General features: G+C 35.6%; 1 protein-coding gene across 5 annotated transcripts; it reads right to left on the bottom strand.

Annotated features, from left to right (window-relative positions):
- Nucleotides 1–38,529: 38,529 nt before the first annotated feature.
- On the bottom strand, nucleotides 38,530–253,127 carry CSRNP3 (cysteine and serine rich nuclear protein 3). Of its 5 annotated transcripts, none has more exons than XM_079134434.1 (8): nucleotides 227,740–227,783; nucleotides 222,308–222,466; nucleotides 208,762–208,932; nucleotides 188,496–188,584; nucleotides 119,303–119,473; nucleotides 63,124–63,383; nucleotides 49,754–50,050; nucleotides 38,530–47,518 (listed from the first exon to the last, which is right to left on the bottom strand). In XM_079134434.1, exons 4-8 carry the CDS (start codon nucleotides 188,506–188,508, stop codon nucleotides 46,472–46,474), a joined length of 1,788 nt encoding a protein of 595 aa, XP_078990560.1. In that variant the 5' UTR covers nucleotides 188,509–188,584; nucleotides 208,762–208,932; nucleotides 222,308–222,466; nucleotides 227,740–227,783; the 3' UTR covers nucleotides 38,530–46,471. The 5 variants fall into 5 exon arrangements, with proteins under 5 accessions (XP_078990560.1, XP_078990558.1, XP_078990559.1 ...); XM_079134432.1 differs by lacking the exon at nucleotides 222,308–222,466 and adding an exon at nucleotides 211,022–211,136 and having other exon boundaries at nucleotides 227,740–227,781; XM_079134433.1 differs by lacking the exons at nucleotides 222,308–222,466; nucleotides 227,740–227,783 and adding an exon at nucleotides 252,697–253,127.
- Between the last annotated feature and the right edge of the window lie 281 nt (nucleotides 253,128–253,408).

Raw genomic sequence — 253,408 nt, 5'->3', positions numbered from 1 at the left:
CGAGTTAACTTTTTAAATTAAAAATGTGCATCATTCGTCTCCTTTTGTAACCTTCCAATGGCTCCAATCATTGCTAAAAATAAAATTCACACTCCTGACTACAGCCTCCACAGCTGCGTGACCCCATCAGCCTGCGGCATGTCCTTCCCCCACTTCCTCTAGGGCCACTTTTCCTCCGGTTCATTGTGCTCCAGCCTCAGCAGTTGCCTTCTGTATTCGTCTCATGTCAACTTTGTTCTTGCTTCAGAATCTGTACTTTCTTTGTCTGGATCCTCCTTGTAACAATATGTTTTACACCTTTCAATTCTCATCTCAAATAGTGTTCTCAGAAAAGAACTTTCCTTTATAAAGTAACCAAATCATCATGTTTATTTCCTTTATGACATTTGCCATCACCTGAAATTATTGTCTTATGTAATGTGTGAACTTGTCTTTTGTCCCCACTGAAAGGTCATGTTCATGAAGACAAGATAAGAAACAATGACATCCACACCACATTACCATTTAGGTAGATTCAGTGTGTCTTTTACACAAACCAATTTTTTTAAAGATGCTAATATTACGCACAGAATGGGTGCCCGTGTGGAGGGGTGATGAGCATTGGATTGAAGAATGAAGAGGTAAAATGGGGGGGGAAAAAAAAAAAAAAAGAGAGAGAGAGAGAGAGAACAACAACAACAGATTTTGCTTGGACTGATGAACAACTTTTAAAAAATCTTGTTAGGAAAAATTATTTGAGTGGTTGTATTATTTCTTCAAAAGTTATGGAGTACATAGATTTATTTATGAAATCCAATAGGATAAGAATAATGGAACAAAAGAATACTAGTTCATAAAACACATATTAAATCTATGGAATTCATTACCTGAAGTGTTCATATAGGTAGAAATGTTGAATAACTCTAAAGTAGACTCAGAAAAACTGATGGTTGAGAAATTCACAGTGAATAAGGAAAGGTAGGATGCTTAGCATGTCTCCAAGCTTTTTAGAGTAACGTAGCAGATAACAGCATCTCCCAAGACGTTTCCTTAAATACTACATCTAGTCACAGGCAGCACGTTCCTTTGAAGGTTATTTATGAGATTATTTATTTCTATGTAATGATATGCTCTAGAATCTCAGCCATCCATTGTGTAAATTATTAGAGAAGTCTAACTTTTTTCCAGTGGGTCTTTTGAAAATTTTTCCTCTTTAAAACATAGCATTAATTGTACAAACATTTTTCTTTGAAAGTATGAATGGAATTCAGGGTGTTGAAAAGGTTAGTTTTAACAATTTTTTTTTTTTTTTTTTTTTCTTTTTAGAAGAAACCAAATAACTTCGACTTACTTGTAAAATCTTTGTTAACTAGGAGGGGCATTATTTCTGCTATTCTGTATTAAAGTACATTTGTTATTTTATTTTTCCACCACAGTATTTATTGCCAGCAGTAGAAATTAACTCTGGATGATTTAAGTAGAAAAGGAGTCTGTTGAAAGGTTATTGAGTCCTTCACAGAATAATTTGGAACACCATAGAAACGGCTAAAAAGAATCGGGCAGGCAGGATTAAGCAAGTGCACAGCTTTGAAGCTAAAGTTATGCTTCAGACTTGACTGTTGAGGCTGTTGTTTCTGCTGCCTTCAAACAGCACATGAGTGGTTGACCCTGCTCTCCCCTGGCATGGGCATTACCCATTGCTGACATTGGCTACTGGGTGAACACCCCTCATCTGACATAACTAACTGTGACAGGATTCTCGAAGGTACTGCTAGTGTTGCTGCCAGAAAGAGTTCATTGTCTGCTTCTTTTCTCACTAGCTTATAAGTCCGTATTCAATCTGGATGCATTTTGACTGAGCCTTATCATGTGCCCTGCCCTCAAGGCAATAGAGCCTATGGAAGCAATACATGGCTTTGAAGTTCCTGCAGTTGAAGGTGGAAATTGCACAGTCTATGAAGTTTTGGGGAAAGGAGTTCAGATGCCTAACAGCTAAAATGACAAATGACTTTAGTAAAAATCTGGGTTCGTAAATTACAATGTGATCTGTATTCTTTCCTATATTTTCCTTTAACCATAAAAGCAAACATCTTCAAATGAATATGATAGGTAAAAAATCCTATTAATTTAAGCAGTCATTATGGGCACATTCTTTATGCCCCCCCCCCCTTTTTTCATCTCTCAAGCAGGTCAAAGATTTTTTAAATTTTTGTATTCTGTGGATTTAGACAGTTTATTGGTCCCTTTACTGATGCTGAAAAAAAAATGCCAAAGACTGGGAAAGAAAAGAGGTTCATTCAGTTTAATATTTTGGCAGCTCAAAGTCTAAGATCAGGTGGCTCTTATCTGTTCAGCCTCTGGAAATGTTTTTCCATTGTTGGGTCACAACGTGGCAAAAAAGTGGGAAAGGAAATGGCTAGGTGCAAAAGAGATCATGTAAAACAGGAAACTTGAGTGGGATTCAGGGGCCAGGCTGGCTCTTTAGAAACAACTCACTCACTTGAGAACTAATTCCATTAGACCAGCATTAGTTAGGATGGTGCCCCCAGTACCTAACCACCAACCACTAGGTCTCACCTATTAAAGGTCCCACTACCTCTTAAAACTGCCACAGTGAGCACTAGTCATTGGACACATAAATCTTTGGAGAGAAAAAGACATCTAAACCTTAGCAGATAGTATATTCTTAGTTTGTTTCTTCCCAGAAGACATTATTTTTTAAAAATTTTTTTAATTAAAATATTTTTTATTTTTACAGACACATTTTGATTTATTGTACACAAATGGGGTACAACTTTTCATTTCTATGGTTGTACACAATGTAATTCACACCATTCATGGAATCATATATATATATATATATATATATAGGGTAATACTGCCTATTATTTTGTTTTTTAAAATTCATTTTTATTAATATAGACTTGATGTATAGTAAACAGTACAGATCATAAGGGTTCAGTTTTGTGAGTTTTGACCTGTAGATATCCTTTTATCTGCTACTCAAATATAAATAGACTTACTGGTGTCTCCCTCCACTTAAATTTTCAACCCAGGAAGCAACCACTTTATGATTTCTGTCAGCATACCTTGGTGTTTGTTATTTTTCTGTTTCATATAAATAAAATCATATACATTTTGTACTTTTTGGTTTCTGTTTTGGTTATTATAATGTTTTACAGATAAATCTCTGAGGTTTTTTTTTTCTATATGTAGACTTTTTTTTTAATTGCTGAATAATATTACATGCACCATTGCTCCAAAATATCACAGTTTGCTTATCTATTATTCCACGATAAATATTTGACTTGTTTCAGATTTTTGGCTGTGTAGAATGTGGGTGCCATGAACATTCAAGTACAAATATTTTAGTGAACATATGCTTTCATGTTTTTTTAAATAGACATTTATGAATGACTTCATTGACTCCATGTATGTTTAATTTTAAAAGATACTGCCATATTTAACATAATATTTTAATGGTATTTTGTGGTTTTTAAAATTTTACTTATCTGGTAATGATTTTTGAGCACATTTTCATGTCCAGATTGCAGCTGTATTATTTTTATAAAATATTTAAATATTTTATGTATGTTTAATGGGTAGATTTCTTTATTATTGATTGGAAGATGTTTATATATTCTAAAGGTAAGTCCTTTGTTAGACATATGTATTATCTGAAGCTCAACAGTTTATTTTTTAATAACGTCTTTGAATATGCACAAGTTCTTATTATTGATGAAGTATAACCTATCGAATTTTCTTTTATGTTTGGTGCTTTATATGTGCCAAGAAATATTTGTCTACCTCAGCATGTGAAGATGTTTTTCTGTGTTGCTTCTAGATGCTTCATTGTTCTAGCTTCTGTTTGGGGGTAATAATCTGCCTTGAAATAATTTCTGTATATGGAATGATGTGGAACATTGAGATCTATTTATTTAATTTCCATAAAGATAGCTCCTCATTCCAACACTATTTTGGAACTTTCATTTCCCAAGCAATTGCATTGGTACCTTCATTAAAAGTCAATGGAATCTCTGTCTGTGGGTCCACTTCCGAACTCTTGCAGATCTGGCCCTACCCAGCATTACAGTCTTGATTGCTAGACTTTCATAGGAAAACTCCTGGTCCATAAAAATGCCTGTTTTTCCACCTACTGAGATATTCAACATCTTTCAACCATGTTTTATAGTTTACAGAGTAAATATTTTGCACTTCTTTTGTTAAATTTATTTCTAAGTTTTTTGTAGTATGAATGAAATTAAGTTCCATTTTTGGTTTGTTCATTGCAAATGTAGAGAAATAAATTTGACTTTATATGTTGATCTTCTGGAGCAATAAACTTGATTTTACATGTTGGTCTTCTATTCTTTAGTCTTTTGAACCTGTTTTATAATGAATTCCTTAGAAATTTCTACATATAAGAAGACCATGTTGTAAAAAATAGTTTTGCTTTTTTCTTGTAATCTGGAAAACTTTTATATCTTTTCTTTTGTAGTTTCCATGGCTAGAACCTCAACTGCAATATCCTTTTCATATTTTGATTGTTGCTTCATCTTCCTTTATTTTCTGTAAGACAATGTGTAGTATGAACACTATTTCTTCCTTAAAGGATAGGATTTATCAGTGAAGCAATCTAGGCCTGTGATTTTTTTTTATGGGAAGGTTAGTTTAGGACTCTTTATCCTACTTTTTCTTGCATCAATTTTGGCAAATTATATTTTTCAAGGTATTTGTTTTATTAAAATATGAATTTATCAGTATAAATTTGTTGGGATTATTAGTGGTGTTTCTCTTTTATGTCTGATAGGGATAAGTGTGTGTTTTTAAAGTTTTCTTTAATTTGATCAGTGGTGTTACATGTCTAGCAATTTTATTATCTTTTTCAAAGAATTATTTTTCCCTTTTAGATTTTTTGTCTGTTTTTTGCCTTATATATTCTTGCTCTTGTTTACAATTTTTTTTCTCCTTCATAATTTTGGCATTAATTACTCTCCCCTCCCTGTTTTGTAAGGTGGAAGTTTGCATAATTGATCTTAAATTCTTTCTGTTGTTCAAAACTATAAATTACCATGAAATACTTGAACCATGTCCCACAAATTATGATATGTTTTCATTTATTCAAATTATTATTCCCATTTTTCCTTTAATGATCCATGAGTTCTTTAAAAGTGTCTATCTTAATTTCCAAAGATTTTGGGATATTCTAAATATCTTTTTTTCTTATTAGATTCTACTTTAATTCTGTTATGGTTAGGTACTCTATTCTACATGGTTTCAACCCTAAAAAAATTGCTGAAACATTTATTTCATGGTCTAGCACATGATCAGTCTTGGTCAATGATCCATGTAGAGTCAATGCAGAGTTATATAATATTGGTGAGGTCAAGATGGTTAATATTGTACTAAGGACTGCAAATTCTTCTCTTTCTATCCCTGTCCTTTCCTCCTATGTCGGTGTCTTCTGGAAGAAAGCAAGACTCCAATTTAAGAGAAAGAATAGGTGTTCTCTGCCATATTAAAAGGCACAAGTGAAAACTTTGACATTTTTGTGGTGTTCACTGAGAGGCTTCCCTATTACTTTTTTTTTTTTTTTTTTAATCACATCAATTTTAAAGTGCTGTGACACTAAGATCGTTAAGTACTTGCAGATGCTAAGTATGAGATTTTTTTTTACCTTATTTTCTTACACTTTTAAAAATAACAGATTTTTAATTGAATACATTTTAATCTACTTCCATTAAAGATACTTAATTTTTAGACTACTTAAGAAATAACTTGTTCTGATGACTTTTTTTTTTTTTCTTATGTGCTTCTGTACTTAAACTGCTTTTGACTAAAAGCTTGTTGACTTGAGTATACTGTTTATCTACTATAAGACTACAGTGTCTTTCTACTCTGGTCAAGTAATGTTCAAAAAATATAAAGATTTTCCTATCTTGCCTCTAAATTATATTTCCAGGCATTTCTTTTCCTTACTATCTTCTTCTAGCTACACAAATCTAATGTACTCACTTCATTTTTCTCTGATAATTGTATTCACTTTTTTCTTTGTATCAGAGATTAAACTCAGGGGTGCTTAACTACTAAGTCACATCCCTAGCCCTTTTTCATATTTTTTTTTATTTAGAGAGAGAATCTTGTTGAGTTGTTTAGGGGGCCTTGATAAATTGCTGAGGCTGGCTTTGAACTCGAGATCCTCCTGCCTCAGCCTCCAGAGCCGCTGGGATTACAGGCATGCACCACTGTGCCTGACCTATTCACTTTTATACTACCATATTTTCACTCTTGTTTCTTCATTATCTCCCTTAAAGTTTCAAATCCATTAGTTTTCTAGAACCATTTAAATTATCTCCCACATGAAACTACTTTCCCTCCACATTGTTTACATTTTTAATTAGTCTGTAAAATAACAAAAGTAGCTATAATGTATTTTAAATTCTTGGTTCCCAAAACCTAGCATTCAAGGATTACCACCTCTAATGGTCTTTGAATAAATATTTGTTGCATAAAATGTGTATGTGAACACACAATTCATTATTCTTTTCCTGAATCATTTTGAGATCAAGTTGAAGACATAATGTCCCATGATTTTCAAATAGTCCATAATTTATTTCACACAAAGGCAACTTTCCAAATAATAAACATAATAACCATGTAAAATCAGAATCTCAAAATTGATACAACACTAACATCCAGTCCACTCCAAACACCTCATGAAAACATACCTGTCAAAATAATGTCCCCCTTTCATCTTTATCAGCCACCCAATCCAGGATCTGTGCCACATTTGGTTGTCATGTTTGTTTAGTCTCTTTCAGTCTGGAACATTTATTTGGCTTATGTTTCCCTGACATTCTTGGACTTCATGGCTTTAAAGGAATGTCAATCAACATGGAGCCATCTGACTTTTCCTCATGTCTAGACTCAGGCAATATATACTTATCAGAGAACAAAAATGATATTATACTGAGAATATTAAAAAAAAAAAAAAGCAGTACTTCAGTGTTAATTCATCCAACCACTGGAGATATTAACTTCAATAATCTGCTCAAGTTGGTGCCTGCCAGATTCCTGCACAATAAGGTCACCATTTCTGCGAGGTGAAAGTATTTTCTGGGGAGATAGTCCAATACTATGTAATTTTATAGTTCTTCATCAAAACTCCAACTAACAGCTTTATCATCCACTGATAACTCCTATCTAATTCAGCACTCACTCTGTCATGTATTATCCTAAATGACATTAATTTGTTGGCATTATACTGCAAGGAAAAACTTATTCATTCATTCATTCATTCATTCACTATGGCGTCATGAATTCCTACTTTATTCAATAGGTCATAAGCTGGTTACTATTATTACTTATTCTGATACTCTGATTGCCACATATTTGGTCAAAAGCTAACTCCTGTGGATTTTTTTTCCACATCCTCATCATTCTTCAGGTAGCTCCATACTTTCTTTTTTGTTTTTTTTTTTATTGTAAACAAATGGGATACATGTTGTTTCTCTATTTGTACATGGAGTAAAGGATTACCATTTGTGTAATCATAAATTTACATAAGGTAATGTTTGATTCATTCTGTTATTTTTTCCCTTCCCCCCACCCCTCCCACCCCTCTTTTCCCTCTATACTGTCCTTCCTTCATCCATTCTTGCCCCCTTCCCACCCTCCATATGTGTCATCATCTGCTTATCAGTGAGATCATTTGCCTTTTGGATTATTGAGATTGGCTTATCTCACTTAGCATGATATTCTCCGATTTCATCCATTTGCCTGCAAATGCCATAATTTTATTATTCTTTATAGCTGAGTAATATTCCATTGCATATATATATATATACACCACAGTTTCTTTATCCATTCATCAACTGAAGGACATCTAGGTTGGTTCCACAATCTGTGAATCTGTGAATTGTGAATTGAGCAGTTATGAACATTGATGTGGCTGCATCTCTGTAGTATGCTGATTTTAAGTCCTTTGGGTATAGGTGTGGGATAGCTGGGTCAAATGGTGGTTCCATTCCAAGCTTTCTGAAGAATCTCCATACTGCTTTCCAGAGTGGCTGCACTAATTTGCAACCCCACCAGCAATATATGAGTGTACTTTTTTCCCCACATCCTCGCCAACAACTGTTGTTGCTTGTGTTCTTGATAATCGCCATTCTAATTGGGGTGAGATGGAATCTTAGGGTAGTTGTGATTTGCATTTCTCTTATTACTAGAGATGTTGAACATTTTTTCATATATCTGTTGACTGCTTATACATCTTCTTCTGTGAAGTGTCTGTTCATTTCCTTAGCCCATTTGTTGATTGGATTATTTGTATTCTTGGTGTAGAGTTTTTTGAGTTCTTTATATATTCTGGAAATTAGAAATTAGAATACTCTATGTATGAGTGGCAAAGATTTTCTCCCACTCTTTAGGCTCTCTCTTTACATTGCTGATAGTTTCCTTTGCTGAGAGAAAGCTTTTTAGTTTGAATCTATCCCAGTTGTTGATTCTTGCTTTTATTTCTTGTGCTATGGGAGTCCTGTTAAGGAAGTCTGATCCTAAGCCAACATGTTGAAGATTTGAACCTACTTAGCTCCATACTTTCTACCTCATTTTGTACTTTCCCTGACCAAGCCTTGGAATCATCCAGTTCTCCAAGGAACTTGGTTCTTTTTAGCAGAGGCATTTAGAAATCAAGGTCAGGGTGCTCATTGTGCTCATTACTACTCTGGTAAAATTACCTCTAGATCCTCTGGGCAGACAGAGCTAAGTTTGTATATCAATTTCATACACATGTGTGTATACATGTATTGTTCAATGATGAGCATATCTCTATTTTTGTCAGTACCTCTCTGATTTCTCTCTCAATTGAATCGTTGTTCTCATTTACTTCTAAGAATTTTATTTTATCTCCACCCTGATGTCTTCTGTTATCCATGCATAATGCAATAGCATATTATTTAGTCTCCAGGTATTGGAGTAGTTTCTGTTTTTTATTTTATCACTGATTTCTAATTTCCATTATGATCTGATAGAATACAAGGTAGTATTTCTAATTTTTTTGTACTTAATAAGGGTTACTTTGTGGTATAACATATGGTCTATTTTAGAGAAGGATCTATGTAGTTCTGAGAAGAAAGTGTATTTGCTTTTTGATGGATGGAATTTTCTATATATGTCTGTTAAGTCTAAGTTATTGATTGTGTTATTAAGTTCTATGGTTTCTTTATTCAGTTTTTGTTTGGAAGATCTATCCAGTGGTGAGAGCAGTGTGTTTAAGTCAACCTGTATTGTTGCATTGTGGTCTATTATTTTGTTCCTGGAATTTAGAAGGATTTGTTTGATGTACATGGATGCGCCATTGTTTGGGGCATAAATATTTATGATCATTATGTTTGCTGACTTATGGTTCCCATAAGCAGTATGAAATGTCTCTTTCTCCCTTCTGAGTAACTTTGACTTGAAGTCCACTTTATCTGATATGAAGATGGAAACCCCTGCTTTTTTCCTGAGTTCATGTGCGTGGTATGTTTTTTCCCATTCTTTCACCTTTAGTCTATGGGTGTCTTTTTCTATGAGATGAGTCTCTTGAAGGCAGCATATTGTTAAGTCTTTCTTTTTAATCAAATCTGCCAGTCTATGTCTTTTGATTAATGAGTTTAGGCCACTAACATTCAGGGTTATTATTGAGATATTATTTGTATTCCTGGTCATTTTGGCTTATTTTCGGTTTTTAACTTGACCTGGTTTCTCCTTGATTGTTTTTTCCTTTAGTGTAGTTCCTTCTTTTGCTGAATTACATTGTTGTTTTTCATTTCCTCCTCATGGAATATTTTGCTGAGAATGCTCTGTAGTGCAAGCTAAAGTTGCAAATTCTTTTACCTTTTGTTTATCATGGAAGGCTTTAATTTCATTTTCAAATCTGAAGCTTAATTTAGTTTAACATAGTATTCTTGGTTCACATTCATTTTCTTGAAGAGCTTGGTATATATTATTCCAGGACCTCCTAGCTTTGAGGGTCTGGGTTAAGAAATCAATTGAGATTCAAATTGGTTTTCCCTTACATGTAATCTGATATTTTTGTCTCACAGCCTTCAAAATTCTATCCTTATTCTGTATGTTAGACATTTTCATTATAATGTGCCTTTCTGTGGGTCTATTGTAGTTTTGTACATTTGGGGTCCTGTAACCCTCTTGTATTTGATTTTGTAGATTTGGGGGATTTTCTGATATCATTTCATTGAAAAGATTGTGCATTCCTTTGGTTTGTATCTCCACGCCTTCATCTATCCTGATAAATCTTAAATTTGGTTTTTCATGTTACCCCATAATTCTTAGAAGTTCCTTTTGTGGTTTCTTAACATTTCTCTCCATGGTCAACTCTATTTTCAAGATTATATATTTTGACTTCATTGTCTGAACTTCTGTCTTCCAATTGACCTAGTCTGTTGGTGATGCTTTCTATTGACTTTTTAATTTGGTTTATTGTTTTCTTCATTTCAAGGATTTTGTTTGGCTTTATTTTCAGAATCTCTCTCTCTTTATTGAAACCAATCTTTTGCTTCCTGCATTTGCTCTTTTAACTATTTATTGGAGTGATCATTGCCTGCATTTGCTCTCTTATCTCATCCTTTGCTTCACAGATCATTTTAAGTACATTCTGAGCTCCTTTTTCTGACATTTCTTCTACTATGCTGTCATTGGATTCTATTAATATAATATCTTGGTTTCTTTGGGACACTTTCTTCCCCTGTTTTTTTGTGTTGTTTGTGTATCTTCCCCTCTAGCAATGTGGATATAAGTTATTGCAGTTTCTCCGCTAGGCTTCTAGTGACCCTGCAGTTTCCAATACCACACCTTTAAGGGAAAGATCAATATAAGCAGCACCCAATACAAACAATATTCAACCATAAATTAAATAGGCCCTATGAAGATGTTAACTATATTGTTGTAATAAACAATGAATGAATTCTATTATTATCTACCTTTTAACTAATGGGTTTGCAATGAGGTCTACACTTTCTAAAGGTAGACAAAGAGAATGGGGACAGATGTAGGATGTAACTGTTAATAGGATAAGAAGAGAGTAGATAGAGGTACTAGATCATAGGAAGAGTGCAAGTGAAATCAAAAGAAGTTGGTTGTTAGCATGAGAAAAGAGAGAAGACTCCTCTGAGGAAATGGGAAAACAAATGGAAAGTAGATAAAAAATATATATATATTAAAAAGTAAGAAAAAAATTGAAAGGAAAAAAATCTATGATGTAACAGACATATACTATTCAGTCCTTCTAGTCTTCAGTAGCATGATGCATGAGAGGTACCTGACAATGAGCTTCCAGTGTCCAGCATGCATCGCAGGATGGGAGTTGCCCCACCTAAAGATGGTGGCTTCTGCATCGGGAACATTCCAAGATGACTGCACCGGCTTTGCAGCCGGTTGGTTGATGGGGAGTTGCAAGGGCACAGGCACCAAGTCCCCATGGAGAGGTTATGGGCTGGGGTCCTGAAGTGGCCCAGGTGCAATGGTTCTCTCTCACTTGTAATCGAATACCTTAGCCTTCTCCATTTCCATTTATCAATCCCTTTTCTGACAGTGAGAAGCCTTTCAGTCATTATCTTCAGTTTAGTTACTCATTTGCTGATCTTTCTGAGTGCAACCGATCTTCTGATTGTGCCATCAGCCTCTTTGGCCCCTGAGTCTAGCTTCTTCTCTTTTGCTCTTAGCCATGATGCTTTCTCATTCTTTTGACCTCAGCCCCAACCCTTCTCCAACAGAAAGAAGAAAAGAAGGAAGAAGAAAGAAGAACCAATGTTCTATATTTTTTTAAAGGAATACTTCCTAAAACACATAGTTAAAACAAGACTAAATCAATTGCAGTTTTATTCTCATTTTTTTTCTGCTTCATTGTAGTTTGAGAATAGAAGACATATAACAAGTGCATTTTAAAGGCACTAATCAAAAGGACATTATCATAGATTTGTAAAGACTAAAAATTTTGTAAAAAAAAAATTTGAAACATTTATATTGGTGTTCTACTGTTGTTTTAACAAACTACCATACAGTTGGTGACTTAAAACAACATAAATTTATTGTCTTACATTTCTGGAGATCAGAAGTCTGAATTGTGTCTCATTGAGCAACAACCAAGGTATTGGCAGAATTGTGTTCTTTCTTAAATTTCTGAAGGAGAATTTCTTTTCTTACCCTTTCCAGTGTGCCTCATTTTGTGGCTCCATTCCTGGATCTTCAAAGCCAATGATGTAGCAGAATCAGAATCTCTCTGATTCTATTCCTTCCTTCACCTCTCTCCCACTTCTAAGAACCTGTGGTTACATTCCATCCATCATATAATCTACAATAATTTTCCAATTTTAAGGCTTGTTGCTTAGCCACCTTGGTTACATCTGCAACCTGAATTCCCTTTTGTCATGAAATGAAATGGGTTCAGAGATTTTCTGGACTGTAAGATGCAGACATTTTGGAGAGGCTACCATCCTATCTAGTATAATATAAGACAGACAAAAATTTGACACCTTTAATTATATGAATGACTCTTGAACATCAATACTGCTAATAACACCCTAACAGAAAGACAAGCAAACAATATTCACAAATAATGAAAGATAAAGTAGATAATGACTAAAAAAGTTTATGATTATGATTAAGTGCTGTAATGATTAAATAAAAATTAAGCACAAAAATACAAATGAGAGAACAGACAAGTTTTCACTAATCAAATTGGAATTTTTGTTTGTTTGTTTTTTGGGTTTTTTGGTTTTCCCTTCTCTTAGTTATGCTCAGTGTTGATGAGGACTGGGAGAAAAGGACATTCATGTGCTACTGGTAGAAACAGATATTGACATTACATTTCTAGATTGCTGTTTTACAAGATATGCTAATGACCTTTAAATTGCATAAAACATTTGGCTCACAATTCTATTTCTAGATATTTATTCTAAGGTTTTAAAAAAAAGGGTATTATAACATTTTAAAGTATATTCATGATGGTTTTGTTTAGGAAAGATTAGAAAATTTACATATCTATTTCAATGGTATCACTGTAATATACTTGATATGTTATAAAATAATATTCATATGAAAAATTTTCACATTTAATACATAATACATATATATGGTAAAAATAATGAGAAATATTTATATCTTAGAAATCATAGCTAGTCCCTTAACAAATCTGATCCTTTCCCATAAAAAAAAAAAATCCACTTTTCTAAATTTTGTGTTTATTTTCTTTTGTTTCACATTACAATTTCACTATAATACATGTACATTTATGTGCTGATGTGAAACATTATGGTTTTGGAAGTGTATTTATTAAAATGAGAATACATCCAGGATACACTGTATGAAAAAAATAATTGGTTAAAAAGAAGCATAGGGCCAGCTGTGGTGGTTCACATCTGTCATTCCAGCAACTCTGGAGGCTAAGGAAGAAGGTTCACAAATTACAGGCTGACCTATGAAACTTAGTGAGACCCTGTCTCAAAATAGAAAATAAAAGAATGGGAAATGTAGCTCAGTGGTAGAGCATTTTCGAGTACAATCCCCAGTACAAACCAGCCTAAGGTTAGAGGGTATAACTCAGAGGTGGAGTGTATGCTTTCTGTGCACAAGGCCCTGGCTTCAATCCCTGGCACCAAAAACAAAAACAAAACCCCAGCATATTCAAGATGGTTCCATCTTTAAAAATATATCTGGGATAAAGAATACACAATAGTATAACATGGTTAATTCTGGATAATGTGGTAATATATAATATTTTAACATCTTCTTTTTAGTAACTTTTATTTCATAGCTTAATTTCAAACCACAAAGCTATTTATTTAGAAGAAAGCTATAGTTAGAACAGGTTAATTGAAATGTGGTAGCTTTTCCTGTTCATACTTAGTTCTCCTGCTGTTCAGTTCCTAATTATAAAAGCAAAAACAATTACTAGCTGTGTTATAAAAGGTAGAAGGACATGATTAAATCATATTTTAATTCTTTTAGTACAGCATACATGTGTTTGTTTTTAGGAGGAAATTAAAGTGGAAAATGTTATTTTTGTATTACATTTATTTCATGTGCATCAGGGTGAAAAGGTCTCCCAACCTGCACAAGCTGCACAGTAACACAAATGTTTCAAAGTGTGGTGTTTCTGAAGCTCAGAGGAGGCAAGGAAACTCAAAGAATCACTCTGACAGAAAAGAGATGCAAATTTTTAAATTTCTAATAAATTGAGAGTAGCAAGAACACATATTCTACTTTCTGACTTTTAAGTTTTGTATTTCATGTTAACACAGTTATGAATTAAACAAATAGTAGATGACTTATAAAAATGAATTAGATATAGCCCATTCCCTTAAGACACAACACCCAACTTAGTGAGGAACAGGGACAGCTGACAAGAAAACTATGGTGGGTTTAGAGCTGTGGTAGAGGTTACCCCAGAGTGCAAAGGGTGGTGAAAGGATGACTCACCATGGCATTGCGTATGTGGGTGTCGGGGAAGTTTACTGGAATGAGACACCTTGGGCGCTATTTTGAAAGCCAGGTTAGAGACAGCCTGGGTGACTGCCCTTCAGCTTCCCATCAGTTTTAAGTATCTTATTCTTTGGATGGCGATAGAAGGGATGATATTCTACCTACTCTTTGTTTTTTGTTTTTTGTTTTTGTTGTTGTTGTTGTTTGGAAAATAAAAACAGTAATTTTACAACACATTTAATGGCATCAGTAGTAACAAAATTTCCCTATTTTGGTTACATGTTCTTTAGACAAGTCTGCAACTTAGCATTGATTATTTGCAAGTTATTACACAGCTGCACTCCTGAGAGCAGGAAGTAGGCCATGGTGGACTCAGAACCAGAGGAGACAGAATTGCCTCCCTCTTGATCCTTGGCAGGCAGACCTCCAGCTCCAGGCTCACACTCCACAGACCTGCTCAGTGCCCTAACTCTGGGAGTTTCACCTTCCTAGCTTTTTCCCTCCCTATTCATGGCTTTTGTAAACTCCCAGGGACACAAAGCCATTAAGATGAAACACCTCTGCCAGCTCATTTTCTTCTCGAATTTGTCCTCTCTCAGTAGAAAAATTGACCTTTCTCTTATTCTACTAGGCTTGTGATTATTCCATGTTTTAAAAAATGAACCTATTTTCAGTAGTAAATCATGGGTAGAAAAATTTTAAATTGCAAAAGTCAAGGTTAACACAAAAGTAGGGGTGATGTTTAGCTCAGAATGTGGAAGACAGGGATGTGATTGGGAGAGGACACACAAGGACCATTTATGGTACTTTCTCTTTCTTAAAATGGGTACACAGGTGTGTGTGTGTTTATTCTTCAAAGTGAAGATGCATTTTATATAATGTCCTACATACATGAAGCATTTCATAGTTAAAAGAAATATGGTTAGGAGATGAAGTCAGGAAGTGCATCAAATGCAGGAGGAACAAGTTTCATCTGGACAACTGAGGCCAGACTTAGGTGACCAAAAAAGAGGAAAAGTGGGAGCAGAGGGTAGATACACCAAAAGGATGGCTTGCTTTGGCTTACCATTCTTTTATTCTCACCTTCTCTAAATTAATCATCTTGTTTCTAATCTGTTTAAGCATTATTGATAAATATTTGTTGATTTTTGCAAGAGGCTTAGCTAAGTAACATGCTTTGTGAACTAGATTTGGAACTTGCAATAACTTAGAAGGGCTACCGGATGTTAACGCTAACAGCTAAAGCAAGAAGCATCGAACAAATGTAGCATAAAAGGATGTGCATTGTGCTCTAACCAGAGAGCAAGTGCATTTAATGGAGTGATAAGGGAACCATGGGAATTGTGTGTTTATATCAAGTAGAGTGCAAAGGGAGTTGCCACTCTTTCAGTGAGGGTAGGCCTTGCCGAGGACAGGACTGCTGGAGCCATTTGATAGAAGTAGGAGAGTTTGAACTGGTGGGAAGAAAATGTTTCAGGCTTTGAATTATTTGTGGTCATGTTGCTATTTTGACTATTATGGTGCAGGAGCTGCCTGCATGGTGATCTCCCCAGGCCTGCAATGGATTGTCTAAGAATGCACCACTGTGGCTTTCACCTCCTCTCTGGCAGTCCTTTCTCCAAACCACAAAACCCAAATGAATGTGTTTTTGTTCTAAATGGGCATGGCCTTAAATATGAAGCCAAAAATTTTGGTTTGAGAAGAGTCAACATTTCAATGGCATTTATATTTTCTGGTTTTTGTTCTTTAATTGAAGAGATGATTAACTTCTTCCATCTGTGCTGTGCTTCAGTCCATAGTTAACATGAAAGTAGGCATCATGGTGCTCACCATTTATTGACTGTTCTTGTGTTCTTGCTGCTTTTTTAAAAAAATGTTTCTCCAATAGTGAAAATGTGTCTGCCCTTTGGCATTCGAATTTATTTTCTGTTGGGAAAAGGAAAAAAATTACCAACGACTTTATGAGTCAATGTTCAGTATAGGTGATTCCAGCATCCTTTCCCCCGGCTGTTTTCTGTACCACCCCTTTCCCCTGCCCCTCTCTCTCCTTCTCTCTTTTTCAGTACTGGGTATTTGAATCCAGGACATGGAACATGCTAGGTAAGCACACTATTGGACCTAAATCCCCAACCCCTGACACCTCCTTTTAATGCTCTTGTTCATTTTCTTTGTCCTTCTTCCCCCATGTCCAATGTCCTTTTCTTCTTTAGCAAAGGTTCTACATTTTGAAGGACTCTGATTCAAATTCCTCCAATTGACCTAGCAACCACTCCCCCTGCTATTTTTCGGGAAAATTTTGCTTGCACTGTATTGAAGACGAAGTTCATAATTATAAAGGGGGAATTTTCTGGCCCAAGAAAAGAGTTAATTTATTACTCTTAAATAAATAAATAAAATTTATTTATTACTAATAAACATTTTAGTTAATTATGCTACGGGTGAGATGGAATTATATTTTCTCTATGTAGAAAATGATGTCATCTGAAGAGAGCATTTGACTAAAGTGCAGGAAAAATATTATAGAGGCTTGGGAGTTAATTAACAAGACTAGTATGCTTTTATTGATTTTTGTGATGTGATTTTTTAGTTTTTTCAAAATTTATAGGTTAAATTTAAATTCTTATTATAAATACATATATTTACATTATAGTTAGTTTTGTGTTCATGATTTTATGTTGATTTTCTTACTGAGAAATCCTGCAAATCACATAGGTTTCAGCATCCATAGCACTTGGACCTGCCTCTTTTGTCGTCCCAAAAAATGCAAAATTGTAAATGTGAAAGATGAGTGATAAATGCAGGAATATTTTTTGCATGAAGAATAGGAAAATGAAGTGTAGCCTCTGCTGTTTATGTTGTTTCTGGTTCTATTTTTTAACCCATGTTTTTATATTTTCTGATATTGTGTGGAACATTTTCCCAAATAGTCTGGTTCATCTTGCACTTATTCCTTTCAGAACATCAGCCACCCTCTTAATTCAGAGCTGTGCTTTTTGATGAACTGGAAACCTGCCCAGTGGGCATTGCCCTTGTGTGCCCATTTGATATAGTGCTTCCATGAACTGATGTTTTATAAATATTTAATAGGTGTGTTCAGCTGAATTAGGTCAGCAGCTAAGGTGGGAGGGGAACTGTACTTTTTTCATACTAGAGCAGCTTTGAATATTGAAAAGCATTAGAAAGCAAAGGATGTGGCTGGGTGGACAATAGTTCCTGTCTCCTTTTTTTTGGTAGGAGAGTCCAGAAGCTGCTCCAAGTTTCTGAGGACATGTTGCAGCCAATGGCCACTTGAATCTAGTGTTGATCTGAAAGCCCCCGTAAAGATGTGATGAGCCTCTATCCTCCATATTTCAGAGAATTTGGAGACTCTCCTGGTTGGCAGAGTGGATTCCAATCATTGTGAAACATTGTAGGATTTAATGATGAGAAGGTATCAGTTTTGCTACCTGTGTTCTAATTATTTGGGGAAAAATATTTGAGAGATAAGCAAGCATGATAAAATTTAATATTTGAGGGATCTGGGTGAAGGATATATGGAAGTTTTCTGCAAAATACTTAATCAGTTAGGACTATTATAACAAACCACAGACTTGGGGGGGCTTTAAAATAACAGAAATTTATTTCTCAAGCTTTGGAGGCTGGAATTTTGAGATTTGGGTGCCAGCATAGTTAGGTTGTATTAGGGGCCAGCTATGGGTTGCAGAATTGTATCTTCTCACCATATACTCACAGGGTGTAAAAGGTGAAGAGAGTTCTCTGGGGTCCCTGTTGTGAGGGTATTAATCCCATTTCACCAGGGCTCTGCCCTCATGACTCTTTCACCTCTGAAAAATCCTACCGCCAACCAATATAGCCAATACAATGATGCCTACTTAAGAGATCTGGGACTGTATGTGAATAAAAGGAATTCAAATCTTTCAGTCTTGATAGAAAATTTCACATTCCAAACAACCACAGATACTATGAGTCATAGTATTTCTCAAGTGTGTGTGTGTATGTTTTTTACGTGGAATAAAGTTAGAGACCCTGGCATTCCTGCTTATAGTCTCTTTCTTTCTTTTCTTTTCTTTTTTTGAAGTACTGGGGATTGAACCCAGGGTTGCTTTGTCACTGAGTTATAGCCCCAGTCCTTTTTACTTCTATTTTTGAGACAGGGTCTTACTACATTGCCCAGGCTGGACTTGAACTTGTTGTCCTCCTCCCTCAGTTTCCCAAATCTCTGGGATTAAGGACATGTGCCACCATGCCCAGTATATTATATTCTTCTTCATTTTTTAACATTTTCTAACGTCCCCTGAATTATATCCTTCTATTATCTATCTATCCATCATCTATCTACCTATTTGTCTAATCCTGGGTGACAGACTCTATGAAAGGTAGGTTTTGTTTAAATGGTAAAAGATTATGAATGAGGTCAAGGCTTTCCTGCCCAACTTGGCTGAGGTTTCCTCAGCACTGAAGGAATAAGCACTCCCGTGGAATAGTGTTTTGGTTGAAGTGAGGCTGGCGACTGCTACAGTTGTGAGGACTCTACAGGGCAGAGGAGAAAGACACAGAAAAGACAATGAAAGATGCAGATATGTTTTCCCTATGGTAGGACCTGCATTCAGAAAATTCAGCGTGCCTTTGTTTCTTATTTTCTCATCTCTTAGAGCCTTCTTCCTTCCTTTTACTTATGACCTATTTCCATAAACTAAGATAGGTTTATTTGACAATTCTTCCATTGTTTTTCTTTCCAAATAGATATGTGTTGTAAAAATCAGAAATGATATTATTGATTTTAACATAAAACACAAAAACAGAAACAATAAGATAAAATAAAGAAGTCTGATATTGGAGGACCTGTCAATCCCTCTAGAATGTTCTTATTGGGGTCGCAGATCTTCTTTTGACCCATCCCACTTCCTGAGGAAAGTGCAGATTGAACCTCAGCCTCAGTCTATGCTAGGTTTGCATTTGTCATGCAATGGTAACAGACAGTGTCTTGGCTTCATGGAATTTACCTTCTCAAAGGGAAGAGTAATCAACAGACAAAGGAGAAACATCCGATAATGAGTTTTATGACAATATGAAACAACGTAGAGGGGTAAGGAAATAGAAAGTATGTGGGTGCCATGAATTAAAGCAAGGACTCTCAAGATTTGAGTGGAAGGAGCAGCCAGAGGACCATACCCCAAAACTTTTTCAGAACTAATAAATTGGTCTCTCTACCCATTTTCTGTTGAAATCTTAAGTTTGACTGCAGAGAAGGAGGGAATGCAATAGTGGGACTGATGACCTTGAATGATCTATGAAAAAGGAACAAGAAACTGGTTACTGCCTTACAGTTTGCACTAATATCTGGACTCTTACTTTAAAATGCTGTTCTCTCAAACTTTTACTTTGCTTTGCTTATGACAGTTCTCATTTTAGGATTTGGTTGTATTTTTCAGTTATTGTGTGTCAATATTTTGTAACTTGAACATATTTATGCATTGGAAATAATGCTTTAAAGTTTATAGCTCATGTGCATTAAAATGTAACTTAATAGGGAAGCTCAAAAATAAGGTCTATTTTTATCCATAAATGCTAAAATCAGTTTTAAAAGTACTATTTCTCTGGACCTGTTTTCGCACAACTGAAATTCCTGCTCCTAGGAAGGCTGGGGCAGGAGGAACATAAATTCAAGGCCACCTGGGCAATTTAATGAGACCCTTCTCAAAACAGAATAGAAGGGTTAGGGGGTGTAACTTAGTGGTAGAGTACTTGTCTAGCATGCAAGAGGCTCTATACTGCCAAAACAACAACAAAAATGCTGTGCTGTCTTCAATAATCATTTTTAAAACTTGATTAAAAAATTAGATAGACATTTCTACAAAATGGGTTACAAATGACCAATAATACACAAGAAGGCATTCAACAGAGTTATCCATTAGGGAAATGCAAATGGAAACTATAATGAGATATCACTTTATACCCATCTGGATGGTTATAATAAAAACATGAAAATAACAAGTGTTGACAAGAATGTGGAGAAATTGTAATCCTTACACATTGCTTGTGGGAATATAAAATGGTGTGATCACCCAAAACAGTAGAAAGCAGTTGGACAGTCATCTTAAAACATTAGGTTATCATATGACTCCACAATTCTACTCCTACGTACATACCAAGTAGAATTGATAATGTTTTTATATGCACACAACAGAAACTGTTGCACAAATGTTCATAGCACCACTATTGATAATAACTAAAAAGTGGAAACAACGTAAACACCCATCAACTTATGAATGGATTAAAAATAATATAGTATATTCATACAATGAAATATCATTCAGGCATAGAGAGAAATGAGACCGGTGCATGCTACAGCATAGATGAACTTTGAAAATAATGTGCTAAATAAAAGAAGCCAACCACAGAAAAACCACCTGTTAGATGATTTAATTTAGAGACAATATCCAAATTAGGCAAATTTATAGAGCGAGAAAGTGGATGAATAACTACCAGTAGCTTAGGGGAAGAGAGAATGTGGAGAGTCTACTAATAGTGAATGACTTTCTTATTAGAGTAATGAAAGTATTTGGAAGTAGATAATAGTGATGCTTGTGCAACCCTGTGGCTATAGTAAAAACTACTGAATAATAAATTGCAAAAATGATTAATTTGGGGGGATGTGAGCTATATGTCAATAGAGAAATATGCTTAAAAAGGTCATGTACTGCACTGAGGTACAAATGCTATCATTATAAATGAAGTAACAAAAAAACGTTAACTGTTGAACAAGGAAGATGTCTCTGCTACAATTTGGATGTTGAAAGTCTATCAAAGGTCCATGTGTTAAGGTGTGTTCCCCAAGAAGGAATTATTGATTGATGATGGAGCCTTTAGGAGGTGGGATCTCATAGGGGGTGCTTGGTTCATTGGAGGTATGCCTTGATCAACGGCGGGATCAGGTCTCTTCCTGTTGCTTTGCTCTTTCTTTCTGGCCATGAGGTGAGCAATTTGCCCTGCTGTACACTCCTGATATAATGTGCTACCTTGCAGAGGCCCAAAGCATGGGGCCACTCAATCATGAACTGGAACTTCCAAAACTGTGAGCCCAAATACATCTTTTACTTTGTAAGTTAATTGCCTCAAATGTTTCATTTTAACAACAGAATGCTGACTACTATACTATCTACACTAATAAAGCAAGTAAATAAATTTCATTTGGTATTTATTTTAAAAACATGATTGAAATGAGTGAAAATCCACTGACTTAGATCAAGGGCTTTAGTCATCCATCCCTATTACATTAGGGAGAATCAGAAAACCATGGAACTGATAATCACACCAAGGACTGAATAGACTGGGGATTCTTCGTCATGATCTTCGGAGGTCAGCTGCACTGACACCACAGGAGTTCCAATGTCAGTGCTCTCATGCTGGGGAGCTGAGCAAGAGTAGAACTTGGTCTTCAATGAAACTTAGCAAAGAGTGTAGGTACTTAGGGAAGAGTATATGTACAAAGGTAGTGAAACAGAAATTGGAGGGGCTTATGCAAGAGGAAAATGTGTCTATTATTTGACCATTCCATGGGTTAAGGACATTGAAATAATACAATAATATGGAAGAGGTTGGACTAGGTAGGAGGAAAAGAATTTGAATGCCATTAAGCCCCTGAATGGAGCAACCTTGGCGCTCTGTGTAATGATTCGGATTGAGTTCAGTTTCTTCAGCAAGCGTTCCATATGGGGCAATGCTCTGTTTTACAGATTTCTCTATTCATTTCCTATCACTGCTATAACAAATTAACACCAACTCAGTGACTTAAAGCCACAGATGTATTATTTTGCAGTTTGAGGGGTCAGAAGTCTAGAGTGAGACATGTGGTAGAGCAGCATTCCCTCTGAGGGCTTTAGGAGATAGTCTGAGGACCTTGTTTCTTGCTTTTTCTGGTTTCCGGAAGGCATCTGCATTCCTTGATTCAGGACTTTCCAACATGCATCTCGCACACCTCTACTTCCATCATCATATCTCTTTTTCTGATACTGACTTTTTGTCTTCCTCTTGCGAGGATCCTTATCAGTGGGCCTACCTGGATGGCCAGGACAAATTCCCCTCTCAAGGACCTTCACTTAATCACATTAGTCAAGTCCCTTTTGTTGTTTAAGATAGTATATTCACAGATTCTCTGAATTGTGATGTTGATATCCTTGCTGGATCATATTCAGCTACCTCTATAAGAGATTTACTGGAGTCTTTAAAGGATAGATTTTGAATGGGTCACATTCTAAACTTCCAGGAGTGGAGTTCAAGAATACGCACTGTCTCTCTTTCTCTTTGGCTGAACTTGGAGCCCAGGGGAACTTTACCACTGAATTATAGCCCCAGTTTCTTTCTTTTTCTTTTTCTTTCTTTTTTTTTTTTTTGTTTTTTTTTTTTTTTTTTTTAAGAAACTAACTTTATTGTGTTTTCTAGTTAATGGAAAACAAAGTACAGGTGCCAGTGATGCAAAACACAGATTTTATAAACTTATTCTAATTAAACTCAAGACAGAAATCATTATAGGTATCAAAAATCTCATATAACATTCATGAACAAAGATGGCTGAGCGATTGAGAAAATTGGTCCCTAAACCTCTCAGTACTCTAGACGGAGGACCAAACTTGTCCAAGGCTGCTGGTTCAGGCCTAGTAGGCCACAGTCAATTAAGTTCAAGGCAACTGTATTCTCTATCCCACCCACCTGCAGCCTTTCTAAAGGGCTCCAGTCCATAGTTGAGCACAGGCCAAAGGTCCTCTAGGAAAAGCAGATTACAGAAACAGCCACACATTTCCTGATTTTCTTTGAGTCAAAAATTTCCATTTCTCCCCTTCAGAATCCAAATTGACTGGAGAATGTCCTCACCTCTCCTTGGTGTTCTGCAGACACATGGTTTTTTAATTCTTTGGAAACAGAGCACCTTCCCAGCTTCAGAACTCCTCCTGGAGTTCCTAAATTCTTATTGTGGCCACATCACAGTCCAGCTTCTCACTATGCCTCATCCTGCTTCCTCTGCAGGTATGGATCCCAAGGGCATGGCCCAATACACTTCCTGCAGCTGTTAGAATCTGTTTCCTGGGGAACCTGACAGTTCTGGAGGTCGGAAGTCCAATATGGGTCTCAGTGGGTTAGTAGAGCTGTGTTACTTCTGAAGGCTCTGGGGCAGCACCCGTTTCCTTGCCTGGTCAAGCTCAAGAGGCTGCCATGTTTCTTAGCTCATTCCAGCCAGCAATCTCACCATTCTGACCCTTGTTTTCGTCTTTTTTTTTTTTAAGTTTGAGACAGAGTCTCACTAAATTGTGCAGGCTGGCCTTGACCTTGTGATACTCCTGCCTCAGCCTCCTGAGTCCCTGGGATTATAGGCATGCACCACAAAGCCCAGCATAAATACTTAATTTAAACAAGTTTGACCAAGTTTGAGAGGCATTGCTATAAATAACACTTCATGTGACTATAGATTTTTGAGGAGGATCCATTTAAGGGTGAAATTAATAAAATGGTGTTTTAAGGTAAGCACTGACATCTTTAATAGCAGATAAGAGTTAAGTTGTGTTGAGGCGACTGAGTTTTTGGTCTGCAGTTCTTTTTTAATAAAAGAATTTGTATAGAATTTGTATCGCAATAAAAAAAAAAAACTTTGAGAGTTAGTTCGGTGTCAGAGTGTGGGCAAACTTGCTCTTCTAGTCTATGAATCACCAGTTATTCAACTCCCTTTCTCCTGAGGGGAATTCCTGTGTCATAAAATCTACTTTCTTATGGTTCTGTCTGTCTATAGGGGAACTTTTTGAACCCTGTTGCAACCAGAACATGGACACCCTCTGCTGCAGCACCCATGCTCATGGAAAGGAATTCAGAGCACGGCTGCAAAGTTCCTCCCTCTCCCATCAGACTATTTTTTTTTTAATTATTTTCTTTCTAGTTTTTCTTGTGGCAGGGGTTTTTGAGCCCTGAATGTGTAGTCAGTCTTTAGGGGGTGTCTTGTTTATATGGGATAGCTTCCTCACCTAAATTTGCAATTTTCCCCAGCATGAATCCACAATATAAAATAGATCAACCTAGAGCAAGGGGCTTTTTCTTGGAGGCAAGTTCCTGAAGTTCTAGCAGGTGGCTGGACAGAGGCAGGTTTCTGCAGCTTCCGTTAGACCGGTTATTCTGGGTATAACCTGAGCACTGCAATCACTTGAAGGACTTATGAACAGATTGTCTGTTGACCCTATTCCTATAGATTGTTACTTAATTCACTTGAAAAGGTCCCGGGCATTAGTATTTTAAAAGATCTCTTCAAATGCTTATAATGCAAGGCTAGGGTTGAAAGCCATGGAACTAGGGCATCTTAGATGGGTCCAGGTTTGGAAGTGTCAATAGTTAACAGTTTTTATCATATTTTTTTAAAAGAGCACAGTTAAGAATTACTTATTTCATTGTATGATAAATTTATCTATATGTATAAATGCATGGCATTCACTTTAGTGTTGATTAAGAGCTGGAGGGGATGTTAGCAATATTTGAATGGGCTTTGGTAGGAAAAACTTGGGCCTGAGAGACAGACTTGAATGAACTTTATTTTTCCCAATTATTAATTGAAAAATCTTGCCCACTTAACTCTCTTGAACTTCAGCTCCCCCACCTGTAAAATATGCATAAAATTCTCTATTTTATAGATTTGGTGGAAAGCAAAAATGAAACTTATAGAGAGGCACATAATAAATATTATCTTGTTTCTTTTATGGAAGAAGAATATTAGGCAAAATAAACAGAACACAGAAAAAAAAACCTTATCCTGTTGAGTGTCCTCCTAAGTAATACAGTTTGGTAAGCATAAAATCTGGGACTAGAACTGATGACATCTAGTTAAGATTTAGTTCTTTTGCAGGACATAATAATGGAGCTAATGCATTATTTAGAAATAGCAACATCCTTCCCCTTTAAGGCAGGCTTGTAGGGAATTATTGCTTAGAACTACCCAGATCATCATGCCTCTTTTTCCTCCTCTTTAGCTGCATAATTAAATTTACAAGAGCCAGTTAGTGCAGACCAAGGCACACCTTATGCAGCAATAATAATAATGTGCTTCCGAGCAGATAATAAACATGCTACTTCCAATAACGAGATGCTACTAAGTATGTTTCCTCCCTGGCCAGCTGTAGCTGGCACCATTCCCTTGGTCTGATATAATTTTAAAACTACACTATTTGATAACAGTAGTGCTAGCCACATGTAGCTACTTATAGGTAGAATAAACTAGAATCACATCACTTTAAAAGCATTACTGGGTTTCGCTATATACATGTTAAGTTATGAGTAGCCCATGTCTTCTGTATTGAGTAGCATAGATAAGAAACATTTATTTCCATCATTACAGAAAGTTCCTTTGGGCAGTGCTGTGCTAGAGGACTTATTTTTTGAATTTCCATTATATCTGAATTTATGAATTTAGGCGGCTTTATTAATAGCTCTTAATTGTATATCCATAAAATTGGGGAAAGATGGGGTGTGACATGAAAATAAACTGAGAGGAATAAAACAGGAGAAAATAGAAAATAGATTTGTTCTGTCTGAACTGACATCTGGCAGTTGACAGTTCAAGCAAGAATAAATTGTCCCTTAGGTTAGTAAGCAGAAACACCCTGGCTAAAGTGTTCATTCTTCTTATTTCTGAAAGGCTGTGGATGGCATAGTGTCTAATACAAAGCCCTGGCAGCCAGTGATCCTACTGGGCTCCCAGTAGGTTCCTGCTGGCAGCTGTCACCATGACAACACTGGAGATGAGGCCAGAGCCCTGAAAGCAGCTGCCATTGCCCCACGCCTCACATCCATCCTGAGTAGCCCTAACAGTCCAATCAATCAATCAATGTGAAATCCCCTGAGAGCTCAATTTAAGTACAATTTATTTCAGTCAAAAGTAAGACTCGGAAAAAAGTTCAGACGTTAAACCTAGCCAGCATATAAATTGTTAGTCTTCTTTCTCTCGAATAAAAATGTCCAAATAAAAATTTCACTGTATGCTGTCACTGTATTTGATTCTTAGCTAATAAGCACATTCTTTTTCCCTGAATTGGAATAAAGTTCCTCATTCAGTGGTAATGTGGGAATTATTGGTGCTGTTCACTGATGTTTTTGTTCTCCTTCCAAGCACATAGTGGGACAGCATTACCCACCCCCTTTCTCTTCTATGAAAGTTTAAAGCATATTTGTAGGAAATCATCTGAAACAGTGGGTAAAATCCAGGTCTGTTTCTGTCCACGTGACCTGTTTTGGTCCATGCAATGTGAGTGGATGCGATGTGCATTATTTCCAGTTTGAAACCTTTCAGTAGCAGCACATGAGCGTCCCTTCCCTGCTCCCTGTGTCTTAGGTGGCGGATCCTCCATCAGTCTCAGCACCTGAGTGAGAATGACTTGGAGAACACTTCCAATTTAACATGGACCTGGAATGAGATTATTTTAAGCCACAGAGATTTCAGGGATGCTCATTTCTGTAGTTTAATTTAGAATCTCCTAATACAGTGCATACATGAAAATAAAAAGAAGAAATGAAAACAATGAACTATTTCAATGTAAATTGTTCATTTTGAGAGCGCCTGTTTAGTGCAGAACCAACTTAAATAAAAAATTACTTTAATGGTGTGACTTTTTTCCATGCCAATATTATTTGTCTTGCAAACACAATTTATTAATTTTGGTTTATATTAACATAAAACTTTATTCTGGTACCAGCAACTCATTTGGTTTCCGTAGACTTCTTGATGATAAACTGCACATGAAAAGATTTGATAATGCTTGTATAAAGATATTTTTTAAATTTTAAGGAAAATATTCCATTCCTTATATTTAAATAAAAGCTAACATACTCAGTTTGTAGGAAAATGTGTGATATATATTAGTATGTTATTTGGCATTTTAAAGGTTACTTTGGGTAAAAACTTGGAATAAATTTAGAAGATAAATACTTGATTTTTACTCTTCTAGTTACAATGGTTTACCTTTACTAGTTCATCTAATTTTCAACGTAACTGATTCTGAATAATTTGTGAATGTTACAAAATGTAATATACTTTTGAAGTATTAATATTTACCACAATTAAAGCAGTATTCAAAAGAGAAAAAATTCTGGGGTGCTTTAAACAATGATAATATCCTCATTATGAGCAGATAGTTGCCTTAAAAGAAATTCTACAGATATAGCAAGAGTGATGTGTGAATCTCATTCACCATCTCAAAGAGTTTTTGAAATTTTATGTGATATGAAATTTTTAAATATTAAAAACCTTAAAGCAATCTTGTCATTTTATAATCACAAAACCAAATATAGAACTCTTTAAATATGTACTTACATATACAAGTCAAAGAATAGTGTCTGTGAATTATATAAATGCCATTGACATTTCTCTTCTTTTCCCTTCATACTCAGAGAAAAAAAATCTATTTTAGTAATAGGTATTTTAAAGAATGCAGGAAACAGAAACCTAGACTGCCTCAGTGATCACTCCTCTGCAGTGTCTAAGTAGGATGTTCTGCCGATTGGCCAGTAAGGGGAGCTATCACAAAATAATTACAGCCACATTTACATGACAGCCTTTCCTCAGAAACTTAAAAAGTTTGTGCGGGTTTTCTAAGGTACATTCTGTTTTTCAGTGATTTTCTAGACCATCACTGACCACACTTTGTCTACACACACCCTGGCTCTCATAGCAGGCCACCAGCTAGCAAAAGAAGCTGTGCTGTTTTTTTAGATTCCTTCTTTCCCTGTGTCCCATGCTGTTAGAAAAAGCTTCGATTACATAGGATGCAGGCCAAGGGCTCTGTTCTGAGCCCTGCTGGTGCTTTAATTGTCTGCTCCTACTCAGCTCTCTTTATTAACTCCTCTCACCCCTCCAGTAATAAATGTAAATTACATGTTTCTTTCAAGTCCACCTACCCACTTCTTTCAGGGAAAGCCATTTGTTCCCATGCACCTGGAGCTAATGCTCACTTCTTGCGTCTCCTTCACTGAACCAACCTCCTGCCCTGCTGCCTCCTCTGGCTCCCCTAGATGCCATTTTGCCTCTTCTGCAGGCTTAGATGACATGTTTTAGAACGGGCCTAAAATAAAAGAATTCGAGCATTGTGTTTTCCAGAGATGGTATTTCTCTTTGTTGTTTCAGATACCTTAATAGATAAGGGCAAGCATTTGAGTGTGGCTCTCAGCCAAGCATAGTTGTTTCAAGAAAAGTCAATAATGCATATTACAAACATGTTTTGGTGACCAAATGTAGTCTCCCAGCTATAGGTCTCCCCTAGAAAAGTGAGGCAATTATCTCAATCAGTCAAGTGAAAAGGTCCATTTATGCTTCAATTCTCTGGCTAATTCAGGCAAAAGTAAAATTTTCATCTGAATGATCAGAGTAATTGGCTTGCTGCTTTGCTTTACCAGAGAGAACTTGACAAAGAAACAGAGGTTGTTCCATACTGACAGGACGGTGGTAATCATGAGGAACGTGTGCAAAGAAAATGTCTATGAGGAAGCACATTAGTGGAGGCTTTAAGAAATTTCTTCCTTTTTCTCCTTTATTTTTTTCTTTTTTTCACTGTGGTGTTAGAAATCGAACTCAGACCTTGCACGTGCCAAACAAGCACTCTAGGCACTGAGCAATATTCCCTACTTTTGTTGAGAAATTTCAACAATAGATAGCTCCTAATCATAGATGATTAGTGGGATTTAGAACACAGTCTTTCTTTCCTTCCCTTCCCCACAATACCAATCCTCCTCCCGGCAAGAGTACCACTAGATCAAATGAAAAAATCAATCAATCATATCTGATTTCTTCCTCCCTCCTTTCTTCCTGGTCAGCATTTCACTTATCTTTTGAATATTTTGACCCCTTCATATTCTCAGTCGTTTGATATTTCCTGAGGGTCTTCCATGTACAGGTATAATGCCAGGAACTGCAGCAGTGATAATGCAGACAGACATGATTCCATTGATCATGGTACTTGTAATTGATTTCTCTGCTTCTTGTCATGCACCTGTCCTCTGTTGCATTCTCTGCTTTGGTGCCGACATAGCTGTTATGGTTTGGATGTGAGGTGTCCCCCCAGAGCTCACGTGTGAGACAATGCAAGGAGTTTCAGAGGAGAAATGATTGAGTTGTGAGAACCTTAACCCAATCAGTGAATTAGTCTCCTGATAGGGACTAACTGAGTGGTAACTGAAGTGGTAAGAGTGTGGCTGGAGGAGGTGGGAATTGGGATTGTGGCTTTGGGACATATATTTTTAACTGGCAAGTCGAGATTCTCTCTCTCTCTCTCTCTCTCTGCTTATTGGTCATGATGTGAGCTGCTTCCCTCTGCCACTCTCTTCTGAAATGATGCCCTGCCTCACCTTGAACCCTGAGGAATGGAGCCTGCTGTCTTTGGATTGAGACCTCTGAAACTGTGAGCCCCTAAATAAATTTTTTCTCCCCTAAAATTGTTCTGGTCAGGTCCTTTAGTCACAGCAGATCAATAGTTGACTAAACCAATAGCACTTTAAAGGCCAAGCCTTTTGTCACATGGCTGTGGCAAAGTCCTAAGTATGGCTTGATGGTATGGTATGGACTTTGTATTCATTCTTCCTTCTTGCCCCTGTCTTTTGGTCTTATATTTAGTCAACTGGAAATTTCCACAATTGCCTGTGATAGCTGCTTTTATCAAAACTGCCTCCTTAACACTTCCTCTAACTTACACTTGCATTGCCTTTTTATTTGGTTTTAGTTATTAAAATTGTTATCCTAGTATTATGGCAACTTCTGTCTTCCCAGACTTTCATTTCTTGATCCCACAGGGAATAACTTTGAACCCCTTTAAATATCTAATTATTCAATATATACCTCAGTTCTTTTAATTAATCTTTTGTTGTGGTTTGTAGTCCCTTTACTAGTCTAACCACACACACTTTGAGCATTATTGTACTTTGGATCTAGAATGTTTCAGAAAGGTTCATGTGTTAAAGACTTGGTCCCTGATACAGCAATGTTCAGAGATGGGGCTTTTGGGAAGTGACTAGATCATGGATTAGTCCATTGATGAGTTCATAGCTGATTGAGTCTACTAGAGACAGGGTCCACTGTGGGTGTGCCTTGAAGGGTCCCTGGCCTCTTCCTCTCTAGCACTCACTCTCTCTCCCTTGCCATGAGGGCAGCAGCTCTGTTTCCTCATGCCCTCTGTTCCACAATGCTGTGCTTTACCACAGGAATATAGTCACAGATCTGGCCAACCATGGACTGAACTCTGTAAATATAAGTTGAAATAAATCTTTCCATCAGTAAGTTGTTTTTCTCAGGTATTTTGTCACAATGACGGAACAACTAACACAAACACATTCCAATAAACTCTTACTGTTACAGTAACAGTTAAACATGGTCACAAAATGGTAAATAGCATTTCTCTTAAACTACATTGATCAGAATTGAACTGGGTGTTCCATGTGGGATCTGAGAAGCATGAAAGACAAACCTTCAACTGATAAATGTAGCTGTTCATTTTTAAACCCAAGTTCAAGACTTTTCACTTTTCTCTTAACTCTTAGTGGATTCTTCTGAACTAAAAGAAAAAAAAAAATCACATCTCTATTAACTTTATTTAACTTCCACATCTGACTTTGATGAACAAGGAGATGCAACACCTAGATTCCTCTCAGGACTGACTTGTTATCTTTCTTTCAAGAATGGTTGTAGCTGAAGAGAGATGTCTAGCTCAAAAACACAACTTTCCTTGGATGCCCATATCCAACTACTGCTCTTGGTGGGCTATAAGGACCTCACAGTTATGGCTCTTTGGGGAGAATTACAGTGGATCATATAGCTTTAAAGCTCCCTGAGGGTTGGACTGAGGCTCTGGTAGACCTGTATCATAGTCAATTTATCTCTCTGTGCAATATTTTCTTCCTTCATGCTTCTACAGCTATTGAAACCTAATAAATATCCTGCAAGTCAAACTCCTTTCAGAGTCTCTACAAAATTGAATCTCGTTTTGATACTAGGAATGGTCAAAATGGATGGATAGATTTTCAAAGCTATATCACTTACTACTTGTCAAGTAAAATGAACCCCATTACTGATATGAAGCCCTGACAGTCCAATGGGGGCAAAAAGAACCTAATGCCATAGAGGATCGGTGGTGGCACTTAACTGTTAAAAGCCAAGTGGATCCAATTATCATAGTGAGAAGTGGAGTCAGAATGACAGCCAACAGGTCCTGACCCCCAGAGGGTTTTTAACCTGGTTCTCCTAGGGGTAAAATATATGGGCAGACAGGATACTTCTCAGTTTGTGCCAACACAAAATATTAGGATAAATAACCAGGAGTCTGAAGGTCACTCCAAAGAGATGTCATAAACTCTGGCCCACTTTGCAGAAATGAGTTAGTTTTCAGACCCAGGAACTATTGACTAAAAGAGAGGCCATCTCCCTAGGAGGAAGTATCACCTATATCATGCAAGTATACATATACGTTCTTTCTAAAAGAGATCTACAACCATTTGCTTGGATGACTCCGCATAAGGGAAAGGGGAACACTCAAAAACTTAAAGGACTGTTTGACGCAGCGTCAGAGTTAACATTGATTTCTGGACAACAGAAGACTTGTCATCTCCACCCCACCACCACATTAACATAGGGGAATATGAACCAGATAATAAATAGAGTCTTGGTAAAGATCTGGTTTACAGAAAGGCCACTGGGTTTTTGGACCTACACAGTGATCATTTCCCCTGACTCCAAGGACATACTTTAGGTTGGCATTTTGTTGCACATTCAGTCTTGTCATTGGAACATTTTTTTTGTTGTTGTTGTTAAATCAGAGATTGAACCCAGGAGCGCTTAACCACTGAGCCACATCCCAACCCTTTTTATTTTTTATCCTAAGACAGGGTCTAGCTAAGTTGCTTAGGTCTTGCTAAGTTTCTAAGGCTGACTTTGAATTTGCAATTCTCCTGCCTCAGCCTCCTGAGCTGCTGGGGTTACAGCCATGCACTACCATGCCCAGTATACTGGAACTTTTGCTTATGGGACAAAGATTTTAATAGTGAGGAAGATCAGGTGGAAGACTCTGAAACTGTTTCTGGCCACCAATCAAGAACAGAAATTTTTAAAAAATGAGTTTGTATCCCAGGGGGATAGTGAAAAATAATAGTACCCTTAAGGATCTAAAAGATGTAGAGATGCTGACTCCTATGATACCTCCATTTAAGTCAACTTGGTGCAGTGACTTGCCCTTGTACCACATAGATTATCACAAATTCAATCAAGTGGTAGCCTTAATTGCTGTTGCTGTTCCAGATACAGCATCTTTACCAGAGCAGGTTAGCCACCTCAGGTATTTGGATAAGGACAAGGGTCAGGTAAATGTGTTGCTTTTTATTCCAATTAGAAAAAGAGGATCAGAAATTGTACACGTGTGAATGTACAACATATATTTACTTTGTACTCCGTCATAATACAGTACAAAGAGATCTAAACTCTGGGTATTCCACATAATTCCATTCTTTTCTGATATCAATCTAAAAAAGTTAGATGAGAAATAAGTTGCCAGTATACTAAGGGCCTTGGTAGGACATATGCACCATGGAGGACAACAGATATACTTTTGAAAATGCAGTCTGCCACTCCAGTATAATTTTTAGAAATCCTGTGATATGGAGAGTTCGAGAATTTCTTCACAATGAAATTCCAACCATACACTGGAATCACAATACCTGGTAATTCTCTTTAGACTGTGGATGCTGCAAGTTCCAAATGCAGGAACACTGCTCTGACCCATGTATCAGGCAGTGTGGAAGGTTGCCAGTTTTAGTGGAACATACAGCAGAAAAGGTCTGCATTGATCGTACCTGTTGCAGTGCACCAAGCCCTGATGTGTAGGCCACGTAACCCAGCAGAAACTATAATGTTAGCGTTGGGAACACATTTCGAGCGGAAGTTGTTGTGTCGGTGGGAGAATCACAACACAGGCCTGGTATGGAGTCATTGCCATTTGTATGTTTTTTGAAAAACAATTCCTGCCATATTACTGAGACCTCATAGAAACTAAGTGTCTGATTATAAGATATCATGTGACCATGCCTCTGGAACTATCATGAGCTGAGTTCTAACAAAACCAGGAATTCAAAGGAAAAGGCAGAACTACATGCAATCCACTAAAAGATAGATTCTAGAAGCAGAAAACTGGAATCAAGCATGAATAGGACTGTAAGGCACAAGGAAGTTATATAAGTAGGTGGCCCTATCTTCTATGTCATTCACTATTATTTTGCCAGTACCTCTCAGGATCCTTAGTGACCAATTAATGGAGAAGGAGGAAAAGTTGAATATGGTTTATAGATGAGCTTAGTTTAATAATTGGATGCAATGCAAGTAAAAAATGGAAGGCAGCTACACTGCTGCCTTATTCAGTAGTAACTCTGGAAGACAGTGGCTAGGGAAAACCCTTAAAATAGACAGAGCTTTGGCGGACACCTGCTTACTCTCATATGTGGAAGGAGAGTGGTTCTTTTAGAATAAACTGTATGTACTCATGAGCAGAGGTGAATGACACTGCTAACTAGTCAGGGACCTGAATGGAGAGAGATTAGATGATTGGTGAGAAGGAATTCTGTGTACTGGCTTGTGGACAGACTGTGGGAGTAGGTACAAAGAGTAAAGTTCTTTGTATCATACTTCAGTACCATGGAAGATGCATGACTGTATGGACCTGCATCATCCAATAGAGCACTCACTAGCCACATGTGGCAACTCCAAGTTGAAATGTGTTGCAGGGCTGGGGTTGTGGTTCCGTGGTAGTGTGCTCACCCAGCACACGTGAGGACCTGGGTTCGATCCTCAGCACCACATAAAAATAAAATAAAGGTATTGTGTCCACCTACAACTAAAAAATATATTTTAAAAAAAGAGAAATGTGTTGCAACTATAAATGTAGACTGGATTTCAAAGATTTTGTAGGACCAAATATATAAAATATTACTAATAATTTTATATTAATTACAAATTCAATATGTAATTACATTAGTTTAAATAAGACTATTATATATTTAAATATACAAATGTTTATATATTTATTAATTTCATTTTACTTTTTCAATGTAATGAGAAAATTTGAAATTTCATATTCAACTCACAGTTGTGGCTCACATTATATTCATTTTGAATACTACTGATATAGACAGAATAATTTGTTCAGTGGGCAGCAGACAGCGTCAATCATTGGTTACCCCAGTGCTGCAAGGACAGGACATGGATTGGGTGGTGTTGGCAAACATGAGATTCTGTTTTGGCCTGAGGATGAACTACCTCTTAAAGCTCCCACTGTTGCCAAATGTACAGACTTTGAGCCACAGAGACTGATGCTGAGCTGTTAATATGGTGCTATTCTTCTAGAGTCTAACCAGATGCTTAGCTGATGGATTACATTGGACTTCTCTTTCAAAAACACCAGAGAGTTTTTATATTTGTTTTTGGTTTCAAATAATAATGCCATATATTCCGAATATGCATTTATCTTTCCTGCCTGCAGGACCTCAACTGACAACTATATTGAATGACTTACTGTGTACCTGATATACCATATAGGTTCCCATGTGAACTATTTGGGGTAAAGGAAGTGATATTCTGCATGAGGTGGGTAACATTCTCCAGGGTGCAGAATTTGCAGTGGATCAAGAACCTTTGTATAGTAATACAATCAGCTCTCTATATTTGCACATTTTGCATTACAGCCAACTGTGGATCAAAAACATTTGGAAAATTTGTATCTGTGCTGAATATAGATAGATTTTTTTCTTTCTTTATTTCCTAAGCAATACAGTATACCAACTCCTTATATAACATTTACATGGTAGTAGGTATCATAAGGCATCTAAAGATGATTTAGAGCATATGGGAGTAAGTGCACGGTTATATGCAAAAGCTACTCTTTTATACAACCACACATTTTGTATCTGCAGAGATCCTGGAAATGATTTCCCACAGATACTAAAATGACTGAACTAACTGTATGTTCCTAGTGTGAATGACACATGGGTCCTGGAACAATGGAGTAGAAGCAGGAGTGGTTCCTTTAACGTGACTCACTGGGGAAAATGTGTTTCTCATCACACAACTCTGCAGGGTAAAAAGTCCTCAGTCCCAAAGCAAACACATTTTAATCATGGTACCAAAGAGTCCCATAGAATTTCAGTTACAGCTGCTGCCTAGGTATTTTAAGTAAGGCAGAGAGTCACCATTTTGGCAGAGGTACTTGACTCTGATCATCAGAAAGAGATGGGTCTGCTGTTATATCATGGAAGTAGAAAGGAATATTCACGTACTCTGATATGTCTGGATTGTTCCACCTAAGCCATTAAGACCAGCAGAAGGGGTTGCTGAGACTGAGAATGTAGAATTAATAGTGAAAGAGGGAGATGACCAGCATCAATTGTGGTTCTAGGAATAGCTGGAGTGACAGGGATTGTCGTTTATTCTAACCCTGCTCTTCTGTGTTATCCCCAAGATGAGAGGCCTGCCAGAATCCTGATCTGATATGGGTATCTGAGGGGTGGGTGTGAAAAACAGAGTTGTTCCTGATTCAAAGATTCCCCTTCAAGGAAGGACTTGTCCCACTTTTGAAAGTGCTGTCCACAAACATCCTCCAGCTTTCTGCTCATGCTTTTCTTCCGCGAGTGCCAATTCATCCAAGAGCACTCCCTTTCTGAGCTGCACTGCATCCAATGGCTGACTGAGGTAGACTGACTGAGCCCATCATGGAGAACTCGAAGGAGCCCTTTTGCTAAGTAGTTGGATTAGAGTATACTATATACAAGAGAGTGGATTTGTTTTTATAAATATATCCTGGGAGATTTCATTTACATAGAGAGTTCCCCTTTGGCCCTCATGTTTATTTACACTTCATTACTTGATGAATGGGTTGAAAAGCTGAGAAAGAAAAGTGTTGTAAGCATCTCCATTTAGGGATCCATCATAGTAAAGTTAACACATCTTTGAAATGATAATGTAATGAGCCATTTCACAGAAACTGGCTTCACAGGCAACTTTCAAGAATGTTATCTGTTACATAGAGGAAAGGAGATATTCTTGTTTGCACTGTGGCAGAGGACATAGGGGATTGCAGCTCAAGACATAAGAACCAAGGTTACACAAAATGCAACAAAAAATGCTACAGTAGATACAACTTAGAAACCGGTTTTACTCTGCTGCAAACAAATGGACAAGATATTGTACAATATATAATAAAAAGTACAGCATAATACAAGTGCCACTAATAGAAGAAACTTATGGATAAGACTTAAAAATGCTTATTTGTAATATATATATATATATACACTGCAATAAAAAGCCACAATAAATACACGAATTTCCATGTCATTCATAATAAATACTGAAAATATAAATACAGAAGACTACAGCTAATATGAATAAATTATTACAACATAAGGTCCAAGATAAGTTTTGTTGAACATTATGGTAGCTTATTTTATATACCCTTTGGCATCTTTGATGTTATAACTTATACACAAGAGAAATCAATCTAGAAACTGCAACATACAATAGGACATCTTAGTGTAAAATGACTGTATATATGGATTGTAGTCGGATTCTCTTCCCTTTCAACCTTTATAAGTCACTAGATGGAACACAGTAGTAATTAAATACCTACTGAAGTGCTGTGGATGTTAAGTAAACGTAATAACAAAAAGTCAATGGAAAGATAAAACTACTTATAACATCAAAATATACTGTATAGCTCAGTGGCTTTTCTGAATTTTTAAAGTTACATCATTTTTTTTCCAGCATCAAACAAATAAAAATAACATTAAGAAAACAAATACTCTCAAAAAGATTTCCCTTGTGTAAGAACCATTTCTAAGATCTGAATGGTTCAAAATAGACAAAGAAAAACACCCAAATCCTTTGGATCGTGTGATTTACCAATACATTCAGCTCACTAGATTTCAGCAGAATTTGCAAAGGTACCAAATTTCTATGGCTGCTGGGAAGTGGAGACACAGTTGAAGTCTAAGAGTATGATCAAGACACTGCAAAAGGTGACATTTATCTATGAAACCAATTATATATATACGTTTTAATGGGGAAATGTATACTTGATCAAAGTCAAATGACCTTTCTTATCAAATTGATATACCCTGTGACATTGAGGGAAATACATTGAAATAACAAAGTGCCATTTTCTGCATTAACAGGCATTAACCAGTACATATGTATTAATAGTTCTATCTTAAGAGGCTATTACACCAGAAATGCAATAAACTAAAAAGAAAGCAGATCAACTTTACTAAGACACAATAAAGGCTGAGGTTCTTAGGAACAGTTGTAATCTACAGGTTTAAATTTTTTTTTTTTTTTTTTTTTTTTACTATTTCTGTACTGTAAATGTCTAGCATTTATTATACATCAAACACTTTTGAAACATGTTTCACAAACTACGCCTCAGACTTATTTCCATAGAATTGCCTAGAGTCAATTAAAATATGGGCCAAATTTTATTCACCATTCTTTACATGAGCATTCTACAGAATTAAAAAAAGGATAAATCCCCATAATGTTTTTTGTGGGGAGCAACCACACTGATGTGGCTGTCATTTCCCAAGAGCATCCGAGCTGGAGGAGATAAGCAGCTGTACCTAGGTTGAAAAAAATCTCATGGAGAAAGAAAATATTGATTTCAGGGGTGCTCCTCATCTTCTGGTTAGTTCTGCCTCTGAGTTGGAGTCAACTCTGAGCCAACAGAAAAAATTCTGAAAGCTGAAAGGAGTGCTTGGGTCAAGTGATGTAATCAGAAAGAAAAAAAAAGAAAATCATCATTCCCTAGGACTCCTCCCTTTGTTTTCAGACCTTGTCAAGATGACAAATTTTTAAATCATTTTCCTGATCCCTGAGAAAGCAAGCAGTCATTGTTTAAATAACACAAGTACAAAGGCTGGGATCAAATGGTGGCTGAGTAATTCTCTGGAGTCATTTTATTCCAGATTAGATTCTTCACAGCTAGTCACATCTTCTCCAGGAGGAGTGGAAAAACTTTAGATTCTTATTTGTCATTTTAGGTTAGAGAAAGATTAATGAGAAGGTACTTATTTAGAAGCAAGAACATAGAAAGGCTTACTTTTTTTTTTTGTAATTATAACTTCTCACAATGTTGAACATTTTTAAAGTCGAGTCACTTGATTTTGGTTCTGTTTGTCACTGGGGATCTGAATAATCACCTTTCTTAACATTTCTTCTAGATATATCAGCAATTTTAACAAATACAAACAAAAATAAATAAAAACTGGCTGTATTTGTCAAATGCAGGTCATATATACTCATATATTGCTGAGTATTGTCTTAGTACCTACATCTTTCTTCAGAGATCTGATTTCTTAAATTTATGGAATTATCATATGTAATACTCATCAAATGTAGGGGTAAACCCAACTTCCTTTGAATCTCTTGCTACAATAGCCCAAATTACCACAACTGTTGCCAGGTGCCTAGCCCACAAAGATGAGCCAAGATATTTTTTTATTGTGAGAAAACCTAAAAGAGCTGGATTGTGTTGCTAAGGAAACCACCTTCCCCAGAGATGTTAAGAATAGATGGGTATCTATCCTGTTGGGCATGCCTAAGTGACAGTCCTCCCTGCGGGTAGATGGATGAGCCATATGACCTCTGGAGATCTCTTCTAGTCTCAGGATGATAAAATCTGAATAAAGAAGAATCTCAAACTTTTCATTATTCACACACAGTTAGCCATTGTGAGTATCTTTAAAAAGATTAAACTATTCTGAGACAACCATTTGGCATGAACAGTGCCTAATAAATTATATTTCAGACAGTAACCTTTGGCAATGGATCCTGTTTGATTGTGATACAAACAAAATGACATTCCCAATTGTTCAATTTAAAAATCCTTCAAGTTTAGATATCTTTTAGGCACCATTAAACCACTCAAGGTTAAACAGGTTATTAAAAGAATAAAAACAGGCAATCGTTTGTTTCTAGGCTTAGATATTTAGGTTTTTCCTCTTCAGGAGAATTCAGATTTGGATTTTATCCCTTCCTTTTCTTCCATATTGAAACAAACTTGCAAAATGTATATAGGTCTTTGAATTTCTTTTAAAGACTGGCGGTTTTCTTAAGGCCAAGGGGAAAGCTTAATATGAAAATGGAAGAGCAAAACAAAATTGGATAAAATGTGGTACAAAGCTAGAATTTTCAAACTGTCTTTTTATGTTTCTCCTATATAGAGACAACAACAAAACTATATTAGAAGGATATGGCCATTCTTACTCAGTGTGGCAGTAGGAGGTGATACAGATCTCTGCCCATAGAAGTTCCCGTATAATTTTTAAAGAAACCGTTTCAAGTCAGTTTCTTCCAAATACTCATTAATAAGTACGTGTTTAAGATAATTCCAAGTCAGGTAAAACCACTGAATAAAAAATCATCAGAGAAAGAAATATTTAAGTGTGAAACTATTCCAAAATTACGACTAAAGTCATTCAATCAAGTCACATAAATTAGCTTAGATAAAAGCAAGGCTAATTTTTACTGTAAATTTGCCTCCTCCTAAATCTAATTAATATACATTATCTTAAATATTTTTAAATGACCTCACACATGGCACTAGAATGAGAATTACAGAGTGGACTTTACAATCCTCATGCTACTGAGTAATGCAGGGAAGAATTACATCACTAGCATGTTGAATACAAATGCTACCTAAAATAAATTGTCAGATTCCTTTGAAATTTTAGTCCTGCCAGAAACTTATGTGATCAATAAAATGACATAGTAAAGTTGACTTTTCTTGAACTATAAGCAAGCATAAAGGATCAAATAAAAAGCAATTGTCCTGTGTAATGATACATTTATCACAAGGGAAAGTCATTACGAATGTGACTTAAATCTTTGAAATTGTTTCATTTCCTATGGATGTAACAAGTATCTGAATTTCTAAAATTCCAGGCTGTATGTTAATAAGATATTCTAAAATCTATATACAAAAAGATGAACTGAAAATACACCCCGATTTAGGCTTTGAATCTGGTTACATATACTCTCCTGATTCCCATCATTCTGATTCACCACTCTCAGAACATGAAACCCAGGGAATCCCAGTCAGTATGTAGACAGACAAGCCCCAGGACTGATCAATAGCTACAACCTGGGTAATACCACACTTTTGGTTTGAATTTTCCATAAGAATAAAGATAAGAAAACAACTGCATTGTCGAGGAAGTGGGTCTCATGGTCTAGCTTGAAAAACCACAAGAGAAGTCAAAGTAAAGTTTAAAAATGACTGTTCTAAAAAGTGATATTGAATTTATACCTTTTGCAAGTAAAATATCAAAGAGCTCCTTTATTTCCAGATGTCCATAGTTTGGGCAATAATGCAAGTCATTTGTCAGTCTTTTTAATATAAAATGTTTCAATTTCTTTAAAAGTGGTTTCTTTAGAATGCTGTAGGTCTGTTTTTATTATCTAAAGCATCAGATGAAATGAATATGGTATTATATAATCAATGTGGATGTTGATCAGCAGATATGAGGACCAACTGGACTGGGAGAATCGCCATGTCATTACGTATCTTCTAGAATTCAGGTCACCTGATGCTTGTGAGCTTTCTGGTGTTATGAGACCTAGCCTGACACTGTTGAAACCTTTTTAGAGTTTCTAAGAGATATCAGTACATATTAAACTTAGACTCCATCCTCATCCCCTTCTTGAGACTTTTGTAACTCTAGTGAGTTTTCAAATCACTGATATTCAATGAAGTCAATTACATTCTTTAACACCACAGAAAACATCTGTGAGTTATTCCATACTGCAAAGCTGTAACTTTTTGGCTTAAGTTTCTAAGTTACTCCAGCACAAGTGATCAGATCTCAGAAAAAGAAGGCAATCAGAAATTGCAAATATGTATTAGAAATGATCAAATATGTATTAAGAGTGATCAAGGCTAAAATCTTTGGGCGTCAGTTGTGGTAAAGATACCACAATAACTCCAATTTCAAATCACAGTGAAGTCTTGACTTTGAAAGCATAAAGGTACTTCATTTAGGCTTGGTATTTTATCCAGTGACAATGACTAAACTGTCTTTGAGAATAAGAAGTATATGACATTTTAAAGTTATACTGTGAAGTTATATTTGAGGGAAAAAAAGGGATTCATAACTCCTTTTAAAAAACATACTTTCCTGTTGTACTTCTGAGGATGTCAGTTTTCCACCTACTAATTTGGGGTTTGTAACTCCAAGCTAAATATGAGGGGTATTTTATGACTTTGTTTTTTCTGCCTGCTTCAAGGCAATACCTCTGAAATTTGGAACAGGAAGCCTATTTTGATAGCCTATTTATAAAAAAGTTACAGTGACTGTACTTCACACAGTTTCAAAAAAATTTCCTGACAGGTATGCTGGATTATGCAGGAAACTTGTGTGGTAGGGGTTTACAGGTATAAATTTAGTATCACTTACATAGTCTACATAGAAGAAGTAATTTGCTGAAAATCTCTTTCTGGGATTTCAGTTCTAGTGAAGTCCACATATATTTCACCAATTATAGACAGGGGAAAGGGAAGAAGGAAGATCTAGTGTGTTCCATTAATTTAAGAAAAAAAAAGTATTCTTTTAGTTGTAGTTTGCATATAATTGGACATGAATTGATGTCAGTTTTTCTAATATCATGTTATAAAACCATATTAAAAGAATTTGAATATGCTTAATTATATAATTTCACCCTTCATCACCCTTAGAACTTGTGGCTATCCCAAGTATTTTTACTAACCAGGACTGTTGCTCTAACATAGCAGGTGTTGAATAAAGGTTTGTTGGAAAAAAAAGGGAATATTTAATAATTTTTTTTTTTTCTTTTTGGTACCAGGGATTGAACTCAGGGGCACTTGACCACTGAGCCACATCCCCAGCTCTATTTTTGTGTGTGTGTGTTTTACTTAGGGACAGGGTCTTACTGAGTTGCTTAGTGCCTCACTTTTGCTGAGTCTGGCTTTGAACTCGAAATCTTCCTGCCTCAGCCACCTGAGCCACTGGGATTACAGGCATGTGCCATCACACCTGGCTTAATAAACTCTGAATATCAAGACAAAAGGGTTATAAACTTGTTGAAAATATATTACAAATTCCAAAAAACAATTTATAGGAAATAAATCATGATATATTTTTCTGCTTTATGAAAACCAGATTTTGCCTAGAAGTCATCTGCTATAGTGTAAAATTTCAAAGGACATAAAAACAATCTCTTTGCTTCTTGATTAATTTGTGACCAGTGTTTATACAACTCTCAGTTTTGGGGGTGGACACCTGGAGTATGGGTGTTACTGTGCCATATATGTATCACTTGAAGAAATAGTAATTTCCCATTTTATATGTGGCTGGAACAATTAGAAAAATATATAACTGCATCACAAAGAAAAGAGAGACTTTCAACAAGTAACTATATTATTCAATCAGCAAAAGACATGTGACAAATGGGTTTTACTTATTTCTTAATGATTAGTGATTAAGAGATGAGAAAAACTTAAGTAAAATTTTCTTTGACTTCCTTCTCCAAAAGGAAATCAAGCATGACAAAGGAAATGCAAGCTACTCCAACCACTTGACTTGCAAATCAGTTTGACCTGGATTATAACTGGGAATTAAGCCCCATTTGAGGGTAGAAGGCTGGAGCTAAAACAACAGGGCAGGAAGCTTTGCAATTGAAAGTGAATGAGTAAGGGCTGTGTGTCAAAAAGACTCTCATTTGGTTAGGTATACTATGGGGTCATACAACAGCTGCAGGTCAGGTTATTGTGTGATGGTACAAGGACCTTAAGTATCCCAACTGGCTGCATCTAACTTGATCCCCCCTTCTAAAAGTTTAGAATAACCATAGCACTTTCCTGGTATGTGGGCACTTTTTATTGAATAGAATGACTATTACTCGGGAAAAATTTTCAGATGGAACACTGTGCTCCCTTTCTTTGAAGGGAAGTAACAATAAAATGATTCCATCATTAGTAGTATTTGCAACTTTGACCTAATATTTTCAAACAATAGTTTTAAAATTATTATTTCAAGATCATAAAACCTTATCAGATTTTAGGGTTGGAAAACTGAGTACTCATTACTGGCCCTTGCTTAAAGTCTGTCATTCTCTAGTGTGTGGTAAGCTTGTGTTTGGTGGGTGGGTGTGAGTGTGTGACTTAGGTATAATATATGGGAGTTATTATTATTTTTTAAATATGTAACCTGTGTACATATTACACAGGTTTATGTGTGGAACATATTTAGGGGTTGCTTAAGTACATGGAAATTCAAAACAGAAATTGTCATGATTGGAGGGCTAAGTCTTGGTAGGGCAGTTACTTTGTACACCAATTGGACAGACAGAAGAAAAAAGCTGTTTCTTGCAGGCATCATTTGGGAACAAAGCTACAAAACAGAGACCCAGCCAAACATAAAAAGGTAACTCTTTGCTGGGCTTAATGGCACATACCTATAATCCCAGTGACTAGGGAGGTTGAGTCAGGAATATACGCAGTTCAAGGCCAGCATCAGCAACTTAGTGAGTCCCTCAGAAATTTGCGAGACCCTTTCTCAAACTAAAAAAAAAAAATTAAAAGGGCTGGGGATATAGCTCAGGTTTCAATCCCTAGTACTAAGCAAAACCCCAAAAACCCAAAAACCTTCTTGTGAAAATGAAACTGAACTGAAGGTAAAGTATCTATTCAGAAATAGGACTATTATCCTACCCTTCAACTCTGCCCCAGTCAGAGCTGGTTTTTCCTCACTCTGCCATATTCTAGTGCTTAAAGAATAACCTCAGAGTCCTTCACATGTAGACACTTCTAGAGCTTGTAACTGTCCCGTAAACATGGAACACAAAATTCGTTCATGTGTTTGTATGAAGAAACAATAGCCTCTTGTCATTTTCTCTTTGGGCCTGTGCTCTTTAGATTGTATCAATAGGGGGAAAAGAAAGTGAAGATCAAGCAATAAAAAACTATAACCTTGCAGATAACTCAGGATATAATACCAAGATTTGAGCACCCCCATCCCATCTGATTAGCCCTGGTTAATCATTCAAAAGGAATCTCCCTGTCCTCATTACTGCTAACTACGCCAGGACAAACCCAAAGCTCCTTAATGATAATGGTTGTAAATGGCCCAGTGGTGGGGTAGGGAAGGGTCAGGAACCAACTGCACTGTGGAAGAGCTGCCAAGTAAACATGTTTTCCCCACATCAAGTTCTCACAGAAAATTTTCCATTTGGAGGACTTTCTCTAAATCAAGCATTTTTTTAAGTTCAATTAAATAATATTTTAAGAAATGGAGTTCTACAATATATTTATATCCATAGTTCTAAATACTAAAGTCTAAAAGACATAAAAATAAGTAGTGATGCAGTCACTGGATAACAAGGCATGTCCATATTTCAAATAGTCATAAATCATGTGAAATGATATAACAATAGAAGGTCAAAAATATGAAAGAGGTTTAGCATAATCATATTGCATGGGGGGGGGGAGAAAAAAAAGCAGAACACGCTATTTAGTTACCTAAATTGATTTACAGGAAAAGGGTTTCCTAGAAGTCCTCCGATGAACCAAGTGCAGATAATCTGTAGGTGGGGAGTGCATGTCTTATTTCTATCTATTCCCTTGAATAAGAGAATATGAGGTAATCAAAGAGTAGGCAATGCATTCTGGACTGTTCTGCTAAGTGTCCCAGGCAAGTCAAATCAAAATGCTTCAGAAAAGTAAGGCCTAGTTGAGTATTTGGGTAGAGGCCCCCCTTCGATCAGCTAGTCGCTAAGTGGAAGTCCCATTGTACACTTATTCTGTAGAGATGGATGGATCACACTGAAGAAAAGGCTGGTAGCTGAGGCTGTCTCTTCCACCTTTCCTCAGCCTCCACTGCATTTACCAAGTTAGGTCCTCAGAGTGGTGAAGGAAAATAAGTCATTTTCCTTCATAAGTATCATTGGATGATTCCTCTACATTAACTTTATGAACCTTTGAATACTTACAGAACTTTGTTTTATTTTTAATTAATTTTTTTTTCGTTTCAAAGAGTTCTCAGTCCCCACCCCACACGAGGGACCGTGAAGGGGCACTAAAGTGCATTTTGATGTAGGGGATGGTGGAGTTTAAAGGTGCTGTCCAAGCTAAGAAACAAGATGATGCTGTTTAGAAAAGAAAGGCAATTCCTTCTACCTCCGTCTTGGGAGTCAGCTGAGGGAGGGTAGTGAACTGGACCCTCACCAGAGGATTGTCCTAACTTTGAACTTTAAACTGTGTAAGGACCTGCACATATAGACTCATTTATTTGTCCAAAATAGCAAAAATAGGCCTATTTCACCCTTAAGAAAGTATCTGCAAATCTGATGAGTCAGGATCATAAAAACGTGAGTGGATTCCAGATGCAATCCACGTGGGCATGCTCTGTGGTGCTAGCTATGCATCTTCAGCTTGAATGAACATGCTGCTGTTCCTTTTCATCAAAACATGACTTCTGAACTACCATAAATAAAATACACAGGAAACAAATCTTTTTCTTACAATAATTACTTTTAACATTAAAAAGTCACCATCATCTTCAGATATATCGAAAATTAGGACTCTAAATCTTATTATTTTCCAGTCTTAGTTAACAATCTTGCACAGGCCCGATAATCCAAAACTTGGAGCTCTGTTCTGCACAGCTTGGCAGGTTTCACACAGTTTGACAGGTAGGCAACTGTGAGATATGCATTTTTAAAATTTAGCATTTTCTATCAAAACAGTCTGAAATCTTTTAAAATCCCCATAGTGACTGTATTTGTGCAATGCCACAGTCGTGTAGCTAGAAAGGAGAAAACAAAATACAGTCTGGAAGATTAATCACAGTCCAAGTTTTCTTGGTCTTCAGTTTAAACAAGGATGAGCCCAGGAAATCCAATTAAATACAGTTCCTTAAATAGGAGAAGAGTTGGTCCTGGAATAGAATAATTTAAGCTCTACTAAACAGGGACAGTCTCAACCACGGGAGATTTGATACACTCTTCGTGCAATCTGCTCTTTTCTGCAAGGCTCAAAGAATTTTCAGCAGGATGCTCTGAAAGGTGACTGTCACCATTCAATGTGGGGACAAACCCTTCCTGGGAAGGGCCTTTCAAGTATGAGTGAAATTCCACTTGAGGATGATTGGACCTGTGTTCGGGATATAAGCTATTGCAGGGCACCCCGCTATCATTTTCGGAAGAGGAGCAGCAAACGATTACAGAGGGGTTGGCAGCTGGGTAGTGGGAGGCACCATAGGCCTCTTCCGCTTGTCGGGCATAGTCAACAAATTGCTCTGGGGTCATGGTGTAAGGCACCAGCGAAAGGGTACCGTTTTTGACAGTATCTCGTTCCGAATAGTTCTCAGAGATCTGGCTAGCAGTTCCTGGAATGTGGCTATCTATTTGGTAATACAGAGTTGAAGAGTTGGCATAAAAAGAAGCATTTTTGGCGTGGCTTTCGTGAACAGCAGTGCCATCGGAATAACAAAGGACTGAAGGAAGAGGGACAACTTCAGCGTGAGTGCCCAGACCTTCCACGAAGCTGTCTCCTTTATCATCATCGTCGTCGTCCTCCTCCTCCTCCTCTTCCTCCTCCTCCTCATCTGACTCGCTTGGTGCCAGGCTTTGTGTGCTGGAATCGGTGACCCCACTGCAAAAGCTGCTCCCATCCTCCTCCTCTTCATCCTCCTCCGCTTGGCAATCTAATTCCTCCGCAGACTGCAGGTGCAGCACCGCAGCCTGGGGTTCAGTTTCAATCTCAAAATTTTCTGCGATAGAATATTCTACAGAGTGAGCCACAGGGCCCATGGAACTACTGTGAGCACTTATCTCACCGTGGCAGCCGTTCAGAGTGGGGATTTGCTGTTCTCGGTTTTTCTCGAGTTCAAGTTTCATTATTGTGTGCAAAAAGTGAGTCCGGACACGGATAGGATTAAATTCAATTCTACCTGCTGTGTTACTACAACCTTCTTTAGTGCAGCCACACGGGAAAGACATACGATCCACCTTGGAAGGAAGAACACAGATTAGCACCATGGAACTATTACAAGCCAAATAAAAATTTAGTTCCTTCCAGGAACCCCTTTGAATTAAGTAATCCACTTAATTCCACTATGCCAGAGCAAATAATAATAAAACTGCAAATAGAAATGAAAAGGGGAAATGAAGGCTTAAATCATAAAAGTTAAGTAGTTTTTAAACCTATATTCAAGATAAAAGTAGACTTTGGGTATATGTGGGCATTTTTATTTCACTGACCCTATCACCTCCAGTGCCTCTCTTTTTCCTACTTTTCTTTTCTCTTTATGCCTTTAATTTTGCTTTCATTTTTTCAATACTTCTAACCTTCCTATAATCTCCCTTTTCTTCTGCTGGATTCCAGGTCTCCCGTCCAATTTTAAACACACAAACTTACAGTACTTCTTCCTACCTGACATTTTTAATCTAACCTACACAATGTTCCTCATCCTACCTATACTCTTTTCCCTTTGCTTATTGTGAAATGAACTTCTCTCCCAAAGATGTCCAGATTGACACCACTCAGTATCATCCAGGGTTATAATTCACTCTTGATAGTTCAACTTGGCCCACAGGTGAATGTGCCTGTACTGCAGAGTTGCAATGGGTATGTACACACACTGGCAAACTTGCTTAGGTATGGTCTCCCCCTTTCCTTCTCACTATACTAGATGACAAGCTTCTTAAGGGAAGGGGATGTACATCACATCAGTATCTTAGAACTACTTGAGTGATAGGCTCTAAGGAAAGAGCGAGTGCATTTACCAAGGATTTTGGACTGACCTCTTCACCCACGAGGTCAAGTGGAATTCTGGGAAACCCATAGGTACACCTAAGATACTTACCAACCATCTTATATTCTACAACTCTACCTGTATGCAGACCAAAGTACAGACAAGAGAAAGTTTGCCCTGCTTCCCCCCTTATCCAAATACAGGAATATCCTGTGCTACAGAGGAGATTGTCAGCTCAGTGCAGTTATCTTGTTCCCACTAAAAAGTAGTAGCAAATGTCAGAGGCAGAATCTGTAGCCATTTTCTTATGAACCTCTTTTTTCTGTGAATTCATCTTAAGCAATATTCAGCTAAGGGGAACTGTTCTCTTTCACTTTCAGAAATGACTCTATTGTAAAAACGGTTTCTGCATAAAATAATGCACCTAATTAATTGCAGAGCATCAATGATGTTAGAGATGGATGGGGACCAGGGAATCATTTAGTTCAGGAGTTGATAAAACTTTTCTCCTCTTTTAATTAGTTTTAACCTTTAAGTTTTTAAAAGTGTAGTCAACTAGGTGAGAATGGTAGGGGGTGTTTTTCAACACTTCTATAAACTCAAATTTTAGGCTTTTCTTGGGAGTAAAACAGGATTTTCACTGTGTTTAAAAGGATATTCCCAAGTTGCCAAAAAAAAAAAAATTCTCTTTCCAGGTTTCCCCTCTGTATTCTTCTAGCCAATTTTGCAGCATAAGGACACTGGACACGTTTTTGTTTTGTTTTGTTTTCTTTTTTAACTAAAGAAATCCTAGCAACTCAGAGTATCTGCAATAATTCCCCGCTCCCTAAAAGGGCAAGATTGTAAATATTTTAGCCTTCTTGTCCATATGGTCTCTGTGCTACTACTTAGCTCTGCTGCAGAAGCATGAAATTAGTCACAGATAATAGGTAAATAAACAAAATGGCAGTGTGCCAATAAAACTTTGTTTACAAAACATGTGGTTAGTTGGATTTGGTCTGGAAGTAGATAAGTTGGCCAACCTGACCTAGTCCAGCCCATTCATTTTAAAGATGAAGAAACAGCACACAAAGTTCACTTGCTTGGACAATTTCATATAATTGGCAAATAGCAAAGACAGGAGTGCAATTTAGGTTTTTAGATTTCAGTCTAGTAATGCTTGTGCTAGTCCATACCACCTATAATCTATCATCACTTCACACCCCAGGCATTGATCAGAAAATACAAACTCTAATGTCAATAATTTCCAGAATAAGCTGTTGTAACCAATGAATCCAAGCTGCCCTTTGGGTTGTCTTTCATATTGTATTTCACATATATAAGCACTTTATGAACATCCTTGAATTCATATTTCTCACTCCCTGAATTACACATATTGCCTTTCTACAAGTTTTCCTCTCCACATGGGAAACGCTATTTGTTACACTACTTCTTTATGGGGTGGTGTATCATGCTTTGTCTTTGGATGCCCCGACATCCACACCCTTACCTGACACTTAATGCCTGCCAGGCTGCAGGTACATGTTTCTGGATCACAGAACACTCTGCAGTCACAGCCGCAGTCCTCCCGTGACAGGCGGATGGCTCGCAGCTCATGCTTTTCTTCCACATCAATCTTCTTCACCCCAGAGGCTCGCAGCAGGGCTCTTCGTTTTTTCGTTGGCAGGGGTTGTAGAAAGAAGTACTCGTCTACTTCTGTGTTGTCCAAATCAATATCATCATCGGAAATGTCATCCACTGTAAGAGTGCTAGCTTCCTCAGATTCTACCGTGCCATTCTTAGTCATCTAGAAACACAAGGAAGTACATAAAGAGACAGAGCTCAAGAGGGTCCAAAGTCCCCACCTCAGCACTTGGTGAGAACCAGCTGATATATATCATCATGCCCCTGTAACCATATTGTGTGTGTGAGTTCCATCATTTACTTTTATTTTTCTCCTTAGGAGAAGTCACAACAAGGAAAACCAAGGCATGGAAACTATGGGCTTTTAAAAATGTACTGGTCACAAAAGATGGATAATTGGAACTCTCAATCTCCTACAGTCAGTAGCTACTGTTAGAGCTTGAGCCAGAATGTTGTGAAAAAGACCAAAGGTTCCAGATGCTGTCCTTAGACTCAGTTCAAAATGGGTAGCTCTGATGTCAGAATAAGCATGTCCTGGTTCAGAGATGACAGCATCTTAGTGGAAGCCATCACCAACTAAGTCAGCAAACATCTTGTCCTTGAGATAATCACTCTGACTTTTGGACTTCAGCAAAACCATGCATGCAGGAAACAAAGTTGTGCTGTGTTATGCTATTGGGATTATAAACATGATTATCCTAGAGAACATTCCAAGGATGAAGACTTGATATGAAGTAATCACTCAGGTCAGTGTGCTCTTAGAGGACAGTGCTCATGAGCTGACCACTGAAACGAAAAACCAGGCCCCCAAAGGAGTTCAAGTGAACCTTTGCCCAAAGCCATACCTTCTGCATAATAGCTCATGTGGACAGCCACGCCTCGAATACCTAGGAGTTTTCTACTGCTATTTATATTTCTTTTCTAAATTAATCTCATCCATCAGTAAGTCCTAAATCAGTATTTCATTTCTGACTATTATACCACCACATATTGTTTCCTTCATAAAAAATATTTAGAAAGGAAAGTTTACTCTGAATATCAACACAATATTTACTCTTAGGAAGAGAAAAAAATGCAGAAAATCCGTAAGAGATAAAGCATGGAAGAACTAAATGGAGAAGCTATTTGGGTTCTTTAATTTTTAAGAATTTATTACTTTCTAAATTTCATTCATTATAACTATTACCATACTTAGTAATCTTAACAGTTCATTCATTAATAGTTAAAATACACTAGTGCCATTAGACACCATTCTCTCATCCTCATAGGAAAATGTCCAATAATATTTAATACTGTAAAAAACCCTCAAGATGGAGAACTGTGAATGTATTAAAGAACAAATAGAATATTTTTGAACTTTGCTGTCTGGTAGAGAAATTTTCACCAAGGAATCACCACAGTATCAAGTGCATATTCAAATACATTACTAAGAGTCCCTGAGATGTATTTTCAAAAACTACTGAATTATATTTCAGAGCTTAAATCTATAATCTTACAAAGGTGGACATTCCCCTTTACTGGGCTATGTTTCTTGATATGATCCTCAGTTCCTTTCTTCCCTTGGCAATTTCTTTGTATACATGTGTATTGGTTAAACTGTGACATTCATTATGAGGATGTTACTTGGATTGGTGGTGGTTATCACTTTTGTTAATTCTTACTAACAAGTTGCACATTTCTATGTGTAAGATCCGATTTTCTAAGAAATCCAAGTGTATAATTGCCTCACATGCTCAATCTTCTGTGACAGGCAAAGCTGCATGAACAAGTAGAGAGTGTTCCCTTTCCCATCTTGTCACTTTGTGGCAATAGATTTATTTTAATTAATTCTTGGCTTGCTTATGTGAACCTCAGCAAGCTTCTGAGTCCATGGCACATGTAGACACTCAGCACTTGGCTAGTATGACTCATTTTAATACTTCCTCCCCACTTCATCTCCATGTTCTATAATATTTAGGCTTCCTGGTATAATTGGTAATATTATAACACCAGTGAGACCTCCAACTTATATCAATGGGTTTAGATGTACAAAATAATAATGGTTGTTATCAGACAACACATAAAATCTAAAAATCAAGAAAAAGTAAGATTTTAGTGAATATGTAAAAGCACAAAAAATTTTAAGGCAACAAACAACCAATTGGCGTCTAAGAACTAAGAAACAAACATGTATCTTAAATAGACTACATATATAGTTTACTCCAAATATAACTGTCTTTAGAAATAAAATCTGCATCTCTCATTTACACATTCTAGAATTATAATTATTCACTTATTGTAATTTCATTTTAAAATACAGATTCAAGTAAGAATCTAAAAGTCCTTCACATATAGCTACAAACTGTTTTTCCTCTTGTTCAATAACCTATAGGGGCTTAAATCTAGAGTTTTAGAATCGCACATTGGTGTTGAAGTGCTCTGGCAAGGTTTTCTGCTCACCTCTTCAGCATCATTTCTTATGAAGACTGGGAATATTCTACTTCAGTCTGGTCAATTGGCTTATCTTCCTCTTGTTATGGTTCCTGGTTGGTGTTGCCTTTGAGACTTTCTCTACTATGACCTTGCATAGACAGATTGTGCCCACGGGTTTCTTTAAAACCCAGGCCCAAACTATTGAGTTTAAATGCTCTTTAATATTGGAGTACTAAAATGTTATTTCCAAATGTATCTTCCCATATGGGAGCAATAGGAGAAAAAGTCAAAGAGCTCCCTATTCTCGTCTACCAATTCACACCTGTTATGCTCTCAAGATCTGGTGTAAAGGAATTCAGGGAGTCTTCCAGGATTGACTCAACTATTCATGCCAGCTTCTTTACTCCATGTCCATCTCCATGCATAAGAACATTCATGTTGAACAACATTTGTTCTCTCTTGGCATGAATGCTACCTTTAAATGTATTTTTCCAATCTCAAAATAGAATAATTAAAATTTCAGATTTTAGTTCATCAAAAGCAGCCTCCTTATTTTATGCATCAATGAAGCTCAGAGTCATTTTGCTCTCTTCAGGATGTACTTATAGAACATAATTCCCTGTATCCTATTTCAATATGCTTCTCCCTACATCTCATAAATTATAAGTTTCTTATGGTACCTAACACAATGCTGGGAGTCTAACATTGAACCAAACACAATGTGTCTAAAAAGCTATTTCATCTATAAAATAACATACCCTGTAACCTGTACTTTCAAATGCATGCCCATTTTTGAGGTAGAAATCTTCAATCTAGGACTTGGACCATTTCTCACTTTGTGTTCTTTCTCCAAAAATAATGTTCAAAGAAAATGAGTAAAAACTGTGGTTTAGGGGCACTATCAAATAATCCTGGCCTTTAAATCTGCTTTTGTTTCTGCATGTATATGCATATGAAAGAAAGAGAAATTGGAGGTAGAGGTGAAAGAGGTGACAGAAACAGGTATGAGACATAAAAATATTAATAACAGTTTTGACTGTGTGCCAGAAACTATTCTAAATACTTTACATGATTAGCTCATTTAGCAACACAAAAATCTCATGTGATATATACTATCATTATATCCATTTAACTGATGAGGAAACAGGCACAGGAACGCTAAATAACATGCCCAACATCACAAGTAGAGAGAGTATACGTTAAGTCATGATCTAAGACATTTGACTTTAGAGCTTGCACTCCTAACACTATCATATGTATATGTATACATATATAATTATATATTCTCTTTTACATAATTAATATTTATTGAATAGCTGAATAGCCTTTAATGATTATTTTGTATCAGTCACTAGGTATGTGGTATATATGACAGAGATCTTAATTTTAATGGACTAGAATAATGAGTCAAGGAATCTGGAAATCTTAAACCAGTTCATAAGGATTTCCTAGCTTAGGGAGAACACAGCATTTGAGAGTATGTATGATGGGCACCTACAGATAGGGCTGGCAGTGGAGTGAAAAGGGAAAACTTCCATAGGAAGCTTAAATCTGAAGGTGGACTGGCAGTTAGATGAACAGCAGAGAGAGATGGTATCACTCCCTGAGCAACAAGGAGGCCTGCTGTGCAGCGGAACATGATGCATTTATTGACCTACAAAGCATACAGATGATTAGGCTTGGGTGGAATCACTCTCTTTCTTGGTCCATAAAGAAAGAACTAGAAAGAAAGAGTAGCTCCTGTTCATCTGTCTTTAGCCACTGAAAGGTGATAAGTAATAACTTGACTCATGATTTGATCTAACGATCTTTATCTTATATTTTTCCTATATATGTTTACCTGTATTGCACAGTGAGGATCTTAAGGTCTGTGTGTGTGTGTGTGTGTGTGTGTGTGTGTGTGTGTGTTGCCTTGATCCAAAGATAACATTGAACATGAGACCTGGTTCTTGGGCTACTGGGTAAATTGCCTAGACTCCCTCCACATATTAAAGTACTATAACTTGCTTTAGACAGATATAATTCAAACATCTTACTTTTGCAAAATTATACCCACTGATAAGCATGAGAAAGCAATTTTTGAAACCCAAAAGAGTACACAGTACACAGTTTTTCACAGGCATACACACCCGAGGAATAGGATTTATTATTGTAAGATTCAGTGGAATGACTCCAAGACTATCATTAAGTGCTCCCAAATAACCAATTCAATGCAAAATGATTACTGAGAGGGTAACAATACTGAAAATGTAGAATGGCTAAAATGCTAAAAAAAGAAACAAAACAAAACATGAAAATAGATCCAATTCATCTCAGCAGTGAAGTTGTATATTTAGTAGGAAAATCTCCTGCTTCTTAAAAAATTATGAGCACATGTAAAAATGAGAGTGGAAATAAGAGTGTGCAAAATGAATTCAGTTCTACAAACACTGATTACTGCCTATTGTAACAAAGGTGATGCTGTTGAAGAAGACCTGAGCCACCACATGTTGAATATCAAGTGCTGAGCTTCATACTTTGTATAAATTATCTCACCTAATTTGTACAACAATCTTATGAAGTAAGTATATTTTTGTAGTTGGGAAAATGGAAGAAAGTGGAGCATGGGGAAGGTAATTTAAAAAATTCATTTTGGGGTAAAAAAGTCTTAAGGGTTACAGTAGAAAATTTGGATGGAAGTAAAATAGCATTAGGTTCCAGCCACATTCCCAAAGCTTATCTCAGTACACGGGGTAGGAGATAAAGAGTAGTGCACGTTTCCTTAGAATTAGCTCAGTCAGAAATAAAACGTATGATTCAGTCACACAGAACAAGAGCTCAAAAGAGGGGAAAACAGAGCGAGCTGAAGAAATGGCACCTCATCAGTCAACATTTGCTTTGGGTACCTATCTTTTGAACATGTGGACGTGGTTTTTCTAATTGAGATGGTGGCAGGAGAAGCTGATCAAAGCTGATTGAAATAATATGCTATTCTTTTCATTTTCTCACCCAATTCATTAATTTTGAATTGCATTTAACTGGTATTAGCTCATTCCTTAACTTTGCTATAATACATGAGTCAATTTCATGTATAATTCCCCTATCATCCTATGAACATATTGAGAACAGAGATGGTCTGTCTTGCTCACTAATGTATCTCTGGTACATTGATAATTGTCAGTCTCATAGTAATTGGTTAACAAATATTTTGGAATGAATGAATTTTCTTAATCATTACACTGTACTGCCAGGTTCTATACTAGGTACCAAGGTTTATAAAAGCATGACAGTTCTACCATCTAAGGAACTTCCAGTCTGCTTGGGAGATCATTTAACAGATACGACCTAGTGTAGCAAGTGCATCAAAATATATGTACAGGTTATAGAAGTAGCAAGGAGGAAGAGAGAATTAGATTAAAAAACAAAAAAAAACAACAAAAAAAGAAGACTATGTGCAAAGACACAAAGCAGAATTATTTACTTTGTATTCTGATTCCATAGTCTCTTTCAAGGAAGAAAACATTCAAGCCAGAAATGAAGACGAGACATGTCAGGAAGGATTTAAAGCAAAAATCAGGTGGAGAGACAATGAAAGCACACTCAGCTGTTTTATGTAAGAATCCCCAGTCCCAGACAATTTATGCTTTAGAACAATGGAGAAGCTTGAAGTTATGATTGCTCAGCCTAACATCTGTGAAGACTCATGGGGAAAGGAATTAAATGATGATCAAAATGGCAATGAATTGTTTTTTTTAAAAAAAGCTAATTCTGGATAACAATATTCTAGAAAGAATTATTTAAACAGATGGTTTCAGTACATGGAATAGAGGAAAGCAGTGAATACGAAACTATTGTCTGGGTTCACTGCAGAGAAAATATCCATTTTGAAAATGAACTTCATGCAGAACTTCAACATATAAAAGATAAAAGTAGGAATGAGGTGCACAGAGTCCTGGGCCTGCTGACCTGTTCCCTGATTTCAGACCTCAAGGATCACAGTTGGAAAATCAGAGCTTTGGTACTGAAAATTTCTTATTCTTATCTCTGAGACAAAAATCTAGTCCTGAGAATTTCTCACTTCTGAGTTCTGACAAAATTTCGTTTGCTCTTCTCATTGAAAGACGAATTAAACTGATTAATAAGAGTATGGTTGGATGTATGAAGTTTTGGTTAGTTCAACAGTGAAAATACCTCTGAGTGACGCTCCTCCTGTTTTACACCACCATTGAGGTCAGGAATAAGGGATGTGGCAGCTTTACATCCTATCAGTACCAGTGGCCCATCCTGGCAGAGATTCTCAGTAGAGGTCATAGTGGGTTGATGTAGGAAAACTTCTTTTCCTCTTGAGGATCACTACTCTGACAGTATATCCCAAACTTGACCCTGTCTTATGAAATACAGTTTTAAATCTATAACCTGGATGAGGACCTAAAAGGCAAGCTTACCCCACATGCAGATGACAGTATCATGTTCATTAAAGTTAAATTTTAAAAAACCTATTTATTGCTGTCTATTCTCCAGTACTAAGGAGGGTTCTAGACCTGGAGGTTTTATGAGATTTCAATTACATCATAATGCAAACTTGGTTTAAGCTTGTTTATTCATTGTTTTTGTTTGTTTGCTTGTTTTTTTTTTTTTTTTTTTTTTTTTTGTTTGGCTTTTTTGCTTACTACCAGCTTAATATAAACAAACAAATTCATCAAGCTACCAAAAACTACTGTAACCTTAGTTATATCCATGGAAAGAGCATCTACAACTTGGAATGATGTAACACATTCCTGTGTTCTGGATAGATCCCATCCAGAGTACCAGATCAAGTATCTTATTTTGAGGTAGACATTAATAAATACCACTGTATGCAGAGGAGGAAAACCAGAGCAACAAAGAAACTGAAAATCATGCCCTAAAGGATAAATGGAAAGAATGAGGGATGCTTTATTCTACAGAAGAGAAACACACAAATCCCATAAACTATCTTCAAATATTTGCATGTCTATCAACACCATATTCAAATCCTTGGAATTTGGAATATAAAGAATTATTCCATGTATCTCGAGAGTAGAACTGGAGTCAAAAGATGTGCTAAGATAGCAGTAGGTTGCTCAATGTAAGGGAGAGTTTTCTAATGAATAAAGGCATGACTGAAATGTGCTACTTCAAAAGAGCAGTGTACTCTTGGTCACCCAAGATGTACAATTACCTGCTGGAGAGGACAGGATACATATTTAATAAAAGGAATTCTTGGTTGTGTTGTATTAGCTGGACAAATGACCCACTCTCTAAGGTCTCTAGCAATCTAAGGAAAACATTCACAGTACTTTGATATTCAGTCAAATCTTAAACAGTCTAATTTCCTACTTCATTAACTGTTAATTGTAGGTGGCAAATTTGAACAATTTAATTATGCCTTTGAAAAACCAGGAATATTTTGCTTGTTTAGTTAGGTTTTATTTATTCAACAACCTGAGGTGGGCACAGTGGCATGCCTCTGTAGTTCCGGTTACTTGGGAGGCTGAGGAAGTAAAATCACTAGAACCCTAGGCAACAAAGAAAGATCCCAATTTCAAATTAACAAAACAAAACAAATTAATTCCAACAACCCAAAGTCATCAGGACTCCTTGAAATACATATTACTGCAAAAATCACCAGAAAGGATAATATTAACATATAAGACACATGGCTAAAAAATATTGATAAGCTATAAATTCATTTATCCTTCCTTTTGGTTTAGACCAACACTTTCTCTTTTGGTGGTGGATAATAAATCAGGAGGAACCCAGTAGCATGCTGCTAAATATTTAACAATCTATACTTCTAAAAATATTATAATTTGTTGTGTTTGCCAAGTTTCATGGTTTACATACTGCCTTCATAGCCAATTTCAAACTTCTGTTGGGAAGAGAAGTATATAATCCACAATGATAAGCAACTTCAGCAAGCTGGCTCCAACACACCACTGGATGTCCCTACATTTAAACCAGGAGAATCAATGCAATTGAGTTTCCTGAACTAAAAAAAAAAAAAAAAAAAAAATCAATGTTTCTTATATAGGAAGAATGCAAAGATTTGATTACATAAGTCTAATTGTATCTTTCCAAATAAAATACCAGTGATGTGCTGAAAAACATATTCTTAAATGTATTCCATATGTACCAGGCTGAATTCCACCCAACTAGTCCCCATCACTTTGGTTAGGTATATTTTTTCTGTACTTTTCAGAATAGGTTGTATGTATGGTAGTGCAAGTATTTGACACAGCAAAGATTTCCACTTGGTGTTGAAGCAGGCCTCTACTTAGGGATTCATTCTGGAAGCTTTGACAACAAGTATGCTCTGAAGTAATTGCTATAGAGTCTAACAGAGAAGTTCTGTAAGGATAAATGGAGTTCAAAAATACCCTGACCCCAGACAAAGATATATCTAGTAAAGAATTACAGAATAGTTTCTTAAAGCACACATCCCAAAGTGTTGAAATTATGGGTTTGAGATGTCATTCAATCATCTTTCACATGTCCCTATTCCCTTTCATCTCTCAGCACATTTAAGATCTTTACCTGGAGATCTAATGACAAGGCTTTTGAAGAGATACAAGGGGGAGGGCTGGAGGTGGAGTAGAAAATTAAAATATTGCATGAGTTAAGTTGCTTAATGAATAAAACAGTAATAAATCTCAGATATGGGGTTAAAGACTTACATAGGGATGTTTTAAGAGTTTAGTCTTAAAAGAATGAGTTAAAAATCTGAACTTATTCATTTATTTTTTAGTTAGGAAAGGGGAGACAGCAACCATGCATTATTCAAGGACTATATGACTGAGAAATTGAAAAAAGAGCACAACTCTGGGAAGCTATTGGATTTGGTAACAGGAATAGGGATAGATCCTTAATCTCAGAAAGCAAAGTAGAACAACCTGGGTTGCAAAATCATTGAGAAATAGAGGGAAGTCAAAGCTGTGGAACCTAAATTAAATTTCCTAAAATAAGGTAGTAGAATCCAGTAAGATAGAACCCAGAGGCAATGCGAATGCCAAGCCTCCTACTTACAAATGGCTGCCTAATGCATTTTACAGATACATGAGAAATGGAAGTAAAAACTAATTTAATTGTTCAACAATGTGGTGCCGATGATGAAATCTAAGCACTTAATTTGGAAAAGAGTATAGTATTAAGATGACTGCATTGATTATTGTGAAGTGTATGACATGTGTGAATGGGCTTGACAGAGAAAGAAAATTGTGCTCTGTAATTTAGAAATCCACAGCTAGTTATTTCTTCTAGGAACATGCATTTTATTCATTCAGTTTTTTTTTTTTCTCACTAGTTGTTTATAGACAATGTTTAAAACATCAACACCACCAACAAAAAAAGACACACTTAAGTCCCCTGAATAGAATTGGATTTGTTCTACAAAAATAATTGTATATATGATTTATATACATGTATATATGATTAGGTATATATATATATATATACCTAATTTAGATGACTTACTAAATAAGAAGCAATTTTACAATCAAAATCTAAATTTCTATTCTTATTTTGTTTCCAAAATATTTATTATGAGGAAAGTCTACAAGTGTGTATGTATATTTTTCCTTTTAGTCATTTTTCTCTATTAAAGCATCACTGGGAGAAGAAACACTGAATAAATAATTCCCCAATTGGAACTCAGTAAAGATGTCCTGGAAAAACAGGAAGAAACAGTGAAAGGGAAATCTTCTTTATTTTTTAAGATGGTTGGTTCTTAAATAAGTGGCAGGGAAGCTACCCAGTTCCAATCCATTGAGTGTCCCTTGGCATTTTGCCTGGGCTCTCTCATGAGGAATTGGTAATGTTTGACTTGTCAGATGCTACCTCCCCTCTGCCCTTACTCAACAGATAGTAACTCCCAGAGGATCATCTCAGGAAAAATCCAAGGGGGAAAAGTTTGGCTCCAACAATTCCTGAGTTCCACTTTGGATCCCTCTTCTGTACCAGTGATCCTCTGCCTAACTCAAAATAATGGAATCAATGTAGACACATTTGTTGTCTTACTTATCCCAGAGGAATATATGCTTCAAAACAAATGTCATTTTAGGTAATGAAATTTTAAATATCAGAGTGAAATTTTTAGATTCCTAATGTTTTACATAACTAATTTTAGATTTTGTACAATTAGATCTCAGACAAGTACAGTCAATAATGTTTTTTAATCATAAAAGTTAATATGCTAGAGGAATTTCAATTAAAATATACAAGTTTTTCTCCATTAATTCATCCCAGATTTTTGAGACAACTGGTCCACATTGCTGTGATATTTTAACTTCATGTACCATGTGTTTCTGAATATTTCAAATGCATTGAGGCTAAGCTCAGATCACTTCAGAATCCCGTTATCCTTTAGCTTGGGATTCATTTGGAAGTAGCAATGAAAACCAAATGTGTTTTGTTTACATCTTTGCCAAAAAGGAAAACTGCATGTTTCCCCTTATTAATAACAAACTGACATATGACATCCACTCAGATGGCTGCCTCCAACTTCCGACACTAAGCACTATTTTAAAAATAAATCAATAATACGATGTTCTTTGTTGTTTCTTCTTTTCTTCTTTAGCTTTTTATTTTTTTAAAGGCATGGAAGTATCTGTATACAAATATATCAGAGATGTACCAGACATATCACTGCCTGATATGGAGGAAGGATGCTGTAGGTTGTGGCTTCCCCTCATGTCCATCACATGCACTAAGCATCTGAAAAGTTCATCACAGTCAATCTTCTGGTTCTCATATAAAATTACAGTCTCCCAGATGTTAAAAACCATTGTATACACTATCAAACCCCAGAGGAGGATGACCCCCACCCCATAGGTACACAGATTTTTTTTTCCCCAATACCTATAGGGGATAATCAATTAATTTAAGAATAGGAAGCAACAAGATAATACAATCCGTTTTCTGAGTGAGCCCATTACTTAATATCTTTGTTTTTCTCTTTTTCCTCAGTTGTAAACATGTTCTGATAATTTACCTATCCCACTGGGTTTCTGTGAGGGTCAAATTAAACAATATTTATACGATGCTGGCAAATAAAAATCATTAATGATTATCTACCATTATTATTTTTCTACGAAAATTTGAATTTGAAGAATGACTTCAGTCTTTGCAGAGGAGGTTTGCAGTGGGTTACAAAGGTAGAGAATGGATTTCAGAAACAAATTTGTAACTGTTACTAAATTAAGGTACATTAAAAGCTATCATAAATCACAAAATAATGGTGTATTGCTATTAGAAAAACTGAAGGGACGTTCATTGAAATACTGGCAAAGGAAATATGAGACATGCTCTGGGCTAGGTTATGCCAGGTTTGATTTAATTGATTGCTTTGCCATACAGTTGGGAACAAGGCACATACATGACTTGCAAAATGTATAAAAAATAAGGTGTTTCAAAACATACCACATCTCTGCCGATTGATTTCACATAGAGATTAAAGTAACAGGTGGCTTATAGTACTTCAGGCATTTACTGAATACCCTTTTTTTTTTAAGTCCTTGGATTACCTAAAAATATTTCACTTTGTCACTAGATAGTGATGCCAGAATATTCCTACATATTGATAGGGTGATGGATCCATACAAACATAAAGGTCTCTGCGTTGACAGAAGACATTTTCTGAATTTCTGTACTTCTCTCCACTTAATCTCTAAAGTGACGCAAGGACAGGAATCTCTACCTAGGTGCCTTCCCAACACCTCTTGAAAACTCAAAAGCCTCGCAAAATCAGTATGTCCAAGAGAGATCTCATTATCCAAACCCACCCCCCCGGAATCTGTGCATCTTCCTGTGTCGCTTGTCATTTCCTATCCTAGCAAACAATACAATTACTTACACCCATTCCATTTTGCAAGCCAGAAACGTAATTGTCATTCCTGATTATCCCTCCCTCTTCCTTCCAAATTCAACCCATCATTAAGCACCATTGATTTTACTTCCTAGTTTTCTCCTTTATCCCTTTTTCTTCCTCTCCCCTGCTTCAGTCTAACCTAACCCGTCATCACCTATCTCCTAGACTTTGAGTTTTCTCCTAACTGCCTAGGTCCCCTCCTCCCCCAACATGGCCTTTCCTGCCCCAAACTAGTCTTACACAATACGAGAACTGGATCACATTATTTTAGCACTCCAACCTTGATCTTAAAACCATTGACTTTTGATTTTCCTTAAGATGATGAGGGAAAAAATGCCTTACTATGTTTTACAAAACCCAATCCACCTCTGTCATGCTACTTTACTATTCTTGCCTTGGCTCCGGTCATATAAACCTCTGTGTGCTCACTGTTCCCTCCTAGTACAAGGCATCTCTGGCTTTTCCTGAAGCCTGGCATTCCTGCCAATTCTCCGTTTATTTACCTCTTCAGATTTTCATTTCACTTCCTCAAGGAAGCATTTCTTGACCTATTGGACCACATGAATTTCCTGTTATACACTTTCATAGTGCTTTACAACTTTCCTTTATAGCACTGAATGGAAAAAAAAAAGTGATTTCATTTGACAACTTGATTAATATTTTCCTTTCCTATTGGTCTGTAAGTTCTTGCAGAGGAAACTACATTTAATTTTGGTTACCCACTAGCCCCCTGGCACAAGTTGTGTGATCTAGCAATGTTCAATAGTAAATATTTGTGAAGTAAATGAATCAATGATATCAAGTAAGTCTCCCATGAAAGACTATACTGTTTTGCTTTAAAAAAAATATGGCTCAGCAGGCAGTCTGTCATGTAAAATGCAGTTCCATCTATGACTATGGAAAAAGGTTTGCTCAAATTGCTATTGTGGAGTTTTGCAAAAAAGTGAGTTTATGACTCTTACCTTTAGTTTTAAGGAGTTCAGCTTCTCCTCCCTGAGGTGCTCCCTCAGCATCTCCCGATGCAGCCTCTCCTGCTCCCTGGCAAACTCGCCAAGGGTGTACTGGCGCACGCTGTTGTGGCGGCTGGACATCCCCAGGGTGCTGCCCCCTTGGCTGGGCACACTTGTGAAGCCTTGCCTCCGGGTGAAGTAGTACACGGTGACACAACTAAAATGCACATTCTTGGTTCTCAGCCGCTTCTCCCTTTTGAGAATGGAGGAAGCTGGAATTGAAAGAAAAAATCCGGTCAACACCAATGGTAACAGTTCTTGGCTGAGGTGAAGAAAATGCCCCTTGGTCTTGAGTCTATTTATGCTCAACACTTTGGGGCCTTTGCAGACTCTAAAAAAAAATTTTCCTTTCATATGCTTTTTTGATCTATGGCAGAGTAGACTTTTAAGTGTTTCTATAAAGGTAGTCCAAACAAACTTTCAGAAATGTTGCCTACATATTTGTGAATTAGTGGCAGAACTTAATTTCTCATTTCCCCTAATTCCTTGCATTTTGGTTTTATTATTTTTACACAAATTGTATTGTATTATAATCAGAAAAGACAAAATACAAACCTTCATACCTTCAATCTTGTTTCTAGAAAAAGATGTTTGATATTAAAAAAATTTGACTGTTTACCAAAATACAGTTACATGAGAGGAATAAATTCTAATATTCTCCGGCATAATAGGGTGTTTATTGTTGCCAACAATTTATTATATATTTTCTGCAGAACTAGCAGAGATGAGTTGGAAGTTTCCCAAGACAAAGAAACAATAAATACTTAAGGAGATGGAAATGCCAATTACCATAATCAGAAAATCATACATTGTGTACATGTATTGAAATGTCACGCTGCATCCCATAAGTATGTACAATTAATGTGTATATAAAGATATATTTTTGCAATATTTAAAAAAAAGAAAGTTCTAAAAATCAATAAAAATTCACAATGACTCACTGGCACTACTCAGATATATTAACAACCTAAACTAACAAAAACAAAATAACACCCCTTTAAACAGCATTATAGACAGTGGGATTTTAATCCAAGTACTGAAAATTGCAAATGCCATAAGTATTTCAGAACTTTTTCTTTTTTTATCATTTATTTTTTTATTTGAAAAAAATTTTTAGTTGCTAATGGACCTTTATTTTATTTATTTATATGTGGTATTGAGAATTGAATCCAGTGCCTCACAAATACTAGGCAAGTGCTCTACCACTGAACCACAACCACAGCGCTTAATTATTTTTTAAATAACAAAAATTAATTATATTTATCATGTGCAACAATTGTGTTTTGATACATGTGCACATTGTAGAATTGCTAAATCAAGCTAATTAACATATCAATTAACTTCCATACTTTTTTGTGGTGAGGATCAAAACCTTTATTATTAGTTACAAGGATAGCAAAAATACACAGAATACGCAGAGCATCAAGGAGAGTCGAGGTACACAGTACAGTTGAGAAAGAGAGTCGTATTATCAACATGACCTTTGGAGCTGGAAGACATGGTAGACATCAATGGGCCTACTACTCCTTTTATTTTATAGTGAAGTAACCCAGGCTAGGGGCTTTGAGTGACTTCTATTTATCATTAGTTACAGAATTAAACATAAACTCCAAAATTCCAAACCTGAAAGATATTCCTACTGGAAAAGGAAAGGCACACTAAAGGAGAAAGAAATAGAATCACGCTATCACGGGCTGATTCTCCCTCCCCACCCCCAGATATATCCAAGTCCTAAGCCCCAGTACCTCAGGATGTAATCTCTTTAGGAAATAGGGCCTTTACAGGTGAAACTAAATTAAAATGGGTTCATTAGTGTGAACACTCATCCAATATGACTGTTGACCTGATAAAAAGATAAATTTGGACACAGACATGGAGAGAGGGAAGATGATAGGAAGAGACAGAGAGAGAAAGCCATGAGGAGAGGGACGTAGAGATTGGGATTATGCCGCCAAAAGCCAAGGTGTATCTGTGGCTACCAGAAGCTGGAATATGAAAGGGAAAGTCATTCCCTCAGAGGGAGCATGATCCTGCCAACATGTTCATTTTGGTTTTCCAGCATCTAGAATTGTGAGAAAAGAGATTTCTCTTGTTTTAAGCCACTCAGTTGGTGGTTCTGTTTTAATGGCATTCTCAGGAAACTAATGCACATGCTCAAGCAGAAAAAAAGAAAGAAGCAAGGAACTGAGAAGCAATTTCTGGATGCCAGAGTAATTAATACATTAACATTTATGGAGTACTTCTTATGGGTTTTACCATGCAAAGAATTTATATGAATTGTTTCATTCTATCCTTACGACTACTTGAGTTGATATTTTTTGTGGCTGCATTTTTAGGAAATTAAGTCACTAAAGGTTGAATAACATGTCCAAGGTCATTTAGTGACAAAACTGGGATTCACTAGCCCAGTAGTGCACATGTCACAGGCACCATGTCACTGTAATTTGAAGCCACCCTAATGTTGATTAGTAGATGGAGACCTGGTTGCATACCCCTTCTGGTAGATGCCAACTGCTGCTGATTTCAAAGATGACCTTGATTTGGAGAGTGTGTAAGCAGTGAAATAAAAGTCACTACAGTATTGCTTTGGATTTACCTAAGAATATTCTTTCAAGGGGCTACAATTTCCTTTGTCTCATTTTCCAACCATAAAATCAAGGCAAATATAGAGAGGCTGCTAGGATTAACTTCATTTTGTGGATTTGTTTCTTCAATAAATATAAATTGAGCATCTACCATGTGTAATGCCCTTTCTAGATGGTTGGAATACATCAGTGAAAAATCAGGCAGGAATGCTTTCCTGCCTATAGCTCCCAATCCATTAATGAGAAACTCCAACAGAATGAAGAGACTCAGCAGATTAGAGTAGGAGAATTATGACATTAGGATAAAAATTCAGTTCTCTCAACTTTCCCTCTTTCCTACTGTTTGACTTCCCCAGAAGAGATTGATAGAAAACAAATCTTTTCAAATATGGACATAATTTATCCATTCATTTGTGTATATTTTCATTAAAAAATACACTCCTGGCAGCAGAGACAATTTTTGAATTTGATTTACAAGCTCTGATCTGCTTCATAACTGTATGTTTAAGTAATCTTGAAACAGAGAAGAATTTGTCAAAATGCAAAAAGATCACTATAGGAAGCAAAATTCAACAATCTGTCCAGTAATCTGCCACCAGATCTGACAACCTCATCTGTCACCACTATACAAGGAAGAGGCTAGGAATAACCTCTGGTGCTTAGATGATAACCTTCCATCTTTGTTGTTCTTGATATCATAAAAAGGATGCCCTTAAGACATTATCTTTCAAAGCATAAATTTACAGACAAAGGAACAGGTTTTAATGCACTCACTTAAGACAATTATTATAAACACCTCTGATAATGTTATTACTTATTGTTTAGACCATTAGTGGCACTGCAGACAAATTTATTTTTAAGTAATTTAGTAAGATCTATATGTATACTTTTATATTGTAAGAATTTTTCATCCTTTTGGATAAATCTCTGTAACCCATCCCAAAATGTCAAATGACCCTTTCACTAAAAGCCAGACTGCAGAGGTGATTCTCTGAGGCTTTGAGGATGACAGTAGTGGCAGAAAGCAGGAGCCCTTTAGCTGTGTCCTTGGCAGGGCTTACATTATGGAAGCATGCAGGAATAGGGCTTCCTCCTATCTGCTAAGATTTAGCATTCAAACATGCTCTTCTGTGCTTGTTTTAACATTTGCATATTATAAATAGCACTGCAAAAACAATGATCCCAAAGACTATGCAATATATTCAAAGGAGAGGCTTTCAAATACTGTAAAATCAGCTTAACTGAGGGTATTTAAAGTGTGGCTTTCTTGAACTTAGAAGCTACCCACAACTCTCTTCTGATGATTGAATCAGAGCACTGGAATGGGCCATTCTGAACTATCTCCTGCCTCCAGGCTCCACTTTGACTAACATCACAAAATGAAGTCATAAAAAAAAAGAATCTGTGTTCTTCAAGCCTAGAAAAACAGACTGAGTTCATTCAGCACATGTGCCTTAGGGAATCTGAAATCGCCCTGATAAAATACCTACCTAGTAATTTGTGCCCTCTGCAGAATGACTGAACTCTAATTTGTGTATCTACAAAGTTCAGTGTTAGCTTTACTACTGTGAGGTCAAGAGCAAGAAAAAAGGAGAGGAGAATATGGCTTTCATTACCGCTTTGAAAAATAATTAGTATTTCATATTCCATACCAATTTTTAAGTGCCTTTCAACTCCTTTTCTTTCAGTGGAACCACAGAAGCAAAAACATTTAGGTGTAAGAAAGCGTACTATCTATACTGCTTGAACACAGTTCTTGGGAACAACCACATGGTCAGCACATCCGGTCATATTGATGTTACTATAAAATGATCACCTATCAGAGAGGTAATATTGGTCTTTGCAAATTAAAGGAATAGATGGCACAGAGTCATTCCTATTAGCTATCTGCAGAAGCTATTTATCCTAATAAATACTTAAAATGAATAGATACGGGATTTGGAAAATGGACTAATTCACAGTGCCAGGGTAAGAATGTAGGAAAATAAGGTAAAATAATCTGTACTATAAATTATATAAGGAAAAAATTCATGAACAGAGATAAATCTGCAAACCAAAAAATAAAAATTGGACAATATTTCTAGTACCACCCAGTAAAGTGAGCACTCTGATGAGACACATGTTCTGCATATTTCGATCCCATACAGAAGATGAGTACACCAAGGTGTCAAAGTTGAATCATACTAGATTCTAAGAAACTACAACCAACTTCATTCCATTTTCACATTCATAAACCACTTGGTCATGGTTGGAAGACATCTTTGATTCTACAAAATTCTCTGACTGATTTGTCAATTCTGTTTCTTATTGAAAATGATCAAAATTTCTTTCTGATTTATACCTCAGCCATTTTTGAGCATCATTAGTGTGTGTGAGTCCACTGAGCTTGGTGATCTCTGCATGCAACAATCACATACCTGGGTCTGTAAAACCGAAGACCAGATTCTCTACCACTAATTCCACCATACAGCAGCCACTCTGGAGCAAGTGTTTGAGCAGCAAGCTGAGCACCCTCTTTAGAAACACCTGCTCCTGTTAGTGTCAACAATTATCAGCATAGTCCTGCTGGAAAGGAAGAAATTAATAGGACAAAGTTGTGTGTTTTGGTTCTGAATTTTGCACATGGAGGTGGGAGAAGCTCATGGTCCAGTTTCATGTCAAACAAGCAAAGAATAGTGGAAAATTTTGGTTCTACTATTTGGGTCAAAATCGATTAAAAAAAAAAAAAAAACACATTTGTCTCCTATGCCTTAAGCTCAAAAGGAAAAAGCCAGATGATTTGTTAAGTATATGGATGGAGTTTATTTTTCAATTTGGAGAGAATTTAGTATAAGCATAGTGATATTATTGAAATAAACTTGTTTTCTTGGTAAATCCTGGTTGACAAATATTTGTGTTTTTAAATCATGCAGACCAAATTAATCACATGCTGAAGGTGGGCATGCTGTTTCTTGCTTAACGAAGAACAAATTCAGACTGAATCAATTTTCAAGTCAGGAAGCTTAGCTTACAAACAGAAAATACAGATTCACCAGAAACCATTTTATATAGAAATTAGCAAATTAGATATTAAATAAATTTTCAATGCTCGATGTTAAGATGAATTTATAAATGTCTTCGGCAAATTTCCTATGATGTTATTTTCTTATCTTCTCCAACTGGACATCATCACATGGTTGGCCCCTCTTGATCAGGGTGTCACCTGCATGGTGTCACCTGCATGGTGCCACATGGTCTTAACCACAAGTAGGGAGTGAAACTGTGTCTAGCAAACAAGAAACACGGGAGTGATTGCTTTGAAAGTGAAATCTAGTTAGGTATCAAAAGCACTCTTTCCTTGTTCTAATTGTCCTCCTTTATTCCAATGAGTCACATTTCAAAGCTTCCCTAATATATTTGCCCCAGTCATCTCTTTAAAGTTATTTTTGCTCAAGAAAAGTATTCAGGGCAGTACATCATTTAAGTGAAAGAAGCTTCAAAACACAGATACTAAAGGAACTGTCATGAGGCATGCGCGAATGAAAGGCAAAGCAAAAACAGACTAATTGAGAATGTTTCTTTCCAACCGTGAATAAAATACAAATTATCTTACGTGTGTCTGTCAGTTTTCCATTGCTGTGATAAATACCTAAGAAAAACAACTTAAGGAAGGAATGGTTTATTTTAGCTCACAGTTCAAGGGCATTAGCTTATGCTGGGTCTGAGGGGAGGCGAAGCATCATGGCAAAGGAAAGCTGCTCATCTTATGGCAGCTCTGAAGCAGGAAGAGGGGAAGGGGCCAGGGGCAAGATATTGACCCTAAGGGCACACCCCCACAAGGACCCATCCCTTCCAACTAAGTTCCAATTCCTGCAATTTCCACCACCTCCCAATAGCCTATTGGGACATGAATTCTGCAATGGATTAATATTGATGAGCTTAGCGATCCAATTACTTCCCCACCTTTGGGGACTAAGCCTTTTAATATGTGAACTTTTGGGAGACACTTCATAAAGAAACCATAATAGTATGTAATGCAAATTAATCTATTACCTATGGCCAAGTCAATGTTATTTTATACTCAGTACAAAACACAGAATCAAACAAGAGAGACCTTCACAAATACCAGGCATCACACAGGCAAGTGTTCATTACCTACTCAATGTTTTGGAATTGAAGAGCTTCATCTTTTCAGAAAGATCATCAGACCTGAGACAGGGGCAGTAAGAGAGCTTCATGATCAACAAAATGGATGGTGAATTGGGGTCTTTTAAAAAAGAGTATTGCCCTTATTACTGTGAAAGTGGCATTTGAAAATAAAAATCAAGAAAAAGCAGCTCACACTTTTGCAATGCTCATAATTTTAAGTCCATGTCCATTTCTTACTGACATATTTGGTCTTTTATGTTCTGAATGTATCTCACAATGCTTTTAATAGTATAGTGACTCTCTCCCCTCACTTCTAAATTCCATTCTTCCTCATCTCAAACCAATCTACCAACCTAGGAAGTAGGAAATCAGCATGTAGACTAGACAAAATAAAATATGATAAACACACATAAGAAACAGTTGTTATTCTGATTTCAATCCTAATGAAGAATGAGGTTTAAAATTCATAGATAGGATGAGGTAGTTTAACCACTTAAAAATGTTTTTTTCCAATTCTAATATTAAGTTGAAAATATTCACCATAGATTACCCTTGAGACCAATAATGTCTTTTTGTGCATTGCAGCTTCTAAGTGGAGTAATTAAGATGAGACCCTTTTGCTTAAATCACTACTAAACAAAAATAAAATAAAACTCTCATATAATACTATGTGAAAGAATAGGTATTGTACCAAGATTTGTACAAATACTGCATATGCATGTAAACAACAACAAAATAGCAAGTTCAGAAATAATATAAGATGACCCTTGAGGCTGAATGACTAAGGCTTTGTTTTGGATCATGAACATGCATGTCACGTTGTCATCTATTCAGTCTGCCGGCTATATCCACGTGAGCCAGCAAGAGATTCACATGGAAGGAACCAGCTCTCTTCTGTCTCTCCTGACAGGCACAGACCAGGCTGTTCAGTGTTCTGTGAGCTGAATTTGCCTTTATAGGGGTAGTCCAATCACCTAATTGGTATTCTCATCTTGGAAAAATATAAGGTTTGCTGCTGAAAATTCTGATGCAGATTCTGAAAGCTAAATATAAAAATTAAATTGAAACTTGGATCTTTCAGCCTTCATGCCACAAATAATTAAAGTGATTAACTCACAAGGTGATCACTTTTCAGAACTAGCTATTTTTCATCCACACATTTCTATTTATTAAAGATGCCACCTCCTTTCTCCTAATCCTTATGAGTAATCTTAACAAAAGATAGGGAGGTATTTCATAATCATGCTTGTTAGGACAAGAACAATAAATATTATACTTTAAAGTTGTAAATGTGAAATGTGAAATGAAGAGGGCAGAGATTTTTTTTTAAAAAGGAAATTGCATTGTACTTTATATACAATTGACCTGACACTAACCCTCTCCCTTACATAGAACTGACATCATCCTGAAAATGTGATGTGACTGCAGAGAGATCTGACATTAAAATGCCATTAATATTGGGGAAAGTGAATTGTAAAACTAGAACAAGTTTAGATTAACCAATAGATTAAAATTGTACCACTACCTGACTGATTCACTGATTTTCATTCTCATTTAGATATATGACTTTTGCATGAATTCATCCATCATATTTATAGTCCTTGGCACCGTTTGTCCTTATATGAACCATCACTTAAATAATGTTTATACATCAAAATACTCAAAATAGGTGAAGCACAGTGTAATATTAAAGTGTTTTGCTAAATCTGTGTACAGCATTCTGCTCGGCAATGCCAAAAACAGATCAGAAGTTGGGAACTTTTTTTTCTCCTGCTCCAAATAGTCAGCAAGCCACCTGACAAAATTACTATTGAGAACTGTTTCACATGATTTTGGTCAATGTTACCACCTCTTTTCTCTCTTCACACTATATTTCTTTAGACAACATTAAAACTTCCTGAGTAATCTTTGAGATTTCCCAGAGCTATGTTAACATTTACATGTAGAACACATATCATTGAGATATTTGTTTTCTCATTTTTAAAGGTACTTCTTTACTGTATTACTGATAAATAATAGAGAAAATATTTTTTTCTCTCCTGATATCTGGAAAATAATATCAAATAATATAATCAATGAAATCTAAATTCTAATATTTGCCATTATATACATTACATTAAATTCTAATACAAGCCATTCTACACATTACATTAAAAAGAACCTGCATTTCTCAGTTTTCTCCATTAATAGTTTTAGAATTATATTTATCTACCTCAAAGGAATACTAAAAGAAATGATTACCTTTGTAAAAAACCTTATGAATTACAGATGGAAAGCATTACATATGCAGAGTATTATCTTGGTGATGCTGTTAAACCAAATAAAAAGTATGTTCCTTTATTATCAGCAAGAAAATAAGTACCACCTACTTCCCAGCTTTGTTCTGTAATCTCTCACATGAACAATTAAACACTAAAACTTCATGCTCAAGAAACAAATTTCACTGCCACTAAAGTAACAGTTATTCCAAAATATATAAACCTACAGTCTACTTTTATTAAAATCCCAAAAAGGAAAGTATCTTAAGACCAGGTCATTTCTTTGTGGAAAAAAAAAAAAAAAAAGGTAGTCGTTACTACACATAAATAACCGCAGTTCTGGCTGCGGTCCAGGGTGTAAGCACTTTCCTCTGCTGTCTCAGCAATTCTCCCGATGTCAAAGACACGTTAAAATAAATGGGAACCATATGGCTCCTCAGCAGAATACCCGCGCTCTTACAACCAAGAGGGCAATGCAATTCATTACCACCACTGGAGAAATATTTTGGGGACATGGAATATCTCAGTGTAAAATAAAGCCACATGAGGCATTCTCACACAATGACAGGAGACATTTGCTATTCTTCAGCTCTCCTAACCTGCTTTGCTGCTTTTTACATTTTCTCAATACCACCCTGAGCCTCTCTTGTTAGAGGGATTAAACAGCATTTTCCACCTGCTCAAAGACTTCCCAAACAGTATTTCATCTGGTTCAACAATATAGTCCTGTCAAGCCTAATATATCATAATAATCTAGGTCAGACCATAGCTTAAAAACAGCAAAACAAAACAAAACAAAATGATCCTCAACTGCAACAAAAATCTTTTAAGATTCCTTGGAAGTTATTCTGGAGAGCAAGACTGGATCAAAGACCATAGACTTGAATTTTGAATTTTGGCAGGGAGGATAAAATCTGGAAGAATGATTTAAAAAAAAAAATCATTAAGCTTAAAAAAGGCTTTGCTATATTTATCCCAGATAAAAATCTAAATGATTAAAAAAAAAAGAAGAAGAAGAAAGAAATTAATCAATGCTAATTTACTGGCTCCATATGTCAGATATTCTAAATTTAAAAGCTAGATCTAAAGCTGCAAAGTTAAAGTGGAGTTTGAAAAGGCATCTGGTAGGACAGCTGGGGTTATTGGGGGTACTTTTTGTTTCCTGGCTGTCAATGAGTGATTTGGAAGAGTTGCAAACATCAAAAACAAAGGAAGTTGGGTGAGATGGTGCACAGCCTATAATCCCAGCTCCTCAGAAGGCTGAGGCAGGAGAACTGCAGTTCAATCCCAGCCTGGGCAACTGAGTGAGACCTATTCTCAACATAAAAAATATAAAGGGCTAGGCATGCAGGTCAGTGGGAGAATGCCCTGGGTTCGTTCTTCAGTACTGGGAAAAAGAAAAAGAAAAAAGAAAACTTTCTACAGATTTTTCTATAACATGTCATATTTTTTGAGCATATGCTTCCAGTTTTCATAATCCCCTTAGTACCTGTTATGGTCTGAATGACTGTGTCCTTCTAAAAGTCATTTGTAGAAATCCTGCCTCTAGGATGATGGTATTAGCTGGTGGGACTTTGGAAGGAGGTTAGCTTATTCAGGTGTTACCCTCATAAGTGGAATTAAGGCCCTTATGAATAAGACCCCAGAGAGACCCTTACCTCTCCCACAGGAGAGGATACAGCAAGAAGGGGCTGTGTATGAGGGAGGGGCCTTGCTAGACAGTGAATTTGCAGATACCTTGATCATAGAATTCACAGCTTCCAGAACTGTGAGAAAAACAAATTCTATTGTGTATTAACTACCTAGTTTATGGTATTTTGTTATAGCAATACAAATGAACTAAGCCTGTGTCCTACACTTCAAAATGATGTATAAAGGAACTGCTTGCACACAATATCTGGCATAGAATTATTACTCAGTAGCTACTAGAAAAATGAAATTGAGCCTCAACCAAATGTCACCTCCAGGAAGCCTTCCAAGAATCCCTGGGATGAGAAAGGTGTTCTTTCCACAGATTTCTAAAGACTCCCTGTCTTGGTAATGATAATAAAACCACTCCTTAGCGGGGACTTTGGAAAGAAAGACTGTGTCTCAGTAGAACCTTCAGAGTACAACACACTGCTGGGCACTGGGAGGTACTTGGTAAACACTGGTTTAAGTAAACTAAATAAATGAACAACTGAACAATGTGCTAAATAAGCAAACAATTAAATCTCCTGAACATCCTTTCCTTAATTTTAGATAAGATATTATCCAACAGTTGCCCCTGGAATCCTCCTGGGCAACATGTCTTTCTTCCTCATTAATTTTTAGTTCACCTATTTTCCTGGGGAACTTTTCAAAGAAAAAAAAAAAAGTGTATTGAAGAGAGAGAGGACACATTGCCCTCATAGCTGGAGGACACACATAACTTTTGCATTAGAAACCATTTGAAATATACTATATTTTACATATCAGAAGATCTAACATAACAAAACCACCCTTGCACCATAATAAACCTCTAAACAATTCATTAATAATGAGCTTGTAAACGCATCTCTAAAAAGCAAGTAGCTGGTAGGGAGAGGAGTTACCTGAATATTATGAAATGATTTTGAAAGAGAAATCCTGCTGATAATGCATCACTAATTGGTATTGACCTCCAGCAAAAACATGACTGAGGTTCCTGCCTTTAGTGGTCCATTAGTGATGGATATACAAAATGATTTTGCCTCTCAGTATTGAAATTGTCATCTGTGCCTTAGAGCAGTGACTGTCATATAAAAAAAATCATATTGCCTATGATTTATTAATTCTCTATGGAATTTTTAAAAACCTGGTCATGTTCGAAGAGATTTTTTTTCTTGTTTTACTGGTAGAGGTGATAAGATGTAAGTATAAGGCCTAATAGATGAGATCCTGAACAAGGGACAGAAATAGGCAAGGAGAATTTCAAATTTTGAAAACATGATAAAACTGAAACAAAATAGTCAGGAATATACATTAAATAAGGGGAGGAATTTTATTGCCTGGGCCTCATTTTACCATAAAACTAAGAAGTTATCCTGTTAATATTTCATGGATGGTGACAAAAGACACGAGATTCCTGGGTCAAAAACAAAGTACTTATTACTCAGCCTAGCAAACTGCATGAGCATCCTGATTCTGTTGGTACTTCTTGTCCCCCAAATTCTACAGGGGCTAGAGGGGTGGTGTATAAGAGGCCAAATAGCTGTTACAACACGGTAGGAACTTCATAATCTATTGGTTAGAGCAAGCAGTAAGCATGCCTGTTCTTTGTCTCAAATGGAGACATTACCTCATCCCATAATGCTGCTTACTATAAACATATCACTGAGAAATGGCCCAAGTAAAGAGAAGTCAGGGCAGGGCATTCTTGGTATCCTCAGAAAGACGTGCAGAAGTGCAACAAACCTGTGGAGGAGGGTGTTCCAAAGGGATCTTTTATTTACCTTATTCACACAGAGGGCCCAAGCACCCAGAATAGCATCTGGCATACAGTAGATATTTGATACAGATTTGTTGAATAATGAGCCACGTTTATAGGTTAAAATTCTGTAATGTACTTCACATTGCATCATTTTTGCAACTTAATTAGTAAAGAACCCTCTATAATACCCATAGAGGGGCTGGGGTTGTGGCTCAGTGGTAGAGTGCTTGCCTAGAATGTGTGAGGCACTGGGTTTGATTCTCAGCACCACATATAAATGAATGAATAAAAAAATAAAGGTCTATCAACATCCAAAAAAAAAAAAGTCAAAAAAAAAAACAAAAAAACAAAAAACACCCATAGAAAGAGAGAACCACTCTCTGTAATCCTCTCTCTTTTTTATTCCTGTGAGTAACTCCAACAATGTTTCTGGGAGATTCTAGAAGATAGAATTCAGCACACTGCAAATTTAAAGAATAAGGCTCTTTAATGTGTTATTAATGTCATAAAGAATATGCATAATCATTTTTAGATCTCCTAGAAAACTAAGAAGGAATAGAACACTCCCTGAAGTATATTTTTCTTTCTAAGTCAAATTAATAATATTTGTTGGAATTTCCAAAGATAGTATCTCTTTTAAACATATATGACTCCAATATAAATTTTGGCTGCAATTTTTATTAGTGCCACATTTATTCTTATTAAACACTGTAATTCTTGCAAAACGATAATGTCAAAAGCACATACTCATTCACCATGTAATAGGTGAAAACAATATTCAAAACACCAAAGGAAATAATCTTCTCCTGCAGAGAATCTACAAACTAAAGAATTCCTAAAGAATGCTTAATGAAGTGTTTTTAAGCTTGTGAAGAATAGTATCTTTCCTCTAGGTCTCCTTATATCTCACAGATATTTCCCTTTGTGAGCGTCTTGCCAAAGGAGAGAATCAATACAAAGATCTTTGGAATGATTTTGGCAGTTCTATAAGTGGTATTTAACTACAGCTCTTCTATCACATCTATGAGGTATATGTATATAATTCCACCCCATCCCCTCAGGTACTATGGGATGCATAGGAACAGGCCCAAAGAATCTATGCTTCTCTTAAGACATTTAAACTATTTGTTACAAGAAATATGTTTTTTTCCCCCCCAAAGTCAAGAGTAACCTCAGGCTTGGACTATATAAAAGAGAAGGGAAGTTATTGAATAAAGAATTTCTTTTCCTTCTACCTTGTAGGAGCTTACGTTCTTTGGAAGAGAAGAGAAAAACTGAGCAGAATAATGATTACTGCATTCAACCTTTTCTATCTTTAAAGAGCATCACTTTTCAACAGTTTTCATGTTTCCTTTTTATCATCTGGTGCAAACTAAAATTCTAAACTTTGGTTTTCAATATTCTCTATTAGCCAATTCCTCTGTCCTCCCTCTCATGTACACAATCTTCAATGTCTTTGAATTCAATTTTGAAGTGATTTACACAGGCAGTATTTTCATGTCTGACCCTTGCCAGAGAACAATTCACTCACCAAAAGGTCTCTTAGACTTCAGAGTAAAGAAAAGGAAAAAAAATAAGAAGTGGAATTAATTTAAGGCAGACCTTGCCAAGGTCCCCAGATGCCTGGCCTTTGATTAAGGATTCAGTAGGGATAGCACAGGATACTTTATAAGAGTATGTGAATAATCTTGGGAGTGTTAAGGGACTGTATTACTGTTCCCTGATGGTAAAGAATTTAATTATGTTCTTTTAAAAGAAGTTACCCTTCTCTTTAGGAAGTCATTGGATTTAAGAAAGGATGGAGGAGGTGACTCATAGCTTTGAGTAAAGAACTCTTCTGGGAGGGGAGACCTGAATGTGGATAATTCAGGAGCTCCCCAGGGTACCTCAGGGGTACCTGGGAAAGGTAAACCAGAACTTGGTGAATTGTGGTTGTGTTCTGGTTTAAATTTGCATGTAGTTTACTATTTTGGAAATACATCTTCATTATTTATATACCCAATAAGGATATGGGTATGCTTGCTCAAAAATTTTAAAGATAGAGGTGTGGAACCACAAGTTTGGAACTTACTTGTATGTAAGAGGTGGAACTGGATTCAAAGACATACTTGGACAATCTTAAAGTGTTGGTTGCTTCTATTAGTGATGTTTCCATTTGTATGCTTGTCATGTGCCTCAGCTTTCTGGGTATTAATTCATTGAATCCTCAGCAACATGATCATGGTTTAAAGAGGTAGAACTATACCGATTTTATAAATAAGACTAAGCAGAGAGGTAAAGTCATTTGCCAAAACTACAGCGCTGGTAGCCGAACAGCCTAATTTACATGCAGAGTGACAGTTCATAGCTTAAGTGGTTAATCTCCACACTGTATGGCCTCCCTGTCTTAGTTTTGGAATAGTCTAATACTCTACTTCTTGTATCCCACAAACACCTGCTCCCAGCACCCAGACATACTCTAGAATTAGACAATGGTAATCTAATTGCATTATTAAGAAATCAGAGCTAGTTGCTTAAGTCTTAGAAACAGCTAGAAGCAGCACAAATGGTAAGTCACTGGAAGCTTCTGCTGCTTTACCGACTACAAGTGGCCTGGAGCTATAAATCAAAATGGCACAGGCTTTGGAGTCAGACATGCCAACAGCCTCCTTGACACCCTGGTTCAGCTACTTTACCGCTGTTCAGCCACTTTACCCCTGGTTCCTTATGTAGAATCTCCCAGGACTTTTGTGAAGAAGTAATGATTATGAACAAGAACTCTGGAGCCAAGGGACTTAATTCAAATCCTAAGTCTGTCTTTTATTTGTTGTGTGACCTTCGACAAATTACTTAATATCTCAATGCCTCAGTTGTCCCAGGTCCAAAACAATTTTTATAATGCTTATCATATAAATGCTGTTATGAAGATAAATAATATTTGCAAAGTAATGAACCATCTTTGGCACATTATAAGTGCTATATGTGTTGCTTGTTACATAAAAATGAAGAAATCAACAAATCATTCCTGTAATTCGAATTCACATAAATCATTTACACAAAGCATTAGAATTCCTAACATGGAACAATCAATATGTGTTAATTACTTATTGGTAATGACTAGTTTCATCTGGGAATGGTTTTACAATTAAAAAGTCTTATTCTGTATTGTAAATGTGTTTTATTTTGGAGTTAAATAGATATCTTTTTGTTATCAGGTTTGCTTTCGGTGCATGGGCATTAAGTAAATTATATACTTATCTGACAGACACAGGGGATACATTCCAACACACCCAGAAGATGCCTGAAAGCTGCATTTATAGATAGTACAGAACCTTGTGTATTTTGTTTTTTCTGATATACCCTGTAGCAGTGTTGCCACATAGAACAAAAATTATTAGTTTTTGCATTTTTTTTTCTTTTTTTTCCATATTGCCTCCTTTGTGTTACTACTCTTGTGCTTTGGGGCCATTTTTAATTAAATAAGGTTTACTTGAAGACAAGCACTGAGGCACATGACAGGTGATCTGATAACCTAGACAGTTGGCTACTAAGTGACTAATGGGCTGATAGTGTATACAGCATGGATACACTGGACAAGTGATGATTAATGTCTCAGGCAGGACAGAGAAGGATAATGCAAGATTTTATCATACAACTCAAAATGATGTGCAATTTAAAACTGATGAATAGTTTATTTCTGGAGTTTTAAATATTTTTGAAACTTGGTTGACCTCAAGTAACTGAAAGGGCAGCAAGTGAAACCATAGATAAGAAGGGACTACTATAATTGACATATGATCAGGGGTTATGCTAAGTCTTAAGGTTATAACTACAAATAAGAGACAAAATATACCTGAAATAGATACTTAGTCAAAGAAGGGTGCTTCAATCTTGATATTGTGAAGAAGAAATGGAGGCCAAAGTAGTTCTCTTCCAAAGTCACAAATCTGGTAAGTGAGACTCAAGTTCAGCTTTGCTTGACTTCATAGCAACATTCTTTCTTTCCATTTCCCTGTCTGCTCTTTTGCCTCAGGTGCCAAAGTAATAGCTTCATCATTTTCATTTTTGCCCTTTTCTTGCCATGGGATATGGCAACTCCTGCCCATAATTTAAAATTTATATGAGATAAAGGACACTTTTCTTTTGATTTGTTCCATTTAAAATGAATAGATTTATACTAATTAATTTATTCATTTCTCTCTTTTTTGTGGTATTGGGCTTGCAATTCTCCTGCCTCACCCTTCAGAGTAGCTGGGATTACAGGGGTAAATTACTGTGAGGCCAAACATTTCTTTACTTACCCTATCTGTCATCATTCAAATTGTGGCCAAATCACTAAGTTATGAAGGTAGAGTCAATCCTTATTCTTCAGAGACTCTGATGTATCATAACCGCAAATGAATACTCATTGACAGATATCACAGAATGAAAACAAATTTGTCTATTTGCATGTTCACTGTGACTTTATAGAATATTACCACAATGAATAAAGAAAATTGACAGTATTTTTCTCTGTTCATGGAATGTTTTCCTAACAATAGATTGATTAAAAAAATTTCATGAATAGAAATATGACATCAAAATGGTACCCAAATGTTTAAGATACGTAAAGAAGCATTCAATCTTTCAAGTAATAAAAGAAATGAAAATCAAGATAATAATGAAATATAATTTTCTCCTGTTCTCATTAACAAATAATACAAAATTATAATTTTCTTCAGTTGTGACAAAAGTAAAGAGATGGGTCTTTTCTATACTACTGATTGACACAGTGATAAAATTCCAAAAGGAATTTCTCAATGTATACCAAAAACCTTAGAAAATCTTCATCTTTGTTGAACAAATAATTCTAAATCTAGGAATCAATATTAAGGATATAATTAGAAATTTTTAAAATGTATTTGTGTCCAAATATGTTCATCATTAATATATATAATAAAGACAAACTGAAGTCATCTAAATGCTTATTACGGAAATAATTGAGTAAAATGGCTCTCTCACTATAAATGTATGTTTATATTTTTGTAGCCAATAACACGAATAAGAATTTACAGATGCCTTAACAAAATTAGAAAATGCCTGGTAGAGTGTTCAGTGAAAACAAAGGGCATGTGAGAAAAAAAGTGTTTAATGATATATAGCAATCGCATCCTAATTCTGGAACAACACCCTGCAATGCTAGTATTGCTTATCTTGGGGTAATAAAACTATAGTTTTAAAACAATCAATTTTTTTTATACTGAATTGATCTTTCTAACTCTTAATATCACGAAAGACAGATTCATAAAGATTATAAGTTTCCTATTTTCTACTTTAAGACACGACTATATTGTTTTCTGAATTTAATAATAAAATTGTTTAATGCACTCATGAAATGGCATTACTACAAATGAGTCATCTTATACCCTAGCACTTATGGCCATATGTTTTACATTTTCAAACTTCCATTAAGCATAAGCACTAGCACTTATTCATAGAAATCCATAACGTATGTTCAAGAACAGAAACCACTCAATAATAGGCATGAATGTGTCATTCTCTTCCTGTCCCAATCATGAGCAGCTGTAAGTACTAATCCCACCAAATTTGGAGCCAATGAGAATAGCCTGGAAAATATTAATAGCTCCAACTCCAACAGCAATGCCAGGTATATATGATAATGTGTTTCTCCATTTCGGGGCCATGCTTACAACTGCTGGGTATCAGTGTTTCCATCCAGTCTCTATATAGTCACCCAGATAGTTCAATGCCTTGTTTTTGATTCTGGGTTCTCTTTATTTCCTTTTCAGAACCAAAGATTTTGTAACGAGAACACTGACATTTTTCAGCTCTTTCCTCCATTCAGACTTAGGTTTGTTCCTTTAATTCCAGTCTATTTTATGAGTTCCTACTGTAGCCATGTCGCATTAACCTAGAATCACAGCACTGTGACTTGCCTATTGCCCGGATTCAGCAATACTTCTGCCTTACTTCTTGCTATCACATCAGACATTTAGCTTAAATAAAGAAAATAAAGTCCAAACCAAACAAACAAGACCTTCTTTAGAACAGAACCAAATATGCCATGATATTTGTCATACTATGAAAAGGCCTGCTTGGTTTTCTTCTTTATACTCAGCCCCATTGCTCAGTGACTGCCTTCAGCCCCAAGCCATCGATCACATATCTATGCACTTTGCTCCAGCATTGATAAAAATCAAAAGAACTTTTAGCTAAGGAGCAAATGAATGCTTATTATTCTTATTGCTTAAAAAAGAGCAAAAGTTTCTCCAGGTGGTGTGTGAAGGACAAAGGAATGAAACATTTTGCAGTCACTGGGTTGGGACCGGCAGCTGAGGGGGCCAAACCTGAGTTTGGCCAAAAATACAGGCCCAATAAACACATACTGCATGACATAAAGGGTATTTAAGTAACCAGGAGCAAATCAAATGTGGAGAGAGGTTTACACAAGGGACAACTGGTTGTGGAAACTCACCTGGCTCTATCTTTCCTTCTCTAGTCTGACTGCTTGCAGGACCCGCTGCAAGAGAAGCATCTGGTTGGGAACTCAGAAGGGCAGGGGTGGGAGAAATTGGAAACTGAAAATGAGATGTCCAAAAGTAATAAAGGGGACTAAGAATTGGGTCCCCCACCACACGAGTGGAACCCACGGGAGATCCCCTGGGGTACCGTCTTCCAAAGTGGACCAGTAAGCAGTGGGTGCTGGTGGTGCACTGATTTAAAATCTCCAGACCAACTGGCATTCATTGAAGAGCCTGGAGCCCACCTAAGCCTAAATCCTGTCTCCAGGAATTCCAACAGAGTTACCTCTCCCACTCCAGCAATCCAGAGGGTGGAACATCATGCTCCAGACAACCTCACCTACAACTACTGAGAAGAGAGACTAAGAATCTTTTGAACTCCAATGGAAAGAATTCTTTAACTTTTCATCAAGATCATTTTTTAAAATTCTTTTTCTCTGTTTAATTGTGACCTTAATGGTACACAGACATTGGGATATATTCATATATTTTTCTCAATTCTAGCATTTTCAAAACCAGCTATTTTTCATGGACTAGATTCTCACAAACTAGGATGTTTGATTAGTATATTTTAATTTTGTTTTGTATTATTTTATTTTTAATTTTACTATATATATATATATATATATATTCTTCTACCTGTTTCCCTTGATTCTCTTTTCTTCTGCTTACAATCTCTATTGTTCTACTTCACTCTTCCTTTAATTTTTTACTATTTCTTCTCTCCTCCTCCTTCATAATCATCATCATCCTATAACATTTCTCTCCCTGTCCACCATTTGAAATTGTAAACCCTTTTGCAAACTTGCTGTTTTTATTGTAGGGATAACTGATCGTATCATTTCTATTTGTTGTGATAATTAACATTGTAGACATCATAGTAGGCACTATTTGGTTTAATTTGGTATATTGTTTGCATTGGTTCTTATTATTATTTGTCTCTCCCTAAACAGTGAGGTACTGGAAGCCTTCAGGGACACTGTAAGTCCACAGGGTAGAAACTCTACTGCCTCAGGTCCATACTGATAGATGGGTAGACACACAAACAACATGAAAAAGCAAGGGAACAAACTGCCCCAAGCAAACCAAGATATTCCAATAACAGAATCCATGGGTACCACAGTGGAAGAAAGGTCAGAGAAGGAGTTTAGAATGTGCATGTTAAACTGACCTGCAAAGTAAGGGATGGTTTAAGAAATGAAATCAGTCAAAAAATACAGGAAGTGAAAGATCACTTCAATAAAGAGGCAGAGATTCTGCAGAAAAAAAGCAACAACAACAAAAAAATAAAATAAAACAAGCAGAAATCCTCAAAATGAAAGAAACAATAAGTCAGATTAAAAAATCAATAGAAAGCATCACCAACAGACTAGACCACTTGGAAGATAGAACCTCAGGCAATGAAGACAAAATATATGATCTTGAAAATAGAGTTGACCATGGAGAGAAATGTTAAGAAACCATGAACAGAACTTCTAAGAACTATGGGATAGCATGAAAAGACCAAATTTAAGATTTATCAGGATAGATGAAGGCGTGGAGATACAAACCAAAGGAATGCACAACCTGTTTAATGAAATAATATCAGAAAACTTCCCAAACCTAAAGAATGAAATGGAAAATCAAATACGAGAGGGTTACAGGACCCCATATGTACAAAATTACAACAGACCTACAAAAAGGCACAATATAATGAAAATGCCTAACATACAAATTAAGGATAGAATTTTGAAGGCTGTGAGAGAAAAATATCAGATTACAGATAAGAAGAAACCAATCTGGATCTCAACAGATTTCTTAACCCAGACCCTCAAAGCTAGGAGGTCCTGGAATAATATATACCAAGCTCTTCAAGAAAACGAATGCCAACCAAGAATACTATATCCAGCTGAATTAAGTTTCAGATTTGAAAATGATATTAAAGCCTTCCATGATAAATAAAAGGTAAAAGAATTTGAAACTAGAAAGTCTCCACTACAGAGCATTCTCAACAAAATATTCCATGAAGATAAAATGGAAAAAAAAAAGTGAAAACCAGCAAAGGGAGAAAACATACCACTCACATGGATCATGTAAACAAGCAGGTGGTTCTATCCTCATATATCAGATAAAGTGGATTTCAAGCAAAAGTTAATCAGAATGGACAAAGAAGGTCATCTCATACTGCTTAAGGGAATTATATATCAACAAGACATAAAAATCATAAATATTTATGCCCCAAACAATGGAGCATCTACATACATCAAACAAATCTTTCTCAATTTCAAGAATCAAACAGACCACAACACAAAATACTGGGTAACTTCAACATGCCTCTGTTACCATTGAATAGATCCTCCAAACAAAAACTAAATAAAAAAGCTATAGAAGTTAAAAATACAATTGATGATTTAGACTTAACAGGCATATATAGAGTATTTCATCCATTGATGACTGAATATACTTACTTTCTTCTCAGTAGCACATGGATCCTTCTCTATTATATACCATGTTTTGTGAGCTATCACATATGTTGGCATACAATTGTAATATTACCTTAATGTATTTTTAGCATCTGTAGGGTTATTTTGATAGCTCCCTTTCCATTGATATTAATTTTTGCCTCCTTGCTTTTTTCTTGATTAGATTTTTATCAAATTTTAGCTGTACTATTTCTTCTCTATTTCATAAACTTCTGTTCCTACTTTTATTTCTTTCTTTTTACATAATTTAAAAATAATGATTGTTATTCTAGCTTATTTCTTTTACAAGTACTTTAAGTTATGAAGTTCATCTAAGTACTGTTTCATCCCAGAGATCCTGGTATTTTAAGCTTTTATTATTACTTAGTTCAAAGTATTTTTCATTTACATTTCTTGTGCTTTCTTCCTTGACCTCTGAGATATTTACAAGTGTGCCATTTAATTTTGAAATAGTTGACATGTGGGGGTGGTTCTATATATCCTAAGGTGATTGATTTCTAATGTGATAAATTATGCAGGAAACACAGTCTGCATGATTTCAATTAAAAAAAAAAGTAATGGAAATGCTTTTTATATTGGTTGTATTGACTACATACATGCCAAAATTGATCAAATTGCATACTTCAAATATGTGCATTTTATTGTACTTCAATTTTATCTCAGTAAAGTTATGGAAAAAAAGAGCAAAAGTGTAGCAGCATGAACATGATGAAAGTTTGGAATGGGTAAAAAAAACTATTAAATTTTACTAGAATTAAGTTGTTAGAATTGAAATACACATGTGACTTACATGTACACATACCATGTATGCTTGCTTTTGCCGTTATACATCTACCTATAATAAGTGTATGAGGTTTATTTGTTAATTTGGTTTTAGTGAAACCTAGGTCACTCATGGTAATACTGATTACCTATCCAGTCTTCCACATTGATGCTGTTGGTTATGAAAACTATATGAGAGAGGATGAATTAGAACAACAGAAAACATCAATAATACTAGGAAAACATTACAAGACACATGTCTTATCAATGGTGTTAGAACAGGTATGTTTATATACAGATCTCTAAAAATACAGATCTTCGTATGTTATTCAAACCTTGAGAGGGTGCCTCATGTATATGCTTCTAGCTTATCCATTCATTCACAGGTCCAATTATGCATGCATGCTTTCACATGTATTCATTCATGGAATGAATATACATTAAGAATTTTCAACTCAGGCAATTTCTAAGTGGTTTCTGCAAAAGTCAACAATTTTCATACATATTAGTTTGTCACTGACCACAGCTAATAAGAACAAGAAAGTTCATGTGAGCCAAGAGAAGGCATCGTTTTCTTTGGTGTTTACTATTAGCTATTAGAACAGTGCCATGTGTTCACATAAGTTCAGCAAACGGAGATACAAACAGAAACAGGTTTCTTTACTCTTGGGTCTGCAACTGCCCATTTTGTATTTGGATGGGTGAGCTGGGGGCAGAAGTTGGAGGGACTGAAAGGATTCTGTATAACTCAGGAGTGAAAAGACAATGGTGTGGTGTGAGGAAGAGCAGAGTGAAGAAAGAGCTGGAGAAAGGTTGCACATTTCATCATATAGTGACTACCTATGACTCAAAAGTACATTTTCAGTTTTACAGAATCATGTAAATCTGGGCCACCTCCCCAGTGAGTTGCATTGGCCAGGACTGAAGCATCTAAACACATACAGTCTCTTGAACACAATGACGAAACCAGTCTGGACAAATCTTCCCATCAGGTAAGATACTGCCTCTAGTTAAGACCATATTGTCTCATATGTAAATGCTATCATTAATAAAATTGGGAAATCTAAATTGGTATTTGTTCTGTGTGCATGAATATTCTATGCCATCATGTTCCTACTTGAACACAATTATCCTGTTTCTCACTTGCTCTCTCCAAATGCCTGACTCTTTTATTAAAGCTCCTGATTATCCCAGACAGCATCGTCTCAGGTGTGCTTCTGAGAATGAGGGGAAGGTTTCCAATGACTTCAGAATTTAAAATTCCCATTTGCAATTCCTTTTCCTGGGAGGAAAATGGGGGTTATGCTGTTGTGATGAAGATGAATCATTGCCCTGGGTAGTGGTTGGGTACATTTTGAATAGATATGGAGAAAAAGGAATGAGTGTGTCCAGGTTCTGCCAACTCATCTCCACTGTGATCACATAAGCTTTTCAAACAGAAGGGAAAGGATGACCTCACAGGCACCCCAGGGGCCAGCTGCCACAAGGCTTTGGCAACTCTCCCATTCATCAGATCTGCTGCTGTGGGGCTTCTCAATGTGTACAGCAATTCACAGGGGGAGAGCAATCAGCTCGCTGGCTGGGAACACCAACACAGGAGCTACAGGCTGTCTCCTCCAGGCCCCAGCGTAAGTCTGGGAGGTCTCTCCTCAGGACTCACTGCTGGACTCTGTAGCCTGCTGGGCCTCAGTGCATCAGGGACTATTAAGCACTCTGGGGATCCCAATGTGAACCACACATTTTCCTTCCTGGAAGAGATTACAGGAGCACATAAAACAGAAGCACATAAAACAGCAAGACAACCATACTGGTGTTAGAATGGCTTTCCTCCACAGATTGTATTGAAGCACTTTTCAGAAATGACATTGTGATCTTGTCACTTACAAGTTTGTCTCTTCACTAGACTGGGAGCCAGGAATGTTCTTCCTTGGTCTTTGTGTTCTCAGCACCTCACACAGGCCTGGGACTTCCTCATATAATCCATGTCTCTGCTCCTTTCCTCTGAGAGGCCTTCTCTAACTTTTCTGTCCAGAATAATCACTGATCCATCATTCTCTATTTTCTTTCCCTCATTTGTTTTTCTTCCAGAGCCTGTATTACCACTTGATGTGCATTTGTCTGTTTATTAGCCATCCTGGCCTTCAGAATATAAGCTTGTAAGAGCAGAACATGTGTCAGTCTTGTTCACCACTGTATCCTGAGTGCCTAGAATAACATCCAGCAGACAGAACAGGTGTTCAAAATGTACTTTTCGAGCAACAATTTACATCAATATTCTACAAATACTTATAGAATGAATTGAATTGCATTAGTAGTATAACAGACGTAGGGAGCACTATGACAACAGAATCAGAAAAACAAATTAATCTCTACTCCTGAAAGAGCAGGAGAGGCTATGTGGAGCAGGCCTTGACAGTGTGGGTAAGATTTCAGCAGTTCCGGAAAGTACCTAGAGATTGTTATGACAGAACACATTCAAAAGAAGTCACAGAAAGTAGGTGCAGAGGAGGTTCTGCTTATACTTCAGTTCCTAGTTACAATTAACAGACATCGATTGAGCACCTATGGTGTGTCAGGAAATGAACAAAGGAGTATGACAGAGACCTAATGTTCAACATGTAATAGGTGATAGCTTAGTGTGGTTTTGATCTTAAGTCTTAGAATAAGGAGAATGGACTTTATTCTGTACTCAGTGAGGAGTCAAAAAGAGTTTTGAGCTAGGGAGCTGAAGTTATTATGTGGAAAGCAAAGGCATTAGAATACTGAACAAAGCAAGACTAAAGAAGCTGCAATTCTCACAAGAGACTGCTTTCTTTTTTTAATTAAAAAGTACCTAAATATTTCCCATGCAGGCTCACGAGAAATCCTAGAAAAATAACAAGATCAAAATATTATTGATGCCAGAATTTCAGGCTTCATGATAAATCATTACACTATTTCTCTTTCTAAAAACATTTTTGTTGTTCTTATCAGTTATACATGACAGTAGAATGTATTTTGACATATCATACATATATGGAATATAACATCCCATTTTTGTGGTTGTACATAATGTGAAGTTACACTGGTTGTGTATTCATAAATGAACTTAGGAAAGTTATGTCTGATTCACTCTACTGTCTTTCCCATTCCCATCCTCCCTCCTTCCCCCATTACATTATTTCCTAAAGGTAGAGACTCAGTATTTGAAGATTCCAGAAGGTTAACGAACCATATTCCCATATAGTTAGAGGAGACTTGAGTGACAGAAGAAAATAATAAAAGCAGGTCTTGGCTGCCTTTTTAAAAAAACAACATTATTGCATTACTAAATTCCTTGGAATAGGGCATCCCCATGCTTAAATCACTTGAATTGATATTATCAGATAGTAACTGGGATGAATGTTCTACGTGATATTAAACAAATTTAATTGTACAACCAGTGTCTGTTTCACTCAGGTGATTCTTTGCTAAGTTTAAGATGACAGGAATATTTGCAGTAAGTATGGTATGAGAAAATGTTGAAATACTACAGAATGTATAAAAAATGAAAGGAAGATAATGACTTTCACACTTCTACCATAGTGCTAAAAGTTTTTCAGGTTTTGTTAATTCCTGGAACAGTCCTATGCATGGTATAAACATTTCTATTTTGCAGAAGGAAACAGAAATTTATAACTTGTAAGTTACTTAGCCCCTGTTGTGTCAGCTAAATTTGATTATGCAAGTTCTGATAAGAGTGGCAAAATGTAGACATGGATGAATCATGCAGCATGCTACACTTATTGGAAATATCCCATCATGAATATTCATTTAATCCAAGTTTTTAATGAATCAAAATAAGATATCCTAATGGAAAATCTACTTAAACATAAATAGATTTGTTGATTTCTATATTCTACCTTTAAAATGTAAACCTATGACTCTAAGGTCCCATTGGAAGGATAGACCATTAATGAGAAGAGAGAACATTTCTTATTTCACTTTTGTGTTTTAATGGTAAGACAGACTGATGATGCTCATAAAAGAATAAAAATAACATTTTCTCTCTAAATTCAGAATTAATATTGTGGCTCTATTCTACGTGCTAATAAAGTGCTTAATGTTTTTCTATTATCTTTAGTGTGATGACGGTCATTTTAATTTATTTCAGGCCTGGCCATACAGTACAGAAATTGTGAAAATACAATAAGCAAGTCTTGAGTTTTTGCTTAAAATGCCAATGTGTGTGTGTGTGTGTGTGTGTGTGTGTGTGTAATTTTTGCAGGAACCAACAAATCTTTTCTTTTTAAAAAGTTTTTAAAATATTTTTTTCAGTTGTGGATGGACACAATACCTTTATTTTATTTATTTATTTTATAAGGTGCTGAGGGTCGAACCCAGTGACTCACATGTGCTAGGCAAGTGCTTCACCACTGAGCTACAATGCCAGCCTCAGCAGATCTTTTTTTTAATGAGCTATCTATTATACATCTTGGATTTGTTGGCTATTCAGTTTCTTGAGATTATTAAACTCTACTGTTATAGTGTAAAAGTAGGCACAGACAATATATGAATGAAAGAAACTAGTTGTGTTCCAATAAAACTTTACTATAAAAAATAGTGACAAAATGGAGTTGGCCTACAAAAGCAGTAGTTTGCTGAACCCTGACTTAGAGAATACATGATGGCTATAAAAGTAGACTTTAAATACAGCAACATATTCAGATTGTCAAATTACTAATTTACATACTTACCTGTCTTTACTGATGCCTTTTCTGTTAGATTGAGGTCTTTTGGGGCATAAGCATGTCTCTTTTTTAGGGGGGAATGAACCAGGGCCTCACACGTACTAAGCACATCCCTACACTCCAAGCCCTTCTTGCTTTTTCTTAATATCCTTAATACATTAAGGGTAGGTCAGCTGGGTAGTTGCTAATTCCTATAAGTGCATACATAAGAGGCTATAGAATATCAATGGGACAAATAAGATATATGTGTCAGTAAAACTGAATTTCCACAGAAGATGAGCAACTTGTGACTTGGTCTTGTTCCAATCAAAGTAAACGGGTCCCTTGAGTGAGAATATAAAAAACTTTCTCTGGCGTTTCTCCTCTCTGTTGAGGAACTCATGGTGTGCACATCAAGCTTCCCCTTTCAACTTACAGGCAGAGTCAATTTTCTGCACATACACACTGTCCCGAGCCCCTAGTCAGATGCCTGAAGTCACAGTCACTGGGAGCTGAAATTTTGACAGTGCATAAAACATAGAATAACTGCTATTTACAGGAATACCTGATTTATTTTATCATTTACATTTAAAGCTTTCTAATATGCTTCCTTGGAAGTTATCTGGCTCCAAAAATTACCATACCAAGGCAATTATGATTAAGTTATAATATTATATAAATGCTTAGCACAGGTAATAACTCTCTTACTTTGAGCAAAATGAAAAAAGGTATACATATAATTGAAAACTGTGGCCATAATAAAAAAATGTTGAGTAAATAATTAGGTTCCCTGGGGCCTTCCCTGGGACTTTCTCGTAGGCTTATCGTAGAAATATCTTCGTAGGCTTTTAATAAATGTTCATTGAATGAATAAAGACAATAGGTCTTTATTTTACTAATTCTAAAGAATCAGAGTTGACTGAAATTGTTGAATATCATCAGTTTTATGATATGAGAAAAAAAAAAAGCATTTCTGATAAAATTCCCACTAAGGATAGTTATACAAGGTCAATGTTTACTACAATGGTGTTTAAAGTCACTGTCAGTGAGAAATATATCCATGTACGGAGTAAATGTGAAAAAGACTACCTTGTCTTTCATTTGATACCTAGGAGACAAAGAGATATAGAATGTGACAAAATAGTATTGTAGAGGATTCTGGAGGTGCAAGTTGAAGCAGTTGTTACTGTCCAGCAAAAGTGACAAAGATGCATGGCAGGCTTCCACAGTACCCCCAATGTGACCACCACTCACTGTAAATAACACCATAGGGATTTAAGGCTAAGAAAATTTGGTGGACATCAATGTGATCAAAGAAAGGCACTATAGCACCACAGGGTAAAGAGGGAAGGACAATAAAGTAGGGGGGATAAACAAAAACTTGGGAGAAAGGGAGTCAGCCTTAGGCACAGAAGAAAAAAAAAAAACTACAATTGGAAAAGGTTATTTTAGTGGAATCCAGAAAGACCATTTGAAATGTACGTGCATGCTTGAGGATTGAAGCATTGTTCGCTAAGAACACTGGAATTTAATTTTTCAGGCAGAAAAGGGGAGCTTTTCTTTTATTTCTGCAAAAATCAAAGAACAGGTACCCTTGGAGGGTGCACCCCAGGCCTTATTTTAGTCTTCGTACAGATACGATGATTAAGCTTTTGTATAGTCTGTTGAGAGTCTTTGAAAGAAAGATTGTCTTAAACAAATTCTCCCAAATACAAAGGAAAAAGCTGCAACCTTTCTTTTAAGTGGTTAGAACCGAGCCACAGGAAATCAGGTTGTAGAGAAGAGAGAAGGAAGGGCTTGCTGAATGCAGCAGGCAGGGCAGCTGGAAACAAAGGCGAGGATCAATGAAAGGTAGAGAGCAACATGAAGAGAAAGGCGGAAACTTTTAAAGGGAAAAAAGACACAGGGTGATGGAAGAGGATTCATACTAGGCCACTGGTTCGGATTTTCACAAACAGTGATTTGATGGTTCTGGCTTTTGATGTTTTTTAATTTGATTTCTGAATCAAAGATGTCTATATATCTTCATTTCTCACTTGGAACTGTATTTCATGAATGATGCTGGAAGAAAATTTTACTCTGCTTCTGATTTTGCCCTCTCTCCTGACCTGCCAAGGAATCAAATAACCTTGAACAAGTTTCATGCCTGCAATGCTTCAGTCATTCACAGAAAAGTGGGATCTTAAGTGCACTCCTGAATTCATAGAATTTGGGGGTGTGGGGGAATCATGGGAGCTTTACCCACGTGAATGAGATGAATGAACCAGAGCATGAGAAGTCATGACCACTGCAAGTGAAATGGATGTGGGAGAAGTCCAGAGCTTTAGAGTCTGCTATTGTTGCAAACTATTTAATGAGGTGGGGTAAGGCAAACAGCAAGCACAAACGGTTGTCCTCCATCCATCCCCAAAACCCACATTATGAAGGAGAGAAGACTGTCAGAACAACTTATTTGGAACCCGAAGAAGCAAAGCACAGACTATTTCCCAAGAGCAGGGTGTTAAGACAATCTTAACAAATTTTATATCAGAATCATCTGGTAGTAGTTGCATTTTAGGAAAGGTTTAACAAATGGCTCTTAGGATAAAAAGTCCTGATTTACAGTATTTGCCAATTTCTGTGGTGTAAATATTCCCTTTTTGACCAATTTTAAGCTACCAACATAGAATCACTGAATACAGATTTGAGGAAGATAAAAGAAGCCTGGACCAGCTGGTTCCAATATAATACCACCTGGAGAGCTTGTTAGAAGCATAGAATTTTGAGATCTCTGCCTAGTATTTTTGATTTCGTAAGTCCCACATGACTGCCATGTCTATTTCAGAGGCTACTCTTTAAGAACCACGAGTTTATGAGGAGAAACTTTGGGGACAATAATAATAGAAAGAAATTGAAAAGCTATGGTGCATTGGTCAGTAGAAATAGAAAAGGAGGGAAAGGCATAAAATGGTGTATCAGGAAGAGAGTGAACCTGAGAGAAATGTGTTTGTAGCTGGGCTGGGAAATCTCTGAAGACTGTATCTCAGGATCTCAGGACATCTTATTTTTTGTACCAGGGATTGAACCCAGGGGCATTTAACCATTGAGCCACACCCCAGCCCTTTTTATTTTTTATTTTGAGTCCGAGTCTAGCTAAGTTGCTGAGGCTGTCCTTGAACTTGCAATCCTCCTGTCTCAGCCTCCTGTGCTGCTGGGATTATAGGCATGCACCACTACACTAGGCAGTGCATGTTTTTAATGAAAATATATGAAAACGAGAACAAGAAGTCAAGGATAAGGCTTGAGTTTGATCTGGTATGACATGTAGTGTAGGATTGCTAGGATAACTGTGTGGCAAGTCCAACAAGCAGACTGAGGCTAAAAGAATATCCCTTTTCTTGAAGAATTCAACATCACCTTTCAGAGAGTTTTCCATTTGGGTTAATGAACACTTTGGAGCATTCACATCCCCAGTACTACTTGCTGTGGTGTGTAGAGTCAGACACTGGAGAGAGAACGGGTTCAAGCAACACTGCTCCGTTCATGACTGTACGCTGTGGGAGAAGGGGCCCAGCCTCTCTGAGCAGAGTTCCTCATCCATGAATGAGAACAAAACATGCCCTGACCATGTATCTGGAAGGTGAGGAGCAAAGAAGGACATCTGTTCAGGCACATTTACTAACAGGTTGGGGAGACAATTGTAAAGTAAGGTTCTGTGGCAGAGGAGGAAACTGTTGTTCACTGGACAGAGAATTTTTTTTTTTTTTTTTTTTTAAGGAGGAAAGGTTATTTTAATAGAGAAGGACACCAAAAACATGGTTGCATGTAGCTTAAGTAATCAGTGCAAGGTGAAGGGGGAAGAGAGATCTTAAAGAACAGGGAATATCAGTGAATTCTTTTCAAGAAGCAGAAAGGGCTATTTCTAGCAGACTGCCACAAATCATTTGTCTGTAAAGGTAGGTTATGTCGACTTCAAGGACCCAGATCAAAAAGAAAAGAATTCAGGAAAGCTATCTATAGCTATAATGGAAAGAGGAGCCTGTGCAAAAGAGCTTCCAGAGGCAATGGTAAAGAATATCAGGTAATGGGAAGACAAACAAAGAAATGAAAACCAAACTATCTGGCACAGATAGTAGAGAAATCAAGAATACAGCAGGAAAATTTTTGCACCAGCTAAAAAGAAGATACAGGATGGATATGCTTGAGAGGTCAAGGTCCCCTCAGACTGGAAGGAGAAGGAGAGCATTGAGGAGAGACCACAAGCCCAGTTATACAGCTCCCCACAACCTCTCTAGAGTAGTCAAATTGGGCAGGAAGAAGAGGACTCATTAGGAGAGTCTCCAACATAACCAGCAGGAACTAAAAGAGAATAATCAAATGGGATGTGGCTGTGTTCAATGGAAGCCACGAAAACTAACCTCTGCAGTAAATGAAAGCACGAAGCCAGACTAAGCTGCATGCACCACATGAGAACGAAGGGGCTCCTGACGCAGGCTGCAGGATGATGAAGGATGTACAGCTGGACAGAAGAAAAGCCAATCTGTTCATCATGTCCATGGGGAAACAGGATGTAATTGATGGCATGGAAAATGAGAGGCAGGTATGTGGGTTTCCCCTGGTTTGGGAAGAATGAAAGTCACTTTACCCTTACATAAAAGGTACAGAAAAAATCAAGGGCTTTTGCCTATGATGGGGGGGTGGTCCACACTGGGGTGAAGCCACTTGGCCACTGCACACAAAGAGCAGAGAGCAGCAGCAGAGAATACAGGCAGATCACAAAGGGGGCAGTGACAGGCAGCTGAAGCTGACTGTCTTGGAGGGTGGTGAAAGAAACTGCACAGCACAGCAGTGAGGCAACTGAGTAAGGTTTTAAACATGCTTAGCTCTCAAAAACTTATCCCATGCTTTGGACAAAGAAATACTGAGTGTTGGCAATGATTTGAAGAGGAAAATAAGATGTTCATATACCTGCAGTACCCCAATTTAATACACTGTAAGTTTTAATATAAGCATTGCAAACTTTTTTTATTAGCTACCATTAAATCCAGTCTTTAGCCTTTGTACTGCTCCTTTGGCCTAGAATAATCTTATCCTAGATATCCATTTTGTTCCTTTGCTTAATTCATTTAGATTTCTACCTGGTAAAGCATTTTCTTGTCCTTCTCTCTTTCACTCTCTCCTCATTCCTTCATTTTTTTTCAGGTCACTTAAACAGCTGCATGACGTATATTTGTTACCTGTGTTCCTGCTAAAATTTTGGTTCCTTTAGGAGAATGTCTATCTCATTCCTTCCCATAACTCTGTGCCCGGCACATAGCAGGTACTTAGTAAATATTTGTTAAATGAAAGAATGGATTGATGGCACCATTTCACAGATGAGGAAATGAATTCAGAAGACTGGTGACTTGCTTGAAGACACAATTGAAAGATGTAATCAGGATTTGTAACTGGATCTTTTGGACTGCCACACTAAAATAATTGCTCTGAATCACTTCTTTGAAAACATAATGTGACAAATATGTCTGGGGCCAGTATGACAGAGTATTGGCTTCATGTTAGACTGGAATTTCAGTCATTATTTAATTTCCTACTTTCTCTAGCCTTCATAACCTCTTTAAGCCTTGTAAAATTAGAGTATCTGCCTGAATGGGTTGTAGAGGTTAACCAGCATGACCTCCAGCACCTAGGAGGATCCTAGTGAATGGCAGCTGAGTCTACTGGGGTGGAAGAATAGATTAAGAAGTGAGGTGATAGGAAGGAGGAGGAAATGAGGAGAGGCAGGGAAGGAAAGGCGAGAACTTCAGTATGTTTTGCTTTCTTTATGGGCTATAGAAAGAAAAGATATCTTCTTAGTTAAGAGAAGGAAATATTAAAACATGCAGCTTTTGTGTAGAAGGAGACTTTCTGGGGGAAATCCACCAGGTGCCAGTGTAACAATAGACAAGAGCAGCTGGCCATCAAGGGACCATGTAGGTGCTGCAGTATCTCAAAACCGATAGACTCACAGGACATTTGTAGTCATTTAAAGCCCAGAAAGTGAGGAACTTGTGAGCTTGCATCAAAGAGAGGGGGCGGAGACTGACTTTGGAGAAAGGTCTGGCCTGATACTACAATTTTTGTCTATGCCTTTCAGGAGGTCCCATGTAAACTGGGCAGGGTGCGATATTCAGAATCTAAGTTCTAGACTTGTGTTTTGCTAAAGAACAAAACCTATAGTGTCTGAATAAAAATCAATGAAATATTTAGTAATATTCCTCGAGAAGTACAAGTTACCTAAAATAATGACTATTTGCCTCCCTTCCACTCCAAATTCTAGGATGTTTTTCCTGAATCTTCTAAAGGGTCCAGGATGAAAGAAGATAGTTGAGTTGAGCCAGAGTAACACAGTTCATTAGATGGTAGGATGGGAAGTAGTAAGAGAAGACTCCTGAGAAGGACGGAAAAAATGAAGCTGATAGACTTCGTGTGCTGATACAGCAAGAAAAGGCAGGAAAAGGAGAGAAATAGCCTGTGTGGAGAAAGTCGCCTCACCTGTCTTTACTCTAAAAAGTAAAGGGAAAGGCGATAGGAAAAGTAAAGCTAGGGACAGTAAGCCAGGGCAACAGCCGTCCATAAGTGGAATCCAATGCTCAGAAGTAGAAACTCAGGGAGGAGAGAAACAATCCGTGACCACACACCATCAAACATCTAAGGCTGGAGACTTTGCTGCCAAGACACCTATAAAGATCAATATGTAAACGTGACTCAAACTCCATTATATTGGAAGGCCTGGGTATGGAGTTGCTTCATTCACAAAAGTGTTTTGCAAATTCTTAAAATTGTGATGTCTGGCTTCAGAAGAAAGTGGCATGTATGAGAATTTCTTGTAATAGAGATTAGGGATTTTTTTCTTCAACATCTACACTTATTCTCTAGTAATAAAATTTTAAGAGAATCCCCCAGTCCCTCTTGCAGTTAAGTGGGGCCATGTGGCTAGCTTATGAATAATGGGGTATGAAAAAAACACAGCATATGGCAACTTCTGAGTCTTTATTTTTAAAAGAAGCACCTTTCTCTAAGTTTTCTTCCTACACCCTATCTCCTGGAGGTAGGGTAATGTGGCAGCAGGTGCTCTAGTAGCCAACCTCAAACACAAGGTGGAAACTGTGTTTTAAGAACTGCAGGTCAGCTAGACAGGTGGCACATGCCTGTAAGCTCAGTGGCTCTGGAGTGTGAGGTAGGAGGATTGTGAGTTCAAAGCCTGCCTCAGCAAAAGCAAGGCGCTAAGCAACTCAGTGAGACCCTGTCTCTAAATAAAATACAAAATAGCGCCGGGGATGTGGCTCAGTGGTGGAGTACCCTGGAGGTCAATCCCTGGTACCCACCTCCCCGCAAAAAAAGGCAGATCAAGAAGACAGAAGTGATGCAAGTTCCCAAAACCAATGAGCTTCCTTATAAGCACTATAATGCTTATGATTAGACTGTTATGTTGAGAGAAATAAAAATTTATTTTTTAAGTTACATAAGATGCTTAATGATTAGCTATATACCCTGAACTACTACATAGATACTAACACCAAAAAATTGTTAAATATATGCTTTTTTTAGTATATTATCTTTTTAAATATAGATATTTTGACTCTGACAAAAATGTATAGACCTAACAAAAAAAAATCCATCAAAAGATCTACAAAGCAAAATGAGAGTGAGGGAGACTTATCTACATATTAGCATAATGGGAAATGCACGTACAAAAGAAGGGAACCGGACTGCTAGAATTAAAAATATCCATTTGCAAGGAAGAACTTTTTAAATTCCAATGAGAGACACTCTCTTTTTTAACCGCTTTCGTTACTTCAGGAATTATTTTTCCAATGTGGAAAACATGGTAGAGATACAGGAAGATGCCTGTTAGAAAGGAAATGTTTCAAAACAGAGAAGAGAGATCTGCACAAAGATGAAAGCTCTGTCTGCCTTTCAAGGGTCATGAGAGGACAGGAGCGTGTTAAATGATCTGAAAAAAATTCCCGAAGTGGCAAAGCTGAAGGCTCTAAAGAGCAAGATAAACATTCTCAACTGTGAAAACATTTAATAGCACACATAGGTAGAAACAGCAAGTGGGAAATCAAAACAAGAGGCAAGCAGTAAATAAGGCCAAAGCAACTGAGAGAGGAGGAGAGGAGGATTCGGCTTGTGTGTAAGTGGTGTGTGTGTTTGTGTGTGTGTGTGTGTGTGTGTGTGTATGTGTGTGTGTGTGTGTGTGTGACATGGCTATGTAGGCATAAGGCTAAAATGTGGGGAGACTGTTTATATTAGATTTGTTTCCCCAAAGGGAGAAAGTTTATCAAAAACAAGACAAGACGGAGTGGGACAATGATGAGAACTTGAACTAACTTTTTAAAATACAGATATGTCAATTTCTGCAATTGAAAAACAAAAGAGCTCCAACATTTCCTCCTCTGTAGAGATCTTCCTGGTTCCTAACCCTTCTAAGAAGTAATATTTCACCCCTGGGCTGCTGCATACATTTTTCCTTATTTTCACTGACATTTTCATGTTGTTATGGGAAATTGTTGTGTCCCTTTTTCCCTTCAGTACAGCTAGTTCCTTGAGGACGAGGCTCTGTTTTATTTCTTTGTATATTTCATTCTGAGTATATCAAATGGAAGCATACTTGTGGACAATTGTACCTGCAGGGAGGAAAGTGAGATAAAAAACCAGAGTTGGCATCAATAATATTAGAGAGAGAAAGAGAGAGAGGAGTGGGGTGGTAAGAGTTTAGCAAACCCAAATAATATTTTGTAAAACACCTACAGTAAGAGCTGCCAAGAACAGTTGTGACCAGACAAGAAACAACACAATACTTAGGACTGTAACCATCCAGGATTGCGTACCAAGAACAGCTGTTAGTTTAGCTTGGATTCTGACTTCCAGTTTAAGATCTATCATAATGTGATCATCTCCGTATATTCTTTGGAGAAAGAAAAAAAATTTAAAAAGGTAAAAGAAGGCAGGTTACCCATATGGTGGTCATTTATCTCCTAAAGTATGGTTCTAAGGAAAAGCAGACAAGAAAGAGGCTAATAGGTTATAGAAAAAGGATGAAAACATACTGTAATATATAAAGGTAAAAATTTAATTTGAGAATGGAAAATAAAGCTTGAGGTCATTTAATCCATGAGCAACCTTGAAATTTTGGTTATAGAAAGAAATTTATCTTTAAGATAACCTTCTATGAAAATACATGAGGATCCATTGAATGATGAGGCATACTACAAATATTAAATGTAAGATTAGCTACTGCATTCGGACTACCAATACTATTACTATTCACTACTAGCTGATATCTTAGGGTATAATGGAAAATCAGTCACAATTTATCAAAAGGGAACCTGCAATATTTCACAAATCCTGTAACAACAATTAAATGAAATCTTTTCTGCTTTATTAACCTCCTAAATAATTCTTAAACCAAATGAACATTTATGTAATGTTAACTTTAACAAAGTAGCCTATTTTGAAGGTGAAAGAAACATCTATGAAATGCTACTAAGTACCAAATGGCCTACCTTACCAGTCCTGTTAGACATATCCTAATTTTCTGAGTAAATTATATTTTAGTATGTAGGGCAATGGCTTTTCAATATTTTCAAGACAATGGCTTGCTTTTAATGTCACAATTATTATTCCTCACATTAGCGTTTAATTGGGAAAAAAACGGAAAAAGTCACTTTGAACTTATAATTACTTTAAGCAAATGTGTTTTATTTAATCATAGCAGTATTTTCACAGATTTTTAAAAAGTGTATTCTTTATTCACTTTGTAAAATTTAATTTTCTTCCCTATTTTACTTTTTAAGTTTTTAGACAGTAGATAGATCATTTTGTGAGATTTATATAGGCATAAGATCTGGCTTTATCAAAATTCAAGAACAGGAAAAACTATTAGAATTTATAGTGTTTACAATGCTTTATTCTATAACATTCAAAGAAAACCTCATAATAAGTATTTTAAAAGTACTTTATTTTAGCTGTCTTTATTTCTAGTATTTAAACTTTTTGTAGTTAGGTACTTTGACTTTTTTGACATAAAATTCCCTAGAAATAAGAGGGAAGTGCATGTCCTTTGGGTGTCCATTTCAGATATATGCCTTTCATCTGAGCATTGTCCTTTGATTACCAAGCATTTCTTCAAAAGTCTTCTTCAACCAGAGTAGCAAGATTAGTCTAAGTACTAAATAAATGGGTTCTCTAGTAAGTTTGAAAGAACTCTTTAAACTCTGTTCTTAGAATGTCTAAGTTTAGAACTTTTAAAGATAAAGAGTTCTTCTGACTTAGGTGACTGTATAATTTAGTATATTTATCAAATTGAGCTAGTAGGGAAATAACCCCAGGGAGAATTTTCTTTTTTTTTTTAATACAAGGGTATTGGCCAATATCAGGCAAAAATTTCTAAGCTCTTAAGTCTTTTCCTTTTGACAACGCTTTGCGTGGTGTGTGTGTGTGTGTCTATGTGTGCGTGCGCACCATGCACATGCACTGGGGAGGTGGCCTCCCTGGTGGAGCACTGGCCCAGCATATACAAGACTGTGGATTTGATCCCCAGCACCACAAAGAAAGAAAATCACAGGTGGCCCCAACAACCCAACTCACCAAGAAGCGATGATTGCTTCCTCAACTATATGCTAGTGAAATACTTTCTGGTACTGAGAAGAGTCAATGTGAACCACAGTCGTTGTTTTTAGTTTGGGTGAATTTGATTCAAAAAGGGGTTAGGCAGGAGGGAAATATACTTTGTGATTTTTAAATTTCACAACTTAATGAATGAAAAAGTAGGATAGAGTAGAGAGGCTAGCCCTTAGAAATCCCTCATTTACTCTCCCTTCTTCTAGAAACAAGTCTAGGTAAAATGATGAATTACAAGATAATTGCCTATACTTCTCTTTTTGTTGCTCATTTTTCTATATTTTTTTCCCTCAAAAATTAGATACCATTGGGGATCTCTATGTGACAACTAACTTAAGAGACAAAGTCACCCACTACCTTGAGTGGGACTGAGAGCTGTATGACTTTAAAACCCTTAAAGAAAGAATGGGGAGGGCGTACCTGAATGAGGAGCAATGCAGTCCTCACTTGTCACAGTGCTTCTGAATAGCCTCCTAAACTCACCCCACACAAATAACAACACTTCTAAGGATAACAATCCAGGTATATGTCACTTTTTCCAACTTCCAATGCATTATGGATTCTTTCTTCAAAACCAATTCAAATTTTGGATCTCCTATAAATATCCTTTGTAATTCTTCTCAGAGCATTTGTCATTCTTAGGAAGGTTATTATTTCTAATTTTCACTGCACTATTGATAGGCCAATGTTTTTCTACATATATGACTTGTCTATGGTGGCTTCTGGACACGTGGAAGAGGTGAATGGATAGTAAAAATTCCCTATTGCTGACTACACAATTCTATGAAGAGGTATAATGTGTGTAAATGTTCAATTGTTTAGTTCTTGATTCATAGTGTCTTCCTACTGCTATTACTCCTTCACAGTAAGGGTGCCTAACTTTGTGAATTTTGCAGAGCCTGATTAAATGTCATTGCTGACTGGTAGTTAGTAAATATTAGCTAATATGATGATAAGAACTGCTCAAGATCCCTGAATGAGCAATTAGAAAGGAGAAGGAAATAAAAGGAATGAAAAAGGAAAGGAAGAAGTTACACTATCATTGTTTGCAGCTTATATGATCCAATACTTATAAGATTCAAAAAGCTTCACCAAAAGACTGCTAGAACTAATAAATTCAGCAAAGGAGCAAGCTACAAAAATCAACATAGAAGAATCAATAGCTTTCCTATATATAAATAATTAATCTGCTGAGATAAAAACCAGGAAAACAACCCCATTTACAATAGCCTCAGAAAAATAATATCTAGTAATAAGTCAAAAAAAGGAGGTGAAGACCTCTACAATGAAAACTATAGAACAATGAAGAAAGAAACTGAAGAAGACAGAAGAAGATGGAAAGACCTCCCATGTCATGAATAGGTAGAATTAATATTGTTCAAATGGTCATATTACCAAAAGCAAAATAGAGAGTCAATGCAATCTCCACCAAAATGCCAATGACATTCTTCACAGATCTAGGAAAGAATAAAAGACCTAAAATAGTCAAAGCAATTCTAAGCCATCAAAGCAGTGCTGAAGGCATCACAATACCTGACTTCAAATCACACTACAGAACTATAGTAACAAAAATTGCATGGCACTGGCATAAAAACAGATTCACAGGCCATACAGAATATAAAGCACAGAGATAAACCTACTCAGATACAGTCATCTGATCTTTGTCAAAAGTGCCAAAAACATACATTGGAGAAAAGAAAGTCTCTTTAACAGATGGATCTGGGGAAACTGGTTATCCGAATGTAGAAGAATGAGTCAAGGCCCTTATCTCTCACCCAGCACAAAAATCAACTCTAAATGGATCAAAGACAAAGAAATTAGAACAGCAACTATGCAACTCCTAGAAGAAATCATTGGGTCAACACTCCAGCATATAGACACAGGCAATGACTTTCTCAGTAGGACCCCTAAAGCTCAGGAAGTAATGTCAAAAGTAATAAATGGAGAGCATCAAATAAAAAGCATCTGAATGACAAAGTAAACTCTTAGGAATGTGAAGAGAGAACATAGAATAGGATAAAATCTTTGGTTGTTACTCTTCTGACAGAGATTAATATCTAATATATGTACATATATATATATATATATATGAAAGCTTTGAAACCCTTAACATCAAAAAAAATTAATAAATGGACAAATGAACTAAATAGACACTTCTCAAAAGAAGAAATACAAATGGTCAAAAATATAGGATAAATGTTCAACATCATTAGCAGTTAGGGATATTTTTATACTGTTGGTGGGATTGTAAATTAGTACAACCACTATGGAAATCAGTATGGAGGTTTCTCAAAAGACTAGGAATGGAACCAACATATGACCCAGCGACATCACTCCTCAGTATTTATCCAAAAGAATTGAAGTCATCATATTGTAGTGATACATGCATACCCATGTTTATAGCAGCACAATTCACAATAGCCAAACTATGGAACCAGCCTGAGTGTCACTCAATAGAAAAATGACTAAAGGAAATGTGGTATATACACACAGAGAAGTTTTATTGAGCCATAAAGAAAAATAAAATTATATCATTTGCAGAAAAATGGATGGAAGTAGAGATGTCACGTTAAATGAAATGAGCCAAAATCAGAAGGTCAAAGGTTGTATGTTTTCACTCATATGTGGAAGATAGAAAGAAAGAAGGAAAAAAGTGGGGTGGGCCTCATGAAAATTGAAGGGAGATTAGTAGAATAAAGGAAAGGGACCAGTGGAAGGAGGATGGGATGGAAAGGGAAAACACTGGGGAGTGATATTGGCCAAATTATAATTTTATATTGTGTAATGTGTACAAATAAGTGACAACAAATCCAATCATTATGTGCAAATATGATGCATCAATTAAAAAATATGGAATAAGAAAAAAGAAAAATATCTCTGAGCACCACAAACTAAACTGGTATAGTTGCATTTATCTATTCTTTAGCCAGTTTCTATATTAGAAAAGACACAGCAGCTCTCTCCAAATTAGGGCTTGCCCATGAAACTGATCCAGTTGTCAGTGTGGCATTGAACCTGATCTTGATGCTCAAATTCCAACCTGAAATTTAGATACTAATTAATTGAGCTAGTTTACCACAAATTGGACAAAGCTTACAGTCAAAGGAGGCTGGAAATGATAAAGAATTATAAGAAAAAAGCTGAATTTTTTTAAAACAAACTAAAATATCTATAGACCATAATCCCAATTAACACCAATCACATTTTTCTTGGTTTTCTTTAAGTCTACAAAATCTAAATAAATAAACAAATCAAACCTAATTTATAGCGTTTGACAATTTCCATGGTATAAATACTCTCACCATAGCTGACTTTGAGTTATGGGCCTTACAACACTGATGGTAGGAGTTAGTAACAGATGTGCCTTAATATACTATCATTTAGTACTTTCCCCATTGAGATATAATAGATGAAAATAATCTCAAGAACACATATAAACCGGCATGGTAGAACATGCATGTAATCCCAGTGACTTGAGAGGGTAAGCAGGAGGATAGCAAGTTTAAGGTCAACCTGGGCAACTTAGCAATACCCTTAGCAACTCAGTAATACCCTGTCTCAAAATAAAAAATAAAAAGGGCTGGGGATGTAGCTCAGGGTAGCTCCCCAAGCCCAATCCCTAGTACTGAAAATAAACCACCGAACAAACATATATAATAGTAAAATGTACTAAAATAATTACAAAGTGATGAGTTTTTTTATTATTCTTTAAGAAAATTAATGGTAAAATTTAAATTATTGTTAATATGGCCATGTTTAATATTCAGGTCCCAATCTTCTTGATATGTGTAAAACAGTATTTTCTTGGAGTTTTTTTTTTTGATGAGTATAACTGATACTTTCATCCAAATGTCCTTAAACTTTTAATGAAATCAATGTAGGTCATACAGTGTTGTATTAGTCAGCTTTATGTCACTGCAAAAAAAAAAAAAAAAAATCTGATATAATTCACTTAATAAAAGTTTATTTGGTTCACAGTTTCAGAGGTTGCAGTTCAAGGTCCTATGGCACTGTTACTTTGGGCCTCTGAGGGCAGTTACCCCCGTGGAACTGTGTGGTAGAGGAGGCCTATTCACCTCATGATGACCAGAAAGCAAAAAGAAAAGGATGTGGGGGTCCCAGTATATGCACCGATGATATCTCCCCACCCGCAGTGACATAACTTCCTCCCCTCAAAGTTTCCATCAGCTACCAATAGCCCAACAGGCTGGCAACCGTGACTTTACCACATGGGCCTTAGGGGACATATATCTAAACCATATCCACACATATTCACACATGGTTTTAAACACACACAGTTCTATTATTCAGGAATTTTAGGGTAATTGATTTTACTACTCTACACATAACAGTTTTGAAAACAGGAGACCTAACTAGTTGCCAAGAATAACTACAAAAATAATGTTTTTAAAGAAAATCTCCACATATGGTAAAAAGCATGTAGTACTTTGGCAAGTGTCTTGCTGTCGTTTTATAAATATTATCTGAGCATTACAAAGGTAATCTTCATAGAAAAAAATTAAAGGCAAGTCAGAATGTGTTAAATTATAAACATTTTTACTTTTTGGCAATATAAATAAAAGCTGTGTAATTAAGACTTTTTTGAATTACATAATTCAACAATGATTTGATTTGATACTTAGAAAATTAAATTATACCCATACAGAACTCTGCAAAATGTTAAAACAAAGCCTAGATTAAGAATTACATACCAATGAAGAAAAAGATAGACTTGCTGAGCAGGTAGGACACTGGGAAATGTACTAAACTTCTTGAAACTCTAGTTTCATCATCTATAATATTAAGATTAAAAATAAAATCCATTTTGTGGATTGCAGTGAGAATATTAACATGTAAAATATAAGACTAAATATCAGCTTTTAAAAAACCTCACTTTTTTGAGGAAATAAAACCTACTGTTATGAGATTGTTCCAGATTCAGCATTTTTACAGGAAACTGTAGGAGGTGCTAATATGGCCAGGAGCAATGGTGTTGACCTGCAATCCTAGCTTCTAGGGAGGTTGAGACAAAAGAATCACAAATTTGATGCCAGTCTGGACAATTTAGCAAGACTCTGTCTCAAAGTGTTTGAGAAAGGATTGCAGATGTAGGTGAGTGGTAAGCTCTTGCCTAGCATGCACAAAGTCCTGTGTTCAAATCTCTAATAACACACACACACACACACACACACACACACACACACACACACACACACAATGAAACAGTAACAACGGGTTTTGTAATTCTTATTTATCACCCACTTCCTTGCTGTCTGTGCTGTGTGCCTAAGCCAAGCAGTTACCATTCTGCAATGCTTCGCCTACTTGCTATCCTTTTTCTTAATTCCATATTCTGAGTACGTAAATATTCATTTTCAATCCAATCAACTGCATTATCTTTTCTCTCCCTCTCTACCTCCCTCTCTTTGTCTTGGCATCATGTTACTATTTATTTCTTCTAGCAAATTTCCTTTAATGTTATAGAAAAATTTCCAGAAATACCTGTGCCAATACTTTTTTCTCTGTCCTGGTGTTTACACAAAACTCATGCTTTATTGATGTTCTAATAGTGGCTAGAGTTCAGGGGAGTGAGTCTAAAGACATCAAGCAAGCACTTGCTGTGGCTATTTCCCATAAATCGCATCTTGGAGTGCTCTCATAAAAGCTCTCACATGTTTCCATTAAGATGGTCTACAAGAGAGCTCTGCGAATGCCTGACACTAATGAATCCATAGATATTTTTAAAGGCTGATGTGGTCAATCAAGGAGGAGGCAGCTGCCAAAACACCCCGGACTCCGCAGCTCTGAAGTACTTCCTGCCAGGAAGCGGGCTTGGCTGAGTGGGGCCAGGATATCAGTCTTACCCTTCAGTCATAATACTGTCAGCAACTCTTCTTCTTGTTACTTTGAGGAAATGAAAAATACAACTCAAAAAATAAAACAAACAAATAAAATGGCAGGTGGTTCTACTTCAGAAAAATTCGAGAGGCAAAGTTTTCTCAGCCATGGCATTTGATTTGAATACTAAGGTTCATGATACCACTGCAAAGAATTTTATGTAGGAAAAGTTAGCAGATACCAGTATACTCACTTTGATGCCAATTCGTGTAATATTTGTTGAAACTGTCTCGTTTTAAAATGGGATCCATGGGCTGTTTTGTTAATTAGCAGTGGGCTGAGCTACATTTCCTGAATTGGATGTAAAATGTTATGAGATGTTTCCTGAAGTTTGAAAAGTGATCTAGAATAAGAACATTGATATGGCTGCCTTCAGTATCTTTGTAGGAAGCAATGCAATAAAGTACAGAGTCCCCGAGTCAGGATCAAAACCTGCCCCAGCTGCTTATTAGCTTTGTGATTCAGGGAAGCTACTTAAAATCTAGGCATCAGATGCCCCATAGGTTGTGCTAATTAAGGAAGATGATACATGTAAACTATCACTGCAGTAACTCTCTTTGAATGCTTGTGAAAGTTCAATAAATGCCAGTTGTTACTGTTGCAATTATTCTGAATTCATGATTTTTTAAGACTAATGCCAGCAGGAGTGGAAAGAGCCAACTGGAATTCCTCCTTTCATAGCCACTGTGATTTGTCCCTCTTGTCATACACCTGGGTGCTTCTACTTGCCTGCATTTGAAAACGTTCCATCACTCATCTGGATCTCTTCTAGGCTTCTCTCCTACTGTACCAAAACCACGACTACAATATGAACTTGTGTCTGAAGTTCTACTCTCTGTTTAAGTTGCTTTTTAGCAGAGCTATTAATACAATTTGGGTTGTCCCTCTTTGAAAACATCATCATCACCACCATCATCACTACGGCTATCACCTTTTTGGAACTTTATTTAGACTCTACAATGTAAAGCATTTTGCCTTTATTCACTCAATTTGTATTATGATATATGTAGACAGGGAAATGTAAAATCAAACACATTACCATACTTGTCTCCTAGTAGATAATCTTTTAGGAGAATTTAGGTAACAACCTCAGACATTACATTTCAAACTACTAAATAGATACTATCTATAGGTGGATTTTAATATTTAGCCTACAGGGATCATCCCTGGGGTTTACATTAATGGTGGGGATTTTAGTCACATAGTAGAAGAAACCACTTAAAATATACTGTCTAAATGCCTGTATATTGTGTTCACAAAGCAAGGTCAAGCTCACCAATATTAAAACACAATTAGCACATAAATGAGACAAATGTAGGTATTTAGCTTTATACACAATATTTATCAGATAATTATATGTTTTTGAAACTACACAAAGAACTTTCTAGTTCTTCATTCATCTGTGCTTTTCTTTGAAAAGATTCAAAAAGAAAGGAAGAAAAGAAAGAAAAAAAGAGAAAACAAATGGGAGGAGAAATTCCATCAAAATAGAAGAAAGATCAGAGGAGTAGAAGGGGATTGAGGGGGGAGGAAGGAGGCATGAGATAAGGGAAAAACAGTGGAGTGAATCTGGCTTAACTTTCTGATATACCTATATGAATATTCAACAGTGAATATCACCATTATGTATATGCACAAGACACTAATTTTTTAAAAAACTGCAAGTAAATAGCAGAAAGTTCAGTAGAGTAGAGGAAAGAGTACAGGGGGAAGGAGAAGAAGAGGCTAAGGGATATAGGGCAGAATTAAGAGCAAATTATATTATATTCATTAAAAATTATGTCAAAATGAATCCTAATGTTGTGCATAACTAATATAAACCAATAGAAAATGAAAAAAAAAAAAAGCCCAAAAAACAAAAAGAAAGAAAAAGCTCAGTTAGAATATTTCTTTATGGTCATGAGATACTCCAGAGTGGACATTTTTATTTCCCCTAAAGTTAGCCTTGAAGCTACTCTTTTAAACTATCTTCATCATTGAATACATGAATATCCTATTTATTTCTCAAATTTTCCATTGCCAGGAGAATGACACACATTTACATCTTTATTCCAACTATCATCTCTTGATTTTTCTTGGTCTTATATTATTAAACTCTTTTTTACAATTTTAATTGTATACTTTGAGTCTACTATCTGTTTAGATAGCCCAAAACAAAACCCATTACAATCATTCATATGATTTGCACTTTTTGTGGAATTTGCGAAGTAAAAGCACAAGACAAAATTTTCAGTTGGATTCTACATGGGGACACTAATAGTACACAAGCATAAGCATTGAAAACACAAAGAAGTCCTCAAATACACTATAAATAACTCTAACGAGAGAAACTCTCAGAGGCGTTCTAATATACAAATTTGCAGTGAAGTTCCATTCTCACACATTCAACTGATTTACTAGGTAAAGAAAAATCACTGCAAACTTAAATATCTTTCTTTCATCATACCTCCCAAAGGACTACTACTTTCCTGATGATCATCTAAAGAGACAATATTCTGTTTTAACACCATAAGGTGGAGAACCAGATGATGTGGGACTTATTGTACATATAGTGTGATAGTGTACCATGTATTTTATAAGCACAGATGCCATTTCCATGCGTGATTTTTCTAAATGTCTCTGGAGGGCTGATTGTCTAACACCTTGAATAGGTAAGGCTCCTTACATTTTAGGGCTTAGGTGATAAATGAATGTGTGTGAAAGGATTTCAAACAAATAACTGACAATGTCATATGACCGTCACTGTGGACAAGATGAAGGTTTTAAATGAATTTGTTAAATTTATTTCTGATTAATGACCAAGTTTTGCCTGGAAGTTCATAATGTTGTGCCACAAGTCTAGTTTTCCCTAATGGTAATATGAATGCAAACAAGACAGGTACTCAAAAGGAACCAACATACTATAATATATTGCAAACTGTGTTATGTATTATGATGAATAAAAAGGGGTGTTACTGAGAAAGAGAATAATGGGGAGGGGTGGGATTATCCATGGATTTTTAGTACATGAGAAAGGCATGTAAAACTTACATAGTAGGTATTTAAAACTTACGCAAAAGGACTCTAAATTTTATATTTTAAAATTATAAAAGTATTTCAGACTTTGAGAAAATAACATATTTTAACATCCATATTTAATGAATATTAATGTTTTGCCCTATTTACTTCAGATTGCTTTTAAAACATAAATAAAAATGAGAAAGCAGAGTTAAAGCATCCCCAAAATTCTTTTACTCTTTATCTCACATTGTTTTGTATCATCCTTCCTGTGTTGACTTTATTCTGCAAAATAGTGTTGTTCAACCTGTGTATTAAAAACATAAGTGCTATCAAACTAGAATTTTATAATTTGTGTATTTTACTGAACAGTAAATACACATGTAAGCCTGGTTATTCAACTCCATCTGTATTCAATCTATCATTACATCAAACTACAGTTTAAGCAATCTTATAGCAATGAACAGTTAGTCTGATTTTTTAACTTTTCATGAGAGGGTCTTATAGGTGGTTGATCCATCCAACACTCCTGCTAGGCAAGCTGATCAGTCAGCCGATCAACATACAGTGTTGTTAAACTTTAAAATTCTGCTAATCTGATGATATATGTGGAACAGTGTCTTCTTTCCATTTTAATCTCTGATTCCTAATAAAGCGGTTCATAATTGCATTAGCATTTTTTTCTATGTATTATATGTTCATATGGTATCTATTTCTGTTGCATTATCTTTTCCTTAGTTTCATAGTTCATTTTATATTCAAACACTAATTCCTTGTCATTTAATGATTTTCAAATATCTCCTAGTCCGTAGGTCATCTTTTCACTTTCTTATTGGTACATCTGCTCATATATAAGATTTTAGTTTAATATGCCTACATATATAATATTTATGCTTCACTCTTTTTGCATGCTACCTTGGTATAAATACATTTTCTTATACTTTTCTTCAAGTTTTACAGCTTAAATATGTTTACATTTAGCTTTTTACTTCATTAGGAATTTATCTTCATGTATGGTATGAGAAAGGGATCTAATTTTATCCTTTTTTAATTAAAAAAGGTCATTTATTGGGACAGTTTTTTTCTTTCCCAAATCATCTACAATGTCTCCTCTGTCATATACCAAATTGTCATTCAATTGTGGGTCTGTTTTTAAGCTCTTTGTTCCATGTGCAGTCTCAAGCTAATTCCTGGGTTTTAACTACTTCAGAATTTTAAATATTGAGATCTGTTAGGGTAAACCTAACCCTTCCCAACTGTCCTTATTCTTGTTCAATATTGTACTTGACTGTGTTTTTCTTTTTTAGCACTTGACTATTTTATAGGGGTTTTAGAATAAAGTGAATATATATATATATATATATCGTAATATATATATATCGTAAAGTGAATATATATATATATCGTAATGCATTGTGGAAAAACTTAATTATATAAAATGGTAGAAAATTATAAATACCTAGTTTTAGTATATTTTTTCAATCTCTTTTCATCTGTGCCTCTTTTTTCCTGCATATTTGAAAGAAACTCTAATATATCTATAATTCTGATACCTATAACTAAGAGAGGAGGACTTCGGACCTGTATACTTCAGGTTATAGTAAAGAGCTGATACTTTGCCAGTATTATGAAATATAAAGAGTTAGTCTTGGGAAAATTGCTCCAGGCAGGAGCATAGTGCAAGCTTTTTTTAATGTTTAAAGAATGTGTCTGAGATCAGTGTGGCTGCAGTTTAGAGATGGAGAGAAGGCTGAAGCACATAGGTTCAATCATATGGTGCTGTTAAGGGCTTTGGAAGCCACGGTAAGGAGTCCAGTTCAAAGTAGTTAAGGGTTGGCAGTGTTTGAAGGACTGCTACATAGAGAAGAGGCTGAAGCTTAGATGAATGAAGAAGCAGAGAACAACTAGAAGGTTTGTGCAGCAGGACAAAGAAGAGATGACAGTTGTGTGGATTTGGGTGATACAACTCAAATGGAGATAAATGGGTGGATGTGAGCTATATCCCCCTGTGGGAGAAAGAGAGAATATACAAGAAGACGAAAGGTGTTTTTAAAATAAATTTCAGTAGACTGAAATAAAGAGCTATATCTAATGTTACCATCTATTAAGGCAAGGTCTCCATTTTGAATTTAAAACAAATCAAACAAGAGCTAAATGAACTGCATTTATATGATGCTAGTGATCTGACTTCATAATGCCTTTTTTTCCCTAGCTGATTCGAAGGATGGTGAAGGTGAAAGCAACTTGGATTTCCTCAAGTGTGTTATATAGCTACTGCATAAATAGCTGCACAGCATCCAATTAAACAGTGATGTTTCTGCCTGGGAAAGCTATATATAAGCAAATGAAACCAGAAAGGTTCATGTTAAGAATGCATAATTACAGCAGGACCCTATTTTAAGCACATTTCACCATTACATGTATTTGGATATGATAACTGATAAATCAGGATCCCAATATATAACAATGACACCCATCAATATCATAAATTATATAATTAACTTCTAAATTGATAATTATTTCCACTAATGTCCATGTCATTATCAAGTCCTATAATAAATGCATTGGCTTTTTTTTTTTTTTTTTTTTTCTTTATAAGGTTTTGTTGTACTAAAAAAGAAAGGTCTTTGCAAAACTAAATGTTATTTATCAAGTATCTAACAGTAATTGAACCAGAACTAGCTTAAGTAATGGGAAGAATACAAAGTCTATAAATTCCCAGAAAAGATAAGGTGTTTGCATAAATAACTATGATGTAAAACAACACAGTATATGTTGGAAAAGTACTAAAGTGCTACTAGACTATGAGTTTCTACAGAAAATGGAGCATGTCTTATTTACTACTATGCTTCCAGCTCCTAGTAGTAGTGCAGGGAATGCAGGAGACCAAATGTCTAATAAGTGTGCATTGGATTCATCCAAATACATAAACAGATGTGAAGTGCTCACTAGGGGCTAGGCACATGAAGACCTTTTCTGACTCCAGTGAGCATACACTCATTCCTTCAGTACTCATTTTGAGTGTCCTGCTTAATCATATGTGAGGACCCCCAGGTAAGGACAAAAATGAAGGCAGCTGCAAGGTGACAAGAAAGCACAGAGGTTTGTTGTACATGAGGTAGGAAGTGAGGGGAAAGGGACTAAGGGAGAGTGAGTGATTTGAGAAGGAAAAGAAAATTCATCATAGGTACCTAGTAGTCTGGTTGCACGGCAATCATGAGCAACTGAGTGTGAACATAAAGTTTTTTCATTTTCTCCACATGTTCTTACTAGTTTTCAGGTGGTTTGAATGAAAAATGGATAGAATGAAGGCTACGGAATGAAGGATGTGAGGGAAAGAGTACTGACCCACACAAAAAAAATGTGAGACTAGATTAACGGGACAAATGGTAAGGCATGGGGAGATTTGTCAAGACAAGTGGTGGTGTCGTGTTGGGAAACCAAGAGAATGAGGTTGAGAACTGCTGGGGAGGAAAAAGTGGGAAGAAAGGGGGCTGTGGTCTAAGTTCAGAATACAGGAATTACGGATTTCAGAGGCAGAGCTGTTCTCATTTGTAAAAATATTATGGCTGTGGAAACAAGACCTCTAACGTGGTGGTAGTAAGGGACATGGACAGAACAGAAGTAAAGAATTCAGGATGGAGGACTGTCAAGTAGCCATCACGTGGCTACTGACCTCAAGGAACATGGCAGCAAATACTGAAATGGCAAGAAGACAGAAAATCAGCAGAAGCTTTGGAATGCTGGTGAAATACCAACAGATTGTGAGGGATGGTGAAGAGGATGAAGAATGTGACTTGGTAAGGCTTTCATGGAGAAACATTTGATAAGAACCTGGGAGCAGGCACAGAGCTGAAATAGTCGTAGGTTGGGAAACAGGGCATTTCAGCCTGAAGAATGGTGGAGGAAAGGACAGAGGAAGTATATACAATTAGCTATTTCTGATTTATCACCATTGAAGTCCACGACCTCTCAGGTGCAGTGATCTGATAACAATTCCATTGGTCAGTAGGCCTTATAGAACATTCAAGTAAATATTTTCTAAAGGCCTAGTAGGTTCATGTCTATCTTCATCCACTCCTAATTATCCCAACTACTTAATTCCCCTATCTCCAACAAACTATACTTACATCTGATGATTCAATTGGTCTTTGTCTGGTATTCAGATAGGAATGTGAACTTGCCATGATCTGTACGGTCCCAGATGTAATATCTGCAGCTGATTCAGGTATGGTTCCAGAAGCACCCAATAACTGGTTCTTTTAAAAAATAAGGGGAATCTCTTAATTTAACAGTAGCTTTTCAGAGTTATGTTTTGTGTACGCTGTTTATGTTTTCCTAATTGGTCTTGCTCTAATGTTGAGATTATTTTGAAATCTTGTTCTTAGTATCATTATCATGGAGTAGAAAGGAATTTTTGAAGGTCATGAGATTCTACCTCTTGCACAAAGACTTCTAAACTCATACATTGAGTTACTGCCTCAACAATCCTTTACTGTTTGAAAAAAAATCCCACTGATTCAGGAATAGATTGCTACCACTGTCTTTGCAAAAGTAAGTTCTCAAAATAATATCAGAATGCTGGGGAGAGATGAACCATCACTGTATCTCAATTTGTATTTACTATTTGGAGTCTACCACTTTGACAGGTTTGAAAGGTCCTACCTAGCACAGGGCCTGTAACATAACATATACTATTTGTTGAAAATGTATCTAAATCTTCAAAGTATTTTAAACTTGCACTAAAGAGAACATGCTAGACAGACTTCAGTCATACTTCTATTAAAGTTTCACATCAAAATTTGTTTTCCATTGATTCTGTATGTCCACTATTCAGAGAGAAAAGGAAGGTCAGGGAGGTATGGAGAAAGGTATGGAAGGAGAGAAGCAAAGATTCTAAGTCTCAGCTCTTGGGTAAATTACAAATACATCTCTGATTGTTAGTTTTTATATGAAATGGGTGTAATAATAACTCCTAATCACACAGCAATTTTAGAACATTTAAATATCTCAAGAATGTGAAACTGTTCTATAAATTTAAATATCTTACTCCTCTGCATGCATTCAAGTGCAATTAAAATGTCTATCCTTTACCTCTCGATTTTTTTTTTTAACTTCCTATATGTGATACATTTATTTGTAGAAATGTTATGTTGCAGGAAAAATAATATGTTCCTTTTGGGACCATGATTCATCATACAGCTTCTTGTTACTTCTGTGAAGTGCCAAGAACCTTAAGAAAGCAGAAAACAAATCATCCTTTTCCAGTTTCTCCTTAACTCTCCTTCTGACAGTGCTCAAGTACAGGCTGATTGGCTGCAGAGCACAGGGATTTGGTGAAACAAAGCATTCCAAAGTCACACAGAATCTACTGCTTCCACTGCAGGGGAGGAGCAAGATATGACCTTGGTTAATCACTGGTAAGTATGTAGTCGCCTAGCAGGATTAAAAAACTGAAGGAAAAAGCCATCATACTCTTACAGATTTACATTTTGAAGCTGTTATTATCATAATGTGGTGAGCTACAAATTGAATATTTTAACAGAAAGCTTAGAATAGCGTGGAATTTTCTACTACAACAGCTGCTGACATGTTCCAAACCATTTTATCAATTTCTATATGTGTAACAACAACAAAATGTTACATTATACAATCTGTTAGCACTTGTAAAGCACTGAGTACACAAGATATCTTAATTTGAAAGATGAACCCTATGAAGTGAGATTTAAATAACCACATTTTAAAAAATCTCAATGTGAGACTGAATTGCTTCCTAATGACATATAAATTTGATAGTCATCAAAAGATTCTTCATTCTAAGTTCATCATTTTTTATTTTTGACAGTAGAAAAGTAAAGAAACAGGATTTATCAATGGCAGCATTTGTGGCAGTTTATGACCATAGATTCACATCAGTGAGACACTGAATATAAACTTATACCTTAATCTAGATGATATAATAAATAAAATAGTCCCTGAAAGTATATATGAATTTATGAAGTAGCAAATAATGTGAAATATGTTTTTAGAAATAAGAAACCATTCTAACCATATCTCTCTTACTGGTTAAAATGATAGCTCTTATATTAGAGCAAATATTCTAGGTAGAATTTTTGCATTTTGATTCTTTATTCTTTCTCTTACTTTATCTTTCCCTCCAAAATGTAATGCAGTGAACAAAGTCTATTCAATGAAAAGAGCACTTCTAACCAAATCATTTATTTAATTGTCTTTAAAAATCAAGATTATATCTACCAGATTCTGTTTAATACAGTTAAATCAGCATTTTAGTAAACTAAACAAAGCCACCATCACTGATAAGATATGATATGATGAGCTGAAACATTTTAATAAATTATTGGGCATCATAAAAAAGCCTATTTTCTCCAATTGGAAAAATCATCTCTGCTGCATATAACTGATAAAAAAAAAAAAAGGTCTTTGTGAGCCGACTGAAGTATTCTATAATTCAACTCATTGAACCCTCACTGTTTAGCCTACACCAACACAATGTGAACTGCATTTATTTTTTGCTGTTTAAATTTGAAACATATTTTATGTGGGAATGCATAGACTATCAACAGAAATAAAAATTAGTAAATATAAAAATTTATCCATCATTCTAATTCCTCAACAAGTCGAATTGCTTGTAATTCTTACACATGGAATCTTTCTTTGCCTTTGTGTATTTATAGTCTTTGCTGGATGGTACAGAAGAAACTTGGGTTCTTTTCTTACATAACAGTAGCTCATAAGCATTTTATATATTTCCATGTAGTCTTCAATAACCATCATGAATTAATCTCCCTGAGTCACCACATGTAACTGATAATTTCCCCACTCCTCCATTTCACCTTCCTTTCCCTTCCCAACCTCAACACCTTCTGTTTTTTGGTACTATCAATAAACTTCAACATTTGCATTTATAGAATTTCCCCTTTGTTTTTGATGTTTCTCCCTTCAGATAAAATCTCTGTAGTACAGACTTGTGAATATTTTTATGATATCTTATTTTATTTTATTTTTTGGTACTGGGGATTGAACCCAGGGACACTCAACCACCGAGCCACATCCCCAGACCTTTTAAAATATTTTTTTATTTAGCGACAGGGTCTTGCTGAGTTGCTTCAGGCCTTGCTAAGTTGCTGAGGCTGGCTTGAACTCACCATCCTCTGCCTTAGCCTCTAGGTTGCTGGGATTACAGGCATGTGCCACCAGGCTCGCCTTTTACGGTTCTTATATTGACAAATATAAGAACAGCAGCACTTTAGCAGCACTCAGGTGTTAGTGTTTTGCACTGGAGGGAGGAGTACAAATTTCAAAGGGATAAAAACGTCCATAATTTTGTACTACTGAAATCTCAGTATTGGTCTCTTCAATCTGCATTTTTATTATTGTTGTTAAGTGCATTAAAATTTGTGCTAATCATATTTTCTGCTATTGGATTATCATTAAGGAGGTGCATCTTAGTTCTCATCTCAATATTTACATATGTTTATAATATTCTATTTTTAAAAAACCACCCTAGACCATAGGAAACATATTTTTCCCAGTATAAATTTTTCTCCTTTTTCTTTGGGCCTTGTTTTTTTGTAGCAGTTACGTTTAAAATATTTTTACTTCACTAAATATGTCAAGTGTTTACCAATGTGATTTCTTTGCCTATTACTTCAAAGCTCATATAATGATCGTACCAAATATCTCTCAAATATGCAACTTCCCTTGTCATTTTTAAAATTATTTATGTATTTCATCCATCTGGAATTTTTGTTGTCATATATCATAAGATCTAAGTCTAAATTACTTCTTTCTTGAGTTTGCCAATAGTATAATCATTTATTTTAAAATTTTCTTTCCTTTCCCATTGTTCAATAATAATCTTTTTTTATATATATAAAATTCTTCTTTGTAACATATTGGGACTTTCCATGGCTTCCTAGAAGCCACGTGCTTCCTAGAAGAAGCACACTGGGGGAAAAAAACCCTTCAATTATATATTTTTTACTATAATTTGATACCTGGAATAGCTTTTCAACATTTATTGCTTCCTTTTTAAAAATATTCTCTTATTAGCATTAGCTTATTTCTCCAAATAGATTTTTTTTTTTTTTTGCATTCTATCACCTTCTAAGAAAATCTGGTTGAGATTTTATTGAGATTGTACTTTCATACTTATAAATTAATCTAGACAGCATTAATAGCTTTATATATCTTTATACCCAGAAATATAATTTGCCTCTTTACTAATCCTTTTTTAAAATTCACAATAAATAATATTTTAAAGCTATATACAGTATTATGTACTTAAGGAGCAGAATGAGCGGGAAAGGTAAAGACTATGACCTACATTTATACAGGTTCAAGTCCTGTGTGATGCTGGGCAGCCTAGACTTTCTGAGCCTCAGTTAGCAATGGAGCATAGAATGTATTCAATCAATGTTAGCTATGTCAAAATTTTTAATATAACATGTGCTTAGTACCTCACATTTTATGAAGTTCCTTCATATATATCGTCTCACTTGCTGTGCTTGATTTTTGCAAAACCTTGGAGGGGAGTTTTTATTGTCACTCTTAGTATTAAAACCACAGAAATAAATACATCTGTTCTTTTCTGTTAAAAGCACAAGTTCATTTCATATCACCATGAGATATGTGCATGTATTTGTAAATCACCTACATCGCAGTAACTTCGTCCCCAAATAGTTTGATTTTCCTGCAATAGTTATAATTGCCATTTCATCATATCTTCTAATTAGTTGTAATTGCTTAACAAAATGCTACTGATTTTAGTATATTTATCTCATGCTCAACAGTTATTGAGTTCTTTATTACCTCTTAAAAAAAAATTTGAATCATTTGGTTTTGGGGGGGAGTTGCCACATTTCCAAATTAAATTTGGTATCAGAGACCCACAAATTCATCAAATAAGTCAATAAGAAAACAAAGAAACCAAAATTAGTTATCGTGATATATATCGTGACATGTCAAAATCGTCCTGCTTAGAAAACACATGCAAAGGGATCATTTAGCTGTTACAAGTCAGTGTCCTTTAGCTACATTACTTTAAGAATTTTTCACATCAGTCCTTACATCCTCACATTACCTTGCCTGATGGGAAGGGCTTACGTTACAGTGTGGCAGAAAAATGAATCAAAGAGAAAGCATATATTTTTTTCTTGGCGAGCTAATAAAGGGATGAGCAGGGAAGAGGCTTGAGGCTGCACACAGGGGAGTTCCGCTTCTTCCACATCTCTTCTCAGTGCACAGCTGTCTAGCTCTTTCTTGCTGTAACCGAGACCTTCCACTCCTAAATACACCCCCACCCCCAAATGTAGTTTCAGTTTCAGGAGGAGACATTTTTTCAAATCTGGATGTATTCCATACTTCTCCCTCTATCCCAGGGCCCTAGAGGCTTCCTTGAAAATGTAGTAATAATAAAATATCCATTTTCATCTCAGTTGGAAAGCACAAATAATCCACTGCCAAAAGTTATTGAAAGTCATAAGAACTCATTCAAAAATATTTCAACTTGAATTCATTTTTCTTTCTATTCCATTGATTTAAAAAACTGAATTAGATAAGATATATTCCACGTTTTTATAATTATGACAAAATGGATTCAACTGTCATGTAAAACTAAAAAGAACCAATTAAAAGAACAAAAAAAGTAAATAAATAAAAAAATAAAAAATAAAACCAACTAAGATAAAAATACAAGTATCCAGGATGACAAATTCCTTCACTGTAGCACCAGCTTCAGGAATGGTCTGGGTACTCACGGGTGAAATGATTAGACGTGGACGGATTGACACTGTCCCCACTGTCAGCACTTTCACTGCTGGAAACTTCATCATCTGATTCTCGCACAGAGGAGCAGGGAGAGGAGCCGTCAACTTCTTCAAACTTCCTCTTTAAAATTCCACTCATAGCTGCAGCGCTGTCACATGTACCTGTAACAGGAACAGGAGCAGCGAAGCATTGAAATATTTGACCGCTGAACGTGTAGCCAAGGTCTCCAGAGTCACTTTTATGTGGCTTTTTATACATGAGTGGAGCTATAGCTTTCCCTTGAAAGGATCACTAAGCAGTTATTTTTTTCTGTTTCCAAATTAACAAAAACATAAACAAAATTAAATGTAAGTATTTGACCATTTGGTGACCAAAACATTTCTTTTTTTAGACATAGTTCATTTAATGTCATATCACTCTTCCTTTTCTGTTGGCAAATCGAGAATATCCACCTGAGTTCACAAAATTCTGTAAAGAAAATAAATGTGGATGTACCCCAAAGTCCAAAATGACTACTGCATTATACAAAATTCATCTGGAAGGAACACTACAAACAGTATTGAAAAACTTTATACTCAGGAATTAAAATTCAAAAAACCTAATTAGCTGAGCATAATGAAGCAACTGAAATCAGTTCTGAATTTTAGGTAGTTTCCATTTCAATATTGTAATAAGGTGAAACGTGTCCCCACACCAACTGGTTCCTGAAGCTGTTGTTAATTTTCAGAAATTTCCTAAGTCTTTTTACCCTGGAACATAGCATGAACTGAGTGTGATAGGTTGGGAGCAACCAGTGGGCCTAGTTCTTCTAAACCATTTCTCTTAGAAAAATGGGTTTTCCCTCTCTCTGGGCTGCCCATTTTCTACTCTCTCCATTTTTCTTGGCAGGCACAGTCTGCTTAAGGGCATAAACTTTCTTTGTAGCATAAGAACATTTTAGGGAATAAGCTATATATAAATTAGCTTAGATGTATGTACTTGCTTTTACATTGCTAAATTAGGTTAACTTAGCTGAAAGTATTAGCAGGTCAATTTCATGCATTCTATCTTCCACCTATTTATGTCAGCTGACTTTAACGGTCATCTGGATTCTCCAAACCATTCTTGCCTTTTGCTACCAGAATACAGTTTGCAGTCCTGTAGATCAAGAAGAAGCAGAGCCCTAAAAACTATTCCAAGGTCCACTCAGTTCCATTATCTTAGTACTGCTCTCTGAAATCTAGAAACTCATCCCTTCTCTGAGCAGATCACAGAGCAGCCTGCTCAATCCTATGAGCTGGGCCAGATCTTCAAGGTCTGGTTCAGTAGTTTTCAAAATGTGCTCCCTGGATTAGTAGCAGCAGTATTACCCGGGAGGGAGATGAAAATATGCAAATTGTTAGTTCCCACCCAGAAATACTAAATTGGAGATTCCCAGGAAGGGGGGCCCAGCACTCTGTACCTTGTGAAGCACCACCTCAGGGGATTTTGATGCATACTTGGATGTGAGGACCATTTGTCTGATTTCTAGTCTGTGCTACAGTATCTCCCTCCCTGGATTTCACTTTCCCTGGGTGTGCCCACATACCAGTGCTAGAGAAATACATATACATGCTCCCCTCCCCCACTCAGTTCCTGGTCAAAAATGTCTCCTTTGGCCATCCCTAGTGTGATTTCTAGTAAAACTAAGCATAGCATTATATGTATTGTAAGTATTTATTCTTAGTTTTGATTCATCCAAATATGGTGTATAACTTGTATATTTGTGGTTAACTCCTTGAGGGGAGCAGAGGATACAGACGGGAGTTAAAGCAAGTTACCGGCCCTCAAGGAGCAAGTACCCGCTCTGCTGGGTTCCATTAAATAGAGAATACTTCCAAATTCATGTTCTACTCCTTTGTTGTATTAGTCCATGTCTTCTCCCTACTTGTTATAGTAACAATGGAGATGGCTGATAGCAATAGGAATTGTCCACTCTCCTGGGAATAAAGTCCCATATTCTGACTTTGATTTTATGACTATTCAGATTAGCATATTATTTTCTTCATTTTAAAGAGTGTGAAATGCATAAAATGTTCATGCATATCTGAGCAGGGTGAAGAGGAAAAAAAGAGATATTTTAAGTAAAGTCTTGAAATAGAAGTAGGACAGGATATAAATTTTAAAATGATTCACTTCAAACAAGATGCAAAGTAATTCATGAGGGAGAGACTCCAAGACACAAAGTAATACAAGATGGAAACCTATGTTTAAAAAGTACATTTTTATAATAAGATATTGCAATGGGAACAGTTAAAAACCATGTCCTTCTTAAGCTCTATTCCCCCTCCCTCCAGCAACCAGAGGAAAGGGAGATTTCTCAAAAATCAAGGACATTCAACTGGGGTACAGGGGAACCAGTCCCAACATCACAGAAGGAGGTACTTAGTACTCCTCTCCCTTTTAAACGTCCTCAAGAATGAGGGGAAATTTTGGTAGAGATGGTATGAGAATTGAAAAGTCTTTTTCTCCCTTTTGTTATTAGATGTGGGAGAGGCAACACCTGAAGCAATGAAGTTGAAGATTGCATGTAATTTTTGTCTAGTTGTCTAGACCTGAAAGAGCCTCGGCTAGATCCTGGACAAATGAGGTTAGAAACTAGTTTCTTAGGGCGGGAGCAGTATCCAAGCTAGAAATCAAACATTTGAAAAATTACAAGGGAGTATAATCTTTCTATGGACTTAGGAAACTGCTAAAACGCTCAATTGCTTGTGCAGCAATGAAGCAAAACACCTGCCCAGTTTCACTGCCTTTTAAGAATACCATATGAGAATATCAAAATGTCATCATAAAACAAGAAACCAAATAGCCCACTGCTTACCAGTATATAACTTTAATCAATAATGGAGTGGAAAAGGGAGATATGGTTTCTCCTCTATTATCTGTACCATTTTACTAGGAAAGAAGAGTATGAGGATTTAGTATGAAGACCCTGTTAATAAAGTGATGTATGCCTTGCTTACCTGTGTTCTGTATTAGTTCTCCCAGAACTTGAGAATAGCAATTCATGCCGGATAAAGGCAAATGCAGGTGAGGACAATGATTGCCTATCCTATAGCATCATAGCTCCTTAAATACCACATATTACATTTTTCTTCCTAAAGAAAATACATCATTAAACTTAACTAGATATGCAACCAGTGAAAAGGGAGTGAACATTTCCAACTGGCTTTATATAGCACCAAAGCCCAAAGAAAATCTGACAGGTACATTAGTCAGCTTTTCTTCACTGTGACCAAAAGACCTGACAAGAACAACTTAGAGGAAGAGAAGTTTATTTTGACTCATGTTTTCAGAGATTCAGGCACAATCTACCAGCCTACAGTTACCAACTATTAGTTCATTCAAATTATGAGTACATCATTCAAATTATGAACACATTAAATGATTAGGTTACACTGATTAGGTTACAGCTCTTATAATTTAGTCAATTCACCTCTGAAAGTTCCTGCATTGTCTCACACACGAGCTTTCAGGGGACACTCATATCTAAACCATAACAACAGGTATTGACTTAATCTAAGCATGAGAAGTGGAATGTCTATGCCTAGATAGCAGCCATTTTATCACAGACACATTGTCAGACTCAGGAAACACAGGCCTGGCAAGGACACCTTTGTCTCACTTGGATGAAGACAAGAGTCTCCTAACCATTCTCTCCTGCCCACCACTGTTTTCCAGGTTGCAGGCAGAAAGATAAATTTAAAGTGCAAATGTGATCACATCAGCCTACAGTTTAAAATTCTTAAGTGGCTTTGGATTGCCTTAGGATAAAGATCAAATCTTCAAAATGCCTTAGGAAGTCCTTAACAATCTAGCTTGACTAACCTCTTCACACTCATTTGGAGCCACTGACCTTGTTCATATTTCAGCTTTAATAATCTTTCAGTTTCTCCAATCTGCCATTTCTCTTTGGCCTTTAGGTCATTTGATATAATTTTCCTTCTGCTCTCCTTTAAAATACTTTTCCAGAGCATTTGTCACCTGCTAAGTCCATATTAGATTTTATGTACTTCTATATTTATTACTTATTGTTTCTATCCTGGGTTGAAAGATAGAAGGTGCCTTAAATATACTCAATAAATATTTGTTCAATGAATGAACAAAAAGATTTCACATTCATACTTTAAGCACTTTATCATGACTGTTTTCTTTGCTAGACTAAAAGCTCCAGAAAGTCAGAAATCACGTTCATTCCATTCACTAATCTGTCTCTCCTGACTAATCAACTATCTCTGCGTTAACATGTCTGTGCTCCCATAACTTCTCTGGATATCTCAGTTCAAGTTTAACATTCTAAGGGCTGAGCAACTTTTGGCTTATCTTGGGTCAAATTTCTGTCCCTTGATCATTCAACTGCTTGGGTAGTGGGCAGAGAGGGAAACGTCAGGAATAGGGAATCTCCTGAGTAGGTATTACCCTAGAGAATCTAACTCATAGGCTATAACAAATGCCTTTGTATTTCAAAGCCAACATCTCCTTACCTAGTATTGATTTATCTTATTTCCTCATTTATTGATACAGCCTATGAGTTTTATCTGTGGCCAGATTCTCAGCTTGGGATTCCCCTTTCTCTGCACCAACACTCCATTGTTTATTGCCAAGTTTAATTAAGAACTATTTATTTTAAAATTAACAAACATGCTCATTAACATATTACTTTTCATTCACATATACCACTTTGTTTCATATTTATATTAGATATAACCATTACTCAGAAGTTTCTGAATGCATTTATGAAAAAAATCTGCTCAGAACACTAGATTTTCTATGAATCTAAGTTTAATTATTTCATTAGTTTATTTTGGCATATTGGGAAGATAAAGAGAATGGTGAGATCCAAGGGGAAAGTATCAGAAGCCAGGAGGATGTAAGGTGAGGATAAGGGAAAAGTTTGGCTAAAAAGACCAAATCAAGAAAATGAACAAAACATATAGTTCAACAACTTTGCAAGAATGGTTGAAGCTAAACTTTGGGTATATGTTGGAATCTTGTGCTTTATTCTCTTTTGATGGCTAAAAATTTCAGAGCTTTCACAGGTAACTCACTGGGTTCTTACTATCCTACCTATATTCAACTAATCTTTAATCCTTCCTTCTCACAATCTGTTCCTATTTCCTACTGTTTTGTTACCCATTGTAAAGACATGATCGATCGGAGAAAATATGCCTTAAGAATACATGACCAGTATAATTCCACATCATGTACAACCACAAGAATGGGAAGTTAAACTCAATGTATGTATAATATTTCAAAATACACTCTACTGTCATGTATATCTAAAAAAGAACAAGTGATTAAAAAAAAAAAAAAAAAGAATAACCTAAATTCTGCAATTCAGAGGATCAGGTTATCTGATTTGCAAAAGAACCACTCAAGTAGGGCATAGTGGTACATGCCTTAATTCCAGCTATTCAAGAGGCTCAGTTCAAGGCCAGCCTAGGCAACTTAGCTAGACCCTGCCTCAAAACAAAAAAGTAAGAAAAAATATAAAGGACTGAGAGAATAGCTCAGTCATAAAACACCCCTGGGTTCAATGCCCAGTACCTCAAAAAAAAAAAAAAAAAAAAAAAGTACCATTTGATAATTGACAATTTTAGCAAATAAAAATATAGGAAAACTACTTAAATTTGAATTCTGGAGAAAAAGAAATGAATGAAATTTAGTAGATAGTTGTACTAAAAATATTTTTTGTTTACATTTAATTCAAACTTCACTGAACATTCTACATTTTATCTGACAATCCTAATTGCTCTCAGTGAGAAAGTTAACTGAATGTGCAATCAGGAAAAACATCTACACAGAATAAACCACCTCCTGCTTGGGAGCCATGACATGAACACTGTATGTCTGTCTTTTACCAATAGATGAAACCCAATATATAAAACATGTTAGGTCACTAGGGTGAGTCATGGTTAACAGGGTAAGAACTGGCCAGCCTACCACTGAAGCAGAAGGGAATGGACTTCAAAGGAATTAACTGTGGCCTGGCAAATATTTCCTTCCATGGTATGGGGTGGTGTCTCTAATGAGATGCTCTTTTCTGGTCTGATAAACGAAGGTTGGTAAACTGGTAGTTCCAGGTTCATTTGATCTGGTAGTTCCTTATTCCATTTAGCTTTTTAGTGCATGGATAATCGTAAGGAAGAATTTTCTTAGAAAGATAGGAGGCATCTTGAACTCCTCTATTTTTACCTGGGAGAATGATTTATCCTTTGCATGGCTAATTTTGTAGTAAAACAAAGTGAAAGTAACTATTGACTGCAAAGATCAGTAACAAAGATCCTTCCAATTCTGTGATGTGGCATCTGACCAAGAGGCACCTTAAAAAACTTTTACTACAACATGGCACTAAGTTACTTAGGGACTTGCTAAGTTGCTGAGGCTGGCCTTGAACTTGTGATCTTCCTGCCTTAGCCTCTAGAGCTGCTGGGATTACAGGTGTATGCCATCATGCCCAGCAAGGTCTTGGCATTTTTCACTCATTCTCAGATGGCATGAACTACTTTGCATCAAAGCTTCATGCCCTGACCCTTATTTTCATAGAAGTGGAAACTAAAGCCAGGTGTGGTGGTATATACCTATAAGCCCAGTGGCTGGGAAAGCTGAGGCAGAGGATCTCGAGTTCGAGGCCAAACTCAGCAACTTAGTGAGACTCTAAGCAACTCAGCAAGACCCTGTCTCTAAAGAAAAAAAAAAAAAAAGTTTTTTTTTTTTTTTTTTTTTTAAATGGGCTAAAGATGCCACTCAGTGGTTAAGTGCTCCTGGGTTCAACCTCTGGTACCAAAAAACATATAAAAAAATAAAAGTGGAAACTGACACTTGGAAGTAATCCTCTTACTTAAAATTATGGGACTTGTTAATAGCTGACCCAAATATAACCATATATTTGCTGAACAAACACTGGAAATATGTATTCAGTCTTCAGAGAACTTCACAATCAAATGTGAATAAAACATCAGGTAAACCATCAATTATAATACAATGTAATTAGTGGTGATAAACAGATGGACCCGGTGCTGTGATGTAGAGAGATCACCTTAAACCCAGTGTGGCGCCAACTGGGGAGTATTTCTTAGAGAAGGACAGGATCAGCCCTGAATTCTTGAACAAATGAACTAGAATTCTGAAAGCTCAGTTTGCTTTGTTAAAATATCTTGTAGTATTTGAGGGAGGTTTACAGAGAATAGTTACAAAGTGTCTGGCCCACAGTAGGCACTCACAAAATGTTGACTTGTAATTATTATAAATGGAATGAGGCAAAGTGACCATCTTTCAGGAAGGGTAGACAATGTCTGGGAAAATGTGGGTGTACCTCAAACTAGAACCATAACTGTTATCAAACCACAAAGTTACAGACCAGACAGTTTTCTGTAGTTGTTTTAAGAATAGTGTGCGGCTCTCGAGAGAGAAATGAAGAAATTGGTAGGGAATGTTCCCAGGAGATGCAGGAGGCCATTGGCACGCACACTAGAAGAAAATAATGAAACTGCTGCTGAAAGCAATGTCCTAGAAAGCTGGGGATCCTGATGGGAAAGGGAATGGAGATGACAGATTCTCAAACTCCTCTGTTACTTTGAACCAATGCATTCACAGCACATCATTTCCTCAGGCTCTGAATATCCATTAAAGCTGGGGAAATGGTCTCATTGCCAGAGCAAGCTTCTTAACCATGAATAGATGACATAATTCTGTGCTATGTGCACTGTCTTTTCTGGGCAAAGCATTCATTTCTTTCATCGCATTCTCAAAACTTTACTCAAAGTCACAGGTAATTCTGGCATAAGGAATTCATCCATCATTGGGGAACCCCACAATCATTATTTCCCCAACAAAATTACTTATTAGGCAGGAGTGCTCCCAAGATTCTTGACTTAATCAGTCACCTGAACAAGAGAGGTGCACTTGGGCAACTTCCACGGCTCACACTGGCAACCCACCAGCAGCAGTTTTCATGCTGGTGGAGCCCCATGGAAATACCTTGCAGGATTTTACCTTGTAAAAATCAATGCCAAATCCCTCTCCTCTTGGCGGCAGATATGCTACTTTCTTGCCAAATGGATCTAGGCAGAAATGGCCCTAGCATTGTGAAAGAAGATATCTTTTTAAATTGTTTTAATAGAAAACACATAAGCATTCTCAGAATGTGTGGAGTGATAAATGTTTAAAGCTCTTTTTTTCCCTCACTCATTGTAATTGTTTGAGTGACCTAGAAAGATAGCTTACATTGTAATAAAAAATGACATTAAATATTGCTTTTGAAGGGGCATTTCCCCCACGTGCACTTATGCACTTGTTTCAGTTAATAAAAATACTGTGCATTGTAGTAACCACTTTTGATTACTAGAAAAAAAATCCCAAGGATAGGGAGCATTGTGAAGATATTCTGAGTTCTAATCCTGGCCTGCTGAGAATCTCTGATGAAGTATTACTCTGAAATATGTTTTCTTTAACCATAAAATGAGGATAATATTGGCAAGGTTGTTGTAAAAAAAAAAAAAAAAATCAATGGAAGAATTGATTACAAAATAACTGGCTCATACCAGATCTCAAGAAATTTAAGTTGCCTTCATCTTTTCCATCTCCTTACATAATAATCTCTTATCCAATATTTCTCCTGGTTTATAGGTTTTATGCTAGTACAAGAAATGCAAAAATGCAAGTATGATATAAATGGCATTAAACGAAACATTGGGAAAAAATCACAGAATAAATAAAGCAAATGGAAGGGTCTTCTAAATGTCACATCAAGTTTTTTTTAATCATGGAAAATGTCAGAGAAATATGATACCACATAATACTCAGCATTGAAGAGGTGTCCTTTACCTTGTCCAATCCCCGACTGCACAGGCTACTGTACAAATATAAGAGTTCAATAAATCAGAAGAAGGGAAAGAATGTGTTTAAGTACTGAACAAAGAAAAGCTTAGTGAACTGAGTCAAAGTCTTTGGAGAACAAAAATCAAGAATTGTTCAGATATTATAAAATCTGCCAAAGAAAAAAATTCTTTTCGAAAGGGAACTGCTTAAACAGTGATTATTTTATTTGGCAGAGACTTCGATTATAGTCAATGCTTGATTAACATAATAGTGTAAGGGTAGAACATCATAGATTACTCAAAAATATGGTTTGAAATTGGACATGAAGAGGATTTAATATAAACTAACTTGGTTAAAAATTTATTCACACACTTGGGAACACTTGGGTAACTAAAGATATTACCCATAAGAATAAAAATAAGTTGGGTGTGGTGGTGCATGCCTGTAATGCCAGCAGCTCAGGAGGCTGAGGCAGGTGGATCACAAGTTCAAAGCCAGCCAGCCTCAGCAACTTAGTGAGAACCTGTATCAAATTAAAAACTTAAAAGGGGCTTGGGATATGGTTCAATCCCTGGTACAATCAATCAATCAATAAATAAGTATTATGTAACTTGATTTGTTTCTTTTAACTGAGTTCTTCTTTCTTAAATATTGGAATAAAACCTATGCACCATCAACTGAGTGAGCCACTGTTCTCTGCCTCCTGTGACTAGCCCAGTAGACAGTCCAACTGATGACCTGGCATTGTGACCGTGCTCACTATTACCAGCCAAGCTTTTCCTACCTGCTATCACAGATGTTCCACTCTCCAGTGTTTTCATCACTCTATCTGCAGTGGCTCTCACCTCAGCATTTGAATTTGGTTAAACAACTGAAAGAAGCATCAGCATTACTTCCCTTTCTGAGTTAAACTGAAGAAGAAAAGCTTTTTCTCTAAGATTCCATCCCAATACTGCTGTTTTCTGGGCCCTAAGCCTAGGATTGAAGTGATGCTCTTATCTATCAAGTTCATTGGACTGGAACCTCATTACAGTATTCTAATGTTTTATGTTTGCTGGGAGAATTTGTTGGAAGAACCATAAAAAAATATTTAACAAGTTAGCAAGGTCCTAAGCAACTTAGTGAGACCATAAAAAGGGTTGGGGATGTGACTCAGTGGTTAAGCACCCCTGGGTTCAATCCCTTCATTGCATGTACACTGCAAAATTAAACTGACTTATGTCCTGCTGACAAAGGGATGACTGGCTATTCCTATTACTAATGGTAAAGGGGTTCCCCAAGACTTTGTTGGGCACCAGAGAATCTCCCTACGTGACCTGAACTTGTGTGCCGTTGACATTCATATTCAGGTAAGAAAATCAGAACTTGATTTTTGATGCCTCTTTGTCCTGAACATTGATCCTCATTTGATATTTGACAAAAAGATAAGATTCAATTAATATGAGTTGATGAGTCGTCAACAAAAGTCCTTCCCTAAAGTTAACTTTTAGGATGCTCTTTTAGTTAGCAAGAGCAGAGAAAGCAAATCAAGAACCTGGGAAGGCTTTTAAAACTGTTGAAACTGATCAAGTGCTTGTTGTAAGCTTATTTTTCCCACTCTTATAACAAAAGCACAAAGTGAAGTCAATGAAAAATTTATTATATGCTTGCTATTAAGCCTAAGAATAGTACTTAGCCTAATCCCTTGATCAACTGGCAGCTTACCATTTATTAGGGAAAAAAGACCATAAAGACATGGATGAATTCAGAATTATTGTTATTGCAGCATTGGAATATAACATTGTTTTTCCTCCTTAGCACTTAAAAAGTTTCTGTTCAGTGTTTTAGAAAGTTTCTGATTGAAAAATAACATAGACTAACCAGTGTAGATCAAAGGGTGTTTAAGAGATACGAGACCCTTTTTCTTCAGAAGAATCATCAGACTAGTGTGAAGGAAAGGAGCTTTAAAAAAAATCTCCCTCATAAAGCATTTTAAAGTGGACAAAGGAAGAAATTAAGGGTGAGCTTAAGAACCACACCCTTTTAAGCACTGGGATTTCTCCAAAGAGAGTGCATAGGAAATAAAGGATATTTTAAAAATTAGAACAAGTAGAAAAACCTACCTTGGACATTATTGAAAACGAATCACCACCTTGGAAGATTTAGATATTTCATTATCTGAGACAAAGAAAATAGTTATTCAACCTGCAGCTGACACTAGTAAAAATAACACATAGTGTAAGATTAAATTTCTGGATTTTTCAGGTCTCAGTGAATGTCCTACTAACACAAATTTAAACTTGTTTGCAACAGGAATCACACAAAAGTCATAAAATCTTTTAAAAGCTGACCAATGTTTAAAGACGTTTTGCCCTTCAAACACATCCCAGAAAAAAGAGAGTCCTGATAGTCCTTTAGTTTATCTAAAACTTGTTACTAAAGTATATTTATCAAATAAGCACTTCTAGGCATGCTTTTTAAAAAATAATTTGTTAAGTTAAAAATGTAAATACATTGTCTAAATTTCTTTTAAAGAAATCTTGTGTCCAAATCAGTGGATGCAATATTGTTAAATATCAAGATTCATGGGAAGTTTAAATTGAAATTAATCTGTGGCATAAAGATCATTCATGATCAAACAAATCAGCACTTTTATGTCATTAGGTAGAACCTAATATGTGCCAGGCTGACCTCATAATGAGAAAGTTCCTAGTCTGTGGATGATACAGAAACTCTGGATGGAGCAGAGATGAATAACTACTGCCTTGGTTGTAACAAAGTTAACACGGAAAAATGGTAGTGCAAAGATGGAAATTTGAAAATCATAAAGGATATAAAATAAGAAAATTACATTTTACCATGTAGAATCTCAGGATTTTTTGGAGATTATGCTTCTAGTTGGAAAGATTCATGGTAACTACATAGCTACATGGAAAATGAACATTGATAACCTTGGTAAGAGCCCTCTTTACTTGCCTAATGTGAATTCTAGGCACCAACTGCTCACTATTACTTATATATGACCTCCAATAAAATCATGGTAGGCTTCTATTTGGAGGAGGAACCTCTTCTTCATCTGCTGAAATCTAAGATGTTCCATCAGGATTCTCTATGACTATAAACTTGGGCTGAACTTGCCCATCAGCACCGGGGAATCAACTCCTAAGGATTGAAAAATATTATTATTAGCTACAGTTTTTAAATGCTCTTATCATATGCCAGACATGCATTATGCCATTCCACTTTCACAAAGACCCTCTGATGGACTATTATTGCTACTTTGCAGATGAAGAAGATGAGGCTTCCAGATTTCAAATACTATGTCCAAGATCACATGGCTTCTAAGTTGCAAACCACATCTTGGAAATGACAGTAGAGTTGGGATTTGAACCTAAGCTCTCCACTGCTCCACTATTCAGTCTCTTCACACTCTGCAATACAGACTTAAACCACACACAATCAACTCTATGATAAAAGCACCTGTCTATGAAGAAAACAATATACAGTATTATATATGATATTTTTCTGGTTTCATGTGTTGTCCTAAATTTACTAGTTCCTAATTTTATTAAACAAATACTCAGGTTTGTTAAAATAGGAATTCTCAGGCATTTTGTTATGCTGATAATTTAAAAGAAGATCAGAAGGAGAAGCTATTCCCCAACAATTTTGAACTTGTTGTCATTCTGCAGAGTATCTTTCAACACTTAATTCATGGAACCAGCATTCCTTCAGATCTCAAAGTTCTTCAGAGGGTCTGAGAATAACTTCTAAAAGTTATGTACAAAGTTCCTTATGTGTCATAACACATCATGGCATTATGGGCAATGCATTTGCAAAGAAATGGGGGTTGATGGCTCATTGTCTCGCATTTCTTGAATGGAATATGATAGGAGATAATCTAAGCCATGAACATGTGCATGCAGAACTAAATGCATATTGAATGAATACATGGATTCATAAACTTGCATGGAGATAAAGGATTACCCAAGAAGACTCTTTCCATCTAGCATACAAGGTGAAGGCAATGAATTTGACACAAGACTTTCAGAATAAGATGGACTACATACAATCCTGAAACTGGCAAAAAAAAAAGGTATATCTAAGATCAGAAGATCTTAGTCAAATGACACCATAGTCAAACAACCATACAGTTGTTCTCCATGTTTTTGGTTGTATTCTTATTAAGAAATTCCTCACTTCCCTACTGAACATAATTTCAAATTACTGTTAAGGGTTTAATATGACATATCCTTAGTATAACAATGAGAATATTTTCTCATTTATTTGGAATTAAAATGATTTTCAGTATCCAGAACATTAAAAAAAATAAATAAATAAATTTTTGTTTATTTTCTATGTTCCTGTGCTTACTATACATAGTGACCGTGTGTGTGTGTGTGTGTATGTGTGTGTGTGTGTGTATACATTTTTTTGCCATAAGTTCAGTATATAAGAGAAGCATGGAGGCATGTTTATCTTTCTCCCTTTGACCAGCTAAGTCTAAATAATTTAGAATTTAATGCAAAACAAAGATCACAAAATTGGTTTTTAATTGGTTTTTTAATTGCTTTCAGACAAGGAGCAATTACTATGTTAAAATTAATAAATATTCACATGAGAAAGGATTCAATACAATACTGAAAAGCATATCAAACTATATATTAAAAACATAATAGTAAAAGGTTATTTGGTATGGGAGAATAGTTGGGGAGGAGTTTTGCATTTTTCAATAGGTGAATAAAATGTGGAAATATGATTCTGCCATAACAAAAAGCCATAAATTAATTTCCACTTTGCTCAAAAAGGCAGAATGATGTGCACTGTATTTTGCTCCCATGAAAACTATTAGCATTTTTAAAAACTGGCATTTAAAGTTATAAACTTCAGCCACTGGAAAACTGTCATAGGTTGTACAAATTATTTTCCAGCTCTACTAGACAAGGTATCGTTACAGCATCACTATAGGTCTAATAAGATCCTTAAAATCATTTTGCAATCTTATTTTATTTGTATTTATCAAAAAAAATTGACAAAATTTCATTTAAATTTTAGTACAGGCAACCAAAGGGCCATTGCTTGTTTTGATCATTTCTTAGGAAATGCCATGTTAAAATAATGTGACTATTTTGAATATTCAATAATTACTTTGAACATTTTCCTTATTTATGTTACAGGTCATTTAGTTCTTTCTCTTTCATAGACTCCAAGAGTTCAGAAGAACAAACAGAATAATAATCAAACTGAAGCCTATACACCCAATTTTGAGACAACAACAGTTATTTGTTAGATTTTAGACTATGCTCCATGCTGCTAGACTGAGTACAACATGTTTGCCCTAAAATCTTTCCAAGCCTACAATATGGTCCCTAGTTTTAAATGACGACAAAGGCATATTGGTAATCAGAAAGCAGGGAATTCAGTTTTGAAAAATCCTTAAGATTCCTTTGAAGTCTGATATAACACTATTTCTTTAAGTATGCTAATGACACATCCCCAAGGATTTGTTTTTAGATTACTCTATTTACTTTTACTTTCAAATTTGATTTGAATTGTATTTACATAAATGCATTTTTCTATATACATTTAGCTTCCCAGACCATAAGCTTACTATGAGCAAGCTGCTGAGATTTGTATGAAAGTAGTATGGCTTGAGCTCATGCAAAAAGACTTCAAAGTTTTGAGTGAATTTGCATAGAGACATAAATTATCCTGGATATTCAAAGCTATAAATTAGCTTCAGGACATATATAGCTCTCTCGTGGCTCACAGAAGCACAACAATTCTCTTTATTTCACATTTATCTATTATCACATTTTCTCTAAGAATCTTCATGGGCTCTCCTTTTTTTGCCCTTACTCATTTTATTTTTATGTTCAGGGTGTGCTTATTGGTAGAGGTTGCATTTACAAAATTAAAAGTATTGGACCGCCGGAATGAGTGTTAACTCCAGTTCTCTCCTCCCATTCTGCCTAAAACACAGATACAGGTTAAAATGCACAAAGTACAGGTACTGTCTGAGTTAAAAAAAACAATTAAAAGTTATTGAATTAAATTGAACAGTATGAAATATTTTATCTGTCTACTTGACTACATAATGTGTGCAGTATTATAAATAATATACATGTAATGCATATTATAATTATGTAGAATATGTAAATGCAGATGTATGTATTTATTATATATATATTTGTGCATATATATCACAATAATATATAAAAAGGCAAAAATCTACAAATATTGTTTGGACCAGAGGTCAACATATTCTGATCAACTGAGGAAGGAAAACAATTCATTAGAAATATATTTCCTTTAGCTGAAGCAACTGAAAGTTTCAAAAGAAAAAGAATTGAGAAGAAAATGTCAGTTTCTGCATTTTTAAAAAACACAAAAAACCTGAATTCTTTTTCCTAAGTTAATCTCAAGACCCTGGAAAAATGTCACAATGTCCCTGAGAGTGATAAAGGGTGAGAATCTGGCAATGAATAACCATTATAAAGTGAATTTCATAAATATTTGAAAAAATCATTCTTCACTGTTTTAAATGGCCATCCGGTTTTGGCCCCCACTCCCAACCTCCACCCTATCTAGCTCCCCTCCATTTAAAATACAAGATATTGTTGCCAATCTTAATCCCTAAAATAAAATCAGTTCCCTCTTTTCAGTGCAAAGAAAGTAATTCAGTTTATCTAAATATGCAGTAGTTCTTTGCAGGTACACTTCATAAAATGCATTTTTAAGTACATTGTGTAAATATAAAAATATAAAGCAGTAATTTCATGACTAAATGCTATTTTGCCTTTTCATCTTTCCAACATATTTTCATACACATATAATCAGTAATATAGACAAATGCACAGTTGATGCAAATGAAAATATTTTTTTCTCATCAATATTACAACTGCTGAATTGATACATTTGAATTTTTAATGATATGAATATACATAGATAATGCTGCTTTAAGTTTATATAAAAATATGTTTTGGAAATCAAAAGGCAATATGAACAATAAAAGTGAGTACACATTTGTTTGGTGCAGGACAGACTTTACTATGATGTAATCACACATTTTACAAGTGTGATATTTAGTGCCTGGGAAAAAAAGGACTTTTGTCCTGTCTGTGACAGTTTATGAGGATCACTTTACAATCCAGAGTTAAATGAAAAGAGAAGTTATTGGAAGTTGAACATGTTGAATGAAATAGAATTGTCTAAAAGGTCCCAAAGAACATTAATAACAATTAGAAATAGCAAAGAAGAATTTTAGATATCTAACCCAGAAATAATAAATATTTCTTTGATAAGCTGTTTAGCAATAAAATATAGAACAAAACCTCTCAAAATCAAACTTTCTCTTAAAATAAAATGAAAATATAATTTATCAAAACTGTTCTCATGATGTTGTGTATAATATGAACAAAAGAACTCCATTATTTAATTCCAGATACCTCACTAGAATTTTAGGTTCAGAATTCAGTTCTTATTTAAAATTCATTCCTCAAAAAATGTGAAAATTCACTAAAATTGAAAGTCTTGTTATTTACTTAAATGTTTCAACTCAGACAGCTCTCTACGATCAAAAACTTATTCCAAAATGGATTTTTTTAGGCACCCCAAACCAATTTTTTTCTCATATGAAATTATTCCATCAGCACAAAAACAAAAACAAAAACAAACAAACAAAAAACAAAACAAAACAAAAAAGCTCAAGTTTCAAATAGAGAAAACATTAAGGAAAAAAAAAAAAAAAAAGAGGAAGAATAAACTAGTTCAGGAAACACTGGAAACCAACAACACCCGGCCAGTTGTCACAATGAATTTAAATAGCCAATCCCCATCACTGTCTTCAACAGAAGTAAAATCAGGCGCATCACAAAATGTCACCATACCTGTATGCACTTTAAATGACTACGGCACGCACGCTGTAAAATCTTCACTCTCAGAAATAAAGCACACTTCATTTAACTGCTGCAAAACACTGCTGCAGAGAAGCCTAGGATACATTTTTTTTTCAGGCAACTGATCCAGCTTTCCACCAGCTCTGTGACCTTTGAACTCCCTTCTGCCCCCCTCCTTTCGCTTCTGCAGTCAAAGCCTGTGAGCTGGTCTCATTTGCATAAGGTTCAGGCAGTCCTCCAGCAGCTGAAACGGAATGCTGGGTAAGGAATTGTGGAACTGCAGTTCTGCCAGGATACCTGAATCACAGGAGAACAGGGATACTTGATGGGGAGTGGGCACGGTTTTTACTGGGCTTTCAGCATCTCATTCCCCCACATCTATTAATGGATAAACAAATTTAGCATTAGATTTAGAGTTCTGTTCTCACTACTTTCCCTCTCCCCACAAGAAGCTGTCTGCAGCTACTGTGGTAACCAAGGAAACCCAAAATAGTCAAATACTTCATTTAAATATGTGTAGAAGGCCAATTTAAAATTTTCATTAACTTCTTTTCTTTTCTTTTGAAGACATAGCTTTTTTAAAAAAATTAAATATGTATTACGAATACAATTAGACACATGGGGTATTTCTTTTTGTTGTGGTTTCAACAGCATCTAACAGGGACAAATTTATGTTAGGCACTATGCAAATACAAGAAGTCACTACAGTAATACTGCAAAATGTTAAATGTGCCTAAGTGCCTTAGAGACCATCATCCTAAAAGGTGTCCAAAAATTAATTGTACAGAATTTAGTTCCCAGGATGTCTAAAAGACTACACCAATAAAAAGGTAAAGCAAAGTTTAACTATGTATTTAAATCTAAAAACAGTAATGCTTGTTCGTCTTTGGCAAAGATCTTCAATGTTGTGCTATTATTTGCTATAACTATTTCTTCCCTTGTTTTCCTACACATAGTAATTTCTCCACCTGAAACATAAACTTCTCTATTGCTCATAACCTAAGAAGTGGTTATTTTCTAAATAAAGAAGGTCATATGTACATATTTTGATGAACATACCTGAAGGCATATATTCTCCTTTACTAAATGGGGAACCAATAGAAATATGCATCATCACATAATTAATCCATTTCTGTTTTAAAATTAAGCTAATTTGTTTTCTTCCATATGTGAATAATGTTTATGAAATAAAAGGTTTTATGCATAATCTTTTCCATTTGTCAAAGAAATATAACAGAAAATAAAAGATACATATTTAATAAATATTACTAAAGTGTAAAATTTTAAGGTATCATTATTTTGAAATTTTCTTGTTTAAATTTTTTTATTTAAATAATTAAATATTTTAAACCTTTATCCAGTATACCAGGATACTCAAAAATACCAATAAATTCTGAATGATTTATCTTCTAATTTATATGACACAAACTATTACAATGAGAATTTTTAATACTGGAAAAATGAATTTAAAGCTTTTTACTTGAACTATTTATTAATAGTATTCTGCTTTATGTAATCTCTGTATAAATAGAATATTAGAAATTATTGGATGAATTTTTCCTTAGCCATGAATTTTTAAATAGAATAAATAACTTTTCGGTTTAATATGATATTGACATTTTTCTGTTTTATCTAACTCCATCAAAAATATAAGCATGTTGGGTCAATTCAAGTGCATCCTTCATAAGACATACTACGAATATCTTGCAAAGTTTTTGTTTAAGGCAAAACACACATCAGCTCATCCTAATTTAAATTCAATCTAATAGAAGGAAGTGTTGGAGAAATTGATGAAATCACTGACCTGTTCAAATAGCTGTAGTCTTAGTCCTTGCACTCTTTATTCATTAGAATCCAAAATAAATTGATTATCATTTTATAATATGTGCCAGTATCACGGAAGGCACTGTCCTTCCTGGTTCAGCGGAATCTTCTTAAATTTCCCAGCCCTGTGTTTTATTGCTGGTACCATATGCTTTATTGTTCAGCGACAAGAGCTTCACTCTGCACAAAGACTCATTACCTACTGCTTGCTGCACAGCATCAGCCTTGCTGAGGCTGCCTATATGTGATCACATGGAGTTTTGTCTGAGAAAGCCAGGCGTGCCACTGACTCCGCTGTGTCTATGGATATTTTTATCAGCTGAGGTCTACTAGGAGGAAGAAATAACAGATTAAGAAGCTGCTCTAAGTCAATAGTGTAGCACAACTTATGGAAATCCCTGCAGAAGATTTATTATTATTATTATTGTACAAAATGTTTGAGCAAGCATTCAAAAAAAGTTAACTAGATTTTATTTTAATAGAGGCTGAATAATATTTTAAAGAAGGGGAACTTGTAAAAAGCCATTTCCTACTTATGCTTTGAAAGTACTGTTGTACAAATGTATTGAAGAGCCTAGCTGTAATGGATGATTTGACAAGGCATTTTAACCTTTTGATTGCTGGCATTTCTTTTTCTTAGAGGGTTTTTTTTTTTCCCCCTGTAAAAGAATAAGGGCTGGTTTCCACAATATCTCCTCAATTAAAATTTCAATCACTGAAACACACCATATATATATATGAATAAAAATAAATATACTAATTCCTTTTGATAAGGTCGATGAGAGATTGAGTTTTTTTATTGATGTATATAAATGAGGTAGATAACCAATTTATCTTCTCAAAAGATGACACATTCCTAGAACAGCTGACTTAAAAGAACAATGAAAATTTCAAGTTAAAGATCTAAAGGACATATGGTTCATATTAATTCTTAAAATTGCAGTAACTTATTTTAGACAGCTTACTTCAATAAAGCATCTGGTTTATCTTATCTGATTTCAGTGCTAACAAGTAGTTTCAGAAATGACTACTCAACATTCACAGGAATTTTCTGTTGCATAGATACTGCATTACTAAATTTACGATGTGTGTTTCTATGTATTGTCATATTATCTGTATAAAAATATTTTTAAATTACCTAAAATTATTTCTTAAAATTTGAAAATGGATTGTGGATTTCCAAATTTTAAAAAAAAAGTTTAGTTATTGTAATGCAATGAAAAACATCCATTTTTTTATTTCTCTAATAATCTGCCTAAACTGAATTGGCATTTGAAAGGTTTTTGCATGTAAGTCTTAGTGAAAATTTTATATGGCATACATGCAAAGTGCAATGAAGAGCACAGAAGGACAAGTCAGAAGCACCATAAATAATGATCAGGGAGTAAATTTTCTGTATAGTATGATATATAGTGCATTTTTAATGGTGCCTAAAAATTCATAATTAATCTTTAAAAAATGAATATATATACATATACACACATACTTAAGCCTTTGGTCAGTAAAAAAATTACTTTCTGGAAAAAACATTATAATATAAACTTTTTATCAATTGAAAATTTAAAAGTAATTTTAGTCTAGAATAGGCAAGTGTGGTTAAATAGCTCAATCTTGAAATAAAATGATTTAATAGCTTTCTTTATAATATTATTTGAGGTGTCAGCACTGACCCAGAATGTCTCATAAGTGAAACAGTGGGGTTTTCTTAACATTGAAAGAATTATTCAGATTATCTTTTAAATGCCACCACTTTAATGCATTTGTTCCAAAATGCTCATGTTCATTTTTCTCTCTGCACACAGGAGCTACGCTGAAGCTACAAAACCTTGGGGCATTAAAAGCAAAAAGAAAACAATGTTCCTGGCTTATAGTATGTCCCTGAGTTCTTAAAGACGTATACATTCTAGTCAATATCTCTGATGATGTCATCATGCTAATGTACAAGGAAATAAACAAAAGGCAGCCATTTTTTCTCTTACTGCACCACTTCAGAACAGTGAAATAAAATGATTCCAAATGGAAGAAAAGAATCAGCAGAAAACCAATGGTTTCTGATTCTTGAGTTGTGTGTGTGGAGGAGACAAAGGGTATGAAATTGGAAAGAAATCCACATGTGCAAAGTTTGTGTATATGCATGCGAAGAAACAATTTAACAATAACTCACTATAAGTAAATAATAATGAACATAAAATTAAAACAAATGACCAGTTGAATGGTGAGTCTCCAATGGAAAGACTGTATCTATTAACTTAAAGTATTAAATGTAAGAGTCTGTTAAATTAATGCAGAAAATATATATTTAGAGGTAGACACCAGAACTAGAAAGATCTAGAAAGAGGCAGAATGAATCATGAAATAGTAATAATCTTCCCAGGTCTACTACTGTCTTAAATGACCTTGGTGAGTTATTGCATCATCTAATGGCTTGGATTTCATGTCTGCAAACCAGGAACAGAAAAGCCTTTGGAAAGCATGTCATGGAAATATATGACAATATTTTTAACCCTCAATTCGCTAAATCAAGCACTGTCAGTTAGTAGTAATAAAATAAAAAGATAAAATTTTATTAAATATTTAAAATAATTTCTAAATGAATTAATACCACAAACATATATATAGTAGATAGAACTTATAGAAAGAAGATAGGATTTTTTTCCTAATACTTTCATAAAAAAGAGAAATACATTTAGTAAATAAGATGAAATCTCAAAATTGTCTCAGGATTAAACAACAAAATATACCCATCTTTCCAATCAAAATTCTGGAATTCTCTCAGCAGCGCAGCAAGAGAATTGCGGCAGTTTCACATTATACAATGAACAACGGGGCCTCTGCTTTATATAACAGTTTCAACAGCCAAACGTTCTTTAAATTTGAAATTAACAGAGCTACAAGAAACAGAAGATCACAGTTTAAGGAAGCAAATTACATCCAAAATTGAAGGATGTTTTAATTTACTTTACCATATTAAAAGTTGTGAAGTTGTGAATTGAATAAAATACTTCAACTCTTGCTATTGACTCTTTTGAGGCTCTGGGGATTGAACCCAAGGCCTTAGGCATGCTAGACAAGTATTCTACCACTAAACTACCTCCCAGGCTTGATGCTTATTAACTCGTTTTTTCATTAAAGGCAAAATGGCATCACAGAATCATTTTCTTTGCTCCCCTTCCCTACGAAATAGCCAAAGTTTACCAGAAATAAAAGTATTTGCTATCCTGTTCCTGTAGTAACACAGGCATGGTATTATAGTAAATGAATGATCTCTTAAACATTCTACTGCATGAAGGAAGATTTATTGACACTATAACCTATGTATACTGGAGCCATATTAACTGATATATCTACCAGTACCACCTACTGGATTCAACCTAGAACAGGCTGTATTTCAGCCTCTTCACTACAAATTCAGAGAAGTCAGTAAACTGGGCCTTATCAGCCTCAAAAATCCAAGATCAACTGGGCACAGTGGTGCATGCCTATAATCCCAGAGGCTCAGGAGACTGAGGCAGGAGGATAATGAGTTCAAAGCCAGCCTCAGCAAAAAGCAAGGTGCTAAGCAACTCAGTAAGACTCTGTCTCTAAATAAAATACAAAATAGGTCTGGGAATATGGCTCAGTGGTGGAGTACCCCCAGTCCCTCATCTCCCAAAAAATAATCCAAGACCAATTCAATTCAACAAACATTTATTGAGAAGTTTTCATGTATGAAACTCTAAAACAGTTGCTAAGGATATGAAAATTAAGTATAAACTGTCCCCAAGAAGATTATAGTCTCTTTAGTTAGGAAGGAAGGAAGGAAGGAAGGAAGGAAGGAAGGAAGGAAGGAAGGAAGGAAGGGAGAGAGAGAGAGAGAGAGAGAGAGAGAGAGAGAGAAAGAAAGAAAGAAAGAAAGAAAGAAAGAAAGAAAGAAAGAAAGAAAGAAAGAAAGAAAGAAAGAAAGAAAGAAAGAAAGAAAGAGGAAAAAGGAAAAGTGCCAAGCATGTTATCAGAAGGTTATGTCAGGACTTGTTACAAGTTTGAATATTTTATTAACTGAATGTGCATTTTATAGAAAATCAATACAATTTTTTACTCTCAATGGTCTCCTAAAGTCAGAAAAATCACTGTTATAATAAAAAATCATTTATCAAATGTCCTATTGTCAATTTTCCTGTTTCCTTTGAATCTTAACTTCTAGAGGAAATATTTCTCTCAATAAAGCATGTATTTGTAGTCATCATTTTTTGCTATTCTTGCATCATTCTTCCTTCAAAAGCTAGAATCTAATATCTTTTCCCCTTTCTTGTAGTTGGCCTTAGTGATTTGCTTAATCACCAGAGAATGCTGAAGTGATGCTCTGGATATTCCAAGGACAGGTCCTAAGAAACCTAAGGCTTTCTTTCACTTGAACCTCCTGAAACCCTCTCTCCAGGATCCCTGAGCTACTTACTATGTAAACTCAGTTACCCTGAGAAGCCACCTCTCCCCTCTGGGAGAAAGGAGAATTCCTATGTGTAAATTGATACTATCGGAAATGCACAGAAACACAGACAAGAGCTTTTCCAACTATCCCAAGAAGAACTCTGAGAGGAGTTGGGTGACATGAGATTTAGTCATGTGCTGGGAAATAGAACCAGAAAAAGAAAGTCTGATTTTAGTGCACCCTGAAGTTTGAGATGAGGAGATTTTTACTATATATATAAGATGTTGTGAGGTCACCAAGGGATAAGGTAAGAGGTATGGTCAATATAATGTGTAAAGACGATGTCGGTAGTGGAGAAGTGGCTAGCCAGGTAGAGCAGCAGGTGTCTGATAAAGAGATGGGTGGTAATGATGAAGCCCTGACCTAGAGATGAGGACTGAGGAGAGTAGAAAGGAAGCCAGAATAGAGAGAGATGGAATATTTAAAATCAGTTCAATAAACAGGCCTCTGATCTCATTTACAACCTTAAAAGTCAATGGTTTCAATGATTCTGCTCTAAAGAAGAGACATCTAAACTAGTTTTGTTAGACTGAATAATTTCACAGGCATTTTTAGTTTTACTGGTCTCAGTTTGTCAACTTTCAAATATTGTAGAAAAATAGCTATCATCAAATATTAATGTGCTTGGGAGGCTGATGGCTGTAAAACAGGACCTCCCTTGAATAAGGAACATGAAGAACCTATTTACATTCTCTTCTCATTTAGGGGGGGAATGTAGGGAAAAAGAAATATGTATGCAAGGATAAAAAGCAGATAATTTTGGATAGTGCAAACTAAGACTTAAAACACATACACACGAACGCACACACATGCATACCACCATTACCTATCGCAGTAAACAAGACTACTAGAGGTTTATTGTTTTGATTTTTCATTATATTTAGTTGTAAGACTACCAAAGCAAGTAGATGTTAATTTTAGCACCCAGTGAACAACCACTCAGAATGATGCAGGTTAAATAGTAGGAACAGCTCTATAATTACCGCAACAGCATGTACAATATGTACATAAATCATTTGAATGTGGCTGTAAAGAAGTCTCTATGCAAACCTGGAGAAAAAGATAGCCAGATTCCCCCCACCACCACCCTTCAATCTATGTCAGTACAAAAGCATTAGAAAACAACATCTATCAAGAGAGAAAAGCACGAGTAAAGCAAACCTCTCGGAGAACACAAGAATATATTTATTTCTTTGTGACCATCGAAGATAATTATAATGATTTCTTCTTATGCTGAGTTAGAAATTTAACTTGGGGAAAAAATAAAAGATGGTGCGAAATAGCATAAACTAAAATCAAACATGAGTTTAGAAGTTAAAATAAAAGAATAATTTAATAGAACCAATGGCTTTTCCATGACAATGGTAATGTTGAACCATAACTAAAAGGGTTACAAAACTGCTTTGGGGTCAAGACATAAGAAAAAAAGTTGTTTATATTTTACTTTGCCAATAAAAATTCACAAATTCTTGGCTAACAGAATACACATGATTTGATTTGCATAATAGACACATACAAATAGCTTTCACATTATTTATCCGAGTTCATTCATTCATTCATTCATTCATTTTACATTCACTGAGTACTAATGATTAGAACTAAGTTTGCTGTTCTAACATGTTAGAGATATGAACGTTGTAGTCTGCAAGCTAAATAGCTCTCCATCTGGAGACAGAGATATAAAGAATCATAGCATAATGAAGTAGATCCTATAATTGAAGAATATGTAAGAATGTAAAGATAGAAGTGCACTATACTATCCAAAAATAACTAAATGATTATCAAGCACTTATTAAGTCCAAGGTGCTTTGCATGAAATAATTAAATAAAACAACCGTTACAACCAGTCTCTGAGACAGCTGTTTGAACCATCTCTTTGATGAGGTAAATGAGGGCACAGACTAGTTAAGTGATTTTACCAAGTGACACGAGTCAGCATTCAAACCCAGATAGTGTGCTTTTAACCCTGTGTGGCTCCACTGGGCATATTAGTCAAAGTAATCACGGTGGACTTTGTGTAAGAGGTGACATGGGAAATAAATCTTAAAGGAATAATAGGCATTCTTTTGTGGATAAAGAATTCAAGGCAGAGGGTTAGAATATATATGAATTCTGAGGCATGACTGATGTATGTGTGAAGAAAACTAAAAAATTCACTTTGAAAATGGTAAGTTCATTTGATCTTGATGGGATTGTGCATTTGTAATGCTAGGCTATTTGGAACTCATCTTAGAGTCTATCATCATACAGCGTATTTAAATGGCAGAATTACATCTGTGTTTTTTAGCTCTGGAATTTCTGTGAAGAAAGAATTAAAAAGAAAGCCTGGCAAACCACTGAAATAATCAGAAAAAAATTATAAAGCTCTGAATGAAGATAGTGTTTCCCCTGAGATGGAGAAGAAAAATATTGAGGAAAGAGCATATTAACTGATGCTTAGACTAAAAGGCAAGGAGAACTCTGAATACAGAATTTTTAATTAAGGAGAAAGAATTCAGAATGATGATGATACCATTAACCAAGGTTAAAAATACAAGAAGTAGCTTAGGTATGTGGATCATTTCAGTGCTAATCTGTGTTAGCTTAGAGCACCAGGCAAGAGTACAGAGAAGCCATATTGGCCTATCCATACCTGGAAGAGGAGCTCATAAACAAAATCTATTACCCAGCTACAAATTTTCTCAAACACAGCTAACTTTTAAGAGTATAGAAATTCTCTTAGGGACCTAATTAAAGATTAAGAAAGAACAAAGAACCAGGTGTGACAACACATGCCTGTAATCCCAAAAACTCAGCTGTGGCAGGAGAATCCCAAATTTGAGGCCAGTCTTAGAAATTTAGCTAGATACTGTCTCAAAATAAAAAAATAAATGAGGATGGGGACATAGATCAGTGGTAAAACACTCCTGATTTCAATTCCCAATACGAAAGAGAGAAGGAAGGAAGAAAGAAGGATGAGTGGTTGCCTTTTTCGCAAAGCAATTTTGAATTTGGAATAGCATCAATTGAATTTAATTGTGGTGTTTATGTAAGAAAACTATATAAAAGTGTTCTATGCAGATTAAAATCATGCTCCTGATCAAGAAATCCACCTCCATGCTTTATATTAATCATACAACATGAATAAATACAAGAAATAAATTAGATTTCTCCTTTAGGCAAACGTATTAATGAGCTTAATTCCAGGGCTTGCTGTTACTGCTAGTGGCAGCATCTTTGATATGAAGCATGCATTTCCTTTCTTCTTCATATAGGCAGGTTCCTATTTAGTATTCATTATTCATGTCTATTTTTATCAAAGAGCACTATTACATGAAACCATGATCCAAGCATGTTTGGCTCTAGGTTTTATTTATGGATGGAAGGAAATTATGTAGCCTTATTTTACTGCGGTTTGATTGTTACATAGATATGTTATCGTAGTCCATATCTGTTCTTCAATATTCAAAAATGGTAGTTTTTAATTTGAGTGGTCTGGCTAAAGGATATTCTTTTCACACCTGTGTTAGCTTGGAACATTAATATGCCATTGAAGAGAAGCAATTAGCCTTGTAAACAAGTTATGTTTATCACAGTCTTAATAAACTCTATTTAGATAGTTGAAGAAGTTCTTATGTGAATAGCCAATGATGTGGGATTAAGAATAGAGGGAAGTGTAAACACATTTTATTGGAATATTATGACCCCTGATAACTTTACTGACAACCATGGCTACATAGCAATTGCTACTGTTTGTAGACCAAAATATAATTTACAGTTTTGTCTGTTTAATTACTGAGGATTATCTTTAGGACTTGTGACCATAATGGCTGAGATAAAAGTGGACATCACATTGCTACTGTTCTCCACCCACTCATAGTAAGATGACTTTAAAATCTATATGTGTTTATTACATTATATTGATACATTATTTCTTTGACCTGGAATCCTATAGTTCCATATATCACTCCAATGTGTGTACTCTATGGCCACTGTGGAATCAGGTGACAGCAATCAATTTATGGTTTTATGGAAGAAGAATGCAGTTTTTAAGTACAAAGATACTTTAAGAAAACACATTTATAATGATTAAAAATTGATATCACCTAAATATACTTAAAATGTTTATCAATGTTGTAGAATATCAGACTATTAAGAATCACAATCATAATTACGCAAAAACAATAAAAATGATTGCAAAATAACAATTAGTAAAAATGATCAGAAATACAAAGAAATATGATTACAACTAATACGTATGGAATAATACTGGAAAGAGATCCAAAAGAATTATGGGATTATGTGTGCATACAAAACAACATGCACACTCTGATCTCAGTACAATTGGCCCTTCATATCAATGGGTTCCACATTCATGGATCCAAACAGACAGAAAAACGTTTGAAGAAAAACTGCATCTGCCCTGAACTATTGAATTCAAGAATTTTTTTCTTGTAATTATTCCCTAAATCTATTTACCTAGCATTTACATTGTATTAAGAGATGCTTTAAAGTAAATACAGCAATGTGCACAGGTTGTGTACAAAATACTGCATCACTTTATATAGAAGACTAGAACATACCAGATTTTGGTGTCCAAAGGGAGGTCCTGTAATCAATTCCCCATGAATACTAAGGAAAGATCTTTTTTCAAATATACATAAGCAGAAAACAACTGAAAAAAATCCAATCAAAATCATAAACACTGTTATCTTTTGGGATTGACTTTTTCTGTATTTTCCAAGTTTTCTATTTCCTGTTCCCAATACAAAACAATACTTAATAGTATTAGAATTGTAATTTTATTGGAATTGGTTATTCTCAAATTAATTTAATAATAAAAAAGCATTTAGAAATAGCAATCCTGTATAAGAAATGGTGGAATGAGACAGACATCATTACCCTATGTACATGTATGATTACATGAATGGTATGAATGTACATTGTGCACAACCATAGAAACAAAATGATGTATCCCATTTGTGTACAATGAATCAAAATGCACTTCGTAAAAAATTTAAAAATTTTAAAAAAGAAATAGCAATCCTGCTTAATAATTTCAACTGATGCAAGTTTAAGCTTTTAGATATCAAGGAAATTGATTTCTGCTTCCACACTGCACCCTTAGGCTGGATTTGAAGCTGAATACCTCACTGTCTCATAGGATCCACAAAGACCTGACTGCTTTTGATCCATGAATATTCTTCTTTAACATTTTCTTCAACTAGTCATACACAAGGCTGCCTTCCTAAATTAGCTTTCCAGGTACATAAAGAGGTTTGCATATACATTCCCACTGTTTCCCAAATGGCGAGGCACCAAAAGGGGCCATCAGAAATGGCACATTAAGGTGTCACTGAGTGACCCTTCTCAACTGCAGAGCCCACCTGGTAATAAATTAGTTTACTTGCCTGGGCGGGGAGGAAATTGTATTTTCATACATAAATTGGTGAGGACCACTAGAAAGATGTGGTATTTGTTTAAATTGGAGGAAGATCTTGAGACTTTAGAAAATCTACAGCTGGGCATTATGCAGTTCCAGATAAAATTTAATAGAGGGGAAAAAACAAGAGAAGACCTGGGATGAAAACAGCATCTAATATTGTTTCCCTTATGCTTGGAGAGTGCCTGGGAGGCAAAAGTTGAGCAATTGAACTCTTGTTCCTTGCTACCCCAGGGAGGTCATATGCAGAAGACTTCTGAACCTGAACATGCTATCTTAAGTTCCATTACAGTTAGTGATTGATACTGAAAAAGAACCAATCACTACATTGTTGGAGAATGTTTCAACAACAATGTGAGGGACAGCTTTTAATTGGTGTTGCTCAATAAATCTTTGGCTATAAATAGGATAGTCTGGTACAGAAGTCCATTGTCAGTCAATAGCACAGTAGTTACTGTAAGGCTGTCTTTTGATTCTCGCACTTTCTTCTCTCCTTCTCTAGGTGAACTAATAACTATATTCCTCTAATCACTGTACTCTACTACCATAATGTGTTGGCAGTTCTAGAAAGACACAAGTAAGCCGGAATCTCAAGGACAAAGCCCCTTCCTTATTCACATTTACACCCTGAGAGACCACTTTGAGCCTTTGCTCAGAGGGATGCTCAGCCCTACTGAGCAAATTCTCATCAACGTGTTTTGAGAAATGGACAAACTTTGAGACAGATGTCTTGAGAATGTTTGACAATGCTGGCATGCTTTCGATTGCTCAGAGAACAGAAATTGTTAACACTGGCTTCCAGTTTGTGTTTCTTGAACTTGTATAAATAAAACAGACAAAAAACTGGAGATGCTGCAAACCCTTTTTCTTCCTCAACATCAGTTACAAGAATTGGATCCGACAAGATGTCTTGCGACTTCTCCCTTCGTGCAGCTGTTCCACAGCTGGCAACACATTTTCAGCCTTGTTAAAAATTTCTCCTACTGATAAAATTTTTGGGGCCTTTTGCTCAAGCACCAATCATCATTACCAGCCCCACTGTCAACAACGCTTCTCCCTCTCTCCTCTTTCAAATGCAGAAAAGATGTGCCAAGGCTTGTTCCCATGACCAAGAGTGGTCCCTGTGAATTTGCACACACTTGGAAATCTAGCAGTCTCTTTGGAGTCACAGGTAGATCTCTTTTGAATAGGGACATGAGCACATCAAGGGCTGTTCAAGCTTTTCAAATGCACCCTTACAAACATGTTCACATTATTTTTTGTTTGCTTGTTTTTGCTCATGTCCACATTTTGGATCAACACATCTACCAATATGTGAGTCCTTTTAAGTATACCATTTCTGTCAACAGAAGCTTCCTGTCAATTCATGGCATGTGTCAAGTAAAACTAAATCAGTTCATGTGCTAAGTGCTGTTATATAAAGGAGAGTTATTTATTTAGATTCATTCAGTTAATTTCACTGTATTTTTAATCATATTTAACATATGAAATACTTATTGAGACACTGATCGATAAGAATCCTTACCCTCAACCAAACTTACAAGAAAAGGACCAGAAAACAAAGGGGGTGGGAGCTTTACAAAATAGAAATTCCTTACTACATTTTTGTCTATCACACTGTCTATTCTTTTCTCTGGAGGAAAAAAGACATAGTGTGTGGTGGAAAATATCAAAATACCAGTTTTGCTGTAGAAAATTCTCGAGCACAAGCAAGATTCTACTGTGACCTGAATTGCAACAGTTTTATAAACACTGACATTAAATTCATAGAAAAGAGAGTAAATGTAATTTTGTAATATTAGCAGAGAGAATAAAATCTAAATGAACAGTCCATTTTGGATACAGTGAATAAATTGCCAAAATTGAAATGGCTTTTTGTAGAATATGAAGAACACAGAAGAATCATTACTAAATTGAAAAAGTGAGAAATTATTCTTGGAGAGCACAAGAAAAAAAATCTCAACAATTTCCCTTTATGAACCCAATTTTATATGGCCTTTCAGGGAGTTTGTGCTTCCTAACTTGAGTTTACTCAACCTTTTGATGGACTTGAATTTTCTCCTGAGAAGTTTTAAACATTTACTTTCATCCTTAAGTAGTCATGCAAGGTAGGAAGGCCACTTGTAACTTTATTGGGTTTCACAGATGGGAAAAGTAAGGCACAGAGATTTCAAGTGGCCATTTTCTTAGTTTAGGCTAAGACTCTTTTCATGGAAGTATTCTGACTTTTTGTTAATTACAGAAATTTGAACTTTATTTAAATGCAGAATTTGACAGGTGGTAGTTCCTATTAACTAATGTAAGGAATTAAAGTATTTCTTTCTATATATGAGGCAAATGTGTATTTCAAGGCATGCTTTTTGGCCCTAATTGCTGTACGTAAAATTGGACAGCTATAACTAACTATAAAAGTAATAAGTGTTTTGTGCTTCTTGAATGTAATCTTCAGTGAGCCAAATCACATCATGAACACTAGTGAAGAAAACAGTTTAAAGGGATTAAAGACAAATCACTAAAGAAACAGATCTGTAAGCCAAGTACATAAACCGAAAAAGTCTGGTTTTCCATACGGACCTGCATTTCGTATCTGATTGAATAGTTCACAAAATTATACACTGATATTTTGAGTTTTGCTTTTTGATAGTACTTTGTCACCTGGTTACTGTGTTGCTTTCCTTCCCATCCAAAATGTAAGGATTTGAATAACTAAAGGTCAATTTGGTAGCAAATGCTACAAAACTGCAGTCATGCTTTCCACAGTTTTGGTGTATGCCATCAGAGGCGATGGGAAGGGCGTAGGGAATGAACAGAAGCACTCAGTGGGAACCAGATGGCTTAGAGGCCAAGAGAAAAAACAGTATAAAGCTCAGGTTAGCTCTAGAGTGATTTGTTGGAAGAGGATGCAGGGAAGGCAACAGATAGATAAGGATTGTTCATTGTTATAACGACTGTGATAGAGGTGAGTTCTAGCCAGAAGAAGTAAAGGACCAATTGCTCACTATTCTTGCACCATGGCTCATATTCAAAATGACTTTCCAGAAGTCACTGAGTAATTTCTTCTACCTCTAAGAGGACTTTATTTATACCATTTAAATCAGTATTCTTACTTAAAATTTTTTAGAAAAAAATTCATCATTCCACCATTAATGGGGGGGTGGATTTTCAGGTAAAATAATAAAATTATTTGTCAGTTCTCTAAGGAAAGTAATAGAACCTAATTGTAACCTTTTGTCTTTGAACAAGGTTAAAAATGGACTGTTAGTTTTTAAAAAATGCTACATGCAGAGTTATTCCAAAATATGAAATAAATAAGAGAATAGGAAGATGAATAAAATGCACGTCTATTTGTTGTTCTAGATCTTTTGTTTAGTTTCATCCCTTTAAATTCTAATGTGTCAAAGCTAACTGTTGTGACAAAACAATCTGATTTTCCTCATGGGGAAAACTGCTAGGTGTATCACACATCTCTTTTCTTTACTTGTGGATGACTCTGAGACTACTTCTAAGAATAGTGTGCTGGTAAATTGTGTTTTGTTATTTTTTTTTTTTAAAGTCGATTTCCCAACATTTGTCTTGGTCTAACATATTTAAATGATCTTTTAGTTAGCAAAAACAAAAACAAAAACAAAAAAACAACAAGATACATAGTAAAAAGCATGTTCAACTGATGACCCTATCCTATTTTTCCTTGTCTTTATCTACAATGAGTTGAATACCGTTAGAATAAGTGATTTAGAGATCAACAGTTGACTGCTTTTGTTGCTGCTTCTCCCACCCTCACTGACCAATCTTTTTCTAGTATCAGAGTGATTTATTGAAGAAAGTGGTAAAGCATCAAAGAATCAGAATTTTGTATATGTGGAAATATAATGAAAACAGAAAGAAGAAATTAAAACTCCCATATTCTAATTCTCATGAATTGATTAGTAGGCAATATATTTTGCATTTTCTTCTTACATCTCTCTCTCACTCTCCAACCTCTTTCACATCACTTTACTATAAATCTATGCTACATTGTACATGAAATAGATGAGTTTGCAGATTAGAGGCTGAGACATGGGAATATGAAAATGTGCCTCATTACTTTAATATCATGTGTTTTGTGCATAGATAGATCCTCTGCCATTGGTAACTATACCACTATCATCAGTCACTTTAGAGAATCCCTTCCAGCACGCTATACTTACTAGAAGATTAATGATGAGGATGATCATGCCAAGATGAATATCATTACAGGTCATCACAGTATAACTCCCTTTAGATGTAAAGATTTATTGGGGGGAATAGAGAACACCAGATAACTGAGCACTTGCAAAATTAACTTTCACATTCATAATAGATTGAGTAACAGGAGAAACCCGTTACTTTTACATATATGCTTTTTACTTTTTAAGTAAACAAGAGAGGTTAGCTATTTGGCCAAAATTGGGGGTGAACATATGTATGTTCATAAAAATTTTGTGTGTATGTCTGTGTGTGTGTGTATCTGTATATCTCACAAATGCTTCTACTACTTTATCTGGAAATTTTCTCCTTGTTAAAGGATAAATGATGAACTTCTTTCTTAAAAGCCCTTTCAAAATGTGAATATCAATTTTAAATGGTATAGATACATTGCTCCCTAGAGGCAGAGGAAATTACTCAGTGACTTCTGTAAAGCCTTTTTGAAAATACGTATGCCACAATATAAGGCAGATATGTGGACTGTTTTTGTGCTTTCAGATAACTTGCCATCAGTAACTGCAAATTTAAATACTTTTAAGGTTCAGGCTGACAACAGATTTGTGCAGGTGTAAGACACTGCCAGCAGGGACCAGGCAGTGATTAAGCAGCACACACCCAAGAGCATCAGAAGTCAGACTCCAAAAGTCCAACATCCTAACCGATCAAAATAACTGTGTTTTCCTGTATCTTCTACTCCACATTTTTTTTTCTTTTAATTCTCAACTCTCCTTGTGGTTCTTATTTTCTTTTTATATTGTTAGTGCCTTTTGAAAAATCTCCATCAATACCTTATTTTTGTGTAGTATTTATTCCCAAATCCCTTCAGTGACTTACAGAACTGGGCTGAAAAAGAACGGTCGATTTTAATAGATAAGTTAACTCCCTCCTACTACATTGACTCTGTTTAGCAAGGTGAAAATTAACTAAATAAAATCCAGCTCCCATTTCCTTCACACTTCTAAACATAACATCAAGCTTTAATAAATGTGGGCCTAGATAGTAAGAGAATTAAATGCAAGGCCCTAAGGGCAGAAGTTTCTAGGAATGTGCTTATAATAGAGTTTCACCTGGGATTCAATTAAATATTTAGTGAGAGCGGCTGAAAGAAAGGCACTGTGCTGAGAGCTGCGGGAGGCAGCGACGAGCACGACACAGTTTTTGTCCTCTAGAATGACATGATCAATGACAGTTCAACACATTTAGCTTAGAGAGTGGGGTGTGCGCGGTGGGGGGAGGCCCTCTTCTTTCTCCTCCAAGACCTACAAGCCCGTCTTTATTTGCACAATCCCATGGCCCTTTCCCCTAGTTTCATAGGATGAAGTATCCTTTTTATTTTGTTCAAGGCTATACCTCCTGTATGTGCCCTTGATCCCATTTTTCTCCTCTCTCTGACGCCCTCTCCCTATCTCTTCACAGAAATTGTACTATAATCAGAGGTCAACAAACTTTTTTCTGTAATAGGCCAGATAGTAAATATTTTATGCAAGACATATGGTTGCTGTCATGATTACTCAACTCTGTTATAATGTGAAAGCAGCTGTTGATAAACAACTATTCAAATATGTAAATCTATATAAACAAAAGGATGTGTATGTGCTCTAGTACATCTCTCTCTCACCTTTTTTTGGGAGGGGGGTCCTGGGGATTGACCTAGGGCCTTTGGAATGTTAGACAAGTACCCTACCTCTAAGTCACACCCTCAGCCCTCTAGTAAATCTTCATATATACACATTGAAATTTGAATTCCATAAAAATTTCATTTGTCATGAAATTGTATTCCTTCTATTATGTTTTTTTAAATTATTTAAAATATAAAATAATTTTTTTTTGTTTGAAGGCATATGAAAGCACATAGTGGGACAAACCCTTGCCACAAAAGACTGCTGCTGTTGCATACCTTCAATTTTCCTTCTTCTACTTCTCCTTAATCTCTAATCCCACTAAAGAACGTATTAAAATATTTAGCAATGGCCAATGACTCTGGATTCTAACAGTCAGAATAGATTAGTCAGCCAATCTGAGCTGGTGTCAACCATAAAAAGTGGGCAATCTCGATGCATTCACTCTAATATCAGTCCAGATCCCAGCCTTACAACTCATTTGAACAACAAAATGAACTAAGCTCTTCTCATGTTACCGTCTTGATGTTTCTCCAGTTCTCTCTCTTTTATATCCAGGATTTTTGAGAATTATTCCAGTTTTTCATCTCTTATCTTTGATAAATCTCCACTCACCAGTCCTTTACAAATGAAGCTTTCAGGAAAGACAGTCTCTTTATTTTTTCATCCTTTTGGAAATGCTCTTTAGGTCACACTAAATTTTTCCTAGTTTTTTTTCCCATCTCTCCAATGTTGGATTCTTGGCTCTATGGCAAGTCCCTCTTCATGCAACCTTCTGTTCTGCAACCGTACCCCAGAACTTGGGATCTCCTAGCGTTCTCCACCCACTGCTTCCTCTGCCCAATTCTTCTTGTCTTGACCATTCTCAGGGTCTGACTTTCATTGTATGAAGATGGTTTCTATGCCTACATCTCTAGCCTTAATATCATCTTTTCAGCATTTCGGACTAGTTTTACCCTCCTGGATTTGTGTTAGGCATCTCAAAGTCAATGTGTCAAAGAGCGAAACGCAGTCATTCCCATCAGACATCCCTCTTTCCAACCTCCCCTCTCTTAGTCCAGCAAATACCTCCTTGCTGCTGCTGTATCTTCAGTTCTACTTAATTAATTACAAGTCATTACTGACTCTGCCTCCAAATATTTCTCAGCTCTTTACTTTCAACAGCATCGCTACTTCTGCTGTCTTAGTCTAGGCCTTCTTTTCCTAACTGAACCATGGCACTGTTCTATTCACTGGTATCTGTCTTCTCAGTGATCCCAGGCAGGTGACTTGCAACACAAATCTAAACCAAGGAATCCCTCTGCTTAACTCCTGAGTGACTACTTAGGAGGATGCTTAACATGGTGCCCCACCATCTCACTCTACTTCCTGCCTCTGTCTATTCTTTTATCAAATCTTATGTTGTTTCTTATGTCTCAATAATAGAGAAGTGAACACAAAATGTAACCGTATACCTCTGTGATATTGTACGTAATGTTCCTATCACCTAAAATATCTTCTTTGCCTGACTAATGCCTATTCTTCTATTAAGATTCTGCCTCTGCATTCATAAAACTGAACTAGGAGCCTTTTCTCCTCATTTCCATTTTATTTACCAAATTGTACTGGAAGTACTTCTTCTCTCTTCTGTAACTATACCAGCTTCACCATCAATGCATGAACAAACTATGGTGAGTCATCCACTCTCCAGCTCTCTAGTGTCTGGAAAACAAGCCTCAGCGAAGAGCACTCAGCCAGCCCTGTAGAGGCCTCTGGGAAGGAACGGCTGAGGAAAGGTGCCTTTGAGTCAAAATGCCCACTTCTACTTCTACTAGCACAGCTTACTTGTTATATGGTTTGAACTTTTATTTTCAATGGCTATTTTCTTATCTATAAGAAGGAATTTTTCATTCAAGGAAAAAATATAAATTGAGCACATACTATGTCTCAGGCATTCCTTAGGCACAGAAAAAAAAATTTTTCCTTACCTCCAAGGAGTTTGCATTTTAATGGAAGTTGAAAAAAAGAGGGGGGATAATTAAACAGGTTACAAAAAAGGAATAAAATATACAATATATCATGTAGGGGTAAGTGTATAGGGGGTAGAGAGCTGAGTACAGGGATGCAAGATGTGAGGAGGTGGTCGGCCAGCTTTAAATTGATGGTTAGGAAAGATCACACTGAGCAATGATATTTGAGCAAAGACCTGAAGGAGGTGAGGAAGTGAGCCATGAGAATATGTGGGGTGAAGATAATTTCAGAAAGAAGAAAGAGCAAATGCAAAGAATCTGGCATTTTCAAGGAATAACAAAGAGGCCAGAATGTTGGAGAAGAGTGAGCAAGTGAAGAAGTTAGGAGATGAGATCAGAGAAGTGGGAGATACAGTATGGAAATGAGCAGAGCTGCAGACAGTGATATAATTGGTAGCCCACTGTAAGGATTTTTACTTTTACTCCAAGTGCAATCAAGAGGCAGTGTCCTGAGGGAGTGGTAAATGATTGCAAGGAGGTTCAAGACAACTCTGGCTGCAGTCTCGAGGAAGCACTGTAGGAGAACAAGGTAGAGGCCAGAACTAGATAGGATACCATTGAAATAATCCAGATAAAAGATTAAAGTGAACTGGATCACAGGTGGTAATAAAAAGAAAGTTTATTCTGAATATATAGGAGTAGAACCCCCCAAATATGCTGGGTGTTGGTTGAGGAGAAAGGAGATAACTTGACTCCAAAGATTCTAAGCTGTGCAATTACAGTGAAGGTGGTTAGTGCTGTATGAGAGAAATTTTGAAAGGTTTTCTGAGGAATGGGTAAGAACAAGAGCTCAGGTTAGTTCAAATTAACTTTAAGATGTCTCATATATTTAAGAGGAGATGTCAGGGAGGTAACTACATCTCTGTGCATATATACACATATACGCACACAAGTTTGTGTGTGTGTGTGTAGAGAGAGAAAGAGAGTTCATGGAAGAACATATATATATATATACATGTACCTATATATATGCTTATATATATGTACATATATATATATATATATGTAGTTCATGAAGGACCTCAAGCTAAAGATAAATATTTTCCAGTACACAGAAAATGTCTAAGCCTTTAGACCCATGGAGGGAGAAGAGAGGGAGTCTGAGGACATTGGCCTGTGAATTCCTATGCTTAGAGTTGGAAAATTGAAGAAGTGGCAAAGAAAACTGAGGAGGTAGCAAATCTGAAAGGAGGAAAACCAGGAAGACAGTCGTTTCCTGGCAGCAAAGTTGGAAAAAAAAAATGGCAGGGTACAGTGCAGCATGCATATAAGGGAATGAATAACTCTCATAAACTGGATGGGTCAAACAAGTACAAGACTGAGAATTTATAATTAGCTTCAAAAACACAGAGGGCACCATGACCTTGACAAACAGTTTCTGTGAAGTTGTGGGAGCAATGCCTGATTAGAGAGTATAAGTAGCTCTTTCCAGGAGTTTTGCTAAGTAGGTAGATAGAAATGAAGCAGTACATGAAAGATAGGGGGAAAAGACTACTCATTCTTAAATTAAAACAAAAAAAGTTCTTATATGGTGATAGAAATTATAAAGGGAGATACTGATGATGTGGGAGAGAAGGTAATCTTCCCTAGCAGTATCTTGGATAGGCGTTGAGGAATGATATCTACTGCACAGGTTGAGCATTAAGCTTTGGGTAGGAGCATTTACAATATAATGACAAGGAGAAGGAAGAGATTAGGATGGAGAGCACATGAAAGCTCTTTTCTGCTTCTATTTTCTCAAACATATGGGAAACAAGATTATACACTGCTCATGGGAATGCTGGAGGGAGGGCATTGGAGTTCTGTGGTAAGACAACAAGGAAAATATTTTGTGGAGAGGAATGAAGTCGACCAGAGAAATAAGACAGGATTAGTGGCTACTACCCAAGTTTGGCTGATTTCATGGCTATTAATTTAGATGGAAATAAATTAACATAGTTGTACATTTCCCTGCAGCCATATTCAGCTATATGAAAATAGATGTACGAACCCGGGATAGGTTTGTGTCAGGCATGATCTGTACTGTAAAGCAAGAGAAATGAGCAAAGGCAGTGAAAGATAAATTTAAAGAAATGTTTATAATTTTGGACCAAGAATCTACCTTATTTTAGGAAAGAAGGAACTATGTGAGTAGGAAGGTGGTAGAATCCACACATGATATGTCCCAAGAGGGTTGAAGAAGTACATGAATCAGATTATTAGAGGGAGGGAGAGAGAAAAAGATTGGAAGTAGTAGTTGAAGAATGGGCTGCTTGAGATTGAGATCAGGGAAGGATTGCAATGTTCAGTTTTAAAAATTTGCATGGTATACTCTTGACAAGAAAGTGAAAGATAAGACTATTGGAATGGGTTGTCACAAATCCACCACTGGAAGGTTCATCTATGTGGTTATTTATATTACGAAGAATTACAAAGGCATGGCGTTAGAATAATAGTGAGACAAGAGTTAAAATCTTCATGAAAAGAGGGAGGGAGATGGAGTTTGTAGAATATTTATTAAAAAAAAAAATAGATGATTTCTACCTTCCAGGTTGGTGAAGATTAAACTTAGAAAAGAATATAAAGTGATCACTGAAGCTCTGAGTCCATGATGAAATAAAAAATACTTTTATTTTTCTCCCATATCCACAGCTGGCAATCACTTAAGCTCCCTTGCTAACACCAAAGCAAATATCACCTTAATATTGACTGACAGAATGAGCTATTTGCTGGAATGAATTGGATGGTTCATTTTCTACCCCTATAATTGAGTGAGGTGGCTTGCAGGATTCTGAACAGGGTGGCCGTAAGAGCACCAGGAAGTGGAATTCCTGTGTCGAGGCTATTTTAGTATATAATAAACTCATACTAATCAGGTGGTTTTCAGTAAAATTATGATTGACCTATTTTTTTGAAACCCTAATAGCTTTTTTTTTTAATTTTAATTAAATTTCCACTTAAGCCACACTGTCCAACATGCTTCTAAATGAAAGATATGGAAAAGGAAGTGAGCACAGCATATGAATGCCTTTTCACACTTCACATATTTGTTGAAATCTGCATTTATTTAGCAATTCTTAAAATGCTCTCTGAAGGTTTTCTTCTATGTATCTGACTCACTTAAGAATAAGTTGACATCACAGTCTAAATTTGTATGGAGGTCTCAGCTGTTCTTTTTGAAATACTCCACATATTCCTTTGTGTTACCAGAAGCAGAATAGTAACCTAATATTTTACATGGTCATATAGTTTGCAAACCAGCACTTTAGTGAACGTAATTTTTACTTTTTTATAAGTGCCATAGTTTAGATTCCTCTGAGAATACAATTTTGTCCTGTTCTCAGCTTTCTATTTTCACAATGAACATCTAGAATTAGAAGGAATAGTTATTATCAGGATCTGCAGGGGTTTATCAAAACTGCCTCCTACCATTACTGGATTCACATAGGACGCACATGAGAGTTTTTTAATGTGAAATTTCTTCATCTCCACTTGTGATTTAGCACTGAGAGACAACAGAGAAAGATAAGCAGCAGACAGACAGACAGTGGGAGTTCCCCCTGTGCACTTGGGTATCGAGGGAAACAAAGATTTTCAGGGAATAGAAAGAATAAGGCACCTTGGAAATAAGGTGTGAAGGATACTTCATTTTCTCTTAGTAGGAATTTTTAAGATGTCCATTTCAACATTCATTCATAGGGCTCCTATTGGGGTGGGGTGGAAGTGTGTCTCCCTTAGGCTCTGAGTAGAGTTGAAATGAGTTGAATTGCAAGGAGGCGGGGCGGTATTAGCTTGATTTAGCAGGTGTGAAACAGGGACTTCAACACTCCATACAGGAATGACCTTGGAATGAAATTTAAAACTCAGGCAGACTTGGAATTCAAGAATGACAGCATAGTCAGGGACCATAAAAGCTGTCCAGTCTGGAAGCAGATAATAGAAAAAGGTAAGAGAGGGTGGATCTGAGAGAGTGACTTCAGAGGTGAAAGAAAATAAGTTTTGCTTAGGAGGTGAGCTGCACAGAGGGAGGTTGTGTGATGAAGCAAATAATGCAGAGAAACTGTGAGGAAAACCTGATCTCCCTCATTTATCAAACGGCTGTTCTTGTTAGCGCCCATACTCAGAAAACATTTCTCGCCTAAAGAGTAACAGTAGCCAGCTTAGGAAAAGCCAGCGAACATGTGCAAGAGACAGAGGGAGAAAGTAGGACAGCAAGAAGTGGGCAAGATTCAGGATGGATTGGGCCAAATGTGTCCAGTGGAAATATGTCTACATTAGTCTAAATATAGAAATGTAAAAGAATCCATGCCTTGACTGTGTTCTAGAAAACAAGAATGAATGAATCTTCCTTTTCACTCAGCAAATAAAGGCTTTTTTGGTTTGTTCAGTTGTCAACAGGAACAATATAAGCACATTTTAGTTCACATTTATGTGAAACATAAAGCAAGTTAGAACAGCTAGAATTTATTTGTCCCAGGAAGACAATGACTCTTAGCTAATTCTAAACTGTTGGCACTTAATTGAGCTGTTAATATCATTCCCACTCTATTCAAAATAAATTGTCCACTCTCTTCCCCTTTATTTTTCTTTCTCCCACAGGATCAAATCATAATTCATCCATGGGCTCACTGAAATATTGAATTGCTCTCTGTTTATCAGAATGTATCAGAATTGCTCATTATTTATCAGAATATTCTACAATATCAAAGTAACGTTTTGCCTTCTTTCATTTAGCATCCATTTTCTTTTTCATTCTTGACTTCTCTTTCATCTTTGTATTTTTATTTTTTGTCTTTTTGTTAGTACATTGCCATTGCCATTTAAGAACGTGATCTGTTTTTATCAGTGTCCTTGTTGACACCCTTAAATCATTAACAATGATCAACATAGTTCGGGGGAGAATGTTTATCATTTTACCACTCTTAAATGCCCTGGTAAAGCTACGGTTATTTAGCCAGATCTTAGAATATTCAAGGTCCTACACATATAATGACAACTTAATTGCTACAGATTTTTGAAAAGCTTCCTGCTCTAAAATGTTATGATTCTTTAGGGAGGAGTGATAGACTAGGACAACCATGACCTGGGCTGATTTTTTTTTTTTTCTTTCCCTCTCCACATTTCCAAGGTCGTTTTGATGATTATCTCTAGATGTCAATACAAATGTGAAAGGACATATCATCTGCACCATATGGACTACAGCAAGACTGAAAGCCCCTTTAGGCTGCTGTACAATGAATCTTCATTTTACTCTAGAGCCAGAGTGGCCTTGTAAAGGTTTTTTATGGGTAGAAAAAATACAGTCCCTATCTCCCTGTCCTGCTAGATAGTATTGTATTTCCCACACCTTCAATTTTTCCCATTTTAAACGTAAACAAAGAGATGTGTATTTTGGTAATTTTGTGAAGATTTAAATGGAACAACGTAGAAAAAAATTGTAACAGCTCTCTGAGAACATTAATGTTATGAATAATTGAGAGCGACCACAGGCTTATCTAACTACTTAGGCTTATCTAAGTACGTAAGGGTATGTTTCTTGGGTCAAAAATATTGAATGAACCCTTATGTTTTTTTTTTTATTATTATTAAAATCTTTTTTATTTTTACAGACTGCATTTTGATTCATTGTACAGAAATGGGGTACAATTTTTCATTTCTATGGTTGTACACAATGTAGATTCACACCATTCATACATATCACACCAATTAGATTCACACCAATCACACATATACATAGGGTAATACTGTCTGTTTCATTCTACTATCCTTCTGTCCCCAACCCCCTCCCACTCCTTTTTCCTCTACACCATCCAAAATTCCTTCATTCTTGTCTTCCCTCCACCTCCCCCATAATATATTGTCATGCACTTATCAGAGAAAACATTTGGCCTTTGGTTTTTGGGGCTTGGCCTATTTCACTTAGCATGATATTTTCCAACTTCATACATTTACCAGCAAATGCCATAATTTTATTCTTCTTTATGGCTGAGTAATATTCCATTGTGTATATATACCATAGTTTCTTTATCCATTCGTCAATTGAAGGGCATCTCTGTTGGTTCCACAATCTAGCTATTGTGAATTGAGCTGCTATGAACAACCTTGTTTTCTATACTGGAGAAGCCACTTTTGTTTTGTAGGCAGACAATTGTTGTTAACTTGGATTAATTAATTATAGGTCTGAATTTTCAAATTGGTTTCTTAAATTTAAATTTATTACCCTTTCAACTCTCCTCATGAGATGAGTAGATTTTACTTATGAATCTTAGAAAAGCTATAATATTTTCCTATTGAGAAAAGTGATAGTTTCTATTGCTTATTGGATTTCATAAAATTCTAAGATTTAGACTTCCTAACAATACAGTCTCTATTAGCACAGATTATAAATAAAGTCACCTTCACAATATGAATTGCCACCTCAAAATTATCACTTCAGAGTTTTTCAAGGGTAATCTCAATGTAGCTAAGAGTAGATTAAGTAACCAGGTTTAAAGTATTCAATAACTCAAAAGAAGATTCTCCTAAGTAAGCCAGAATGAGCTTTGCTGAAAATATATAGCTATTACTTCAGAAAAACAATTAAGAACAAGAAGTTCAAAGGATAGGACAGTGAGCAGTGGGGAAAACATTTTAAAATGATAATGCCCTTTCCATCCAGACCAGAATAAAAATTCCTAAAGGAGCAGTTTTGGAAATGCCATGATTATGGATTATATTAATTTTTGACACAATTTTGGCTAAATCTTCTATTTAAAGACTGTCTTATCCACAATAGATTTTTTTTAAGGCTGTGATTACTTTTTTTTAAATTTTTTTTCTTTGTTGTAGATGGACACAACACCTTTGTTTTATTTATTTATTTTTATGTGGTGCTGAGGATCAAACCCAGTGCCTCACGCGTGCTAGGCAAGTGCTCTACCACTGAGTCACAACTCCCCAACCCCGATAATAGATTCTTCACAAAAATAGTGAGATGTCCAAAATTAAATATCTCACTCTTAGGTCGCTTTAAAAACAATTGGTGGATTTTTTTGCTCTTGCTTATTCATGGTTATGTGCCTCTTAATTTTTAGGACATAATGATTTCAAATAATTTAAATTCCTTTTGATTGAATATAATACATATATGGCCTAGTAAAGTTTTGTCACACTTAAAAATAAATTTTACTTGCCATATTTGTGATAATCTGAAGATTTTAGATATAAAAAATATGGTGAAAATAATATTATTTCCTGTATTAATCTAGCTATAAGATTCAGCTATTAGAGCTAAGCAATGGAACCAACTTAGGTATCCTTCAACAGATGAGTGGATAAAGAAAATGTGTTACATACACACAATGGAATATTATTCAGCCATAAGGAAGAATGACATTATGGCATTTGCTGGTAAATGGATGCAACTGGAGATTATCATGCTGAGTTAGATAAGCCAATCCCAAAAAACCAAAGACCAAATGTCCTCTTTGATATGCAGATGCTAACACACAATGGGTGGGGATAGATGTTCTTTGGATTAGTCAAAGGGGAATGAAGGGAAGGGAGGGGAAATGGGAATAGGAAAGACAGTAGACTAAAGCCAACATAACTTTCCTATGTTCATATATGAATACATGACCAGTATAACTCCACATCCTGTACAACCACAAGATTGGGAAGTTATATCCCATATATGTGTAATATGTCAAAATACACTCTATCGTTATGTATATCTAAAAAGAACAAATAAAAAATTTTTAGAAAAAAGATGCAGCTATTAGTGGCAGAAATTAGAATCCAATCATATTAAGGTTCCCAACACCATTTTTATCCATGACACTTCAGGAAAAGCAAGCTTCTTATCAATTATTCGCAGCATATATTTTGAGACAATTTCTACCTATTTCTTAAATAGTCCTTTTAAATGGTTCTGAAAACCAAAATCATAGACAATATTTGAGGAAGTAATGTAACAAACCACAAATTGGTTTCTACAGAGGTTGACTGGAGCATTTCACAGTACACTTTTCCAGGTATTTGCAAGTTTTACTATGAATATACATTATTTTCACAATAAAACAAAACAAAAATAATAACTTTTAAAATAATAATTCATTTCTAAAACAATATGCATAATTTTTTCACTTATATAAAGTGTTACATTATAATATGCAAAGTATAAATGTGTAAGTGTCCAAAGGTTAACAATTAGTACCTTGGGATCATCATTGCAGATGTTTTTAACATTTTTCTTAATTACATATCTAATAGTTTTCTGCATATCTGAATCTTTTCCCTTGCCATTAGCATGATTTACTTATATTCTCAAGAAAAAAAATCCGCAAAAAGAAATACTTTCCATTTTGAAAATAATGATCATAAATATATTGTTATTTTCTGGGTGGAAATCGGGAACAACTCTGGAATATTTCAGTAAAACCTAGAAGGAAAAATAGTTGAGAAATCTGGCATATTTTGAACTCTACTTAGGTACTTCATAGAAAAAAGATATATGATCTGCTAACACACATATGAAAAGATGCTCAACTTCTCTGATAACCAAGTTGTAAACTGAAACCCACTGATACCAACAAAACAAATGCAAACCAGATTTGCTGATATTAAGACAGATAATACTGATATTATCTGCAAGGGATTGTGGAATGGGTTCTTTCTACCTCATTGGTGAGAAAGCTTTTCATTCAATAATTTGGCATTGTCGTCCAACATTTTTAGTGCACAAATCTTTGGACCAGTAATTCCACATCTAGAACATATCTTTTGGAAGAATATAGGTGCTTGTTGTAACACCATGACTGAGAATTTGGAAAGAAATTTTAATGTCCTTCCATGAGGAAATCAAAGAGCACACTCATAACATGGGAAGCTCTGCAGATATAAAAATGAGTGAGAATTTTCTGTGTGTTGCACAACAGAAGACAGCATTTTTTTTTTCTGTACAATAAACCTGGAGAAAGACTTACCAAAAATTAATAATGGTAATCAATTTGGAAGAGAGTAAATTAGAGAGTGATACAGAAGAAACTTTCATTTTTTGTTTAATATATTTAATATAATTTGAAAATATTTTACCATGTCTACTAATGAATGTATTTCAAAATTTAAAAAGATCTGAATTAAACACTAACCCAACTGAATTCCATCTTTCGAAAAAATAATTCATTTTCATTTTGTTTTCCAATGTTTTTCAGGGTTCCAAATTATGGATAGTTTTCAGTATTATAAAATTCCCTTTCTCCCAGGTCTTAAAGATAGGTATGTATCAAAAATAAGATATATATATATATATATGATATAGCATATATATATACACACACACGATATAGCATATATATAGTATACACACACACACACACACACATATATAGTGTTACACAATATGTCATTTGAGGAAAATTCTCTGAACTCATTTAAATGTTCTCTACATTTCTTAAAAGATTCCTAATTAAAAATACTCTTTAAGCAAGGGTAAAACTCCTACAAAACAGTTCTGAATTTATGTAGCAAATAAATTATTCAGAATAAATCTAAGTCAAATTAAAGTCTGCATTGGATTTTGTATGCCAGGTAACAGTGTTGCAAAAAACAGAGATTTGTGAAGTAGGGTATTGAGTAGAAAGGCCAGGGAGTTAGACCCAGGTTGAGTGAGGGTCTTTTACTTCTTCATGTTGTGATTTCAGGCAAGATGGCTAACATCTCTGAGTCTCCGTTACTCACTTATAACACAGGAATAAAAATACATACTGTACAACACAGATGTAAACCCTAATAAATTGTGGGCATCTAATATCTGCAGATGTTCTGGTTCAGGATTATAGAGTATTTAGCAAATCACTCAAGATGACTTATTTTTCAAATACTACATCTCACTTAAAGTCACCTGTTGTAACTTGCATCTATTTTTCTCCTTAAGATTAATGATATTTATTTTTTAAATTGAAGAGTAACAAATGTTCATTATGCTGAATTTAAGAATCAAGATTTTTTAAAAATCCCCTCCTTCTAAATCAGTCAATTGGCAAATATTTCTTAAGGACCTATTTAATGTACCACAAGCCAACTTAGGATCAGGCACACAAGACATACGATACAGATATGGTCCCATCCTCATTGTCTCTTTTAAGAATTCATAATTTAAATATGTAACATAAGAAATATCCATGAATAAAAATGTAACAGTAACCTGAACATTCAGTCAAATATCATCTACCTCTACCAGGAATCTTGGACTCCTCGAAATGTTTATGCCCCTGTCATTATACAACCATTAAGTATATTAACATTACTCTAATATGCTCCTCTCCCTTATGAGCTAGATCCATTTCATCTGTTCAAGAACACTGAACAAGAAATTCTTCTATCCTTCTCCCCACTCACTGATTTTTCACACCCCACTGGATCATTCTCATAAGAGTATATTCTTATTTCCATCATTTAAAATAACAACCTTCTTCTCACATCATCTCCCTACAATTGCTTCATTTCTTAGGCTCTCCTCTATAGCAAAACTCCTTGAAAAAATTGTCTGCCAAACATTCCAGATCTTCTCCACGTATTCTCTCTTAAAACTCCTTAACTCTGGCTTTTGTCTCATCTGCTTACTGAGACTACTTGAATTAAGACCACCCTTGGTCTCCACGATTTCAAATGCAATGGTCAGTTCTTGCATTTTACCACCCAATGGAAGCAACTGATACGGCCAATCTCTTTCTTCTTACTACTGCATATTCTTCACTTGTGGCCTGTGCCACACTTTCTTGTGGATTTCCCTTTCCTCCTGCTTCATTGATCCTTCTATTTCCTTGACTGGTTCTTCTTTTCTCCCTAACTTCCTAATTAAGTCAAAGTGTTAGGTCTCTACTCCTGGCTGTTTATTCTATTGACATTTATTCTCTTTTTGCTCTCATGCTCTATCATGGTGGTATGTGTCATGTACATGTGGATGTTTTCAAACTTGTAGATTCTGTCCAGACTGTTCTCCTGAACCCCATGCCCCAGTGAAACTACCTGCAGTATCTCCACCTGAATGCACAACGGATGCTTTAAAATTATCATGTTCTTCTCCAAACTTCTGATTTTCTATTCTTCCAGCACTTCACAACATGTATACAAATCCTGTTGGAACTATTTTCAAAATATATATGTATTCAGATCACTTCCTTCACCTCCACTATTATCATTCGGGTCCAGGTCCCCTGAGATGGCCTCCTTTATCCTTTTTTGCTTTTCCTCTTTTACACTCAATCTTTCACTCAGCTTTGTTGAAACAAAGTTGCCAGGAAGTCTTCATAAGTATTGAAGTCAGATCTGCCACCCACTTCACAAAACCATCCAATGCCTCTCCCTTTCATTTTGAGTAATAATTAATGTGATTCCCCACCCCCCCAAAAAAGGACCCTTTACCTTTTATCACCTACAACTCTTTCTTTAGCCATCCATGTCAAGCAACCTTGAGTTCATCACTGGGCCATGAACATGATGACCCACACTCAAGGGTCTTCGTCCCCTCTCCTGGGACACTATATCCCCTAAAGAACCGTTAGCTATCCCCTCCACTTTTTTCATACCTTCTCTCCTCTTGGTGGAACCTAACCTGGTCACTATGTTTAATACTACACTCTGCCCCTACTCTGTAGTTCAGTTACCAACTACTTAGTACTAATTTCCTTTTCTCCATATCACATGATATTTTAAATATATAATAGTTTCTATAATGTGCTTATATAATGTATAACATACAAATAATGTACTATTTCATTAGTTTCTCATTGTCTGGCTTCCCTCACTAGAAGTTTAAGCTACTGGTGGGTAGAGCTTGATCTCTCTTCTTTCCTGGTGTGTTCGAAGCCCTACAGTAAACCTTGCACAGTATTGAGGAGCTCAATATTTATTGAGTGAATAACTTAAAGCCACTGATTTTGTTTTAACTCTAAAAAAAGCTAAATCCTAGTATTTACCCAACATTTACTTTCATCAGGAGAACATTAACACAATTCCGAGTAGGAAGAAATAATCAAGTTCAACACCTGAAATATCCCAATGTAAATCAGCTTTAAAAATATATCTATATATGGAAATTAATATAGTTGACCTACAACTAAATGATTTTGGAGATGTGATAATAATCACATTCACTTTCAAATTCTGATTAAAATTTAATGAAATGTTCACAAGATCTTTGGTAAATCAGCTCAACTACATTGTTTTTCTTTACTAGCTAAAAATTCTTTTAACTTTAATTTTTAGCTAGTCTTTACTAGCTAAAATTTCTTTTAACTTTAATGCCCTTTACTACAGCATGTTCTTCTATCAATTATAAAATTAAACCAATTTGATAAAAATTCCATTAATGAAATAATAAATATAATAATATAGAAGACCTTACAGACTAAAGCGGCTCTGCAATCCAGGAAGATGACTGACTAGTTAAGGAAGATGGATGAGACAACCTAGTCTAGGAAATGAACAGAAAATTCCAAAAGTCTCAAATCGAATGTGAGCCATTTGGTGTTTCAGTCATCCTAGGAAGCCAGGTAACTCTTACTCTCAGCCTATCAGAAGAGGACATGACCCATGACACATTTTAACTACTAATAAGAGCCTACTGGTTGTTTAATCTCTTTCCGAGGAGATTAATAGTGTATGTCTGTTTGCTAAATCACAGATTCTTGGTGGAATCAGAGAAGAATAAACACCATTCAGGTTTCTATGTATTAATCCATAAAGACTTGTTATCAGATAACCTTTTTTTCCCTGTGTGTGTGTGTGTGTGTGTGTGTGTGTGTGTCTGCGTGTATGTGTGTGTCTAGTACTTTATTATTGTTGTTTGGGCTTCTGCTCTGTATTTTCACATCCTTACCAGTTCTCTATTATCATAAAACTCCCTGACCCTCAGTGCTATATCTCACCCACCTCTGTTCCTGCCACCTTTGCTCCAAGTTCTCTGTTGAGTGTCCTGCACTCCCCTTTTTTTCTTTTTTTAGTACTTTCTTATGTTTTCTAGCTGTTCTTTTTAGATATACATGACAGAAGAGTGTATTTTGACATGTTATACATACATGGAATATAAATTACTCTAATTAGGATCCCATTCTTGTGGTTGTACATGATGTGGAGTTACACTGATCGTGTATTTATATATGAACATAGCAAAGTTATTTCTGATTCATTCTACTGTCTGCCTGTTCCCATTCCCCCTCCCTTCCCTTTATTCCCCTTTGTCTAATCCAATGAACTTCTATTCTTCCCTCCTCCCCATCTATTGTATGTTATCATCTGCGTATTAGAGAGAACATTGGCCTTGGCTTTTTAGCATTCGCTTATTTCACTTAGTATGATAGTCTCCAGTTCCATTCATTTATGGGCAAATGGTGAATACCCCTCTGTATGGTTGTACCAACACAAAAATCTTATCACTAATAGAAAATATTACAAAACATTGAAATTAAAATATGTAAGATAATATTCATTGATTTTTCAAATGTCTTAAAATTCATTTCTAGATATTTACGCAGAAAGAACAATAATAATAGTTATTTAAGGATTTAACTTAAATCAGTGGAAACAAACTATCTGATTGTTCAATAATAGGGGATTGGATATATCTGGATAGTGTAATATTATGCAGACATTAAAATTATGAAGTCATTAAATATTTTGCTGATATAGAAAAAGTTCAAAATACATTTATAACTAAGAAAAGCTTTTAATGTTACACTATGAATTGTTTTTGTTTGAGTAGTATATGTTTGTTTTCACACATACTTAACACACACATACACTCTCCTACACTGATGCTGAAAGAATATACATCAAGTAGTAAATGTTAAGAGATTCATGGAAGCAAAAACTACATGGATGGGTAATTTTCTACAGAAAACTTATCTAATTCTCGAAGACCTGGTTCTCAACACTTTTGTCTTCTCTTGTGCCATTCACTTGCACTGAAAAATCCCATCAGTGATATTTTGCATGAGGCAAACTGACATTCAAGAGGAGTGTTAGGATGAAGTATCTAAGATTCTGGAAGGGAATGGGCAATTTGAAAAGCAACATTTAAAAATTCTAATCACTGCTCCAAGCTTGAGATAGCTGTGGTTGGACACTGACAACGTGGACACCACTGTGGTGAAAAGAATGTTCCAGGTTCTAGAACTGGCTCAAACTTTGGACAAATTGCTTGACCGCATAAAATCAGTTTCCTCACTGAGGAAATAAGAAAATAATTTTGCCCTCTACCTATGTGATCTTGTTTTTATGGCACCACAAAAACACTTTGAAAATATGAAATATGTAGAAAGGAATCTTAAATCTATAGCCTACTCCCTTAGCAAGTATAAGTGCTCATCCTCCATTGAGGTGTTTAGGGGCTGTTACCTTCCCTGAGTGTATAGTAGGAGATATGGATCCACTACTTAGACTATGACACCATGTACTAAGAGGAGAATGAGTTGCTGAAGAGCAACAAGACAACTGAGGAGATGTTGCATCTAGATTTGTGCTCTCTACAGGAAGACATGATCTACTTCATCTTTGCAGCTGTTGACATGTATCACTTGGGCTGGATGCCTCAAAGTTCAGTAAGGTGTAGGGAGAAAAATTTGTGCATACATGGACAGAAAACATTGAGGTAATGCCCATTATGTAGTAGGGAGACCTCCCATTTCAGGTCCTCTAGAAGAGGCTAAAGACAGGAGATATGCCTTAGGACATTCAGTGCCCTATAGGACAGTGTCCCTAGTACTCAGGAGTCACTCAGAGCCAGAATTCTAAAAACTGTGTGAAAAGTCAGAGAACAAAGTAAAATGGCCTTTCCTTCATAAACTTCTATAATCTCTAGTACATGAGTTACACAATAAGTAAAAGAACCTGGCAGTCCTTCCTTGCTGTCTAAAAAAATCCATCTGGTGTGGAGGATATGATTCCATAGAGCTAATCAGGAAGGGAAAGACAGCCAGAAACTCTAGGGAGGGGCTGAGCTAGAATTTGAACTCTGTGCAGTAACAACCTTCAGACAGATATTCAAGTAAAGAAGGTTGACCGTTGGCAAGCAAAACACTAACTCCATCTGATCATTAATCTTACATACAAAAATCAAAATATCACTGGAATGCATGAATAAACACAATTACTATATACAGTAATAAAATATATCACACAGTGTTGTGCATAATTATTAGGTATTATATTGTTATATATGGTTCATTATTATACATCTTATATATTATACATAATTGTTATATATGGTACATATAATTACATAGACATTTTAAAATATAAAAATATATATTTAAGAACACACAAGACTACTGACTCCAAATTCAAGCAGTTGGACAATATATTATAATGTAACATTTTCTTCAGAAAGTCTTGCTTTTCAGAGAAAACGCTGCCATATTAAAATATTTGATTTTTATAAATATACACAAGATATTCCTGTGATGTTAGTTCTAGATGCATAACTTACACAAATTACCTCAAAACTCTATTATAGATAAACACAGAAGGACTAACAAACTGCAAACCACAGAAAATGGATGATATATTTCAGACAGGACCATGGGCTTAAGTTCGTCCTTTAGATTGGGAAAATCTAGGGTTCAGGCTTCAAAGATTTAGACTAAATAGGTAATTCAGATTGTAGCAAGATTCCCACAGGGACAAGCCAGCAGGGATTTCTGAGGAAAACAAAGAACTCCTGCAAGAAGACTAGAAATATTAATGAGAACACAGGAAGAAAGTCTGCAGGAATCCCCAGGACATACCTTGCAGAAAGTGAAAAGGGAAGGGACTTACAGTAATGCTTTCCAAGGAATTCAGGAAGAGACTGCCTTGCCTGGCAGGAGAGCAGAGGCCAAGATCACAGGTATTCATTATGCTTCCCGTCGAATTAAGAAAATTTAAAAAGCAAAAATGAAGACCTTCAAATTATTAGACTTCCATGTAGAGAATGAGAAAAACTTGATCAGCCTCTGTCTCAGAGAGAATATGAACTTATCTAATGCTGTTTACACTAGTGGAAATGTTAAACACTGGGCTATAAAGTAAAATTAAAACACTACTAGTACACTGAATTTAACAATAAAGACAGGGAGTAATTTACCAAGGCAAGCCACTGAAGCAAATAATATAAACAAGTTCAACAGCCTATTCAGGGCATTTTGGAGCAAAGAAAGAGGGAGAACTGGTTGCCTGCCAACCCCTTGCTTCAGTGAGACAATGCACTCTGCTGTCCAGGAACAGCAACAGGTTGGAGGTTTGGCCTAGAGAGTGGTGTAATGTGTTGCCTTACTAGGGATAGACTGCAGGTCAATCACTTCTGGCATTGCATCCTTTGGATGGATAGGCTCATTATCAGTAACTCTGATAATCTCCCCAGCTCTCAAATTTGAGGATTAGGTATCATCTTTATATTTCTTCTGGTTTCCTGCACCTCCAGTTTCTTACAACTTCCTCTAGCATAGCACTGACCGGCATTTGAGCTAAGAATTAGTCTCACATGAAAATATAAAGAGCTTAGTCATAGGATTAAATTATTTTTAAAATTTTATACTTTTCGGGGGATGGGGTGGGGATTTAATCTATGGCCTTGTGTAGACTAGGCACATGATCTACCACTGAGTTGTATCCCCAGCCCCAGCTTTTCATACCAGCAATTATTATTATTGTTTTCTAATTTTTTCTTATTTCTAACCATATCTCTGGCAAGCAACCATTTGAAGTGCAAATATAAAGCCACATTAATTCAAATAGAAATATCATAGGAGCTAAAGGATGTAACTCAGTGCTGGAGCATTCGCCTAGTACACACAAAGTCCTGGGTTTGATTTCCAGCACTGAAAAAACAAAATCAGACAAAAGCAGCAGATGAAAAGAAATTTTTAAAAATCAAGAGTTATTTAGTAAACATCTTTTAAAACATTGCTTGTGCAAGTCACACTGTACATCATAGAACAAACCAAAGTCCTCTTGGAATTCTTAATCAAAGGCATCTAGAAGGAGCTGTACTAAACTGTTTTAAATATATAGGCAATAAGGGAAAAATAATCAAATATTAGAAAAAATAGGTGAGATTCCTATATGATATTAGGTAAAATGTCAGCTCATTTAGAAATGAAAGGAAAAGGAAGCATATATATATTACTGGAGAAAATCAAATAGGTTAACCATGAAAATTCCATGTCCTAGTTAGGCAGAGTTAAGAAAAGGCAAATTCTTATCTATTCCTACTTCTCTATTGGGGGAGGCATAATGGACTTCCATGAAACCACAGTGCATATTGATCTGTCAGTTTTACTGAAAATACTCAGTGAGACTGCTTTAAGTATTCAAAACATCATCTTGTATTATAATAAACATTAATAAACCATGAACTTGAATGCAAAGAGTTGCATGAATTTTTAAGAAAAAGGATGACACTCGAAGAAAATTCTAAGGCTGTCTTGGTTGCCTAAATAATACCATACATTATCAATCTACTACCCGAGATGGTTCAAGCTTCCTGTATTTCATCATCAAGAGTATTTCTTCACGAAATATGGGAAACCAACACATATAAATATATTTATGGTGATTCCAAAGTCATAAATGATAGAAATGTTATACATAGCTTTTGCTAATTGAAAATTGGCTACAGTAGGTACTCAACAGTGGCAAGATGCATGATCCTTCATAGTGCAAGATCCTTTATAACAGAAGCAAGATCCCTCACACATGAGCAGTGTATCCCTAAAGTAGTATTCACAAAAATATACTGTCACATTCCAGAAAATATGTCAAGACTCAGTGCCAAGATAATGATTTCTTTATTTTTTAGTTAAGGAGGATAGGAGGCACTTCAACTGAAAGCAAAAGAATAGAATATCTATTTCTATCCCAGAACAAAGAATATGAAAAAAAAAAAAAATGGTAGAAATGTCAAGGCAAGGTGCTAAGGAGGATGCCATTGAGAATAACAACAATTTGTTTGAACAGCTATTCCTCCTATTGGTTCTTTTGGCTCATGGAATTAAGGAAGGACTAGACATGTCCTATCTTCTCCAAGAGTTACGGAAGAAGAGATAGGAAGTGGGGGCAGTGGGTGAGTGGCAAAGAACAAAATAAATATCTACTTCATGAAGAATATGGGATAGTGGAGGCAGCAGATACAACCTTCATAGAATGATGCAATGACAGTGATGGAGATACCACTGGGAATTAGAATTCCAGGTGGTCTGTCCCACTTTTCTTCTCCTGGTTGAGAAAAACAGTTTGATAAGAGACAGGATAGTACATAATAATAAGAATAAGAATAACAGAAATTAAGCAAAATACCATGTGAATCAGAAATAAGTGTGCTTACTTAACTAGATTTCTCTTAGGGGGTATTTGTGTGTATAAGATATGCTTACAATATAGAATAAAAGATTTTGCTGAGGAGCAAAGGATTCTTGCTCAAAAATTAAAGGTAAATACTGGTTTTACTTTTCTCATCCAACCTCAGTAGCCAAATGGAAAAAGGCTCAACGGTGTCACTCAGGAGCTCTCTCTTCTTAGAATTTTCAGTGCCTACACATATGGACGACAATACGTGTTTCTGAGTTGAACAAATCAAAAAAGGAAAATGCAAGATAAACAGCAGCTCTAGATCATACATTTAATTAAGGTAAGGCAAGGAAACTCTAAGATCAATAAGAAGAGAAGAAAACAGAAAGGTTTACATGGAGAAAAGGAAAAGATCAAAAAAGTGAGGAAACTTTAAGAGGGCACATAAAAGGAAGTTCTAATTGAACAATCTAATGTTATATCTCTGAAGTACCATTAATAAAATTTTTAAAAAAATGTAATCTCCTTGAAAGAAGCCGTTATGTTCTGAACAGTTGCTGACAATTCATAACAAATCAATTTAAAGGTAGTAATAAATTGTTCTCCCACTTACACATTTTAAAAACTGACATGAAGTGATGATAATAAATCTGTTTATACTTGTAATATGACATTGATATGATAGAACAGATAAATATATATAAATATATTTGGGATGCAAGGATATTTTCATTTGGCAAATGCAAGGTATTATTCCCAGTATTAAGGGCCTCTGAGTCCCCTGTGGCTCACTCTCTATGTAACATTATCAGTCAATCTCTAAAACACAGTATTCACCATGAGAGTATCTGTGAACCCACCCGCACTCAGTACATAGCTCCTTTCACCCTTGCTTTGTCCCTGTGGCACAAGTAGGAAAAAAAAAAAAAAAAAAAAAAAACAGCATTGAGTTGAATGTGTAAGTAACAGTAGTGTATGTTACCCACCATCTCTCTCTCCTGACATTTAAAGAAGTGATTTATCTTCTTTCCTGGATGATAGAAACAATATAATGATATGAAAGCATGAAGAAATGAACAGCTGTGGAAAATTCTTTTGGAGAGTCCATTGAGAATGGAAGAAGAAAGGGAAAACAGAGTTTCTGGTGTAAATTTTATATATCCTGTCTTCAATTTCCCTTTTGGGAACACCATACACATGATACAATATGGACACAATGGCTATACCCAGTACAATATATCCTCAAATAACATATCCGAAGCAATATAGAGCTAATATTAATTCATCTTATTTACTCATTATTTAATTGTAAATAAAAATTTTAACCATTCTGAAATCTTGTTTTCTTGCAATATAATTTTAATGTGTTCAATAACTCAATAACTGGTATACATGAAGAAATTACCTACAGTGGGTTATAACTGAATATTACTTTTGAAAGGATGAACATATTCTGACAGGAGTGCGTCTTCATGGCAGAGTAAAAGTTCAATAAATCTTATGAACTTTTCTGTTCACTGTATTGAGTGGGAGGGCTTGACTAGTGTTTAACTTGCACTGTGGAAATCCAAGGAGTAATTTCATAAAGGCGAAGTCAATAAATACCCACAAAAAAATATATATATAAATCTTAAAGACTGTCATTATTTATTTTTTATTTGATGGAACCAATACTTGAAATGATAAGGCATGGTTTTCATGTGGTCATTGGTACTGGCATGTTAGTTGACAGGCAGAGTTGTATAAAATCATATTCAGCTGAGATTTATGAAAATATGATAGAAGGCTTAGTCAATCAAGTCTTATGGAAGAAGAGAAAAATAATACTCAAACTTGGAAGAAACTTATTTAAGCATGATTAATAACAAATAGAAAAGCAAGAGTTGATTGAGGTCAAATGAATCTGAGGCCGCCTGTCCTGAACTAACATTACAACAACAAAAGCAACAATAAAACTACCATCATTTGACACAGTAAGACAGTATTGTATTTAAAGCAACAAAGGCTTAGAAAGTTTGGTATAAGATATTTGATTGAATTTAATTAAAATGAATGTTGGAAGCATATTATTGGCATAGAAATATACCTACACCCTAGAATTGAAAACTAAATGGCCATTCATCTCTCTAGTGTTAACCTAAAAAAGTCATTTAAAAGTAGAGCCAGGGAGCTATGGATGAGGGAATCTGATTTTACACACAAATTTCTACATGCATTTTTTTTGAGGCAAGGAGTCATAGTTTCATTGGAAACAGTTACTTTGAAATCTTAACCAGTTCTGATGAAGCCTGGAATGACTAAATGTACCATTAAATCAACTGTAAATATATGTTGCTCTGCCAGTTTCTCATGTGGATTTTATAACTTCAGCCTTAGTGTACTTAATTCAGTACCTTTCATCTAGTAGGTTCTCAATATATGTTCGCTATTGATAATGATGACGATGGCCCAAGCAGGGTCTTATTTTCCAGACTGTGATCTCTTCTTCATTTTCAAGTTCCTCTCTAGGCCAGTAAGGTTTTTATTCTCTCCCATCATGGCAATAAACCTGTCACTGTGATCAGACTAGACATAAAAATTTCCAAGGCTAGCACACAAATTCCTTTCTGTGCATGCAAGCTTGCCTCATTCTTGATCCCATCCTGGATGACAGGAAGGCCATCTTGTATATCATCTGTCCATTTGCAGACCAAATGGTTTACAAGGACAGGGCATCTAAATTTTGCCAAGCTTATTGTGCAACCCACTGAGTACTTTGTGATTAAGGCTAAGATGAAAAGGTTTTCTTCTCAACAGCAGGAGGAATATGGTGTTGCTTTCCTTCCAAAACAGGTCATTACAGAATTTTATGATGTGGGCCAAAAGAAGAGATAGCTAATGCATTTAGAATACACCTGGTCCCCAGGATACAACCTTTCATGAAGCTTTAAATGTGTTCTTATGTCTATAAAAAATGTTTACCTCAATATTCAGGTTTTTTTTTCTTCCGAAGAAATAACCAGATTTAACATTTTACTTTTAACTCTAAAAATACATCTTATTCATTTAAATAAGAAAACAGAAAAGAAACAAAACCTGGTAAATAAAAGTGTTTACCATTTTGTCTATATTATCCTTACTGTATTAATACTAAAGTCTCAGATATGTATGTATATGTATATACACATATATCCATAGTTTCTTATCTGAGAACTTTTTATAGAACATTTTAGTGTTTCAGATGATTATATTTAAGTTTTTTAATTTTTTATATGTACTAAGCTTTAATAATTAAATGTTATAAGAATATTGGTTTAGAATACAAGACACCCATCATAATCCCACCATATCAACCATAATCACCTCACCAGTTTGGGAGACATTATTAATCCACTAATGAATTGTTTTAATAATATGAAATCAATCTTCATAGAAGCGTGACAATGTTTTGCTACTTCTAAAATTCAAATATTTACTTGATGTCTTTCCATGTCAGTGTATATTAGAATCACCTCATTATTTTATTAAGAAGCTATATTTTATTCTATTTTATGGATTATTAAATCAACATCTTATCAGTAGATGTTTGGGAAGCTTCAAATTCAGTGAACACAGACAGATGAGTGTTTATGCACACAGATGAGTGTTTCTACAGAATAACCAGGCAGATAGAAGACTCAAGGAAATTAATATTTACATACATATTGACAGTATCCAAAAACATTGTAAAGAATCTGCATGTCCACCAGTAATGTATAAGAAAAAAAATAGTTCTACATTTTTCATTGTTTTTAAAGTCATAACAACTCTCTAAAGCAGAGATCACAAATTCAGATGACTTCAGGGCCAGACAGATAAAAACAAAACAAAACAAAACAAAAAAAAAACCTTTATTAACACAGAGTAAGAAAATGGGAAGTAGGAGAAATGCAGCAAATTTAATTTGAAAAAATAAAAACTTTTGAGTACCAAACAAAATGTATCATCAGTTCTCAAGCTGCCTGTTTATAGCCCTGGTCTTAATGGAATACACTAAGTTTTTACTTATTTTTTATTTTAATTTGTGTGTGTGTGTGTGTGTGTGTGTGTGTGTTTGTGTGCTGGGAATCAAACCCAGGGCCTAACACATGGGTGGACAAGTGTTCTGCCACTGAGCTACATATATTCCCAGCCCTAGTTTTGTTTTTATAAAATGTAGAACTGTTTATCAAAGCAAGCAATACAACTTGTGATCAAATAATGACTCATTATATACATATTATTTTTACCATGTTTTCTTTCCATTTTTTCAAAATTTAGTTATGAGAACAATTCCTTTTCTCTTACACCGACTTCATTGTATGTTATACTGATTTTATCAACACAAACTTTCTTTAACAGATATGCTGTAAACAGTGAAATATATTGTTCTATATTTTACCCACTCATAAAAGCAATTTTTAACTCTTTAATTTATTCTTATCAATACATATTAAGTATGCTTATTAATGGGAATCCCTGTGACATTTCCTTACATGCACACATTATGCACTGATTGTGCCCAACACTTATCAACTTGGTATAAGACTTCAAATTCAAATCATAAGGTTTAGTAATAGTCTTATTATTCATACATCAGTAATAGAGGAAAAGAAATGGAAATATGCTACTTGTCCTAATGTAAGAAACATCCGGCTGAAATTTATATTTAACCTAGTAAAACATCCTTGAGGAGCAAAAAGAAATCCATTATTTTAGCTTGACAAAAAAAAAGGAAAAGGAAAATTCTTGTGTCCTTTTGATAACAGTGGTTATCTTGTAGTCTGTGAGGAAGGGTGAAGGCCATGGAGAAAATTGCTTCTGCTCTCATTTTTCTAGTCCCAGTGCATTAATAAACCTCTGGAAGTTTCAACACAGAGCACACGATATGAGCATGAAGCAGCTTGGCCTCTCTTAGCACTTTGTTTTGCCCTTTAGCCTTGTGAGATTGTCAAAGAGAGATGGCTAAGTAAGAAACTCTCATGGGTTCAACGGGAATGGGAGACCGGATTTCACGACTGAATCATGGCTTTCTTTGTCTGAGGTAGTGGTAACAATTAGAAAAGAGAGTTTGGAAATGTCAGTATGTTTTTCTAACTATGCTTTTGTATTTACAGCTGTTACGTATGCCATATTTTTAGAGATCTGAAAAATAAAACAAAGCATAAAATAACCTTTTTCTCAACACTTTTGTTTTATATTTAACAGAAAAGTAAAAGACACCATCTCTTCTGGATGTAAAAGAAATAGTTACATGACATTGACAACTGGAAAACAAACTGTGCTCAAGAAAGTTTCCTAAATACATTCAAAATATATTACCCTCTTTTGAAAAATCATTTAGGAGAAAATAAAAGAACTTTAAAGAGATTATTTTAGGTATCCTAAAATAAGGTTCTATTTGCCAGTTTTAATTTTTTCTTAATTTTAAAAATATTTCTTAGTAATAATCCCCTTGTACTATATATTTATTTCTTTTGATTCTTAAAGCCTAGACATGACTGTGATAAAAATAACATTGTTTCAGGAAATATATGCCTTAGAATAGGACGTAATTGTTCAAGAAACACAAATTTTTGGATTCTTATTTTTAGCTTGATGTTAGAAAATTAAATGAACAACTAAAGTGAAATTAGCTCTGCTTAAAATAAAGAGATGGCTGGAAAAGATAAGCCTACTATATTTTACAAATAAAAAAAATTCAAGAGAGGAGTTTTGTTTTTGTTTTTGTTTTTGTTTTTGGTACAGGAGATTACACCCAGGGTTTCACTCGTGGTAGGCAAGCACTGTACCATGGAACTATATCCCCAACCCTTTTTCACTCTGTTTTGAGGCAGGGTCTTGGTAAGTAGTTCATGCTGGTCTCAGGCTTGTGATACTCTTGCCTCAACCTCCTGAGTCACTGGGATTATAGGAGAATGCCACCACACCCAGCTCAAAAGAGGACCTTAAATTCATCAAGTTCATGAAGACTTTTTAAAAAACTAAATCCTTTCCAATCATCTCATTATTCTATTTGCCCATAACTTTCAACTCTTCCCTAAAAACATCACTGACATATGTAGCTTATATTTTATTATTTTTGTATATTCACCAGTCCTTTACAAAGTGTAAAGTTGATTTATTTTACATTTTTTCTTGCATTTCTTTAACTGTTGCTATAGATAACTGAAATTATAATTTCATTAAAAATAGGAATCATTTTCTATTTAATAATTAAAGTTATTTGAGTGGAATTTTCTCTAGTTTAAACTTCTGACCTTTTTATCATATTACTAGTTGGAACTGATTGACAAATATAACCGAACTTTTAAAATAAGTCTTCTTAAACTTCCTACAGATTCCTTTTCCACTCATTTGGCATAGTTGTGCATGGTTCATGTTGATGGATGGATGGTGTATCTTCCTAGTTCCTCTTTTTTGGAACTTCCTACCCTTCCCACACAGGTGGATCCTCTCTTCTTTATTTTTACTGTACTTCCCTTACCTGCATATCATAAGCATGCACTGACATGACAAGGTGATCAGAAGCTATAGGAAGTAAGAACACTTTATATGCTTATAGGACCATTATGTACTGAATGTCTGATTACCAGTTATGTTGAAACTTTTATTTTTTTAAGTTCATTAAGATCATTAGGGCTTGTTTTACGAAATGTTCCCATAAGGTCTTGCTAATTATCCTGATGACATTTGTATTTTAAAAAGTGATATTTAATAACTCTATGTGTGTTAATAATATTGGCCATTTATATCATATATATATATATATATGCAGTGAATAATTTTTCAAATGTCTTACATTTTTCAAATTAAATTCAGAATATTCTCCAGTACATATAATTGAATTTTATAATCAAAATCCCAGCAGGATTTTTTAAATAGATTTCAACAAGCTGACTCTAAAATTTCAGGGTAAAGCAAAGGAAATAGAATAGTAAAGAAATTCCATAAAAGAAAATTAATGCTATCAGATTTCAGGTTTTACTGTAGAACTATAGTAATCAATGAGTATAATAATGAGGAAGGGGACAAAATGGAGAAGCCAGAAATACATCCATACATAGATAATAAATTAAATTTTTGGAAAAGGAGCTCAAGGCCTTTTAATGGAGAAATGATAGCTGTTTAAACCAATGATGATACAACATTTGGATATTTGTATGCAAAGTACTGAACCTCAAATCTTTTATCTTATGCAAGAAAAATCTCAAAATAGGTCATACACATAAATATAAAACATAAAATTAGAAGAGAATATAATTGAAAATATGACCTTGGGTTACACAAAGAACTTATAAATATGACATCAAAACCATAATCTGAAGAAGAAAGTATTTGATAAATATAACTAAATCAAAGCTAAAAACACTCTGTAACAAAACAAAGTCAAGAAAATTAAAAATAAGAAACATGGAAAAAGAGAAAATGTTTGCAAATTGCATATTTTCTAAGAAACTGTTATCTGGAGTGTTTGTTTAAAAAGAATCTCAAAACTCAAGAGTAGAAGGCAACCTAATAAAATTTGAGCAAAATATTTAAACACTTCACAAAAGAGATGGTGAATAACCATAAGAAAATTGTTCAATATTACTATTCATTGAGGACATGTAAGATAAAGCCATAAAGCAAATTAGAATGGCTAAAATAAAGTAAATAATAGCATACAAAAGCAAATGTTGGTGAACATGTGGAGCAATAGGAATGCTCATGCACTGCTGGCGGAAAGGTAGGATGGTATGAGCCATTTTGTAAAATAGTTCTGCAGTGACTTACTTGCCATATGTTACACATTCTTCTAGAGTATTTGTTCATGATAAATGAAAACTTAGGTTCTCCCAACAGTTTCTGCATAGATGTTTTTAGCAGCTTCATTCAAAATTCCTAAAACTAAATAACTCAAATGCACTTTGGTGGTTGAGTGGATAAACAAACTGTGGTATATCCATACAATGGAGTACTATTTAGCAATAATAAGTAACAAACTATTAATACATGCAACAGCATGAAAGAATCTCAAATGCACTATATTAATGAAAGAGGTCAGAGGCAAGACTACATTCTTTATATTTCCATTGATATGACATTCTGGGAAAGGTAAACAGATAGTCACCTAGAACAGATTAGTAACCTAGGATTCAGGTGGGGAGAAGTTGACAGGGGATAGTAGGAATGTAAAGGGTGATGTAACTATCCTGTCTTTTGATGGCACTGAAGGTACCTGACTCTAAACAATTGTCAAATCTCATAGAACCATATACCAAGAGGAGTAATTTGTTTTTAAGTTTAAAAATGAATAAATGACATTTCATTCTTCTTCACTTTCTTGCATTGCTTAAACGCTTTCCCAGTCAAAAGTCACATGCATACCTGTAAACTTTAAGTAGTATTTTAAATAATATTTTAAGTATTTAATTAAATTTACTTTAATATTGTAAGTGATACAGATCACAGTTTCCCCAAGTAAAGAATTGTTCTAGGACCACTTACTCACTAAGCCATAGTCCTTCCCTTTATGCTAAGGTCTTCTTTATCAGACATGAACTTATTATGTATACTTGGGTATTATAATAAACTTGGAGGCCTAGCTCAATGACTCATGATTACATAATATGAGACTCTTTATTCTGTTTCATTGCTCTGATAATTTTTTTTGTGTGTGCATGGGTCCCTTTTAGGCATTGATATTCTGTAGGTGCATATGTATAACGTGTAATTCTGTAATTTAACCAAAGAAGAGGGTTGGAATCATCTATGCTATTCATAAAGTCCTAAGAATAGCTTTGCTTGATCAGGGAAGGCAGGGAGCATAGAAGAGCAATAGGCTGAGGCTGGATCTCAGGGAGTGCCATCGTTTAGTAGGAGTAAAATGTCGAGTACTTTTGTGGGCCTGTTCTTTGCCTTCTGCTGTGATTATTGTTTTCCATTAGCTAACTTAACTCTTACATTACCTATAGTCACCTACAGAAAGTGATTCCTGAGTTTCTGGAAGAAGGAAATGAGAAAGAAGAGCCAGTAAAGGGGGCCTGTTTAAAAAAAAAAAAAAAAAAAAAAAAAATCTGCAAGATATGAGAGTAACCAAAAAAGAAAGTTTGTAGCGAAAGCCCAGGAAGTGGAAAAAAAATGTAGTTAAAAGTGTCAAATACCCATGGGAGAGCCAGTCAAGATAAGGGCTGCAGGTCATCTGTGCCTTTAGAGAGAGTGTGCTCTGTTAATGGGGTTAGGTATCAGATCACACTGTACTGAGCAGTGAGTGATTCTTAGAAGCTGGAGATAATAAACGCAGACTGCCGAGATGGAGAGTTTGGATGAAGCCGGGAAGGAGAGAAACTGGATGGTACTGGTGGTGAGACCAAGTGAAAGAGAGATCAGTTCATTTTTGTTTGTTGATTTACTTTTTGGGAAGAACTTACACAGCCTGAAGAGAAAGAAGCAGCAAGGAGGAAAAAGGTGAAGATAAGGGACAAAAGGAGATGATTAATGGCAAAAGGTCTCATTCTCAGTGAGAAGGAATCAAATCAAACACAGGCTTTGCCTGAATAACAGGAAGGACCCTGATCCTTCCTGGAGATTGGAGGGAAGAAAGGAAGAATGTTTATAGATGTAGTTATTTGATGCTGGCGGGAACTGAAAGGATTCACAAATAGTTTTCAGACAATGACCTCAATTTTTTTGTTAAAATAGCAGGTGCACCAAGAGTGAAGGGAAGAGATTGCGTGGCTTGAGTGGGTGATCAACTTTTGAAATAGTGGCTGACCACAGTCAGAGTGAAAGGCCTGGTGAATACCACTGAGGGGCTAAATCAGATTTAAAAAACAAAATATAAACATAAATCTGTAGAATGGTGAAATTTGCTCCTGTCCCATGAGACTGGGTAATAGGAAAAGAAGATTCACCCTAGTTGGATTCAAGGTCACATATACTATGTAAGAAAGAACAAACTTATATAAATAAATAAATAATAAATAAAGGTCCATTGGCAACTAAAAATTATATTTTACAAAAAGAACAAACTGTATAGCAGTAAAGAGCAGACAGCTGGTGTCCATGCAAAATCCCAAGGAAGACTTAGAATAGGGAAAGATGGAAGGCACTAGACGTTTCAATAAACTCTAGAAAAAGCAGTGGAGAAAGGGTTTGTTATGTCTGTAACTTTGCTTCTAACCTTAGGTTTGCCTTATTTCTTCTTTACCCTAATTTCCCCACCTATTTATAGTCAGTCTTCTTATTTCATAAGACACATTTTAGATAAGAAGCCAGGCATATGCAAATAGAGGGAAATTAGAAATTTGGAGATAGTCAAATAGGGATATTTTTCATTTAAAAGGTCAAACTAGTGTTTAAATTGTCTCTGCTGAGCCATTTTAATAGAGAATAAGGATTTAGAGTTGATGGGGAGTTTTGTGTCCAATGCAAAGTGGAAGTTCACTGAGATCTTAGACGTTAGTCTTTGCTCAACACTTTTCAACCTGTGGTACTTTTGATTCCAGGGGATGTGGGCAATGTTTGAAGATCTCTGTGGTTGTCACAACTGGAGGGTAGAGAACTAATGGCATATAAGGAAGAAAAGGCCAAAGTGGAAAAATGCCAGGTGACACCAAATTCAAGAAGTAGGGGGTAGGAGGCAGTTTGCAAGAAGCATTGTTATTTCAAAACATTCATAGGGAACTGGATTTGTGAAACAAATCTGAAAATGATTCCAGGATTAGCAAATTTGTAAAGCAAACCTTGGGAGGATGAAATTAAAGGAACTTAAGATAAAGCATTCGCTTTTGGAAAGTCAGATTTCAGTTATCCTTAAATAAAAGTAAAGGATAAAAGTTAAATAAGTAAAAGTTAGGGATAAAAGTTAAGTTAAATAAAAGTTCCGGGTTGTCTTACAGTGAAGGGTCAGACGAAAGCAGAAAAGGTCAATACTTGTTCGAAAGGAAACTATGAACACAGAAACATTACATGACAAGTCTGCTCTCCTGGAAACTTCTGCCAGCCTCTGCCTCTCTTGTTTTTCCTTTTCTTTTGTTTTCTTGGATAGACATCATCAGTTGCCCCTTTGTGATCAGTCTCACAAAGCTGGCCATTAATTCTCTCAAAAATACAATATGTAATCGAGGCTCTCTGCTTTGTTTTAATTCAGATGGGCCCATAAACTTCGTGACCTTTATTTTAACACTTTTTAAAAACACTAATATTGCACCCATCTTTCCTTTAGGTGATACACTGCTTACAATAGGTGGCTTTTGGAAGATGGAAGGAACTGCAATAGTTATTAGGTTTTGAGATCTCGAAATCCAAATTTTGGTTTTGATATTTGAATGTCCAAACATTCCCTTCAAATCATTTTAACTTTAATGAAACAAACTGACTTTTTGTTCACACAAAATTCACTGGACCTTTCAGCACTATTCAGGAAAGTTAAGGTTGGATGACTTTTAAGATAATATCAACTTACATGATAGGTTCATCTACAGTTCAGATGAATTGCAGAGGTGGGCAGGTATAGCGGGGCCTTGAACAACCTCTACATTCCTGTGCTCGGTACCAAACACTGCACAGGAAGTTCTAACTAAATTACCATTCAAAGGATTCTGATGACTCATTTGTGGATGATCACAAATACACTAATTTAGTACTTTCTGAATGTTTTCTCATAAAGGAAACGCACATGGGGAGACCAATATCCTTTTATAAAATTAGGGTATTATGTGAAAGAGGTGATTGTTTAAATGATTTCCTTCTATTTTCAATGCTGATTCTCAATGCTTTCTTAAAAATGATAAAAAATATTAATGATTAAACTACAAAAAATTATATTCAGTTTTCTAGAACAATCTATGTTTACTGGCATAGAGATACTTAACCACTTTAAGATTTTAATATTTTATTTGATTAAAAAAATGAATCAGACTGGAAATGTGGCTCAATAGTAGGGTGCTTGCCTAGCATGAATGAGCCCTGTTTTCCATCCTCTGCATGGCCAAAAATAAAAGTAAAAATAAAAATAAAAAAAGATTGGTTGACTGCCCTTTATACAAAAATAAATAGGTATAGTCTTCATCCCTTTCATAGGTGAATGGGCCAATCTGTGTTCCATTGTATATTTCTTTATTTCAAATAATATGATGCTTCGAATACATGTAGTAAATACAATGTCGTTTTTAAAAAATATTATTTTTCGTTCTGGTGAAGTTGAGAAAGACACATACTAGTTACTTTACATGCATTAACAACATACACCTTAACTAATGATGATTTAGGAAATTTACCATCAGGTGTTTTATTTCCTTATGTTTGTTTTTAGTTGGCACTATGTGGACAAATAACACCCATCTCTTATGCATAAATTACATACTACTAAGTCATTAGGCTTCTCTAAAAGTCCCACCTGTTCTTACACTCAGTATTTCCTTTCTTTTTATTTTTTTCTCTATTACACTTAGAGCCATCAAACATAATACATAGCTGAGTTTTGTTTTTCTTTTTTTAAATTACCTACAAGCTGCAAGTAGCATGTAATTTCCACCAAGGCACTTGGTGAATTTATTCACTGCTTTCCTTCTTACCCACTGCTGCCCATACATATAGTAGGCACTTTATACATATTTATTGAATGACTACAGTTGCTATATAAGTGAATTAAACTACTTGTCTAATGGTAAATTAGGCTTGGAGTGTCTTCACTCACTTTTCATTAAAATAATTTTACTGTTTTTAATTACTAGACTTACTTTAACTTCATAAGGCATCACCTTAAAGGAAAAAAAAAACAAAAAAAACTCTTGAGAAGCACAGTGGTGTCCAATTTCATTTCAAGCAGATCTCAGCTCTCAGATCATTTTAACTCTCTTTACTCTCCCAGTTACTATTTGCATACGATCCCTTAGGAGGTTATAGCATTCAATCCCTTTCAAACCTACAAGTCTTTATGGGTCATTGGGGAAAATGATTCAATTCTCTGTTGAGCTTAATAAAGAAACTGAATGTACTGGGATTGAAAAAAAAAAAGAACCAAGCAGGCAGTTCTACTTTGTTACTTTCATAGTTGTTTGCAAAACTGTTTCTCACAATGTTAAATTAGCAATTGCGGCAAGAGAGACACTTTTCTTTCTTAGAATCTTTTATCCCTTACTTGTGCTGTACTTGAAGAGCCACTATAATACAAAGTCACCTGTGGGCTGTAATGCCGCAACCTTCTCATTGGGATAAACTGTTTTCTAAAGTAAGAAAAGCCATTTGTGAACATATAAATAATGCCCAAATACTTTACATTTGATTTTAGAATTCATTACAAGACATTTCAAAATCTGATTTTTCTTTTTAATTATGCATTGCTTGAGTTAATAATAAAATTAATTTCTGGATAGCACAGTCATTGGGCAATTTTTGACAACAGAAACTAAATCTTATTCATTTCGAAACAACCCGAACATTTAGTCCACCGCCTTACATATAGTACGTACTAAATAAATAAGCAAAAAAACTCCTGGGCAAATAAGAAAAAATAGAGATTGAAAACAAGACTGAAAACATCATCAGTAATTTTTCATTTAAATTTATGAATACATGACATTGAGTTTCATGACATAAATAAATCAGAAACCATTCACTTTTTAAAGCTACACTATTAGAATGGACCATTTTAACCTACATTGTAATTATAAACTCTAAATAAATATTTTATATTAGTTGTTATTATAAGCTATTTAATAATGGGTCTTCTTTTCTAGTCTTATAACTTTAAACAATTTAGAAAAGATCCCCAAGATCCTTACTCACTCGAATTAATTGTCATTTTATGGAAGATACATTTTCCAAAGGAAAGAATATTTCTGTGACAATATTCCACTGCAGAATGGGATTCAAAGAATGTTAAGTTGGGGATATAGCTCAGTTGGTAGAGTGCTTGCCTCGAAAGCATGAGGCCCTAGGTTCAATACCCAGCACCAAAAAAAAAAGAGAGAGAATGTTGAGAGAATATCCTAAATTTTATATGTGTGTGTGTGTGTGTGTGTGTTGTAGCCAAAGATACAAAAGGAATGAAAAATTCACTAAATAAGTGTACATTCATATTATTTTGGGGGAGGGTACCGGGATTGAACTCAGGGGCACTCAACCACTGAGCCACGTCCCCAGCCCTATTTTGTATTTTATTTAGAGACAGGGTCTCACTGAGTTGCTTAGCACCTCACTTTTGCTGAGTATGACTTTTAACTCTTGAACCTCCTGCCTCAGCCTCTAGAGTCACTGGGATTATAGGCCAGCATCACCACGCCCGGCTTAGGTGTACATCCTTTAACAGAAAAATCTGAGAAAGAAAATTTTATAGTGATGCCTAATATCTATTTTTATGCAAATAGTGATACCTTTAAAAGTGAAGCAAATTGTAATAACCAGTAGTTTCCTATTAATACAAATTTTTTTCAGCTATCCCTAATGTAACTAAATAGTACATTTCTTGTGTGAATGTATTTGTAAAGATCTCAAGGAAATCTTGTTAAAAACACCTGTTTTCACTCAGAACATTTTCACTTAAATCCAAGTACACATTAGCAACAAAAACTTAGAACAATTACACATTTACAATCCAATCTCTAAAAAGCATGAAAATAGTAATGCATAAACTGCTAACCTTCAGATCTCATGAACTCCAGTGTTTCCCGGAAGACTCTATGCCTCTGGAAACATTCTTTCAGTCTGTTGATATCTCCTTATTTTTTCCTTAAAAAGGAAAATATGCCTCGATGTTACAAAAAGTTGTATTTTCGAAAAGTAAAGCTGACTACAAAGTGAAAACAAATTTTACATAAGGGAAAGTCAATACTAATCTTGGAATATAAGTAAGGCTTAATTCAATATAGAAATAGTTACTCATATCTTATATAATTTAGTGAAGAGGAATGTCCTTCCTAAAAGAATGTAGTGAATTTCTAATAATTTACACACTTTAATTCATTTATTTACCTGCTTTTCAATCACCAAATATTGTTATGGATAAGATGCATCCATTTTATTAATCCATACAACCTAGACTTAAACAATTTCTAGACTCGAGATTTATATTCAAGAAAAATTAAATCAAACAAAATGTTATAGGTTTTGATGGCTAATGAATATCATGATGAATATTTGTTATTTTTTATTTGCTTAAGGAAAGTTATTTAATTCTAAAATTAATGCAAAAGTTTAAACAGTTTTTAAGATAACTTAGGCTTTTAAACAGAACAAAACATACTTTACAAAATATATATTAACACAGTATTTTTTTTAAAATTACAATGCCAAAATTTAAAATGATTAGTGCAACAAATTGAAGAGATGAAGACATCCTAGCAGTAATCACATACATTTTATTTACCAAACTAAAATGTATATAATCACCCTTTCTAGATCATTAATTAATCTTTCACTCTCCGAAGTTAAGATAAATATTATGTCCATATAAAAATGTAGAAAATGAGGTAGATTACCTTGAAAATGAAGAAGAACTTGTGAAGTGTAATTTATCCTGTTTAGTAGGAGGCAGATCTGAACCATCACTAATCACAATGACAACAGCTAAAGTACAAACACCTCGAATTTGCAACTGAATGACGAAATATCCTAAGCAAGCAACTTACACTGATCATAGGAACAAAAAAAAAAAATGTCAAAAATCTTTAAGAAAAAAATTATCTCAGGAAGATTGTGTCTCCAAGGGCCTCTTACTTTCTTTAAATTTTATGAGTATCTACATGGATATTCTTGGATAAAGATTTGTGACAAACTTTAATATCTGTGATACTTGGAAAATAGCACAGAAATATCAAGTAGCCCTTAGAATTACAGAGCTAGGAGAGGTTGTTAAGTCTAGTTTGGTTCTGAGGAACCCTACCTCCAGCAGCACTTAAGGTATCTCAGAAAGACTGATTCAAAATTCAACTTTTAAGTATAATTTTAAATATCTAAATATTTAAATTTAGATCACTAGATTTCATAGTACTTTTGCTTTTCTCAATACCTTAAATGCCAAAAGAACGTATTTTAATGGGTTATAAAATACAATTATGTATTGTATAATTTCACACTCAAATGATGGCGCACTGGAGACCACTGAAGAAATACTTGAATCAGTCTTGCAATCACTTTAAGGAATATTTCAGAACATAACTTTTTTTGCTTTCTTTGGTAAAGATAAATATCCTAAGACTGCAACTCAATTAAAAATCAATCAGTAAGCTAGTATACTAACATATCTCTGAATGTGTCCATTGAATATAAACTTAAATTATTTGCAACTAAAACTAATAAATTACATACTGAATTAAATGTCTATAAATTTCATTCATAATTTCAACTCAAATTCTCTTGTTAATGAAAATGAATTCTGTATTATTTGTCACTTTTGCCTTTTGAAATTTCATTCAAAACTGTATCTTAAAACTAAAACTTTTGCTTCTTAGGGAAACTGCTACCTAGTTCGAGTTCCTTATTTTATAAATAAGAAAATTAACTCTATTTGTGACATTTAGCTAAGTCCAAATGAAGATATTAAGTATTTTTGCATACCAATAATTAAGATTTAAATAAAAACATAATTGTATTTTATAACCCATTAAAATACATTCTTTTGGCATTTAAGGTATTGAGAAAAGCAAAAGTACTATGAAATCTAGTGATCTAAATTTACATACCTGCAATTAGCATGTAATTTAGACAGAGGTAAAGGTGCCCCTATCTATGGAAAAAAGGGACTAAAACTCCAACCTGTCTGAAGGTCAAGTATATATTAGTAAACTGTTAGGAACAGGACTGACTCTGAGATGAGTAGATCCAATGAGGGAGGAGTCACCACAAAAGAAAAAGGTCTCTGGAAAAAAAAAAAAAATCACATTGGGGCAGTGACCTAAGTATTGGAGATCTGGGATCAATTCCAGTTCTGTGCAAAATGCACAGTAGTAGATGTGTGAAATCATTCCAATTTAGCACCTTGTCCCAGTGGATGAGAACTGGGGACCTTGGCTGTGTGAGACTGTGTAAATCAGTGTATGTTCACAGGTGAGTAAGAGACAGTATTTAGAGGTGTGTTGCTAAGATCTCTACAACACTCACTCTCAGGCAATTCTGCAGAGAAATCATCCCTGAAAATACACTTCAGGATGATTAGGGGCTGCTGCTCTTCCTTTGCAAGCCCTCTGGGCCCATCAGCGGGTGATTTACACAAGATTAGTGTGAGCTCCCATTTTGCTAGAATCTTATCTTTATGAGGTAATAAAGACCAGTTGGATAGCCTAGCTTTGTCTGTTATATCAAACATGAGTGGGCTCCTTCTCCTATGAGTGGGCTTAGCAGTGACAAATGACATCTGGGACCAATCTGAGGATGACTATAGGTACTATGAAAAATGTTGGAGGAGGCTAAAAGTTGTAGAAGTCTGGCGACAGGTATACTCATGTAAATGTGTCACTTGTCTTCACGAGGCTTTGTTAGGCTTACTAAAGAATCCATGTCAGATGTCTGATTATGCATCCTATGCAAAATAAAATGGACATAAACCTAAGTCATCAATTAGAAATGTGAACCTAACACTTCGGATTCAAACCTGGTCTTTTCTAATATTTGAGGTTCTGCTAAGAAAGTCTCTGAAAATCAGCTGCTTATTTGTGGAAATTCCTTCAAAATTGTCATGCTGGAAGGAAAGGGAAAGGACTTCCTCTCCTTGTCTCAGCTCCCTCACTTTCCTGGTTGCCCATGAATGGCACTGTATTTCATCCTACAAAACCCAGCAGTCACCTGGAGTGGCAAGGAACAAGATATTCTCCTATGCTTGTCAACATTTTCTTTGAAGGGCACCTTTAGTAGGTCAGTGAGGCACAAAGCTCTTGTTAGCGTATTTCAATCAGTAGCCAAGTTAGCCAGCACTAAGGTCACTGAAGGTCACATTCCAGTGATGGCCTTGGCCTGAACAATAATATGTCATTTCAACAGGTGATTCAGAGATTAGTTGTAAGGACATATAACTTGATTGAAATATTCTTATCTTGTTCCTACCTTTTAAACTTTCTTGCAAATACTGGGATTTTGAAAATATACATTTCTCCCAGAATCACAAAATTTGAGCACATTAAGCCAACATCTGTCTGCCTCACATCAAAATATAAATATTTCAAAAGAGAATATTCGTCTGTGAAAACAAATAGGGGAATAGTCTGGTGTTTCTAAAGTGACAACAAATCTTGTAAATTCAGTGTAATAGTTCATTTGTATGTACAACTGCATCTCAAATACAGCACTGCTTAATTAATAGGCCTGAAACCTGCAAAAGTCTCATGTATTCTGAGGGACAGCTTCCTGACAGAAGCAAAGGATATAGAAGAAAGAAAGCTAGCAGGAAAGGCCAATCTACCATGTAAAGTTTGACCCTATGTTTTTAAGAAAAGAAAAAAACTCACTGCCAGTCATGCTGATTCTATTTACATTTATTCTTTAAGAATATCACTCCAATTTTGAGTCATCACACAATGCTGAACTATGGTTATCAAAAACATGCAGCTTTTAGTCCATTCATCAAATCACAAATTTCCATTTTTTCCAAACCTGTGTTGAAATGTAAAAATCAGCATCACATTTGGACAAGTGTTTCCAAAATAATGATAAGATTTAGTCATTTTATTTCAGTAAAGAAGACAAAAAACATAAAAAATTGATCATGAGACTCTTCCATTCAATCATCAGTGCTCAAGACTATGCGAACAATTCTCTAAAATGTGTAAATGTAAATTTGAAAGCATGGGAAGAGACATTACGATTATTGGGAACGTGAAATAATTACAAGACAATCTAGATAAATTTAGATAAAATCTTAACAATTTAGATAAAAATTTAAAACCTAAAAAAGTGGATGATTTCTGCAGAAAACTGTGAATTAGAAAGATATGACCAGTCCCAGGTAACCATCAACAGATGAGTGGATAAAGAAAATGTGGTATATATATATATACACAATGGAGTTTTACTCAGTCATAGAGAAGAATGAAATTATGGCATTTGCTGGTAAATGGATGGAACTGGAGAGGGTGTCATTGAAGTAGTAAAAACCTGGGTTAGTGAAAAGAAATGGAAACTATGGCTCAAGATGGGGATTAACGTTAGTTAGGATAGAGAAGTTCATACTAAGTGAAATAAGACAGACTTAGAAAGTCAAAGTTTAAACGTTTTCCTTCATACACAGAAGCTAAAGCAAAACAAGGGGGAAAACAGAAGGTAGATCAGTGGAGTAAAGGAAGGCAATTAAGGGGGAGGCAGGAGGGACTGGAAAGAGGAGGAATTGCAAAATGAAATTGAGCAAATTATGCTATGTACATATATGAATATACCACAATTTCACCTTTATGTATATTTATAAAGCACCGATTATTAAAAAATGAATAAACAGAAGGAAGGTCAGTGGAGTAGAGGAAGGGGAACAAGGGAAGGGAGGAAGAAAGAGAAAGAAACAGTGGGGACTTCAATGGAGCAAATTATGTTCCATGCATGTATGATTATATAAAAATAAATCCCACAATTATGTATAACTATAAGCACTAATAAAAAAATTTAAAAAAAAAGAAAAGACTGGTTTTAGAAGAGTTGCAAACTTGACTAATTATCCTAGAAGGAATTTAAAATGTGTTTCAAGTACTACTGCTACAATGGGGAAACAGGATCAGCAGGGCAGGTTAGAGGGAAGCCTTAGAGAAACCACAAAGGTCTCCATGTTGTTTAAATCATAAAAATTTTCTACAATAAAAATGTTTCCTGGCCTCTACACATTTTCAGACATCCCAGTAATGTTCACACTTCCCCACTTTACAATCTTTGATTCTTCGTGGTAGTCTCTCACGTGCACATGCACTCACCTCCAAGTCCTTGCCCTCTCTCTTCTTCAAACTACTGTGACCAAAAAGTGAAAAAAATAAAAAGAAACATAAAAAAGAACACCTGATAAACTCAGCTTTCCTCCTGCTATGAACCTGTCCTCACCTCACATGCGTCCCCAATTTATCCTATTTCCCTTCTTAATTCATGCTTCAATTCCATGATACCCCTTGAAAGGGCACCTTTGACTCTTCAGTCCTCCCACATTCCTTCCCACCTCCTCACTCTCAGTTTATGACATTGCTTCTAAGAAAATTGAAAGCACCACAATTCAATTTCCTCCATTTCCTTCCACTACATCCTTTACACTCTTGATATTTATATCTCTATTGTCTGCCTTCAGTCCTATTATAACTGAGGAACTTCTCTACCTTACCTAAGGTCAATCCCCAATCTTGAGCCATAATTTCCATTTGCTTTCACTAACCCAGATTTTTACTATTTCAATTATACCCTTTCCCTCCCGGATCATTTTTTTTCCCATTTTACTGGGTTGTTCCCATCTGTATGTAAATGTAACATAAGGCCTTCCCTCTCGAAAGAATAAAATTGTTTTCCAATATGTGAGCTCTCCATTTCACCATTACCCTATTTCTCTGTTCCATTTTCTAGCAATAGTTTTTTAAAAAGGATACTGTCCATTCCTCAGCTGCCATTCTATACCGGATGAAGGAAGAAAGTGTGTGTGTGTGTATGGGGCACAGGAGAAATTATAAGTTTCCTCCTCCTCCAGGCTTTTCCGTTTCAGGAAATGGCATCATCATTTACACAATTGTTCATATTGAAAATTGCCCATTAGGGAAATGACTGATTCTAGGACTGGGGCAGAGGAAATACAGATGAAACTGAAACATTGTGCAGTGCAGAAAGTGAGGAGGGAGTGAGAGAGAGTCACATGAGCCAATCTGAAAGAGCTCTTAGTGGTCCCCAAATTGACACACTTTATGGAACAAAAAGGAAAAATAACATTAGATTATACCAAAAATAAATCACTATAAGTCATAAATAAATGATTTAATATTCTTACAAAATATCTTCAAATAATATAGATACTCCCTTTTCAAGAAATGAAGCCCAATTCCCAACCTTCCCCACCTGGAATGTGAGCTTACTTAGCAAGTTGTTTCAAACACAAGTACAAGCTCATGCTCCTGTGCACACACACAAAGTATAGCAAAATGAAAACAGTAATGTTAGAGTGGAGAAACGTGGCAGACTACATCTCATTTGAGAGATTAACTTTACACCACCAGTGATACATCATGCTGACACTATGTACTCTCTGATATGATGTAATAAGCACAGCACATCACTCACACGGTTTCTTCCCCAACCCAAACATCCAGTCTAACCAAAAGAAAACATCAGAGGAAGCCAAAATTAAAGAACATTCTACAAAAACATGACTGATATTCTTCAAAAAGTCACAGTCATGAAACCAGAAAGACTGAACAACTGTCACAGATGGAAGCATGGAAGCATGATGACCCAATTTAATGTAGTATTCCTGGTCAGAGGGGTCCTAGATCAGGAAAATGGCATTCATGAATAAACAGAAATCTGAAGAGTCTCTCCTCTGGTTTATAGTACCCAGTGATGGTTTCTCAGTTTGACCAGTGTGTTACAGTTATGTAAGAGGCTAACATTAGGAAAAGCTGGGCAAAGGCGTCATGGGAATTCTCTGTGCTACTTTTCCATAAGTCTAAATACAAAGATTATTTTGAAAGACCCAGGAGTCATTAATGTTCATCTGTTTCCCTCACACCTCATAACCAGTCAGCATCGCCTGTTAGCTTTGACTTTAAGATGTGTCTTTTATCTGGCCACTTCTCACCATCTCCACAGCTGCTGCACAATCCAATGCCCCACATCTTCCACTGCCCAGCAGTAACTTCCAGTCTGGTCTCCTTGATTTCTCCATGTACTCCCCATAGCCTATGCCCACAGGGTCAAACTCTTTCCTGACATATTCTGTTTGCTGTTCCTTCTTTCTGAAAGCCTCCTGCCATTCAGATAGTTCATGGTCCACTCCCTCACTTCACTGAATCTCTACCAAAACATGGTCTGCTTGGAGAAGCCTTCTATGGCCATCTCTTTTAAAGTGGTCATGACCTTCCTATTTCTTAACTCTATGTTACTTTTCTTCAAAGCAAATGTGTGACATCATAATGTTATTTACTTATTTATCTTGTACCTTGACTACTAATGAACACATGATGAGGACAAGGACTTTATTTTTTGAATAAACACACACCTAGTGGTTGTGACTTATGGAAAACAGTGTAATCTTATCCAAAACTGGTAGAAATATCTGTTTTGACACCTTTTTGAAAAAGTAGTATGTCAGTATCTAGTAAGTCAGTGCTCCCAACTCTTGGGAATCTATCCCATAAAAAGCTGAGCACCAGTATATAAGAACATTTTTAAAAGAATACACATTATAGCCTTGTTCACAGTAGCATAAACACTAACCTGAAAAAGCAAGCAGTCACAGGGGAAAGATTGACTAAATTGTTATATGTCCACGCCTTGGAATATAACACAGTCATTAAAAGACTGAAAAAACTATGACAGATAGCTTTGGGAAGTTCCATGTAGTGTTATGAAATGGGAAAATCAAGATGCAGAAAACTGTACACAGTTCATTTTTTGAAAAGAAAAAATACTTTCATGAGCAATACTTTCATATGTGTGTTTATATTGTATTAAAATATAAAAAAGATATAAACCACGTTGTCAAGAAGTATTACCCAACGGGGCAAGAAGTATGGATGAAGGACAAAAGGGAAGAAAAAGGAAAAATCAAGCCACACTATATACACACACACACAGACACACACACACACACACACACACACACATTAAACACATTTTGTGACTGATAGGAAGATATTTATGCCTTTACATAAGAATGTTTGTATATATCTGCATAAAAGAGAATTATTCAAGCCAATCAATTTCAAAAGTACAGAATAGTTTGGAGACATTTGACCCACAAATTTTTCAAATAAAAATAAACTTTTAAGTATAAAATTCATTTCAAAATTCCTTAATCTTCCAAAGAAAACAGAGATTTGATCAGATTCCCAGGAAATACATGAATTCTTACAGATGGTCCTAGGAACACAGTTAAATTGAAGGCTACATTAGTCAGTGTACTTTCATGCTGAGCTGCAGAAAATAGAATGGAATCCTATAAAAAGAAGAAAGCAATCTCCACTAACAGGAATAAAATAGGGAGATCTTCACAGCATTTGCTAGCTCAACTTTTAGCTAATTAAGCAGCCTATCTTACTTGCCTTAATTGTTAAGATGGACATTTTTTCCTCATGGAAATCTCACAGATATTGCCCTGCAGGATATGAGTGCCCAAATAAGATCTTGACTAGTTTCTAGAGCTTCCCTGACAATTTTCATTGTTTTTAAAAAAGAAGAACAAATTTCAGACTTCCTGATAAGAATATGTCCTTACCTTTTATGCCACAATAAAGTATGAAAAGTATCCTAAATACTTACTTGTAGAAAATGCCTAGCAGCTAATAAGTTATCCAACAAATGTTTACATAATTTCTTCACAGTTTAGGAAGTGTGCAAAGACCTCAAGAGGTAATGTTAGCAGCACTATGGAGAACATCATGCCAATGTCAAGTATAAAGTGTAGAGAAAAGGGGAATCCATTCTGGTTTTCATATAAGGGAATATCATTGCAGACCGTAGTCATAAGTAGACTTCCTCTCAGATGACTTTATTGTAAAGTGATTTTTGTCATAAAAATGAGTTCTGAGTGAAGATTTTGAAAACTATGATTTGAGAAATGCAGAATCAAAGCCACTCAAAAAAGAAGTATTAGTGGCAAGGTAGTGCAATAGATGGAGTTTAGACTCTAGAGTAGCAAAAAAAAAGGTTGACACATTTCTGTTACTTTTAACTTTTATGACTTTGGTCATATTACTTACCATCAGTTTCTTTATATTTCAAATGAGTATGTGGACTCTGATTTTACACTTTGTAGTGAGCATTAGTATAGCATCTAAAACAACATATAACTCACAGTGTATCATTAATATATTAGATCCTCTTATTAAGAGAAAAAGAAAAATAGAACAGAATAGGATAGGATATTTAAAATTTAAAAGCAATTATTATTTCCACTATTCACTTACAAAAAACTTTATTGCATGGAATTCCTTTTGAAGAAATATTTCCTTTATATCTTCTTCATGAGTATTAACTACATGAATTGCTATTATGGTAGCCATTGCTTTTTCTTCTCCCATATCTTCACTGTAACATAGTCCATGACTCCTTAATACAAGAATGGGGAAATGAAGGAGACACAGCCAATCAAAGGACTTCGTACCTTGGTCACAGTGATTGGTTTACTGGAAGTCAGGTTGAGCCATGCTAGCATTGCCAGTCACAGACCAGGTGGTCTAATGGAAGGAATCACACAAAGGTTTTGAAAGAGCTGAGATTCCAAACAAAGCAGGAAAATCTAAGAAACTCCAAAGGTAACAGTAGTAAGAAGATGCTATCAGTACTCAGGTTGGAGGCACAAAGGAGATGATTTAAGTTCTGGGTTCAAGAGCTCAGTGGCAGTCAGATCTCTGAGGAGCAGCTATATGGGGTCTAGGAGCAAAATAGCAGCATCATTACAGCAAGGACTGGACCACAGAGTAGATGGAGCAGTTAGTGGAATAACCATGAGTGGGAACATTCTAGTGTATTCTTTCTTCCTACCCTCCAGTGTTCCACCAAAGACTTTTATTTGCTGAATCTAGTAGGCAAACTAATAGACATGGAAGTTGGGAAATAAAATATTCAGAGATTGGAGCTGAGCACAAATGAGCATACAGAATAAGATCTACTTCATAGAATCATGGGTGGAAGAGATTCATTTTTGTCTTTCAGAACAAAATGCTAAAAGGATGCTTATATCTATAAGCAGGCAGATATCTTCCTCAGATCATCCAGGAAATTCATAATTCCTTATACAGCAGGAAAAAATGACTACCTTCCATAGTGAAAAGAGATCCATGTCACAGTGAACAGGGGGAGTACTGAGGTGGTTGTGTGACATACAAATCCTTTTTTGCGCCAAATGTGACCTCACCCATCAATCTCAGTTACATGAACTAAGATAACTTCTTTTTATTTAAGTTAGTTTATATAGGATTTTTGTCACTTTCAATACAAAGTATGAACTAACATAGATATGACCATTAACTTTGAATATTTAAAAGGGGTTCCAGAACAAGTGCCAAGTATTATCAGTAAAAGAAATGAAATTAAAGAATTGACTTAGTTATGTGTTAACAGTAAGAGAAATGAAATGAACATGCTTATATTGATAGGTCTTGGTTGGCTATAATACTAAACAAATTCTCTTTTATCTCAAATAGGCAATTGAAATTTTTTAAAAAATCCAGATCTAGGACAGTAATTTCTCCTAATTTTTTTTGTGTTGTTTTGTTTTGTTGTTGTTGTCATTTGTTTGTTTTATGACAGTAGAGTCATTTGTATTCATTGATTCATGTCTGGTAATCAGACCACAAATAGGAATGTAGAGCAATGCTAGATGGAGGCTATCAAAACAAAAATTTACCAAAAGTTATAAAAGTGACTATAAAGTTAATCTGGAGCTATAGAATGTGAGATGCTAAACAAATCTGCATTGTTCTCTTTTATCCTACACCTCAACAAATGAAGAGAGATTAAAAATAATACAAAGTAAGTAGAAGATTTGCCATTTAACCTGTTAAGTCTCAAGTTTTCATTTCTGCAAATATTTCAATGAAATTGACAGCTGTATGCAAATAGGTTGAAAATCGTCATCTAGACCTTATATATCCTTAATATATTTTCCATATATCAATGGAAATATATATAATTTTTCAAATGCTCTAATCATTCACTTATTACTTTTCTCAAAGGATTAGGCCTCTAAAAACCCAATTATTTCAAAGTTACAACAGTGGTTTATTTGTAGCTCAATTGAAGTTTGCATAGGGGTTCCATTTCTGGGCAATGAGAAGAAATGTCTTAACCCATTGGCAAAACAGGTAAAAGTGGCCCAATTAGTCACTGCTTCCACATATCCATCTGGTCTGAACCCTGATGTTTGTGACTTCTTTCACTTTACACAATGCTTTAATTATATCTTTTTATGACTCTCCAGTGAAGTAGAAAATAGAAATCAATAGGTTTTACTTCATTGGATAGAAATTTTTGGAAACCAATATTAGCAGGTTTTGTTCATTTTGACTACCTAAAACTGCAAGTCTTACTCATAAGTGATTTTTATTTTTTATTTGAAGAATGAACTTATAACGCCCTAATCTCTCGAAACCTATCTCTAATGATGTACACTTTCTAGGTGTACTTTCCCTGGACATAATAATTCATTTTTCTCCAGTTCATACAATGTACCACTTAAAAATTATTCTTCAACATGATTTCATGTCTACTAGCCTGAAGTTCTCAGGGCGAGTATAAGTTCCTCAGGCCAGGAGTAAGCTGCTCACTCTGCCTGTGTGGCGTAGTATATATCTTAGTCCTCAATACTCCCTCTGCCCCTTATGCACAGAGTATTGATAGGCTCTTGGTAAATGCAAAGAAATTATATTCCTTCAGTCATGGGACCTATTAAGGCAGGGACGTGAGAGTTTCAGCATTTAACAAAATTAATTTCAATGGCAATCAGCATAAATGAGTTAAACTTGATCAGAATCTCAATCTCTATCAATCCCAGTGGTATTTTCATTTTATTCTAATTAATATTAATATATATGAGAACTAAAAAAAAAAAAAAAAAAAAAAAAAAAAAACTTGTATTCCAGGCAGAAAACTTCTTAAAAATTTTTTTTGTGAAGGATTTTATAAACACTTATCTGCTATATGGCATGAAAATGAATGATTATTTTTAATCTTCTTGTGGAATTTATAGCATATACCATGCTGTACTGGTAAACAGTATGGACTCTGGAGTTTGAGCTGATTTTAAATTCCAGATTCAGCACTTTTAAGCTGTGTGAATTTAGGCACTTTACTTATCCTTTTGCTTTTCAAAAATGTTTTTAGCTCATCATATTAATAAGTTAAAAGTAAGATTATCTTGATATGTACAGACAAGAAATTTGATGTACCTTTATACTCACTATTAATTAAAAACTCTTAATGGAAGAATATATCCTTAATATGGGGTAAAATATGCCCTATTGCCAGATTATAGGTGAACTGATGGAAAATTTTTCATGATGGAAAATTAAAAAAACAAAAACTATACCTTTCCTTGTACCAAAAATAAACTTTCAGAACATATAATTACAAAATCCTAATAGGCACAAAATACTTTTTTCCTAAAAATTTCATGCTCTTTAACCACTGAAAATATAAATACAGCTCAAATAAATGAGAATGAAAATGAAAATTATCATATTCACACTTAACAACAAAAAAAAATGCTTTTAAGTCTCAAGGCCTCAACAAAGAATATACTCTGAAAGTAAAAAAGACACAAAATTCTACTGTGCATAAAGTAACTAATAAATATTGTTAGATACCTAATATTGCTGGAACGGAAAGACAACATTGTCAAGATGTCCATCCGCCGCATAGCTGAAATTAATCCACGGATTTTTACGTGATTCCAATGGTATAGCAATGATTTGATGATTCAACAACATTCTAAAATTTAAACAATAGTCATGTGACATTAAGTTATGGAGTCTTTAGGAAATATGGTAGTATTTGTATTTCTGTTCATGGTTGTGCATTAGGGCACTCCCATGTGAAGAGATGAAACAATACAGAGCAAAACATAACAGGAATAACCATTCAGATCATGACACAGGAAAAAAAAAATCACAGACACTGTTCACACCACGTGCAAGAATTTAGTATAAGAACATAATTACAAATATATAGCAGATACTATGTTATTCAAAATATGATTTTAGAAAAATCAGAAAATTATCTTTCACTTTCTATAATATACCATCCTAGTTTTCAAATGGATTAAAATTTTAAATATATAGAAATTTAAGAAAATCCTAGAAGCAATTATTTGTGTGCAGTTGATCCTGGGAGCAGAAAAGGTCTGCTTAAGCATTTCCTAAAATCTAAAATCCATGGTATATTTGTATAAACATATTTCTATGGCAAATGAAAAACATGTTATAAGGCAAATGACAAAATGAAAAAAAATTGTTGTGAATGCAATCATCAAATAACTGATTCTTAATATTATGAAACAATGAAAACGAAAGCCACCATAATAATAAAAAGCCTAAATAGGTGAAATATACACATGAACACATGTATGTATACACAAAAGACAAATATGTAAATAATTAGGTTCCTGGTATTAAGAAAAATGCTAGTTAAAACCAAGGGAGTAACAGTTTTCACTTATTATATTGATGGGCGTGTGTGTGCATGTGTGTAAAAGAGACAGAAAAAGAGACAAAGAGATTAACACAGGGGAAAAAAAATCACCAGTAAGTCAGTTTGGACAAGGTATTTAGAAAACTGGCACTTAAATGCTAGGGCATATATATTGCTAAGGTTTTCTGAAGGGCAATTAAAACAACACCGTTTGAAATATATCAACCTGTAGGAATTTTTCTAAGATCTATCTACAAACAGGTCACAACAGCAGTAATCATATTAGTGAAAAATGCTAGGAAGCTATTGTGAGTGAACACAGAAAATGTTATTATGCTAATAAATATGATAACAAATAGAGAAAAAATATAAATAACAAAAATCATCCATAAGTCCACCACCCACAAGAAAACTCTTTTATGGTTTACTCTATTTCTATGAAAAATGTTTCTTTTTCCTTCTGGATCTTATTATACGCATACCTCTTTCATAAGATTTTATAAAACGGAGGAAACAAATATAAGTTTGCAAACTTGTTCGGTAATATAAATATATATTTATGTCAACAGATACATTTATGCAACTGTTTTCATTGGACACATGGCAATTCATTGAATAGGTTTTCTAGAGATTATTTAATGAATTTCATAGTATACGAGTTCTGTATAACTTTTCAGCTTAAGAAAAAGTATTACAAATACTTAAAACCAAAATCACCTTTCATATCCCAGCTTTTAAAATAAATAAATAAATGTTTCAGTAAGTGAAGAGTGCTTCAAATATGTATCTGAAAATGTAAATAAATCTGAAATCTGTATCACACTCTCCAAGCCAGAATGAAAGTTGCCATAGAAACAGCAAATGGTAGAAAGTCAGGTCTGATATAGCAAAAAAAAAGAAAACAAAAAAACAAACACACAACCACAACAAAATCAATGGACAGCATCTTTGCGGGAATCATGAACTAGGACTAGCTTTGTTCTGCAATCAGCTATATTTAAATTCCATTGCCATTATTTCTTCCAAACCAAGGTCCTTAAAGATAGGATTAATACTCCAAACTCTATCATTAAGATTTAGAATATATACATTTTCAAAAATGGAGAAGTAGTAGACATTACAATACATTTCAAGAAGAAATGTGTACATAAACACATGTAGGTACATATATATAATTTATTTAAATCTTATTTCATAAACTATAAATATTAGTTTAAAAGAATTTTATCAATGTGATTTAATACTAAAATATATGCATTTTCATCTTGTAGTATTTTCACTAGCATTCATCCAATGATGATATAAAATAATAATTCATGCATCTGAGGTCTCCATATGTCACAATTAATAAGGCCCACTACAGAATGAGTCCCACCATTAGAAATAGCTAGTCTTACAACAGCCAATAGAATCCATTGCAGAAGTATCTAGTGCTTTAGCACACTGCTTAGCAATGATCACCAGCTTTCATTGTGTTTTGCAAACTGTTTTGAGTTTGGGTTTTGGGGTTCTTTTTAATTTTTTTGGTGTCCTTTGGTTTTGAGGGGGAGATTTTTCATGTTGTTAATTAAGATCTCTGTAAGGATCTTAAAGCAACTTAATAGTTGATTATATAAATCATTTCATAAAATTCAAATTCCTAGAATTGTAAATTATGGAAATCAATCTCTTGCTGCTCCATTATTACATTTGTGTGATAAGATAAAAGCAAACACAACAAATTGGGAATCCATTTCAATTTTAACTCACAGCAAATACTTTCCTACCTAGAAATTAAATATCATTAAAATAAAATGCCTGTTCAAGTTTTTATATGTTTGTCTTTGCTTGAAAAGCAAACATTTATCTTTTGGTAAAATGTAATGATTGCTTTTTCTTCATTATGTTACTTTTAACCTTTATTCTAGTTTATGCCAGATCATAGTAATTTAGTATGCAAAACATATTGTGTAATAATTCTACGGCACTAAAATATTTCCAGTTTATTCCAAAATTCCTCAGGCAAAAAAAAAAAAAAAGAAAAGAAAGAGAGAGAGACATTTTGACATAAAGACATGTACTTCCCAGAATGAAAGGATCAAAGGCTAAAGACTGCAGCCTACTCAGAAATCACACCAATTGGCTCTTTTTGTTTGTTTGTTTGTTTTTATGCAGGACCAGGTTTAATTCTTTTCTGCATTCGCATGCACACAAATATACTTCCCTAGAGCTGTCAGAAAGCATCAGAATCCCTGAACAATGAATTTTAAATTCTTTTGAAAAACAAAAGGACATTCGCTTCAGGCAACGACTTCATCATCATCATCACAAACAAAAAATAAAAAGCCAGTTAATCTCTGGTATTCAAACCAAAGCCAGAAGATTATGGTACTCTGAAGATGGTTAACAGAATTTTAATCATCTAAATTCATTTGTATTCATTTTTCAAACCACAATATTTTGCAGTTGGGCAATCCTTTATTTATTGTTTGATTCCATTCTTAGATGATCCCACAGTAAGAAAGTGATTCTCTACCTAGATGTCTATAAAATGTGAACACTCTAAAATTTACATTTCTTTTTTAATAAATTATGCTGTTGAATAAAAATATTTTGATTACTAATGGGAAGATGTCATCTTTAATATTTAATAGGAGCTTTAATCCTTGTGCTCTTTATGAAATACAGCTACAATATCAATTCTACCTATAAACATTTTGAGTAAATAAAATAGATGTAGGAAATTGTGAAACTTTCTATGATGTATTTCAGATCTGATGAAATACATCCAATAAAGCTTTTTCTTTCAAATGGTGTGAGAAACAGTACCATTAACACCACAGGACTCTCTTTATATTTAGTTTTTCATGAGAGCTAACTGAGAGTTAAAACCATAACAACTGTTGTTTTTCTAGATTCATTGTTATAAACACAAAAAATATTATTTGAAATTCGGTCCAATTTGGCTGTTAAGTTTAAAGCCAAATTTAAATGATCTTTCAGGGCTTAAAACAAACAAACAAATATAAAAGCCAACTCTGTACCTAGCCAGCAAAATGGAATGTAATTACTCCATTCAATCAGAAGTTGTGACTCAGTGAGTTCAACTGAAATGCAAGGTAAGTGGGTTTTCGAAGTCTTGAATTATTGAACAAGTAATGCAAGGCCCCAGAGTTCAAGGGATAGAAAGATATTGCTATCTTTTTTACAGAGAGTCCATGATGCCCATTCAGTCCTTTGGCAAAAGTGGAATGTACAAAGGATTTTACTCTTAAAATAAATGAAGTAACCCTCCACATGGAGCTGCTATTAAAGATTTGCATTGCATACTTCACCCACCTACTTTTCACTGTAATATTTCCATGTTATCACAAGTAGCATTATGTCACCAGGACCAACCAATTTCCATCATGTAAATGCAAAAAAAAAAAAAAAAACATGTTTTCTGTAAGATATTTCCATCAATGTCAGCAACACACATGGAGTCTCAACAGTCTGCTCTGTCACTTACAAAAAAGAGAAGTGAAATGTTCTTTCACACTCAAGTTGAATTCCATGCAAGGGTTTCACTGTGCTCACTGAATTTGTTCATAAACCCATCAATGGCACTATCCTAAAGCCAGGGCATGTGAAAGCTTTCACCAGAAACCAACTGGAAAAAAAAAAGAGATGAGATGCCATTTACCCTTACCATAAGATACACTACTCTAGTTCTAGGAGGAACTGGCATAAAAGACACAGCCATGTCTTCTGCTTGAGGGTCTGGGTCCCTGTACTTAGTAGTCAGGCATGTTACTGAACCTTCAGCCAGCTGCATGGTCTAGTAGAAAGGAAGACTCTAGGGATCTACATTAAAGTCCTCTGCCACCAGCTCATATTTTGATTCTTGTCAAAGTAACTCTCCCTGGGCCTTAGTCTTCACATCTGTAAAATAATGGAATCAGCCTGCTCTCACCTGCTAGTCCTAACATTGTTTGAATTAAAAATGAGGTTGAACTCTTTATGGTTGTTTTGTCTTCTTCTTCCTAAAGAAACTAACTCAGTTTCTTTTTTCAATTTGTCCAACTTTGCAAAACAGTTAATAAGGTTTTGTATTTGAGATCAGGTAAGCAGAACCCACAGTAACAAAAGTCCTCTGTAGGTCACTTTTTCCATCTCTTCTTCTTTACCCTTCCTTTTCACTGTTTATTCCAAGTCATGGCTCTGGTTACACACTCATTACAAATTGCTCAATGATGCAATCATTTTCTCTTACAGAGGAGTATCAGCAAATGTTTCCCTTAAAGCCCTTGAAAATTCACAAAGAAAAAACACATTAACAGCACTGCTGGAAAAGACTCATCAAATCTTGTGGCTGCCCATTATTTTTCCTCTGACTACAGTGGATATGTGTCTTCACCTCAGTGGACTGTAGCAATGGTGATGAAACAGAATATTTATGATCACATATCAAAATAGTTATTAAAAAATAAAATCCCTTTCCACTGGAACTTTCACTCTTCCACAGAGCTGTGCAGGGATTCTACCTGAGCTATAATATTTCAACTCCTCTAAACCATCAGAACAACAGTCTCATCTGGAAAGCATCTTGAGCCACTATCGTAAGATCTGATGATGTTTAAATGAACATTATAGGTACTTTGTGAACTCACAAGCTATAGAAATCAATAGATGTCTTGCATAGAGAAGTCCTACAATTGATTTTTCCAGGAGAAAACCAATTTGTAACTTTAGGAGAGGCATAGACACAAGGAGTCTAAAAGCATGCTGAAGATTAAAAAAGAAAGAAAGAAAGAAAAAAAGGCACAGGGGTGTGGAAAATGATGCGCTGTACTAGATAAGGTGGTACTGCAAAGAAATGGGGTCTTAGACTGATGATGCTTTTCAGGAGTGGTTAAAGGAAAAAAGATTGAGAAATGTTAGGCAGCTCCTGCAGACCTCTGGGGTTTGGAAAAGGATTCTCCGAAGTACACAGAAAGGGCATCATCACAGTGTTCCCAAGGGTACTGAATTTGAATGTGCACTGTTGCTTTTCTAAGGATAAGAACCCTGTGCACTCATTCTTTCCAGCTGTTAAGAATTGTCTGAAATTAATCTGCTCACCCAATAAAGAATTCTAAACATGTATACCCTCTAGGTACTGCAGGTGACAGCAAAATATAAAAGGCACTATCAGTGTCCTCCACAACATTATACTGTTTTAGAAGGTGTGGAGAGGCTAGAAGCAATTCTCAAATAAAATATATCTCCCCAAAATCCAGGGTCTGGTTATAATTTTGTGTAACTGGAGAATTTTGTCATCAAAATAGTTATTACTTTCTCTCTCCTGCACCAAGTATTTCTTTATCTCCTCCTCATTCTTTTATACATTTAAAAAGGTCTTCATTAAAAATGTTACTTTAGTCAAAAGATAAATAAAGCAAAGGCTAAACATTCTTATAAAATTTTATCTACTTTGAATTCTAAATTCTTCTAACAACAGTGGAGAACTTATAAATTCAAAAAAGTTCAAATTCTTGGGGAGAGAAGGACGAGAAATAAAAAATGTACTTATAATAGTTAGAATCACATTACATAAACGTTAGTGTGAATTTTAAAAGGATGTTTTAGTGAATTTAAAATCCCCAAATCAAATGGCCTAGAAAAATAATGATAGGGAAAAAAGTAGGGAAGAAAAGAAAAACATCCTATTGTGAAAATTACATCTCTTGAATTATACTCATTTGTGTTGAATAATTTTAACCTTTTCTCATGGAATGCAACTTTAAAATGCAGTTTATAATTTATGGGTTTCATTGACTTTGTTTACTTTTGTTTTGAGTGTTAACTGTTCTAAAAAATAACTTTGAGATCTTCCTCCCTTAATGATTGAGGTTGAATGGACACAGAGTTATAGGAAAAGGTTCACCTATTTAAAACCTTCATATGTGTATCTTTTGCAAGGAATACAATTTGAAAATTGGTGGAATTATAAATTAGAACATGCCATATTAAGTTAAATAATTTGGTTCATTACCTACTTAGGAAAAGTATGTATGCGAAGAAAACTGTCCGTATTCCAGGGCATTAAACTGGTCTTGACTCTGTTTTACCTGTGTAGAGACAACTATAGAATTTTACAGTTTTCAAAGCATGAATTTCACAGCAGGATTCTTTTTAAAACAAAAATCATTTTCTCAGCTTAGTGATAGAGTATGTGCCTAGCATGCAGGAGACTCTGGGTCTGATCCCCACGCTGCAAAAAAGAAAATCATTTTTCTTGCCTAGGAAGTGGAGTGTTGCATTCCCACTGCAGATATTTCACAATTCATTGACCAATATCAGATGTTCTAAATGGCTCAATGGATTAAATTTCCAAAAAATGGCTATCTCAGAAAGCTGAAGACTCATGCCAAATTATTTTCAGTTGCAATCTGCTTATCTCTCATTGGACTCAATTCTGCCTCCTATGTAATCATTCCATAGAGAAGAATAGAAGCATACTTCTGTGGTCTAATTAATCAAAATGGTATTTGCAAATATATTTGATCTGATGAAGTTGGAAGCAGATATAAGACAGTGTAAAGCTAAAGTCACCAAGAGTTGACCATTCAGTTCAATTTAGAGCACAACATGAAAATATGACTTCAGATACTCACGGGTAAAATGATTAGACATGGACGGATTGACACTATCAACACGATCAGCACTGTCACAGCTAAAAACATCATCATCTGATTCCTGTACAGACGAGCAGGGAGAGGAGCCGTCAATTTCTTCAAACTTCCCCTTTAAAATTCCACTCATAGCTGCAGCGCTGTCACATGTACCTATAACAGAAACAGGAGCAACAGAGCATTGAAGTATTTGACCGCTGATTGCATAGTCAAGGTTTTAAAGCCATTTTTAGGGACTGTATTTTTTTGTTTTTTTTTTTTTTTTTTAACCACACTGACCGCGCTACCACATCCCTGCAAAAAACTATTCTTCTGGGCTGGGGTTGTGGCTTAGTGGCAGAGTGCTTGCCTAGCACATGTGAGGCATTGGATTTGATCCTCAGCACCACATAAAATAAATAAATGAATAAATAAATTAAATAAAGGTATTTTGTCATCTACAACTAAAAAAATTAAAAATTAAAAAAAATTTCTTCCCATGTTGGGAAGCACCAAAAATAATTCTACCCTGAGGCATTCTTCTTTTCATTCTCATTCTGGCAGTGTAACTTATAAGAAAAAAGCAAAAATTAAGCATGTGGAATAAGAGTGCTACGTAAGGAAATATGGTTCGGTGTTTTGAAATGTCAAAACAGAAGTCAAATACGTTTATTTGATTTCCTCGAGTAAATCATGTACTGTCATTGACAGAGCCAGAGTTCAGAATGAAATAGATCACTTACTTGCATGCCATCATATCCAGAGCATACTGATTAGGGTATGTCTCTCTTGCTAGGGATTTCTTTTTTCTCGGGTACAAAGGCATCTACTTTCCTGGGGCTCTGTGTCCATCAAAAATCAAATTGGTTGCTAGGGATGGCTATACCTACAGAATTTAGATGCCTTATCATGTTTCCAGTCAATTCAGCAGAGCTACAGGGAATACTCAAGTCCTATGCCAAGGAGGTTGTCTGAATAGATTTTATACATGGCAAACCACAGTCCCTATATCTTTTGCTGGATAAAACATTAATTTAAGCCTCTTCATTTTCTGTATCAACATGGTCTGTGAAAGCTGGTCAGAAGTAGCCTGATGCATTTTTAAAAACTTCTTAATGTCAAGTTAGATGAATCATTAAACCTCTCAAAAAAAAAAAAAAAAAAACAATTTCTTCATAGTTACAGAGGAACAGTTAAGGTGATCAAGGGGTTGCAAACATAAATTCCTACAGAAGCAAGAAACATCACCAAGTAAACAAGGTCTAATGTAATAAAACTATGAGTCCTCTTAATCTTTTCTTTATGTACTACTATTTGTAACAAAGATACTATTATGGCTTAGATATAAGGTGTCCCACAAAAGCTCATGTGTGCGACAACGTAAGAAGGTTTGGAGGCGAAATGATTGGCTAATGAAAGCTTTCACCTAATCATTGAATCAATAGGGATTAACTGGTGGTAACTGCAGGCAGGTAGCTGAAGGAGGTGGATCATTGGGTGCATGCTTTTGGGGTATATATTTCACCCTTGTTGAGAGAAGTCTCTCTCTGCTACCCTACGGCCATGTCCCCAGCTGCTTTTCTCTGCCACACACTGCTGCCATGATGTTCTGTCCCATCTCAGAGCTCGAAGAAAGGAATCAGCCAACTATGGACAGATGCCTCTGAATCTGTGAGCCCCAGGTAAATTTTTTCTCCTTAAAATTGTTCTTGTCAGGTCTTTCAGTCACAGCATAAAAGATGCTGACCAAAACAGGCACTAAGAAGTACTTCTTTACCCAAAGGAAAATGAGAGCATAAGCACAATAGAAAATGGCCTCACAATCAAGGAGAATAGGCAGTGCACAGTGTGAACTGTGCTGAATGGGGAACGCAGGCCCAGGCCCCAGGGAAAGGCCACTGCACAGATCTCCATCATTTTGGCTCCATACTTACCTAGCGCAATCCACTTTAAACCTTGCCAATGTCCCCTGGTACTCAGAAGCAGTTCTTTATACCATTAGTTTTCATATTCTATATTCTTCTTTCCCTTATTAATTTGGTTTACAAAGTTAAATGAGCAATTTTTAGATTACACTGTAATGTAACTTCCAACATGGACTGGCTCTATTAGATGAACAAAGAATGACTTACCTCTGTGACCTGGAGGGGTGACAGATGAGGGAATCAACATTCTCTTCCCTGTCCACTCAACACACTACCTGCAATGCCTTTCACCAGAGATGCACTGATTGAGAGAACCACTTTACCTTACAAAAAAATACCTGTGCAATATATGCTGCCAAGGACAGGTCATAACTTCAAATATCCATCAAACCAAGCATGGCAGTTCTAGCCATGTCTTCTGAGTGGTTAAGTTTCAAATCTAACTAGAGTGAACTTTAAAAAAAAAAAAAAAAGGTAGTATTTTTAGGACTTGTCACCCTCTTTGTGCCCCTCATAAACCTCATGGTCTCCCTTAATTTTAGGGACTATACTTCTTGGAACACTTTTGCTCCAGATTCTTCTGCTATCTTCCTGTTTTTTGTATTTTCTGTTTCCATACAGCTGGGACATGGCTTTGCTTTCAACAGATTCACATTTACCTTATAGCCTCCTGCCTGTCTCAACCATGCACGACACTTTGTTTTGCTTTGTTTCATTTTTCACCCAGGGAATCTGAGTGTCCTTGTTGGTCATTTATTCTATAGGAAAGAGATCATTGTTTATAGGTCATTCATCATTCAGTGAACATCTACGTTTGTTTATAGGACATTTGTTATTTATTCCATAAACATCATGCTCCAGTGACTATTTTACATGTTAGGGAATGATAAAGAAGCAATATATTAAAAAGTTCCTTATTTCATCAGTCCTTACTTACTGGGAGTTACTGGAGTAGGGGTAGATAAACAATAAGCAGGTAAATAAATTAAATAAATAATGCCATATGGAGATAAATGCTATGGAGAAAAATAAGCAGTGAGATGACGTAGTGACTATGGTATGGCCATGTAGAAGGAACATTCTATTTTTATTTCATTAGCGAACTAATATTACAGTGAGGAGGTAAAGATCCAGAGGAGGAAAGGAAGCCAGCAATTTGTACTTCCGAAGGAAGAATGGATCAGGATAGAGGAATGATGTGAGAGCAATGCCATGGGGGAAGAGGTAAGACTGGTGTCTCGGCGAGACTGTGCAGGGCCCTTAAGGATTTGGGCTGCTTCTCTAACTGAGATAGAAGCTATTACAGGGTTTAAGTGATGTAATGACAAGAGCTGGTTTATATTTTAGAAAGACTTCTCATTATCTTGTTAGTTCATAAGAAACAGAGGGTTTATAATAAAGGGAAAGTGGATTTAATGGGGGGAAGGAAAAGTTCTAGAATCAGGGAAAATACCTAGGGAAAACTCAGTGGCACAGAGTGGCTAAAGTCAGTATAGCTAACCAGTTAGAAGACTACAGAAGTCAACAGCCTCCTTGAAGGACCAGAGAGCATTTAGAAATAAATTAGAAGGAGTGATAAAGTCAAAGTGCTTCCTAATGTAATTTGAACACCTAATTTTTCCTAGAACCACTGCTGGTCTCTAGATTTGCCAATTAATTGATGATGATGGAGACACATTACCTGCAAGATTTCAAGTAGAACCAATTCAGGTATTTTCTACCACTCTGTGATACTGCTTTGGCAAATAAAGGTGACAATGAAAAAGTCAGCTTTCCTGCATCACTCCAAAGAAATACTTCTTTAAATTTGGTAGAGAAAAAGCCAAACACAGATGACAAATAATCATCAAGAATTTACTTGTTGATGGGAAAATGGAGGCACGAAGTTAATAATGACTTTACTCAATCCTTCCTACTTATTTGACATTTTTAAAAACTTAAATATACAACCATTACCTGCTACTGCAAATATTATAGAACTCTGACTTTAAATTGACCTGGTTTGAAAAAACCAAATGGTATCCATCTTAAAAACTGCCTTAGAGATCAGATGTAAGCTTTGCTTGGTTAGAGGGACAATCTTGTCTTCAAATGACTTGTGGTGATTTTAAAGGTATTGTATAAAAGCTTGGAAAGACTGAAAGCTGAGGTGAATTTTTTAAAATGGTGTACCTTATGATTATCAGCTATAGGAAACTATCTGGAATTGTCTCACCACAAAAGTGTTCGATTCATTTATCTACTATGAAATCAACGTAAACAATTTGTGTTGATTTGTTAGATGTGCTTGCTATTCACACATCTAGGCTCTGGAGGCTCTGAATGTTTTTGCATAGTCATTGGAGAAAGATTGATCTATGGTTAAATATCTGAGTAAACACAAAAATAAGGAGGAAAGGACTCCTAGGAGACAGAGAGAGGGAGATTTTCATTCTACTTTGTTTTAACCAATCTGATTTTGTTGTAATATTCTCTGGATTTATTACCAAAATTGTCATGTTATAATTACTTCATGGCAACAGAGCAAGATCACACAGGAGAAACTGAGTAGTGAGAGAGATTAAGGTGTTACTCCCGTTCAGAAGTCTGTAGTTACAGGAAGACGGCTAAGGGAGAAGACAGTAATGTTCTGTATTGAATTTGTCTTATTTCACATAGTCAAATAAAAGCAATCCTAAACAATATTAAAAATCATCCTATAAAACAGAATGCTGTTTTTTGAGAGTACATGACTAAAAGAAAATGTTATCTAACAGAGGGAAATACAGATGACTTATGTTTTTTAGCACCAATAATTATAATATTGGACATATATTTGTTAGAAACCAGATTGTTGGGACTAATGACACGTTAACTAACTCAGGCTGACTCCTTACTCCCTGGCGGGTGAGCAAGATCAAGGCCTCAAAGGCGGTTTCAAAAGTTAATGACGATGAACCAGACCACCATCAGGGATTGGTTAACAACAGTTCCGCAAACGTGATCAGCTCCTGCTTGCCCTATAGTCCTATGGGACTCTCGCCTGCGAGCACACCGCCCCCCTTGCTGACCTTTAAGCTGATTGGTTCCTGCCTAGCCTTCACCCTACAAAAAAAGCTATGTGACTTCCTCAATAAACTAGTTCCTGCTGTGAGTGGTCTCCCGTGTCCTCTGGCTGGAGGGCTGGTTGCAGGCAGTCAGTTGGCCCTACCTTTCCTGGTCTGGCCTTGTTGGGGAGTGCTCCCTTCCCTTGTCGCTGGTCAAGAAGAGCAAGGGGGCTAAAGACCCCAACACCAGATGATTCTAAATCCTACTTTAGGATTCCCTAACAGAGGCCCATATTCCCAAAAGTTGATGCCTTATTAGTTTCTTTAAAAAAAAAAAAAAAAACCTCTACCTATTGGGAATACTGTATTACTACTGATCCTATATACAATAATTCTTTTTGAGAAGTATATAAAATATAATTCTTAGTAGTATGCTTAACATGAAAATAGTCACAGTATGTATATTCATAAAATATACTGCCATGATGAAACTGACCAAATTGCTATGTGCATATGCAAATTTCACAATGAATCCCACTATAATACATAATTATAGTGCAATAAGAAGAAATTTAATTTAAAAAATCAACTGCTATGATCCAAATGCTTGTGTTCCTCTAAAATTCTTAAGCTGAAATCCTAAGCCCCAAGCTGACAGTGTTAGGAGGTGGGTGTTGGGGAGATGATCAAGTTATGAGCTCAGATTAAGGCCTTTGGGCCTCTAAGAGCCCCAGAAGAGATTCATCACATCCATCACGGCTATGAGGTTACGGTGAAATCAGGAGCCCTGCCAGACACTGATTGAATGGCTGGTGTCTTGATCTTGGGCTTTCATCCTCCAAAACTGTGAGAAATTAATTTGTTAATAAGTCACCCAATATATAGGATTTTGTTGTAGCACCCTGAATGGATTAAGACATAGAATAATCAGATTTTGAGTTAAAATATTAAAAATGACAGTTTAGTAAGTTTATATGAACCTAGAGATTCAAAAGGGAAAGGAGATCACTAATATTTAAGAGTAAGAATAGAAAATGAGTTGTTGATTTTATGCTTGATTTATGTTGTGATGAGAAATACGTGAATTAATGGCAGGTTGTTTAATAAATAAGGGTAAAAATCTTATTTACCACTTTGAGGAAAATACTAACATGAAGTTGAATACATTGGAATGAGTTTTCTACAAATGGAAGCGAGTTTTCTAAAAATAGTTTAGAACTTATATGGACCTTCCATAAGTATCAAATGTTTGTGTTATCAGGAGAGTTTTATAAAATAAAATACCCTATGGTTGAAATTTTATGATTATGGACTGAGACTCTTGAATACCCTACCCAGCTGGGTGACTGTGGACTGTAATCCCAGCAGCTCAGGAGGCTGATGCAGGAGGATTGTGAGTTCAAAGCCAGCCTCAGCAACTTAACAAGACCCTAAGCAACTCAGCCAGACCCCATCTCTAAATAAAATAGAGAAAAGGGCTGGGGATGTGGCTCAGTGTTAAGTGCCCCTAGGTTCAATACCCAGTAAAAAATAATAATAATAATAATATAAAATACCCACCCAGAAAACAAATGTACTGAATGGTAACCCTCCACAACCATATCTTTATTTTTACATTTTTCCCTCTCCTCCTCATTGCAAGGATGCCTGATATATGCTAAGGTACAGTCATGGGCTTGGTTTGCTTACCAGAGTTTAACTGGGAAGAAGAATAAGAATGGGGGCAGAGCTGGGGGTAGCTCAGTGGTACAGCATGCATGAGGTCCTGCGTTCTACAGCTAGCACTACAACAAAAGAAGAAAGAGGGGAGAGGGGAGGGATAGAGGGAGGGAGGGAGGGAGGAAGTGAAAGAAAGAAAATGAAAGAAAGAAAGAAAGTGAAAGAACGAATAGGGACAAATTGTTGGAGTTAAAGATAAATGAAAGCCAGGCCGGCACACGCCTATAATCCCAGAGTTCAAAGACAGTCTCAGCAATAGCGAGGCACTAAGCCATTCAGTGAGACAGTGTCTCTAAATAAAATAAGACATAGGGCTGGGGATGTGGCTCAGTTGCTGAGTGCCCCTGAGTTCAATCTCTGGTACTCATCTCCCGCCCCACACCCCATGCTGCAAAAGAAAGATAAATGAAGAATAAAGGTTAATAAAGTTGAATGAAGATTAAGTGTTCCTGGGAATGTGGGGAGAAAGCAAAACATGGGACAATGATTCTAGGAGATCTGGGCTTAGATTTTTTTTTATCAAGAATTTAGTCATACAAGAGCTAGAGGTAAAAGAAACTGGACTAGTTTCAAAGTCTACGGAAAGATGCTAGTTCCAGAGACTATATAGTTTGGCATATCTCCTTTTACATTGAAATGTAAATGGGCAAAAATGTTTTTTTTTATATTTGGCGCAGGGGTGGAGTAACCAGGGATTGAACTCAGGGGCACTCAAGTACTAAGCCATATCCCCAGCCCTATTTTGTGTTTTATTTAGAGACAGGGTCTCACTGAGTTGCCTAGTGCCTCCCTGTTGTTGAGACTGGCTTTGAACTCACAACCCTCCTGCTTCAGCCTCCCAAACTGCTAGATTACAGGCATGCACCACCGCGCAAACAGCAAAATTGTTTTAATCTGAATTTGTGGTGCTCTTTGGATCCCTCAACTAAAGGCGCATGCATCTGTGAAATTCAAGGGTTGAAAATAATCTTAGAAGAAGAAAAGAAAGACAATCTTCACTGTTACTACCAATTTGTCTTCATGTATAGGGAAGCCTATTATGTTCTGCGATAGGTGTTACCCTAGGTAAACATTCAAAAGTCCTGGGGATCCAGGTACAGTGGCTAATGCCTAAAATTCTGGTACCTTGGGAGGCTGAGACAGGAGAATCTTCAAGTTTGAGGCCAGCCTCAACAACTTAGGGAGGCCCTCAGAAACTCTGAGAGACCCTGTCTCAAAATTAAAAATATAAAGGGCTGGGGATGTGGCTCAGTGGTAAAGTCCCTACTGAGTTAAATATTCAGAACAATGACAACAACCACAACAACAAATCCTAGAGAGGTTTATTTGTTGTTCTGTTTTTTTAAATATAGAGTTCAAGGAACCACCAGGAATTTGCGGGTATAAAGTCCATTTCTTCAAAATCTGGTTTTACCATTCCCTCAGGATTTTGTGAGCAAGATATTTAATTTGTATCTACCTGAGTTACTCACCAGTAAAATGGGCCTTTAAAGTAGCTGTCTGATAGTGTTAGAATGTGCACTGTGGGTGTTCTAATGATTGTTAATTTCTACATCTCCCTGCCATTGGTACATAGTATGTATTCCACCATAACTCGCATTACAACTAAAATGACAGATACACTCTAAAATCTTGTCTGAGAGTGAAATTCAATCAGGTGACTACAAAGAGGAATAAAAATTAGAAGTGAAGGTCAGATTGCATTATTTGTTCTTTGAGAGATTGTGTGCATGGCTGCCACAGGATGCTAGGGGAGATGATGCCAACTCTTCCTTTTGAGGATGCCCTTTTTGGGTGGGTGGGCATGATCAGGCAGTGTCCTGGCATGAGCCCCTCCTTGTCAAATGGCTCCATCTCACCAATGCCTGCTTCACACTCCAAAAAGACTGCTGGGGCTCCCACAGTCTCTTGAAGTCTGGTTTGACCTGCAGCAATCTGAGGGGGCTTGTCAAGGTATGTTTTTTTTCCTCAAATGACCAAATCTTGCCAAAAGCAACCTCACCATTCAGAAAGGAGTGTGAATTGATTAACATGAGATATGCAATTTAATAAACTATAATTTTTCTTCTGTAATGTGAAAATGTCCCCTCCTCATTCAATATTTTCCAACCTCACGTGTTTTGTTTCATTTGTTTTTGTGTTTGTTTTTAAGGCTACATAGTATTTCACTCAGGAGTTATGCCAAAATACTCAAAAAACACCTCTGAAGGGACATGTTTGATTTCTTTTCAAGTATTTGTTATTTTAAATCACAGTATAATTAACATTTTCTTTCTTTTTTTTTAATCTCTGATTATATTTTTAGTTGAATTCCTAGATGTGGAAGTGCTGGGCTTTCCAAACACATTGCCAATTTGATTGCCAGAAAGGTTCTGCCAATTTGTATTTCTTTAATGGTACACTGGAGTAGGATTTCCCCAGCATTTTGCAAATACAGCGGCATTGCTATTTTTTTTTTTTAATTTGGTAAATTTGTTAACTTTTCAAAATAATCATCATAGTAAACACATGTTACTGCTTATTTTGTGCCAAGCACTGCCCTGGCACCTTTCAGGTTAGTAGGCAGGATTCTAAGGTGGCCCCTGATACTCCCTGGCTCCTGCTACACATGCCTTATGCCGGAATAACTCCAGGATTGTGAAGATGCTGAGATAACATTTCTGTGGTTATGCTTATGCTATATGGCAAAAGAGGTTCTACATATGAATTAAGGTTCCCAAACCAGGAACCTGACAGGTGGCCTATGTAGGTGGGTCAGACCTAATCCCATAAGCTCTTTAAATCATGGTCTAGAGGCCAGATGTTAAGAACGGTGGAAATTCAACGTGAGCAGCACTCTTTGTGTGAAGCTGGTAGGGGATACACGACAAAGAAATGGTGCAGCCTCTAGGAACACAGGGAAGCCCCTGGCCGAGAGCAAGGAGGAGACAGGGACCACTCACTACCTTATCACCCTAAGGGTGTGGAATTCTGTCAACAGGGAGGATGACCCTGGAAGTAGGTTTTACTCCAGAGCAAAGCAGTTAAGAGCTTAGCCAACCTGACATTTTGCTTCCAGCCACGTGAGGCCCTGAGCAGAGAGCACAGCCACAATGCCAGGACTTCCGACCCACAGGACTGTAAGTTAATGAATGAATATGATTTGCGTTGTTAAGCTTATAATTATTTGTTACACAACAAGAGAAAACTAATACAACATATATCAACTTGTTTAATCTTTATCACACCCACATCAGGTAGGCATTGCTATTAATGTCATTTAGAGATAGACAATGAAGCACAGAGGTTAGATGATCAGGCCAAGGTCATAGAGGTAATTAGTCTTAGAATCAGAATTCAAACACAGGCATTTCTAACACACTTCAAAACAGGCTTTAATCAGCATGTGCTTTGACCTTGATGGTGTCTCACTGCTTGAGATTGTTTTCTTTGGATACTTTGACTAAACTTTTTCTCATATACTGTAATAACTTTTTTTTTCAAATGGGTTTCTATGTATGTGTGTGTGATTATCTAAGCCAGTTTTCTTCTTCCTGGTAAATATTATGTTTAGAAACATTTTATTACAGCTGTAAAAAGCACCATTGGGCTTTTATTTTTATATTACCTTGCAGAGGAAATAGGTTATGGGCAATCTTTTTACCCAGAGTTTAAATGAGAATTCCCTGGGAATCGTGTTCTATGTTTCTTTCTTTTAGTCCACAAATTACTTTGTGTAAAAATAAACATCATAATAATATTGCTGAGTCCTTACTTGGTGCTAGAAACTAAATTCTGTGAGCGTGTCACCTTATTTGCACTTACAATGACTATGAATTAAGTATTATTTCTGTTTTATCATTGAGCAACATGAAGCACAGAATGTAAGTAACTTATGTACACTGACAAAGGTACTACCTAGCAGGACTGGGCTCAAAGCCCAGCTAGTCCCAGTGCCCCACAGACTGCTCTTCATGGTTGCGCTGCACCCCTCTATATAAAACTGCATAGGTGTCCTTGCTAGTTCTTGAGAGACTGTGAACAGCTCAATGGGATCTTATTCAGAAATTCAAGAAATGTTTGATAAATAACTAAAGACTACTTGAAATGGAAACAAAGGTAAATAGAAGGCATTACATAACAACAAAGAAGTCGTTTGCAGAATTTCCTTTGTAAAGAACAGTTTAAACAAAATGGAATCACTATATTTTATGCAATTCTTTTTTGGACAGCAAATATTTTTAAAAAGAAGTGCACATGTTGCTTTCTAGGATATGAGCAAAATACAGAGGAAAGAAAGGAAATAAAGAACACTTGAATACATTACTCTGATGAAGAATGCATATGTGTTTAACATACACAAAATATGAGCCATAAGATTTTAATAGGTGATCATGTGTGGGTTTGCGTGTGTGTGTGTGTGTGAAAGAGGATAATTTAACATACACAAAATATGAGCCACAAGATTTTAAAGGTGATTCGTGTATGTGTGTATGTGTGTGTTGGGAAGAGGATATATGATCAAATATCAAATAGGTTTGGAAATTTTTTAATATTAAATATCCTTCTCAGAGAGTCTCAAAGTTGTGCTAGTTAAAACCTTGACAAAAATGTGTCTTATTTAAATATCATCCAGATTCTTCCAAAATGTTTTACCATAGAAAATTTTCTTCATGAAATATCCAATTTATTTTATTGGTTTTCTCAGAACCAAGCCCCAATTTAGAAAGCACTCCTTCATTTTTCTATTCTGAAAGTCATACCATTTCTATTCTTTAATGATTCTGATTTATTTTTACAATTCTCCCATCTACCCGTACTGACTTTGTCAGCTAATGCCCCAGGATTTAATTGTAGTTAATAAGGAATAAATAAAAAACTACCCAATCAAGGTGAATTTTTTTCAACCACTAAGAAGAATAATACCTAGAAAGTCATTAAAATCTTGAGTATTACTTTTTTTTGCTCTGTCCACTCTTGCCTTATAAACTGAAAAAGAGGACTATCAGAAACAACTAAAATGCATATGGTGGCTTACTAAGTCCCAAATTCTGCAGTAAAGAATACTCTCCATATATCTACCAGTATGACCTAGGTAAGTTTTTACAGATAATGAATGTTTTAGATAAGAAAACTAAGATTCAGATAGCATAAGTAATTAACCCAAATTCAAATGGGCAGTAGGAGAGTGTCTGTCTGATTGCAAAGCCCATTATGCAGCCCATATATGATTACCTAGCACTGCCTAAAGAACCAAAAGGTAAGCCAAAGTTACAGTATCCCACTAGCCCAGGGGATGCATTTCTGGAAACAGGCATACAATGGCCTGATTGGCTGAACCACCTCTTTAAGGAAAGTATGCCTACCACAACACAGTTATCATATAAATGAACACACGTATGGCCCACTGGCATTGGCAACCACTATTTCTCTTCAGACTCCCTGTCACCAGAGTAGTAAGCCTTGTTTTGTTTGTTTGTTTGAGTTTGGAGGAAGGGGCCGTTTGCCAGTTCTACCTGGCCGTGGTGATATTTGCATCAAATGACTTTTTAAAGTCTCACATTACTGGCTTTCTTTTATCATAAAGCATATTAAGTCCCAGTAAAACATGCATATTAATTCTGAGCACACTGGTTTCTTTAGAGCTGATCAAGTATTGTCACCTGCCATACATTTTGGCTTAGGATTGTTCACCAGAATACAACATAATTGGAAGAAAGCAGGCAAAGAGCAGCATAAAAGCATTGCTGACCAATTTTGTTATTGGTGCTGGGGATCAAACCCAGGGCCTTAAGCACACTAGGCTAGTGTTCTACCACTGAGCTATGGCCCAGGCCCAAATGTTTTGACCAATCAAACGTTGCTGGACATTTTTAGCTTATGTGAGTGAAATTTGTTGGCCCCAGACTGTATCTATAAGAGATTGGTGAAATAGATATGACTGTATGTTCTTATTTCAACATCATTAACAATTATATTACATATAAATATAACCCTTATAATTACAATAATTGACAATTAACTCATTGATTAATATATGACAGCTTGTGTGTGTGTGTGTAACAGAAATACAATAGTTATTCCTCAGTACCAGGGGAAATTATTCCAAGACATTCGGCCTCCCAGGATAGTAAAATCCATAGATGCTCAAGTCCCACATTTAAAATGACAGAATATTGCATATAACTTACTCACATTCTCTTGTATACATTAAATAATCTGTAGGTCACTTATAATACCTAATGCAATGTAAATGCTATATTAATAATTGTTAACCTATGTTATTTAAGGAATAAGGACAAGAAGAAAAGGCTGTAGATGTTCAGTAAAGAGGCAATTGCTTTCCCCAAATATTTTTGATCTATGATTGAGGCTGTGGATACAGAACCTGCTGATTTGAAGGGCAAAGGATTATATTATAATGAAACAAAGCTGAATAGCACAAAATAGGGAGTGTATACAGATGAAATCCCTTGGTAACATAGGAAAGCTCAAATGTAGTTTGTACAAAAAAATTTATGCAATATGATATTTTGCTGGCTTCGTGACATTTATACTACATGGATATTGTCACATTGAAGAGCATTCATAGAGAAGTACATGAAAGGAAAGGACAGCCTTAGGATGTAAGATTGTCTGCCACTGGGAGGCTAGGAAAGGCTAGATGACTAACAGGACCATCCTTCTAAGTATTTAGTCAGAAAAAACAACTTGGAGCAAATACTGCATGTACTGTACTAGGCATTGATACAGAGATAGAGAAAAAGCTTGATACTAAGAATTACAAGATAAATATTTGAATATAAGACTTTAGAGACATTAAGGACACGGCTATGATGACAACACCAAGGAGCTATGCAGGTAGCACAGGGCAGGATGGGCTTCTCTCATTAGCCTCACCTATATATCCTGTGAAGATCTCTAAAGACTGAAGATTATATGGAGTCTTCCAAACCAGTTTTCCCCCTTGACACTCAGCCCTAGGTGACTTCAGTGGGCACCCTATGAAATCCTCTTGGGTCCACTTAAAACATTTTGTTATCACAGTGGTTAAATAATCTAAAATTTTAAGTATAAATTTTATGAGCCACCTGAAGATAACTTTGATTAAACAAAAGATTTCTTTGTGTCACTTTGGAAAACCTTTCCCAGAAGCTTTCTGCATACATATCCTGCCACTGTCCCAACCAGTATTATTAGCTCAGTAACAAATGATGATAGCTATTGGTGTTTCATGCCTAGCCTAACCTGGGGAGAAAAAGGGAAATGAAAATTTTTGTGAATATATTGAGGAGTTCTGTTTATTTCATTTATTAATATGCTATGATATAGCCACACAAGGATGGCAACCAACTGCTTTGACACTTGCTAGAAAACAAATAAAAAATGAATTTCTGACCCTGACAGTACACGCAAAAAGCCAAGGAGAGTGTGACTGTTTTAGAAAGAAGGACAAGGAGAAAATGCTAAGAAGCATTTTCTTAGTCAACCCCTAGATACCAGGACAGGTCTAAAGTGGAGAATTTTCAGGTTGTTATGCACTGGAGATGATGTGGCTACACCTCGTTTATCAACCTTTCTCCGAAGCTTTTCTCCACAAACTCTGCTTTTCTTTCAACCAGTCTTTTAACACAAATATCCAATATTTGACACAAATACATAGTATTTGGTTATTGCGATTTTGCACGAGCAAATACTTAGTTCCCAATCAAAAAATCATAATGTGTGCCTTAGTTACTTCACAAGCAAAATGAGGACTCTAGGAAAAATTATCTCTATAGGTGAGTCCTATGCTTCCAGGATAACAGAAGACTAAAATATGCACAGGTGATATACGAAAATTGACTTTGTCAAATGTTTTATAATAAATGTTCTTTAAATATATAAAAATGTGCATCAAACTATTTTTATTGGTATTTTTCTTGAAAATAATGTCATTTGTAACTAATGTGCATAAGTCAGAAAAAATTGAGAAATGTGTGCACCATGCTTTGTTGTTGTTTGGGAAGAAAATATGTTAAACTTTTAATCTATATAAAGTATAAAGGGGTCTTGGAAAATAGATCACAGGGTCACTGTCTTCCTTTCTGACTATGAGACTAAAATAAACCTTGAAATTTATTCATGTCAAAGTGGTTTCCTTGATAACATCTGAAGCTTAGAATTAGCATTGACACTTATCAAAATCATTACAATCTCAAATGCTTGAAAAGTCATATTGAATTTGTATTCTTAGAGCATGTACATTCAATATTTTTAGGTCAAAATATTTAGTCCATTATAATAACTGAGATATGAACACCTGACCAAGAAATTAAATGACTGGCACAAATGATTCGTGTAGATGTGCAAAGTATCCAATGTGATCATTAGTTTGATAATCATGTCCATACTTGTTCCCTGATTTACAAAAATGGTAATGACAATGCTTTGGACTATCTCCCTTCCATTCCTATATAAGCCTTATATGGAACTATCAGGTATTAAATATAAAGTCAAAAATAACATCTGATCCACAAGGCTTTTGAGTTACGGTGTCCTGTAGTACAAATGTTAATGTGATTTTTCATTTTCCAGGATTACCTTACATCCCACCACAAGAGAATATGGTGAAATCTGACCCACGCTTTCTTAGTCTGGTGTTGTTTCCATTTCTTATAAATCCCACTCCTCATTTCTAGCAACATGGAATTATTTGCCAAACTAGCATATTTCCATTACAGATGTAAAGTTACCTACCCACATTACAGAGGACGTTATTAAATATTTCACTGTCCTTACTACTTGTGAGACTTAAGAGGCCCACACCTTACCTATGATTCTGGCGGGATACTTTTAGCAAAGAAAGGTGCATGAAGCAGTTAATAGACACTATCGTACTTTTAAATTATCAAACTTAGAAATCATCTAAGCCTATGTAACATATTATTTTCCATAACTTGAAATACACTTGATAATTTGGATTGGGTCTGGTACAGGAGTCATTCACACAGGTTACATAATCCATTTACTAGTCCTTCTGATTGGTTGGGTGTATTTCTGTTTTTATTCTGGTAGTGTTGACATTGAAGTGTTTTGCCCATGTTAATTGATAAAATTGAAATCTTCCCATGATCCTAACCCCTTTTGGAAAATGAAGTAGTGACATACCAAATTAATTTAACTTTACATAATGTATTGGCTAGGTATTAAATACTTTAACACATGGTTTAAACTCATGGTACTTTATTTGCTACATTGCTAACACTAAATCTAATAGACTAAGGTTAATATTATGAAAATAAACTATTACATGTCAAAAATATTTAAATGAGTGGTAGAGAGGAGTCTCATGTGAATTATAATAACAATAATAGGAATGCTATAAAAGCTTATGATAATTTTTTTTCTCTTAACAAATGCTGAAAGAAAAAACAGTGTTTGGGATGACAATGTAGTTCTAAAAGCATACATAATGAAAATATTTTAATTTAAGAAATCTCCTAAGGTAAAAAAAGAACAACTGTGATAGTTTTTCCTTACAGAGCAAAGTCACATAAAAGTTTTCTTTTAAAATAAAGCAAAATGGTTCAAATAAAGCATAAATATATATATATATGCATGTATAAATCTTTTAAAATTAAAAATAAATTACCCTGATATTAAATCGGATTATTTTTAAGTTGCTGGAATGAGTAATTTTTTTTCTTTTTTTTTTTTACTTATTAAATAGATTACCAAGATAAGGATACGACTGCACTAATGAAAAAACGCAGTCTAAACATGAAGTTTAAAAAAATCTCACTCCACTATGTCAAAATATGTTTTTAATTCTCCCCACTATCTACAGCCTGAACATATACTCTTAAGCTTTTCTTTTATGGTTAAACTCAGCAGTACATTAAAAAAATTTTTAATGTATTGTCATGTTCAGTATATTTCAAACCACTGCAAACATAAAGAAAAACAGAAAATAAACCATTATGAAAAAGGAGAAAATATAGTGATCTCCATTAAAAAATCTACATTTAAATGTTTGCATTCAAGGAAAACAAATCGGTTTGTCTTGCCTTCTCTTACTAAGCAACCTGACATGGTTTTCATTTGCCTTGTTTCATCCTCAATTTGGATGGGAGACTCTTAACTGTTTTCTTTCATTCCTCCCTCTCTCTTTCTCTCTCTCTCCCTCTCTCTCTCTCTCTCTCTCTCTCACCCTACACACACACACACACACCTCCATTCCAGCACACACACACACAATCTCCCTCCCTCCCTCTCTCTTCTCCAGTACTCTGCAGTAGAAGCTACCACAGTTGTCTTGTTTTCATAAGACCTGCAGACGTCTGCCAGGGCTGATAGGAAATGCTGATTGAGAATGGATTTATCTACTTTTCATCCAAAATACGTGAACCATTAAGGAAATTATAAAAAGCAGCAACAATATACTCTGGTTTATTCAGAACCTTTCCCTTAGCGATTATTAAAAGGATGATATTTTTAGCCAAAGAAAGCAAAATGCATCTGCAGCAGCTGGTTTCCAAGGAAACAGAATAATTTAAAACCATGTGGAACTCTGCTCCCTAATTTTCATCAATTCCCCTTCATTCCTAGAGGTAGTTTTGCTCAGAATTTATAATTTCTAAAACATGTAACTGTATAGACTTATTTTCTGCAACACATTTCAGGAGGTAAATATCTGGTCTTATGTATTACATAAATTCCAATCTAGGAAGGGAGAATTAATTTCAACCAATGTTTTGTTTGAAAAACTAAAATCAGAAAAATCCTTCAGTAAGTAGAAACAGCAAAATTTCAGTATTATGTCATGATTTTTTAAATCCAGAAATGGTTTCAAAACAAAACATGCAAGAGTATTTGCTTGTGTCAGTATGACATGTAAGCACGTAACATATTATTAACTAGAATTGGAACATTTAGAAAGTTTAAGATACTTCTTCAATCATTTGAAAAATATTTACCAAATATTCAGGTATTTTTAATCCCCATTGATTTTAATTTCACACGAACCATTATGTTGTATATCTTTATTCAAAGATACATCTATTTCTTAAACAAGAACAAAAAACAAAAATAAGACCAAAAAATTCCTAGAAGTTATATAGTCACTCCTATTAGGTTATAATTCATTCAAATGAAGTATTTAAAAGTACGATCAATTACTTACATAGTGGAGATACTTTCATTTTATTATAATCAACAGGTATTAATTGGTTGCTAATGTGACTGATTCTGTAATATTTTTTAAAAGTTCAATTTTAATGAAGCCCCTCAAATGATATATACTGGTGAACTTAAATAAGTATATGATTAAATGACATAGAATAAAACTATTTTTCATGTTTTTATTATAACTATGTCATTTATTCTGCATATTTAGAAATATTGCCTGTCTTCCCTAAGGGAAAATAAAAAAAACAAGGTTAGAAGATATAAGTAACTAGTAAGCAAAATCTTAACTCAGAGATATTTAAAAATAGTGCCCTGGGGGTATTACCAGCAATATAAATGCTGGGGGTGGAATTCTTTATGTAGACAAATTCAATCAATAAATGAAACTTTGCCTGTTAAAATGCTATTTTTTAAAAACAATGTTTAATATTTCACAATAATGTTTCTGAGTTTTAAAAATAAAAACTGCCTAATGTATATCCATAACTATAGTTATTTAATTATTATATAAGCATAAGATTCAGTGATACAGCTATTCAACAGCATGAAATTTATCAAGAGGAGTAAATTAAGTAAAAGGGCTGAAATGAACACAAATCATTCATTCTAAATTAGTGCTAAGAATCTACAACCTGTAAGAATAATTATCCTAAGCCATTTAGTATATCGTAAAGATTAAAAGACACTAAATTTTCTATTTCATATTGAAAGAAGGCTCCATTTTTCTCAGGACCTGTGGAATTTACCAAGCTTTTCTCATTCTTTCTTTGATTCGCAGTAACACAAGCTTGAATAAAAACAAAAACAACAAAAAAGACACATGATGACTCATTTTATCTATTAGTTTTGCTTCAATAACACTTGCTTAGAAAGTTATCCAGGACAAGACATGCCTCGGGTGTTTCTTTCTTTCTTTCTTTCTTTTTTTTTTTTCTTTCTTTCTTTTTCCTTTTTCTTTTTTAAAGCCAGCTAAGGATTTTGCAGAGAGAAAGAACAGCTCACTGCAAGGCTTTCTCAGAAATAAAAGGGACGCACTTTGAGGAAATATCTTCAGGTTCATTTCTATAGGATAAAATTCTTTCAGTAAGAATTGAGAGGCATTCTATTTTAAAGGAAAAAGAATTTTGGTTCGTTTTTTCTTTTAAAAAATTTTTTGCCCTTACCTGTAAATATGGTTTCTGTACTTCGGCTCCGGCAGAACACACTGAAGAGAGTTCACTCCTCCCTCTTCTAGCCATGGCAGCCAACCAATGACAAAAGCCAGATCCTGGCATTCTCTAGCTCATGCTCCCTGCTTGCTTCCATGCCTTGTTCCCTCCCACCTCCATTCTTTTAGAGGACAAATCCCTGCAGCTGAGAGCGGAAGGCAGCAGAAAAAAAGAAATATGGAGAAAAAGCAGGGATGAAAGATATTTCGAAGAATAGCTGCAAGCTATGGAAAATGTCTGCAGGTGACCTCCGCTGAAGTAAAACGTCTTATTTTGGAATTAGGAAGATAGAGGCGATGCCCCATCCACTTGGAATCAAAGCAGAACACCTAGGGTCAAACCTCACCTAAGTAAATTGCGGATTTTTTCATCTCCCATTGATTTTTTTCCTCGGTGAAAACATTTTGCCTCCTCATTGTACATTTAGATATGTATATAGAGGAGGGAAACCGAACATCAATATAACGTTTGCAAAGAGGTAAAATTAAAAGGAATCAAGACACTGATGCCCGAGGCTCTTTACCCTGCAATCTGTCTGGCAATGTTCCATTCAAACGAGTTTTAGCGACTAATCAGGGTAAAAAAATTATTTCATCCTGAATATTAGAATATTAAAATATTTCAAAATTATGTGGTTTGCATTCCTTCAGATTCCTTGAATGGCACAATCAATTTGTGAATAATGGAGTTTGTTAAAGATTAAAAGGAGAACACTCACTTGGTTGCCATGTCCCAAAGTTACTAATTGAACTCCGATTTTATTCTAATAACTTTGAGAAAAAATCATTTCACTTCTGAACTAAGAGGCACAACATGAATAGAAGGACAATTGAGAGTAAACATCAAATTAAGTTATTTAAATCTGCATAGCAAGTGTATCTGCAGCTCCAAGGGGCTAATTTTTTTTAAAGTATAATACAAATCAGGGTTTTATGATAAAAATGCTATTTATTGAGCTTCCCTGGTGGGATGATCTCAAAAAGTTTCCTTGGAGAGATACAAATTAGTGGATTTATATCTCCATCAATGAATATTATCTCTACCTTAGAGGTATGCAGAGATGGCAAGCAAGTATTTATTTCTAAGAGTAACTAGCATAAAGGCAAATCATTGGTAGTCTAGGAATAACTGTACAGAAGGGCTTACGAGTGGCAATTTTGTTAGGAGGGGAATGGCTAGTGACTTAACCTGAAAATGACTTTAGATAGAAATTCCCTGGACTAGGATGTGACTCAGTGGTATAGTGCTTGCCTAGCATGTGTGAGATCCCAGTTTGATCCCCAGCAAACAAACAAACATTTTTTTATTTTACTTAGTTTGCATGGTTATTAAGAGTAGCTTAGGGAATTTTGCCAGAGATCATGAGGAAGGTTAAACTATTAACTTATTCCTACTTCCCCTGACAAACTTCTACTGGGAAAAGTCTTTCAAAGATTCTTCTGTTGCTAGGATTAGCTGGAGGAATCCATAAAATATACAGCCTTTCTTGAAGTGGGTCATAGGGGACATGCTCATCAGAATCATTGAAGGAAATAGTTTTAAAAATATAAATTCATGGGCCTCACAACAGATTTAATAAGTCAGCATTTGTAGGGTTATGAATCAGCATTTTTAGCAAGCTCTCCAAGTGATTTTGATGCTATAGACAGATACTCATTAACAACTCTGACCAGATTTCTTCCAGATAGATGATAGTTGAACTCATGGATAGATCTGGGGTACAGATCTAATTTGGAAAGTGGCAGCCTCCAGGGTATGATTAAAGTAAAGAAAGTGGATGAGTACCGTAAGGGGTCAAAATGCAAAGTTTGTAAAGAATCTAAACAACTCAATAGTGGAAAAAGAGCCCAATTAAAAAATAGAAAAAAGACCTGAATAGACCTTTCTTCAAATAGGACATAACATGACCAACAGGTATATTTGAAAAACTGATGTCATTAGTTATCAGGGAAATACAAATCAAAACCTCACATTTGTCAGGGTGGTGTTTTAGTCCGCTTTCCGTCACCATGACAAATAGCTGAGATTAACCAATTTAAAAAGAGGAAAGTTTTATTTTGGCTTATAATTTCACAGGTTTTAGTCCACAGTTGCTTGACATCATTGCTTTTAAGCCTGTGGAACCATAGTGCATGTTAGTGGGAGCTCAAGACAAAGAAGGTGCTCACTTCATGGATGCCAAGAAGAAAAGAGCAAGACAGGAAGGGACTGAGATCCCAATATCACCTTCAAGGGCATGCCCCCAGTGACCTCACTTCCTGCCAGTAGTCCCCACCTACTAGAGGTTTTAGCATCTCTCAAATAACACCATGGATTAGAGACCAAGGCTTCTACACATGGGAGACATTCAGTACTTTGGGAGATATTTAAGACCCATATTAAATAGATAATTATTATCAAAAAGGCAAAAGTAAGTGTTGATGAGATTGTAAAGAAAAGGGAATTCTTGTGCATTGTTGGTGAAGAAACAGTATGTAGATTTATAAAGAAATTTAAACCGAAACTACCATATACCAAGCAATCCCTCTTTTGAGCATATGCCCAGAGAAAATGAAATCACTGTCTTGTAAAGATATGTGCACTCCTATGTTTATTTCACTATTCACAATAGCCAAGATGTGGAAGCAATCTAAATGTCTATCAATATATGATGGACAAGGAAATGGTGCATCTGAACAATGGAATACTATACAGTATTAAAAGTGGTTGAGATCTTGCCATTTGTCACATGTGTGAACCTGGACAATATTTTATTAAGTGAATTAGCCAGACACAGGAAGAAATATATTGCATGTGTAGAATCTTTTAAAAACCCCAATTCAATATACAGAAGTAGGGAACAAAACAGTGTTTAACAGGAGCACTGAAGAGGCTGGGTGAGAGGGGGAAGGAAACAAAGGAGAGATGGAAGTCAGAAAATGAAAAGGTGCAAATGTGTTGGGTGGGAGTCCAAAAATCTAATGCACAACATGATGACTATTGGTGTTAAAAAAGTATTCTATAGGCTAAATGATTTAAGTAGATTTGATCTTCTCTTGCCACCAAAACAACAACAAAAAATGGGTTGCTCTTTGAGATCATAGGTGAATTTGCTTCACCATGGTAACATTCAGACTATTTGTATACCATAATATCATGTTGTATACCTTAACCAAATGTTATATAATTTATTTTATTAAAAGAGACGACATTATAAGAATAAAAAAAAAAAATACAGGCTAATGGACCCTACTCCATGTGTACTCAATCAAAAACTCTGGACTAGGAATTAGAAACTCCATTTTTATTAAATTTCCCAATAAACTTTGATTATATGCTAAAGTTTGAGAATCACCACTCTAGGGAGTAAAGAAGCTGATTGAGGATTTGTTTACCTTTAAAGAACAAGCAGTAATCAGAATAAGATTCTTTGGAGGAACAGTTAGCAAGGAGGGGAGACAGGAAAGTGAAGTATAGCAAAACCAAAGGAGTAGAGAATTTCAAGATGACACTCAATGAAAGGCCGTGGCGAGGTCCAGCACCTGCTGTTCAACCTGGAGTCCATTGATGCTGGCTTAGACGTCCCTTGGGAGCTGGCTTCCATATTGAATCTAAGGCAATCACAGAATCACAGTCAGTGAAGTCACAATATGCATTTTATCAGTATCCCCAGGTGAGACGCTGGCACCCATTGAATTTGACTTTAAGTTCCTAGTGACCTACAAGTGAGCGGAGTGGTTGGGGCACTACAGACAGATCGTAGTGGCTGTAAAATCAAATGGGAGACAAGGAAACAGAGACAAGCTCCATGACTTACATACACACAGAACAAAAAGCTTCCAGGACATTGATCACCCAGACTGACTCTTCAGTTTAAAGAAACTGAATAGCAGCAGAGGCAGAAAGTGGGCCTTGCTGCTGTAGGTCTTTCTACTTTAGACCTTTCATTTGACAGACATGACATGATGGAAATAATGGAGGCTGATATTGCCAGTGGGAGTTGTTTCCTAAGGAGTAGTGACAGGTGGACCCTTGATGACCACTGGAACCCAGCTGCACGCTGCCCTGCTTGTCAGAAGCAGAGGTGACAAATTTTCTGAGAGCATATCTGAATGATTTAAAAAATCCTTCATGACAAAGGAAATGTCATAAAATCTGAAGTTATATCATAATTAAAAACTATTCTCTAAAACCTGGAAGATAAAAATAATCCAAAAGAATAAAGGATTGACCACCCTTAAGGAAACCCAAAATAGGACAGGTTGTGATAGAAAGGAATTTTACATTTTATTTTTTAACCTGGTAGTCTCTGATTGAGAGGAAGGACTTTGGGATATTATAAATGACCACTTAGGAAATAGCTAGGGCTTAGCACAAACTAAATGATTAAATAAAAATTCTTCATACTTAACCAACCAAGGATATTATCTTAATAAATCCTGTATTTTTGAAATTCAAACATTGCCAAGTGTATGAAAATGGGATGCTTCAAAAATTATGTAGTTCAGAAGCTAGAACACCCTTGCAATGAACCAAACAAGGAAAGATAAAAACCTTCAAATACATTAAAGTCAGTGGAAAGATCAATGTAACTGTTTAATGTCTCTGGTTTCATAACATAAATGTATGAAAGTAAAATACAGAAAAGCATTTTTCATGCCAGACTTCACTGAGGTAGTAAAGAATTTCTAAACCAGCTTTCCAAAAAAGAAATTCGGAAGTGTCAAATCAAAAGGTGATAAAGAGCACCCAAACTACTCTCAACTTAATCACTACACAGACACGAATAGATTAGCAAGATTTGATAGGAACCATCCAAAAATTTGTAAGAACTCAAGGATAAAATTGGGTGTGACTGGCCAAAATATTTTGCATGTTGTTCTAAATTTCCAAAGGTACCAAGAGAACAGCGTGGCCTGTTCTCATGTAAAAAGAGCATGGCAACCACAGACTGTAGGAATGCTCAAAGATATTTCATAAAATTACGTTGGCACCACGCAAATTAACAAAAATATATCCATAAGTAGCCTATAAAGTAACAACATTCTTCCAAAGTATGAATTCAAATAAGTTCAGGCATTTTTATCAGAGACACTGTTCTGGACACTAAAATACTGCACTAAGCAAGACCAAGTTTCCGATGCCATGTAACGTCCACTCTAAAAGAGGCAAATTATATTTTAAATAATAAAATATGTAACATATATCTTTACAACACAGAGATGTATGCCATAGAACTGGAGTGTAGGACCAGACAATGTTTAAAGATTCACTCAAGTGACTGCCTTGCTTCCTGCCCTGGAGATGGATCCTAGTGGGATGTATGACAAAGAGGAGGCACAGGGAATGTAGCAAAAGAAGTGAAATCTGAAAATAGCTGCAAATAGGGTTGTCAGTTTTAGAACAATTAAGCAACACTGATAACGTGTTCTTGAGGAACAGAAAATGTCTGCTTTCTGATTGTGCTTCCGTTCCTGGGGAGTGTCTTAATACAAAACTCCAACTATTAGAAACTGCAAGTCGTTGTGAATTTGCAGTAGAGCAGTAAGTGATTTTCACTAGGGATAGACCTGAAATAAGTTAAGAACAAGTAATTTCAACTTTAAAATATCATAATGTTTAAACATTAATCCTAATTCCAGAAAAGTTTGATATCATTTCAGACTGAATTCTAAATATATTTTTTCAAACTAAAAAATCCCCCCTATGTTACTTGTCTTCTGGAAGGATGTAAAATGAGAATATTAAAAGAGAAGCATATTATCTATACCATGATGCCATAATTATTGCGCCATACAACATTCAAAACTGAAAATATCTGAAGGTTAACATTAAGTCATCATTGGATTTAAGGGATTTTGAATAAATTAACCATGAAATTTGAATTACTTGAAGTTGGCAAGATAAAAATGGAAAAAGACATAATCTAAGCTTTAAAATATTAATACATGTGGATATTGTAAACAGAAATTTCTTCACCAAATTTCAGGCAGTTTGAGCACTTGAGAGGGAGATAATTTCATGAACAATAAAAACAAGTAGTGGTTTTCACTTCATTGCCTCCCAAACATTCCATGTCTTAATTACCCATCATGGGCATGGGAAATGCAGTAATTTAGACTGGACTGGTTTCAAAATAGCTTAAAGTTTAATCTTCAAAATTTGGAAATACTAGAACAACAACATTTTATTTAACATTTTAAATATACATGGCATAATATGGTGGCTACAAATAAGAGATATTCAATAAATGTGAAGAGATACAAATCCACTGCCAAGAATGGTGTGGGGTTGGAAGAAAAAGGAAAAGAAAGGAGAAATCAATGAGGAGAGAGAGAGGGCACACACAATCAGAACTGGGCAGAAAAGGGGCTCTTGTCTTCACCTTGGCCGTTCCTTACATGATACAGAATAAAAACTTCAGACTCTATAAGTCGTGTTGCCTTCTGGAAACAAGGCACATTCTTGTGAAACAGACCTGAAACTGAAGTTTTCATTTGTTGTTCATCTATAAAGTCATTCTCTATCCAGAATATTATGAGAAGAGTAAGAGTAGAAGAAAGCAAGATAATGCCAACCTCCTTAATAGGAAGCAATTTGGCAGTTGACAGCAAGAGAGAGAGAGCCCAACTAACATGGAAATATGCAAAGTGCTCTGAGATCCCTGCTGATTTTTTGGTTAAATATCAGAGCCAAGAAGTTGAAAGGATGCTTGCCTTTACGGCTGGTGAAGACTACAGAGACAGCCTTTACTAAAGTGTGAGTTGGCTTTCCCCCAAACATTACATTACCCTTGAATGGAAAATTGATCGGATGACATATGGTGATAACATCTGCCACCCATGGATAAAGCCATAGTGCCATGTGGGTGGTAATGGAAGCTGTAATAGTGAGGGTGGAGAATTTAATGACAGTATGTAACAGTGAGGAAAGTAACAGCAATCTGAAAGAAAGGAACAATTTGTGTAAATCTTTACGATGGGTACTACAGGACTATACATTTTGTACTGTAGTCATCCCGGAGTGAGTGATGGAAATAAAAGCTGCTTTGTCATTTTATTACCTCTAAGTTGAGCTCAGCCATAACCCCAAGGGAGGCATTTTTGTCAGATAGTATAGTGGGTAGGCACTCTTTTGCAGTAAATGGAAAATTATTGCAAATTTGGGTTGATTAGAGCAAGAATGGCTGCTATTCAGATCTATATTTAATAAAGATAAAAAGAGGGCAAATATATATTACCAAAATATAAACTTTCTAGAAGTAAAAAGAAAACAAATGGCAACATCATTAAGAATGCTTTTTTAAATAGAATATTTCAGTTAATTTGTTTTGTCCTGTTCATATAGGTAGAAAATAATTGGTATCTACAACTGTACATTGCAAACAAAAGAGCTTTGTTTGCATAACAACCAAAAGAACAAAGAAAATTTTGCCATGGTTATGCAGTAATGTGGGGTTCAAACAAAGTTTCCCATGGAATTCAGTATTTCAAATGGAAGCAGATATCTTGATGGACTTGAACAAGGAAAAAATTTTCAGGTGACTGTTTTCCATCACAACTACCAAAATGACCTTAAAAATTAACAATCCTAATATAGTTTTACAAGCGTTCTGACTAGTCTTTTGTGTGATTTAGTCTTAACTGACTTATTTTGCTAGTAACCCTCCCTGGCAAAGCATGGTTTCCTGTACCTGCCTTGCAAAAACCTTAGGTTCATTTTTGTACTTAAATGGTAAGTGTGTCTATGTGAAATATTTCCAAATTGCTGAAGAATAATTCATGTATAATATTTCCACAAATCTAATTTTACTCCAAGTCACTCAAAAATATTTATGAATAGCAAGCACTCAAGTGAGAGAACAGGACTCACAAGGAAGTTTAGTCATTTTATTTTGTGTCTGCTAGCCAGGGTGTAGGAATGAGACCTATGTGACTATTGATCTCATGGATCTCCACCTGCTTTGGATTAAGGACTAGCCTATTGGTCCTCCAATCCCAAACACTACAAAAGGAGACCTTGAACTGCCTCTGACTTCTAGGTCTTTCCCTAAGGTTACCCAAATAACTGGTCATGTTGAGCATGGCGTTGCAGAGGATCCACACTTCTCCATTCCTTCCTTTCATCACTTCCTTCCTTTCATCACTTCCCCAAAAGGGACCTGAGAAAATAAATCTGCCTCGGGCTGTAATAATGACAATACTCCTCATTTTTCTTTATTAATATTTCTATCCTTCTACTCTTCTCCAACCAAAAGAGGATCTTGGATTGGAAATACCAATTACCTCTAGAAAATTCATTTTTTTAAAAAATATCTTTTTTTCTTAAGCCTGTGAAGATACACATTGCATAAGTTTTATAGATAATTAGACTTGAGAGAAAACTTTTTGGCATATAGTAAATAAATTGATCTCAAGCCAATATTGGGTCTCCCAGGAAGGAGGACCTTAAAAAGAAAAAGCTAAGAGAGCTGTGATGTGGGACTGGTCAATGACTGAATAGGCACAATTCCTTTTTTAAATGTCATTCTTAGCAAAGAAAAATATGATTTTTTTTTTTTTTTTTTTTTTTTTTTTTTACCGTTTTAGTATCTTGGTTTACTTCTGCTTTAAGGCTTCAGAGTCAAGTTATAGAGAGGGAATAAAAAGCTCACTTGGATTACATGAGGTGTTGCCCCGGGTGTCCCATCTTGTACTTTATATTCTGATGTGAGAAGCAAACGTTCATAGCCAGATAGCTCCCTAGTTATCAAGCAGGTGCAGCTGCTGAACATAGCTTGGTTGTGATGAGTTTTGACACCAGCCTGTTTGTGCTTGAAGAAATGTCTAATTGGTTGCTTCCTTCAGATGGTTTCACACTCTGATAGCAAGTGGGTTTTTTTTTTTTTTTTATTATAACATTCATTTTGGGTCAGACTACACCCATTTTTGGGATCCCACCAACACAAATGTTAATAATATGCAGATCTGGCCTTTCCTAAGATGGCATTGCATCAGCCAAACTTCATTTCCTGGGGAGGTTGCTAAGACAAATCGCAAATCTTGCCAAATTTCAGTAATGTGCTGAGTAGACCCGATGTTATCATATGGGTGTTCATCAGGAGCCAAATCTCTGTACATACATTTTAATCATCTCCTTTCTGCGTGTTTTTCCTGACTACTCATTTCCATAAAAATAGACATTTTGAGCGGTCTCAACAATGTGCATTTGCTTTTAACATTATCAATCACAATATTTTTATGTAATTTCTCATATGAAAGTCAAATAATTTACCATTTTCAAGAAGTAGTTTTATGATTTAACCCAGACTCTATTTAGTCTGTTGGTTGACGTGGGTCACCTGATCTACCTCTGTGAGAATTAGATTTCTTTCAAAAGTCTGAAAGCTAGACACTTCCACCTGGATGCTTCAAAAGCTACATTCCTGTTCTGCCTCATCATCCCCCCAATGTGGCTTGTTCTCTGAAATTGTAAGCTTATCTTAACTCTGTAATTATGTGATCCTCTCTCATTTTCATGCATTCATACATTTTCTTTCCACGGCTCCCTTCTATCAAAACACTTGGAAAATTCCATTTAAGCAGAGAGCATCAGACAAGACACTGCCTGGTCTAAAAAACCTTCCCCATTTCTTTCTGAAACACTCAACTGGGTTGTCTCCATTTCCTCTGTCCCCCACTGAAATTAGTACTGTCCTCCACTAAAGAAATGGAGTTATTGGAGATATTGGGCAATAATGGTTTATTTCATGTCTGAAAAATGCACTGTGGATATCAATATTTGGGGGCATAGCCCTGTTGAAAAAAAAGGCTATTGGTAAAACGTATATTCCGATTTAGTCCACACTCCTATGACGAAAAAAAATACCTAGTGATAATAAATTTCCGCCTCATTAGAAAATTTGGGGGGTGGATTTAGGTACTCATTTTCTAAAACTCAATTCAGGCATTATCATGTTTATACTCTCATTTATTATTTTAAAACATATAAACCAAAATATTGATGCAAACACTGGACATTCTAGATGAGTAGGATTGGCTGTGAAATATTCCATTTTATATATATATTTATATATATAGATATAGATATTATATATATTTATATATATTTATACATATATATATATATATATATATATCACAGTTTCTTTATCCATTCGTCATCTAGCAATCTGGACATTGTGAATTGAGCAGGTATGAACACTGATGTGGCTATATCTCTGTAGTATGCAGATTTTAAGTCCTTTGGGTATAGGCCAAGGAGTCGGATAGCAGGATCAAATGGTGGTTCCATTCCAAGTTTTCTAAGGAATCTCCACACTGCTTTCCAGAGTAGTTGTACTAATTTGCAATCCCAACAGCAATGTATAAGTGTACCTTTTTCCCCACATTCTCACCAACACCTATTGTTGCTTGTATTCTTGATAATCGCCATTCTAATTGGGGTGAGATGGAAACTTAGGGTAGTTTTTTTTTTTTTTTTTCATTAAAAATCATAAATTTACATAGAGCAATGTTGTTTGATTCATTCTGATATTTTATTCCCCTTGCCCCCACCCCTCCCACCCCTCTTTTCCCTCTATACTGTCCTTCCTTCCTCCATTCTTACCACCCTCCTTATTCCTAACCCTAAACCTAACCCTAACCCTAACACTAACCCCTCCTACACCCCCCTTATATGTCCTCATCCGCTTATCAGCGAGATCATTCGTCCTTTAGTTTTTTGAGATTGGCTTATCTCACTTAGCATGATATTCTCCAATTTCATCCATTTGCCTGCAAATGCCATAATTTTATCATTCTTCATGGCAGAGTAATATTCCATTGTGTATATATGCCACTTTCTTTATCCATTCATCAACTGAAGGGCATCTAGGTTGGTTCCACAATCTGGCTATGGTGCATTGAGCAGCAATGAACATTGATGTGCCTGTATCTCTGTAGTATGCTGATTTTAAGTCCTTTGGGTATAGGCCAAGGAGTGGGATAGCTGGGTCAAATGGTGGTTCCATACCAAGTTTTCTGAGGAATCTCCATACTGCTTTCCAGAGTGGCTGCACTAATTTGCAACCCCACCAGCAATGTATGAGTATACCTTTTTCCCCACATCCTCGCCAACACCTATTGTTGCTTGTGTTCTTGATAATCGCCATTCTAATTAGGGTGAGATGAAATCTTAGGGTAGTTTTGATTTGCATTTCTCTTATTACTACAGATGTTGAACACTTTTTCATATATCTGTTGATTGCTTATACATCTTCTTCTGTAAAGTGTCTGTTCATTTCCTTAGACCATTTGTTGATTGGATTATTTGTATTCTTGGTGTAGAGTTTTTTGAGTTCTTTATAGATTCTGGAAATTAGCGCTCTATCTGAAGTATGAGTGGCAAAGATATTCTCCCACGTTCTCTCTCTTCACATTACTGATAGTTTCCTTTGCTGAGAGAAAGCTTTTTAGTTTGAATCTATCCCAGTTGTTGATTCTTGCTTTTATTTCTTGTGATATGGGACTCCTGGTAAGGAAGTCTGATCCTAAGCCAACAAGTTGAAGGTTTGGACCTACTTTTTCTTCTATAAGATGCAGGGTCTCTGGTCTGATTCCGAGGTCCTTGATCCATTGTGAGTTGAGTTTTGTGCAGGGTGAGAGATAGGGGTTTAATTTCATTCTGTTGCATATGGTTTCCAGTTTTCCCAGCACCATTTGTTGAAGAGGCTATCTTTTCCCCATTGCATATTTTTGGCACCTTTGTCTAGTATTAGAAAATTGTATTTATTTGGGTTTGTGTCCATGTCCTCTATTCTGTACCATTGATCTACCTATTTTGGTACCAACAGCATGCCGTTTTTGTTACTATTGCTTTGTAATAGAGCTGAAGATCTGGTATTGCGATACCCCCTGCTTCGCTCTTTCTACTGAGGATTGCTTTAGCTATTCTGGGTTTTTTATTCTTCCAAGTGAATTTCATAATTGCTTGCTCTATTTCTGTAAGGTACATCATTGGGATTTTAATTGGTATTGCATTGAATCTGTATAGGTCTTTTGGTAGTATAGCCATTTTGACAATATTAATTCTGCCTATCCAAGAACATGGGAGATCTTTCCATCTTCTAAGGTTTTCTTTAATTTCTTTCTTTAGTGTTCTGTAGTTCTCATTGTAGAGGTCTTTCACCTCTTTTGTGAGATTGATTCCCAAGTATTTTATTTTTTTCGATGCTCTTGTGAATGGGGTAGTTTTCCTAATTCCTCTTTCTGAAGATTCATCACTTATATATAAAAATGCATTGGATTTATGAGCATTGATCTTGTAACCTGCTACTTTACTGAATTCACTTATGAGTTCTAAAAGATTTCTGGTGGAATTTCCAGATTCCTCTAAATATATAATCATGTTATCAGCAAACAGGGATAGTTTGAGTTCTTCTTTTCCAATTCGTATCCCTTTAATTTCTTTGGTTTGTCTAATTTCTCTGGCTAGAGTTTCAAGGACAATGTTGAATAGAAGTGGTGAAAGAGGGCATCCCTGCCTTGTTCCAGTTTTTAGGGGGAATGCTTTCAGTTTTTCACCATTTAGAATGTTATTGGCCATGGGCTTAGATGGCCTTTACAATGTTAAGGAATATTCCCACTACCCCAATTTTTTCTAGTGTTTTGAGCATGAAGGGATGCTGTATTTTATCGAATGCTTTTTCTGCATCTATTGAAATAATCATGTGATTCTTAACTTTAAGTCTGTCAATATGGTGAATGACATTTATTGATTTCCAGATGTTGAACCAACCTTGCATCCCTGGGATAAAACTCACTTGATCGTAGTGCACTATCTTTATAATAGATTCTTGGATGTGATTTGCTAAAATTTTGTTGAGAATTTTTGCATCGATGTTTATTAAGGATATTGGTCTGAAATTTTCTTTCCTCGATGTGTCTCTGTCTGGTTTAGGTATCAAACCAGATACCAGGGTGATATTGGCTTCATAGAAGGAGTTTGGGAGGGATCCCTCCTCTTCTATTTCATGGAATACTTTGAGAAGTATTGGAATGAGCTCTTCTTTAAAGGTTTTGTAGAACTCCGCTGAGAACCCATCTGGTCCCGGACTTTTCTTTTTTGGTAGGCTTTTGATGACCTCTTCTATTTCATTGCTTGAAATTGATTTATTTAAGTTGTGTATGTTCTCCTCGTTCAGTTTAGGTAATTCATATGTCTCTAGAAACTTGTTGATGTCTTCGAGGTTTTCTATTTTGTTGGAGTATAGATTTTCAAAATAGCTTCTAATTATGTTTTTTATTTCACTCGTGTCTGTTGTGATATTCCTTGTTTATTCCGAATTTTAGTAATTTGAGTTTTTCTCCCTCTTTCTCTTTGTTAGTGTGGCTAAGGGCTTATTAATTTTGTTTATTTTTTCAAAGAACCAACTATTTATTTTGTTAATTTTTCCGATTGCTTCTTTTGTTTCAATTTCATTGATTTCGGCTCTCATTTTAACTATTTCCTGTCTTCTACTACTTTTGGTGTTGGTCTCCTCTTCTTTTTCTAGGGCTTTGAGCTGTAGTGTTAAGTCGTTTATTTGTTGATTTCTACTTCTTTTGTTGAATGCGCCCCATGAAATAAATCTTCCTCTAAGTACTGCTTTCATAGTGTCCCAGAGATTTTGATATGTCTTTGTTCTCATTTACTTCTAAGAATTTTTTAATTTCCCTCCTGATGTCTTCTGTTATCCATTCATCATATAGTACTGTATTATTTAATATCCAGGTATTGGAGAAGTTTCTGTTTTTTATTCTGTCATTTATTTCTAATTTCAATCCATTATGATCTGATAGAGTACAAGGTAATATCTCTATCTTCTTGTATTTGCTAACAGTAGCTTTGTGGCATAAAATACGGCCTATTTTAGCGAAGGATTCATGTGCTGCTGAGAAGAAAGTGTATTCGTTCTTTGTTGGATGGTATATTCTATATATGTCTGTTAAGTCTAAATTGTTGATTGTGTTATTGAGATCTATGGTTCTTTATTCAATTTGTGATCTATCCAGCGGTGAGAGAGGTGTGTTAAAATCACCTAGTTTTATTGTGTTGTGGTCTATTTGATTTCTGGAATTGAGAAGGATTTGTTTGACGTACATGGATGAGCCAATGTTCGGGGCATAGATATTTATGATTGTTATGTCTTTCTGATTTATGCTTCCCTTAAGCAGTATGTAATATCCTTCTTTATCCCTTCAGACTAGTTTTGGCTTGAAGTCCACATTATCTGAAATGAGGATGGATACTCCAGCTTTTTTGCTGTGTCCGTGTGCAAGGTATGTTTTTTTCCCATCCTTTCACCTTTAGTCTATGGGTATCTCTTTCTATGAGATGAGTCTCTTGCAGGCAGCATATTGTTGGATTTTCTTTTTAATCCAATCTGCCAGTCTATGTCTTTTGATTGATGAGTTCAGGCCATTAACATTCAGGATTATTATTGTGATATGATTTGTATTCCCTGTTATTTGACTCATTTTTGTTTTTTGACATGATTTGGTTTCTCCTTTATTTGGCTATTCCTTTAGGCTAGTTCCTCCTGTTGCTGATTTGCATCGTTGTTTTTCATCTCTTCCTCATGGAATATTTTGCTGAGAATATTCTGTAATGCCGGCTTTCTTTTTGTAAATTCCTTTAGCTTTTGTTTATCATGGAAGGATCTTATTTCATCGTCAAATCTGAAGGTAAGTTTTGCTGGGTATAAGATTCTTGGTTGGCATCCGTTTTCTTTCAGGGCTTGGTAAATGTTGTTCCAGGCCCTTCTAGCTTATAGGGTCTGGATTGAAAAACTGCTGATATTCCTTATTGGTTTCCCCCTGAATGTAATTTGATTCTTTTCTCTGCAGCCTTTAAAATTCTGTCTTTATTTTGTATGTTAGGTATTTCATAATAATGTGCCTTGGTGTGGGTCTGTTGTAATTTTGTATATTTGGAGTCCTATAAGCCTCTTGCACTTGGTTTTCCATTTCATTCTTCAGATTTGGGAAACTTTCTGATATCATTCATTGAATAGATTGTTCATTCCTTTGGTTTGTTTCTCTAAGCCTTTCTCAATCCCAATAATTCTTAAATTTGGCCTTTTCATGATATCCCATAATTCTTGTAGATTCTGTTCATGATTTCTTACCATCTTCTCTGTTTGGTCAACTTTGTTTTCAAGATTAAATATTTTGTCTTCAATGTCTGAGGTTCTGTCTTCCAGGTGTTCTATCCTATTGGTTATGCTTTCTATGGAGTTTTTAACTTGGTTTATTGTTTCCTTCATTTCAAGGATTTCTGTTTGTTTATTTTTCAGTATCTCTAACTCTTTATTGAAATGGTCTCTTGATTCCTGTATTTGGTCTTTTAACTGTTGATTGGTGCGATCATTTAATGCCTGCATTTCCTCTTTCTTCTCCTCCTTCAATGCCTGCATTTGCTCTTTCATCTCCTCGTTTGCTTCCCTGATTGTTTTAATTATGTACATTCTGAGCTCCCTTTCTGACATTTCTTCTGCTGTTCTGTCATTGGGTTTTATTGATATAGTATCTAGGTTTGTTTGGGACATTTTCTTCCCTTGTTTTCTCATATTGGTCAGATGTCAGTGGGACTCTGAGATCTTGCAGATTTCCACTATTGGCTTATAGTGTGCCTGTAGATTTCCAGTGCATCACCTCCCAGCCTTCAGTAGCCTGAAGTCTTGGAGTAACTTGACAATGCAGTGCTTCTGAAGAAAGCTGCCCCTAGCCTGCTACTGGCTCCAGGGCTTGGAGCTGGCTCTGTGTGGAAAGGAGGTCTGCTCTGAGAAGCTGGCTGTGAAAGGAGCCTGCTGCCAGAGGGAGCCGGGCTGCTTGGGGAAGTCCCTGGCTGCCCTGTCCTGGTCCCGAAGCTGTCTGTGGGCTGGAGCTCGCCACTGGCGGGACTTGGAGCTGGTTCTGTGCAGAAAGGCTCTCACTGGATGGCCTGCTCTGAGAAGCTGGCCGTGTGAGAGGAACCCACTGCTGGAGTGAGCAGGGCTACCTGGGGAAGACTCTAGCTGCCCTGCCCTGCTCTGATAAGCTGCCCCTATCTGGGTCTGCCGCCCAGGCCGAGCTTCACAGGTGGGGGATACTAACCCCGTGGCTCTATTTTAGTCGGAGTCTCTCAATGCCTCCCCTTCTTGAATCCTGGGTTCTGGAGCTACTGGAGATGCAGTCACACTCTAGTCTGCCATCTTGGATCACCCCCTGATTTCCCATTTTAAAGAACATATTATTATTTGTGTTTATATATTTGTGATGATTTAGTTAACATCTTTTCCATAACTATGTTGTACTCCATGAAGTCCTGGGAAGTTCTGAATATGCTCATCATTCAATTCTCAGCATCTAGTAAGATGCAATAAATAAAAGCCTGGGCTCTAGGTCCAGAGCCTCAGTTACAGACCTGGATTTGTCATGTAACCTCTATAAGTCTCAGCTTCTTCTTTAGTATGGTGGGATTAGCAATAGTATCTTCTTTGTAGAATTGGTCTAGAAAGATATTATTTATATTATATGTGTATATGTCTACTCCCATTCATATCTATTAGTATACCTGCATATAGCCATTTTAAATGAATGTCAGATATTTTTAAAATAAATGTTTGCCAAAAGAATAAATAATAAAATATTGACATAGATTATTCAGTAAAAATTAGTAGTGTGCTGATTTTAGTTTTTGAATACCTAGTTTTAGGAGACTGCAGTAATTAGTTTTGAGTTCATAGTTCAACACTTGGATGCATATAAAAGAGAAAGTCTATGGAACTTTCTATCATTCTTTTATCAGGAATTTCATCAAAATATCAGGGAACAGTTTAGTTGGTGGCTTGGCCTTATGCAGTCCTTGAGGACAGGAGCTCTTATTCATCACTGGGTCTCCATTTTTCCACACTGTGCCAGATGTAGAGAAAGGTGTTCTGGGACTGGGATTTTAACTAAGTGTTTAGGATGCATGCTTAGCATGCATGGGGCAGGCTCTGGATTCAATCCCACAATCAACAAAAGAACAAAGGAAAAAGAAAAAGAAGAAAGAAGAAGGAAAACATAAGAAGAAATAAATAAAATCAAAAGTTGTTCCAAAACATAATTGAATACAAATCACTATTTCATATAATCTACTTTTGGAACAAATACCAAATGTACTGTTTTATTCCTATATTTTAGTTTGTAGAGTATGGATAATTTCTTCCATGCACATGGGTAGGTGAGAGAGGCTGTTAGTGTGAAGTCTTAGTGAAAAGATTTTCCTATGAAATATTTTATTGTCTGTTTATTTAAAATTCTGCACAATTATTTTAAAGGAAAATGTTAAAAAGGTTTAAGATTTTATGATGTTGTACAGATTAATGTAAAATATTTAAAAAGTACACTGAAATTCCCATCTTCTTTCAACATATTAGAATCTCAAGCCTATAATATCAATGTTTCACTATATGGAACTGATCAATAATAGAACACTAGTGTGCCATATAAAAATATTATATATTTTCAGTAAAAATTTATCTATTGATATGGAAAGAGTTAATATATGTACCTTATAAGCTAACATTTTAGTGTGCATGTGAATGTATAAAAAGAATTCTAGAGCGGGCACCATGGTACTTGCTTGTAATCTCAGCTACTTGGGAGGCTGAGGCGGAGGATTGCAAGGTTGAGATGAGCCTAGGAAACATAGTGGGACCATGTCTCAAAATAAAATAAAAAAGACCTGGGATGTAACTCTGTGGTAGAGTTCCCCTGTTTTCAATTCCCAGAAACACAAACAAGGAAATAAACAAAAAATTCTAAAAGAATACATAATAACGTTTGTAATTTTATTTCTGGAAGTAAGGTGATTTTTTTCTACTTTTTTCCCCTTTTTTCTTTTGCTTACTTTCATTTATATACTAAGTATGCATTATATAAAATTGCATAATAACAAAACTGCATGAACATTAAATTCCTTTGCTGAAAACCAAAAGTTAGTTTTATGACTTGAAATCATTTTCTACACACAGATATTTCACTTATTAGGCTTGTGGTGGAAAAATACAAGTTCTTTAGCAGGAAACAGAATCCACCTTTCCTGTTAGTGTGTTCTGTCAAAAAATATTAATCTTGATTCAAGTGTGGGGTGACATCTAGTGAACTATTCCTGCAGAAGATTGCCAGTTATTATTCTTTTCATGGTTCCTACTCTTGCTACTTCCCTTTCAGTACACAGTCCTCAATATGTCTGTTCTTCTACATGCATGTTTTCTAATGAAGCCAGGCCGGCACACACCTATAATCCCAGAGTTCAAAGACAGTCTCAGCAAGAGCGAGGCACTAAGCCATTCAGTGAGACAGTGTCTCTAAATAAAATAAGACATAGGGCTGGGGATGTGGCTCAGTTGCTGAGTGCCCCTGAGTTCAATCTCTGGTACTCATCTCCCGCCCCACACCCCATGCTGCAAAAGAAAGATAAATGAAGAATAAAGGTTAATAAAGTTGAATGAAGATTAAGTGTTCCTGGGAATGTGGGGAGAAAGCAAAACATGGGACAATGATTCTAGGAGATCTGGGCTTAGATTTTTTTTTTATCAAGAATTTAGTCATACAAGAGCTAGAGGTAAAAGAAACTGGACTAGTTTCAAAGTCTACGGAAAGATGCTAGTTCCAGAGACTATATAGTTTGGCATATCTCCTTTTACATTGAAATGTAAATGGGCAAAAATGTTTTTTTTATATTTGGCGCAGGGGTGGAGTAACCAGGGATTGAACTCAGGGGCACTCAAGTACTAAGCCATATCCCCAGCCCTATTTTGTGTTTTATTTAGAGACAGGGTCTCACTGAGTTGCCTAGTGCCTCCCTGTTGTTGAGACTGGCTTTGAACTCACAACCCTCCTGCTTCAGCCTCCCAAACTGCTAGATTACAGGCATGCACCACCGCGCAAACAGCAAAATTGTTTTAATCTGAATTTGTGGTGCTCTTTGGATCCCTCAACTAAAGGCGCATGCATCTGTGAAATTCAAGGGTTGAAAATAATCTTAGAAGAAGAAAAGAAAGACAATCTTCACTGTTACTACCAATTTGTCTTCATGTATAGGGAAGCCTATTATGTTCTGCGATAGGTGTTACCCTAGGTAAACATTCAAAAGTCCTGGGGATCCAGGTACAGTGGCTAATGCCTAAAATTCTGGTACCTTGGGAGGCTGAGACAGGAGAATCTTCAAGTTTGAGGCCAGCCTCAACAACTTAGGGAGGCCCTCAGAAACTCTGAGAGACCCTGTCTCAAAATTAAAAATATAAAGGGCTGGGGATGTGGCTCAGTGGTAAAGTCCCTACTGAGTTAAATATTCAGAACAATGACAACAACCACAACAACAAATCCTAGAGAGGTTTATTTGTTGTTCTGTTTTTTTAAATATAGAGTTCAAGGAACCACCAGGAATTTGCGGGTATAAAGTCCATTTCTTCAAAATCTGGTTTTACCATTCCCTCAGGATTTTGTGAGCAAGATATTTAATTTGTATCTACCTGAGTTACTCACCAGTAAAATGGGCCTTTAAAGTAGCTGTCTGATAGTGTTAGAATGTGCACTGTGGGTGTTCTAATGATTGTTAATTTCTATATCTCCCTGCCATTGGTACATAGTATGTATTCCACCATAACTCGCATTACAACTAAAATGACAGATACACTCTAAAATCTTGTCTGAGAGTGAAATTCAATCAGGTGACTACAAAGAGGAATAAAAATTAGAAGTGAAGGTCAGATTGCATTATTTGTTCTTTGAGAGATTGTGTGCATGGCTGCCACAGGATGCTAGGGGAGATGATGCCAACTCTTCCTTTTGAGGATGCCCTTTTTGGGTGGGTGGGCATGATCAGGCAGTGTCCTGGCATGAGCCCTCCTTGTCAAATGGCTCCATCTCACCAATGCCTGCTTCACACTCCAAAAAGACTGCTGGGGCTCCCACAGTCTCTTGAAGTCTGGTTTGACCTGCAGCAATCTGAGGGGGCTTGTCAAGGTATGTTTTTTTTCCTCAAATGACCAAATCTTGCCAAAAGCAACCTCACCATTCAGAAAGGAGTGTGAATTGATTAACATGAGATATGCAATTTAATAAACTATAATTTTTCTTCTGTAATGTGAAAATGTCCCCTCCTCATTCAATATTTTCCAACCTCACGTGTTTTGTTTCATTTGTTTTTGTGTTTGTTTTTAAGGCTACATAGTATTTCACTCAGGAGTTATGCCAAAATACTCAAAAAACACCTCTGAAGGGACATGTTTGATTTCTTTTCAAGTATTTGTTATTTTAAATCACAGTATAATTAACATTTTCTTTCTTTTTTTTTAATCTCTGATTATATTTTTAGTTGAATTCCTAGATGTGGAAGTGCTGGGCTTTCCAAACACATTGCCAATTTGATTGCCAGAAAGGTTCTGCCAATTTGTATTTCTTTAATGGTACACTGGAGTAGGATTTCCCCAGCATTTTGCAAATACAGCGGCATTGCTATTTTTTTTTTAATTTGGTAAATTTGTTAACTTTTCAAAATAATCATCATAGTAAACACATGTTACTGCTTATTTTGTGCCAAGCACTGCCCTGGCACCTTTCAGGTTAGTAGGCAGGATTCTAAGGTGGCCCCTGATACTCCCTGGCTCCTGCTACACATGCCTTATGCCGGAATAACTCCAGGATTGTGAAGATGCTGAGATAACATTTCTGTGGTTATGCTTATGCTATATGGCAAAAGAGGTTCTACATATGAATTAAGGTTCCCAAACCAGGAACCTGACAGGTGGCCTATGTAGGTGGGTCAGACCTAATCCCATAAGCTCTTTAAATCATGGTCTAGAGGCCAGATGTTAAGAACGGTGGAAATTCAACGTGAGCAGCACTCTTTGTGTGAAGCTGGTAGGGGATACACGACAAAGAAATGGTGCAGCCTCTAGGAACACAGGGAAGCCCCTGGCCGAGAGCAAGGAGGAGACAGGGACCACTCACTATCTTATCACCCTAAGGGTGTGGAATTCTGTCAACAGGGAGGATGACCCTGGAAGTAGGTTTTACTCCAGAGCAAAGCAGTTAAGAGCTTAGCCAACCTGACATTTTGCTTCCAGCCACGTGAGGCCCTGAGCAGAGAGCACAGCCACAATGCCAGGACTTCCGACCCACAGGACTGTAAGTTAATGAATGAATATGATTTGCGTTGTTAAGCTTATAATTATTTGTTACACAACAAGAGAAAACTAATACAACATATATCAACTTGTTTAATCTTTATCACACCCACATCAGGTAGGCATTGCTATTAATGTCATTTAGAGATAGACAATGAAGCACAGAGGTTAGATGATCAGGCCAAGGTCATAGAGGTAATTAGTCTTAGAATCAGAATTCAAACACAGGCATTTCTAACACACTTCAAAACAGGCTTTAATCAGCATGTGCTTTGACCTTGATGGTGTCTCACTGCTTGAGATTGTTTTCTTTGGATACTTTGACTAAACTTTTTCTCATATACTGTAATAACTTTTTTTTCAAATGGGTTTCTATGTATGTGTGTGTGATTATCTAAGCCAGTTTTCTTCTTCCTGGTAAATATTATGTTTAGAAACATTTTATTACAGCTGTAAAAAGCACCATTGGGCTTTTATTTTTATATTACCTTGCAGAGGAAATAGGTTATGGGCAATCTTTTTACCCAGAGTTTAAATGAGAATTCCCTGGGAATCGTGTTCTATGTTTCTTTCTTTTAGTCCACAAATTACTTTGTGTAAAAAAACATCATAATAATATTGCTGAGTCCTTACTTGGTGCTAGAAACTAAATTCTGTGAGCGTGTCACCTTATTTGCACTTACAATGACTATGAATTAAGTATTATTTCTGTTTTATCATTGAGCAACATGAAGCACAGAATGTAAGTAACTTATGTACACTGACAAAGGTACTACCTAGCAGGACTGGGCTCAAAGCCCAGCTAGTCCCAGTGCCCCACAGACTGCTCTTCATGGTTGCGCTGCACCCCTCTATATAAAACTGCATAGGTGTCCTTGCTAGTTTCTTGAGAGACTGTGAACAGCTCAATGGGATCTTATTCAGAAATTCAAGAAATGTTTGATAAATAACTAAAGACTACTTGAAATGGAAACAAAGGTAAATAGAAGGCATTACATAACAACAAAGAAGTCGTTTGCAGAATTTCCTTTGTAAAGAACAGTTTAAACAAAATGGAATCACTATATTTTATGCAATTCTTTTTTGGACAGCAAATATTTTTAAAAAGAAGTGCACATGTTGCTTTCTAGGATATGAGCAAAATACAGAGGAAAGAAAGGAAATAAAGAACACTTGAATACATTACTCTGATGAAGAATGCATATGTGTTTAACATACACAAAATATGAGCCATAAGATTTTAATAGGTGATCATGTGTGGGTTTGCGTGTGGTGTGTGTGTGAAAGAGGATAATTTAACATACACAAAATATGAGCCACAAGATTTTAAAGGTGATTCGTGTATGTGTGTATGTGTGTTGGGAAGAGGATATATGATCAAATATCAAATAGGTTTGGAAATTTTTAATATTAAATATCCTTCTCAGAGAGTCTCAAAGTTGTGCTAGTTAAAACCTTGACAAAAATGTGTCTTATTTAAATATCATCCAGATTCTTCCAAAATGTTTTACCATAGAAAATTTTCTTCATGAAATATCCAATTTTATTTTATTGGTTTTCTCAGAACCAAGCCCCAATTTAGAAAGCACTCCTTCATTTTTCTATTCTGAAAGTCATACCATTTCTATTCTTTAATGATTCTGATTTATTTTTACAATTCTCCCATCTACCCGTACTGACTTTGTCAGCTAATGCCCCAGGATTTAATTGTAGTTAATAAGGAATAAATAAAAAACTACCCAATCAAGGTGAATTTTTTTCAACCACTAAGAAGAATAATACCTAGAAAGTCATTAAAATCTTGAGTATTACTTTTTTTTGCTCTGTCCACTCTTGCCTTATAAACTGAAAAAGAGGACTATCAGAAACAACTAAAATGCATATGGTGGCTTACTAAGTCCCAAATTCTGCAGTAAAGAATACTCTCCATATATCTACCAGTATGACCTAGGTAAGTTTTTACAGATAATGAATGTTTTAGATAAGAAAACTAAGATTCAGATAGCATAAGTAATTAACCCAAATTCAAATGGGCAGTAGGAGAGTGTCTGTCTGATTGCAAAGCCCATTATGCAGCCCATATATGATTACCTAGCACTGCCTAAAGAACCAAAAGGTAAGCCAAAGTTACAGTATCCCACTAGCCCAGGGGATGCATTTCTGGAAACAGGCATACAATGGCCTGATTGGCTGAACCACCTCTTTAAGGAAAGTATGCCTACCACAACACAGTTATCATATAAATGAACACACGTATGGCCCACTGGCATTGGCAACCACTATTTCTCTTCAGACTCCCTGTCACCAGAGTAGTAAGCCTTGTTTTTGTTTGTTTGTTTGAGTTTGGAGGAAGGGGCCGTTTGCCAGTTCTACCTGGCCGTGGTGATATTTGCATCAAATGACTTTTTAAAGTCTCACATTACTGGCTTTCTTTTATCATAAAGCATATTAAGTCCCAGTAAAACATGCATATTAATTCTGAGCACACTGGTTTCTTTAGAGCTGATCAAGTATTGTCACCTGCCATACATTTTGGCTTAGGATTGTTCACCAGAATACAACATAATTGGAAGAAAGCAGGCAAAGAGCAGCATAAAAGCATTGCTGACCAATTTTGTTATTGGTGCTGGGGATCAAACCCAGGGCCTTAAGCACACTAGGCTAGTGTTCTACCACTGAGCTATGGCCCCAGGCCCAAATGTTTTGACCAATCAAACGTTGCTGGACATTTTTAGCTTATGTGAGTGAAATTTGTTGGCCCAGACTGTATCTATAAGAGATTGGTGAAATAGATATGACTGTATGTTCTTATTTCAACATCATTAACAATTATATTACATATAAATATAACCCTTATAATTACAATAATTGACAATTAACTCATTGATTAATATATGACAGCTTGTGTGTGTGTGTAACAGAAATACAATAGTTATTCCTCAGTACCAGGGGAAATTATTCCAAGACATTCGGCCTCCCAGGATAGTAAAATCCATAGATGCTCAAGTCCCACATTTAAAATGACAGAATATTTGCATATAACTTACTCACATTCTCTTGTATACATTAAATAATCTGTAGGTCACTTATAATACCTAATGCAATGTAAATGCTATATTAATAATTGTTAACCTATGTTATTTAAGGAATAAGGACAAGAAGAAAAGGCTGTAGATGTTCAGTAAAGAGGCAATTGCTTTCCCCAAATATTTTTGATCTATGATTGAGGCTGTGGATACAGAACCTGCTGATTTGAAGGGCAAAGGATTATATTATAATGAAACAAAGCTGAATAGCACAAAATAGGGAGTGTATACAGATGAAATCCCTTGGTAACATAGGAAAGCTCAAATGTAGTTTGTACAAAAAAATTTATGCAATATGATATTTTGCTGGCTTCGTGACATTTATACTACATGGATATTGTCACATTGAAGAGCATTCATAGAGAAGTACATGAAAGGAAAGGACAGCCTTAGGATGTAAGATTGTCTGCCACTGGGAGGCTAGGAAAGGCTAGATGACTAACAGGACCATCCTTCTAAGTATTTAGTCAGAAAAACAACTTGGAGCAAATACTGCATGTACTGTACTAGGCATTGATACAGAGATAGAGAAAAAGCTTGATACTAAGAATTACAAGATAAATATTTGAATATAAGACTTTAGAGACATTAAGGACACGGCTATGATGACAACACCAAGGAGCTATGCAGGTAGCACAGGGCAGGATGGGCTTCTCTCATTAGCCTCACCTATATATCCTGTGAAGATCTCTAAAGACTGAAGATTATATGGAGTCTTCCAAACCAGTTTCCCCCTTGACACTCAGCCCTAGGTGACTTCAGTGGGCACCCTATGAAATCCTCTTGGGTCCACTTAAAACATTTTGTTATCACAGTGGTTAAATAATCTAAAATTTTAAGTATAAATTTTATGAGCCACCTGAAGATAACTTTGATTAAACAAAAGATTTCTTTGTGTCACTTTGGAAAACCTTTCCCAGAAGCTTTCTGCATACATATCCTGCCACTGTCCCAACCAGTATTATTAGCTCAGTAACAAATGATGATAGCTATTGGTGTTTCATGCCTAGCCTAACCTGGGGAGAAAAAGGGAAATGAAAATTTTTGTGAATATATTGAGGAGTTCTGTTTATTTCATTTATTAATATGCTATGATATAGCCACACAAGGATGGCAAACCAACTGCTTTGACACTTGCTAGAAAACAAACAAAAAATGAATTTCTGACCCTGACAGTACACTCAAAAAGCCAAGGAGAGTGTGACTGTTTTAGAAAGAAGGACAAGGAGAACATGCTAAGAAGCATTTCTTAGTCAACCCCTAGATACCAGGACAGGTCTAAAGTGGAGAATTTTCAGGTTGTTATGCACTGGAGATGATGTGGCTACACCTCGTTTATCAACCTTTCTCCGAAGCTTTTCTCCACAAACTCTGCTTTTCT

The sequence above is a fragment of the Sciurus vulgaris genome, assembly GCF_902686455.1.
Source record: "Sciurus vulgaris genome assembly, chromosome: 3".
NCBI classification, from domain to species: domain Eukaryota; kingdom Metazoa; phylum Chordata; class Mammalia; order Rodentia; family Sciuridae; genus Sciurus; species Sciurus vulgaris.
Note: the sequence above shows the minus strand (reverse complement) of the source record. Positions and strands in the feature narration are given on the sequence as shown.

Coding starts and splice junctions, on each gene's coding strand:
- CSRNP3 (XM_079134433.1), bottom strand. Junction 63,384..119,302: donor CACGTCTAATCATTTCACCC/GTGAGTACCCAG, acceptor TTTCAATTCCAG/CTTCCTCCATTCTCAAAAGG. Junction 47,519..49,753: donor TGGCAGGCATTAAGTGTCAG/GTAAGGGTGTGG, acceptor CTTCCTTCCAAG/GTGGATCGTATGTCTTTCCC.